This window comes from Haemorhous mexicanus, chromosome 2 (genome assembly GCF_027477595.1).
Source record: "Haemorhous mexicanus isolate bHaeMex1 chromosome 2, bHaeMex1.pri, whole genome shotgun sequence".
In the NCBI taxonomy this organism is placed as follows: domain Eukaryota; kingdom Metazoa; phylum Chordata; class Aves; order Passeriformes; family Fringillidae; genus Haemorhous; species Haemorhous mexicanus.
In genome coordinates this window covers 108746389-108974610 of record NC_082342.1, presented here as the reverse complement: position 1 = coordinate 108974610, position 228222 = coordinate 108746389, and the positions used below count along the sequence as shown (strand labels likewise).

The 228222-nt window shown below is 41.2% G+C and overlaps 8 protein-coding genes and 1 long non-coding RNA gene across 19 annotated transcripts; 5 read left to right on the top strand and 4 right to left on the bottom strand.

Annotated features, from left to right (window-relative positions):
- Nucleotides 1–19025: 19025 nt before the first annotated feature.
- On the bottom strand, nt 19026–43089 carry ZFX (zinc finger protein X-linked). Of its 2 annotated transcripts, XM_059839916.1 has the most exons (8): nt 42993–43089; nt 37136–37226; nt 36132–36698; nt 27097–27246; nt 26760–26903; nt 26531–26665; nt 24169–24309; nt 19026–22858 (listed from the first exon to the last, which is right to left on the bottom strand). In XM_059839916.1, exons 2-8 carry the CDS (start codon nt 37194–37196, stop codon nt 21672–21674), a joined length of 2385 nt encoding a protein of 794 aa, XP_059695899.1. In that variant the 5' UTR covers nt 37197–37226; nt 42993–43089; the 3' UTR covers nt 19026–21671. The 2 variants fall into 2 exon arrangements, with proteins under 2 accessions (XP_059695899.1, XP_059695900.1); XM_059839917.1 differs by lacking the exon at nt 27097–27246.
- A 265-nt stretch (nt 43090–43354) lies between these two features.
- LOC132323997 (uncharacterized) lies at nt 43355–52535 on the top strand. Its single transcript, XR_009485486.1, has 2 exons — nt 43355–44034; nt 45710–52535. It is a non-coding gene; the product is annotated as an uncharacterized LOC132323997 (long non-coding RNA).
- Nucleotides 52536–57580: 5045 nt separating this feature from the next.
- On the bottom strand, nt 57581–71645 carry EIF2S3 (eukaryotic translation initiation factor 2 subunit gamma). The gene is made up of 12 exons (XM_059839914.1): nt 71491–71645; nt 69176–69239; nt 68606–68733; nt 68368–68489; nt 66960–67054; nt 65581–65739; nt 64230–64364; nt 63249–63343; nt 62197–62341; nt 61600–61769; nt 60468–60640; nt 57581–58325 (listed from the first exon to the last, which is right to left on the bottom strand). Exons 1-12 carry the CDS (start codon nt 71557–71559, stop codon nt 58262–58264), a joined length of 1419 nt encoding a protein of 472 aa, XP_059695897.1. The 5' UTR covers nt 71560–71645; the 3' UTR covers nt 57581–58261.
- A 343-nt stretch (nt 71646–71988) lies between these two features.
- On the top strand, nt 71989–100328 carry KLHL15 (kelch like family member 15). 6 transcript variants are annotated; one of them, XM_059839911.1, is made up of 4 exons: nt 71989–72117; nt 74527–74623; nt 84333–85044; nt 93506–100328. In XM_059839911.1, the coding sequence occupies exons 3-4, from the start codon at nt 84340–84342 to the stop codon at nt 94613–94615; spliced, it is 1815 nt and encodes a 604-aa protein (XP_059695894.1). In that variant the 5' UTR covers nt 71989–72117; nt 74527–74623; nt 84333–84339; the 3' UTR covers nt 94616–100328. The 6 variants fall into 6 exon arrangements, with proteins under 6 accessions (XP_059695894.1, XP_059695892.1, XP_059695891.1 ...); XM_059839909.1 differs by lacking the exon at nt 71989–72117 and adding an exon at nt 72297–72701; XM_059839908.1 differs by lacking the exons at nt 71989–72117; nt 74527–74623 and adding exons at nt 75933–76063; nt 76267–76377.
- Nucleotides 100329–109502: 9174 nt separating this feature from the next.
- APOO (apolipoprotein O) lies at nt 109503–137714 on the top strand. 2 transcript variants are annotated; one of them, XM_059839906.1, is made up of 9 exons: nt 109503–109627; nt 113469–113576; nt 115855–115974; nt 118582–118636; nt 119695–119790; nt 121687–121778; nt 126552–126659; nt 134500–134595; nt 137398–137714. In XM_059839906.1, exons 1-8 carry the CDS (start codon nt 109619–109621, stop codon nt 134566–134568), a joined length of 657 nt encoding a protein of 218 aa, XP_059695889.1. In that variant the 5' UTR covers nt 109503–109618; the 3' UTR covers nt 134569–134595; nt 137398–137714. The 2 variants fall into 2 exon arrangements, with proteins under 2 accessions (XP_059695889.1, XP_059695890.1); XM_059839907.1 differs by lacking the exon at nt 109503–109627 and adding an exon at nt 111673–111694.
- An 18212-nt stretch (nt 137715–155926) lies between these two features.
- SAT1 (spermidine/spermine N1-acetyltransferase 1) lies at nt 155927–158659 on the bottom strand. The gene is made up of 6 exons (XM_059839904.1): nt 158381–158659; nt 158214–158265; nt 158046–158129; nt 156786–156887; nt 156660–156700; nt 155927–156439 (listed from the first exon to the last, which is right to left on the bottom strand). The coding sequence occupies exons 1-6, from the start codon at nt 158444–158446 to the stop codon at nt 156269–156271; spliced, it is 516 nt and encodes a 171-aa protein (XP_059695887.1). The 5' UTR covers nt 158447–158659; the 3' UTR covers nt 155927–156268.
- Nucleotides 158574–161895, top strand: LOC132324222 (uncharacterized). The gene is made up of 4 exons (XM_059840324.1): nt 158574–158591; nt 158710–159192; nt 160872–161078; nt 161361–161895. The coding sequence occupies exons 1-4, from the start codon at nt 158574–158576 to the stop codon at nt 161388–161390; spliced, it is 738 nt and encodes a 245-aa protein (XP_059696307.1). The 3' UTR covers nt 161391–161895.
- Nucleotides 161896–163837: 1942 nt separating this feature from the next.
- Nucleotides 163838–187244, top strand: ACOT9 (acyl-CoA thioesterase 9). Of its 3 annotated transcripts, XM_059839899.1 has the most exons (16): nt 163839–164253; nt 165661–165752; nt 167329–167355; nt 170261–170306; nt 173891–174061; nt 174154–174191; nt 176166–176249; nt 176833–176936; nt 177721–177794; nt 179870–179937; nt 180904–181015; nt 182064–182154; nt 182955–183040; nt 183818–183905; nt 184114–184264; nt 184524–187244. In XM_059839899.1, exons 1-16 carry the CDS (start codon nt 164240–164242, stop codon nt 184580–184582), a joined length of 1305 nt encoding a protein of 434 aa, XP_059695882.1. In that variant the 5' UTR covers nt 163839–164239; the 3' UTR covers nt 184583–187244. The 3 variants fall into 3 exon arrangements, with proteins under 3 accessions (XP_059695883.1, XP_059695882.1, XP_059695884.1); XM_059839900.1 differs by lacking the exon at nt 167329–167355 and having other exon boundaries at nt 163838–164253; XM_059839901.1 differs by lacking the exons at nt 163839–164253; nt 165661–165752; nt 167329–167355 and adding an exon at nt 169244–169814.
- Nucleotides 187245–190469: 3225 nt separating this feature from the next.
- Nucleotides 190470–198499, bottom strand: PRDX4 (peroxiredoxin 4). Of its 2 annotated transcripts, XM_059839903.1 has the most exons (8): nt 198193–198499; nt 196305–196422; nt 195230–195346; nt 194554–194676; nt 193766–193896; nt 192154–192188; nt 190914–190960; nt 190470–190593 (listed from the first exon to the last, which is right to left on the bottom strand). In XM_059839903.1, the coding sequence occupies exons 1-8, from the start codon at nt 198482–198484 to the stop codon at nt 190590–190592; spliced, it is 867 nt and encodes a 288-aa protein (XP_059695886.1). In that variant the 5' UTR covers nt 198485–198499; the 3' UTR covers nt 190470–190589. The 2 variants fall into 2 exon arrangements, with proteins under 2 accessions (XP_059695886.1, XP_059695885.1); XM_059839902.1 differs by lacking the exon at nt 190914–190960.
- Between the last annotated feature and the right edge of the window lie 29723 nt (nt 198500–228222).

The window sequence follows — 228222 nt, the reverse complement described above, 5'->3', positions numbered from 1 at the left end:
TTCTCACATCTGCCCTGAGCATTCTCCACCCAGCACATCTGCTCCTGCCCAGCTGCAGAAACATACAGGCAAAATCTATGAAACACTGCGCCAGTTTATTTTCTATTTGAAAGTCTGTTTTCTCATCCTGAAGAAACAGTTGCTGGTAGAGAGGGAAATGACCTCAAAAGACCATTCATTTTCTACACAATTTGCTTGATTTTTTTACTTGACTATTTTCAGGTGGTCACATATTCCAAAATGTGACCAAAAACTCATTAGGATTGCTGAGATTTAAAGATGGCCCGAGGCCTTTGAATGTTCTTCCTGAGCGCACACAACAGGATTTCCATCTGTTGCTCTTTTGGTTGCCAGCTCCTTGCATTCCCTAAAAGCTAAAAATAACCCCTTTACCTGTAAATTCCTTTTTCTGAATGGGGCAGGTTTGGCAATGCTTATGTTAACAACATTCATACACTAAGTGTAAGAGGCTCAAGAATTCCCTGAACTCAATAACAGTTTTGGATTTGACAGTCATATTTAAGCCATTTAGAAATACCAGTTTGGAACAAATACTGCAGCAGACACTGAACATGGCATTAGAGAGTTTCCTGTCTCAAACCTATAGCAAATTACAGGTTGGAGTTTAGAGGTTAAGGATTAATTCCCACCTGGTGCTGTAGGGGTCCAGCTGTCCAACTCTCCTCTTCTACTGGGGCATCTCATGCAGAATAGAGTCTAGAAAGAGAACCACAAATGGTGTTTCTAACAAAAAGGAATCACTCTAAGGTGATTCCTTTTTGTTAGAAACACCATTTGCCATTTTTGGGTCAAACATTGGACCCACTTCCTTAAAAGCTGCCATATGTCTTCACGGAGGGTGTATCACCTTTTCCTCACATTCTGGACTGTGTCTTGGCAGCAATATTTGCCTGACAGTGTTTAAATGTGATAAAGCAAACTGAAGAATGTGCCATGATCCCTCAGTTACCACACCAGAGGTCTGCTGCTGTGTGCTCACTTTCTTTGACCAGGTTCTTCAGAAGTGCCCTCTCTGCTCTGCCCTCTAAGCCAAATGCTGTGTCTCTACATCAATAATGAATCTTTAAATTCCCATAAGCCTGAATATGTTTTCCTCCCAGCTTCACTATTCCAATTTTTGGTTTAACCTTTTAGTTCAATATATTGTATTTTCCATGAAAAACCAACAACCAGCCAACCAACCTACCAACCAAGGACCTTCTGCACTAGAAGAGTATTTATAAATTGATCATCTATCCGTTTAGATGCATCAAGAGATTGTCTCAGGTCTTCAGACTAAAAACCACCTCTGAAGACAGTTCCCTTCCTCTGTTGACCAGGGGCTGTAGAGTACTCTGTGGTTCAGTCCTCTTCCAGACACTGCACAGCTCAGACTTGTTCTTCTCAAGAAACCTTTACTTCTACTTTGCCCCTTTGTTTCTACTTGTGTTCATCTTTTAAAGAGCACTGCAGAGCTTATCTTTCTTCCATTTTTGTGATGATTTTCATTTTCACCCCATCACTGCAGGGATTACTGGGTCCTCCCAGCTCTGTGGAACAGGATGCCTGTTGTGGACATTGTCCCACAGCGTGTGGTCCTGAGGAGCTGATGCCATCAGTGGCTTCTCCCTGGAGGAGCCATACTGGCCTTCAGAAGGTGACACAGCCCCTCTACCCCATGATGGTGGGCCAGGCCTACAGATAAAAATCCTGATGTCAGCCCTGGCTCAGAAACTGAACAGCAGGACATTCTGCAGGTTATCTCATGGGACAAACTCAAAGCTCCATTGCACAGGATACATAGGATAGGCTATTGCCTTTTGGTTGTAGGAAGGGCAGCAGACATCAGCATCATCAGTGCAGATGGGAAAGATGGGAAATGCAGCCCCTTTCACAGAATCCTTCGGTCTGGAAAGACCTTTAAGATGATTGAGTCCAACCACAAAACTAACCCTGCAGTTCTGAGGCAAGGTTAACTCACCTCCTGGAGGGGTACACAGACTTCAAAACCCTTACATTCCTTTAGTCAGTGAAAAGTACATCACCTGGAGAAGGTTCCAGGTGATTCTGAAAGGGCCTCAACAACTGTGAACTCCAGGGACAGATACCAATATGTGGAGCAGCTGCATTTGCTAAGTAAGGTTAAAAAATAAGGCAGGCATTTCAGGTTCAGCTATACAAAGTAAAGGATTTGAGTTGTAGATGAACAAACTCCAGAAGTGCCATAAGGAAAGGTTACTATGCCTACCTGATTCTCCTCTGCTGACAGTTCTGGCCATGGACCTCCAATCACATAGATAAATCAGTCAGTTTGACAGAGACAAATTATTTGAGCTGTTTAACCTCCTCCCACTGCATTTGCTTAAGACAATTTGGAGGCTAACTGATGCAGGGTGGTAAACTGAATCATACCAGAAAGAGCCTAACACTCATCAATGGGAGAGGTAATTATCCTTTTTAGTGCTCTTGCTGGATTTGAAATGCTGCATTTTTTTGCCCACTAATTAAATGGAAAAGGAGATAGAGCTTCAACAGTACCTCTGCTAGAGTGTGCACCCAGGGAGCACTATAGAAGTACTTGCAACTATGCTTATATGAAAGGATGTGATCTATACTGGTGCAAGAAACTTACAACATCAGTAAAAACTTGTGTAAAGGAGTCTTTAAACTTGGGTTAATATTTCGATACAATGAAAGCAACTGGTTCTTCCTTTTTCATTGTGATGGACAGAAAGCAAAAAGAAATAACTATAAAGAAAAGGAACATTCACACAAAGGAAGGAAAAAATTAAATATGAGAGGAAAAATAATACTAACTGATGATTTAAAAAAATGCCAAAACCTAGACTTAATTAATTCACTCAGGAAGAGAGGTATCTCCAATTCCCTTTAGAAGAAACAGGTTTCCTCTGTGTTCTGCTTTAGTCAAACATGAAGCACTAGATGAAAATTCAAAGGAACTGGGTGAAATTACAGGGAAGGAAAACCAACTTTTTGAGTTTTTGAACTGTTCAGCAGAGTTCAAGCTAACAGGACAAATTTGTGTTAGAAAAATAAGTCATCGATTTTCAGTGCTGTCGGGGACTGTACATCACATTTCTCACAGGTTTGGATACCCAGAGAGGAACCAGAACAGTCAGCTAAAATTGTTCCGATTTCAAAGGAATGTACATGTTTAATAATTAAATTAAATCCTGTTTTTCAGCTATAGCATAATAAACAGTTGGACATCCATGCAATTCAGCCTTTTCCACTAAAAATCTGTGGATTTTTCACCAACCACCAGAAATAAACTACCTATTTCAGACAAGGGGGATCATTATTGTAAGAAAAGGAACATCTATGTCCCTGTAAAGAAATTAATCAGGGGATTTGCTTGTTATCTGGATTATGACAGCAACTATAAAAAGAAATAAATACACGACAATGAAATAAAGATAACAAAACTGAATTGTAATTTTAGTGCTTATTCAGGTGGACAAATTTCTACATTAAAAAGAATATCAGGTATGCCAGGAGCTTTCATGCTCTTAAGAGGAAGGCTTAGACAAAGACTTTTATCAGCACAGAAGCAATAAAAGAGAAAAAAGAGAGGCTTTCATTAAATCTGAAGCTAACAAGTGTGATTTTATCTTACTTCCAAAGCAGCAGATCAGTTTCTGCCAGTCAATGAAGGGGAGAAATACAGAGACAGAATCAAACTATTAATTTTTTAATGTATTGTTACGCTTTCCTCCAGTTACAAGTAATCATTTACCCTGTCTTACCCTTTGTAAGTAACTTAGGAGCAATTGCCTGTGTCAGTAGAATAACAGAAAGGAAATTCACAGTACTTCATAGCAGAACAAAGAGCTGAAAGAACCTTATAAAATTAGGATCCCAAACTGGTGGTACAGGGGGTAGCCAACAATCAGCATCCTGAGGGAGAGTAAAGGCAGGGAGTGCATTTTCCCTGCCACTGCTCTGATGAAGTACACATCTTTGATTGCAGAGCTTTTCAGCACTGGAAGAAGTTTTTCCCCAAAGGAGTGTTGATGAGCAGTAAGAAAAATATGCCTTAAGGACCAGGTAAACGCCACTCTGAGAGCATCTCATAGGTATCCAAGGGCACTGATGGGCAAAGACAAACCTCACAGATCTTGAGCATCAGAAGGAATAGATAAGGATTAAGAAGTTCTGTCTCCAGGGTGAATTTCTGTGGATTTTTCCTTTCCAGTCCTGATTTATTACCCCCAACTTCTACAGCAAGGCTGTCAAGAATTTTGACGTTTTGTGTCAAAAATGCTAGTTCAGCTGAAGGGAGGCTTCTGATAAGAGGGGTGATTTTTAAAAGATTGATTGTCAGGGAGCTATTTTGTAACTTTGGTTTATGTAAAAACATTTCAGCTTGACATTTCCTACAGGAATTGTTTTGCATCTGCTGTTCAAAGCAAATTTTGAAATATGAAACATTTTGAAAATCATTAAAATTAAAAAGTAATGTAAATAAAAACATAATGCTTCAAAGTGAGGAAATTACACACAAATTCATTGGTTTGGTTTGGTTTGGTTTTTTAATGGAAGTTTCTGCTTTTCGGCTTGATTCAGGACACCAGACCTTAGGAAAAGCTGAGAACCTCCTTATGGAAGAGGGTTTCCAGAGCCAAAACCATGCTGGAGATTCTGTTTTACAGCAGTTTCCTGGAGGGGAGAGCAGGGGTCTCTTCAGCAGTTACTGCTGTTAATCTGACTGGGGCATCTCAGGCACTCTGCCCTCAATGACTCAGACTGCTCTTTTCACAACAGTCGGTGCTGGGCAGGACACATCATGCATTTCTTCCAACAGGTCACAACATGACAGAAATGTGTTCTGCTCTCTCTGTACTGCTATTACTGGGAAGGAAAAAAAAACAAACCCAAACTCAAAACCAGAACATGCACACACAACTGCAAAACTGTAATATAATATTGTAATGAAAATATTGTAATATAATTTAAAACTCAAACCACAGCATGCTCCAAAACTAGGGATATACTGTTTTGTGGAGCAAGCAGAGCACCCACCAGCAAGCAAGGAGAAAAGAGCACACATGTATGAATGCAAAATGTTGTCAGCAAGGGCTTTAGTCACCTTGACACTGAGACTGCCTGTGCCAGCAGCCTGGCACGGGTGAAATCCTGCACTGCCTACCTACAAAATCAGTGCCACAGCCTGAAACTGTACTTTTAACCTTTATATAAGGACAGTCTGTGAAAAAACTGAAGCTCCTACTTGTTTTTTTCTCCCCTCTAAATAATTAATAGAAATTTTATTTTGAAAGTTACAGTCAGGAAAAAAGATGTTTTCAGTTTCTTGCTGTTTGAAAGCTTCCTCAATGCTATAACTCTTGCTACCTGCATGGGAAATTAGTGGTTTAGAAAACAGTGAAAAGCCAAAGGCACTGTCTGAGTTTGTAGTGAACTGTGAAGGTGAAAGAAGAGCACAAAATTCAATTTTGAATTTTTGTCCTGTAGTCCATGCACAAACAGAGCCAAATGGAGAGATGAATAGGTTTGGTACAGAAGCAAGAGCATCTGGAGCAGAGTTTGGCTGGAAAGAAATCACAAAATTATGCTTCAAATAAACATTAGGTACACATTTGGAATAGCTCAAAGATGCATTGTCTGCAGATGAAAACTGGACAGCCAAACACCTGAAGTGTGCAGGGACAGCTGCACGGTCTGGGATGTTATGAAACAACACACAGGTCACAGTAAAGCAGAAAGTACTGAAATTTCTTAGCAAGAGAAAGGCTGCATGGCTGTTTCTAGTGCATCTCCCTGTCTTTGGGCCAGTGGTGTCTGTGCCTCTGATCCGTGTGTTGAGGAAATGTGCCCCAGACACAAAACTGCAAATCCAGGGGCAGCTCTTGTCATGAGGCTGGGGGTGCCCCTCCTCAAGGGCTTTACAAACCCTGCTAAATTGTTTGTGGTTCTGCAGAAAAGGAAAAAAACACCCTGAAACTGTAACTTGCAAAAGACCCTGTATCTTTCTTCTGCACACCCCTGTACATTTTTGCAACCTCTGACAACCTGTGGTGACCCAGGAGGGGTTTTCCCTTTGGAATTGGTGTGTCTGTTGTACTTGCACTGTCACCCCGGGGGTTCCACTGACTCTCCCCCAGCTCACAGAGACAGGCAGGGGCAGCTCAGGCTGCCAGAGGCAAACAAGGCATTGAAGAGAGCAACTGGGTCCTTCCAAAGGGAGTGGCCATTTTTTGTGATTTCCAGTACAAAACTGGAAATATATAAGCAAAATACTCACATTGTCCCGATATTGCCTTGATAATGAATAACCTGTACCACTCCAGGGGTTTATGATACTGTTCTCTTAAAATGTTTTGTTTCCTTTGCATGCTCATTTGGACAGAAACAGGGGTCTTGTGAATACAGTGAAGGAGATTCACAATAGCTGTGGTATCTGTTTAGTTTTGGCAAGAACTATTTTGGAAGTCAAGCAGCCTGAGTCTGAGCTTCTTCATCTGGGCAATGGCAGAAGTGCACCTGTGTGGAGGAAAGGGTCCCTCCAGAGATGGATGCAGGAGGACAAGAAACATTAATGTTTTTGATCATCACACAAACAGACAAGTGAATTCTTCTGAGGCTTATCCTATTTGGAATTGTATCATTTTTCAATACTACTTTAAAAAGTGGCAACGAAATTCAAATGTTTGTCTTTGCTGGGCAGAACTGTAGTGATTTATTCCAAAGTATAAGGTTAAAGGCCTCATGTGCAGAGGGACTCTGGATAGCTCTATTATCTGGCATTTGTGTTAGCCAGGAGACTGGTGCAGATCAGCTTATTCCTTGAGCACTGTGAGCCATAAATTACTAAAAATAATCACATCCTATCAGCATCTGTCACATCATCTTAGCAGCTGTCAGGGGGTACAGCTAGAAATTTGTGACTGTCCAAAGAGCAAAAATGGATTCTGGAGTAACACAAAAAGTCACCACCAAATAATTGTAAGAATAAGTACACATCAGCCTTAAAAAATAAACAAAGGGCATTTTAGAGTGAACCTGTATTTATACATTGAAGTTTCATTTTCTCTGCACTTCTGCCCCCTCAAACCTTTGAATGGAATCTGATAGCCGTTCTTCATTTCTTATGCTTCAAGCAATTATGCTGAGAAAATGCCACCTTCTCCTAATGCAGCTCTGCCTAAGCAGCACTGACATGCTCCTGACAGCATTAATTCTCATGATCCATTGATATGGAAGATTACAAATTAAGCAAATTTGCAAAGACCTGCCAGAGATAAAAAGCAATTTGAAGCGGAATAGGGTTCTAATGAGTATTGTCATCTACTATGTACATATCTTGATTTTATCCAAATGCAGTTTTCTTCTACTCCTGGCACACATTCATCCTGCTTACTTCAAAGTGTTAATTTGTCATCCTCTTCCATCTGGAGCAAACAGGTAGGCACACACCACAGCCATCCTGAGTGGGGCACAGGCTCCTGGGTGACTGTGGATTCGGGCTCCCGTTTGCAGAAGTCTGCAGAGCAAGACTTCCAGGACATCATACCTGGCATGTCTCAGGAGGGGTTTCTTTGGCAAAGGCTCAGCGCCCCCTTCATTAGGTGAAACTCAGAGCCTGTCTTTCTGTAAAGAAGCAAAAGCAGTCTCTTTCAATAGACAGCTTGGAAAGTCCTAATTGTGTCTGTCGAGCTGAAATAGAAATTCCAGCTCCAGTTGTCAGACCTTTGGCACTCCTGCATTTCCAGAAGGTCCACACTGACCTGGTGGAAGACTGGGACAACAAAGATACATTGAGGTGACTCACCTTTGGCTTGGGTACATCTTGCACATCCCACTTCTGCTCCCTCTGTAGGGAAGGCTGGGGCTGAAGAAGGAGAGATCCGTGGGATGTTTCTAGTGAGGAGTGGGACCTCGAGTGTGCAGGACTTGCATTGGCCTCTCACCCACAGCTGACATTTAGTAGGAGACCAGCCCCATCTCTGTGGGCTACTCCGAAGGCAGCCAGCTGATTTCTGTGGCATTTCTGCTGGAAAGAGGACAGCTGCAGCAGCAGATCACAGATCCCACCCTGTTTGAGTACCAGCAAAGCCTCTTTTCACCCCTGCCTCAGGACGCTGCTCTCCCAATGCAAATGCATGTACTGGATCAAGGTGAATTCCATCAGCATCTGTTTCAGGAAGGAAGGAGATGATTTAGAGCCACTAGGAACTGCACTGCTGGGCACTTTCTTCTTGTTTCATGAACCATTTTCAAAACAGCTGTTACTTATTCCTCCTACATTTCATCGTCTCAGGACATGGACTAGATCTATTCCAGAGTTCCTGAGGGGACAAAAATCATTATACAGAGATTGTTAAAAAACGAAAAGGAGAGAGAAAGTGAAACAGATGTTTTGCATGCTAGTGAGGCAAATTTGTAGGAAGTGATAATTTTATTAGCCTGATTTGAGAAAACTGGGAAAAAACAGGAAAGTTTTCAGATTTAAGAACCATCAGAGGCAGTGGTGTGTCAGTGACATGGCTCACACTGTAACCTTAGGCAGCAATTAAGCTCAAAAGGCAGAAGCAATTTTAACATACTATGAGCTAGCCTACAGACAGACCTTTTCAACGCGTGTTTCTCTTGTCTTGACAAATTCATTAAATATTCCCAGATACTTCTTGCATTCCTGATAGCCTGTTTCTCTCCTCCCCCCATAATTTTGTTATTTTCTTAGAATATATTTTTGTTTCACAAGACACATTGTTCATGTTAATGTGTAAGTTGCAGGGTGTGTGGTCTGTGTGAGACCCAAGCCAGCTTTTCTACTCTTGCTTGGCAGTTCCCATGGCAGCATCTGTTATCTCTCCCTTAGTCTAACATCTCTCTGATTTATCTCTACTTGCCTCTTCTATTATCTCCTCTTGCCACCAATTTCCTCTTTTCTAGCATCTGACAAGTTGACTAGCACCTTCATAGAGGAACTATCACAGCTCCCCCAGCATCCTTCAGCCCTTGCTGACAGCTGAATAATGTGGTACCTGTCCTGGTTCAGAACTGTCATTCCTGCATAATAATTTTCAGAGAAAAATTTCTCTGATGCCCTTTGTTTCTTTTCCCTCTCTCTCTCAATTCTACCTAGTCAGTTTACAGTTTCTCTGATATTTACTTCCCACCAATTCATTCTGACTTTGTAAGTGGAAGCAAGAATTTGGATAAGTTCCACCCAAATGTTGAGCTGTGTATTTGGGGGTAGGGGGGAGGTGTTCAAGTCTCACGACAGAAAATTATTACCTTGTCTGACTGACAGATAATACTTAGGGGCTAATTTCTGCAGTGCAAACATATGCATGTCCAGAAAGTAATTTGTATAAACATTTGTCAACAACTGCTTGGAGTTTACTATGACTGAAAACATTCATTTACAACAGTAAATCTAATTCAGTGAAATGCTTGTAAAAAGCTACACTGTTATCTCTGTAGAAAAAACAGAAGCCTCAAAATACTTGGCATTTAAGTATTAAATTATTTTAATCATTCAAATTTTTCTTCAAGTCTTATTTTCTGCAAAAATCTCTGATTTGACTCAAAAGTCCAATTTTAAAAGATGCTTTTGTCCAAAAAGTATTGAAAATGCAATCTATATCCTAAAGAAAAAACGAACATGCACAATCAAAAAAAATTAACAGCATGCTGTAAAAGGAGTATACATACATACACATGCATGTATATGGGTATGCATTTAAATCTTGTCGTTGTCTGAAGTAGGCTTTTATCAGCTTAGTCCAGCAAATTATAGTACTGGAGAAAATGTATTCAAACCAAAAGCATATTTTTAATAATTCTTGGCTATGTTTGCAACACTTGACAAACCTGTTTCCTTTTAAAAAGTCAGGTGTAATGCCTCATGTTTAAAACCAGGCATAGAGCACAGCATGGTTCCATTCTCAGCATGGCTCCCAGATGCACACGTATACTCCTGGCCCCTGCAGTTCTGGAAGAGGGGGGGTCTCCCTTGCCTTCACTCACCTTTCCCTGCAGTTCCCACTGCCACTGGTGGCCTTTGTGGAAGCTGTTTCTATCCCACTGGAAGTCTATTGCCCTGTATAAAACTATGAGGAGCTGAGTGTTCCCTGAGAAAACAGAATCAGCAGCCACTTCAGGAGATCAGGACCAAGGCTGTGCCCAGGAAACTCGCTGCTCTCATGTGCTCGTGCCCCTACTCTACCCAGCCCTATCACCCTATCACACCTCCTTGTCTTGCTGGATTTCACAGGATTACAAACTGGCTGAGGACTTCTGAGCACAGACAGCACCCTCAGAGAGAATCTGTTCTGCTCTCCTGCTCAGGGCAGGGGCACTGAGAGCAGGTTGCTCCTGGTGTGTCCAGAAAGGTTGAAGAGAGAAAAAGCAGAACACAGATGTTAGAGAAAGGCAGGGTTCAGGCATTGCACAGAACGTGAGCTCCTCTGAAACTGGAAGATGGGGTTGTTCTCATGAAAAGTTTTCATTTAAACAAATCTGTGGCATTTATGATGACAAAATTATTAAGTAAAAATTTCTAACAGCATGTACTTCACTTCTACAAATGATTCACTTCTACCATTTTTCATTCCTTTCTTTCATTCCTCAGAATACCAGTATAGTTTTCTTCTTGTTCTCCTTTTCTTTAAAAAAAGGACCAAACAAAACAACAGAATAACATTCATAATCTCATAAAGAAATTTACTTTTGATCCTATTATCTTGCATATTATTTTTATAAGGGCCAGCCATAAATCAACCTGCCACTTCATTTTTTCTTTTCAGTGAAGTTACCACTTCACTGAAGTGGAGTTTCTGCAGCTAGAAATGTAGTGGTGTAGACATAAATATCATATCCTTAGCCATCCTAGGAATACTCACGTCAAGATGTGTCTCTGTGTCCTTCAGAGCAATAACTGTAGCAACTGAGAATGGGATGGGGGAGCTTAAATGTGATGAGCAATCACTCATTTATTCCCAGCATATGCAGTGCACCTCAGAAAAACCACAGGGGTCATAACACAGGAGACAGTGTCATGTACTGGAGAACCTTTAAAGCCATTAAAATGAAAATACAAACCATTAAAGGTGTTCAGGTATATTTTAACTTCCTGTTTAAGGCACAGACACTGAGGATGGCAGTTGTGTTTTTCTGCCTGATGTCTAGCAAAGGGCTGTGCTGCCTCTTCTCAGGGATAAGGAAACACAAGCTGATTTTAGGAAAATCAATAGAGGATGAGCAGGCATCTTTCTGTGATGCTGTGATTTATAACATTTATGCTAAGTAATTTGATCAGGATGTTAAACACCTGCTACACATGAAATAGTCTCAGTCTCCCTTTTGCAGCAAAAGGATTTTTATTTGATACTGATGCCTTGTGTAGGCCAACCTAGAACAGAGACTAGATGGAGCTAAAGAATAAAGCAGGTACTTATTAGGAGGTCTCAACAGATTTACCTTGGGCAGTACAAGTGCCCAGCCAGGGCTACACCCAAGATGAACCAAAATGGTCACAAAATGGATGACTGGTCACGAGGTCTCTCACTTTTATAAGTTCTGGTCCATTTGCATATTGGAGTTAATTGTCCAATTATAGATTCAGTCCATGAAGTCCCATCCTTCTTGTTTTTCTCTCTTCATTCCACCATTGTTTCTGCTCTTGGCCCTGAGATTTGGGTCTGTTGTCCTTGGTCCCCAGCTAGAGAAGGAAGTGTTTTGTCTCCCTGCTCTGTGAAGAGAGCTTACCATCCCCTAATATGAAGCTCAGAAGTACACACAAAAGCAGTACAGAATCTGAAAAATAGAAAAGCCAAAACCTGAGGCATCAATTCCAAAAAAAGAAACAGCTTAACATGTGGGGTAGAGTTGAAGATCAGGAGGTGTTTGAAAAAGGAGGACCAGCCTGTGCCCTATGGAGGAGGAAAGGGCCAGACCCAGAGAGGAGGCAGAGCTGAAGCAGAGCCGAGTGAAGGAGGAGCTGGCTGGACAGCCTGGCACTGACACTGCAGCTGCTACACAGAGCTTGCAAATAAAGAGCTTTTTTTTTTTTTGCAGCTAGCTGAGGAACTGGATGTGATTTTTACAGGTGAGCTATAAAAATCCTGTACACAGGAGTTTTTTTTCCCACAGAACAATGGTTTATAAATTACTCCAGAGCCACAGGTAAAAAGAATGTGGGACGTGCAAGGTGCACCATACCTAGTATGTTTCTGAAAGATAAGCAGTAAATCTGGAGACAAAGGATCAGATGGATGCCCAGTAAAGTGATTTGTTCATACAAACTGTCTGGAGGAAATCAAGATTGTAAATCACAGTCCTTTAGGATCAATATCTTTTCATGTGTATCTGCTGAGAAATGGATGGCTTTTGCTTATGCAGCACTGCCCAAGTTTATCATGAAGACAAGAGTTTTCAAAGGCTGTTGAACTCCTTTGGCACATCACTCCTTCTCAGTCTCTTACAATCACAATAAAAACTGTCACACAGCATGGAAAAAATTCCCTACATCAGGTATTATTCTTCACAAGAAAGCTATACTGTAGTTTAAATTAGCTAGGTGCTTCTGACCCCCTATTTTAAATGTGTTTGCACTGACATCCCAAGAAAAGAGTTTTGTTATTTAATTGCACTGTCAGTGCCAATGCTTTCAGCTAAACCCATTTGGAGTTAGACCTTTTAATAGAAAGTGACAATTTAAATTGCCACGATAGCAGCATAAATGGTGCTTAAAGTCATTATTAAGCTGATGCTACAGTTGGCTCCAGACCAGTTTATTAAAGCAAAATCAAGGTGGAGGGAGAAGGGGAAGAGGAAATTAAGCGATGAATCATTAATTCCTTTGGTATTCGCTGTAACAACAGCAGCTGTGGTGAACAGAATTTGCCAGTGTGAGGGAGACGATGAATGATCCCGTCCTCCCTTTGCCTTAAGCAGCATCCCTCGGGGAGGAATCGGCGGCTCGGGTTTGGGCTGGCTGTCCCATGGGGTGCTGTCCTGCTCTCCTCGCCCACTGCCATGGCCCTCAGCGAGGGCATTTTGGGATTTTGTCCGGCCGCAGGACACCAGTCCCGCTGAGTCTGAGCCCTGCGTTCGGGGCAGGTCCCCGTGCCCCGGCTGCCGGGGCAATCCCAGTGTTTAACTCCCCCGCTGATGCCGGGAGGGGCCCACTGCCCGCGGGGCTCCCTCGGGGGCCCTCCGAGCTGCTCGCGGCTCCGGCAGCCCTGGGCAGCGGCTTCGCTGGCAGGGACCCGCCGCTCCGGGGCTGAGCGGGGCCCGGCCCTCCCCGCCCCCGGGGCCCCGGCCCTCCCCGCTCCCGGGGCCCCGGCCCCCCGGCCCTTCCTGCCCGCGGGCCCCCGGCCCTCCCCGTCCGGTCCCCAGCCCTCCCCGTCCCCGGTCCCCGGCCCACCCCGCCCGGTCCCCGGCCCTCCCCGCCCCCGGTCCCCGGCCCCCCTCGGCCTCCCCGGCCGGTGCCCGGCCTTATCCGGCACCGCCACCTGCCGACCGCGGCCCGGGCCCGCCGGGGCGGCCGCGCCGGGGGCGAGGGAGGCGCCCGGGAGAGGAGGCTTCTGCCACGGGGCAGCTCGAGGCTCCCTTAGAGGGGCTGGGACGGTGACTCTGGGAGAGCTGCAGCAGGCGGGCTTTGCTGCTCCGCCGGAGCCCTTCCCTCCTCCCGCCCCTTCTGCCTCTTGCTGGCCTCAAAGAGGGGCACCGCAGGTCAGGAGCACCGCAGGTCAGGAGCACCACAAGCTTTCTAAGCAGACATCAGCTGGTAAAGCTGCCCAGCATTCCTCTCGTTCGGAGACATCCCGCACCGCCTCTCGCCAAAGCTCTCGGAGTGTGGCTTTGGTGCTCGAACCCGCTCTCCGCAGCCGGGAGCGTCACACGCTCATGGAGCCTCCTCCGTGGTGACGGAAGAGGAACAGCCGTGCACTCCTGAACCGGCCATCATTTGGTCGGTCTGCAGAACTTGATCTTGGCTACGCCAACCAAAAACCAAAAGGAAACCCTGTGATTTCTGCCCCTAGGAATTGGCAGCCCCAAGTGGGAACAGGACTCCTAATATTGGTTCCTAATATTGATCCCACTAATAGGATCAGTGATTTAAGACTCACAAGCCTCTTAGTACTAATAAGCTAAGCTGTGGCAGGTCTGATAAGGCTTTGGACGCAAGAATTTACTCCCCCGTGCAATGGGGAAGAAAAGCCCACCTGCAGGGAAGCAGCAGGGCGTGCTGGCCCAGGGCTCAGTGGCTGAGATGGTATCCCCAGCACTGCTGGGGTGATCTTGCACCGCAGGAGGGACTCTGGGCATCCAAACATGCAAAAGCCACCAGGGCAACTAAAGGATGGATATGGTGCTCTCAGCATTGATTCCCTCCTTTAGAGGTGCTCTTCCAGTGTCCAGCTTCCTGATTACTATAGGCAGGCAGAGCTGTCAGGACTAGCTGCATGTTACCTGCCATTTGCATTACATCTCATTGTATGCTCTTCCAAATATTATAAATTAATAAATAAGAAGGGGAACAAATGTTGTTTTTGGACACTTGGAGCTCAACTCTAAGAGACTGTTCTGTCATCTGGAATCACTTTCAAGTTTCCAAGTCAAGATCACGTTAATTTAGTTTTCCTTTATGTAAGATCTGTGTCATACTGAAGAGACATCACTTGCCAAATCTTTTTGTCTTTCAAGCACTGGTGTATTTCACAGATGGGTGTGTATTCTGGGGGACATCACTTATTTGAACACAGATGGTAAATCAAGTCCTTCCCCTCCCTGAGGAGCCAGGGATGGTCCTGCATGTACAGGGCTTTCTCTTTGCTTTAATGGTCTTCTACATCAGGAAATGCAAGGCAGCTGGTGCTTAGCTGCTGGCACACCCTTCCCAGCCTCCTTGTCTCCCTGATGCAAGAGGGAAATCTCTTTTCATCCAGTCCTTTCTGTAACTGACCTCCTGCAAGTGGCCAGGCTGGTAGTTTGGTTTCATTTCATTGTCTTCAGCTCATTTCAAAAGCTCTCAATGAAGAAAAGGAATATCTAGTGAGAAAAGGAGTTGCTGCTTGGCAGCCCAGCAGCCATTTCTCCTTCCACCCAGAGCCAGAGGAGGAGAGGGGGCTGGTTCCATCTGTGTGCAATTGTCAGGAGGCCCCCTTGACCCAGCACAAGTTGGGACTCCTGGGAAAGTGTCCAAACCAGGAATCTGCCTGCCAGCCTTGGCAGAGCAGGCACTTAATGTCCAAGTTGTGGGGAAGGTTTTGGTCTGCACTTGCAGGTAAAGCTACCTGGCCTCAGTGTCATGGATCCATCATCTCCAACCTCACACAGGAGCCAATCCTGCACTCCTGCTGACATTCTCTTCAGGCTCACACAGAAATCCTGGCACAGGACACTTGCAGCACAGGCTGTTTGTCTTCCTGCAGCAGACAGCTTCTTCTGATCCTTCCCAGGCTCTGTGCCTGCACATGTGAAGTATCTGAACTTGTGGTGAGAGCCCTGAGCCCCAAGCTGCTCTAACAAGAGGAGGGTCAGGGTTCCTCTTGCTCTCGAGTGACCATGAGATGGTATCATTATCCTGGCTTGCTGGGGTCATTTTGCAAGGTGTTTGTTGTACTACAGAAGATCTTTTCCAAGGGAATATAGGGCTGTGGGGTGTTTTCTCCTGCATCCGTGTTAGGTTTATTGTGATACTGGTCAACTGTCCAGTCTGGTAACAGCTTTGAGTACTGTTGCAAAGGAGCTCAATGAGTCTGGACAAGTGCTGGCATTGCTCTGACTGCCCACAGAGAATTCACATTGCTCCATGCCAGAAACTTTCCAGCACAACTGCTGCATTAAAAGCTTAAGAAGTAAGGAAATGAAAGTGCTCTCTTAGTAAGGCCATGATAGATAGGCAAAATTGTATTAATGGTACCATAATGGCATTTAAAATGGACTAAATATATAAAGTATATATTAATTTTCCTGGTTTCAAGCACTTCTTTATTCTTACCATTCTCTGTCTCTGCCAGTCATTTGACTGGCTGTAACATCCCAGCTTCTGTACCTGTGAGTGCTTGTTAATTATGATTCATGCTTTCAAATGGATACAATCCTGGCATTCTTTGTTTTTCTGGGCTGTGTCAAACAAAATATTTCTTAGTTTTCTTAGAGCTAACTTTACAGTATCAGATTAACAAAAAATTTTCTCATGCCAGTGCAAGAGAAAAATCAAGCCTGTGTTACATCCTTCTTTTGTCTGTCATGAAGTGTCTTTTCACCTGTAGTTGTTTCTGGGCACACCACCATGTGTAGATTCCCCTCAGGACCTGTGTAGCACCTGGGAGTCCCAAGACAAATCAGTCACAGGTGGCTTTTGTGGCTAGATGGGAGCAACTGAACTGAGACCAAGAAATCTAAGTAGGACAAGGCAAGTCTTTTTGAACCCTGTCTGACACTGTACTTCTGTGTTGTTCTTTGAGCTTCTAGCCAACTTGCTAAGACTTTAGTTTACAAATCTCAAAATGTGGCTTGCTGTTTCCTAGGGCAGGAACCCTGCCCTGTGGTCCCTGTTGGAAACACTCTCGTCAAGGCTTGTGCTTTGTGTTGGGCTTTCATTACAGAGCACAAGTTTTTCCATCAAAAACTTGATTTCAAGCACTTGGCTCCTCAAAAGACACTCACTCAGACTCCTCGGCCCCTGACCAGCACAGGAGCATTGGCCTCTCAGGACAGTGGGCCAGACAGACTGACAGACATCCCCAGGAGAACAAGCACCAACCACAATGGGAATCACCCGTCTGAGGCTGTTGACGCCCCACCCTTGGCTCCACAGAGGGGCTGGTTACAGTGAACCTCCAACACTGGTTAAACCACAGCAGAAAATCAGGTGAGAGGCAGAGCAGGGGTGAGCAGTGGTGGTATGTGGGGTTGGCTCTGGAAAGTTGTGCTGTCACACCAGGGACAGCCCAGCACATGACCCTGCACTACCACAGCACTGGAGGAGTCTGTTCAAAGCTAGGGCACACATGCTCTAACTATAATATAGGATGTGTTTGTTGTGTTTAAATCTTTGTATGTTTCCTTCTTTGCTTGGTGCCAGCAGCTGTAATTCTTTATCCCGATTTTGCCTGGGCTTGTGCTGAGATGATTATCAAATTTTTATCTTCAATGGAACAGTAACATTTTTATCAGATTTGCGGATTTCCAGTGAATATTACAAAAGTCTGTGTAGTACCTGGCCTCTGAACCACCTGTGCTTGTAGTATTTAAATGCTCTTGGCCTATAGCATTGATTGTCACAGGTCTGGAAAAAACCATCCCCAGCCTTATTTGATAATTACGCTACTTTTATAAACTATCAAAATGCTTGCCTTTTCTGCATCAGCCCTTACAGGAAACCAAATCAACCCATCCCCTCTTCAAACTTCACAAAAACCAAAGGAAAGGTTTTTGTTTGTGTGTATCAACAACCATTTCTTTGCTCCCGACCCCTCTAACTCACTTCCTTATTGGTTCCAGTCAGCCCCTCCTTGGTCAGTTTTCTACCTGTCCTAATTGTTAATCTATTAATTGTATTTCCTATTAACTATATATTATTTAATTTCTATTACTACTTTAACAAGCCAAGGAACGGCAGTGAGAAGCTGTCCAGCTGCTTATTTTCCTAACTAGTGACACAGCCTTTGGCTTGCAAATAAGGCTGTCAGAGAACTCTCAGGTTGGCATCCAAGCTCTGGGTGCCTGGGCTACAGTGTCCCAGCGAGGGGGAAATCACCTGCATGGGCTGCAGGCACCTGGGCAAGTGGAGGATCCCTCAGCAGAGCAGTGAGGCTCCCACAGCTACAGAAATCCAAGAGGAAGAAGGGGAGATCCTAGAGGAGGGGAGGACTTGCTACTGTGCAGGAGCCTAGAGCTGGTCACTGCTCCTGGCCCTTCCCGCAGATGAATGATGCAGCCAGAATTGGGGGCATTTCCTCTCCAGGCCCCTGAATGTCTCTGGCACCCAATGTACAATTTCCTGATGCGTGGTTGAGGAACATCAGGTAGATGGAGAAAACAGAAAACCAAACCAAATCAAAGGGAGATTGCTGGCTCTGCAGTGTGACAGATTATTTCTGTGAAGAGTTGCCCAATGCCCCAGTTTAGTAGGGCTGAATCACTGAGATGAGGAGCAAGTCAGCATTTCCTAAAGGCACCAGTGAGAGTGAACTAACAGGTATAAATGTCCTGAAGGTACCTGGGCCTCCTCCCTGGGAAGGCAGGTGCAGATAGAGGGCAGTGACATCCAGCAGCACCTCTGCCAGTCGTGGCACCAGCGGGCTGGCGCTGGGTGACGTGCTGTCAACACAGGATGGCCTGTGCTAGACAGACCATTGCCAGAGGAGCTGCCACTGCCCAGCTGGATTTAACGGGGCTGAAGCACTCAGAGAGCAGTGGGGAAAACAGCCACAAGCCCTCTGCACCGCCAGCCGGCCCCTGGCTGCCCTGCACAGGGAGCAGCGGCTGGAGAAGCTGAGCAGGGCAGTGAGGACAGGCAGAGGCCCCGCTCAGACATCTCCCAGCAGAGCTCACCCTGCTCACCCATCCCAGCGGGAAGGGGGCAGCTGGGCTCCTGCTGAGGCTCACAGGGCAGAAGAGGCACCAGGAAACATTTATTCTGTCCCAACAACAGCAGTGGCCCTCATTTGTTTCAAGGTCTGGAAGGGCATTTTGGAACAGTGTAGTAGCACTTAGCAGGTAACCACTTTGCTGAAAAACACAAAGGCATTATCAGAAGTTGATCAGATGTGAATTCTTTAATATAAAACCAGGCGTTAAAATGGATTTCAAAGACCTGCCATCCCTTTCACTTTCGCAGACTTCCAGGTAAAGGAACGTTTCAGCCACAGCAGGGACTGAATGGCTCCTGCCCCAGTACTGCACAAAATGAGCCAAGGAGCAGGGAGCAGAAGGGAAGGTAAAGTGCAGGAGAGCTGCAGGTGACCGTGTCCCTCAGAACAAGGCTCCATCTCAGAACTGGCATCAAATAGACTAAACGTTCATTAAAAGGAAAATATTTTGAATTTTATTTTTTCACGTTATTATCAAGTACACAATTACAATAATGTCACACATCCCTATATGGTTCTATGTATTTTGTTTTTTTCTTTTGTCTTTTTTACAAAGTGTACAGAGGGAAGGACATATACAATATTTAACAGGGTATTTTCTACAGAACAATAATTTATATTATGTCCTTGTAAAAATCTGTACCTTTTTTAAACATTAAACTGAAACATCCATTTTATAGCATTTGCTAAGCAAATTATTTAAGAATTAAAACTAACCTGTAACTAATGTCAGTACATTAACAATAACTATAACTTCATTTTCTCTTTATACAGACAAATACATTTTACAAAATCCACTTGACCAAACCCTTAATTATTAAAAAAAAAGTTTCAACATTGTGCTTTAAAAAAAAAAAAGTGGGTATGATTCCAGGCTACGTAAGAGAAAGAAAATGTGTAAAATTGTGTTCTTTGTCTTTCAGCTTATTTAAAAAAATAAAGTTCAAAATGGCTAAAATCCTCAGCACTACCATGGGATTTTTTGCAGATTTTGTACACTTCCAGGTTTCCAGTTAGAAAATGCTTGAACATAAGAGAGGAAAAAAAAGTAGTCACAGGCAAGTATTTTGCAAGAAGCGAGTGGGAATCTCTGCTGGGTTTTACTGCATCTGGTTTGGCATCAGCAGGCAACAGACACTACGGCCATGGAGGAAATCCACTGGCTTCAGCGGGGATTTCAAGGAAGGCACAATGCAGCACAGCCAGGAATTACACGCTAAAGAGTCATGGAGTAGCAATATTACACAAGAGCACCCAGCAAGTCTGGGGGCACTGCAAGCAGGCAAAGAAAGAAAAAAACATCCTACAACACAGGCAGCGACATGGCATTGGACTCTCCTGAACTGCACACTACAGACAAGAATTTCAGCTTACAGCGAGACAGGAGGGATGAACAGTAGGGACAGGGCTTGGTAACAAGACAAATTACAAAAGGCCTAGAAGATGCACATCCAGAAAGGAAACCTTTTTTCCTCTATCACCCCAGACTTGAAACTGTCACTAAAATTCCTAAAGTTCACTAAAATTCAATTGGAAGTTCACCTGCCTAGAAACAGGAATTAACAGTGGCCCAGCCTCTGAAGCCTTTCCATTAGGGAATTGTTGGTTACAAATCTAACCTAATCTGGCAGGCAGCTGGGACTGAATTCTGCAATCCATCATCAGTGGCTGGAATGAGAATTTGAGCAAGAGGAGCAGGGCCATGTCCTAAAATCTGGCCTGTAATTAAAATGGTTTGGGTTTTTTTGCTCCAAGGTTTTTGTTAAAGTACATGACTTTGTGCTTGGTACATTTACACTGCAATTAGCAAATGATATGGAGCTACTTTATAATAGTCTTCAGGTGGCAAAACTGCATCTAATAATTGCAATATTCTCCCAGCTGTTTATAAACAGATTGAAAGAACTGAGTTAATTCTGGATACAGTACTAATTATTAAACAGCCACTGAACACAGCTACTAATGGCTCAGGAAAAACATTTAATTTAGTAACAGAACTGCATCTATCATAAGTTACTTTTCTTATTAAGGATATCTACGTTACAACGTCTCTACTCCTTATGAACTCATCTGCTTCACTCCATTCCCTTCTTACGCTCTCTCTGTAAATAACTGGTTTCCAAAATTGAGGCACCTCTTGGTCTTAAATTCTATTCTAAAACAACTAACAATAAAAATGTGACTTGAACCACAAACTGCTCTTTCAAAGAAATACCAACATACATAAAAGCATAAAGTTTGAGGTACGTTTACCAGCACATACAGACAGTTGTGATCTATTGTTAACTCTGCAAATGGAACAAGAGTATTTTACGTTTTCAACATTTAAGACAGGAATAAAGTGGAAAAAACCCAACTCTTGTAACACACAAAATCTTTAAAAGACAAAGAAGCACAGAACAATAAATGTAATATTTGCGCATATTTTGAATTTGCCCAGGAAAGATAAGAACTGCCCAAACAATTTTCGAAAGTATTTTTCTCTCTGAAACCAGAATGAAAACACAAAGTGAGACTTGTAACTCCTCAACCGGAAAATAGTTAACCTGCCACGAAGTCTGTATAGTTAAAACAGGACAATCAGGTGGGCCCTAGTGACTTTACTGTCAACATGACAATTCCCCATTTTATACACACCTCTGACAATTTTATCAAGAGAAATTTCGTATTTTTAAAATTCACGACAAAACTGCATTAACATGGACACTGTGAGTATCAACGAGATCAGTAAGATAAATATACTTAAATAAACTATTACGGTTGAAAAATTCAGTAAGAGACAGGGTTTACTTTATTAAATGCAACTTTATTGTTGCCATCTTTTCTTCATTTATTAAACAAACTGAATAGAATTCAGAACACGCTATTGAACAAAAGGTATAAAAGTCAACTACAAGCAATAATCCTATTTTTATACAGCAACAAATCAAATGCACAGTATTTTTTTGTTTTTGTTTTTTTGTGGTTTTTTTTTTTTTGTATGTGTGTGTGATCGCAGGTGATTGGCTTTAAAATAAGCTAACTGCCTGAAAGGCAAATTTCCTTTATAATTCCAGCCATAAGTCTGTGAAAGAGACTTTAAGGCAGCCCAACATCTTTATGATGTCGCATAATGTGCTGGTTCTTCTCTGAAGGCCTTCGGAAACCTTTCTTGCAATACTCACACCGGTGAGGGTAGTCTTTTGTGTGAATGGAAATCACGTGCCGTTTGAAGCCTGAGGCGTCTGTAGTGCTATACTCACAGTACTCACACTGATAAACTTTCCTGCCACTGTGTGTTTTCATGTGTTTTTTCAGCTCGTTTTGTTGCCTAAAGCCCTTTCTACATCTCTTGCACCTGAATGGAAGATCCTTTGTGTGAACTGAGAGTATGTGGCGACTCAAAATGAACGGATCTGCAATTTTAAAGTCACAATGTCTGCATTGGTGCAATTTTTTACCTTTGTGAGCCGCCACGTGTTTTTTCAGTTCCGAAGGCCTGTGAAAGCCTTTATCGCACATATCACACTTATGAGGATAGTCTTTTGTGTGGACTGAAATAATGTGTCGTTTCAGATCACTCGAGTTTGAGCTCTTATGGTCACAATGCAAACACTGATGTGTTTTACTTTCTTGATGCATAAGAGTATGCTGCTGTAGCTCTTTGGTATCTGAAAAAGTCTGGAAACAAATGTCACACTTGAGAGGCGTTTCCTTACTGTGTTTAGTCTTTACGTGGGTTTTCAAGTTGGAAGAGTCGGCAGATCGGTATTCACAATATTGGCACTGGTAGGGCTTCTCGCCAGTATGGATCCGCATGTGCTTCTTCAGCTCCGACGGGTGGCGAAACCCTTTGCCACACTCCACGCAAATGTGAGGAAAGTTCTTGCTGTGGACAGCCAAAAGGTGGTGACTCAGTAACCCTTGTTCTGCTGTCTCATAATCACAGAATTTGCACTTGTGCATTTTATTAACTCCTTTGTCCCTGTGCACCATCTTGTGAGTGAATAAAGTTCCCGCGTGAGAGAAGGTTTTCCCACACTCATCGCATTCAATAAGCTTTTCTGTTTTGTTGGTCAGCTTGTGACTCTCCAAGTGGTTATGTAAACTTATTTTTTTATTCGTAGTGTAATCACAGTCTGTGCATCTGTATTTCTTCTTGGTAAGAAGGTGCTCCGGATGGTTTTTCATGTGCCTTTTCAAGAAACCTCTGGATTTAAATTTCTTTCCACAGATCATGCAGGGATAGACTGTCAACGGATGACCATCAGGGCCAATGATTATTGCTGAAAAAAACAAAAAACCCCTTTATCAATATTATACAATACTATTACACTTCAGTAAATGTCAGATGTTAACAATAAGTTGAATTGTGGAGAAAGATGGGATACATATGTTTTACTATACAGATGTTCTTCACCTCAAATAATTCTATTTTGAAGAACTCTGAGTTCACACATTAAATACATGCAGAAACCAATGGCTGGTGCAAAGAACAGCAGCCAACTTGTTAAATTGAGTATCATCTAGTAAGCAAAGTACACAATCTTCTCTTGACTCTCCACAAATGGGTAGAAAAAGTTTAATCTTGCAGTTTAATCACCTACCATTGACTACAATTCAGATGCCCTGAAACTAACACCTCCTTCTTACGCCATCTGTCACAGCTACAATCTGAAGAGGTACCAAGCAAGAATCAATAAGAACATGTTTCACATACAGAAACCTCATAGCTTTGGAAATTATTTGCACTCATCTGTTACCCTGATTTGTTTACCCTGAATTTGCCTAGGCAAGTTAAAAAGCGGTCTTGTCCAAAAATGTTTTATAAGGAGAACTGACTAGCTGGAAATAGAAAAGACCAACTTCAATTTGGACAGTTTACTAACTCAAGCTAAACAAAATGGAACTCCTACAGTTAAGTCACAATTTGGAAAGAAACTTTTAGTATTATTTAAGGCAAAGCTACTGAAAAAAAGTTGTGCTTTTTCAACTTTATCAAACCAAATAAATATTCTGACTGTTACACAATAACAGCAGAAAACAATTATGCCATAAGACACTTCTGTTCTCACGGATGAAGGGACAAAGATAGCCAGAAATGTCAAGGCAATTTTATTTCACCATTAGAACAGGAAAGGGTATAGAAGTTACACTACTGAAAATTAATATACAATGTTCAGACTTTCCAGTTACCTACTGAGCTGAATGAAATGCATTGTTCTACATATTTTCAATAAAGACAAAAAAAAAGGGGGAGGTTTTAAAAGGCATGATTACAGAATACCATTTATCTAACATCACCTTTAAAGTTACATTAAACATTAAAATGGGTGTGGCAAGTTAAGTATAGAGCTTTTTAACCTTTTGCTATAATACTTTTTCCTATGTCAGAGATGGCTTCCTTTAAAAGACTTGCCACAATCCAAATCACCCATGTATTTAAAATTTGTAAAATAAAATATGCACTCATTTATAAAGCAGTAGTGTTGTCAACCAAGTAATTCCCCAAATTCCTCTTTTTACAAGACACTCCACATGCATCTGTTTATTGGCAAGTGCTGGGATGAACGAGAGCCAGGCACCACATACTCACCTGTCTGATACTGTCTGGACTCAGGTCTCCTCTTCTTCTTTGGTTTTTGCTTGGCCAGCCTCCCAAGTCCAGATGACTCATCTATGTGCAAAAGAGCACTTGCAGTGCCATTCCGACTTTCGATGCCATCGTTATTATTACCTACCAAGGGAAGTTAAAAAGTTACCTACCAACACTGCAGGTAATTCAAGCACAAATTTTACAATGGTAGTAACAGAAATGATAAACTATTATCTGGACATTTAATCAAACCGTAATAATGTACAGTATAAGCCGCAAAATATCTCACTATGTAATTTAGGAATTATGTTTGGTATCATGAGCATTAGGTTTGTTAACCTAATTTTACAGGAGTACATAATGTACAGGAATTAATGGCTTTTCATTACACAGAGAATTCTCCTTCAAATGCAGCATTTTTTGAATCTCTTTGGTTGCTAATTATGCCCAAATTGTTTAACATTAGTAAATAATAGCATTCACAGTATCCACTGTGCCCGATTTTCTTCTCAGTCCTGAAATACATTTGTGTGTGAGCTCTCATTCACTTCTGTCTGTCTGAATTCACCTGAATTCAGACAGACAGAAGTTTGTCACACACCAAGTCACACACCAAGTTTCTGAAAAGGAGCTGTGAATAAAGAATCTTTCTCAACAGCCCATAAAGTGGCAAACAAAGTACACTACTTACTATTTATACACCTGATGCTTTAGTGCTTACAAATTCTTTCTACTGGGAACAAAGAGCATGCTAAGTATTGTGTAACAGAAAGAAGTAAAGAGTCTCTGCCTCACAGAGCTTTGTGTTTAATACACAAATGGTATCACTGTATGTAAAACAAACATGAAAATTACAAATACATTCAAGAAGGTATTGGCAATCAGTTTGACATAGGTGATTTAAGAGCATAAGTGAACTTTTAATAATAAATGTTGTGGTCGAGTATGTACTTGAATCAATAAAAGTCAACATTTCCTAGTGAAAGCAAAGAACACAAGTAAGACAGGAAGATTCAAGAAAGTGGAATATGTTCAACAGCTGTTCCTTTCGTAGGGTGCTGAGCATTAATATTCATGATTAATGTAAGGAGACTCAGAGCCAGACATGTGCAGAGCCTGAAGATTTTCATCTATATGCTAGCTCCAGTGTTCCTCTGCCATTTTCAGGCCTTCATGCTTCATTTCTCCCTGTCCCCACCATCTCTCACCCTGTATGCTAGGCTGCTTACTGCTGACAATGCAACCACTCCACTGTTTCCCCATTCTTAAATTCTCTTTTTAATTCCATCTCACTGTTTTTAACACATTCTGCTCAATTTTCTCCCCCTCCTCCAAAACCACTGAATGTTTAGTATCCAACTTGTTTCAAGTTCACTCAATTTCGTTTTTAATGCTCACTCAGAGTGGCTTATGTCATTTCCTTCTCACTCAAACTGGGCTCACCAGTATATGGGCTAAGATAAGGCTTTGGGTGCACTACCATCCATCCCCTAAGTAACTTTTAAACACACACTGCTCCCTGAAATCTTGCCCTTCCTGACTTATGTCCAAAATTCCAGCCCCTTCTGTATTCCCAGCACAATTCTCTGCTGGCACCATCACCACAATCCACATCATGCAGACTTGTAAGTTTTGTCCTCTATTCCACTATTTCTTTTGTTTTGTTTAGAAGGAGAAAGGGGGGACACAGAAACATTTTTTCAGATGAAATTCTAGTCTTAAGCTTACAAAACTTTGGGAAACCAGTCTGTGCACCAGTTGGTGTAAATGGTTCTGCATGCTGGAAATACTCTTAAGGTTCTGCTACAGTTTTAATATCTCCCTCCAATTTCTTTTTATTAATCAATTTATTATAGCCATTAGTGAAAGCATGTGTTTATATGATCCTTCTAGAAAGCACTTACATCAAGCTAGACCTCAGTGCTGCTTTTCACTGCTACACTGAATCTTACATATTACCATTTGCTTTCTTTCTTGTGCGCACCGCCCCCCCACCCAAAAAAAAAAAAAAAATTCAGTTCTAGTCCCAAGCCAGCTCTCTCAGTTTTGTGTCCCAAAACCCAAAACTCTCAGGAACAATGGTACTTGAGATTCAGTTTTTTAGCTGGAAGCGCATGTATTTCCCCCTTTACATCATGAAAATATCAAGGAAAATACCTGTTAAATAGAAACAAGAAGAAACCTGCCTTACAATTTCCCTCTTCCTTTCTTTTTAAGGCTCATTATGCTAAGAAACTATTCTTAAACTAAAACTCTAGAAACAAACACAAAAGCACAAATACTCTAGACTACCCTCCAAAAACCAATCCCTGGTACTTTGCTGCAGTGCCACTCAAGGATAATTCTTTCAAGTATTACTTACCATAAGCTGCTGCCCAGGCTATGGGCATGAAAGTTTTAATTTCGGTGTCATCGATTTGCTGTTCGTGGGCAGCTGCAGCATCCTCCTCTCCTACAATCACCTCCATATAAACCTCATCAGCTATTTCTGCAACATCTAAGATAAAAAGAAGTTTAAAAAAAAAAAAAAGAGGAATGCTGTACTGCTGAAAGCGAAAATCCCTGCTCCCAAAGGAAAGCCACCTACTTACTTAAGTCTTCGTCTTCATGCTGAGAATCATTTACAGTCATGTAAACCATTTTCTCCCTTGGAATACGAATACTGCTATTCTGATCGAGCAATCCAACTGCGTGGTCATTCTCTGGCTCGCTCTCCACAATGTCTACTGTGCCCCCTAATTAGGAAGACCAGAGCAAAATATTTTAAATACACTTCACCAAAATCTATGCTAAACCACAAAAAATTCAAAGTTTGTCAACTCTTTAGTATCAGACTCACAGGTTTTTACATACCACTTGAGAGAAACCATAGTCTCATGCAAAATTTCAAGTGTCAGGTTGGAGTATTCTCAAACATGTGTATTTTACCTAAATCGTCTTCTCCAGGATCTGCTTTGAATATATAGACCTTGATGACTTCTGGACAAATGCCATCCACTTTACAAGAGCCACTTTCTGACTCTGCTTCCATGGTAATTTCAGCAGAACCTTCGTGTTCTATCTTACCAGCATCATCCACTACAAAAACAAGTTATTACAATTACCCAGTCATATGCAGACAGACATATATGAAAGACATATTTATTAATTATGACTCAAATTTGGAAGCAGTTTAAAATTTAAAAGTTGTGGTAAAGAACCTACCCATTAATATTTTTTTTCATATCCTTGAAAATAGTGACAATAAACACAAAAATAAATTCAAGCTGTTTTCTTGTAGTTAAGGTGGAAGCGCAAGAATGCTGCAATGACAGAACTAGAGGCACGAACACCACACCAGGCAATACTAATAAGGAAACTGTGACCTGCATCAAGATGATGGTAGGAAGAAAGTATACATAAATACTTCACTCTGTGGCATAATCTCACTTATTCTCAGTTTTAATTGCTTTCTCCTTCACAACTAATAAGCTATTAATTATTCTTTTCAAAAGCATTATCTGTTGCTCAACCCTGCCTCTGATGCAAGTGGTACTATTGCTGGCTGTCAGACCTGGTTCCCTGCAAAGCACTGCTACTGATGCTTTTCCAGCTGCCCGGAGAGGAAACCTGAACAGCAACTCCAGGAATAAACTCCTCCCCTTTCCTCATGCCCTCCACAGCTGGGGAAGGAGCACAGTGCTGAGTGCTGCCCTGCCACTGCAGGACTCCTTCCTGCAAGACCCTGCCCTACATTCCCATTCCTGCTGCAGCGCTGTGCACTGGTGTCCTTCCTGCAGGACCCTGCCCTGCATTCCTGCTGCAGCCCTGTGCACTCCCAAACTTGGCTCTCCTGCCTCCAGAAGGGCACCCACACCACGCTCCAGCCTGAGCTGCTGAAACTTGCCCAGAATCCCACATATCCATGGCTGACAGCCAGCTTTACAAGGAACACACTTGGATTTTTGAGGTATACTGTACATAGGCACCTCCCCCCATCTTACTTTACCAAGAACAGGTTTTCAAGAAAAAAATAGTAAGCATGCATTCACAAAAATCAAATCCAGCTCTCAAGACCTTTTAAGAATCTTCCAATTTTCACAAGCCCCAGATGTTTCTTCAGTACTGAAATTATTTAGAAATTCTTAACGTGACAAAATACTTTTGTAATTTGTGATTTTACTGTCACTCCCTCAGAGTCATGCATGACTTCAGTTCATGACAGAAAGACATGGAATTTATTCTAATAAAAGTCTAAGAACTGTCCTATAAATGGTGACTAATTTTTAACTACCAAGCCTAGGACATACCAAATACTTCACAAAATATGCTTACTTTACTAGCACTCATTGAACCACCCTCATAAATAAATCATAGCTTTACTACTCAGTAACTGCATTCTTAAATTTATTTTAATACGTACTTTAAAAAGAAGCTCAAAATGTTATTACTATTATTTTCCTGCCATGAAGCCAATAAATCAGCCTTTGAATTAGATAAACTATCACATGTTCTGTCTCTCGTATCAAAAATAACTGTATTTAAGTACAATTTCTCAATCAGGCATCATTACTCACAAAAAAATATGAATAACATTAAATTATAAAGCACTAACATAAATTAGTCTGTCTCTCTCCTTACCAAAAGAGCAGCAGAAAAAACTAAATACTCAAATGCCAAGATCATGATCAGTGGCCATGGTACAGACTGTTTCAAGCAGTAGGATGTTTAAAAAATTACTTTGTGTCATGGGACAACAAAACATCTTGTAGCTGAACCCCAAAGCATTTAAAAGTAAAACCCTTAAGATGTTCATTTGAATCTCATTAACAATGTAGCTCCACAGTGTGTATATTCAGTTACTAACAGACTTCTATGACTTCTCTGTCATATCCGTGATATACCAAATGTCATTGGAACTCTGACAAAAAAGAGAACTTGCTTTTGTTCCTACACTACATTTATGTAGCTGTTCTCCCTTAACTTGGCTGTTTCCAGTGTCAGGCACATTTACTTGGAAGGCTTTCAAATCAGTGTAGACTGACTTTGCACCTCTGAAGCCAAAAGGGAAGTCTGCCACCAAGATCAACTGATGCTGGAACATACCCACGAGGAAGGAAAACCATGGCAGAGTCAATCAGACAGAAAACAAACCTATGTGCATGATGTGAAACAGGCCCATTTCTTTTAACCAAACTAGAGTTTTCACTTCCATTCATACATGGAAGTATCCATTAATAACTTTCACACAACAGAAGAATTCTAGGTCTTAAAAACATGCTCTATTCATGTTTTGAAATAAATTCTCCAAGATTTTAAGAATATTAGAATATAATATATTCTAAGTATATTAGTATTATACAACAAAATAAAAAAAATGTTATACAATTTAGAGTTTATTTATCCCTGAATTCCCTTTATATTCAGCATTGTTTTAAAAATATAACAACTGGTTTAAATATTTTTTAACAGAGCCATTAAACTGTAAGGCAATTGATGCGTAGGAGGTATGAGGCCAACTTTTCTCATCCAAAAGGAAAAAAAAAAAATCACTCTTGACAGGTGGTAATACTTTAAAACTAAAGTCCCTGATGGGCTTGAAAAGCAGTAATATTTGCAGCATAGTGACAGGTAATAGGAGGAAAAGTAGGGTGGAAAGAAAAAGATAGGAAAAAGATAAAAATCAAAGGAACACACAAACAAGGTGAAAGAGAATGGGTATTTTTCAGAAAGTACCATTTCCAAGGTATTTTATCCTATGGCTACACAAGCATTTACTTCTACTAATTCACTGGCAGTGTTTTATGAAATTTGCTTTCTATTTAACATTTGTCCAAAGCTTCTGCATTCTCCGTGTATCTCAGTCTCACAATCTGAGAAAATTATATTAAGAAATACTTGACTGATCAATGTTTCAAGTTGGAACTCGGATGATACTAATTTTTCATTTGAATTCATAGCCCATCAAGAGGTCCCACAAATTACCATCCATGGCTGATCTTCTTTCATACTGCTCTTCTTGGACATTAACAAAAAACCAAAACCAACCAACCAAACAAACAAAAACCCTGCAAAAACCCAACAACAACAACAACGCTCCCCAAAAAACCCAACGAAATGAAAGCACTTAAAATAATTAGTTACACTTCTAAGATACCACTTCCTTTTAAGCAGAGCCACTGAGCATTACTAAACTAATCACAAGTCACATGCTAGAAAAAAGTTCAGGCTAGCATTACTCCAGTGCTGTCATACCTTGTGCCTCCATTTTATCAGATATGAACTGGACACTAAAAACTTGAAATGTCTGATTTTTTCCCCCCCTATACTAGCTGGTAGCTTTCATTCAGTAAACAAATGGATACAGACTAAATCTCAAGAATTTAAAAAAACCAAACAAAACCAAAACCCAGAAAAATTACCAGACACAGTATGAATCTACATGAATTGCAAGAATGCAGTCTATGGTTAGCTTGCCAAAATTCTTCACAGACTTCACTCATTAGAGCAGCCTGCTCTTTGCATACTATGAGCTGCAAGAAACAAATAAGTATGTGCTTCTCCAATGTGGCCATAATTGCTTCCATATAAAGATAATGATAGAATTGTGATTAAAAGCACAAACAGATGAGAAAGGTGTCACACAACATGAAAGCCACAGCATATTTAAAACCTGTCTAGTTAGCACTTATGAGGAAATCAACAATAAGAGACCAACAGGTAAAAAAAGAGTAAGGAATAAAGAATAAAGTGAAGAAATAAAAGATCCAGGCAACAGCAACAACAGCAGAGTCTATGTGATCTATCAATGACAGCATTGGTTTCCTAGAAAGTACTAAATTTAATTTTTAAAATCATATAATAAACTAGTAACAGCCAAAGAACAATTATCTCCAGTATCTCTACCCCTCTATTAAAATACGTTCAATGGCATTTTTGGGAACAAAACAAGCTCCTATGCATTGATAATAAACTCCACACTTAAAGCCCTGTTGAGGCCAGTTTCCCCACACAGAAGCACAAATGTCAGGCCAAGATCCTGATTTGCTCCAATAGAACATCTTTTGTTTAACCATGATACATACACTTTCCCCTAGATGTTGCTTTTAGTTTTTTATATCAGATATTTGAAGGATAGGCAGATAAAGACTTTGTACCCTTACTGTGGTTTATTTCCAATTAAGAAATGCAAATATAACTGCAATTATTTTTAATAGATTCCATAACTTTCTAAACTTTTTCTTTCCTACCATTTCTCCTCTATGTGGGATTAACGAGGAAAATAAAAGGATTGTAAAAAATAAAATTCACTTAAGCACAGACACCTTCCACCTTTTTCAAGTACCCACTGTTTATTGCTAAAAAACACACCAAAACAAACAACCTAAGAAAAAGTCTATCTACACCAGTTAAACAGATCTTTTAAAAATGTGTCAATGGAGCAATTAAACAAAAATAATCTATTTTGTCAGCCGTTATGTTCCCAAATGGTTCTCTAAGCTGCTAAAAAACTGTGTATCATGGGACATTTGTCTGCTTATAAAATAAACAACCCTATTTAAGCATTCTTAATGAAAAAAGCCATTCATATTTTCTCTAAAACAGATTAAAAGCATTGTTTTCCCCTGACTTTGTTCAGATATTAGTGACAGCAACACCTACTTCACTCAACAGCAGACAATTCCTAGTCCACTGAAGAAACTATTTTTACCATGCACTTATTTCTTGAATGGCAAAGCAGGTTTCCTAACCTTTGAGAAAAGAGAAATCTGCTCTATTTTCATTTTAATTCATTGCTTTTACATGTGAGTACATCCTATGCATCTAAAGGTCCCTTCAGGGTAGTTATCTAGCAGAGGTGTAATTCCTGAGCTCCCAGCTGGGATCTAACACTTGTCCTTCGTGTGCTCTGCCCCTAGCAAACAAACCAGACTAAGCTCTGAGACACCACTCAGCCCAAGGTAACCCTTATTTCCATCACCTCTCAGGGCAACCTCCTGAGCAGCCTGAGCTGCAACAACTGCTGATGCCACTCCAGAGGTCAGACAGAGACATGGCAAGTTTTACCTCTGAGAAAAAAAAAGTGATTTCCTGCATCTTTAGCAACTCCAGGGGAAAACAGGGAGATATTTATGCTAAAAAAGCAATTTAAAGCATTTTGCTTTCTTGACTTGAAGTCTACTGGATGGCCCTAAGGATAAGCATGAACCCTATTGGCTTGGTACATCAGATCCACTGCTTTCAACCTAAACATCCAACAAGGATGAAAAAAGATTGATTTTCAGAGGCCTAGGTGAAACCTTTCTCCCTCAGTGAGTTACCCTGGGTTCAGACGCTGTAATGAAAAGTGTTAATTAACACAAACAAACAAGAGACTTGTCTAAGTCAGAGAAAAGGGGATGGATGGATGGATGGATGGATGGATGGATGGATGGATGGATGGATGGATGGATGGATGGATGGATGGATATAACACAGATACCATTTTCGCAAATATTTAAATTCTTAAAACTGCAGTTTAAGCCTTGTGAAGCTGTCCTTCACTCTTTCCAGACTCCTCTTGTCAAACTTTTGTACCTATTTTTACTGCAGTAAGAGTATATCAGGATACAATTTTTCATCTTACAGAATCAGTTAATGCCAGAGGATGTGTCTACCATTGCCAAACAGAATGAAATCAGACAAAAAAAAAATTCTATTTCCATTGTATTGCCAGGCACAGGACACTGCTTTCCTGGGTTAGTAAATGTAGGATGTTTGTTTTGTTTTGACAAACACCAGTTAATCTCACCACTACTGTTTCACTTAGGGAGAAATTGTTTTCCAAGCTAACAAATAATTAATTAGTACCAGTGTGAGTCACAGCACAATTTATACTTTCCTGACCCAACTCATGAACTGGCTTGTTATGGAACACGCAAAAGAAAAAAAAAAATTATCAAATCTCCTTTCATCTTTTTCAAGCTACTAACTGGTAGGTTTGCATTCTTAGTTGAATGAATATCTGATTCTGCTCTGCTGCAAGTACCCCAAATCTACCATGGAACAAAAATGAATCTTGGGCAAAGACAAAGTATCCAAGAAAAAAAAAAAAAGTACATAAAAAAGTAACCGGTGATATAAAGCTGTGCCAAGAAGCATTGCCTTGAAAATGAAGATAGCAAAGGCATATTAATGCCAAAGCTAAATTAAATCTAACTGGGAAAGAAGTATTAAAATACTGAGCTCATTGAAGCAAAGTCACAGAATGAAACACCACAGGAACTGTACTCTTTGAAAAGACAAACCAGTCTGAAACCAACAAAGAAGGTAGAAACACAACATTAAAAAAAAATGTACACACGGATTAGTCATTCTAAATCACTTATATTCAGGATAAAGCAAAGAAAATGACCTTAAGAAAATATACGTATACTCAGCTCATTAGGAACAAAAATGGAAATGCTTATAGAGAGCCACAAGATGGAAAAAAGAAGAAGATTTTGCCAACAGCTTCCACTGAAGAAAACAGATGGAGAAGCCTACAACAGGAAGAACATGAAGTGTCATCCCCTGCTTTTCAAGTGCCTATCTAAAAGAAGACAGGCAAAGGCATTCTGAAGAACACAGTCTAGCTCACAGATCTGGGAAGCAGAAACATTTGACTACTGTAATGGCAGACAAGATTACATTCCAACATCTGCCCCTGCAGTTCAGGGAGTTTTGCCAGAATTAAACACAAATTTACAAGTTAGGATGAAAAACCCAAAATTGGATTGGCTGGTGTTACTACCTTTTGAAAGCTAAGTTTAACTGAAAACTGAGACAAGCATCAGATCAATGAACACATACACTGCTGATGCAAACAAAAAATAATAAAAAATTAATTCAAATAATATTTTTCATACAACAAAGAGACTGTTTGGCAAGACAGCCTTTACTTGATGAAAAAGCACTAGACTCTGCCTTCACAACCAGAAGAACTTGTTAAGCAGGCTTTAAACACAGTAGGTGGTAGTAGGGACTTCCCTTCAAAATGAATTGTAGAACATTAAACACAAGTAGAATGCATATTTTGTAGTGTAGCGATTATTTTAAATGCTGTCTTATTTAAGGTTCTGAATCTAAACAAAGCACATTGCAAGAGACATTTAATAATAAATAAAGTATGAAACTGCAGAAATATGTGACTGAAGATGGAAACTACTCCAGCACAAGTGAACAACTGAATTTCTGTTCTTCCTGCCAGTCACCACCTGATGACAACTGGTACATCTAAGAAGCCTTCCCAGCTAGGGAGGGATCATCTAAAGTGGCCTCTACCAAGACATCCTGTCCTCGTTCAGCCACTGCCAGCAATGAACAGGATACACCCACCCCTCTCTGTGCATCTACACAGGCTTGGTTTGCAAAGTGCTCCACGGCAGCAGCCCCAGAGGCCCTGCTCTGCTGCAGGAAGAAAACCTGCACAGTAGGGGTGAGCAGAGAAAGGGGCTATAGCCAAGGATACGGAAGAGGGAAGGATCACCACCAGAATCAGGTCTCAATTATCCATAGGCAGATTATCCAGCCTGCTGTCTAACTATGCAGCAGGTTCAGAAGCATTTGAACTGCTTTCATCAGACTTAACTTGGGTCCAGAATCAGAAAGTTTTTATCTGTACCACACCAGACAAGAGTGCATTTATCAGTCTGGATCAATACAATTTCAGAACAGATCCCCTGACCTATTTCACCTCAGTACAATCCTGCAGTTTAATTTACAATATTTTGTGTGATCCATATTTTGCATTATCCCATTTCATTGTTTTCCCAGATAATAGAGAATTAACTGTACCTCATATAAACTCAAAACATGGCTGCAACAAGGTTACTCAAGGAACTCAAGAGATGATAAATTAAGAAATGCAGTGATCCTAGGTAAGGAGAAGCAACATTAAAATTTGTAAGTACAGAATATAAAATTAAAACAAGTTATTATACATTTCAAAAATATGTCCAAAAGTAAAGAAGGGGAAAAAAGGGAAACAAAAAAAAAAAAAAGAAAAAAGGTAACTGAAGCAAAGCACGAAGTACACCTCATAAACGAAGTCATTTAACACCACACAAAACTGAAGTGCTTGAAATGGCAATTAATCAAACCAACCTAACAAGGCTTTTCTATTTCTGCAATAAATAAATGTTCAGCATGATACTGTGATGTTCCCAGGTGCTGCACTGAGTAATCACTATAATAAGTAACATACTTAGAGTAAACTCTAGTTCACACAAATGGATATCCTCAGTAGAAAAAGGATTGATGATACGCTCTATTTTTCTCCACCCTCTATTTAAGCCTTTTGAAATACAATTCAAAGGGATTGTGCCACTGCTCCTAAGAGAGATTAAGATATTCACTTCCCAGCTATGAGCAGCAATAGCTATTCTTTTTGTTAGCTGCATACCTCTGTCCTTTGCTTAATCAAGAGAAGAAATCACATCCTAACAGCAAAAAAAACCCATATTGCTGTCTGTATCCACAATAAATGGAGTGCAAGAGGTGAGGGCTTAGCAAAAAAACAAGACATGGATTGGATTTTCAGAAACCACGCTTTTTTACTCTTTCTTTTCCATGAAATATTTTTGTTTCCTTAATGTCTTGATAGTCATCATAGTAACCTGCACAAATAAGCATTTTTAAATATTGTCACATTAATTTTCTTTCAGTTCTTATTAAGTATATGGCATTTAGTTTACTGGAATTCTTACTCTTTTGTTCATATGCTATAAATTGCTACAAAAATAACTTATAATCAGACATGCATCTGGCAGTATTTCTCTCCATTAGCTTCACCAGAACTTTTAGCCAGTACACACTCCTAAAAATCCCTCTTTGTGAGTACACTTGTGAGATCTACATTTCAATAAAAAATACTGAAACTCTGCTTTGGGTATTGTCTTAAGGCCTCCCTCAGATATTTCAAGCCCATATCATAAGAACTTTGATGGCTTTACCCAAACACTTACAGGAAATCATAAGGTAATCATCACAGTTGCCCTTCTCATCTTGATGTTCCACAGGGATTCCATTGGCATCAATCACTGCCTCTGATGCACAGTCTGCCACCAAGACTTCCTCAGAAACAACATCTGTTCCCAGAGTATCAGTGACAATATCTGCTTCTTCAACATTATCATGAACTACATGTTCTACGTGTCCAACTTCAGGTACATGCATTGACTCAGTTGTCAGTACATGCTCTGGTATAGACATTGTCTCTGCTGTTATGTCAGAAGCTAAAACATCATCCGGGACAGTGCAATGAGCCAAAGAAACCTCTTCGGCTACGTCTGTGTCCAGCACCTGCTCAGGAATAATGACTGTTTCAGACACATCTGGCTCGTCCATGATATCTGGGCACTGAACATCCTCGATAACAACATCCTCAATGACATCCTGGATTACTACAGAGTCTGGATCATCGGGAACAAAATTATGCACAGTTATATCTGAGTCGACCACATCTGAAACAAATACTGTTTCCTGTACTTCCACAACAATCTGATCTCCATCCATATGTGCTGCATCAGCTCCTGAAAAACACAATTAAAATAGCACTTAAATTGTAAAACTGTCTCATATAAGGTGTTTAATGATTGAAATTACTTGTTTCACTTTCACACTATGCTGCACTTTAGTAAATAGCCTAACAGCATATGAACTATTAAGATAGATAGATAAAGCAAGTCCTCAGTAGATGCTAACATAATTAAGATGAACAAGATTTTCTCTCCTGAAAAAGATTTGCAATTTTTAGACTCTCCCCCAACACCCAAACAACTATTACTTGACTGAAAGAACAGTAGCTCATTCATATTTCTGTGAGTAATAAAAACAACCCAAACTCAAAAGCCAGTACACTATACAAAAGCATTGATGCAGCACACCACTTCTAAGCAAAGGCAGAATAAACAATAGTCAATTGCATCGAATTTGAACACTCTTATCTATGTATTATCTCCTTACGGACCTGTTGGATCAAAAAATGCATTTGGCTCATGTGGCTGCAATTCAAGCCCATCTTCATCCATGGCCTTTAACTCTCATCAGTCACAGTGTCTCTAGAAGATAAAGAAGAAAGGTTATTTCACTTGTATTAGGTGAAGAAGGTTGCTTCTGTTTATGCACTGAAAAGTTGACATTTTGGGGGCATGGAAGTTAACACACAGCACCTCACGACTTTAAGATGAACTGGATTTTACTCGGGGTCCCTCAGTCTGGGATTCTAACAATAATACTCTGGATGACCAAACATACACTGTTTGAACTAGAGTGTGAGGTCCAACACTTTGGGTCCGTTTTTCTCAAAACCCTATGGCTTCACAAACACAGAAGCAGCTCATAAAGGAATGTGAAAATATGATTTTCTTATCATCTTAAAAAAAAAATTAAGACAAAGCCTAGAGATATTCCTGTGAGAACCTTAATCCAACACATTCCTACTCAAAGAACTCAAGTCCTTACTGGATGGGGAAGAATACAGAACTGTAAATCATTAAGAATCAATATGATAAGTTAAACACAGAGAGCTCATTATCTGAAATGCACACCAGTTCTGATGTCCTCATGTTCATTCCTGGACAGTCAGGGAGAGTTCACTCTTATATCACTTCAGGAACTGAAATCATCAATGTAAACTGCTTCCAGTGCATAACATCAAAAGTTTTAAAACCTAGATCTGCAAATATCTTCAAAATTCTTGCCCTAAGACAAAGTACCATAAGTATCACAAGTTAGTTCTCAAAAATTACCAAATGTCATGTTCTACCAAAACTTTTGAACAGCATGTCAACATTTCAATGCATATTGACTTAGGATTTCAGTCTTCTTAATGAAAGAATGAAACAAGACCACAAAGTTAGAATACTTGCAAAAATGTAAAACTGCAATCTAAATTCTGCTGTTTAGATATGTGCATTACAGTTATGATCAGGCAAACGTAGTAAGGTAAAATGCAGTCTAACATAAACTTGTATTACTGCCTTACACTGAAGTCCAACTACCTTCCTACATGTAGAATAAGCAAGAGGCAACAGAATGTTGCTTCATGTTTCTGCTTGTATTTCTGTAGAAGTAGAAGATGTTATTTTTCTTCCTCCAAACATTTCTCACAGTCACAGGCAGAAAGCTCCCTATTTCTGTGATACTTTCACAAAAGACAGATAAAACATCAAGATTCTACACAAGGTTTCCATAAGAATCATAACCTTTCCAAAATACATCAACTAACATTTACATTCATTAAGGCTTTATCAAGGAAACTGTTATACAAAAGAAAAAAATATCTAGTCCAAAACACAAATCTAAACCCATAATCTAGAACAAGTATTTTCTAAACTTGCTCCCCTTTTTAGCTTAAATTTTCTCAAGTCTTCACCTCTGGAACTCTCTTTTGGGGTATTGTCTAGCCTCCAGTGCAGTCACTTGGGCCCTCTCTTTTACAGAAGCTGAGGGAGAAATATAGCCAGACATTGAACTGGAAGAAAAACAGTGTAACACTAATAATCTTCCAAGGTGTTCTGTGTTTGTGTGATGCTCAGCTGGATGGTCTCTGTATTTAAAAGACAGCTGTGCTAACAAGTCATTGTGGTATCCAACTGGACATGAATTGCCTCCCAATTATTCTGTGAAGCATTTCCACCTGAAGTGCCCACTATGAAGAGGAACAGCTCTTCACCCAATGCTTTTTTTCAGAACCAAGAGCAGAAGGAAAGTGTTTCTCAGCCCAAGATGCAAGAAATTGCTTGACTGATGGCAATCAACTTCTGCCATGCCACAGAAACAAGAGTAACAAAATCCCATACAGTAATTCCAGCAAGAATTATTCATACCCAAATTGCTTTCCTCCCATCTATTTGGTATACACCCATCCAGTCTACTACCAAAGTCCTTCCTATTCATCTTGTCATTATTTTCTGTGTCGCCTTCACTGTTTAGTTTCTGCTCTTCTGTCGCTTCTTTTCCAACTTCTGGTATGCCTGCACCAATATCATGTTCATTACATCACCTGCTCATTTCATCCGTCCAGCTTCTAACTACAGTACCCTCCCATTATTCACACAAACCTCTGCTACTCACCAATTTGTAGCAAAGATTGTATCAGCAGTTAGTAAGGGGTTTTTCTGGTAGGAGGCAAAGGGGTACTAAGGGTTGGCAGAAATAAAACTGCCTCTCTCCTCAGACTACACACACATAGGAAGATGGAGGTCTCTGTCCTGATCTCTGGGAAAAGTTCAGATGCCCTTTGTGCCTGTGCTTTTGAGGGCTGTATTATCATGCACATCAGCCTGCCATCTGCTGCGACCTGACCGGCCTGAAGTGTCAGTTCACCACCTGAAGAACTGGCATTCATTTCCTCTGCTTCCTGCTTTCACCACCTACCTGACCACTCCACCACAAATTCCTACTCCTTATGATTCATGCCTGTACTTTCTCTATCCTATCTGCTCCCTAAATTCCTCACTTCACTAAGTGAGGCACTCTTTCACTGTCTTTCTGTCTATCCTCTTCACCCCTGAGATGCAGAGGTCTCCATCACTACTTTCCAGCTTCCTCTAAGTGCCCGCTGACACCATCTCTTCCCTGTTTTTCTTGTTTTCTGGATTCCAGGCAACAGATTTTAAACCCAAAATATCCCTGTGGTGTTCAGGAGCTGCAGTTTCACAGCAGTGACAGCCCAACACACCGCACAATTCTGGCCTCTTCTGCACTGGTCAGGTATTTTTACCTACACTGGCAAAATGTGCTCTTAACAAAAACTCAGGCTCCAACAAACCAAAGACACTTCCTGGCACATGGCTTTCAAGTCTGAGTCTTAAAAAGGCAACCAACACTTGCTTTGGTGCTTGTTCCAGAGCAGAAAGAAATTTCAATGTTTTTTTTTTCTCTTACTAAATAATATTTCTCAAAATGCACTTTAGCATACAGACCCAGCCAACTCCTACCCCTGTGCAGGACCATAAACAGTTTGGAAGTGCTCCACAAGGGCACAGGCCTCACATCCACAGAAACTTGCTGCAAGAAGACGACCAAATAAGATGCAGGCACTTAAAACAGGAATTAACTAAACTATCTGAAATAACACAAGTGTCCACATCAAAATGTGCAATTCAAAAAGTAACTTGTCTATGGCTGAGGCAAAAAAATACAAAGATTCCTGAAAACACTTCAGGGTTTGAGCATTCTAAGCAGGAGATGAGAAAACACTTCTTCCTGCTTGCTCTTCTTAGCAGAGGGTGAGCACAAGATGCAGCCACACGAAGGAAGGAACACCACAGGGCTCTGTATCTCTAACAGCAGCTCTGTGACACAAGAAATACCAGAGCTGCTTCTTGCAAGCAAAACAAAGAACACCTTCAATTCCCTAGCAAGCACCCTGAATCCTGTGGCACCATAAAGGCCAGGAAGCAATTCCAGCTGTTCGCTGTTCTGCAAGATTTCAAGAAGGACAGAAACTCCTCTCAGTCCTTCCAAAACATTCTAGCTGACATTTACCTCAGGAGCCGGTTCTGGCATCAAAGCTAACAGAATGAGTTTTTCAGATCCATCTCAGGAACCCAAATTCTCAAAGAAAGCTGGTGCCCACCCATGTCCCTACACTTGGTCCTTCTCAACTGTGTGTCTCCTTGTTCAGATCTCTGGAATTCTGGTAACACTCTTCTTCTACCACTGGGACAAAAAAAAATCGGAGGCATTCAAAATCAGGTTTTGTAACCTCTGAAACTAACTAAACATCTACACCTTTTACTTGGCATGGGTCCATGCCAGCTTCACATGGATCAAGAACTAATACAACTCTGTAATACACTTAATTCTGTACATACAGTTAGTTTTCACAAACTGATTTGTACCTATTTACTCAGAGACTTGGCTGTTTTTGGCTTTATGGAAGTCAAGGTAACATTTTCAAGTGGAAGGACAGACGGAAAATTACATATTAATGCAAGAAATGGTATTACTATATTAGCAATAATCTTCCAAAATAAAAATGATCACGAGAACAATCAGTCAAAAAAAAGCAATGTGGACAGTGCACTGCCACATTACAGATCCTTGACTCAATAGACCTACCAAGGTAATCAAAATGAAATAAAATGAAATAGACAAGCTGTCATGCTTCAAAGAAAGAGCAACTTTAAAAATAGATCTCCTTAAAAGAGATTTAAATATTCTGCAGAAATTGTTTCTCCGCTCTCACCAAAAAAAAAAGAAGAAAAAATTAAAAAATTTAAAAAAGGAAAATGGGAAAAAAGGAAAAGGAGAAAAAAGGGGAAACTTCAGAAAAGCCAACCTTGTGAAAAAGAAATGCATAGCATAGTTATTTGCCTACTCCTAATTTTCAGTAAGGCCACACACCAAATATCTAAGCAGCAAAACTCAAAAATCAAAAACTCAAAAATCAAGCCATAAAGCAGCAAAATTCCCCACGTGCAAGTGCTGGCCCCTACCCACGCTGGGATGACTTAGTGTACAGCCACAACCATGCTCCCGTCGTGCCTTGCTACATCCCATTAAAAATTGCGGCACGCCTGGCATGTCCCATTTGGGTCAGAGCCCCGAGCCAGCGAGCCTTCGCGGTGCTCCTGAGGCGGCTCCGGGCTCAGTCCACGCCGCTGCTGCAGTGTCACAACTCGCCTGACGTGACCCACTTGTGGGAAACGCAAGGCACACACACACGCACGCTGCCCTCAGACGCACACACAGGAAAGGCAAAAAAAAAACCCCTACGCTCCCTACAGGATTTCATTCCTGCCTTGAAAATAACCCCCGTTATCACTAGGTGGAGAAACAGAAGAATAAAAACGACGTGCAAAACCGACGTTGTAACAATGTGATCATTCAGCTGCTAATTTCTTGACGCATCTCCCTCAGTTTTGGCAGGGGGAATCAGTGCTGCTGTGCTCATTGCGGATCCGTAAAAAAAAAAAACACCCCTCAAGTCATTCCCCTCTTTGTTGTAGTTCAGTGATGGGATATTTGCAGAAACCGCTTAAAGAAAAAGGTTTTCTCCAGATTTCACTGGAATGTTATGCACCAGACGACAGTAATTCCAAAGGAAATAAGCTAATTCTTAACGAAACCTAAATTAGGGAAATCACCGATCCCAGGCGCACCTTTGAACCAGCACCAAGGGGGCCCCAAGGGATTAGGGGGCTGCTTACAGGGCGAGTGAGCGAAGGCGGCTGCGGGAGAGCTCCCGGCGCTGCCGAGCCCGCGCCGCCCGAATTCCCGGCAGGAGGAGAGGAAGGAGATGGCGGGGCAGGAGAGGACCCGGCCGGCAGCCCCGGCGCGGCAGCGCACGGAGCCGCGGCGAGCCGGAACGCGCCTCGCTCCACTGCGTCTCGCAGTGTGGCAGCGGGAGGCGGGGAGGGTGTGGAGGCTGCGGGCGGTCCCTGCCGGAGCCCCGAGGCTCCCCCGCCCCGCCCGGCCCAGCCCGGCCCGGCCCGCGCGGGGCCCCGGCTGTGCGAGCGATTAATTCAAGATGGCGCCGGCGCCCTCCGCCCCCCCCCGCGCGCCGCCATTTTGTCTCCTCCTCCAGACACCTCCGAGCCCCCCCCGGCCGGGCCCGCGGCCCCTCACCGGCCCCACTCGCCTCCCCCCGGGCCCGCAGCCACCCACCTCCACTCCGCGTTCCTCACGCCACCTCCCCCACCGCCCCGGGCTGCGCCGGGCGTGCGGGACCCGCCGGCGCAGAGCCCGCGGCCCGCTCCTGTGGCGGAGCCCTGGCGCGGCCTAGCTGCGGCCTCCTCGCGGCCTGCGCCGCGGCCTGTGCGGGCAGGGGGAGGCCCGGGCCGGGCGGGCGGCAGGGCCCGGGCCGCGGCTCTTACCGTGCGGGTGGCGGGCGGCGGCGCTCGCTTGGCGCGGCCTCTCTCAGCGCGACTGGGCCGAGCGCGGCGGCGGCGGCGGCGGCTGCGGCGGGGCGGGCGGGCGGGCGGGAGGGGAGGGAGGGGCCGAGCTCGGAGCTGAGTGGAAGCGGCCAAGCTCCCCGGGCCGGGCCCGCCGTCAGCACGTCACGTCACTGCCCGAGAGAGCCCAGGAGCAGGCGGAAGGGAGCGCGCCGCCACCGCCGCCTCGGGCCGCCCGCCCGCCCGCCCGCGGGGGCCGGTGCGGCCGAGCGGGCCGGGGGCCTGTGCGGGGCGGGCGAGGCAGCGGTCGGGGCGGCGGGGCGGGGGCGGCGCGGCGGCGCTCGGTCCCGCGGCTCCTCCTGCCGCCGCCTCCGCCGCGGCTCGGCCGCACTTCGCCGCCCGGGGCTCGGCGTGCGCCCGCGGAGCACACCGGTGACCCGGGACCCCCTCCCCGCCCGACCCCTCCATACCGGGCGAGCCCCCCCCCCCCCCGCGCGCCACCAGGCCCGCGGCCCGGCCCGGCCCGGCCCCGGAGTGCGGGCCGGAGGCTCCGCGCCCCCGCCGAGGGCTTGGACTCGGGTCTGCGCGGCGGGGAGCGGTTTTTAGGGTGCGGGGACTCCGCTCTGGGGTGGACGCGGGCCGAGAGCCGCGGTTGGAGCGGCCTCGGGTCACCCCGGCGCGGGGCGCGGCTGCCGGCGGGAATTGCCGGGAACAACAAGGACAGCGGAAAGCAGCAGGGTGCGGTGCCGGACCCCCGGTCCCCACGGAGAACACGGACGGCGCTCCGCGGGGGCCACTGGCACTCACGTAACAGCAGAACCGGGGCGGTGGGAGGTGGTGGTTCGCATTTTGGGGATTATGGAAAGTTGGAAGTAATTTGGCGTTTAAACCTAAGGGCTGTCTAGAGTTGTTTTCTCATCCTTGTCATAAAAGTTAATAAGAATTTTCTTATTTTTTTTAAGGAGAGAGTTGCTGTTGATCCATGAAAGATGCCCCCTAAAGTTTTCGAGGCATTAGAAATTAGGTGGGTAACCTCATGGATATGAGGAGGTACCTTCAAATTAGTTGCATAATTGTGGGACCAGGCCTCAAGGAGGTTTCTTCAAGAGGCGTTTTTAACGTTTAAGGAAACTGGAAGGAAGTTGGCTGTTGCACTTATCAAATGATGCAAATGTGACTTATCTGGCTGAGAACAGTGAATGTGTCGTGTTTATTTCGTGTTTATATGCCAATTAACCTCTGGTTCAGCTTTGACTCCACTTTAATTTTATGCACTAGTCTTTTCTATCTTAACACACAGGCATAAAATAAAAATTGGGCGGTGCTTGGAGTTTATTTCAGTACAGCATTTGATAAACATGCATCCTGCAAACTTTAACGGTGTGTGGTGGGTTGACCCTGGCTGGATGCCAGGCACCCACCAAAGCTGATCTGTCATTCACCTTCTCAGCTGGACAGGGAAGAGAAAATGTAACAAAGTTAATGAGTTGAGATAAGGACCAGGGAAAGTCACTCAAGAAATACCTAAGGGCAAACAGACTCAAATTGGGGAAATTAAGCAGAGCCAGGATAATGAGAAGTAAAGTAAATCTTAAAAACCACATTTCCCCCACCTCTTTCTTCTTCCCAAGCTCTACCTCCTTTTCCCCCAGCAGGGAAGGAAGGAGATGGGAATGGGGGTTATGATCAATTCATCACAGATTTTTTCCTCCCAGTGCTCAGAATGCATCCTTCCCCTTCTCCAGCATGGGGTCCTTCCTGCAGGAGACAGTTCTCAATTAACATCTCCTGCATGAGTTCCTCCCACTGGCAGCAGTTCTGCACAAAATGCTGCAAGGTGGGTTACACTGCAGATGGGGTGCAGTCCTTCAGGCACAGCCTGGGGGACCCCACAGTGTGGGTCCCCCGAAGGGTCACAGGTCCTACCAGGAAGCCTGTTCCAGCATGGGCCTCCCATGGACTCACAGCCTTCTCTGAGGCATCCACTTGCTCCAGCTTGGGAGTCCTCCACGGACTGCTGGGGAACCTTGGCTTTGGTGCCTGAAGCACCTCCTGCCCCTCCTTCTCCATTGACCTTGATGTCAGAGTTGTTCCTCTCACATGTTCTCATCCTGCTTTTCTCTGCCTGCAGTTACACCTGCACAAAAAACTTTTTTTTTTTTTCCCTTCTCAAACATGTTATCACAGAGGTATCCCCACCATTCCTGATGGGCTCAGCCTTGGCCAGCTGTGGGTCCATCCTGGAGCTGGCTTTGGCTCTGCTGGACATAAAGGAAGCTTCCAGCATCTTCTCATAGGAGCCACTGTTGTAGACCCCCTGCTACCAAGACCTACTTGCATAAACCAAACACACCATGATACTGAGAACAGAAGGGGAACAATAATACTTTAAAAAATTATTTAATTACATTAAGGTAATAGTAAAACTTTTGTAGACTCAGCCCAGACCTGGGTTTCAGGAAGGGGTCCTAAAATACTGACCTACACAAGGTTTTCTAAGCTTGACCATACATGTGATATTAATGTAAAATAGTCTTAAGTAAATATTTTTGCCAGGATGGAAGAGGCTAAGGGAAAGAACAGAGAAGGATGATGGTTCATAATTAACAGCAAGGTAACTCTAGTATAATCAAGTAAAATGCTGGAAAATTTATTTGTCCTTATGTTTGAATTTAAGACTCTGAATTTCTTTGAAACAGTGGAATATGTTTCCCATAGAGATGGTAAAGCCTCTGGATTTGGAGATGCTCAAAACCCAACTGGACACAGCCTTAAGCAACCTCCTGTAGGTGGCCTTGCTCTGAGCAGGAAGGTTGGGGAAGACAATCTCCAGAAACACCTTCCAGCTTAAACAATTCTATGATTTCTAAGCCAGTTTTCCAAGAAACATAAAGTGCATAGAAAATTCCACTGAACAGCACAATATGCTCTAAGGTGTTTGGTTCCAAGGACGTTTTATTCAATTTCTTGTTCACACAGGCAATGGAAATCCAGAATGCAGGGCATGTTGCACTCAAAGATTTAGCATAGCCAGTTGTCATTGCAGAGGAAGGGCTTCAGAAAACTAGAATGCCATTAAAAGGCAAATGACTGGATGTTTTACAATCTTCTTTGCAAACTTATTTGCTAACTTCTTGGCTGGCTGGCCATTCATCCTGTCTGTATGTAACTGTTTCACATTTACCCCCTTGTTCTTCACACTCGGGAGCAGGATACTAGCATATTTTGAATGTTTTGTGTAATTTTTGTCTTGATGGAGCCATTACCTCAGTGTTTTCCCAACCACTCAGGTTTCCAATAGGCCACAGACACCCTGGTGTGATCAGAAACAGGGTAACTCCCATGGGTGCAGCTGCCAGGAAGGAAGCCGTGTTTGCAGCTGATACTCACAGCCCTTTCTGCTCCCACAGCCAACAGAGGTATCCAAAGGCAGAACACACTTGGAAACTGCAGGTACCATAGGTGTGCTGGCACCACTTTGGAACAACATAGGTTAACTTACCTGCAGAAATGTTTTTGTAACTTGCACTTTATGGAATTCAGTAGGCAAAGAGTAAAACTACATTGTAGGCAATAGGATTTCTGACCTTCACTGGTGGTTAGGTTGTGTCAGATTTGGTACACCAGAGAGAGAATACAGCTTGTGTATAAAAGTTTGTAGCTCAGTTGTTCTCAGTTCTCAGTGAATGGAGCCCTTGCAGTCCAACTCCAATTTTACTTGTGATCTACTGTTCTTTTGTATTTTTCCCTAGAGTTTATTTTGGTGTCACTTGGAAGTAGGTACTGTGCTGTATCTTTTTCCTCACAAAAGCAAATTAAGTCAGTGGCTTTTGCTCAGTGTCCTCTTATGTAGCAGTCACTGAGTTAGTTCTGGAGATACCTGCTGCTAATTTCATACTTGGACATTTATTTATCACAATGTTGTGATCAGGTTCCAGCTTGGTAATCTTAAAAGGAGTTACTTTATCTGTTGAGTAATGAAAAATGGGTTACAGCTCCAAGTATGGCTGATGCTTTTATCCATCTTGCTGATAATTTTCTTGTCAATAAATGATAAAAATTCATAATGAGCTATTTTCAGTCACAGTTCCTTCCCTTTTATCTTGTGTGTTAATTAGATCCTTTTCCAGGTACTGGCAACATGCATAGCAAACAAAATTGTACCAAGTAACACCCCCAAATTTCTCAAGCTGTAGCTCTCCTCTATTGCCAAGCCCCAGGTTATAAGAGAATAACTTGAGTTTTGTCAGCTTTCTGGTGACTGATTTGAAGGTCTTTAAGTAGACATGTGTTTACTTCTTCATCTGTGAAATAGATAAAATAGAGTTATTTTACCATCCAGTTACCTGATCATGTTTCAGTAACCATTTTTGACCTTGACAAACCCCTCAGCAGGTGGTGAGGGTTCATTGTGAGCTGGCTACGTCACTATATAGTAAACATGAACCTGCTGAAGTTATCTTTTCATGTTTTTCTTATGCAACCACAGTGATGGAGGTTGGGGAGGAAAGAAAGTGAAGGGGAATTGTTCTAATTTCTCCCAGAATAGTCCTGTGTTAATATATTCTCAGGGAAATTCTGGAATAGTTTTTCTGTCTTCTAGCTTCTATTTGAAATTTGTCTATAAAAAGGAAATACTGCAATTTTACCCAAGGCTCTAATGTTCCATAATATTCTCTTGATTGTTAGTAATATTGCAAGTGCACCAATATTTACCTGCAGTCATTGGACTAAAAAGGAAGGAGTAAGGAGGATTGACAAGATTGCTCCTAGCAGTGGTATCAAGGTCTGCTTCATGACTGTAGGAGCTGCTGACTTTACACATGGTGTTCTCAGGACAGTTACATTGAAAAGGAATCCTTGTAAAAATATGTCCCAAAATGAAGGAAGTATGAGGGATAAGCAGTCTTTCTATTGATAGTTTAATCTACAGGTCCAGATAACCCTTGAGACTTAAAATTGAGTGCAACAAAGGATAAGTTGTCAGTCCAAAAGTCTGTAAGACCTCATAAAGTGTTTCTGGTCACTAATCAGTAGGAAATGCCTAGTGAGAAGTGAAAGTATAGGGAAATGTGGAGTTATGTGCTTTAAAATGCACTCCTGCCTGCCTTTGTTATCAGAGGAGGTAGCTGGTTCATTTATATCAATAAATCTCAAAAGGCTTGAGCCACTTCAGGAAGGGTGATATCAGCCAGTGCCCATTTGTCTGAGTTGGGTAATAAGCTGGCTGTCATGTTAAAGTCAGTTCTTTTAAAATAATTGAAAAGCAACATGGGATTTCTTTAATAAGGAATAAAAGGGTAGAAATGTAACTAGTGCCAGTAACTGTGGCTTAGGGGAAAATGATCCTGACAGACACATCAAACTTCATTACTTGAGTAGGTGAGAAGCTTCAGCACAATATAATTGTGTAGATGGAGCAGACTTGGGTAAGGTGCTTCATGCTGCACACACCTAAAGTCTTCCTTACTTTCAGTATCACACATTAGATGGCTTAAAAGCTGATGGACTGAGAGTTGTGAAGAAATACATAACATTGCAGAAATAACCTAACAATTGGATTGTTCAAAGAGGTGGAACCCAACACTTCCATCATGGTCTAGAAGTCATCATAGAGTCATTCCTGGTTTTATTTGTGACTGTGACAAAGTTCCTGGAATAAGTACATAGAGATGATGAGGAAAAGACAATAATGCAGAAACATCATACAGACTGGATTACTTTGTAAATTGAACCACTTAAATAAGTTATGTCTTAATCTGTCCAAGTGCAAAATTAAGTGTCTAGGATTAATGAATGCAAGTCATGTACCTAAAGGATATTTCTGAATCCTGGAAAGCAAAAACTTTAGAAAAGATTAAATGAATGCAATCACAAGACTCCTCAAAACCAACCTCATATACATGTGGGACAGAAAGGGCTGGTGCTGTTTGGGGATGCTCACAGTAGAGTAGGTAGTAGAAATAAGGTCAGTTTGTATCTGCTGGGTCATGTTTTTTAAATAGACCAAAAACTGGAGAGGCCACAAAGAATGAGAGAAGAATTTGGATGCTTAAAAAGTCTTTATCTGTTTAATACCAAAAAGAACAAAAAAAAAAAAAGTAGACATTAATCATATAGTACTTTCCCAGTTATAGGAATTCACTTCAGTCTAAAGAGAGAAATGGATAGCTGGAGTTTAAACAAGATAGATTTGATCAAAAAAAAAAGATTTGTCTTCCTAAGTAATAAATGGTGATCGACCACAAGCAAAACAATGGACAGGATGGGTCTTCCTCCCCTCAATGCCTTCACCTCCAGATTGGATGGCACTTCCTGGCATTTCTGCCCAAGTCCTTTGGTTCACAAAGGAGTGAGTGAAATTTAATGGCTTATGCCATAAAGAAATTGATATTAGACCACCTTTTACAATCCTCTCCTGCCCTTTCACAAGTGGAAGCAGGTGGAGGTATCTAGAAGAATATAGTTTCTTGGAGTCCCGGTTTTTAGTAGACTGATGTTTTCTATCTAAGAATAATTTCAAATAATTTTTTTGCTCTGTCAAGACATGCCCAAGCCTAGTTACTTGCGAGAGACAGTAGATTTTCTTGTCCATTTTGTAGTCTTTGTAGCACTGTTTAGAATTTCTCAAGAATTGTCCAGACATTAATTTGTGTTTGTAAGTTGAATTACTGTAATTATCCAATACAAACCTCTGAAGACAGTGAGTTCTGTAGAGTCCTTTAGTGTCCATGCTGAGGTGCTTGCTCTCAGACAGCAATGCTTGTTTGTCCCCTCTCTTTTTCATTCTCAGACATTACAGAATTGATATTGCAGATATTGCCAAGCCTTTAATGGCTGACTGACACCCTGTTCATGGTTGGTTTTGCTGCTGGTTTGGGAAGGGGTCTTTCTATGGCCGCCACAAGCACATATTGCCATCACTGGTCCTTCATTATCTCTTAGCAACCATTTGGTCTTTCACAAAAAATGTCCCAAGCTAGATGGTCTCAATGGTCCGTGCAAGACCATTGAAGAATGGGCTGTGACCCACAGAAGGAAATGCAGCTGGAATTATTGAATCACAGCCTCTGTGTCTAAAATGGCTCTGAAAAGAAGGTTCCTTAACTCCTCTCACCTGGGGCAAAATTCATGGTGAGAAAAGAGTTGCTAGAACCTCCCAAAGCAGCTCTGGTTGTTGCTGTCTGGTGTGACAGAGGCATGTGGCCATGCACAAAACCTCAGCAGAACCCTTTGAAATTCCCTACAGAAAAGTGAAGACAGGCCAAGTTATCTGGAATTCACAGGGTGTTTTATCCACGGTATGAAGCGTTGCACCATCTTATGGCCAAGGAACCAAAATCATGAAATTAAGCAAAATCACAGCATTGGAGAGGTGCGGTCAGACCGAAAGTACATGAGGTGCTCCAAGCTGTGAAGCGATGTTATGAGGAATCAGGGCTTGGCATTCATGCTGGACAAGGGAATGAGAGGCCTACGTGATTAATCTTTCTGGTGGGTAGGAGATCCCAAGTCTAAAACTGCCCAGGTCTCAGAAAGTGGATGTGATCCATAGGCACCGAGTGGCAAGTGTTTAATAACCTTGCATTCCTCTCCGAAGGCGTGGTTCACAGAATCACAGAATGGTTTGAGTTGGAAGAGCTGTTAAAGATCATCTAGATATGCAACCCCTTGCCATGGACAGGGAACCTTTCGCTGCACCAGGTTGTTTGTCATTATTGGTGGCAAGCTGCTCACAAGTAGAGGCTTCCCTGTTCCCCAGCCTTCTCTGTTAGTTATCTGCCTCATTGAAGACACACAACTCCAGGACGTCACCTTCCGTGTCCCCTAGCTCCAGCAGCTGCCGGTCCTGAGTTTGCTGCAAGACCTGCTCCCATCAGGCAGTATCCTCACCACGGAGCTCGACCATGAGACTGCTGCAGCTTGGTGTGCTGCCCATCACCATCCCCTGGGAGCCTGTGAAAGGGATTTGACCCATCCATCTGCACTTTTCCAATTACTGCTGGTGCTCAGGGTGCTCCCTAAGAGAGCTGAAGACAGAACTGGCTTGGTGTTGGCAGGAAGTTTCATATAGTTTCTGGGAAGCAAGGCTTGGGAAGGGGCCCAGGCTGTCACAGTGCCTGTGTTTTGGGTAGCATCTGGCCTGATGTCTGTTGGAACAAATGGCTGGCCACTGAGACAGGCACGTTACAGCCAACACTACTCATGCAGACAAAGCCACCAACTCGCTTCGGCCCAGGATGCTTGGGGACAAAAGTGCCACACACACTTGTCTCCAGTTCTAGGGTGAATTTAGACAACCAGAGCTAGGATGTGCACTGAACTGCCCGTGCACACAGGCAGCCACAATGCTTGGAAGCCAAAGGCTTGAGGGCAAAGAAAGATGAATGTAAGAAATACTTTCTTTGATGAAAAAACTAGTTGCAACGAATGAAGTAATGAAACAAAGATTGACCTTTACAATTTTGTGTCAGTACACAAAATTCTTTTGAAGAAATTTGCATTAAAAATGCTCATTGAATAAAGCAGAATATCTTTCAAAGAAGGTTTTTATGACATTATAAGACAATTTTACCAAGCCTCAGCATAGACATTGCTGGGATCTGCGTAACCCTGAAAAATAAGGTATTGGAGGAATATCAGTGAAACAAGTATGGCAATGTTCATTTGGAGAAATTTCTTCATGATAAGGCTGGAATATTGGGTAGCAAAGGAGGGGGAAATACACAAACTAAACAGTGAAACATGATCAGAGAATCTTATTTGTTGCTTGGGGTCTGAAAACTGTATTTGAACTTAAACTTTCTAATGGTTCCTACTTGTAAAAAAAGAGTATTTAAAAAATGTGTTCAGATATACCAGGCTGATGACCGACTGACATGCTTTTTATTCCAATATTAACATGTATCTTAGAGAACCATGTCCAGTGTAAAAAATCCCATGGTGTTGGGACCAGAAGAGGAATGCAAAGCTCTTGTGTTTGGTCTGTCTGTGCTGTGCTATACAGGGTAGTTGTAGAGAAAGATCAGAAGAGGGTCCAGATACTCAGTCTATGTCTTTTCTCTTTCAGTTATACAAGGTCAGTAGGTTGGAACTCACCTAATAGGTTTAAATCAGTGAAAATGGAAGGCCAGTATCTACAGCTGCCTATATCTCGATAACCTCTCTACTTAAAAACACCAGCAATGTGCAGTGTAATGTCACTTATTTTGAAGCTGACATTTTGCATTGTACATGTTTTCAGTTGCTCGTAAAACTTTGCCAGCTTTCACAAGTCTGAAATTTTCCCTAAGGGGTGTTGGCCTCAAACTGAATTTTTTTGTGAAGACTCTAGACACAGTTTTTTCAGCTGCCTCAGATCAAAATGCAGATTATTTCCCCTTGTAGAGAAAAGAAAAAGAAGAAGAAAGAGAAAAAGAAGAAAAGAAAAAGAAGAAAGAGAAAAAAGGAAGGATAAGAAAAAATAAAAGAAGAAAGATAAAAAAAGGAAAAGAAGAAAAGAGGAGAAAAAGGAGAAAAATAAAAGGAATTAAAAGATAAAAGGAAAGGGAAAAAGTAAGAGAAGAGTTTTTTAAATTGAAAAGCTATATAAAAAAAACTTGAAAACAGATCTTACATTTAAACAGCAGGGTGGTCCTTGTGTTGAACAGGAGTCCCTTGCATCCTGTAGAGAACTGGTAAGTTATTTGTTTGCATTAAAATCTCTGACATGTCTTGGTTTACAAAGATTCAGTAGGCTTCTTAATCCTTAGTTGTATTTAGTTGTTAAAGGAAGGTTTTCACAGGCACTTTTATTTCTAGTCATCCTGATTAAGTGTTGTGCAAGCTTAAAGGTATTTTTAATTAGGTAGGACGGTTAATTATTTATTCTACAATTTCAAATAACAGCTCTTAGTTTGAACTCTCATTGGTTGTGGGGGCAGGGAGGGGGACGGACATTTAAAAATCCGTGATTTCCTCCATAAATTTCATTTACCTTATTTGTCCATGAATCAAAGATACAGCCTAGGGTTGTTGGTGAGTACATGTAACAAAGGTAAAAGGACTGGTAAATGTTCAACCTGACACAGTGTTAGAAGTCAGCACTGATGGATCTTGAAAAAGAAAGGGTAGAGACGATTCGGAGTGTTAAGAGTTCCTTTCCATGGCTGGTAGAGCTGTAGATGGCCCTGAGGGTTATCTGCTTCAGTGACTGTATGAGCATTGTGTTTTGAAACAGAAACAGCCCATCCCTGTTTCTCTAGTAAATCCTTTAACAAGAGAGCAAGACATTACAAACCAAACCATTACACTGAGACACCAACGTTATTTTTGGGGAGATTTCAATGGGACAACACTGATTTTTAGTGTTTGTCAGTTCAAAGCTGTGTTATTTGGTCTCTTTCCAGCAAAACTCTTCTGTAGCTACATTAACTGTACTCCCCTTGAGTGGATGGGAGCTGGTGATCAGCTTCCACCTGGAGCAGCTTTCACCAGTCCTTAAAGCAGCCAGGCTGATCTGGAACATACTAAGAGTCCACTTTCCTGAGATCTTATGTGTCTAAACAGACACCTTCCCATAAGGCTCAAAATGCTTTCAAAGACAAAATGTCTGGTTTTAACTGCAAAAATAAATTCCCAGCATGAACACACAGGTTGGCAGAACAGCAAAAGTGTGAAGTAGCAATGAATTTAAAGGAGCAATTAAGCTTTCAGAAAAATTGAAGTAATTTAAGATCCCAGTTTCCAAACAGTTAAAGCACAAGCTCACCTTCAAGTGCACATGGGTCCCAGCAGTGTTGAGAGGACAATTTGTGTGCCTGAAGCACACAAGTGCATGGTTCACAGGGCTGTACCAGTGTTTTTAATGCATGGTAACACTCAACGAGGCAGGAAGCAAGGAGCCAAAACCATATGGAGAATATGTGAATGCTTGTGATTGCTGTGGAAGGACTAATTATACCCCCATACCTCTTTCTGGTGTGAAGTATGACACCATGTTAGATTTTTAAAGGATTAATTTGTATACAATTACTGCCATCGCAATAAATGGGAGACAATTTAAAGAAATAAAAATAATTATGGCTAAACTGTTATCAACAGCTCTTTGGCTGTAGCCAAGAAAAAGTACAAAAAATTATTCTATTTCTGTATGCCCAGTGCTAGTCACCAAGGTTAAAAAAAGTTGCTTTAATGAAAACTTGCAAAAGCTGAGATTAAACTCTGTTGTGTGGTAGTTAGGATGATGTTGCAAATGAGGTATTTTGAGATACATAATAGATTACTTAATCAAATAGATGATTAAGCAAAACTGGGAAGAGAAATGAGTTCAGAGAGCCCTAAGGTGCATTTGCAGGAGAAAACACTTTTCAGATCTTCACTGAACAACAAATAAATGAAAATAACTTAATAAAGAAAAGTATGATGTTTGGCAGGGGAAGGGGTTTTCTAAATAACATAATGAATCCAGTCTAGTATGTTGGATTTCTTTACAAATGCCCACACAGAGGCAAAAAGGGAGAACTGCTGCCCTGATTCATTTGAATCCTTAGGATTGTGTAACATGAGACTAAATTAAGTGAATATTGATTTTTTTTTCTCCAACTCTACTGAAATATTCAAAAAAACTATACTAGGCTTTAGAAAGAAACTGAACAGAAAAAATTGTGTTTAGTAAATGTATAGCGTGCACTTTCTTAATGAAGCCTTCCTCAACACAAGTAAATAACATATAGATTAACATTACTTCAACTAAAATATTTAAACAGTTTTCATCTGTGTTTGAGCACAGTGTGCTTGTGCCTTGTTTTTACAAAACACGTTGAAGAATGTGTGTTTAAATATTTGAGGTAATTCCTTGAACAAGATATCTGTTCTTTGGTAACAAAATTCTCTTGCTAATTTGTTCTTTCTTCATTGCATATATAGTGCCCATGTTAGGAGTTCTTGTTTGGTTGGTGTTTAATCCTTTCAGGATAAGAAAGGAGAATTTATTTATATACATGTATCACTTACACAGTTTTCGACTGTTACAGCTTCTGTGTTATTCACCATAAACCAAAATTTCTGTAAAATTGCTTATTCTAGCTGGGTTTTTAGCTGGAAAATATGAAACATGCACTTTTACTAGACCACTGGGGTAGACTGGAGATGAATGGAACATTCGATGAGCACGTACAGATGGAGCTTTACAGAAACAAAAGCAGCAACAGGAAGCCAGAGCACATTAGTAATTTTAGCACCGTGGTAAGGGAACATCAGCCACTAAGGCAGCTGTGCCAGAAGAATTGTGGCAGTGGAAGGGCTGATGAATAAAGAGTGGTGCTCACAGAGTCTGGTGATGTCAGGAAAAGGCAGCTGGACGTTGTGGATGTCCACGGGCCGTGCCACGGCCAGGAGGGGCGGCAGCTGGGACCGGCAGTGGGGGCTTTGCGGTGCTGGTTAAGGGAGGGTAGGCGTTTGAAACTTTATAAATGTTTAGCCCCAGCCTGGCAGCAAGAAGTGACCCAGAACGGCAGGGGCGGCGGAGCTGGGACTTTACACTGGCAGAAGCACTGATGGGAAAGGGGGCGGGGACAGAAGTTTAAACCTTTCCTGCAGCAGGTTGGAGGCTCATCCACATGACTCAGCATGGAAAAACAGCCGGAACCCTTTCTGCAGCAGTGAGCTAGAAGGAAGCACTTTTCAAAGTGCTACAAAACGAATGCAATAAAAATATAATTTTAAATTTTTTCTAGATTTCGTGTATACTAGGACTAAATCAGCAAAGGTGTTAACTGAAAGTTTTTTCTTCACCCTTTCAGAATAAAATCTGATATTTGGCTGGAAATGGCATATCCCAAATAATCAGTGAAGTCTCAGAAATAACTACTGACACACTTCAACTTTGTACCATCTACATCTGTGTAGATGGTACAAAGCTGTAGATCTTTGTACATCTACATTTGTGTCCCCAACCATTAGAAATGCAAATGCACACCTCTGTTCAGGTAGCTAAATATGACCTAAAGAGAGTAAAAACATAAAATCACTCTGAAGCAAATCCTTGGTAAAGTGAGAAAGCTCATAAGGCATCTCTCACTATTTTCATCCTGGCCAAGAAAATCAAAATAATTTTCAACTTCCTTAGCTGTACATGATATTGCCTTCTCATATTGCCTTCATCATCTCAGCATCACAGCTCAGTGACTGAGGAGGGGGTGGTACACCCATCAGCACACAACGTATTTGCACTTAGACTGTTCACACTTGTCTCCCCAATGCAGAGACATGTTCCATGTATTCAGCAGTCTCAAAATCCCATTACTTATCACTCATGTCAGCAGTCAAAGCTTTCCATTAGAGGAAATCTAACATTTTGGTGGCAAAAGAAGAACTCTGTATGTGATCTGCCCCCCAGGCCCTGGCAGTGGTGTGACAGGATATACAGCAGGGTAGAAAGAAGTGATCGTTGTGAGAGCCTCACCCTGCCTCGAAAAGCCACGGGGAAAGCAGATCAATGCACAACTTCAGTAAGATTATGACAGTGGTGTTCTTTAAATTGCAGATCAAGAGAGACACAATCTCCAAAATATCTGAATGTCTAAGAATGTCTGTGGCTGCTTAACCATTTTCTCAGAAGCTTTTTGCATGTGTTTCATTAGACCCACAGGGGCAGTGCACTGAGAAAGGACTCTGCACTGAATTTCTCCCTGGAGCTGGTGCCATCCAAGCACTCTGCTGTAGCTTACATCCTCTTTCATGCTCACCCTCCTGCCACCAGACTAGGCAAGGCTTAGCTTTATCCAAGTTCCTAGAATTCACAATTACAGAAAGAGATTCCAAAGCATGAAAGATGCAATCCTTGAAACAGACACATTAAGATTGTAGATTGACCTGGAGAGTCAGAGAGAACTACAGCTGACTCCTGCTTTTAAAATGGAAAAGCACTATTCAAAAATTAATGTCTTTACTCTCAACACCATGTGAGGTAGTACTTTACAAATGGAAAAACTGAGTACAGGAATGTAGACAGAGTAAAGGAACACAATACAGTGCAAAATCAGGAACAAAATGCAAGCTATTTCATCAAAGTTGAGTCTGGTGAGTGAAATCGTATTTACCTTTAGAAAGCCCTTGAAGATATTGAATAAAACCAGAAGCAAGCTTTGAAAACACGCAGCACTTTGTACCAAAATATGCTAAGTAGCATAACTTGCTATAGTATATAAAACAGCTAGAACTATGTAAATTAGTACAAATGAAGAAGTGAAATCTAAATGGATTAAAGTATTAGCACCCTACAGTAAGTTTATTACATTATGTTTTATCCTGAGGCATGTGATTCAGAGTAGCTAAACAAAAGTGGTTTTATACCTTTTTTCCTCTTCCTTTTCACAATTCCACCATTACTCTGCCCCCACCCCAAATCATTCCTTTCCACAACCTCTTCCCAATATTTCATATTTGCTCAACAAAATTTTAAAGTCGTTTACTCCTACTGTATAAATAACTCCCAGGTCATTCCCACAGAGTTTCATGATGACAAAGTTATGTTCCAATTAATCAGATTCTTTTCATAAATCCATACTAAAATAGGCCAAAACCAGTACTGCCAGTTCAGATCCAGTTTACTTGTGGTTTTTTTGGGGGGATTTAAGAAAACATGTAGTAATATCAGAAATGACAAATTCAAGTCAGTCAATACTGCCATCCTAATTACAAAGTGTAATACTTAAGAATCCTAAAATCAAGAACCATAGAAACAAACAAATAAAGTTTTTGTTGGTAACAGTTGTCTAAACAAAACAAATTGTGCAGAAAAGGTACTAAGTCTTCCAAGAAGAGTTTGCTTGCTTTTAATTTTTGTACTTGAACAATCACTGCAGTCTTTTGTTACTCAGAAAAACTGTATGAATTAATGAAAATAAGCAATATTTTATTTCAATACCAGATTTATGGTTTGTGTGTTACACTGGGGCTGGTTTGACTGATATTAAACAGATATGTCTGAAACACAAAGTAACATAAATTAGACATGCCATGAGACATGTACAATTAATTTCTACTAAAATGTGGATAATGAAACCCACTTCTATGCCAATTCTTTTACATTTTTAATGGTAATGGTGACTAGTATTTTAGTAAGAGGGTAAAATTCAATAAAAGGTACGAGGACAGCCATACAACTCAAAGACACTGTTTGCACAGCTTCCAATTCCACTGTGAAAATACACCCCTTCCAAAATAGAAATAGGCACTTCATCTTTAAAAATGAAGCACTCCTTTGTTCTTCAGTCATCATCAACAGTTGGCTTGATTGTCACTCCTCTTCTGATCTGACCCCAACCAATTAAACTGAAAAAAAAAATAAAGTTTTATATTATTTTTACCAGTAGTCAGAAATATCCTGTATAAGTCAACATCCTTCTGTCCTTCTTATGCCTTCAGTTCTTACATTTTGAATTTTCTACACTTGTCTCCCACCCAAAACATTCTACAAGAACAAACCTGCTTAGTGGAAACACAGAATAGAAAAGGGTAAAGGACAGAGGACATTTGTGACCAGCTAAGGGTGTACTCCTGAAAAGAAGTTGAAAATCTGAAAATATTGTAACTTATGTTGTACTGTTGGATGGTAAATCTATGCACAGCTTGATCTCTTTCACCTGTGTCTGAAGTGTTGCATTACTTTCAAAGAGAAATGACAATTCAGTAAGATTACAAACAGCTGTAACTCTCAATGGTAGCCTGTGATGGTAACTCAGCTCTCGGTGAGTGCTGCTATTTAAATTCAGGAAAATTAAGGCCTTTTTTATAGGCCTATTGCCTCAGAAAAATACACTTGCAAAAAGAATACAGTCAGCAGGTATTTCATTATTAGTAAAACTGTGTTCAAAACCTTTCCAGTTTCTGGTGAGAAACCACACATGCATCTCAATTTACCTAGCAGCCTGTTTTGAGACACCAGAAAAGAAACTGAAGTTTATCAGAGCAGCACTTCCCACTTTTTATTACCATACCCATAGGTCATAACTTGACCATCTTTGAATTGAGTGACCCTTGGAATCACTGGTGTATCCCATTTGCTGTTTAGCCTCTCTCTATTCCTCTGTATATTTGCTTTTTATTTTATACCTCTTCTTAGTCTTGTTTTATGAACTTTCTTCTGTATTTTCAGTACCAGGCTGCAAGCTCCTTTACACAGTACCAACTGTATATTATCTTTACTGCAACTAGGTTTTATTATGCTGGTTTTCCCAGTTTGCCTTCTTTCCCTTTTCTCAACTTTCAGTTTCCTTATATTGTCTTCATCTTTTTAATACAGCATAGGAATCAACTTTTCAATAACTATTTTGACAGCAGGCTGCCACTATTTGCCCACCTCATAATCCAGAGACAGGTGGGCTTTTGGGCAAAATCTGGTCAAGTTTTTAACTGGGAAAGAATCTACAGAAGCAACAAAAGACACATTATTATTTGCACAGGCTATCAGTCTACCGCTCAAAAAAAGGGAAAAAAAAGTATAATTTCTAACATAGTTTTTCCTCTTCCTTCTGGTTTACCTGACTTAATTTAGGTCCTGCCTTTTTTTTAACTCCTGTTCAAGACACATTATCTTTTACCTTGGGTTTTTTTTTTTTTTTATTTTAGAGAATAATCTCTTTCCTAATTTGTCATCTTGCTCTGAGACAGCAAGCACTGAATTCCTGTCTACATTTTCTTGTCATCTGAAAAAGAAACATGCATCCATGGATATTTAAAGCTTGGTTCCTTTCCATACATCACAGACTTCTTGTAAAAATGGCTGTGCTTTCATACTACAAGAGCAGAGCCAACAAATCGAAAAACTCGTATGTTGTTATCAATCCAGACATATGAAACCTGTGACAGGTACAGTATGTGTAATCACCTAAAGAGTCTGGCACTGTAATAAAGCAATTCTGTTCATCGTTTTCAGCCTCAGATGCTTCTGCAGTCAGACATTTTATATTTGAAATTTGAATGGGTCAATCCAGTTGATACTTTATTCTTTCCTCTGTGCTCGTAGTACATAAAACATTCAAACATCCCTCCTCTGTTCCCCTGCTGTTACTTCCAGGTTGCACTAGAAATCACATGCAGCTCCACAGCTAGAAAACCACTGAGGTGTACATAAAGAGGGCTATTTGGCTTAACAGGGTGAGAATTTCCCAACCCCTCTGCCAAGATTCCCTACTGAGCTCAATTTACAGCTTGGCAGTTTGGGCAACAAACACAAACCTCAGGTGTTTCCTTGTCTTTTAACTAATAGGTACTCTCCCAATCATGGTGTTTGTTTAAAACAGAGATAGCAATGAAACTAAGCATTCCACAACCATGGTGCCAATGTGTCAGAAGAATCCAGAAGAATTTTTAAGACAGATATACACTTACCTATTCTAGTACAAAATCAGACCCATGTATTTTTTTGTTAACAATGCAGCAAGCAGGTTCCCTACCAACTTCGCACCAACTTACCGCCAATGTTTCTCAACTCTTCGGCTCAGAGCAATTTTTTCTCCCACTTCTGTGCATACAGGGTTAGTTAGCACAATCTTCCCCAAATCAGCCTTTACAGCACTGACTCTCCCTCCAGTAGATAAGGATCCTATGTTTACCATTAGAACTTCATTCTTTGATAATTTTTGCACCTGAAGACAGACATACAACACTCTGAAACATAAGCTTTAGTACTAAAAAACAAACAGTACAGACAGTACAAAGTTATCTTCTCTTACCTTCTTGCCACAAAAAAAAGATATAGCTGAGAAATACTATAAATATACACACACAAATTATGGGGAGCAGTGTCAGTAGATAAAAGTTTTATATGCAAAAGGACAAATGCATAAAGATATTGTACATGTAGTTCTGAGGTTCTTGGTATGATGTACTTTCTTGGGATTGATCTACATTTTCTACATACTATACTGATAATTTCATATAATGTATTAAAAACACAAAGAGAGATATTGTAACAAACTGTGATGTTATACTTATTATTTACCAAGATGTTGTATTTTAATTTCCCTTATGCCTACATTAAAAAAAAATTAAATAATTAATTTCACAGGATAAGAGAGCGCTGAAGCACTTTACTCCCTGTTTCATGAAGCAGTTTATAATTTTAAATGCTAACAGAAGAAATTATGATCTTTTGGTTGATTTGTGTAAAACAGATTGTCTTACACAAGTTTGTCCTGTGCCTCAAGTTCAGTTTTTTTTCAACCAGAGTATTTAAAAGATATTTAAACTTTAAAAAATCCTTCAGTGAAAAAAATCAACAAAAAGCATGTCAGTAGGAAGGAGATCAGTACCACTGTAAAACAAATTATTGCACAAATGAATAGGATGACAGCAAAAGAAAACTACCAGAATGTTTAGAAAAATACATAACATGACACATAAATATTTTATGGTACTTTAAATTACTGATAAGAATTTCTACTCCTCTGAAAACCATTATACAGTATTAAACAAGCAGATAAGATTTGTGACAAGCTTATATCAACATTGAGACAAAACGTCTACATATGATCAAAGAAGTATATTATTAATGAAAATTAGCACAGGAAGCAAAATCAGGACAAACAAAGGAAGGGAGACAGACCTTTGCAGCTTTCTTGTCTCCTTCAGTGCGCACACCCAGGAGTCGTCTCAGCAGGAAGTAGGAGATTTCCAGCTCTGTAAATATTTCTGGCAGTGCCCCAACCGCACCAAGAACTTGGCCCACCATGCGGTCAGCCCGGCACAACGTGGGGTCAATCTTTGTGCCAACACCTACAACACAACAAGGGGAGTCAGAAGGAGTAACTGAAAGGTAGCTGTCATTTTTATGTGCTAAAATATTTGAAGATGATCTAAAAAAACCCCAGAGAATGTACTGGGAATTCCCAACTACCTGGACAACACTCTCAGAATGTCAGCAAGACTGTGAGCTCTGTCTAAACAGATGAAGAAATATTCTGCTGTTAAAGCTGGTACAATTTACAGTGCAAGCTCATCTGCATTGGCCAGTGACATTCAGGAAAATTATTTAATTCTTAAATATCCATTTTTCACACTAGTCCTGTCTCCTTCTACACATATGAATTATCTAAAAATGCTCGTGATAATTTTGTTAATTACACAAATTCATTGTTGAATGAAACCAAGTGTTTTCAATAAGCATGAAGAAATGAATCTTTTCACAAGACAATATTCTTACCTATAAGGCCTCCTGGAGCAGCATATTGTAGATCATTGTGTTCAGCAAAGAGCGACACAATTTTGGAAAAGATTGGCTTGCACATGAGTTTGCCTTCACTGTCCTTGGACACAATACCAGGCCTCACCTCAATTTCCTGGCCCACCTAAAGACAAAAGGGAAAAAGTGTTTAACTGGTTATTTCACAGGAACACAAAGCTGACTAGTCACAGGTAAGACTTACATATCCCAAGATCTACTTTTTATTCGAGTCCTTGGTTCTGGGCTACTGTAGAACTTGTAGGATTTCTGTTCCACTGTTTACTGCAAATTCAACAATACTTACAGCAAATGTAACAACTGATTTTCTTTTCAATACAATTTGTAAAACTACTTTAGCAAAGGATCTTTATCAGCAATAATTCCAACAATTAAATTTCAGTTTAATTTTTAAACACTGTCTTTCATTTAGAAATATTTCAGCTTTGAGAAGAATTTAGTTAATTCAATCAGTGTAACTGATTGACATCAATACACTGCAAACCAGAGAAAGTACAAGCTGTATAAATGTTCAAAGATAGTTTGCTCTCTAGCCTAACAAACCAGTCCTTTTAAAGTTTCTGTCTATTGCTAGCAAGCAAGCAAAATAAAAAAAATCAAAACATGCAGAACACTCAAATGGGGAGGTGGGACCTGTGAGAACCCACATACACTTCTAAGGTGCTTTTAAAGTTCTTTTGCTCTCCTCTTCCTGACAATAATTCAGCGAGTTGAAGTGGTAGGACAGGAAAAAAAAATAGCTCTCTCCATTTTTGTGAGGGATGAAATCTGTTAGCATTATTAGAAAATGTTAAGACTACAATAATATATTTTAAAAATTAAAACCAGTTCTTCTTGTTCTGGCATTTTAAAACTGTAAAGTAAAAATGAAGTACAGACAGAAAGGATAAGTGTGATGTGACTGTACTCAAGTTTTAAAAAAATCAATTCTATATAGATACATTTTGTAGCAAGTGTGGGAGAACTCTACTCATTGTCATTACAAAATTCAGTCAAGAAAGAGAAAGGGTTACCTTTAAAACACCCTTCAGAATACTGCCACCAGCAACACCTCCCTTGAGGTCATCAACTTCACAGCCAGGCTTGTTGACATCAAAAGATCTAATTACTGAAAAGAAGAGAGCATAACCAGGCTTGTATTTACTATCAGGTTTTTAAACAATATCTTTCTCTAGCAACTTTGACTGCTTCTATTCTTATGAAAGGATACGCATATTTATAAATCTTACAAAAACAGATCAATATTTTATTCCCAATTTTTAGGCAGTTAATTTTATTCTCAAAACCATTTAAACTACTCATATATATATATATGTTTCGTAAGACTTTTTCTGCATAGCAGAAAGTAATTTAAAGATCTGAAAAAGAAGGCAATGATCAACCATTTTATAAACCCCTTCAATATTCACAATGTTGATAGTGAATGCCAGAACTTTGTTTTAATGTACTCATAGCTGAACACTGTAACCTTGATGAAATGTGGTCAATTTTTATGCATTTATGCAATGTAGGACTCCCTCGGATTATTGGGGAAAAAAAGGCAAGCAAATGAATTCCTTATAGGAACTGCATTTTAAAGTATGCTGGACAAGAACTGAAACTTTGACAATTATAACCAGGCAACAGGAGACTCATACAAAAGATTTAACCAAGCTATCCAAAATATTTCCATGGAAATAACTGAATTATCAAATTCATCAGTTTGCCAGTATTTTGTTAAATCAAAGCCCAAATTCATAACAACTAAAGGGTTGTTTTTAAGATAGATAAATTTTTCAATTTTATTGCATTTTAGTGCTGTCATATGCACAGAAAACCAACTAACAGTGAACCAACAATACAGCTCTCAGAAGACATTCAAGTTTTAAAAAAGAGCATCCTAAATACTCCTTTTAAACCCACCTGTGTTTAGGACACTTAGCATGTGCTATTCTAAGTGTAGACACGTTCAGAAAATGTTTGGCCACAAACACCCAGGCCTGACATTTACATACCAATGAGCCTAGGCTCAGATGTGAAGTCTCGCAAAGGGACTGGGATTTTCTTCACTATGTACTCGCAAACCACCTCTATGTTGTACTTCAGCTGTGCTGAGATTGGAATGATTGGAGCTCCTTCTGCAACTGTACCTAAAACAAAACCATGCTCAACATTAAACTTTAATATGACCAAGTGTTCTGTCCTTGTTAAAAATACTAATGAATTTCATGGCATGGTCTATGTATATTTCCCAAAGCAATATCAGAGCATCTATCCTTCCCTTCAACATTTTAGCTCACATCAGCCACACCTACTTTTTGAAGCATTCTGAAAGTGTGCAAGATCATCTTGTATTGTAAGGCAGAATTCTCTTCCTACACTGTGATCAGAAATATTTTAAAGATTTCCTAAGAGATGTCAATATCTCAGTATTGGATACACCAGCGTTAATTTTACAGTCAGGTTTCATTATGGCAAACTAAATTTCCTGTTAATTTAATGACTTATGTTCTTCAAATTTTGCAATACAAATACATATTTTAGAAAAATCCTTGTTTTACAGAAGAATGCGTTTAGTAATCCAGGTTTGTTAGACAGCATTAGTTTTAATTACATCTATGTTTCTTGTGATAACTCCAGCTTTCAAACTCCAAATTTACACATCAGCCACTCTGACAGAGTTATGAACAGCTTCTGCAAGGCAACAATTATGAATTGCAGAAAAAAAAGAAAAAAAAAAAAAAGAAAACAGAAAAAAAGGAAAAGAAAGACCCATTGGTAACTTCTGATGGTGACAATCTAGCTCTGCAGCTTGTTGCATATCCCACCTACTGCAGATAAACAGGGAAAACAGTGGAAGCTCCAGGGAAAGATAAAACTCAAATCACTCTAAAGGTGAGCATACCTGTAGAGAGTAAGATAACACTGCCCAAACTGGATTTGCACAGATAGATAAAGGAGCAATCTTTTGTCATTAGTTAAAAAAATTTAATATATTTAAACCTACATGGTGTCCCTAACAAGTACACCTTCCTTCTCTCCTGCACTGCAGTAAAATCACAGTGAAATCTCTACCAAAGAAGCACTCCAGGAAGAAATCACAAATACACTGAAAGCTACTATGTAAGAGTGACTGATATTAGTTTTACATCTAGAGCTCTGACCTAGAGCTATAACACTGTTGTATGCAAGCAGGCTGAAACAAGCAAGAAGCACAACTCCCGTGGTCTAATTTTCACATTAACAGACCATGTACACCTGCATTGCCCAAGATAAGCTTTTCTATGAACATACAGAAAACCACTATGTCCATGTCTCAACACTGAATTTCCATCACTTATTGGATTTCTGCTCATGAAAACTTACCTTGTACAAATGCAAGAATCTGTTCATACTGTTCTTTAGCTTGGCTCTCTTTCACCAAGTCAATCTTATTTTGTAGAATCAAAATGTGCTTCAGTTTCATGATTTCTATAGCAGCTAGATGTTCTGAGGTCTGAGGTTGAGGGCATGACTCATTACCAGCTGAAAGAAGAGAAGTGACTGGAATATAGACACTATAAAGATAGATAAAACTCCTACAGTTAGGATATCTACTTTTATCTACTATCACTATGTTAAAAAAAAAAAAAAAAAGACAGTTGTCTCTCAGGAATCTACATGAGAATCAACCAAGTCAATAAGCACCTCTTCTCCCCTAGAGCTGCTGGCTGTAGCCTCCACACAATGCAGGACAGATAAGAGGCTGCCAGAGAGGTTTTCCCCATTCTACCTGCTACCACTAGGAACACCCATCTAAAATATCCAAAGATACTAACACCTAACTTGGTGTACTCCATTCTTTAGCTCTTCAGATATCTGAGAGTTGACTGTAGCTTAATACACAAATTACCTTTCAAGAAGTATCTTAATATTTTCTTATCAGTAAAGTCATAAAAATATCAATATCCCCAAACTCTGTTATAATTCTATCAAGTATGTGAATAGGGCTGCTATCACCATGGTTTAGATTTCAGCTAAGAACCAGCATTTTGCTGATACATGATTATGGTGGTTAATCTTGCCTGAAGTTTGGGCTATCACACTTTCTGAAGATAAACAGGCAGAAGAAATGATAGCTCATCATCTATCTCAGACTTTAAATTACACTATCTGAGGCTAGTTTTTCCTTTTGCTGACATATCCTATAAAGGTAAGATAATTGCTATATATCACTACAGAACAGCAGAATGTTCTACAGACATAGAAAAATCAGTTTTACTCACCTTCTGTTGCTTGCAAATCCAACAAAAATTGTCTGGATTACATTGAATCTCCTGTACTTAAATTCTGCCTATATTTATCTGGGTTACTGTTTGTACTGTTTTTTGTGAACTCTACTGTATGACAAAGACTACATACATATTTAAAGGAAACTGAACCTTCAGAGAAACTCAAAATGCAGCTAATCTGTTCCCATAAAGTGATAAAAATTTTACAGTACCATACTACTACAAGATTTTATATTACCTATGTCCTATCAATGGGACAAGCCACCAGACTAGTGGGTATGGATAGCTATGTTTAAAACAAACCAGCTTGTTAGAGTACATTACCATTACAGCACCACTTTATTTTCTCTAACACATCTCAAAAGCATTCACTTGTTTAAATTGCTCCCCACATCCCAGGAGATTTTAAAGCCCACACAAAGCTGCCTCATGCTACTACAAAAGAGAGTTCTGCTTTTGGGTAGCAATCATTACCTATCAACAGCAAAGCTGCATCCATTACTGCTGCACCGTTCAACATGGTAGCCATCAAAATATCGTGGCCAGGGCAATCCACAAAAGAGACATGCCTGTTGCAGGAGAAGGTGAAAGAGAAATCCAAAAGCCCATTATCAACAATTCCTCTGACTGATTTATGTCAGTGATTATCCAGACACAGAAGTTAAAAGTATCCTTAAAATAGTATTTTCAAAAAACTTCTGAAATGCTACTAAACATCTACTGAATACTTCTTCTGAGTTTTCAGATTTAATACCACATGTCCACATTAAGTACCTCTTTAATATTTCACCAATTTACTCTAAACTAGATTACATGCACCAGGATAAAAGCCTGAAATTAAACCAGCCCACCACCACTAACCCAAATCCCAACATACCACATGGGACTTCTCTTATCTCTTTTAAAAGGCCTCTCCCATTCCTCAATTTTAGGAAACTATGCATCTTTAATTATATAGTTATAACTGCACTTTAAAGATTTGTCTACAGACATGATGTTACATTTCCAACCTTATGGTTTTATTGTGCAGACCAAGATAGTTGATTCACTGTATTCTTTCCTGAATCTATCTAGTGAAGAATCCTTGTTCTTAGTGGCAGGCCACCAAAAAGCAAGGGACTAATTTGGTGCTTTGCTGATGATGTTGGAAATATACAAGCAAATAACCAGTAGGATAAAGGAATGCAAAGCTTTTAACCAGTTGTTTCACAATGACTGCCTGCCTGTCACACTCCAACAGAAATTAATCATAGTACAAGTGCTCTGCTGGGAATCTGAGAAAATTAAAGACACATGGTTACAGCCCCACATGTATTGTATCATAAACACAAACTAAAGAATCTCATACAACAGTCTTCATGACTACTCTCATTTGAGCAATCGTTGTGCAGACCCACATAACCACTGCATAAAGACTGTGCTACGCTTTATCAGAAATCAAGAAAATAAAGAACACTTGGCCTCCAGTGAGAGGCCTGATTTCACATTAGGCATCATGTTTTCATATATTCATTTAAAAAGCTTTGGAAACTCTGTCCTTAGGAAGAAAAAGTTCAACAAAGATCACCTTCCAAAAGAGATTTTAAAGATGTGTTTGTGAGGTCCACATTAGTTCTCAATCTGCCTGGTTTAAAATGTACTTCTATTAATAGCAGAAATATTTAACTTCAAAGTCCTGCAAGTAGCTGAGGCCAGCAGATACAGCTGTGCTGTACCATGGAGTGCTCATCACCACCAATGAAATCAGTTTAGACAATGACTTAGCCCAGGGGTGCCCCATCTAAGAATGTAGTCTGCCAGAACCCATTTTGCTCACAGCTCAATCATGTTTTCACACAAAGGCAAGCAAACACAATTTATTCCAGTAATTTAAAGCAGTTACCTGACTAGTTTAAAGTTCCCTTTGGTGCCAGGAATATCTGTAGGGAACTCATCTGGGGTGCTACTTCCACAGGATCGGTAGCACTCTGGTCGAGAGCAGCTTGGGTCATCCAGCTTGTAAATCTGTGATTTTTTAAATTGAAAAAAGGTTTAATTCCTTAAAGGTTAGTTACCTGTAATCTTACATCCCTATGAAATATATTAGCAACAGAGCAGCTACATTTACAGTGATGAGTCACCTTTGCATTAGCATAACCCAGCTTGATTGTGATATTTCTTTCCAGTTCATTTTTAAATCTGACAGTATGAACTCCAGATATGGCTTTGACTACTGTCGACTTTCCATGGGCTACATGACCAATTGTACCTGTGTTGTAAAAGGAAATGTTTGTTAATAAACATTTTGTGCAATGCTTCACTACAATCAATACACAATTACCCCAAATTCTCCACAGAGAGTAAGTCCATATGGTATACATATGGAATTTGTAATCATTTTTGTTTAAACAAGACCTGAAATTGTGCTCCCAATGGACAGATCTTTGCATTTTAATTAAACTCATTTCAATCCTTTATTTCGAGGTAAAACAAATTTTGCTTTAGCAACTATTCCCCACGCCATTCAACTGTGCTCCTGAAGTAAAATTGGTGCTTTTTAAGTCAAAAGGGCCGGACAAGTCCCTAAAACTACTATGTAACTGTTTCTGCACAAATTTCTTGAAAGTGGTACCACACAGGCACCATCTGCTACTGCATTAGCATCAAAAAGTCACCTTAATGCACCCCTCTTTTTATAAGGTCTTTTTTACCTATATTAATTGTTGCTTGTCTGCTGATGACTTCTGGTGAAAGAGGCGTCAACTTGGTAACATCCTGTATAAGGGAGATTTTAGAATTTATTCATCTTGTATTATAAGTGTTTAGAAAGTTAAAAATTTAGAAACTTGAAAATTAACTGATAGTTCTATTCAGCAAAATCCAGTTATATTACGTGCATTCCATTCTTTTAAGTGTGTGAAATATGTGGGTAAAAGTGAACCAAGTCCTGCTTGTGAATCAGTACAGACTACAGTTCAAAACCCTGACTGTAAAACAGTCTTGGCTGCAAAGTGTTAAAGATGGGAGTAAACAAAACAAGAAACCTCAAAAGAAGTCTTTAACAAAACACCCCAAGCCTCTACATACCCCTGAACCTAAGTTACACATAAAGGCAAATCCATTTTTAATAGTCGTGACGAACTGCACTAATATTTTATAAACAAAGCTTTGTCAATAAACAATTGTTTAATTGGTGTAAGGTTCCATTACAGCCAATTTGTAATTACAACTACCACTGTGGAGTCAGTGGGTCCAGAGGTTTCATTAGCACCCTGGCTGTTTTTTTCTTTTTAATGACTGTTTTTTTCCTCAGATACTGTTATTGCTGCTTTAGGTACCAGACAAAAATTCTGCTGTCCTAAACAGTCTGTTGTGTGAACTTATTGGCAGCCACTGGCAAAACAGAAACCTCACAAATACACTCTGTAGAGATAAAGAAACAACTCTGAAAGAGTTGTTTAGTTTTTTTTAAAGCTGTTTGACCAAATAATGGACAAGTGTTGAAATCCACTGAAATGTTCCTCTGTAAAGCTAATATCCATCCTGCATTGAATTCATATGGATGAGCCACTCAGTTCAAGCAAAGATTCATGATGCCAGAAGAGTCCTCGGTGCAGGATGAAATTTAAGATACAAATAATACAAACATTAAATCACATATTGTTTACACTGTTACATGAAGGCTCTGTGCAAAATGATCAAACACAGCTGTGTAAAAATGTAAGCTCATTCTGTTCTCAAGTATGACATGAATAAAATGTTCATCTTCAATACAAAGCAAGTTTTGTACACCTAAGACACACAATTAAATTTATATTTCTCATATATAGAACTTAAAATGACTTCCCAGCGACGGGAACGTGACCTGCAGATGGCACCATGTGGCCGGGCGACCAGAATTTCAGCGTGATGCAATTCCTGCCACCAGGAGAATTCTTCCTGGTGCACGAAATCATGCACGCATGGAGGTTTTGCCTCAAGACTGGTACAAGGCTATTACTCAGCAAGAAGTTTCACTCAGCTGTAAGCACTCAAGGGCCAGCAGAACAGGCCTTAAAGAGAATTCCTGCTGATGTTCCAGCCAGTCTCTATCTGTGCCTTTTCCAACTAGGAAATGCCATGGTCAACAATGACAGGAAGAAAAGAAACTATCTGAAATAACGACCACGCTTGCTGTAGGGAATTCCTGTGCTCAAGCCCGAAGAGCAACCAATATTATTGTTGTAAAGACAAATAAGCTGCTTCAGTTTAAACACAGTAGCAGGATTTTTGACTATGTACATTATAACACGCTTGCATTTGAAATATACATTACATATACACTTAGACTAGCATGTAAGTGTAATAAGTGAGGCGGCCCAGTTGAGATATTTAATAGGCAAGGCTGCCACAGCGGAAGACCACTGCAACTGGCTGCAGTGGTAGCTGCAGTGGTAGATAGAACTAGTATTTCTTGGTAGTTTTTAATAGTCAAGAAAATTTTCTTGGCAAACCAACCAAGACAGGGCTGGTAGCGAACTCCTCGGGCTTGCTGTAGTGAAACACCTCAAATTTATGGTTCTGTTTTAGAAAAATAACTCTTTAATACCACAGAACAGACAAACCTTACACGAGGAAAACTGCACCCACCAATGAGCCATAAAAGCTTCAGCCGCGCCGGCAGGACACGGAGCCGCTGAGCCTCGCACTCACGGGCAGGAGAAGCGCCTCGCCCGGGCGCCCCACACCCACCAGGACCGGCAAGACCTGCTCCATGCGCTGCCGCTCTGCCGGCGTCCCACGTCCCGCGTCCCCCTGCCCTCGGCCCGCGTCCCCTGCCGCCCAGCGTGCTGAACGCGGCTCCCCGAGGCGCCACCGCCTCCCGCGACCCTCGGAACGCATCGGCCACGATGGGGCCCAGCAGAAAGCTCGGAGCCCCTCGGGCCGCGCCCCTCGGCCACCCCGTCGCCCCCTCTGCTCCCAGGGCGCCGCCGCCGAGCCCCGGGAGCCCTATGTCTCTCCGGGGCGCCCCGCGGGCGGCGCTCACCAAGGTGCCGAGATCCTGCCGGCTGAGGTGCGGCTGCCCCAGAGTCACTCCCGCCTCGTCCCCCGCCATCTTGGCCCGAGTAGGAAGTGAGGAGTCCCGCGCGGCCGCCTGACCGCCGGCTCCTCTCGGCACCGCCGCTGCCGGCCTGCAGCCTCCGGCCCACAGCGCGCTACCGGCCGGCCGGGGAGCAGACACCGAGCTCAAGGAAAAACCGCGATCAGCGCCGGCGAGCCGCTATCGGTCCCGCGACGGGGCGGCCACGAGTCAGGCGCGCCACCGGGCAGCCCTTGTAAAGGATCCCCGGTCGCCCTCACGCCGGGTGATGCAACCGGGGCCTGCGGCGGGGCCGCGCAGCGTGCACGGGTGGGAGCGCGGCCGGCGGGTAACAGGCGCTGGAACTCGGGCAGCGCCCGGCGCGGGCACGGCGCGCCTGCGGGAGCGCGCAGCTCGGCCGTGCCTGACTCCGCCGGGGCGGACGCCCCGAACACCCCGCCAAGAGCGCCGGGAGCCGGCACAGGCCGCGCCGGTGCCGTACGGCGAGGGTGTGGAACAGCTCCGTGGCTGCGGGAAGGGGAGCGGGCCCGGTGAAAGGCACACCGAAGGCAGGAGGCTCGTGCTGGGCTCAGGGTTTGTGGCTGTGCGGGTTTATTTGGGGTGCCCGGGGATGCGGTGCAGAAAGGCACCCGGGGGGAAGACTGAAGCACGGTGTCCGTGTATGTACTGAAATGAGCACGTCGACCGCGGTGTCTGCTTGAACAGTAACCTGTGTTATAACCTGTGTTATACGTGTGTTATACGTGTGTTATAACCTCTGCTGGCCAGCGGCATGAGGAGATCTTTCTCATTTCAGCCTTTTTTCTTGTTACTGTCTTTGTAGACTGGGCGACAAATATTATTGTTAGGGAAAGCATGTGGATGTGAGAGCTGCCCCAACACAGGAACAACCCGAATGTTTTGTACGAAACTGGTAAAAATCCCACCAAACACTTGCTGTTTCCGGAGTTGGATATGACATAAATGCTTTATAAATTGAATAAATCCCTAATGCAGTGATGAGAGCCAGTTTAGAGGTTCACCAGAGAGTAAAAGCCAAATTCCCAACCCTTCCCTGTGGGAAATGAAGCGGACCTCTTCAAAGGAGCCTCTTACAGGCATAGAAGATGTTGCTGATAGTATTTCCTTCGTGGTCAGGGAAGCAGGTTTCAATGCAGGTAACTAGTTATCTCAAATTCGTGTGTGTTGTGCCAACAGCAGTGGCTTTGGCTGTTAGAAAACACGTTTGTTCTCAGACTTAGCCTGGCTTTGCAAGTCAAAAAAAAGCAGGTTTGGGGCAGACAACCACGTGACTGAAATGTGACGATGGAAATCCGTGTGAAACTGGTGTGCCTGGTTTAACAATGGTTGTAACCTCCCACTTTCACCAATGTTACTATTTCTGTGCTTTCCTGATACAAGAGCTGGGAGTGAGTTCTGCTGGATATCCCTAGAGCAAACACATTGCCACTGTTCTTGATCTGAAGAAATTACCACGAGCACATTTTAAGAAACCTTCCAGTATCTATGATGGTGTTGTCAATGACAAAATGTATTTTGTCTTGCAACTCAACCGTGTCGTACATTCATCTGGAAAATAAATTTTCATATCTAATCTTTTATCAGGCCACATGGTGTTTTCAATTTTGTATTAAATATCTCACTTCTGGGAAAAACAACTGAGATACACGAGGTGTAGTGGGAACATGATGCAATACTTGGTTGTAGTTGCCTTGATGTTCACACATGTATCATCCCTCTTTTATGAAAATGAACTGAAAATACTGGACTTTGTAGTTACTTAGCTGTTTAAATTATGCAATAAATGCAGTGCAGTGTGTGTAAAATTATGGAAATAGTTTTTGTCACATTTGAAACAGCCTCTAAAAAGGACTTAATCCTTGCCAAACACCCTGTCAGAAATATAAAAAAATAGACAAACTGTTGCTTCTATTTTAATAATAAGATCATACATTTTACATATTCTCAAGTACTCTTGCTATTTTGATTCACTTATTTGGAAATGTTTGTAGTATAAAGAAAACCCAGAAAAGTCTAAAGTCTGCAAATGTCTAATTATTGTAGGATTGTAGAATGGTTTAGGTTTTAAGGGACATCAAAAATCATTGAGTTCAAATCTTCCTGCCATGGGCAGAAACACCTTTCACCACCCCAGGTTGCTCAGAGCCCCTTCCAGCCTGGCCTTGAACACTTCCAGGGATGGGGCATCCACAGCTCTAGGAAACCTGTGCCAGCGCTTCACCACCCTTACAGTAAAGAATTTCTTCCTAGCACCTAAACCTCCTGCCTCTTTCAGTTTAAAGCCATTCTCCTCATTTTGTTACTACATGCCCTTGTGAAAAGTCCATTTTCTAGCTTTATTTTGGGCCCCTTTTAAGCACTGAAAGCTTCTATAAGGTTTCCTCAGAGCCTTCTCTTGTCCAGGCTGAACGACCCCAACTAAAATAGATAAGAACATTTCTAGGAGTTGACATTATGTCATATGTCAATATATGTGTATTGGACATGAATATGTATGAAATAGAGTTTAAAAATATTAGAATTAAATTGTAACTAGTGTATTAATACAGCTCAAAAAACTATATCCAGAATTTTATTCATTGCAATAGTCTCATTTAAGCCAGTGGTAACTCTTTAGCCACTGACTTTGTAGAGATGTCTAAATTAGAGGGGTCAACCCAAATCTCAATTTAAATTTATATTCAGTAAGGTAATCTTGATACCAATGGTCATTGTCAGAAGCCTAAATGTAATAAGGCTAATTATTGTAATTAGCTAATAATTGTAATTACCTAATGTAATTAGGTAAATAGTTAATTTTATTTAGGAGACTACAACTGAGACATTATTAACATATTTTGATTTTTTGGTAGAAGCAAATTGTTCTATTTGAAGGACAAGGGAATGGGATGGGTTTTTTGTGCTTTGAAATGCTGAGCTTTTTTAAATGTCAAAGCTGTTGTGGTTTTGTTTTGTGGCTAGGTTTGAGGTCCTGTTCTGTGACAGTGTGTAGGAGAGACCTGAAGATCATCTTACACCTCAGCTTGACACAAACTGCAGACAGCAAAATGACAGTCAGGTAAAAGTCTTGCTTAGCTTTTTCCCCCCTTACTGACCTATGAAGGTCAAAAGTCTGAGGGGTGTAGAAGGATGCATGAAGTTTTGGTTGTATCATTTCTGTATGTGATAAACTTGGTTTCTACTAATTTCTCTTTGTTGAAGCATTAGATATGGGTGGGTACATGCTTGCTGCAGCAGGAGATGTGCCTTATGGAAAAGGGAGGGAATGCCTCTCCTTTGAGACACAGGTGGCAGGAACACCTGCTGTCTTGGCAGGGTTAGTCCATAAAGGCCATTTTTTCCAGTGACTGGGGAGATGGGGCAGATTTACTGTGTGAGTGAAGGAAATGGAATCGTAAGGATTTGCAAAGGTCTGGCTATTGGGATGAAGGAATGAATAGGAAGCTGATTGTAGCAGAGGGAGCAGTGGGTGGGCAGTTGAGCAGAGTGGGAATAGCATTGGGAAGTCTTTGTGAGGCACTACATGGAATAGCTGTTCATGGTGTGAGGCCCTGAAAGGTGGGATAGACATTCAGCTCGGGAACGGCAGGTATAGAGAAGGTACATTTGTTTTATAAATCAAGAATGGGAAGGGGTTGGTAATGGGGGACTGAAAATAGGCTGTGAAATAGATGGGAACAGCAGTAAACAGGGAGAGGATGGCAGCCTGTGGCCTACTGTTTAGAGCAGTGAGTGACATGGAAGGGTAGCAAATGGTTTGGAGGTGGTATTGGCAAATGAAAGGTCCACGTTCATCTCTTACAATAAAATCTGAGTTTGCCAGGCAAATGTAAAATAGCAAAAGCTAAGGGGAGATGTTTGTGCTAAGGCAGAGCCCTGTTCACCCCACTCAAGGCAGTGCTCCCTGTGTGCAGTTTGTTCGCTGCTCAAGGGCTGCCGGTCCTGACCCCTGCGGCTCTGGTGACCCGGTTCCCACGCCGGCTGGCAAGGCAGCCTGCGGAAAGCGGAGCTGGGATCAGCCCGCAGCACCTGCGGCTGGCCGGTGTCCGGGGAGGAGCTCAGCCGGCACCGAACGGGGATTGCTGTAGCCCGGGGCGGGGTGCAGCGCTACACCGGGCAGCTGCCATAGCAGACTGGGAGCTGCCATAGCCTCGGAGGAATTGGCCGCAGCCTGGAGGCAGCGGGGTGGGAGAGAGCAGCGCAACACCGACCCTCTGCAAGCGGACGCCTGTGGATACGCGTCCTCGCGGGCCGGACGCAATGATGCTTCTCGGCGTCGCTGTCTCCAGCCGTGCTGCTCGGGGTGTGCCGGGGCTCTGGCGTATCTGGCTGAGCCCGCATGGGGCGGGGCGGGTCCGGCCCGGCCCGGCCCGGCCGGTGCCGGGGTACCGGTGCCGCTCCTCGCCCCGGGCCCGCCTGCAGGTGCGGCGGAAGTGACGGCCGGCGCGGTGCTGCCGGGGGAACATGGCGCCCGCGGCCGCGCGGGGCAGCGCGGAAGGTAAACAAGCGTGAGGGCGGCGGGGACCCCGGGGGCGAGGCCGGGCCGGGAGCGCCGGTGCCCGGGCGGCGCGGCGGGGGCGGCTCCCGCCTCCCCCCCGAGCGCGGACGGCGGGGAGGAGGGAGCCCAGGATCCCCCCTTCTTCCTCCGCCTCCTTCTCCTCCTCCTCCCGGCTTCGCCTCAGCCATTGCCCCTCTCCGCAGCCCCCCGGCGCCTCCCTCCGCCGCCCCCGGCTGTATGGTACACGGAGCCAGGGCCCCTCTCCGCCGCTCCAGCGGGAGGAGCCGCGTCCTCAGCGCCGCCGCTGCCGAGAGGTGGGTGAAGGATCCCCCGGGCCCTCCCGCCGCCGTCGCCCGCCCCATCGAGGGCGGCCCGGGCGCCCTCCTGGCCCTCCGGGACCCTCCTCCCCGGGCTGGGGGACGGCGGGCCGAGTGCCCGCGGGGAGCAGGCGGGCTGGAGCGGGCATCGGGCGGGCGCAGCGAATGCCTGGCGGCTCCGGGGCGGCCGCAGCCCCGCCGGGCCCCTCGGGTTCCTGTGGCCGCACGTCGCGGACTCCGGGCCTGCCAGCCCCGCTTGCCGGGGAGCTCGGCCTGCGAGCTCCGCTCACAGCGGAGCGGGGCTGAGCGTGCCAGCAGACAGGCTGAAGTAGGTCATCTGAGTTCCTGCCCCGAAAATGGCCATTTTTACCTGCCCCCCCCCCCCCCCCCCCCCGATCGTAGTTGATCGTGAAAAAAATACCCGTGATCTGTATGAGTAGAGCTAGGCAGGGTTGGTACTAGAGCTTGGATCCATTCGGTGAATGCTGGAACGTCACTTAAAAATTTAAAGTTCTTGCGTTTTTATTGTTTGGGATTTTTTCCCTCCCATTTAGAAGAGGAGTAGGAGAATCATAAAGCTATTACTGGATAAAAGGACAGAACTACAGACGTCTGGCTTTCTGTGGATTTGTTATATAAACTTGCTTGGAGAATAACCCAGCTCTTGCACCACCATTGCCCCAGTTCACATTCAGATCCCCTGAGCACACTACCATGCACCAACATACTTCCTGTGTTTTCCCTTCCATCACCTAGAAAACGTGTTTAATTTCTACCACATGTCCTATAAACTTTCCCACTGACACTCATCTCCTTTCACTTTCCATAATTATACCCTGTGGCTGGTTTGGATCTACACGTGTTGATTTACCTTTCAGCAAGCAGAGCACATTAGATAACCATTGAGCTCACCCTGGACACGTCAGACCTTTTTCATTAATCTAGCTGCCAGTTTGGGGGATATGTGTGGAAATGAAATATGTTTGAGATTTCTGTGTTTCTGACAAGTGAGTTTGACATTTGGCTGTCAGGTTAAAACCTTGTGTGTCTTGAACAAAGGGCACAATTAATGTCATTTTCTCAGAAGATGCTTGGAGTACTTACAAAGTTAGCAATAAAGATACAGATAAAAAGACAAATGGAGGGGATAGTTTAGTAATACTAATTTAAATTTAAAATATTTTTTTACTAATGTAGTTTGAATATTACTTCTTGCTCTTTTCCATCTTATACTAAAAATTTATAAGTCAGAAAAGATAGGATTTTTTGTTATTAACAGATACTTAGCTTGCAACTTTTCTGTATCAAATACACTATAATTTTCTTCATAAAAAATCTTCACAGTGAATCAGGCTTTATTCATACCTTTTTCTTACACTTGAAAAGATTGATCTTTCTGCAAGACACAGATATATATATATAGAGAGAGAGATATATATATATACACACGTATAGATAAAAGAAGGACTAATATCGTTCAGGATAGAGCAGTCCTGTCCACTTGGAGAGCAATGGCAAATCTGTAGTTTTCAACACTGCTAATCATTTAAGTTTTAGGTATTAGTAATGCAAGTATTTCCAGTTAAAGGTAATTCGCATTTTGGTGTATGTATCAACTATTTTATACAGGGCACCTGTTCTGGTATCAGTAATGAAATTGCAAGAGCATTGAGCTGAGCTTGCTCTGTGTTTGGGAGCAGGTTTTTCTGTACAGGTGTTGTGATGCAGTGACCTTTTAGACAGATGGTTCACGCTATCTTAGTGTCTGTGAAGTGCAGTTACAGGCTCTGGCACACAGAGAGTGAAGAATAACCATGCTGAGCTGAGGCACAATCCATGCTGAGTTTTAGGAGCTTTGGTTGTAACTGGTTCTGATGCATCTGACACAGCCATGATGACCGTAATGACACCAAGTGCCACAGTTGCTATGTGCTGATTCAGATTGCTCCTAGATAGCGACAGGAGCAGAGATTGTCAGGGGAGCTGTCCTGGTCAGCTCTGTGTCCCTAAGAAATGGAGTGTGGGCAGCTTTCAGGAGTAGCCAACTTCTGGCAGTCTGGTTTCTCTGACTGGCAGTGATTGGTAAGCTCCTAACTTCTCCATTCTCAAGTTATCCAGTGCTTTTGGAATTCTCAAGTTGGATTAGATGAAGTCTTAAACGTGAGCATACCAATGTGTTGAAGACAAATTGTTTCCCCAGTTTAGTGTACTAATTGTGAAGGATTTCAGATAAAACACATGGAAACTGGATGTGTTGCTTTGTTCCCTACATTTGCAATTGTAGCAATGAAAAGCTTTGATAGCCACTGGTTATTGATCTATCCGACATGACATCACTCCTTCAGTTGCTGTTAGTGGGGGATTATGGTGAAAAATGGTGGACAAAATTTAATGGTTTTAGTTTTAAACCATATAAACAAAGGTTTAATTTGGGGGATAAATGATTTATACTGTGTACATTATAATTGCATTCTTACTCAACACAGTACACTGCACTCAGAGGCCTAGCCTTCAGCCATGTGTGCAGTTGTGAACGTTTGCTAGTGTGTTCAAATACTTGTTGTATTGTATTTTCATATGTGTGCATAACATTTGATGATGGAGAAATGTCCTCTTCCTGCAGAAAAGCGTGTTCAAACTAGGGTCAAAGAATTCTGCTCTAGGCAGCCTTTGCTGTAAACCTCACCAAATAAAGCATGCATAATGGCTTTAAAATTTACATTTAAATGCTTGCATTTGGTGGATGGAAGAGATTATTGTGTTTTAAGCTCTATTTTAGTACTTTGTGTAACCAAAGCGTGGTTCTGTGTGTCTGGTGAAATATCTTTATGGTGTAACTCATAGATAATAGTGTTTTAGTATGTGAAAATTTGTTGTTCAGCTTGTCCACAAAGATGATTTCTTAGATTATCTATGGGATAGATAAAATGAACAAGTACTCCATAATTAGTAAACAAAACCAATCTTGCTTGTTCTGTCTCAGCATCCCAAGTGAGTTACAAAGGAATAACAGTAAAGGAAAGCTGAAATTTTCCTTTGAGCTGGTGTGCTAGACTTGGTAAAGGACAATAAATTTCTGTCCCTAGAAAATGCATATAAGCTTACATATTACATTAAGATACATATTCAAAGGGCCTTTTTTCAGGTAGTACTGCTTTTGGAGAGGTTTTTAATCCAGGAGGGCGTGTGTCAAAAGCAGATATTCTATAGCTTGCTTCTCAGTAGCCAGTGCATTTAGACTCTGTTTCTTCTGCTTGTGACTAAGAGCCTCAGACACCCTGAGGAAAGAAGGTTCTCCTTGTTTAGCAAGAAAAAGCAGTCTAGAGTAGGGTTGTCAGACTTTTATTACAGCTGCAGAATAAATATGAGGAATCAGTGTTCCAAGTAAGTGGTTTTGCAGTTAGAGCACTGTAGAATCTAATGCATTATGTGCTTAAAGAGGAAAAAATGTAAGGAACAGCTAATAAGGTTAAATGCATCTCTCTTTTGGCTTTTCAGCAGTCTTACTTCCTGCGCTGCATTATCCTGATCAGCTCTAATATGTGCTGAACAATAACAAATGTCAATGTACATTGCCCCCCACCTCCCCTTCATTGTTTATACATTGGAATTTTTTTGTTCCAGTTTTCCTGTAGACCACTGCAGGCTCCATGTCTTCCATTGGATTAAGTGTGCAGCTGTGATTTGCATGCATGAAGAAAGTCTAACTAAATTTTCCATTTTTATTGAAAATATGAAAAAAATTGTTATGTATTGTCCTCTGGGAAATAACTGCAGCATTTGAATAGTGCTTAGAATTACATCAAAGATTGCAAGTGTGTGTGTGGGAGGAATGGCATAGCTATGCTTTAGAAAAATTACTTGCTTTGAGAGTATTTTATATTGCTTTTTTTAATGTTTGAGCTACCACATTGCTATTTGCTTTTGACGGAGGATGTTAGCTTTAGAAATGAAGATTTTTACCAATTAAGCACAATATGCATTTAATTATCTACTTTCCCAGTTTTTGTACTATTTTAACCCCTTTGTGTATTTGCACTGACAATGCATTTTTTTTGATTTAAAGAAGAATTTATCTGCTGATAATGTATATGGCTTTATGCCAAGAAAAAGATATTTACTCCTTTTATTTAATGCAGGGAGACAAGTAGTCCTTTTGCTTTTCACTCCTAGAATTCTGAAGCTTCTTCAGATGGTGTAAGGAGAAGTCTTACTGCTTTTGTGTTTACCTAAGTAATCCATGAAATGCTTGCTGCTATTTAGGAGGGAAGATATGTTAATGTTGAAAACTGTAGATTTAGTAAATATCAGCAGGAATGTGAAAAGAAGGATTAAGTGATTTAAACACCCACTTTTTTAAAACATTCAAAAGTAATAATTTCCAAGTGTTGACCCCTTTGTTACTATTATGGACATTTGTAGCTGACTCAGTGTTTTAAATATTTTTTATGGAATAGCCAGTTGTAGGGAGATGTAAAAATTGCAACCCTAAAGGGTGTTCCCTAAATACAGGTGGATTTTATTTCTCAGTATTTCAGTGATTTCTGCCTTGTTAGATTTAAAATTCAAAGGATAATAACATATAATATATGATTTTTTTTGTGTGTGTATATTTGTCTTATTTCTATTTAATCAGAATTGAAAAGAAGGTTGCAAAAAAATCCCCACATCATTGCAGTGTCTGTGCAAAAGCAACAGGATCATAGATTCACCGACTAGTTTAGGTCCTAAGGGACGTCTGGAGGTCATCTGTGCCACCTGCAGGGCCACCTAGAGCCAGTTTCCCAGGAATCTCTGGTGCTGGTTTGGTTGGGGTTTTTTTGTTTGTGTTTTGTTTGCTTGTTTGGGGGGATTTGTTTTGGATTTGGAATTCTTGTTTGATTGTGTTGAGTATTATTTACTTGTTTTGCTCCTTAAAGGCAACACTGGAGGTGCCTCTACCATGTCTCTCTGCTTAACTTCACTTCCAACTTTTCCATTTTGCTTCTTGAGGGTGGAGAAAGAGGCCTTTCTTTTAGGGCCATCCTGTGTACAAGTTAATTTGTCTCCTTTTTTTTTGAGGAGTACCCATAATGTAATTACCTTTGTCAAAGTAAGGGCAAAGATCCTCCTGTGTGTTTGGAGCTTGCTGCTGTGCTTTTTCAGTGCTGTTCAGGTACACAGTAATGCATATACTCTTTTGAAGAAATTCCTTCAGTAGGATTACCTGTGCGATGGGGGATCCCATTATTTCCAGATGAGTATACAATTGCTTCTGTCACTTGGGGAATGTTGCTTCATTTTTTACTTTTATCCCCTGATACATTGTTGTGTCATTCTGTTCTCATTCTCACATTTGCAAATTCCAGCTGTCCTTTACCATTTTTAACCCTGATCATGGAACTGATGCTGAGCCAAGTCTTGGTTGGTCTCTTAAAGCTCTGTAACTTACACAGTTGTACTGTCTGAGAGTCCTTGTAACCACTGGACCTCTTGGCTGATTTCAGACAGCAGTGAGAGTTAAGTCGCTGTATATTTTATGAAAATGAGTGGCCCATTTAAAGGCAAGTGATCATTAAATCTCTGAACAGGAAGGATGAGCTCCGCTTTTATTTAACATCAGAGAACTGGGGATGGGAGGTGAGGAGTTACAAGTGCTCTGATGAAAGAAGGAAGTAAGCTGGTATTGGTCCTTACCTTTTTATTTGATATCAGAAATCCACTTAGAAAGCAAAATCCTGTAAAGTCAGGCTTTATGCTTCCTCTTCAGTTGGGTGCTTCTTTTTGAGGTGGTAAAAATTAGTGAAGTGATTCTTTCCTCTTCTGCTTTTGTGTAAGAGTTGGCAACAATAAAGAAAAATAGCTGATGGTAATTTTTCTTTCTGGTAGGTATTTCATGTTGAGGAATAAGAGACTCACAATATGATGTTGCAGAGCAGTTTTCATGTTTCTCTTTGTCTTCAGTGACATTGAAGTGAAGGTGCTATCTTGGATACTGGTGAGAAAGTGATTGGATTATCACCTTTGTTCTTTGCTCCTGCTCTTACTTTCAGGAATTTGAATTCTGTGAGAAGGCTTTAACTGTAAAGACCACTCCCAGCATTGGCTTTATCATGCCCAGAACCCATCATCAGGCTTCAGCAGTGTGGGAGTGGTGCTAATTCCATGAGGTGTGGCTACAAACACCCATTCACCAGTTTAGTTTTGCACAGACAAAGGGTATCTCCAGTTTGGTTTTCCAGGATGTGTGCTGAGGAGTGAAGGAGAGGAGATGATTAACCATTGATGAGTCTAATAAAATGCATTCCTGTTACAATGGCAGCAGCCAGAATGTGGTGCTTGAGGAAGTGGGGGTAAGTGGAAACTGCTCTCTGAGGCTGTGAAACACAGGCCAGCCTAGAGTCACTTCTGGGTCCATATACTTGTGTGAATTTTTGTGACCTTGAGAATCTACAGGTTTTTCTAATGTGTTGGTATTATTTAGATTTTCACGTGGGTTACTAGTACCAAAACATTATTAGCTTCATTTGTTACAGAAAATTCAGAGTTAAATGCAACAAATATATGAGGGAAAGCTGAAGTGTAATTTAAGGTGGGATGAAGTGGAACAAAAGTAGCTGAACCAACTCTAATAGTAAATGAATGCCAAGTAGGGAAGTTATAGCTCTTTCTCTCTTTTCCTGCACATGTATGTGTCCTGCCCTCTGTATCAGGTTGGTTCTTGTGCCAAACCCCACAGTGTCAAGTCAGAAGTGAGCTCAGTGGGAAGCAGAAAGATTTCTAGTTTTGAGGTTTTGTGTGTGCTGAGGAATGGGGTGGTCATGTTTGTGTCGTGCCTTTTTCACATCTGGCCCTCCCTGCTCTTAGTTCATTTTTTAGTCATGTTTATGAGTTGAATTGACTTTCTGGAGTAGCCAAGTGAGCCCCAGAAATGGCTCAAAGCAGGCAGCAGGAGCTCAGGTCCTGGAATGTGACAGAGAAGGAGAATGCAGTGTGCTGTGGTCCTTTGGTGAATTGTTAATTGTGCAGCTTCACCCTACCTAAACCCAAAGAAGTTGAGCAACATTTTGAGAAGTTTCTGGATTTTGACTAGGTTTTCGTTTTGATTATTGAATTGATGTTAACAGGGTAGGATCCTGCTACTCTTCGATTTTTTTGGTTTATTTGCGGTTTAGTTTTAGCTTGCATATAAGTAACGTTATATCTGCAAATGCTTAATGAGCAATTAAGCTTCACTAAGCCCATTATGCAAAATATTATTTTTGTGACCTATTCTTGTCAGTGCTTCTTGTTGCCTTAGTATTTTGCACTTCATAGATCTCATAACTTAATATTAATCACTATAGTAAGAAATGGGGGGGAACGTGATGGGGCTGTGTTTTTACAGGAGAAGTGAAGCACACAATCTCAAATAGTATCTGTGAAAATGTTCATTTTCCTACAAATAACTTTTGAATAAATTGACATAGATCTTAAAGCATAATAAATGTTGGGGTTTTTTAAGATCATACCATGTACACATCTACTGAAGCTTGTTTCTGAAGTTAAGGAAGTTTGGCTTCCTTTTTTGGAGACCTTTGATATCCAAGAGTGGGTGTTTTATTGCTCCCCTGAGATAAATCTTTAGAAAGATTGATGGGGGGAGAGGAAAAAAACCATGACAACCTTTTTAGTTCATTATATGACCACGAATTAACTTGGAGTAGGGAATCATTTTGGCAGTACTGCACAGTTATTTTTGTTCATTACCCTGTCTTTAAAATGAGAATATTTGGTTTGGGGAGAAATATTTAAAGTTTGTGTTTTAAGTTATTTCCTAAGTTGATTTTTCAGCTGGAGGCAGAACAGAAAGAATGGTGAAGACTAATCAAAGCAATCTCAGTTAGGATTTATCTGCTCAGGAAGAGCTTGTAATATGTTACTAGAAATTATGATTTATTTTTATTTTTATTTATTTTCTTTCTTCCCCCCAGGTGATTCATGGCAGGGGACGTGGAAGGGTTTAGCTCCTCCATCCATGACACCAGTGTCTCTGCAGGATTCAGAGCACTGTATGAGGAGGGATTGCTTCTTGATGTCACACTTGTCATTGAAGACCACCAATTTCAGGCCCATAAAGCACTGCTTGCCACCCAGAGTGATTACTTCAGGATTATGTTCACAGCAGACATGCGAGAACGAGATCAGGACAAAATCCATTTGAAAGGTCTGACAGCTACAGGCTTCAGTCATGTCCTCCAATTCATGTACTATGGAACTATTGAACTGAGTATGAACACTGTTCATGAAATCCTTCAGGCTGCCATGTATGTCCAGCTTATAGAGGTGGTAAAGTTTTGCTGCTCTTTTCTCTTAGCTAAAATCTGCTTAGAAAACTGTGCAGAAATTATGAGACTTCTGGATGATTTTGGTGTAAACATCGAAGGAGTCAGGGAAAAATTGGATTCCTTTCTTCTAGAGAATTTTGTGCCACTCATGTCCAGACCTGACTTTCTTTCATATCTGAGCTTTGAGAAGCTCATGTCTTACTTGGATAATGATCATCTGAGCAGGTTTCCAGAGATAGAGCTGTATGAAGCTGTTCAGGCCTGGCTACGCCATGATAGAAGACGCTGGAGACATACGGACACCATCATTCAGAACATCAGGTTTTGTTTGATGACACCATCCAGTGTTTTTGAGAAGGTTGGTGCATTTGAAAAGCAGTAGGCAGGATTCATCATTTAGCTAGGGCAGCATGCCATTAAATAGGTAAGATTCCAGAAGCTATGCAAAGGAACAAAATGATAGCATTTATTTTTCTAATAAAGAAAAGCAGAGAAGGCAAACATCTAGAAGTGTTGTCTTTGGTTATTTGACAATAATACTACAGTGGCTGGAGAACAGGTATGTTTGCAGTACATGTTTATATGTGACTTAACATGGAAAAGACCTTTTGAAATAAGGTCACTTGTATCTAGTTTGATTTCAAACGTTCTTAACTGTTTTCTACAAGTTGCTTCTTGCTTTCCAGAGGTTTTAGAGCTGCACATAATAATGTAGAGTGTATGTTATGATGATTGTTATCAATATAATCAAAAATAGTGACTGCAGATCTTATGTGGCCTAAGTACAGGGGAGAGTTACTTACAAATGAAAAATAGCATCTGCTCTTAAATCTGCAGAGTGTTGTTGTTGTATCTTCAGTACTTGTGCTATTACATAGCAGTTAGATGTAGGCCCTGATCCTGCAAAGTTACACATAAACTTGGTTGTACACAAGACATAATACAATCAAAAATTTTTGATGGTGTCAAATGTAATGATGTACTTTAAATATCAGAGGACTCTTTGTAACAGATGATTTATAGTTAATTTCCACTGTATGTAGTAAGAGTTCAACAAGAAAAATGCCTTTTCTACTCTTCTGTTGAAGAACAGACAAAAAAAAATTGTTTTCTAGTTCTTCAGAATCTCTGAATATTTATTAGCAGTACAGGATTACAATACTTTGTAAGCAGTTCTCATACAGGCCAGTTCTTTGTTCAGGTTAGGAATTACTTGATCTGTGCTGCTTTAACAGTGTTAATTTTGTGTTATAAGATACAACTTCAACTTCTATATTTTTCACCTCCTTGGAAATTAATAGGCATTCAGACCCCATGTTTTTGTTGTGCTTCTTACAAATTAATCTTCCATATGTTTTTACTTCAGTATCTAGTGAATATACAGGCAAGGCTGTCTTGATTTTAAGGGCCACTGGATCATCTAAGCAGGTTTAATGGTTTTAAGGGCCACTGGATCATTTAAGGAGTAATTCTTATTTGTATTTCAGATTGTAAGAGCTATTAATTACTTCAGACTAGTGAATTTTTATCTTTTGGATTTTTTTCTGTGTTAACTGAGTATAGGAAGCAATAATACATAAAATATATTTATGATGCTATATTGGATTATAGACATAAAATAAATATCTAAACATATTTTACAACACTAATGTTTATATTGGGTTAAAACATTTTTAACTAGTAGGACCTGAACTCTGCAGGATACTGTGTAGTGTCTTGTTTTAAATAGCACTTCTACCATATTATTACATCATTTAAGCCCTTCAGTAATAAAACCTACAGAATTCACAACATATTTTTTGAGGTTAATCTAATAAGGCAGGATTTGTGTGAGTCTGCTTCAGCAGTATGAGTTTTGGGGATGCAAGCCCAAGCATCAAGCTGTCTTCAGTTAACTTTCTGTAAGTGCAAGTGAAAGTGTATGTTGGTCTTCAGCATTATATTTGGGTATAACTTCTGGAGCTGGTTTTGGGATCATTGGTATAAATCCTGCATACAGTGCTCCTCCTGTTTTATCTTGACAGCTACCAAATGGCCCAATAGGTACAGCTTCAGGAGAGCAGTTGTTTTGAGCATGCCAGGTTATATACCACATGTAAAAGCTTTATCTGCTAATACCCTCTCTGTTAATTGTATGTGGGAGCAGAGAAAAGCCAGTGCAGATTATGGAGTGAGACAGCTCAGCAGAGGGAAGCAGAGCTGATTATGTCATTTGTTACTGCAGCTAGGAATGCATTTGTGTTCTACCCTGGCTGGAGAGTATTAAGTTATCCAGCAGGACAAGTGACAAAGGACAACTGCAGTTGGAGCCAACATCAGAATATAGAACACTTTATTTTTTTAATAAAAGAGCATGTCTGTTCACTGTCCTGGCAGTAACACAGGGAGAGCCTCTTTCTTCTCTGTGTAGAATGGGGAAATAGTGGTAAAGCTGCCTTTTTTGGAGATCCACAAACAGAATCCAGCCTTTTCCTGAAGCCAGCACATAGTAAATGCATGAATGTACCAAATACAGTCTGAAGTTGACTCTTCCAGTTTATCAAACTCTGTATTTGCTGTACACTGGCTGACTTGTTATGTACTTTGTGTAATCTTTCTAATACCCATTTCTCAGATGCTTTTCACTGTAGGATATAAATAACTTACATAACTTAACTTTGCAAGTCATGGTAAGGATACTTTTGTCCTCTTAAACCGCTCTGTTCCTTACATCATTTTTTTTGGAGAGATGTTCAATTTAAAAATTAAAGCAGTGAGTCTAGATTAATACCTGGAAGCTGATGTGCATTTAGAGTGCACAAGTGAAGGTACAGCATGTTTGCTTACTACAAAATGTCCTGGAAGAATGGCTTCTGAGCTGAGTAGGTACTCCTTTTGTTCCTCAGCCCTTAAAGTACATGCAGATGTATGGGAAAAAATGGAAATATAAATCAAGTAAGGATTTAGGTTAGAAATAGTTAGAAAGTAAAGGCAAAGTATTTGGGGAAAAGCACAAGTTTCAGTATCTGTGTTGTGCTTTCCTGTTTTTACTAAACGTATCCATGGCTCTGTAAGTCTTGAGGAAGTTTGGAGATAGGAGTTGGTGTGCCTTTCACCTGGATCACTGAGTAAATCTCTGTGTTACTGGAGGCAACCATGTCATGATTTCCCTGAAATATACTGTTTAAGCTCCATTTAGTTTCTTTGTACTACTCAGATTGAAATGTTGTTTCAAAATCTCTGTCCTTAAAACCCAGAGATTTTTTTATGTCCAGTCTGTAAGGTTTATTATGACTAGCTCATGCTTATTAATTGCTAGCCTAAATCAAATATTTGCTATTCACTAGGTTCATCAGCTTCTGTTGTAGAGGTAGGATAAATAGCACATTATCTCTGAATATCTGCTGTCCTGTTCTTAGAAAATAGTAATTTTTGAGAAGATGTCATTATAGTTTTATGTTACTGTGACTTTACCTTTCAAAAGTGTGTTGAATTTTTTTTTCCCATTTACCTCCATTTCTAGTAATCCATATGTATCTACTTACACGACTTCGTTTGCTGAAGAATTAAAGTTTGAATAAGAAGTGTGGATGAAGTTAGGAGCCCCTCTTATTGTAAATAGGTGCTGTGCTCAGTATTTTTGGGTGTTAAGATTATTGTTGGTGTGAATAGATCTGGTAGCAGTATTTATTACATGCAGAGCTCCTTAATTGTGGCATATAGATTTTGACTCCACTTTCATTTGAGAGGTTAGATTGAGTTAGACTCCAGCTTGATTTTGACAATTTCTCTTTCAGCTTCTAAAAAGGAACAGCTGAGTAATCAATTTGAGGTCATTGTCCTTGCTTCACAGAGGCTTTCTTGGTTAGGCTGAAAACACTTTAGTGATTTCTATTCTTGCAGAATAGCCCTTCACTGGTACTGAGCAGTTCTCATACCAGCTTATAATTGTGATTAGAATATGGCCTGAGATAAATAGATGTGAAAATAATAAGGATCCTTGTTAGTGGAGTTAATGGATCTTTAGTTTTGATTCAGGTTAATTTCTAGTAAAATAAGTTTAGGGTTTTGTTTCGAGTAAGAATTTGATCTTTAGAAATGTGATACAGATGCCATCATTGTTCGTTGGAAAGGTGGAGCATTGCTTCTGTACTCCTAGTAGCTGAGTTTGAGTTGCATCACATATTCAGAATTGGCAGGCTTAGAAAACATAAGCACAATAAATTGGAATCTTTAAAACAATTCTCTGTTTACATGACCAGAGATGCCAAAGTGACATTATGAGCCATCGAGATTTTTCTGTGCTTTTGTTTTTGTTTGTAGGTTTTTTACCAGTTCTACAGAAGGAAGCAAGTTAATAGCCACCCCATATAATAACATACTAAAATTTAGTTACCAGGTGCACAAATAATAGCTGTTTAGTTTGGGCAGTTCAAAAGAAGCATTTTTTCTGATTTTTAAAGCTTTTTCTTAAAAACCTAAGTAACAAAAATACAAATAGAGCAGTAGCTGTAAATGGTTGTATGAGGAATTTTTTTTTTAAAGTCCATATACTGAAGTCAAACGTGTTACAGAACACTTACCTTGCATTTCATTGCTCTTCCTGCAGCTTATTAATTAGCATAATTGGTTTTGGGTAGGGGGAAAGCTGATGAACATAATGTGGGACACAGCTGATCTTTTGGGGAGATAACTTTTCAAATTAGAAAGTAATGGCTTAATCTTTTGGTTTACTTCTTCATATAATATAAATGGAAGATTCTGAGACTTCCATAGCTCTTAAAACTAGAAAAGCATGCATTCAATACAGCAGAAAAATAGGCAGTGATTAATCACTGCATTAACTTGGAAAGCCAGTACTTTTTATGGAGTGTTTCACTGGTTTAAAATGAAGAAGAGGAAATGCATTAAAGCTCAAATGCATTGGAGGGATGCCCCAGGGGGCATGCAGAGGGATGGATGTTTTTAATTATTTTTACATCTTTTATTTTGGAATTACACATTTGATTTTGTTTATGCTGTTCTCAGTCTGTGTAGCAGAAAGACTGACTGTGAGCCACTGGTAGTTCATACACTGAGATAGTCCCCATTCTCCATCTCTAGAGATCTTGTGAAAATTCTTACATTAGGTTGTGTCCCAGCATAACCTCTTTAAGGGGGTTTTCTCCAGAAAATTAAAGAAAGAATTGGAAAGAATGTAAAGAAAAATCACACAGGCAAAGCTTTAGCACTTGGATTAAATTCCTTTTTTGATGGTATGACTGGGGTTGATAAGGAAGTCCAGCTTAAAATGCATTTGAGACCCTTCAGCAAGATAACAGTTCAAAGAAAAACTTCAAAGCATTTATATATTTTGAAGCATTTATATATTTTTATCAATTCAGAGTTGATGATGTACTCTTTAGGAATGCACATTTGTTGTACTTCAGGGTTCCTGACAATTGCTGTACATTTCCACCTGTTTTGCCAAAGTCCGTGTGTTCTTTTTTGAGTGTTGTTTATTATGGACACATTCCTTCAGAGCTTCTCCATTTGAACCTAACAGGAAAATTGGTCAGTTGATAAGCACTTTGCTATTTGCTGATCAACTTCTTGTTGTTACTTACAGGTGGTGGCAGAGCCTACTTTTGAAAGCTGAGGGCTTTCCTTCTGCATGTTTTGGGTGTCAGATAGAAGTTCCTGCAAAAGGCCATGGACTTTCATCTGCTGACATTTACAACTTACGTTTGTTTTAAATACCAAACCACCTAAATTTTAATGCTTCTCTTTTTTGATTATATACACAAGTAATGAAAATTACTGTAAAAATACTTGAAAGTGTAGGCAGAGAGTTTTTCTTATTAGGGGCTGAACAGGGCTTTCAAATATTTCTAGAACATTTCATAATGTGTGACTGAAAGCGGGTCAAATGACCTACATTTGCTTTGTTTTCATTTGCATTAAGCAAGTGTGAGCAGTCTGTTCTTTCCTTTAGGCATATCCTAGCATTCATCATTTGTGCCTCAGAAGAGGTACTGCCCCTGCACGGCAGAGGTTATGCTGGTGGAAGGTGGATGGCTAAAACCAGGGATATTTTTCCTTGACAGCCAAGTCTAGGAATGCTCCATTTAGCTTTTCTTACCAGAAGTGAGGCAGTTGATCACTCTTGTTTTGTGGGATTTTTTTCTGCATATTGTAAGAATTGCTAGTGTTTGTATATTTTCATGTTCAGCTCTTCAAACTTGTGCTTGTCAAAGCTTCCCCGTGAACTTCGGTCACAGAGGGTGTTAATAACTGGGAGTTGCATTTGCTCCATCATGTCTTTTTCATTTAAGGGAAGAGCTTGGGGCTTTGCTTTGGCATGAGTGCCTTTGTCAAGATAAGCAGTAGTAAACTAATAGATTAGTTTCCTGGTATTGAGGGTCTCTCTCTGGAATTAGAGATACTCCTTGTTTCTTTTGGCATGCTCTCATGGGGTGAGATTTCGGCTATGTGGAGGAGTACAGTGATGAAGTTGTAGGCTTATTTTAATTCCAGTTTCTGGCTGGCATTCCAGTTTCTAGGTCTAATAACAGAGTTGTAAATGCTGAGAGAGAAAGAAAAAAAAATCCATCTCTGCCAGGCTTTACTGATATGCTTCACATTGTAAGCATTGTTGATCCTGTTGTCCATAATTGCCCAAGAAAACCTGAACTGCATTTAGGTGGAAAAAAGATATTTATATTTTTATTTAACTCCAAAGAGGATAGCTCCAGTTTGGGAATACTGAAGTAGTCCTGCTGGTTTAGAATTTGAAAGTTCCTTTTAAGGATAAAGTAGCCCAACCACGATTCTTTGTTATTTTAACTTCTTTTTTCATTTTTTTTTTTAACCTTTATATGTTACCATTTTTCTGTGCTGTGGTTCTCCCTGCCAGCGTATTTTCTGTAATTTATGTTCAGTCTTTTCAGTCAGGCAAGGCATATGGTTTATTCTAACAAGTATCATATGAGCAAATCTGTCTTTGTATGATATATATTATTTATTTGCCACAAGAAAATAGAGCTGTTGTTCCCAGAAGAGCTGGGCTTGCTGTAGGTTTTCTGTAAGTACCATACCTGAGTAGACCTTTTTGCTCTAAAATCACTTCTAGTAAAAACAGTGGAAAGGGGCTAGACATTGCTTCCAGAACAATATATATGATCTGCATGTGACCATCCTCCTTTTTTTCAAACAAAGATAAGTTGAACTTGTCAGAATTAAAGTGGAGGAAAGAAAAAGTGTAAATAAAAATATCAAGTCACTGTAACTCTTGAGCAATATATTGCTTTACAATAGTAGGTTAATATTCGGCTTTCTTTTTGAAATCTGGTGTTTCCAACTGTCTCAAAAACTGTGCAAATTGTGTTCAATAATAGCAGTTCAAAAGATTTTTTTTAAACAATCATTCTTTGACAGCAGAATGTCTTAATTACTACGCAAGGAAGATACGATTACCAGATGGCTGACAAAATTTTAATGGTATGTGTTTATGGAACAAGCAGCTACTTTATTCACAAGGTATAAAGAACATTAATTTCCAAATTGCTTTCCATATATGTCGAAATTCATACCTCCACTCCTGAGACATTTGTTTTTTCGGACAGAGGATAGGAGGGTGTGGGATAAAAGATACTTAAAAATAGTAGCTCCTCGTGTTACTTTGTCATCACTTGAAATTTCAGAGTGGCCTCTGAATTTTTTTACAGAGCATTGCTTCTTATTTGGAGCTGGTGGATACTAAAGGCTTTTAGACTGTTTGAAAGCAATCCAATTTTATGTGAAAGAAACTGGGATATAGGATCAAATCTGATGGAGGGTTTGTGGATTTGTCAACATCTAGCAGGTTTTGATTTGTTTTAGAAGTGTGATTCAGAATGCTGTTTTACACCAGACTGTACAGGAAGAGTGAGGCTTCTGAAGAGATTCCCAAGGTGAGCTGAGGACTGCCTTGAACTAGGTTAATTAAAATGTTCAAGACAGGAATGTGGTTTGGAATGGTCTCAGGAGCAGCCTCAGGTGCTTGAATTGGCTTAGATAGTAGGAAGGGTCCCAGAAGGAATTCTTATTTTCCCCTGTGCCTGCAACTCCAATAAAACTGAGCAAGGATGGCTTTTAGGTTGTAACTCTCACCTGGGAAGTGGAAGTTCAAACCTGTCTCTTCAACTTGCCAAAGAAATGCACAACCAAAGGATTATAGGTGGAGATGTTTCCTTCTTGTGTTAAAGGCATGTGTTAACGTGTAGACCCACAGAGGGGAAACCATAAGGTCGTCATCATGATGAGTGGTTGGTGCAAGCACAGATTCCAAAGGAAGGCAGTTGGGTACCTTCCCTTTCTACTCCAAGGCAATTAAATAGCCCTGCAGGCAGAGGCTAGCATTTGAAAGCTCAAGCTTAGTTTGTGAGAATTCAGAAAAAAACAGACTAGAATAGACCTTGGTAACCACAGAATGGGTGTGTAGAGTGTTGTTGAAACCCAGGAAAAGATGGAATTTTTAATTTGGGTACTTTATTGATTAAGCAGAAGATGAACAGAAGCTGTTTTCAGGAGAAGGAATAATGATTCTTAGACTTGGGGATTTCAGTTGTGCCTAATTCGAGCATAAATTCTGCATGTGATTATTCTGCTGAAAATGTTAGTCACTGCTCTTGATCACTAAATTGCCTTCTGGATTTTGGAGAACAATACATCAGTTTAAACCTTCATGCATAAATGCAATTGCTCTCAAGATTGCCTGAATGAAACAAAGTAAAATAATCTTCTAATGACATATAGTGATTTAGGTTTTCTGGATTGTTTCTCTTGGTCAGAATTTTAATATCTTTTAAATGTATTCATAGGTAAAAACATCAGAGTTTTACCGATACTCCCGGCAGCTGCGACATGAGGTTGACCAAGCCATGAATTACTTTCATAGCGTTCACCAACAGCCTTTGATGGAAATGAAATCGAACAAAATTCGTTCTGCCAAACCCCAGACTGCAGTATTTAGAGGAATGATAGGACACAGTATGGTAAACAGTAAAATTCTTCTTTTGCACAAACCGAGGGTCTGGTGGGAACTAGAGGGTCCTCAAGTACCTTTACGACCAGACTGCCTTGCCATTGTAAATAACTTCGTGTTCTTATTAGGTGGGGAAGAACTGGGGCCAGATGGTGAGTTCCATGCTTCATCCAAAGTGTTTAGATATGATCCAAGACAGAACACTTGGTTACGAATGGCAGACATGTCTGTGCCACGTTCTGAGTTTGCTGTCGGAGTGATTGGCAGGTATGTTTATGCGGTGGCTGGGAGAACCAGGGATGAAACGTTTTACTCCACTGAACGGTATGATATTACTGAAGATAAATGGGAATTTGTGGATCCCTATCCAGTCAATAAGTATGGACATGAAGGGACTGTGCTTGGTAACAAGTTGTATATCACTGGTGGAATTACATCATCTTCAACTTCTAAGCAAGTGTGTGTGTTTGATCCCAGTAAAGAAGGGACAGTAGAGCAGCGAACACGGAGAACTCAAGTGGTCACTAACTGTTGGGAGAACAAATGCAAGATGAATTATGCGAGATGCTTTCACAAAATGATTTCTTATAATGGTAAGCTTTATGTCTTTGGTGGTGTCTGTGTGATCCTGAGAGCTTCCTTTGAATCTCAAGGATGTCCATCTACAGAGGTTTATGACCCTGATACCGATCAGTGGACTATACTGGCTTCTATGCCAATAGGTAGGAGTGGTCATGGTGTAGCTGTTCTGGACAAACAGATAATGGTTCTTGGAGGCCTTTGTTACAACGGTCATTACAGTGATTCGATTCTCACTTTTGATCCAGAGGAAAACAAATGGAAAGAAGATGAATATCCAAGGATGCCGTGCAAGCTGGATGGCTTACAGGTCTGCAGCCTGCACTTCCCTGAGTATGTTTTGGAGCATGTTAGACGTTGCAGCTAAAACAGAGTGAACAACCCAGTCAAATACAAAAGAGCTATACTAATTTGTTGGAAAAAATTACAAACCAGTTGAATTCCTGCAGAGACATTTCCTTGTCTATAAGAACAATGGCCAAATGCTCAAGAGAAACAGGATGTACAGGCAGTGTACTTACCAAGTTTATTAGAAAAGGTGATAGTTGGTTTGACCTTGTGAAAGCTTTGTTTTTTTTTTAATAAATGTAATTGTAAGGATGAGAAAAAAATATATTTTTGAGTCTGCTTTTTTTTGGTAACATTTTATGTCCACAATGTGTTCTGGTTTTTTTTAAAGGCCATTATACCACTATGCTTTTGAAATAAGTTGAGTTTGACAAAGTATTTGTGAAAGGAAGAGAAGAAAGATGTTATTTTCATTTTTTCTCAAGCATCAAAATACAGCTCATCACCTGTACTTGGGTACAACCAGGTATAAAGTAACAAGCCAACCATTTCTGTATTTTATGTTGTCTTTTAGATGCTTTTCCTATTAACTGCAAAGTACTCTCAAATCTACTAGGTGTTTTTGGTTTTCCTTCTTTACTTTGGAAAAGAATTTTAACCCTTTTGCATGACCCTTTTCCTGGTTTTGTATAGTTGTACCAGTAAGTCTGCCAAAATGCAAATTACACATTTTCTACTAAATTGAAAACAAAGCATTTTTATATTCAAAACACTATTTCTATGCTGCCTTCTATTGTCTGTGTCGTGTTTGTTGGTGAGTAAAAAAATGTATACACACATGTGCATACACTGTAAAAACTGTATATAAATGCATCTTTTTATGTGCAGTTACAATATTATATTTTAACTAGTGCACAGATTCAGCCATATCTGTTGAATTTTGGGTATTTCATGAGCTAAATAGTTCAAAGTTCTTAAGTGAAACGGAAGCCTCATTTGGTATCAAAGTATCTTTAGTATATACTGATTGATCCAGTAACCTTAAACTCTTTATATTGTTGCTACATAATGAACTGTTGGTTATTTGTTATTTTATAAATTATTTTTTAAAAAGTAAACTCATTTTACCTGAGTTTCGTTTTGGTTTCAGTGTGCTGCCCAGTTTTCTTTTTTCCTTGAAATTGAAAACGTCAATAAGCAAATGCTCAGCACTGCTGTGACCCACAGTTATTTTTGGAACTGGATACTGGATATGCTACAGTTTATTGTCAATACTTTATTATACTCACACTTCAATATGAGTACTCATATTGAACTGGTATAATATTTTTATTATTATTATTTAATTATTAACTGTTAAGAACTACTGTGTTTGGAAAATGTGGAGTTGGGTGATTGGTTTGTTGGTATAATTTGTTTCTTTTGTAAAAACCTACACAACTATAGCTACTGACCTTGGAGTGCCTGAATAGAGATGGCTGGTCCAAGAGGGCTTTGACTATTCTATTGTGTTAACTTGCAGGTATAAGTGACAGTAGATTGATAAGAATTATCTGCCAAGACATAAATAATAACAGTAACTGCATTTGTACTATCTTTGTGGATGTAAATTAGCCACATCTAGAACCCAAAGGAGAGATCTGGTGAAGCTGAAGGCTCACATGTAGTTCAGATGCTGAAACATGAGCTGCATATTTTGTAAAATCTTATGCTGCTGTGTTTCATTTTAAGCAATAGACTTTACTTATATGCAGCAATGCAAAACCACTGTATTCAGCATCTCCCAGTCAGAATTCACTGTAGAAAAGGAATGTACAGTACTCAGGGAGTTCAAAAGAATGCACTTACAAAGGGACCAAAATCACCCTAAATTTTCTATGTTAAAAATAACATCTGCTTGTGTAAATGAAATTTCAAATAATAGAAGTTAAAACAATATGTAAAACTTCTCATATTGTGTTCCTGTATATTTGTAGGAATTATGTTCTGGGTTGAAATGTGAGTATTTGGCACTATATGGCAAGTCAGCGGATTTTTAGGGTTTTATTGTTAGAAATGATTTATTAATCGAGTATCTTCATATGTTTTAAAAGAAAGAGGGAATGTTTGCCATCATAGCTCTAGTGATAAATTATTTACACCAGAAGGGACCGGACCAAATATTGATATTCAGCCTTTTGATGTGGACTAGTTTGCAGCTAAATTTGTCTTTTTTAATAATAATTCAGTTTACTGAATTAGAAATCTAATTTACTTTCTTGACAGCCTAACTTAAAAAAAATGTGGCTTACACTAAAACGTCAGTTTTACTGTGACATGTGTACATCACCTTATATGGGGAGAGATAAACTGACTCTGGTAGGTGCTGGCTGTGTGCTGACTGTACATAGTTCATGGAATATTGGGGCACAAACAAAAAAAAAAAAAGGTTGGGGGATTTTTGTTTTTTGGGGTTGGGGTTTTTTTGTTGGTTTGTTTGGTGCTTTTGTTATTATTTTTTTTATCACCGGCTCATTTCTTAATGGGGCAGCAAGCTAATCCTATGTGAGGCAGCTGTCAAGGGCACATTACATAGAGTAACTTCATTTTATGTGGGGCCAGTGCCAGTGTGGGGAGCAGCCCTGGCTCTGGATATCTGGTGCTCAGGAGTCAGATGTCTTGGAGACATGGCCAAGACTTTATTAAAAGTAATGGTAAGGATAGGGGTGTGTCAAGTTACATTTTTGAGTCTGCATTTAAGCACCTTCTGAAGCTCTGTGCACTCAGCAACTGCCACTAAAGTCATTGGTGAGTGCTGACACTTGAAAAATGAAGAACTAGATCAGTTTTGGTGCTCTGCTTTTAAGCTCATGTTTATCTTCAGGTGCCCTGTTCTGAAAGATCTTGTTCAGGATTGTAGTAGTAATTGTTCTGTGAAATGGCAATTGAACCGCTGGTTTCAGCTTCCCTGAAGCTATGTCTCCATTGAGAGGCTGGCTGTAACCTTTCCAGCGTTAGGGATGGTTGGAATTTGCTTGGGATTAGAATGGTGGGGATATGTGAGAATGTTTTGTCAGTTTACATATCTACTGTGCTTTCATTGTTTCAGACCTGAAATACAAAAATTAGCTTCTCTTCTCCTTTGTACTATAATGGAACTTCTGAGACAGTTACTCCGGTTACTTGGAGGGATTTTTTTTAATTGAAATTTTTTTTAATGTTTGCTCTTAGTATTTAGCTCCAGATAATTTAGTACCTTAATAGGAACAAACCTAAGATGGCTAATAAGAATTATCTATTACCATCAAATTTTGAGCATTATGGTCAGATTAAGATGGGTTTTAAAAAACATTTAAATGCCTCTAATTTGTCAAGGAATAGCTAAGTTATGATCTTTGGTTATTAGATATGGGGAGGTTCTCCTGTTCCCGTCCCATAATGGAATACCAGCAAATCTAATGTCACCCACATCTTTAAAATCCAACATATTACTTGCTTTGAAAAGCAAATATACTTGCCTTTGTTTAGAAAGGTGGACATAATGAGTTACAATCTAGGGGTTTTTTTTCTATAGAAAAAATGTATCAGCTTCATTTCTTAATTTAGCAACCAACTTCAGGAAGAAATTCTTTTCAAATGAGACAATGACCAAAAAGCAGAGTGTTCCTGTAAAGGGACTGGATCCTGCTAGTTCCCATTTCACATGCTCCTAGGTCTGGTTTTAGGGGACAGATTTTTTTTTTATAAGTACTGCATAAAGAAAAAATAGCTCACTTTCCGCCACAAAGTGTTGGTAGTTTCATTGTGGGGAAGCATCAGCTGGCAAAAAGAAACTATAGGTATTTTTTTTCCCCTTGAATTCAGCTGGAAGAAGGCAGACCTTGGTTTTACAGAGGTCCTGCTGTTTCAGAAAGCACTGATAGCAAGTGGCAGCATATGAGCTACCTGGCAACCTGCTTTTATGTTACTTTCTTTTGAAAAATGTGGATGCCCTACTTCCTGCAGTGTGATAGCAGTCCTGTTAGAACTAGCTCTGAGGGTTTGACTGTAATATTTCCCTGGTTCCTGAGCTTTGCAGCTCTTTATTCTTGAGGCCCTCTTGCCTTAGAGTCCCAAGTGCTGCATTTCCTCATGCTGATAATATGGTACCTACTTGTGTCAGGGATTAAACTTCACTTGACACTCAGGAAACAGAGATAAAATTCAGCAGGTGCAAGTTGAAACTGATGTAAAAAACCCCATTGCTTAACTCATGATGTCCATTCTTTAGCAAAGGGAGGGTAAGCATTGTGAGGAGACACTAGCAGTTCTTTCAAATAAACTGGTAGTTTGTGTCAGCCTGCATATGTCAAAGTCTTTTTAGATTTAGTCACATTTGTAGAGGTATTTTGCCTTTTTAATATACTTTTTCTTAAAAAAATAAATAGTGAATTGGGCCCCAGATTCTTTGAACACCTCATGTGTTAAAGATGTCCACATGAAGATGTGGACTTCACATATGTGAATAGCCCAATACAAAGAAACAGAAGACTCTAAGGTACTTAAAGGAAAACCTGTAAGCACATGTGTTGTAAGCCTGTGTTTAAGAGTTTATAGGGTTGGGGCCATCGAAGAAAACACCCCTCCTGCTCTCCTGCTAATAAATATATATATATCTAGGTGGTGAAGTGACTTGAATAAGCATCTGTCACACATGGTGGGGTGTACTGAAGGAGAGTGGGAAAGAAAATAACTGGAAAACACATCATCTGTTTAAACAGAGCTTGCTGGTGTCCTGTAGCTAACATTCTGAGATTTTCATGTTTGTTAAACAACTAAAAGCTGCTTAAAATAAATGCTAATGACTACTTTTGTATCTGTATTCTATTTTTGAAAGCTGGTGAGTAACTTGAAAATTTCCATTTTGTGTGGGTAAACTTCATAAAACATAGTTGTATGTGGCAGGTGGAGGAAAAACTAATCTGTTTTGAGCACAGCTTTCCTGTGTGTCCCTCTACTAATTTTTTTATGCTTCTTGAAGTTCAATTTATTTAATCTTTTTAAAATAGCTTTCAAAAATCAATTTTAAATACCTTTGGGTTAATATTAAGTTGGTAGCTAGGGGAAAATAATTTCTATTTGCAGATCATTTTTATTTATGGCTCTGGTAGAAAAATCTTACTGTAAGTCTAGGAAGTGCTCTGTAGAACTGTAAAGCTAGCTATATTTAGGGGGGCTTTTATTACCTCAGTGGGACCCACCTAACTTTTGTGTCAGTGTTGGAGCAGGTGAAGGGAAGAGCAAATTATGTTTTTATGTTAAATATTTTTCCCTATATATTGTTATTTTTGTAGATCTTTCTAAAATAAATTATTATATGCTGGAGATTGCAATTCCACTATAATATCCCACAATTCCAGTGTAAAATATCAGATTGTTTGTATTGAAAAGAATGTATTTGATAAGTTAACAGGAAAAGTTATTTTCAAACTGTACTGTGTTTGTGTCTAGCTATTGGAAATACTTTTCCTATAGAAAATCAAAATTATATGTGTATGTCCTCATATATACATTTGGATTACCTGTCTAATGATTACCCTAGGACTGCTATAAACTTATCTAAATAATTTAAGAATTGCCTCTTTTTAACTGTTTTAAAGCATTTTTTCTTGTCTTTTTTTTTTTTTTTTTTTTTTTTTGGCAGAAAGCAATTTTCCCTTGCTATGGATGCAGTATGCTCAGACTTGGATATATGCTGTTTGGGTTTCAAGCTGAAAAAAATGTATAAAATGTGTATAAAGAAAAGTGTAAATAAAATATTTTTAATCTTTAAACACTCTTGTGTAAACTTTGTAGTACTCAAAAATGTAATGGACCTGGATTATCTTCTCCAGGACTTCAGAGATGACTCAGTTAAACAGCTCTTCAAAACTGTCTTGCTGCAATGTCTGTGTAAGATTTTGTTAAAGCTGTCCCATCAAGTTGGATGTACTTACATAAGCAACTTCAAGCTCTTCTCTTTGGCTGTATTTCACAGTCTTCCCAGTCTTAGTTGCTGTAGTGTGTTTATCTTTTTACTCTGCATTTCAGGCTTGAACGAATGTTTGGAGTTGACTTGGTTGTTACATTTGTCCCCTGGTGTGCCCTTATGAATTCAAGCTGCCGAGGCTGAACAGGCAGGGCAGCCTTTGGTGCTGGTCAGCAGCCAGGAGAGAGCATTCCCTGCTGTGGGGCTCCCAGACCATGTGTTCATTGCACCCCTGGAGCTCTGAGAGCCACAAGGCCAGGTTATACTCCTTAACATTTCCTGTAACAGGAGAGGGAAACGTCATTTCAGGATTAAAGTGTCAGATCAGCATTCAGTACCCAGGGTGGGAGGGCAGGTAAAACAGGTTATAATCCTATTTTCTCAAGCAGTCTGATGAAATTCTTCCTTGTCAGTCCACTGCCACACTTTTACTTTCTCTGTCACTATTTTGACAAGTCTCTCTCAGATGAAAGCCCCTGGTTTAAAAGTCTGCTGTCAAGAATATTTGAAAATAGGTGTGGTGTCTTTATTTTTTTCAATATTGAGTTCTATAAAGCATTTTAGTTTTATTTTAATAATTCAAATTACTTTAAGCTTCATTTGCATAAAGTACCTTTCCCCACCCCCTCCTCCTTCCTCTCCTTTTTTAGTAACTTTTCTTCATCCTACACAGTGTACTGTTTAATGGGAGAATGCTGAGGATGAATTAAGGGGAGGAAGAGCCACTTTTAGTTGTAATATGTCCCCATTTTGAGTTCAAAAGGAGACTAAATGCATTAGACTGATACAGTGGAAGAGAAGATTACAATCTTGTCACATTTAAATATTACTTACATTTCTTTTCATTTGCCTTTTAAATTTCCCCTCTCAGTGAGCCAGCTTGAATTTTTGGCAATACCTTTTTTCCAAGATGTCACAAGGCCTGACTTGTTAGCACCTCTGTAGTTCGTCAGGCATCTCCATCAAAGTTCCCATTATTTCAGTAAGAGTTCTCACATTTTGACTGGTTCATACCAAATTCTTCTCTTTTTTTTTTTAATATATGGCCTTAATTTTGACAGTAGATAGTAATCTGTGTTCATTTGTTTTGTATGGTATGAAATTAATCTTATTTTGGCAAAGGGCTTATTTGGTGAATGCTTTCTATATTCTTTGCTGTAAATTATTCTTGTTGACATGAAATTCCTAATTTTAACAGCTGTTCCCCCTTTGTTATAGGTTGGGATTTTGGGGTTCTGCTTTTTGTGTTTGGGGTTTTTTTGTGTTAATTTGTTTCTTTTTTAATCCATTACCTTCATAATAAAGAAAGGCAGAGTGTTGCTTTGGGTGTTGCACAGATTCTGTATCAGTTCTGTACCTTTTGAGTTCATAATACTCTTGTGGATATGTGATCTCCTACCCAGCCTCTGGACTGTCAAATCTTCCTGATGGTTCAGTGTCATCCTTTAACTGAAGGACCTGGACCACGGCAACTTTCTTAGCATGTGCAAAACCTTCATTCAAGGAAGAGGGTCGGGAATATGTGTAAAGGAAGCTTCAATTTCTTGTTTTCTTGAACACTTTCCACTTCTACATTCAATTCTACAGCTGTGCTGACAGGTGCTGTGGGCAATGTTGACAGGTAAAAATAAACCTCATCATTATGTTTAAGCCTGCAGTGACTGGTCAGTCATCTATCCATGGGAATGAATGCCAGCATTAACATCATATGCTGAGCACCAAACATTCTAAATTGTGGTATGTAAAGGAACTAAAAAAATACTATCTGTTTTCTAATGAGGTAGAAGGCTTTAATGGTTCACCCTTTTATTGCACTATTTAATTTTACCAGACAGCTGTGTCTGTCTTTGGCTTAAACTGACAGCCTCCTTTCCCACAGCCTTTTCCATATGTCATTAGGCATGTTCTAAACGTTGATTTCCTTGGACTTTGTCATGTGTTTCTTACATGTTTGAGTTACACCATGTGATTATTTTTTCTGTGTGAGAATCTTTTCTTTCCTGTGGTGAATTGTGCATCGTGTGGGTCTGTTTATATGTACTTGAGTGCTATTGATGAGACTTTCTGACTTTACCATCCTTTCTTTGTCAAAGGAATTACATCATGCCAACAGAAACCCAAGTATTTCCTCTGTAGTTCTGTCACTTCAGGGTAAGAATCCTGACATGGTCAGTGGGTTCCTCTTGTGTTAACCTTCCCACATTGCCAAAGTCATACAAAATGCATGGGATTGTGCTTCTGGTGTCAATGGAAGGCATGGCTTTAGTGCTTCCCCTATGTTGGTATAGAGATGACCTTTATTTTCACTCCTGGAAAGCAAGGAGTTGCTCTGCTATCATTCTCCACCTCTCAGAAAGCCCTCCTGCAAATTTATGCCCAGCAAGAGTCCAAGTTACTTAGGTGTCCTCAGTCAGCTGAGGATGTTCCATAGGATTTGCATTGTGCCACACATGCTCTCACTTCTTCCTCTGGCTCTTACAGGTAGTTCTGCAAGGATTTTTTCATCTAACACAGGTGGCAACTTGATACCAAGAACTGAATTTTAACTTACTGTAATGAAATCCAAAATACCAAAGTTTCAGAAGATATCTCAGAGGGCAAAAGGTTTTTTTAAAATCTATATATTTCTTCTCCTGTGAATTTGGAGTTCATTTAATTGCAATCAGGAAGTTACTGTCAAGTAATAACTTTTCCTAATCATTCTCCTGACAGATTATCTAAAGCACTGCAAAACATTATGTAGTCAGAAGGGAAAAAAAAAAAAAGGTGATAGTAATTAACTGAACTGTAGCTTTTAGTTGAATGACTTTTCACGGTCTTAAAGTTGGGAACTGATCCAATTAACAACCTTCTTGGAAGTGTTTAAGCTGTTTTCTGAAAAAGGTGGATTTTGGCTTAGTGCTGTTCTCTGAAAACAAGGGGAGTGAGATTGACCTCTGCGTAAGTTAAACACACTAAATACCTTAGCCAAGGAAATCTCAGTACAAAATTGTTAACACCCAAATAATAACCAACTGTACTCTGCAGAACTTATGTTCCTTAAAAAGTGATCAGAGTTTCTCAGTTTTAGTTTTGTCCTAGCTTTGCTGTGCAGAGATTTTTATTTTTCCCATGGTAAAAATCAATTACAAGAAAGTATTTTTTTGCTAAACTTGTTAAACCGGAGTAGAAAGCCATAGAGAGATCTGCTCTCATACCTGCAGCCTTGTTCAGAGCAGGCAGAACACATTGAAGTGACTGGATGGGTTTGCAATTTTCCAGTGCTTTAACTTTTGATGATTTATGCAAATAATCCAATAACCTCCAGAGATAATGTCTGGAACCAGACATACAATTTACCTGTTTGATATTCCCATTTTCTGTAACAATGGATTGATCCCTCAGGCTTTTCAGTTCATGAAATTGCCACTCTTGATGTTCAGCGAAGTTGCTCCTATTTGAAACACCCAGTTTCTGGGCCTGTGTAGTACCCTGCATTGTTACATGCAGAGAGGAGTGAGAACCTGTTTGATCGCACTTGAGAAGTGTGACATTTTTCTCATCTATACAAGAGCCAAAGCAAGCTAAGCCATTGTTTTTTGGTGTGCCAGCACCATATTGTACTAATTTACGAGTCTGAGGAGGTAGTTTCAAATGCTGTGCTGGATAGAAGCAGTTAAAAGTGAAGACTCAGTCAGGCTGTACCTCACTGCCCTGTGCCTCCACGGTTCCTGCACCATGAGCTGCAGTCATGCCAGCCATGGCCCTTCTCCAGAGGGAGTGGGGGGTAGGCATCAATGGTGTCACATGAGGAGAAGTAGGGGATAATGTGTGTTAACCAGATAAGGGATCATTAGGGGAAACCACCGAAATGACTGCTTTCATTAGTGATTGTGAGAGACCTGTCCTAGAGTTTCCTGAATGCACTTCAGGACTAAGCTTGTGTAAGGTTGGTGTTGCTCCTCTGTGGCAAATGCTCCTAAAAAGGAAGCAATAGTGGGAGCTACCAGATATGATGGGGTTTGATGAATGAGGCAAAGGAATGCAAAGGTGCAAACCCAGCCTGCACAAATGCTTTGGTACCACAGAGCAAGGAACTGCAGCAGGACTTCCTGACTAATAAGTGCTCTGCACAGAAATCAGGTTATGTCCCAAAAAGGGCATTCTGCATCCATAAGGAATGTGTACTTTTAGTTGAAAATTATTTGGTAGACCTAGAAACTCTTTTAGGTAAATAATGTACTGCATTTAATAGGCATTCATATTTATGAATATATGTAAATCAGTACATTTACAGGCAAATGAGGTAAAGCTATTCACATCACCTTGCTAAGAAATTAGGGATTACTGTGAAAATAATTTTTTAAGGTAAAAAAAATTCATGCACAAAATATATACAGACTGGCAACAGATGCAGGACCTTTCATCTTCTAGCCTCAATTGATTTCCAGAATGTATCCTGTTCAACTGAAATCTGGGGTGCATTTGAATTTGGAAAGGAGTTGGGTTTTGTTCTTATGAGTATTTAAGGGCATCAGAAAGCTGTTTGTATTTTCACTGCTACTGGTAGCCTGTTACCTGTGCTTGACTAGGCAGTTCACACATCTCTGTTGGTGGTATCAACAACCTGTTGATAGAACGACAGAAGAATTATTCATTGTGGCTGGAAGGAGTGGTGAAAAATGAGGAACCAGAGCTACTGGTGGCTGCAGCAAGAAGCCAAGGATTTGAATTAGGGAAGGAACGTTTGGGTTTTACATCGTATATCAAAAGTGAAATAGATGCAGTTGGATTATACTGGGGTTTTTGCATTATGTATGTCTCTCTTCTACCTGCCTCTTGTCTTATTTTATAGAATCTTTATTTGGAAAGAACAGAGTGTATTTTGGATGCTGTTAAAATGTGACAAAGCTGGTGAGAAAACAGGTGCTGAAATTCGTCCTGGTTTACCTCAGATGTGAATGCAGTAAAGCCTTTGCTGCAATTAAAGGTAGGTCAGTGGGAACGCACAAATAGCTCTGCAATAGCGTCTGTTCTCAACACCCAATTTACTTTCTGAATGTGTGAATGCAGACCTGTAGCTTCCAATAAAGTCCCTTTGACAAACGTCGAAAACCGACCCACCTTAGCTATGAAAAGAAAAAGCACAGGGTAAGTTTCACTCTAAATAAGATGGTATCATTAAATGCAAAGGACTGTTCAATTTCGGTTTGTTTTTGGTTTTATTTCGGAAGTGAATGAAGTAGAAAGGATGAAGGGTTATTCTTACGGACATGCAAACTACTCCCCCTTCACAAAGGCATTGTGAAAAGTGTCATCATGCACCCAATAAAAGCCAGTTCAGTTAGCTGCCTAACAAGTACGTGCTAAAAGTGACAGGAACCTGAGGAATTGATCCTTGCTTTGCAGACCCCCCCCAGCAGAACTGTGTGCCTGCCATGCCATTCCCCCTGTGCCTTGTGTGGACATTTCGAGCGCCAGGCGCACAGCATTGGGTGAAGCTGCTTAGCAGCTAAAGCTGAATTTACTGGAGCCTTTGTGGTTGTCTATTTCCTATTAACTACATGTTTTCAATGACCTTGAAGAGAGATCTGCCAAACAGCATTCTTTCCACTTGCAACACAAACAAAAAGCTCTAAGAGGAGGAATAGCAGTTTATTTTATAAAGACATCAAAACCCAATTCTGAACAGGCTGGCAAAACTGTAGTGACAAGTCATGGTATTTTTTAAAATAATTTGTTTTAATAAAAAAAGGTGCGTGGAAAAAATGGGGGGTGTTGGGGTTGTTTGTTTTTTTTTAAATACAAGAAGATTTATCATGAAGGAGAACATCAAAATAAACCAGGCTTTCAGAATTATAATGTTTTCCAGTAATCAGTGTGAGTAGGTAACTTCATTGGTATTTGATGGACAGATGTTACACACTCATATTTTAACATTAATGAGCAACAAATCAATTTTTCCCTACAATTATACATCTATGGCAAAGAACTGTAAGTGTATTAGTAGTAAAAGACTGATCTTATTTTCCTGACCAAAAAATAAACTGTAAACAAGCAATCTAATATAACATTATGAAAGCTCAGACCATAATGCCTAAGGCATTGGATTAGAGATCAAGTTTCTTAAATTGTATTTCTGCCTGTGATTACATAGTTTATGAACTATGGTGACATTTTCAAGCTTCTCTGAGCTGCAGTTTTCTGAGGGAAATGTGTCTTTCACAAGTGTTTAGAAAAGGCAATTTTCTAAAAATACTGGCATGAAAAATCAAACTGAAATTTACTAGAGGTTCTTAAATTAGAAACAGCCAGGAGTCAATCATGCCAAACCTCTTTATTCTGTGGCCTCAGCAGCAGAAACCTGAGCTCCTTTTTAAGCCTAACAGAGTTTTGGACTGTGCATAATCCATTATGGCATATATTATCCTTGTCCCAGGGAAATTTGGCAGGGACAACCTCCTCCAGTATAAGAGAAGAATACTCATACATGAAAGCAAATATATTTGTATTGTTCTCTACAAAGGTTTTCCCATTTATTTTAATCAGTCTAGCAGTAGTTTTAAAGATTAATATCCACATTAATGAAATGAAGATGCCTGAGCTAATAAAATTATTTGAATTAAGGTTTTTTTGAAACAACCATCTGTTCTTTAGATATTTATATCTGTGTTACATAATTATATTAATAATTGCTGTATAGCTGCTACATATAAATTGATGACAAAAATACATATTTGTAACATTTACACCATTTTACGTCCAGAAAGAATTGGAATTTTCTTTACTGTTCATGTACCAAACTTAAAAAGACAGTGTATTTGAAATAGCCTTATGTCTGTCCCCTGCAAAAATTGAGGAACAGTTGATCTTACCCATGGCATGGGACATAGCTTTGGTTGAGAACTAAGCAAGGCAAGGTGCCCTTAATGACCTTGAGGGATTCACATCACTCCTCTTGTGGGCTCACCTGTAATTTTGAGCTTTGAACATTTTCTTTCTCAAACTCCTTGAGAATTATTATTAAAATGCATCAAGAAATGCAAGTGGTTTGTAAACTACACCATCACTCCACACCCTCACAAAAACTCCACCTAGTGCTGCAAAATCAGTTTCCATAAACATATGCTCACTCTGGCTTATATTCTGTAAATGTAACTGATTGTACATAGCATGGTGCAATGGAGAAAGAGGGCAATTAGTGTTCGTCACTGATTGGTCATTTAGGTACCTTTTAGGTTTAACTTTTCCATGCTAAAATCTCTGTAACCAAATCCATAATAAAATACCAGTATTGTCTGTGGGTACTGGAGCTCATCTTGTACCATTTGTTCATGGTATTTCTGCTGTTCCATTAATTTGCCTGTTAAGGAGCATTGCCCAGTTCTGCAATGCAGTGGTTAAACTTCTTCCTGCTATAGCTGCTTCTGTTAGGTCTATAAAGAATCTGCAGTAAAGAAATGTAGGAATTTAAAGAGAGAACAACAAAAATTATCATCACAAAGAAAATCGTGCAAGGGTGCCTACCTTGTCTGTCTTTCCACAGTACTGTTCCTGATGAACTGTTTGCTACCATATTCTTCAGGTGATTCACCTTTTGCATTGAAATTCTAAATACTTTTTCTAGGACTAATGGGGTGCTATTCATATTCTAAAATCAAGATTAGCTTTTTTTCAAGAAACTATGTTTCTTGAACATCTCCAGGGATGGTGACTCCACCACCTCCCTGGGCAGCCTGTTCCAAGTCATTTTCTGACAGAAATTTAGCACTCCTCATTTCTGATATTCATCTCCCACTGAGTTACAAGTCAGTCACTGTGGGATGTACACAAGACCTTCCCTTGGTGCAGATGTGAGCAGAAAAACTTGCACCTGTCCAACTCACTCAAGTGAGCAGGGAGATGCCCCAGGGGATGTGGAGACGAAAAGTGTAAAAATACTGAGGAAAGAGTGATTGATTTTTATTTTTTTTAAATCGGAGATAGAAAGGCACAGAACGCTATCCATACACTAGCCCCATGTGCTGCTTTTGGCTGGTAGAGTTAATTCTCTTCACAGTGACTGGTATGGGGCTGTGTATTGGATTAGTGCTGAACACAGGGTTGATAATACAGAGATGTTTTTCTATTGCTGAGCAGGGCTTGCAGAAAGCCAAGACCTTTTCTGCTTTTCCTAAGGCCACGCTGGTGAGGGGCTGGGAGTGCATGGGAGGAGATACATCTGGGACAGGTAACCCCAACTGACAAAAGGGATATTCTGTCTTCAACACACGAGTAACAAAAACATCTCTGTATTATCAACCCTATGTTCAGCACTAACCCAACACACAGCCCCTTACCAGCTGCTGTGAAGAGAATTAACTCTACCCCAAGCAAAACCAGCACAGCCATCCAAGTTATTCTGGCAAAGACAGGAGGAGTGGAGCTGGTGAAGGGCCTGGGGCACGAGAGCTGTGAGGAGCAGCTGCGGGAGACGGGGGCATCCAGCCGGGTGGAGAGGGGGCTCGGGGTGCCTTCATCGCTCTCTCCAGCTCCCTGGCAGGAGGGTGCGGCCAGCTGGGGCTCGGTCTCTTCTGCCGGGCAGCCTGCGACAGGACGAGAGGACACGGGCTTAAGCTGTGCCAGGGAAGGGTCGGGTGGGACATGAGGAAGAATTTCTTGACACAGAGGGCGAGTAGACATTGGAATGGACTGCTGGTGGAGTCACCGTCCCTGGGGGGGGGGGGGGGGGGTTTAAGGAAAGGCTGGATGTAGCACTCAGTCTAGCTGACAGGGTGGTGTTCGGTAACAGGTTGGATTCGACGCCCTCAGAAGTCTTTTCCAACCTATCTGGTTCCGTGACCCTGTGACTGATTCGGTGATCTCGGAGCGGCCGAACCTTCTTCATAAAGGCTGCAGGGTAACACACCGAGCCATGCCGCGGGGCTGAGGGCTAACATGTAAGCGCTTTCGGCACTCCGGCACCGCGTTTGTCCCACACGAGCCCTGAGGGGCCCTTCCCGAAGGAGCGCTCCAACCCTCCGCTTCCCGGGCGGCGCCCGCAGTGGGGCGGGACCGCCCGCGTGACGTCACGTCGCGGTGACGCCATCGCCCCGTCGCCGCGCGCCCGGCGCCGCCATGTTCAAGGTGAGGAAGGGTCCCCGCGCTCGGGCCGGGCCCGCAGCGCTCGGGGTTCCCCGCGCCGCCCGCGCCGTTCTGCCTCTTAACTCTTCGCAGGCTCTTGGTGCCACTCTCCTTACAGCTGCTTAACCGCTCCTTTTAGCGCTTCAGAACCGCGTGCCCTCCGTGTTGCACGGAAAGAGGCACATTCCTGACTTAGAATTGCTTCTGGGGTGCAGCCGCGCGCAGCGGCGCTGCCGCAGAGTGCGGACGGGTGCGTGCAGACCGCATTCCTTCTTTGCAGTGTGCTACCGCAGAGTTTGGGGTCGCGCAGTTGCCGCTTCAAAGTGTCAATTCGATCTTGAAAAGTCTTCCTTTTAGTGCGTGAAGGTTGTCAGTGAAACCTGCGGAAAGCACGGTCCGGCTTTCTCTGTCTCAAAGGTCTTTGCCTGTGATTAGGGCAGCCCCAGATCCCCAGATCAGGCTAAAAGCGAGCTCTGTGCCAGTCAGATTGCTGTTACGGCCGCTTGCTTTAAAAAACAAAACACCAAAACCTGGTGATGCTCGGTTCTTGGTATTCATTTTCCTTGGTACCATTTTCCGTGTGAAATATTGATATCTCTAGATACCAATATACCGAGTATACTAAATACTATTGTATAATTGAAACACAAGAAGTTCCATCTCAGCATGATGAAGAACTTCTTTACATTGAGCGTGGCAGAGCACTGGAGCAGCTGCCCAGGTCGTGGAGTCTCTCTGGAGGCGTCCAAAGCCCACCTACCTGGACATGTTCCTGTGTCACCTGCTCCAGGTGACCCTGCCTTGGCAGGGGGGTTGCACTGGATGATCTCCAGAGGTCCCTTCCAACCCTGACAATTCTGTGAGTCTGAGATACTGATGTGCTGAGCCCTTGCTTGCTCTGCTCTTGTCACAAACTCCTTGTTCCTTTTGTGCTTTAATGTTGGAATTCTGTGCTCAGAATCACTGAGAATTCCGTAATTGTCATTAGAGGGTTTATCTGTGGGCCTGTGCATTTAGGCACTACGTATATTAGTATATTAGTACTTTTATACAGCCAGTGAGGATTTAGGTGCTTCAGGCCAGCCTGGTGTTGTGCCTGCAAGAGCCAAAGGGAAGGTGGCTTTTTGTCCAGGATATTTGTGCTTCAGGGACAGGAGTGTTCAAGAGTTTGGATTTTGGTTTTATGTTTTTATAGTTTGGGTCGAGAAATAGAAGGAAGAATCAAAAAAGATGTGAAAAATCAAGTGTTTTCATACTTTAGGACCAGTATCAGCTTTCTCAAAAGTATGCTCAAGCTTTTCCTATCTGGTGTCTAAAGATAAAATTGAATTCTTAGCTAGAGAGGAGTAAATGTATCTTTTTTGCTTAAAATAACTGCAGAGCATTGCCAATGGAAAAGAATTTTGGCTTTGCTTTTCTGATACTGAGTGGCTGTAAGCCTGGCAGGCTGAAGGCACAGCTCAATCAGTCAAAATATTTTACTAAAGCAATTGGTTTAGTAATACGTGGTTAGTATGGAATTCAAAAATGAGATCCTAAAGGGAGTTTTGGAAACAAAAAGTATAGCAGTTCATCTTTCATACTCCCAAATACTTCTGTGTATGCAAATATGCAGTGTTTCAGCAGCAGTTCTGTCTGTCCCATAAGGCAGCTGATGTAGGAGACCATTGCAGTATGACTTGAACAGCACATTTAAGAAGAGATTCAACTTGCACTTTCAGAGGTTAGTTTCATTTTGTTAAAAATTAAAATCAATGGAAAATGTACTTCAGTGTCTTGATAATATAAACAGTTAAGATTTCAGTCTGAGTAGTTCTGTGATCACTGATACTGTTTTGTGAAACCCAGGTGCTTCCAGTCTTGTGCTCTGCTGTTTGTGTCTTTGTATAAAAATCTCAAATATCTATAACATTTGGTTTTACAGTTTCTACTGGTGACACTTAGTACTATTTGCGCTGTTTGAAAACATATTTCTGAAAGAAAATGGATTTAGATTTTTGCCTTTTCAGTGACAGAGTTTTGCAGTGAAAAAAGGAAAGCTTGAGGAAATAAACTCTACAGCTATTAATGGTTAGTAGCGTTTGTTTTTGTCCTGGCTATCTGAAGTATGTGAAAAGTGTTTAGGCTAACACTGTTAAAGATTATCCTTGTCTTTCCTTGGCTGTGAAACAGCTGATCCAGTCATTGTGGTGTTTCATTTATAGTGATTTAGTAACGAGTCCATAAATTCAGACAAGGAAAAACTTCCATTTTAAGCAAGTTTTTCCATACCTTTTGACCCTTGATGAGATCCGTTATGTCTTTCAGAAGAGAATCCTGTGACCTGGTTCTTGTGTGCTGTTTCTCTACACCTAAACCAACATTTTCGGGAAGTTTGACAAGTGTGTAGTCTAATTTTTAGTTTGAGGAGTCTATTGGTTACATTTAATAAACATTCCACTTGCAAGGCAGTGGAAGAAATTTAAGTTGCAAATGCTTGACTGCCTACAATAAGCTGATGTGGATAATTTTAAAGCTATTTTCTAACAGTTCTGCAACAGACAGAAAGAGCAATTGTGCCGTGGCTGGGCCAGTTACCACCATCACAGCATGGAGGAGGGATGGTTTGACCACGGCCTCAGTGTCACAAGCAGCTAGGTCAATGCCGCAGACCCTACTATTTGTGGAAAGGAAGAGGCCTTGCTGCCTTCTCCTTTCTCATCCCCTGTCCCCACAGTTCTGTGGTGCTTGTCAGGCTGTTTCATGGAAGGGTTCCATTTGCTAAGCCCGCACAAAGCTCTCCGCTTCTCTTGCAGGATAAATCTTTTGCCAAATTGGCGAGGTGAATTGCCTCACGGTGGAAGCATCCGGCCACCAAAGCTAGGGCAAGGTGAGCAGCAGGACTTCTGGGAAGCAGTGCTGGAGAGGAGCCAGAGGCCTCCAGTTTGGTGTTAGATCCACTCGTGCTGTAACCTGATCCAGCAAAACACAGGCTGCTGTAACTCTGCACATTTTCCTGAGCAGTAACAGGAGCACGAGACATTGAAAGCTTTCTCATTTCAACTGACATTTCTGGAGTTATACTTTGCTGTTAACAAAGATGTGCATTTGCTGGAAAATGCTCTCTGGGTATCTTGATTTACTCTGTAGCTAAGATCTTTTTTTTCCTTCTGTTTTTTTAAGTTGGAGCAGACTTTCCCATTAAGAAATTCAGTTTAGCATAGGTCCTGAATATTGGAAGAATTATATCCACCTTACTCATGATGGTTGTGTTGCGTGATTGGATTGAATTTCAAGTATACAAAAAACAGTCAAGTAATTCATGTTTCTTACAGAAAGTAGGAGACACTCCTAAAATTCTTAGAAAGAATTGATTTTGTTCTGGTATTTATAGCTGTAGGTCTCATTGTTTTCCTTAATCTATGCAGATATTAAGTAGAACACTGAGCTTCTTGGTACTAACTATAAAAATGGAGGTATTATGGGCATACACAAAATTGTTTAAAATATGAATATAATCTTGCTATGTAAACTGAGAAATTTAATACAAAAATTATTTTAAACTAGAAAAAACAAGATCTTTTTTGTGAGATGAAAACTGATGAGATTAGCGTTTATTTCTACTGCCTCCTTAAGCCTTAGGCTTTTCCAATTACCACCTGAGTGATTTGGATGTTACCATATCAGTGCCTGAGAGCATTAGATTGTGTTCTGCTGACTCTCCTTTCTCCTAATTTCCAAGCATCTATTGAGATCCCTTTTTACCATGTAGAGGGACGTAAACATTGTCTACCTGGATATGTTCAGACACGTTGCAGTTTTGTTTGCACATAATGATGTTCTTGTCCTCTGGTAATGTTTCCAGGTCATTCGGCTGGGGGCCACCCCTGTCAGCCTGAGCTTGCTCTCTATCCAGGTTTATGCTGCTTCTTCGGAGAAGACTTCCAAAAAGGAGTTGCTGAAAATTGAGGAGGTAAGTGTGGTTAGAGTCTTAGTGCTCTTCTATCTGAATAACTCTGAAAGCATTGTGTTTTGCTGTATGAAAGCATTTAGGTACATCTTGTCACCTTTTGTATTCATGCCTTTAAATTTGCTTCTCAGTTTTCCTCAACAGAGATGTCTATACAGTTTTGCTTTTACCTGGGCATGGCATTTGATGTTCTTCACTTGATAGGGACAGGCTTGCTTGTGTGTAAAATATTTTTCCTACATTAAAGTGTGTTATTCTTCATTCAGAAATTACATTTTCATGTTTGTAGATTTACTTATGGTTATATTTCAAGTCCACAGGAATATTTTATTTCTTTTTTATTCAGATAATACCACTTTTTACTGTAAGTAGTGTTGGTAAATTCTAATAAAAATTAATTTATGTTCTCCACTAAAACAGTGAATCAGAATGTTTTATTTCTAAAAATAGTCTCTTTTTTATGATGACAATTCTTGTCTGGCAATACTTTGAATCCACCATAGTAGCCTGCAGAATTTTATCAGTTTTCCTTTCTTCACAGTATTCACACCTAATCAACAAGAAATACAATAAGCAGTGGTAATACCTGTTATGCTTTCATTCCTTCAAGATGTTACAAATGTCTTGGTTATAAGTAGAGCCTTAAAATACTTTGTCAAACTGTAGACTCAGCAGCATTGTTACACAGGCTTTTAAAAGTCTCCAACACTAAAAAAATAAAAATAAGTAGTTCATAACTAAATCCAGCTTTATAGGCATGAGAGCATGCAGTTGTTTAAAAGTTTTGAGTACTTCAATGCAAGCTAAAGTGTTGTATCATAAGCGCTGGAACTAAACCAGACTGGTGTTTTGCACACTTAGGTGTTGTGGCTGGCAGTTCCCTTGTGCAGAGTGAGAGGAGCCACAGTTGCAGTGGGCTCCTGGGAGCCTCATCCTGGGCCCAGCCTCTGCTGGCCTGAGTCAGCCGTGAGACAGCAGCCTGGAGTTCATGTCAGCTGAGTAATGGGCTTGCCATCAGCTCCAGCACAGCAGAATGTGCAAGCCATGGAGTTCTGGCTGCCTTTCTTGCCATTCACAGGCTCCTAGTTTGGATCTCCACTGTGTCAGCTGTCTAGTTTCATAAAATATATGGGAATTTCCTTATCTCTGAGGCTTCTGTCCTTGTGCCAGGCATTGCTGTTAGGTTGTCCAACAGGATCAAAGTTCAGCTTGTGACTGTGATTGCCAGGGATGACCAGGTTTCCTAGGGAAGTGAGGCTGAAAATCCTCATCTTTCGAAGTATTATAGGAAATCTAGCTGCACAAGTTATCAAATTATTGGATAAATTTGTTGTAATTTTATGTTATGTTTGCAGCTTTTTTAATTATGACAGAGAGACAGCTTTTCCAGCTGATCATGAAAAGAGAGCTAGCTACATTTTAATGCAGCAATACTTGTAATCATCAGATTATAATAAATTACTAAATGGAGTATGGAGTATAAATATGGTGTAAAATATAAGCTCTTTATACTGAACATCTGTGTAGTATATAAACTGCTAGAAATTTTAATAGGTTTTGTTCTGAGCTTTGCTGTTCAACAGTACAAACTCATGGGTTTTTTTAATGGAATACAGTTTCAAATATGCTTAGGTAATTGTAGTAAATGTTGTGGTGCTTCTAAACCCTAAACAGGGTGGTTTAGCATTTATTATGTGAGGGTGCCCATTGCTTGTTGCAGTTCCTCTTTGCTCAGTGCCAGGGTGCCATTAACGCTGTCAGTTGCTGATGTGGTTAATGACCAAAGGTTGGGATGCTGTACCATTTTCCTGCTCAGTAACAAACAGGCACATGTGTGTTGAATGTTACCTTTGTTAGAAGCTGCTTAGGCTCTTTAATGATGCCATGTGCATATATAGAAAATGATTGATTGTGATTTCTAGTACGTTCAGTATGTTAACTGGGAACCAGAAGTGCTGATTAAGGTGGGAAACATTTTTCACAATTATGTTGTGTGTTCTTATTAAACTAGTTTAATATTAATTTATAACTTGTGACTTGGATCATATAGCAGCTATGAATGAATTGTATAGCAGTTAGAAGTCATCTTCATCATAATTATATGCTGTATAATTAAACTTTGCTCATAATGGTTGTCTCAGAGCTGTGTGAATTTTTATTATGCATTGTTTATGTAGTAAGCACAGTGTTAGGTGTTCTCTGCTTAGACTGTTCATGCCCTGAAGACCTACTTACACAATTACACCTTTGTTTTTAACATCTTGTTTGCTAATATTCACAGCTGTCACTGTACTCCTCCCCAGCTCGTGAGACTAAATATGTGGAGAATCCCAAAACGGAGTTGGAAGAGGGGGTTTCCCGTTTGCGGCAGGTTATGGAGCCATATACAGCCTGGTGTCAGGTATAGTGGTTTGTATTGCAGCTGGTGATGGTTCAGGGGTAAAGTTCCAGCTGAGATTGTGGTTTGTTTTTTCTGAGTTGGAATTAACAGGTTGCAGCAGACTAAAAGCTGATAGCTGTAACAGCATTTTTTCAAAAATGTGACATCACTGAAAGTTTTCTGCATTGTTTAAAATTTTCCACAGTTCAGGTCATAATGTTTACCCCCTTCTCACACAAACCAGTTGTGTCTTTATACTAATTTGCTGAAGTAAGCCCTGGGTCTAGGGATTTTCCTTCCAAAAGAATTAAAATTTACTAAGGCATAGAATTGTTTTCTGAAGTGAACTTTAGGCTTAAATATACCTAGGGATATCTGGTTTTGGCACTGGTTCTGTGGCTGAGGAAGATAGGAGTGTGGTATTTGCAGTTTTCATGCTCGAGGAGGCCTTAAATTATCAAGCAGTGTGTTTTGAAGCAGCAAAACCAAGTTGCCCTCGCTGCAACTGTGACAAAACACAACTTAGCAAAAAATAAATCAGTATTTGCTGAACTGGAATGTTGAGGGAAGGAATGCAGCTCTCTGGAAGAGAGACAATCCCAGGCCGCTAAGTACTGGTAAACCTAATCCCCAGACCTTGCCCCAAAACTTTCTCATATATATTTTATCAGGTAGTATGTTTAAAGTAAATAGTCATTAAATACAAAAATAGGCTCTGTAGTGGAGAGGAAAACCAAGATTTTTGTAATCAAGGCCTAAATTGTTGGTGTTAGACTGCAAAGCCCCAGGAGAGCTTTCTTGCTCTTTCCTGCCCAGGAAATGTCGAGGCTTGTTTTGAAGTGGGGGAATCCTTGCCCTGTGGCTGACTCTTGGCAGGTGTAGGTGATTCTGTGCTTTGCCCTCTGCCTGTTGTGAATCCCCTTGAGCTGCCAGCTGTGTGCTCAGCTCTCCACTGGAAGCCAAAGTGGTTCAGATTCAGATTGGGATGTCCTTTCTGCCTCGAAGTTCTGTGAGGTGCTGCCTTTAACAGGACTGAAACAGTTTTTCAGGGTTACTCAGTCTGGTGTTTCAAGTGCCCCCAGCAGGAGCACTGGCTGCAGCTTGGCAGGGGAAGGGGTTTTCCGCAGGATAGTCAGAGCTCTGTCTCCTGAACACATGGGTTTTGCTTGGTTGCCTGTGGTAACCCTAACTGGGGAGTGAAATTGGAGAGGAAATTAGCCTTTAACCTTGCTTGATGTCTTGCTGACCTGTTGTCATCCTGTTGGTTTTATTTTTTTTTGTCTGTGTGGTGATTGTTGACATAAGATGTGCTCTTCTGCTCACACACAAGAAGCCATTTCCTGGCAGTGGTTTACTGACTCATTTTATGAAGTGGGCATGTAAACTTTATGGGTTTGGGGCAATATTGCTTAACTGTAGTCAGAGGTAGCTTTGGTTTACACCCCCTGCCCATCCCTGCTATGTTGAAGAAAATAGTATTTAGGTATGTCTTTAAAATCAAACAGATGACCCAGGATAATCAGAATGAAATTGGTTATGTTTGTGTATCCATTTTACTTTTCCAAAATTACTTAACTGTAGTGGAAATGCAGCTCAAACCTCAGATGTAGAAATGAGCCAGTTATATTTCAGTTATGACAGAAGATCAGACTTTGGGATCATTAGAGCATGTTCTTCTTAAATTGGCTTTTAAATAAGACCAGCATCCATTTGAAGTTATGTTGTGTGTCACGTGCTAACTCTTTTTCATTTTCATGCTGGGTGGGTTTTTTTACATCACGCTTGCCAGTGAGGAGATGAAAGTTCTAAAGATATCCCCATACAATATCCTAAACAAATGCTTTCACTTCTGCACTGGTGCAGCTCCGGTGGAATTGCAAGACTATTCTCTGCTTTAGCTTTGGGCATATATGTTTATGAATTTGTACTCTAATTTATATACAGCCTTACACTGTTCCTCTGAAGCATTATTAGTGTAAATAACAATTAGCAGTGTTCTTCTTATTGAGATTTTTTTTTTTCTATTTGGATAAAAGGCAGTGTGCATTCTTTTATTTCCTGAATATTCTCAATCTGAAAAAAAGTGTAGAACTGGTCTGTGGGGTTGATGCAGTGTCTTTGATTTGCTGTGGACATCTATGAACATCTTTTTTTCCAAGTCACCTCCAAATGCAGTCTTGTTAGTTTAAGTCTCCTGGAAAGTAGAATCACCTTGCAGAATGAGTCACATACACCTTTGAGTGTGAGGAAGGAATTTATTTATTCTTTTCTTTGCATCACCTCAAGTATTTTTGCAATACCTGCATACACTGAGAAACCCAAGACAATTCTGAGTTTCAGCTGCCTGATCTCAATAAAATACTGAGATTGATGTCTGTGTTCTGAAGTATTATCTTTTATCTCTGTCCAAAGAGTCCTTTTAGAAAAATCTGTAAGTTATGCTAAATGTAACATGGAGCAAGCACAGCCCTACAAGTGAAGGGTGGAAGTGGGAATAAAAGTAAGGTATTTTAGGGACATCACTTTTTTCTTTCTTGTTGTTTTTTCTTCTTTCTTTGTCAGCTCAGTTACAGTCTGTAGTTAATATTTTACTTGGTATCTATTTACCCTTGTTCTCTTTTTTTTTAGGATCTTTATGCCAAAGCTATGCCCAAGTTAGAAAAAGCTGTTGAGCATGGTAGAGGTAAATCAGCTTAGTTTTCTTAATTAGCAATTTCAAATGCAGGACGGTACTATATCTTCAGTTTACAGGGAATTCCATTAAGCATCTTTGTATGTATAATTTCTAATGCATTTAAGACTAATTTATTTCCACTGTGTATCTGTTTGAATTTCCTTTGTGGGTCACTTAAGACACTACATTTCCAAACAATTAAAATCTGAGACCCCCGTATTTATATTTATCAATGTCACTAAAAATTAGTTATGCAGGAAGAGAAGGGGAAAACCCCTCACAATTTATTCCCAGCCAGCAGTATTTGCTTGACCCAGCTTAGTAGCTGAAACCTCCTGTAGAGTTCATTATTTGTTGCAAGCATTAGGTCTTTTGTTTGTAATGTTTAGCCTTTTCATTTTGGTTTGCTTCCATGGATCTCCTAAAAATTTTGAATTAATCCAAAAGAATTTTAGTTTGTTTTTGGTTTTGGGAGCATCCTTTCATACCTGGGCTTTCCAGGACTGAGCATGGATTCTATGTAGAGCTCATTTCAGATACTGCACCTCTTTTTTGAAACTTAGCAGTTTCAGTCTTCTGAACTCGTTAGCATGGAAGATTTGCCATAGTTTTCCATTCCCCCACCAGACTCCCATCTTAGAATGCACTTTGTTTTCGCTGTGTCTTTCCATTGTTCTCTGGTTTGGTTTTTGTACAGTATTTTACTGAAATTAGTTATTGTTAACATGTAACTGTGAAATTCCATTTTGCAAAGATTTTTATCACTAATTTGAAAGAGATAGGATTGAGGTGCAAAGAGCAAAACAAAACAGATGGCCCAGGAGCAAAGGCAAAGCTCCTTTGAAAATTGGTGAATACAATACAATATTCAGTTTCATTCATGTGTCACTAGAGAAGAACTCAAAGGCTTTGAATTTTTTGCCAGCATATCTAAAATGCACATGATAGTTAAATGTGTTTTGATAACTCTTTGTGTTTTGTAACAATTGCCAGCGTGTATTGATGATTCCTTATCAAAAAAACACTTTCACATTACATTAAAGCACTTTGTTCTGGCTTCTTTTCAGAGGGTTATGAATTTCTCCAAAAACCGCCTGCTGGATTTTATCCAAGGCTTGGTGTGATAAGTTTTGCTGGAATTATTGGGTTGTTTCTTGCTAGAGGTAAGTGGGAACCATTTGAACTGGTTATTTTATGATTTTGGATAAGTAATTTTTTTGTGGGTTTTAGGGACTAATTTTTAGTTGTGACAAGGAGATCTGAATTAACTGTTACAAGCATGTTTCTGCCCTGTTCCCTATAAAGAAACTTCATGGAAAAGATGTTTAATAACCAACAATTATTGTTTTATCATTGCTGTATTTGTTACTAAAATCTAGTCTTCCATTTTCCCCAGTAGTATTTTAGTATAATAAAAATGGCAAAGGACTAGTTTGGTACCTTTTAGCCTAAAAATATTTTTAATTATTGAAGTTCTTCATCACATCTGTTATTGTAGAAAACAACTGTGGAATGAGTTATGGTAAAATGCAGATGTTCCTGAACTATGGTATGTGTCCAAGTTTTTTCAAAGTATTGTGTGTTGACGTGCAGAGATGCTGCAGATGGTGATTCAGCAAATAGATTGGGGAACTAACTCTGGGTGTACTGTAAATACCTGCACATTTTGCACTACAGAAAAATGATACAGGTAATTTCATCACACTTACTGAAAAAATGCTCATGCCTTCATAAATAGAGGCATTAGTCTAAGAAATGTGAAGTGTGAAGAAATATTTTGTGCTTATGTTAAGATATTTTTAATGCAGTGAAATGTAGGTAACAGAATTTTAAAGCTGTAGAATTTAAATGCCAGTGAGGACATGATTTGGACAAAAATAAACCTTTGTGGGGCCTGAATGTGTTGAACTGGAAGGGTGTGCTTGGCTGTGTAGAAATTAGAAGTGCACCTCAAACTATTTAATTTTCCAGCGAAGCTGGTGAAAGCACTACTTTACTTTTTTTTCTTGTGTATTTTTTTCTAATGAAATCAAGGTAATTTCCCTCTTTGAAGTTCTTTTTCTTTATATTCCTTCGTCTCAAGTAGTGTCATGATGAATGAGACCAGCTTCCATCATTTATGACTCTAGCAAAGTGAGGGGAGAGGGGGGAGTGCAGTCTTGGGACTGGAATTGAAAGATTAGAAGATCCTAAGTTTAATGAAAATGAAAATACCTCATACTAAAAATGTTAAATTTGTGAATCTTTTAGGATGGGAGGCATAATTTTAAAACTTGGGTTTTTTCTGGTAATAGTTTTAAATATGACTGTTATTTCCAGAAAGTATTCAAACCATAGAAGGAAGTGCCCCTTAATTTTGATGCTGCTGAAAGTCCTCCATTTTGTTCTTCCTTCCCTTGGTCTTTATGGAGAAATTGCCCTCTTGGAAGGTACAGATAGAATACTCGAGGTCTAATCATAACATTTGAATATGCACAGCTGCTCACTGAGTAGAAAATATGGTATTCAAAGTTTAATCATGTGAATATTGTGCAGTCATCCAGCTTGGTTTAAAATGCCATTAGAGATAATTAGTTTTAACTTGTGTTGCAGATGGAGTGATACACTTCACTTGTAAGAGACCAGCAGCAATGTGTTTATTGATACAAAGCAATGGTTTGAAAGGATTGCATGGCAAGGTACACTTGATCAGTTTCTGCACAGAGGACAGAGTCAGACAGGATTCAGAGACTTTCTTTCTAGACTCCTGCTCAGAGGAGCCTAGATGTGTCCAGTCCTAGTCCCAGACTTGGTCAGCAGTTTATGCCCAAAGGATTTTATGTGCACAACCAATCTAAGATATGATATTAGTGAAGTTTTCAAAGTTTAGCAGACTACTAGGGGGGCCCCTGCTGATCAGCGTAATTATGTTTCTTAAGGAACTGGTAGGATGGAAGAGAAAATACACTAAAATGTATTTAAGAAGATTGTTTATGAATAAAATAGGGGCATTCAGCTGACTTGGCTAACATATATTCTAACAATGGTTTGTGGGTTTTGATTTTTTTGTCACAAAACAGGCTCAAAAATAAAGAAGTTGGTGTATCCTGCAGCTCTCATGGGTATGGGTACGTCCATGTATTACCCTCAGCAAGCAGTTGCTATTGCAAAGGTCAGTGATGATTCCTTTCTTTGCTGAAGTGTCTCTCACTTTGATTGTTGCCTCCTAGCTTCAGATTAACTGGTCATCCATGTTTAAAAGCCATGTCAGTGGCAATTAACAAAATTACTGTTATTTTGTCAAAGTAGATGCAGTCTGGGCTGAAAGATAATCAGACATGTTCCTTTATGTGTTTTTTTTTTTTTTTCTAACCTTTGCAGTAGTGTCTTCTGTTAGAGGAATGTAATTTCCTTGCAAATTCTCTAACCTCATGTAACACTAAATTAACATAAATATGCTAAGTGAGTACAGTTTGTGTGTTTACTTACAGTACTAAAGAAACATGAAATATCTTGTGAGCAAATGAAAACTGTGTTTGAAAGAAAAAAAAGGAGTTTCTATAGACAAATCATTACATTTTGAGATAAATGTCATTGACATTTTCTGCTTTTTTTTTCATTGGGGCTTTAAGAAATATAGCGTGCACATTCTGGAACAGGGTAAGAATTCTGCAAACTTACTGGATGCCTTCCCTATTTATGGATTTGTTGTTTCAGACACACAAGAAACATGTTAACTTGTAGTTGCTGAAATGAGTTTCCTGTGAGAGAAAGAACTGAAGAGACCACAGAATTGCTTACAGCCCTTACTGATGTTAGATCATGTACCTTGCTGTCCCCACTTAGTACTGGCAGATTCCTTAGTTCTCCACCACACTGTGTTTCTTATCCAGCTTTTAACCACTCCCAGTGCACATACTTGTATCTTTCAGAAATTCTTTCTATTTCAGCCTTTGGTAAATTTGCTATCTAGTTACTGGCCACTTGTGAATAACCCCGAGATATCAGAATGGTAATATCATATTCTCAAGAACATATCAGGTTCTTTAAAAACTGAAAGGTCATTGACTTAGGGAGAGTCAAAATTGCTGAGTTTGAACTCTGCCAGCATGGTGGTACTCTGATCTTTGATGGAATCTTTTTTTACTGCTTCCAGGATTCAGATCCTCTAAATACAGATAATTCTCTTGGCTTATTCTCAGAGAGTGAAAATTATGCAAGTGGCAGGTAAAAGACTCATCAAAATTTAAGAAGCTTAGACATTTCTGTTGGAAACTGTGTATTAAAATTCTACTTGCCTTCTGAACAGTGAAGTGGGAAGTGATTGAACGCTGTTCAAACTGATGTTACTGTTTTTAAAGAAGCTCAGTTCAGGCTTAAGTATGGATTTGGTGCTAACAGCTTCACAATACTTAGTTTATTTTATGAGAACTTTGAAGTGCATGGTTGCTCTTTGATTAATTCACAGTTCTTAGTTTGACTGTAATGGAAAATCTGATAGGAGATTGGAATTGGTTTAGCTTTGTTGACTTGGTCAGGACAGTAGACGCATGAATTTGGAAACTTCTGTGGGGAGAGTAATATCCTAGATACTGTTTTGGTTCCTCTAATCTATCTTGTGCTTTCTTTTCTTAAAAAAGCAAAGTTTTAAGCATATCATATCTTACCATCCATAATTTTTAGGCTTTAATCTGAAATTGGAAACACTTTCCTCTCTATTAATTATTTTTAAATGTTTCATACGCCTTTAAAAAAATGCCTGTAAACCTAGAAATGAATGCCTGCAGTACAAAGCTCACTTGCCAGGTTAGTGAAACAATATAGAAAATATTCTGTAACATAAATTTAAATTATTTTTATATTATGTTATTTTTATTTTTCTTCCACACTTAAGTACTTTATCACTGCTTTTTCTTTTACAGTTGTATAATTCCCTTCACTGGGTATTGTGTTGTTTCTGTTTTTTAATTTGTGGGGGGTTTGTTTCTGTCCCAGTTTTATTTAAGACTTTCCAGTGGAGAGTTGGAATTAAACACAGCAAAATGTATTCATGATTGAGGCCCAACCCTTAATTCATCTTAGGTAAAAATTTTTATTTAATTAAGATGTATGAATTCCTAAGTGAAGTTGTAGCCACAGAGTTCATCATTGGTAACAGGGAGTTTTCAGACACTAATCATCTAATTGGAGATGGAAGAAATTCATAGACTATTATTTTTCCCCTGCTTTAGGAAATAATCTAATAAATAATAGATCACAAGTTCTAATAAATCACAAATTTCTAAGGGATTTATTTCCTCACTGCCAGTATTACTATACTTTTAATAACTTAGAACAAAAGGTCAGACTGTATATGTGGTAGGGAACTGGATTTAATACTAAAGCTTATTTTATTCTGGTGGAACCCTGCTTAGTGTTTTGAAATGGTACTGCTTTCCAGCTAATCATAATATACTCAAAATACTTTGTATTTACTGTGGGTTATATTCCAGCTGGAAAGAACTTCCCATTATGCAGTTATTTAAAGAACTCTATCATTGGAATTAAATTTTGTCCTTTGTTATTAGAACCTTTCAATTTTACTAAAGTATTGTGTATTATGTTTTCATTCTTCTTGAAAAAAAGAAAAGCTTCCCAATAGAGTTTTGTTTCTTTGAGAGCAAACCACATTATTTCTGTGTCTTTTGAACCTGTACCTTGTCCCTTGCTGGGTTCATCTATAAGGCATAAACAGCTGTGCTGGCAAAGCTGAGAGCAGGACATTCCAGCTCCAGAAATTGTAAGCTGGAAAGCAGGACCTGGGGTCACTTCATCCATGTTTGCTGCTGAATGCTAGTGAAATGGCATTTTGTAAATGTAGGAAAACCAGTGCATTCTCAGTTTGTAATTTCAGTATATAAAGAATTCCTAATCAAAATTCTCTATGTGTGTGATTCTGTGTAATGTGCAGTGGCGTCAGTAATGCATGCTCATGGTGCTGTGTGGCACATTAGGCCTTGGAGACCACTGGTGCTACCCCAGTAGTGCCCAGTGTGGGTGCTGGTGGCCCATGGCCATCTCAAGCTTTCAGAATCCCTGTTGAGAACCACTCAATCTGACTTGTGAACTTATTTGTTCAAACTTCAGCATACAAACCTACTTACAGTGCTGCATTCAGCAGCAATGGTATTTTAGCATGTTGACCTTGTAGCTTGCACTTCCAGTCTGCCTAGACCTGCATTTTTCAGCTGTGGAAGTGTCTGTGGGTCCTGGCTCTTGGGAGGTTTGTGCCATGGTGAAACATTGGTTGGTTTTGGCAGACTAAACTGTCTGGGGTGCTGTACCTTGTGATGTAGCTACTTAATCCAGCAACATGAATGACCAGTTTCTCATCTATTGCAATTCATAAATCACTTGGTCATATGACTCCTTATATGACTATAAGAATATTTTTAAGTTTGTACTGTTGGGCATTTAGTGTGGTTTTAAATATTTTAATGGAGTATTTTTAAGCAGAAACAAAAATATAGCTTAAGGACAGTTGTTTTTTCTCATTTTATGTTGGTAGCTGTGTCTTTGGTGATATTGCAGACAAAACCAGCACTTTGTTTATTGTGATTATTTTTCAGATTTTTTCAGTGGTAGGTTTGTACTGTTTGCACAAGGGACCACCATCTTTTCAGATGAGCCAGCTAGTTTGTTGAAGTGCTAGATGCTAGGGAATGAACACTTATGATACTGAAAAACAAAATAACTGTCTATACCTGTAATATTTTAATTGGGCAGTTTTGGAGATTTAACTGGATCACTTGATGTGCTTTTTTCTGATGCCTCTTATCACTTTCAGCTATAGAGAAAACTGAGCGCATCCAATGGACTTGTTTAAACCAAAATAATTGGTCAGATATGGTGACAGAAAGCCTGCTTTGTATTTAAGACAGCCTACATTTTGGATTTAGTCATGACTTGAAAGTGTAGTTGCTGATTTGAGTTTGTTTTCTTTTAATTCTAGTTATTGAATAGCCTCCTTTGTAAGGTAGCAAGCACATGGTGTCTGCCCAGAAGCACATCCTTGTACCATTGTGTAGTAACTGCTGTAATCAGTCTTGCTGATTGCAGATCAGACAAACAAGGGGAAGTGGCTCTTCCCGCCACGTGAACCCAGCAGTAGGACTACTTGGCACAGGGATGCTAAAAATTTGCACTTCCCCTTGAACTCCATGCAAAAAGTACATAGAAGGGAAATTCCTTGGGCCTCTTTACACCCATAAAAATCACCTCTGGCTCAGGAAATCTCTGAACAGTGAATTGATGGAGACTGGAGTATAGACCTGAGCCTGGCTGTTAAAACCTAATGCTCTTTAGTTTTAAAGGGTGCTATAAATATTACAATTCCATGTCACATAAGGGACAAGGGATGCTGTTTTATTAGACTTAGGCTCTTTCCCTGTCATAAAATTACTTGTTGGTGTAATATAGCAAACACAGTCTTTCCTAGCTGTGTACTGTTTCAGGAGTTGACAGCTGACAGAAAAAAATTCATTCATCTATCAGAAAGTTCTAAAAAACAAATAAGAAAAAGATCTAAAATTGCAAACAATTACTGACAATCCTCAGTAGGGTCTTTGAAATGGGTATGGCCAAATTAAGAAATAATTTGCATATGTTAATTATGTTCATTGTCAAATACTAGGAAAACAGGGATTGTTTCCACACCGAATCATTCCACTCCTGTTTGTACAGATGGATATTCAGGTAGTCTTCAGACAGGTTTTTAGCACATTATTTTTTCTTATTCCTCAGGGGACATTATTTTCTAAGATATTTATTAATTCTGTACATTGTGAGCTTGAGCGGGAGGAGTTAAACATCTTGTGTTATGAGACTTTTACCACTTCAATAAGAAGCAAGGCAATATTCCCCCAGATTATTAAGTTCATGCTTTCTGAAACCTTTTGTTTCAAAGGTTGCTGGTACACAGCTGTATGACTGGAGTCTTCAAGGATATATTGCTGTAGAAGCTCTTTGGAAGGATAATCCTAAGAAGAAGAAATCAGGGGAAAAAGGTGATAAGGTAAGAAGTCTGAGGAACTTGATTTCTGAAATTACCACTGCCTTTTCAGAAAAATAAAAATTATAAACAACAGTGGGTTTGTTCCACTGTGACTTGGCCTTTATTTCTGAAGAGAAATTTTTCATTCTCTCTTTCTAAGCTGTGGAAAAACATTAGGCTTACTTCAAGCTAAACTTTCAGAAATCCTGTTTGGAAGCTTCCTTTAGTATAATCTGATACAGATAAGCAAACAGAATTCTAGGAAATATATGTACATGGCTTAGTGAAGCATAGTGCGAGAGACTGGAGAACTGAGCAAGTTTATTAAATGTGTACCAAAGAAAGCCTGTAAGGTTTTAAGGTGTTTTTTTTTAGCTGCTGCTTAAAGAAAGAAAAGTTCAAATGTGTAATGTAAAGCTTCTCTTGTTTTAAATTCACTTCTAAACTCACTGTGACTGGGAGAGAGGTGTTTTGGAGACAGAATTTCACTTGGATAGACCTCGAGGATGGGACCAAGTTGCTTTGAGGCTGGATGTAGGACTAGTTCCAAAACAAGTTCCAAAACAAGCTGGATTGGGGAAATGTTCTCATGTCCTGGCAGTTGCTGAGTCTTCTGAGAGTGAAGACTTTCATCAGTGGATACTCATCCTGTATTGGCCCAAGGCACTTCAGTAAATGAACTTGAATAAACAAAGGTTGGTTAATCGTTCTGTACCTTTCCTAAAGCCTAGGCTGTCAAAAAGAAACTCAAAAAAGAGGCAGTGTTAAAATATTTCAGAAAGACAAACTGACAGCATTACTAAAAAATAGCTGAAGTTTTTCTTTAATTGTGTCCTAGGCTTTAAAAAGGGAACACGTGGTTGTTATTGGAAGGCAGAAACTTTTGACACTTTCATTTTGCTATAAGGCTTATTCAAGCACTTGCTACCTCAGCAGAAAAACAAACAGCCTGCAGAATTGCAGAGACCACTAAGTAAACACACTTCCTTCTCTTCCTCCTTGCAGAATCTTTAAATCACACCCCTTAGTTGCCAAAACATGTTACTTGCACAAAGGAGCAAAATGCTCATTGATGGGTGTTCTCCAAAAGTTCATCTCGTTGTTCAGATGCTGTCAGTGTGAGCTGCTGCTGTGTAACTTGATGGATTAGACAAGGTACAAAAACCCTGTGACTCAAATGAAGAAACAGTACTTGGTCACTTGATGAAATTGCTTGCATTTCCCATTACCACTGAGGCAAACAGCCTTACTGCTGCTTGGTCCTCGGAGTTCCTCAAGAGAGGGTCCTGTCTCCCTGCTGTGCAGAGAAGCTGAGCAGCAGCTGTAAGAAGCCACATGCTTTTGTCCAGAAGGGGGTCTGAGAAGTGATTCTAATAGAAGAAGTTTGCCCTGAAGCTTCCTTTGGCCTGGGTTGGTGAAACCATACAAAATGCATAGTTGAGGATCTGGGTGGGTAGAGATGGGTTTGTTTTAGGTTTGTTCCAGATGGAAATAATCATACAGATTATTAGCACCACCAAATCAGTATCAATTTTTCAAGCAGAAGAATTTCTGCTTAAGTTCTGTTTTTTTATTGGAGGCTTTTACTCACACAGAAGTGTCATGGAAGAAAGTGCTTTTAACTATCATATACTAAAATTGGCAAAAAAACTGTATCCTAAAACTGTAGGATAGATTCTGTGACTTCTGTACTTCTGTCTTAACTTGACAACCTTGTGGAAGAATTTGGTTGCTTTTGTATATGTATTTCTTATTGTCATTCTAGGCAGTTAGATTCCTGAACTAGTGAAGGCAGGTCTTAATGTTACTCTTGAGTTGTTGCAGCAGATGTAACCCATTTCATGAAACTATGCCAGAGCAAAAGACGTTATTTTTGTTTTTGTGACATTTACTCCAGCATTTTCCTGTTGCTACACAAAGGACTCTTGCAAATAGTCAAGCAGTATATGGGTGGCTCTTCTTGGCTTCTGTTAATTTGTTACGTTGCTCATAATTTGTTTGATAGTCATAGGTACCACAGCTGTGCATAACTTCATGTTTGTGCAGCAATATGTCATTAAAATAAATGTGGTATGTTAATTTTCTGAAGGTTTTATGAAACAAAATCCTGTGCCAAATTGAGGTAATATCAACTGAATTCTGAGTTCTGCCAAGAAAGATGAATTCTGGGACCTTCTGTGCCTACATTTCAAAACACTGTGGCTCCAGCCCCTCCATACAGCAAGTCTGGCAGATAAATGTTTTTAATATGCTGTTGAAGGATGGAGCTCTTCAGGATGTCAGGATAAAATCTCTCTGCTAAAACTGAAGCACATAGAAAAGTAATTTTCTTCTCTTAGTTCTCACTTTGTCTTGTCTCTATACCATTCAAAGACTTTTGTTGTATTTTTAACAATTTTGGATTCTCTCTCTTCCTGCAACACTGAATTGGCCACCCCTTGTTTTTAGTGAAGTGGCCAAATTGTGTAAAAGCAGAACAGCACTACAGTTCTAGGTACACCCTTCTTTTACCCTTTGTTCCTTTCTTCTTGTGTTTGCTCTTTCCCACTTTGGCCCAACTAGTAATGTAATCTCACAGAAAACTAATTTCCCTCTCAGCTTCAGAGACTGAGAGAAACTTTTATGGCATTTTATTTGGTTTTCATTCCTGTCTGGTGTGCTGATGACACCACCAGTAACTCAGCAATACTAATATATGATACATATAATTTTTAAACCCATATGTTTTTATTACACATGTAACTTATAAATATATTTTTATATAAATATATTTAAAATCTATCTCTATGGCAATCTCTGGGTATTTTATTAAGTGCTAGCTGGTTACAAAATGTCTCCAGCTGCAAAGAGGGCTCAGATTTGGCTGCTTTCCTGTACTTGCTTAGAACAAATGTCAAGGAAATTGTGGACCAGAACCTTCCTCACCTGAAAGCTCTGTTGAAAATTGTGGTGTCAGTGTTTTGACTGGGGAGCCTCACCATCAGCACCACAGATTGTGACCATAACAAACCTTGAATTGTGTTTTTAGAGAGTTTTGAAGTCATGTGTGTTTTGGTCATCTTTTAAAACACAACATAAGCAGCGGAGGGAGCTTCTTTCTTCAGAAAATGCTTGTCAGGCTTGGCTTTGGTAGGTTCTGAATAGGCAGGCAAAAGTTTGATCATCTCAACTAAAAGATAAACATCTACTTCTGGCAGAAAATGCTGTTTCCTGTCACATGCCCTCCTTTTATTGTTTGGTAGTAAGAATAAAAACAATATGAAACTTGTAAGAAATATTACTTCTTTTGGAGGGAATTCTTAGTATGGGCAGTGGGAAATTGAGATGTGCTAGAAGTGTGATGGACAGAAAGAATGTACTCTGCAAAACGTTGATCTCCTTAAGGACAGCTTAGAGCAACATTTTTGAAAGTACTTCATATTTTTGTGAGAGTTAAGTTCAAGGTCAACTTAAGTAAAAGAAGAAGGAGTTACTGATTGACTGGGGGAGGATGAATAAGGTAAGGCAGTGATGTTCTCTTTATTCCAAGCAATACATTGCAAACCGAAGAGGACAGAAGGTAAATTATTAATCTGTGAGCCCGGGTGAGACTTTGTTTTTCTTTTGCAGCTGCTTTTTTTTTTTTTTTCTGGCGGCCAGACTTTCCCTTTCAAGAGTTTCCATAAGCATAGAAGATACACACCTATCTTACATACTTTCGAAGTTGTAATTTCTAAGATCAGTGTAACAGGATCTGGCCATCTGCAAGACTTCTGAGGTAGCAACAGAAACTTCTGCACCTGGCTCAGCTGCAATGTAAGGGAAGGGGGCACCTCTCGTTTGGGGGTTTGACATTTAGCTGGTTTGCTTTGTGGGGGGGTTTCTTTGTATGGAAGGAAAATTTTCAAAGTAATCACGGTGGGTTTTTTGCAAAGTTTGTTGTTTCAAGTTTAGGTGTCAATGTATCTCTGCTAGACGGTGTGTGAGCTAAGTTGGGGTGGTTTTGAATCACTCATGTACTGACACTGTACAGTCCCCTTAGTTCCAGTGTTATTTTTAGTTTCAAATAATGATTTCTTTTTTTTTTTTTTTTTTTTTTAATCCCAAGGAATCCCTATGTATTGAAGATTTGATAATAAATTTATTTTGGATATTTCTTATCAGTCACTTTTCACTTGAAACAGTCAGAAACACAAGAATCCAAAATATTTCCTCTTCTACTGTGGAATAGAGCTCTGATGTGTGAACTCCCCTGGCCACCCAGATTTGTTATGGAGTGGTTGTGTTGAGCCAGAAAGTAAAAAGACTGTCTTGAATATGTGCCTGCTTCTGATTATGAGAGGGTACCCTGGCACAGAGAAAGTCTGTCTTCTGAGTCATTGATCTAAACACATATTTTGCTTCTGACCTGGTTTTTAGTGTGCTAGAGGACTTTGGCACTCTTTTCTGAAATGATGTGCCTGTGCCTCAGAAAGTCCTTTTCTGGCTAACTCACATTACTTGCTTGAGCTATCTCACTTAGGCTCACTATTTACACTGTGGGCATATACAGTGGTTGGAGTTAAAAACTTCTTAATTGCTAATTCAGCAAATGACTTTGTGTGAGGAATGATAGTCTATCAGTGGATTGGCTTGAATTAAATAACTCAGGCTTAACAGTTATACTTAAGGCAAGCCCTGTGATGAGATCTCCTGAGCTCATAGAAACAAAGGAATTTAGCAAGACCCTTCCTCTCTTGTGCAAGTGTGTGTGTTGCTTTAGATTGTTTTCCTCTTTCAGGACATTAAAAAAAAAAAAAAAGCTTACCTAGACAATAATTACTTTTTACAAGTTAAAACAAGAAACTGGAAAAACACAGCCTTCTCTGTGAGATTATTTTTAGTTCATTTGTTCAGGACTGCGTAAACTCTGAGATGAGGCATCATTAGTCAGATTATTCATTGTAAATTTTAGTAAAATATCATAACTTAAAAGTTCCTGTACAGGCAAATTACAGAGTAGATTATTATTTTGAAATGGGTGTGGTTTGTGGATGTGATTTCCTCTACTATGAAATATCCAGGGTAGTAATCAAAACAAAATGGATTTTTGAAAGAAAGAATTACCTTTTAAAGGTTTTGCTAGGCATTTTTTGAATAAACCACTTAAGAAATATCTTCATAATTGAATCTTTATATATTGAGTCCATATCTCCAGCATAGCAAATGCAGGATTGCACAGACTTGGTGCCTTACCGTGTTTAACTGGTAGTATATAAATTTGACCCATTCTTTGAAATATTTTCCAGTCTCTTCTAGTTTCTTTTGCTACATTTTCCATCACATTTAGTATTACAGAATCACAGAATAGTTTGGGATGGAAGGGATCTTAAAGATAATCTAGTTCCAGCCCTCTGCAGGAGCAGCTTCCACTAGATCAGGTTGCTCAGAGCCCCATCCATCCTGGTCTTGAGTATTTCCAGAGATGGGGCATCAACAGCTTCTCTGGACAACCTGTTCCAGGGCCTCGCCACTCTTACAGCAAAGAATTTCTTCCTGATATCTAATCTAAACCTGCCCTCTTCCAGTTTGAAGCCATTCCTCCTTGTCTGTCACTACAGGCCCTCCTGAAAAGTCCCTCTCCAGCTCTCTTGTACCCCCCTTTAGGCACTGGAAAGCTGCTAGAAGTTTTCCCAAAGCCTGCTCTTTTCCAGGCTGAGCAATGCCAGCTCTCTCAGCCTGTCTCTGTAGAAGAGATGCTCCAGCCCTCTGATGATCCCCTGGCCTCCACTGGACTTGCTCCAACAAGTCCACAGCCTTTTTATGTCCCAGGCCCCACAGCTGGACACAGCACTCCTGGTCTGCTTCTAAGAGCAAAGATGACGTGCAGCCCACACTACTTTTGAAGCAGCCCAAGATGTGGTTGGTTCTTGGGCTGCAAGGGCACATTGCCAGGTCATGTTGAGCTTTCCATCAATCAGCAACCCCAGATCCTTCTCCCCAGGGCTGTTCTCAAGCCATTCTCTGCCCAACCTGTGTTTGTGCTTGGGATTGTCCTGACCCCAGTGAAGGACCTTGCACTTGGCCTTACTGAACTTCATGAGGTTCACATGGGCCCATCTTTAAAGCCTATGAAGTCCCTCTGGATGACATCCCTTCCCTACAGCATCTTGACCACCACACAGCTTGGGATTGTTGGCAGACTTGCTGAGGGTGCCCTCAATCCCGGTGTCCTTGCTGCTGACAGAGGTGTCAGTGCCAGTCCCAGCACTGACCCCTGAGGAGCACCACTTGTAGGGGGATAGAATATAAGAAAGTAAAGGTAGTGTAGAAAGTACTCTTACCCCTAAGGAGTTGCAGCTGGGCCAACTATCAAAGCTTAGGAACAGGCCACAGCTGGAACCAATGAGAAGAAGAGTGCTATAAAAGAGTGGGTTGGCTGGTTGAGAAGGGAACTGGTGTCAGTTGGCTACTTTGTGAGGAAGAAAGAGTCAGTGCTGTGAAGAGCTGCCCACGAGGAAATAGCAAGAAGGTATGAAACTTTTGTGATAAGGAGACAACATTGTGGAACCCCTGCAATAAGATGAAAACACCACTTGTCCCTGGTCTCTCTCAAGCATCAGAGTGATGTCTGCAGTGTGACCATCCAGCCAGTTCCTTATCCGCTGAGTGGTCCATCTATCAAATCAATGTCTCTGCAGTTCAGAGACAAGGATGTCCTGCGGGACAGTGTCAAGCACTTTGCACAAGTCACAGATGACATCAGTCACTCTTCCCTTGTCCACCACTGCTGTAACCCTGTTAGAAAAGGCCACCAAATTTGTCAGGCACACTTTGCCATTAGTGAAGCCGTGTTGGCTCTCACGAATCATCTCTTTAATTAAGTCATGTTGGTTAAAATAGCCTTCTGGAATAAAGAGGAAATGCTGTTTAATTTCCATGTGTAGAATTTAATAACAATTGAGGGTGGGTGCCACCTCTGATTATTTCACCCAAACCCCTGTTCAAAGCGGAGACGGTTTCAAAATTAGATTTGGTGGTTCAGGCCTTATATAACCATGTGCTGAATATTTCCTGGTGTGGAGATTTAGAAACTTGTCAGGAAAACCTGCTCCAATGATCAGTGGTGTGATACATTTACAATTTTTTGTCGTTTGATCTAAGAGAAATCTGCCATGCTCCTCTGTCCTTTTCTCCCTGTCCTTTAGATGTGAAATTCTGAGAAGGACGTGGCTCTTCCAAATATATAAATGCCCATTAAGAAATTGTGGATAGGAATTAGGTTCCCCCTTTGTCTGGTCCTCACTAGTCTGAACAGATCCTCATCTCAGCTTGTCCTTCTATGTACTTCAGTCCCCAAGCCATGTGTGTGGCCCTTTAAGTATTTTAATGGATATGTATTTAGAGCTGTAATCAAATGCATGTTTGTTATAGCATCTTGGCAAATAGATAGACCAGACCCTGTAACAAGCTTCTCCATTCTTTGATTTCTGTCATTAATGTTGGGGAAAGTGTGAGAACACCCTCTAAAGGCATATGTGCTAAAAGAGGTCTATTGTATAAATCCACACAGAATTCAGAGAATGCAAAATAGCAACTACTCTATGGGTATTCATCCTCTGTTATTAATACAGGCAAAATGATTCAATTAAAGCTCTTCTGTTGAAAATACTTGCTCTTTCAAATCCTTTAATTGCTTGGCTAGCTTCAGGAAGACTAAAGTCTAGAAAGTGTTTGGTAGAAGATCATATTTGAATGTATTATACTGAATTAGTCTCATGAAGCACTTGATTTTGTGAGGTATTTTTTTTTCAGTTTTTGAAGAGGGTTTCTGTTCTGATAAAAACATTAATCATGGATTGCCTCAATTGAAATGTTGTGCACATTTTTTCTCTTTCTCAAGGGTGATGCAGTGGGTGACAAGCCCCTGGAAGTCCATGCTGCTTCAAATAAAGAGCAGACCCAGAAGTAGAATGCTACAGCACCTGGCATCAAACAGGTAAAAGATAAAGACTTTAAATGGTTTGTGGCTAAGCAGCAGAGTAACTGGGGAAAGCTGAACATTTTCAAGTTTGACTTGTAGTTTTCTTCATAATGATTAAGAGAGTGCAGGCAGATGTTTTTATTTGTCCTAAAATTTATCAAGAATATATGCACTCCCTAACACTATTCAAGTTAAGAAATCTAAATTCTTCATCTTTCGAACATATCAAGTAAATACATGTCTGTTTGAAAGGTTCTGAATAATTGAGGAAAGCCTTGTGATTGTGGTGTTGGTTGGGTTTGGCCTTTTATTTTCTTTTTCATCTTCCCATTTCTGCCTTCCTTACCAAAAATCTCTTTGCCTTTTTTGTCATGCTTGTACAAGTATTAGGGTGGGGAAAGAAACCTCTTCCCTGCTGATAAGTTTTCTCTAAAGATTTGTGAGTACCAGGGTACAGCACTGCCTTACAGCCTGTAAAAGTCCATGATGTGCCTGACCTTTCATGTTAATGCAGCTCCCAAATGAGTCCTGTTGGGAACAAAAGATCGAGGAAATGAGGGCAGCATTTTCCAGGCTCTCCAAGGCAGAAACTCGAGATACCAGTTCTGACTTGGCCTCGGGGCTGTGTTCTAAACTCCAGCAAGTCCTATGGTTACAGTTTCTAGAAAAGCAAAACAGAAACATCCTCTTCAATTTTTTGTGATGGTTTGGTTTCATAGGATAAAAATTGCTGTGTATTTGAGGCTTATTACAAATAATTATAACCTAATTGGACAAAATTTAGCACAAAATGTCAGATGTCTGCTCTGTTATCAGTTGATAAAGAATGTCTCTTCTGAACATGTTTTCTACTTGCTTTTCTTTGCCCTGTATTATTTTTGCATCATGTTAAAAACTTGCTTTTCATCAGAAAGTGATCCTGACATTATAGAGACTCCTCATCATTTTTCTATGCAGTATTGCATTTACCAGAAAAATTTCATTTTTCTTTCTTTGCTGCCAACTTGTGTAAATAGAGTCCAGATCTGGCAAACTGCATCAGTTTTTTTTCCATGCACCAACATCAGTCACATATGTTTGCAGATGTGGTGGAATGCACCCATTTGCTCAGCAGCAGCATTCCATTGCTACATGGGCAGCTTTAAAAGAAAACCTAGTTTTTAATGTTGGCTCCCTTAAAGTGTTTTTAATTGCTATTGCTAATTCTCACAACAGCAATGTGAGCTTCTTGACTGGCTGATGTACTGAGTAACTTAGCTTTCCCTTTAGAGCTATGAATAAAGTCTTTAAGAATACATGTTTTCCAAGTAGTTTGTAAGATAGTAATGTAAAATAAAAAATAAAAAAAAATAATGGGAGGATTTTTTAATATTTTTTTGTGTAAAGAATCCCAAGAGAACTGAGAGAAAGAAAAGCCTAAAATTCACTGAAATATTGTTGTGCTTCTTGTCAACTACGACAGAGCTACTAAATGATTAAAACCCAAGAAAACTGAACTTTTGTTTGTGACACTGCACAAATATCAAGGTTCAAACAGAAATCCATAAATAGGTTTTATTTTCTTTTAGAATTTCTTTCTATGAATATAATTTTTTTATTCACTTTTTGAAATGTCAGCCGTTTGCTTCAGGCACATTTTCTTTGTTTGGGGAAGGTTTTAAGAGAGTAAAGATAAATTGCCCAGGAGCTTGAAGAGCCTGAGCACACCTGGTTTTGAAACCTATATGCTTCACCTCAGGTTGTTTCTGGAGGAGGCACATGAAGGGAACTGCTGGATTTTTGACCTAGGGCAACCAGATGGTGAAAGTTCAATTCAGTATCAAGTTCAGCTGCTCTGTGGGGGTGGCAGTTTGTTATTTGAGCTTGAAATCAAATTCTGTCATTTAACTTCTTACCCAAGTCCAGATGTTTTGTTGGATTTGGGTGATCCCAAAGGTTGGAGAACATTGCTGTGATCTTTGAAAAGACACATTTTTTTTATTCTAGATGAGATCAGTCCTGAAAGTCTCACTGCATTTTCAACTGTTGGTAATATTCCTAGTTGAATGTGGTTAATAAAATGAAGACAATCTCATTTCCTCCATGATTTGCCGCAGCATGGGTCTCTGAACTGTGAATGGTCAGCCAAGGACAAAATCATATTGGGTTGAAGACAACAACACATTTCTCTATTCCAAAAACCAGCAGCACTGCACCTCCTTTATTATAGTTTGTCATCAAAAATGATATGCAAACTTCAGCTCAAACCACATCCCACTGTGGAAGAAAAAAGCTTTAATTTTATCCAGCTGTTGTATTTGGGAGTTGCACGGAAGTGACAGGGTTTCGTGTTTTTTCATGAAGATGGCATATCTCATTTTCACTCTGTTCCAGATCTATATTTATATAATTCCATTTCTTTGAGTTAAATCGCCCTAGTCTTACTCCAGAGTAAGTAAGATTAGGAAAACATGCATTTGATGGGAATTTAAAAGAATTCTTTTTGAGAAAGTTGGTTTATTACACAAGATTCCAGTTGGTGTTTGGTTTGATGAGTTCTCTTTTGTCTTTCCATTTAGTTCAACTGTGGGAATCGAGTCCTCTAGAACAGACATGATCATCATGATCATCTAATGTCAGTAATATGAAGAGTTAAATATCTCTACTGCAAGCAAATTGGTGTTGAGAATGTTCCTCAAACAGATTTTGATCAACTTGCCACATCAAAGAAAAAAGCTTTGATTGAACTGTAAAAACGAAAACGCCTGATAAATTTAATTCTGCTTTCTTCCTCCATTCCTCTCCCCCTTAACCTCTGTCCCCTTTCTTTGGTTATAGGTGAATAAAAATATAGATATGAGCAACCATTTCCCAAGAAAAAGATGAAAACCATCTGAATTCGTTTTGAATGTGACTAATCTGCCTTCTGCCTCAGGACAGTCTGATGATCTGCTCGGGCTTCTGGTATGGCTTCTGTGAAAGGACACTACGTGTTGGGTCAGTCCTGAGACTTCGTCCTCTGTTCTGCAGTGGCACTCAAGGCTGCCCATGCTTGTCCCATTGCAGGATCAACATTGCAAGTAGCAAGTCTCAAAATCCCTCGGTCTCTTTATTATTTATATATAAAATAAAATTCCAGTTACAGAAAATGTCAATTTTTTTCCCCTCCTCCTGTCTTCTTTAAACTCACAGATGTGATGTTTGCACAATCTGAGAGGTTCTCTAGGTGGTGTTGACAGTGCCTGTATTTTTTACCAGCGAGGAAAGCTGAAAGTAGTAGGATGTTTTGGCTAACATGAGCTCATGGAATTGGGAATGGGAACAATTACAATGACTCTTGTGTTTTGTCTGAGTCCCCCCCTCCTTTCTATACACGTCCTCTGCCTCATCAGTGCCAGCAGGAGGTGTGTAATGAAGCATCTGTGAGTTCCTGTCTGGTGGATGGATGGGAATGGAGCTGTTAATGCTTGTTCTTGTTTTTGCTTGAATGCGCAGCACAATGGGAACCAGAACGTTACTGTGGTGGGAACCAGCCATAGAATAACTTGGTTGTTTCCTTATTCCCACCCAGAGGAGGAGAGGAGAAAGTGATGTGAAGGGAAATACAAAAGGATATCCAGCATTTTGAAATCTTTGCACAATAAAACCCTTTCATCGTTTGCTGTCATTTCCATGAGTCTCTCTTTTGGGGCTTGATGCATTAGAAGTTACTGTAATCCAAGCAGCTCAGAGCATTTAAAGCTGTGTTGGTGAGCCTTAAATGCTCCTTAATTAATCAGTGAATATGAGGAATGGGGGAAGGATAACATGAAATATGTGTTTGTGTGATACATTAACTTTCTTAAAAGAGCAGGGAAGAAAATGTAAAGTAAATCAGATTCAAAATGCTTCTAAACATCTTTGTTATTCCATGGTTAGGTATTCCAGCTGAGCATATTCCCCAGACTTCTAGAGAAAAACAAACAGACCTTGTCTGTGTAAATGCCAGTCTGTGTGGGCATTGTAAAACAGGCCAGCTCTTTTTAGTACGGGCAATAAGGCATGTGGTTGCCCTAGGCAGAAAAACAGTATCTCCCAACACGTTCAGTGCATGTTTTTATGATTGTTTTAGGCTGGTAAAGATATATGTTGATATAGGGAGCAGAGTTCTTGCATGAGGTTTGGGAGGTGTGTGTGTGTGTGTGGTTTTGTTTTGACTTGAAACTTGCCAAGATAGTTTAAGCAGGCTTGGGAGGATCAAAGTAGTGTTTTTGTCAGTAGTGGAAAGGAAACTTGGGAAACAGAGCAGTTAATGCTCTGTTACACCACTCCTGTCGTACAAGCATAGATTTGTTTCTGCCCTTAAGATAGTTCCTCACTTACGCATTCTCATAGCACATAGAGAATATCTACCATAGAATTAGGAATACAGCTTTAGAAGCTTGTTTTTTTTCAGTTTCATATTATTTCAATATTTGGTATGTGCCACATTGGCCTTTAAGGATGTGATTACTTGCTAATTCAGTTCTTTGTTTACATATACACATGTGCATGTTTATTAGCCTGGGTTGAATAAATATCACTTAAATGCTTTTCACTTGATAGATCTTAATTCAGCATATTTACACTGCTGCTTAAAAATGTCCCAAGTGATTGACATCAAACAGGAATGCTTTTATCTAACAGGAAATTACTGCCTTCGAGCACCTGCATACACACATGACAAGGAGATGGTTCCAAAATGTGAGCAAGACAGCCTTAGCTGGAATCCTTCTTCTGGTTTTTATAACTACAGGAAATAAAACAGTGTCATGCTGGTAAGAGCCCAAGAGTTTGTAAACATCAACTTTCTTGGCCCAGACATTCCTAATGAGGAACAGGAGAGGAGCTGACCACTGCTGGTGTCTATACATATCTATATATGTGTGTATGCACACACATGGAACTAAATTGTGCATGCATGTATTATCTTCTGCCAGACTTTGCCTGTGGGTATTACAATGTAGGCTAAAAATGGTATGTTCCCTACCCAAGTGTCATGTTGGGTCATCCTTCTACTTGAAGCTTTTTGGCTTGGTAACTGGACTGTGTGCAGCTGAAACAGTGTTCTCATCTCTGCATCCTTGGCTACACTGGCTGCAGGAGATGTTGGGGCCAGGTTGCAGTGCTCTCTTAAAAACACCATCTTTAATCTGCAGCATGTGAAGGTTGTCGTACTGGAGGTCATCAGGGTCAGAGGATGGCCCTACATTGGGATGAGGATTCCTGTAGGCAGCATATCTCGTGTAAAAAGTGACAGCGAAGCCTCTCTGTTTGCTAGGAGCATCACCAGCCTGGAATAATCCAGTTAACCCAGGTAAATGTGCACAGTCTTGCAGCCTTCAGTAAACACACAGGATTTTGCCACAAATGTTCATTGCGAAACTCTGGTTCAGACTCAGTCCTGTGACTGCAGGAGGCCCCAGACACAGATTTCACAGCAATCATAATGGAAATGTTTTGCAGCCTTTGTCATTGCATCTGTCACCTTCAAGGAGAGCAGTAAAGACCAAGATTGATGTGGAGGAAATTGCCTTTTACTCCGTGAGAAAACAGTGCCCTGGGAGTTGAAGGGACTTGTTACTGCTGTTTATTGGCAGATAAACCTCAGGGTGAGCACATTTGCTTCCGGACAAATAGAAACTGCTGCATTTGGTTCTTTTTCCCTTTTCTGTTTTGTTTTGTTATGATTATTTCTGTACCTTCCTATTAATTCTGAGCTACTTCTAAAGCCAGTTTTATCACAATAAACTGCTATTGACAAAGAGCATTTTGGCTGTTCAGGCATGCTGAGAAGGCCTGCATGGCTTCCCACTGGACCTTCCTGGATGCAGCCTCTCAGCAGTGTTGGCTGTTGCACCTGGGTGGCCTGGCAGCTGCCTAGGTTAACCCCCATCCAGAGAGGTTTTGACGGGTACAAAAGCTTCTTGTTTACAAGGAAGACATTTGATAACAATATCTAAACTACAAAGCAGAAGTTGTTTTAGTAGAAAAAAAGTATGTTTCTAATTGTGCAACAACCCTCTGTCCTCTTAAGTCTGTACCATTAGCTGATTCTGGTATTTTTTGACCGGATATGGTTCTTAAGTTGACTGGAGCTGGCAGCTTTCTTAGGGTCCTTCTGCAGAAAGTGTTGGTGTATTGATGCAGTTGGAGTGTTTTCTTCTATTTCATGACAGTGAAATACATCACTGGCTATCTCTCTTAAAGATCAAAGTCTGAGCTGGACTTGAAGTTCATGGATTCTTCCAGTGCTGCTCTCACAGCCACATTTTCAAGCTGGTGTTCTGGTAGCCATTGCACTGATGTTGAAAGCTGGCAAAGTCAAAGGTGGGCTGAGGATGTCTCGTGGCTGGTTACAAATCTGCTCCCTCAAAAGGATTCCTCCCTCCCTCTGCTCCATTGGAAATGGACCTACAATGCCTGCAGTAGACTGAACTTCTCTACTCCTCCTTACCCTTCTTCTTTGTGTGTGTGTGTGTGTGTGCATTTAAAGGCCTAAATCTACCAAGCAACCCACAAAGCCAGTCAGTCACATGTGCTGTGTCCTACTGTGGCAGGTAAACTGGATGCAATGCTCCATCACCAGCCTCAGTTACTGGGGCACGATCCTGTAGTGGGTGAGCTTTGCTGGATCTTCTGCAGGGAGGAGGATCCCAGCTGACTTGCTTGCAGTGTGCCTGGCAGATAGTCATGGCACAGCCTGAGCTGTGCTTGTGATCCCAGAGCCTTTGTGCCCACTGTGAAACGGAGCAGTGGGGACAATTGGACAGCCTGGTCAGGGAACTTCTCTTTTTGTTTAAGTGTGATTATAAACATTCACAAGACTCAAGAATTTGATCGAGACTAAAGCTAAAGGGTGCACTTTAGTCTGAGTGTCCAGCTCTTCCTCAGCAAAGCTAACCTGAAGGTGGTAATACAGCCAATGAAGTGACAGGATGGGTCATTTGCTCCACGATTTTTGGCTGGGGGACAGATGCTGTGGCAGGAAGGCTGTTGGTGCAGTCTTTAACCCACTGGGACTGTGTAGACAAGTAGTGGAGGGCTGTCAGAAAGCACCTCATCTTTTCCCAGGGGCTTGTGCAATGTGCATTGTAAGGGAGTAGTGAGTTCAGCCCCTGCATGCCCAGATAAAAGAATAACCTCACAAGGAGAACTTAATTTCTCCCTGCTTTGGCCGTTACAGTGTGAGGCCACAGGACCCACCACGTCCCATACCGAAATCTTCCAAAATCCGCTATTCTTTGTCCCACTGCATCTGAACTTCCAGGTCTTTGTCTGGAGTACCTTCCTACAACTCCAGGGCGCAGCACCCGTGCCTTTGGGGAAGTTCAGTCGGTTTCTTTGAACTGAAAGTGAACCACATGCTTGGCTGGGAGCGCTGAGGAGCCCTGGAGGAGCCCCGGAGCCTGCTGTGCCCCGCTCCGCGGGCAGAGGAGGGAAGGACGCCTCGAGCAGGGCGATGCTCCCTCCCTGCCAGCTCACATCTTCACCCCAGGGATGGAGGAAAGCTCTCAGTGCCCCAGCGAAGGGGGGAGTGCTGAAGCACAAAGCCAGAAATGTCTCCGTGGTTGTATGCACGTACCAGCTAGCGATCACAGACAGCCAGCTGGAGACGGCCCTCACCACCACAGTTTTAGCCCCTTTAATTTATTTTTGTTACTGTTAAGAACGGTATACAGAAACATGGGGAGTTTGTGTATCAATCCTCAGTGAAAAGAGATTCTTCCCTTCCCCCCACCCCCTGCCCTAGATTAAGTTCACCAACGTCCTCTTTGTAAATTTAGCAAGCTTCAGACTCACTTCCTTTTGTCAGGAGACCTAAAAGAGCCATTTCCTGATTCGTACAGGGCTCTTGTATGCACACACTAAGTGCTCATTCATGCCGTGAATCATAAAGGTAACCTCAGTTCAAAGCACAGCGCTGATACTTCGGCGTGGGACCAAAAGAAAAAAAAAAGAGAGAGAGAAAAAAAAAAAAAAAGAGTTTTGTAATTCAGCGCAGCGCGCGTTGAAGTCATCTTAGCATTTACTGAGTAGCCGCGCCAGGGGAGTTTTGGTCTTCTGTCTAAAAAGCATCGTTTACAAACTGGCTACAGTAAAACGGGCTGGTGAAAGCACCAAGGCCAGCCCAAAGGATTATGTTTACTGTCGTGTGCCAGGCTTGACACATTTTTCATATCCTGCCAGAGACGAGGAATGGCATCAGGAGCTGCCGCTGAGTCAGGCTCGGGAGCGGCGCGGGCTCAGCGCAGCGCCTCTCACCGAGCTCGGTGAAGGTGCTGGGGAAAACTCAGCTCTGCCGCGAGCGAAGGACTCGCTCTCCTGTCTGAGGTTCACTGGGAGGTCAGCGAGGCACGGTCTGTTGTGTTTATCTCTCCTGTACTCGTCTCCGGGTTCATCTGACAATGAAAGGGATGAGCTGTTACTGGCTGAAAGAAGAAAGAAATGTGCACTGCTCTCTCTATCCCTGCCAAGAGGGAGCGCGAGCCAATTCGTACATAATATTGGTGTCTTCTGCCATTTAGCAGCTTTTGCACAGCATCCAACTGTACAAGGACACGTCCCTGGGGTCAAACAAACTTTGGCTGTACTTCTGCCTTGATGAAGTAAGATCAGTATGATCTCTCCTTGTTCAAAAGAGCAAAATACACAGATGCTAAAATCAGCAACTGTGTTTTGACCAAGAAGAAAACAGTAAAAGGGAAGGAGGCTTAGCTTGTGGAAAAAAGAGGTAACATAAATGTGAGTGCATCCTCTTTTACTACCACAACCCTTCTTGAACTCTTAAAAAGGCCAGATATTCACCAGTCGCTTTTTACCATTATTGCTTTTACAGTATTGTCCTATTTGCAGATGGGTTAGCCTGCTAAGGAGAGTCTCTTGTTTGAGGAATGTTAGAGGAGCAGTGGTGTAAAAGCACTTTCTGCCCTGGGCTAGCCAGCCCGGGGTGACTCATACCCAAAAGTAACAGAACTATGGGAGCAAAAAACCCAAACGATTTTAGGCTCCCAGGGGTGAGGTAAAGTGCAACATAGATGTGCAGGTAGACCTCTTCATACCTTAGGCCACAAATCTCTGAACTAAGATTGTGATGTGCTGTGATCAAAGCCTGATTTTTGTCCTGGAAGGCTACTATCATGAGTAAACCCATAGCCACCACTTGTAAGTAAACTGCAATAAATAAAATCACAACCACAAAGGAGTTGTGAGGTGGTAATTTTAATTAGTAGTCCTGTGGGACTTCCTGTATGTTTGTATTTTCCTTGTGGAGTGAAATGCACAAGAGGAGCAGTTTTATTTGCATAAGAGTTCTCCACTCTCTGCCTGCAGCTGAGAGACTGCTCTACCTGCAGGAAGGCTGAGGAACACTGTGAGACCCATCTGGTTCACCTGACCGCTCCAGAGAGATGCTTCTGGAGAACAGGAGAGTTCTGCAACATCCTTCCTGACTGGAAAAGTGTGACTCTTTCTGATCCATGCAGGATCTCAGTGGCAGGGTTCTTGGGCAGATGATTCTGTAATGTTTTTGTACTTGATTGTTGCCTTAATTCTCTGCAACAACTTGTTTCCTCTCAGCTTTTTTGTCTTGCTGTGTTTGTGATCCCTTTCTCCGGTAGAGTTTCCTGGCTTTGCCAAAGCACCTCCCTGGCCTGAGGGTCCTGCTGAGGTCTTCCTTACATTTCTTCTCTCACATCAGTAATTTTCTTGAGGAATTCTGGCACCTCATCATCCCTGCTTTCAAGTTTTGTCATATACAGATTCTCAAGCTCCTCATATATGATTATCACTTTCAGTTTTTATCACTTTGTAATTTTGGAACGGTGTTTCCTTAAAACTTGGTCAATTAATATTTTGAGAGCTGGAAAACAATAGGCTCACTCTTTTTAAAAATGTAATTTATTTTAAACATCAAGGTTGTGAGCCAGGTTAATTTTTAGTGAAGATGGCTATGCTGACCCCATGGCTGCATCTGACCCAGTGCAGGGGACCAGAGCTCTGCAGCAGCATGTCTGGAGCAGTCCTGGTGCTCCCGGAGCCCTTATTCCTACACATATGGTGTGTGGGGCCATGGGTGATGTCTCATATCAGCCAGTGCTGGCACGGGTGCCTGCAGGTGATCTCCCCACTCTGGCACAGCAGCAGCCTCTCCCCCCTTGTGGAAGAGGCTGTAGATCTTGGTGGCTGTCCCTAAAATCCTGGAAACAGCAGCTTTGCAGCACTTCTGGTGCCCTGTGCCCTGAAAGGCTTTTGGTGTGCCTTGCATAACAGGGACCTAATCAAGGTTATGAGTGTTTATTTATGAAGAGGTTGGCATGGTGTTTGCTTTTCTAACATTCAGTTTCCTGCTCACGTGAAGGCAGCTACAGGAGACAGCTGTCCTTGAGTGGGGGAACACTGTGGTACCCTTGGCCAGGTGAGCTCCTCAAACCTGACCTTCCCTCCACAGTGAGTGCAGGATGGGGACAAGAAAAAAAAAATAAAGAAACATCACAACAAGAGTGAGCAAACATGTGCACTATGGTTTGTAAAGGGCACAGTGAAAACCTACACTGGATTTTTTTAAGCATGCTCTCTATTGTTGATTTTCTCCTGGCACTAGTAAGGATTGGTTTCTTACCAATCCCTTTCTCCTTTTTCCCCTTTCCTACTCCCAGCTCAGCAGTACTGTTGGAAGGGGTCACTCACGTCTCCCCAAGTTAAAGTTTAAGGGACATTTTTGTGGAGGATGTGCAGCTGTGTAAGAGGAAAACCTGTTTCTCCAGGATGCACCAAGCTGGAGGTGGGAAGGCACCCAGTAGCACAGCCCTCCAAGCCCTGATTTCACTCAAGCCGCCACAGTAACACCAAAGTCTTGTCATTGTATTTCATAGTGAGTTTTATTTTGACTGCTATAGGTGATATATTCTTTAAACATTTTATTGTTTAAACATTTAAACTTCAGGAAAAGGAAAACAATTTGAGATTTTAAATAAATTTCATAGAGAACAACTCACTTGTAGCAAGGCAATCAAAAGGGGTTCTTGCTTCTGGGATGGAGATTTAGGCACTGATTTATTCACTTGATCTACTTTGTCCTAAAAAAAGGAAGGAAAGAGACAAGCAAAATTGTGTTTATAAGAAAGAAGTTATCTGGGCCTTTTCAAGCATGCCTGTGCCATTACAGTGCCCTAATTCTCTTTAAGATTAAAAAGCCTGAGCCAACATTATCTTACTGAAAACATAACTAGACACAACAAATGTGTCATATGATAATCCCAGTGCAGTGATGGTTTTGGATTGATAAATGTTATTAAACACTTTGCTGGAGAAGTGCACCAAATGTTTCTCCTGGGACATTCTTGAAGGTTACCTTTGGTCAGGCTCAGCAGAGGCGAGGGTTTCCTGCCAAGCACCAAGTTCCCTGGGCACTATTTACCTTCAGATGAGTCAGTGGGATGAAGGGCTGTCACAGGGCAGGGAAGGACAGATAAAACCGAGTGCTGCAGAGCTTCTGACTAAAAAGAAACTGGCAGGTGTTGGGTGCCTGACCGGAATTTTCAGGGCTCGTTTGCAGGAGGTGTTGCCAGCAGTGCTGGTGTGGGCTCACAGGGTCAGGCTGCACCAAGTCTTGGAAGGAGATGGCCCAAGGAGGCTGGTCTCAAGATGATGCTGAGCCCCCCCCCCCCAGACATCAGGTGACATGGGCAGCCCAGAGGACCACAGGACCTCCTGCCTTTTTCACTAAATAAAAGTCATGGGAAAAAGCCCAAATGGCACCCAGCCACTGCCCTCCAGGAAAAGAGAGGAGACGGGCTCAATGCATTGGAGACATGGCTCAGCCATTAGTCAGCCCCACCACAGGACTCTGGGGGATGTGGGCTCTTCTTCTGCCATGCCAAACCCCCTGCAACACCTCCAGGAAGGCAGCCAGCAGGTACCAGCTGGGACTGCCAGTCCTTGCTGTAGGGACCAGGTCCTCACCCTGCTAAGACAGTCAGGGACACATTGGGGCTCCTGGTGGAGTACATCTTTTTTGGCTGGACAAAGGACACGAAACATGGCACTTGGTTGCAATGGGCAGCAATATCCAAAACAGAGGGTGTGGTACACACTTCTTATTGGTGGTTGTAACAGTCTCCTATTTAATTCTCTAGTCATACAGTTGTCTCAAGAATAAGACACTTAATACATACAGTTGTCTCAAGAATAAGACACTTAAAATAAATTATTTTATATAAAAATGCAGTGTTTAGTGTCTTCAACATCCTTTTTGTTGACTTTCTTGTGATACAGAACAGAATAGTACTCCAGTTGAAAGAACCTACAAAGAAGATCTAGTCCCACAGCCTGACCACTTCAGGGTGATCAAAAGTCAAAGCAGATTGTTAAGGGCATTGTCCAAATGCCTCTTAAACACTGACAGTCTTGGGCCATTGACCACCTCTCTAGGAAGCCAGCTCCAGTGTTTGATCACACTCCTGCCAAAGAGGTTCCTAATGTCCAGTCTAAACCTCCCCTGATGATGCAGCTTTGAACCATTCCCACACATCCCATCACTGGATCCCAGGGAGAAGGGATCATCACTTCCCTCTCCACTTCCCCTCCCCAGGAAGCTGCAGAGAGCAATGAGATTGCCCCTCAGCCTCCTTTTATCCAAATATTGAAGAGAACTGGCCCTAGAACTGAGCCCTGAGGAGCACCACTGGTGACCAACTACATGTAGTCCCATTCACTACAACCCTCTGAGCCCTGCCCTTCAGCCAGATTTCACCCAACCCACTGTAATCGCACTCATCCCACAGCTGGACACAAGCATTATAAATTCACTGCTACACCTTTAATGGAAACTACTCAAAAAACTTACCATGATCAGGTGTAACTCATGTACTATTTATGCACATTATCACTCAGGTACTAACTGTATCTGCTGTGAATGAAGTCAAACTCCACTCCGTGTCGGTGGGAAAAGTTTTTTAACTATGTCTTTAACGGGGCAGAACAAGAGGAACTCACATACGTGCGCTCACTCACACGTGATGTGAGTCACACATAACTCTGAGACTATGTGATTAAATAAACTACCCTGAAAAAAACGGGATTTAGTTAATGGTGTCAGCTCTGCTGGCTGCCCATAGAGGTTGTTCTCAGGTGTCACAGGGAAGGCTGATTCGAAGTCAGCCCTGGACATCCTGGCTGTACTTGTCTGGCCTGGGGTGGTGGCTGAGTTTGCAGTGTTTTGGTAAAAGAGACTGTCTGCAAAAAATATTGATGTTTCATGCCAGCTGCATTGCAGAGTGCTGGCTTTGGGAAGACTTGCTGCTTCACCTCAGGGTGCTGTATTTCTTCGCTTACAAAACTCAGTGTATGTTCTACCCAAGTGAGACTGGCAGCCAAGTGTGCTGCTGTCCACGGCACTGTAACATACCCTTGGCCTTCACGTTCCAGTCTGAAAGCCTCTTCAGACAAGGCACTTCCCTGTCAGAAGGAGAAGTTTGAGCTTTCTTTCTCTGTGTTGCAGAGTGGCTGCTGAGGGGGCCCAGCAGCACAGCAGAGCCATTGCCAGCCCTGCTCTGCCCTTGGCATGCCCAAAAGCTTGGGGAAGGACAAACCCACGCTTGCCCTCGCATCTGCCTGTGTTTGCCTCAGTGGGTTTCTCCTCCATCCTGCTCCCACCATGTGGCCATGCTGAGGCCACAGCTGTGTCTCTGGCTGTGGTGTCCCAGCAGGCACTAAATCCTGACCGCCCCAGCTCAGTCTTGCCACAGAGAAGCAGCCTCAGACAAAGCCAGGCTCTCCTCAAACACTGTTTGCCATGTCATGAGACTGCTGGGGCTCAGCCTTCCTGGAAAAGGGAGTCTTGGCATTGGCTGGCATGGTTTGTGCCTATTGTGTGTGTGTTGGCAGGTGCTGAGCCTGCAGGTGTCCCCCACGCTGCAGCCAGGCAGGTTTTGCTGGCTGCAGTCTCGCCAGAAACAACACTAGCAGGATTTGACACTTGGAGCTGTCTGTGGTTGTTTTCCCAGGCATCTCCTGTGGAGTACTCAGTGCGACCTTCAGTGCAGAGCACGTGCTTGGGCACCAAGGGGTTGAGAGCTCCAGCAGCTCAGGGACACCTCCATGCCCCTCTGTTCTGTGCCAGCTCCCACAGAAACCCCTCTGAAACATCCTGCAGCACCAGTGATGAGCTTGGTGCTATTTAGAGCCGTGTAAGACCATGTGTAAGGCCACCATGGTTGAGCTTGGAAAAGATAATGAAAGAGAAGGACCAGCTGCAAGTGCCACTGTCCCCATAGTGCTGGGGCTTTGCACATGCAGGGCAGCCCAGCCAGCTAAGGGGCTGTGTCTGCACTCTGGCAAGGGGTGAAGGCTGGCCCAGCACAGCCCACAGCCCAAAATAAACCTTTTATTGCAAGTTGCAAGAGCTTGAGGTGCATTTATATTTGATTTATATCCTTTACTTCTGTAAACAGGGGCACCTGATGCTTTAAAACTTAAATGAAAGGACGGTCACTGCTTGGATCCAAAAGGCTCAACAGTTTCCTTAAGAACAAACAGGAGATAATGTCACATCCTCCTCTACACCTCTACTTGCTTTTATACCTGTGTGAAAGGACCTTTCATTTTTGCAGTCCTGTGCTTATTGCAGAAAATACCCCAGCTGAGAAACCAGATGTAAGCCTGTGTAAGGGAAGCCCCAGCTGCCCAAACTGCTGGAGAGGCACAGGGCTATGGGTGCCCAGAAGCAAACCTGGCCCTGTCTGGGAGTGAAGCAGGGATGTCTGAGTATGTTGAGTGGTGAGGGTGAAAAGTGCTTTGGCTTTTAACAGCAGAAAATAGCTTGTTGACACCAAGCCCAAATGGCAAGTAAAGGAGATCTGGGGCTCTGAGTCCCTGCAGGACTCCTGCAATCAAATTTCAAATTGTGGTGATGGCAAACCCAGCATGCAAATACAGAATAATTTTATTACTTTGTGCTGAGAAGGTCATCAACTCATGCCTACAAATCCTGAGTATTTGCTTACGTAATTTGTTTTTGTTTTCATTTGGGATTCCTCAGCCTTGTCCTGACTTCACTTGTCACTTGGACCAGCTGTACTTTGTAATGCAGTGGACTTTGGTTTATCACTCTGTTTTACAGTCTGGCAGCTTTACAGCTTTCAGAGATATGTAGTTACATAAAATGGGTGTGCTTTCTTGCCTAGCTAAAGAATAGCCACCATCCCTCAGAATTTCAGCTAGTTTTGGTTTTGTTTAAATAAGGTGTTTGGATTAATAAGGTGTTCTTTCTTTGATCCTAGCACTTGTTGCTGCCTCCATCTGCCAGTTCCGCCTGTTGCTCTTCAGCAACAATTAATTCCTGTTCCTACACCACCAAATCCAAAATTAGTACTTGCTAATACATTAAATTATGGCTAATGACATCAATAGGAGGTAAAAATAATCCATAAATTATTAATGTATCCCAAAAATATGCCTCTCAGACTTCTGATTTTGTGAAAAAGTCTTACAGTTTCTTCTGATTACATCATCTGGAAAGAAAAAAGACTAAACTGTTTCCCTTGATGCTGCTTCCTCTGCAGGGTTTGTGACTTCCTGTGGCAGGCTGTGGTCAGCCCCTGCACCTGGCCTCCTTCAGTGTTGCAGATCTCTTCTCCTGCCTCCTTTTTAATTTTCATTTTCTGCCCCAGTGGCAAACCTACACCTCTGTATGGAGGTTATGACCTCTAGGAGTGGTGAGTGCAGTTTGAGCCATCTCTCTCTGTTAATTAACTCTGAAAAAGGCCCATGTACGTGCAACTGTAGCTGAAACACACTGAGGCAGTGATTGGAAATGTTCTGGTATATTTGTGCTAGGCCATGGCAGGAAGCTGGCTGGGGGAGAAACCCAAATGCTATCATGTGAACTGATTGCAAAAGGCATGAGACTACAGACCAAAACGACGAGTCTTGTTTCCTCCTGCCCAAGGTGTGTGGTGTGTCAGTGACTCAAGTGGGCCAAAACTGGAAGTTCAGGGAGATCACAGAGCCCAGACTGGAGTTTGCTCATCATGAGAGCAATAAAGAAAGTCTGTTCAAAGGTACCACAGTGGTATCTGGGTGTCCAATTATAGTAACCAGCTTTCCAAAGTCTCACCCTGCAGTTTTATCAGTGTGTTTTGAAAATAACACTGCAATATCCAGTTACTTGGAAATACTGATAGGCTTTCATGTGGAAAGCTACCGTGTCTCTCACGTTTTTTTCTGTGTGGAGGAAAGTTCTAGTAGGAATTCCAGGGATTCATGTCTGATCCCTGCACAGTGGGTTCCTGGGAGGTGATTATGAAGATGTAAACTCGCCTCATCATACTGTACAGCAAACTCTCAGGAGAGGATGGGCGCCTGGTTTTGTCTTACCAAAGCATGTTATTTTTAGTCTGTTTTAGTGGCGAAGGGAAATAGTTCAAGAAAACAGAGGTTCCTTTTTCCTTTGAGTAGATGTGACCATCTGACGCCTGCTATATCAACAATCGAAATACGCAAAGTTCAGAACAAAATAAACAGAGCTATTTACCTGAGAGCAGTTTCTGAACAGAGTGTTTGTTTTCCATCCTCACAAGCAAATTACCCCCTGGGGCTTTTTGTTTCTTGCTTTGGCCTGAAGTAAATCTGAGAAATGAAACCGAAACTGGTTTGAAGTTGGAATTTCTTCCCTCTCACTCACTATTTTCAATTGAGGTGTGTACCTGTGCTTTTTTCTGTTATCAAACACGGAGTGTTTCTGATCACAGAAAAAGAGCTCAGCAGGGCACGGCCTGAGGGTGGGGAGAGGTGCATTTCCCAGTGCTGCACTGATGCTGGGCTGTGCTCCTGCCCCAGAGCCACATCCACCGTCCTCCGCCTCACGCCCTCTCCTCACAAGCTCCCGTGGGGCCAAGTCTGAGCTCCTCGTGGGTTCTGAAGCCCTCCATCGAGGCTGTATTTCCCTAAAGAACGTCTGGACAGCAAAAGAAGTTAGCCAGGTCTTGGTGAGAGAAAGAAGAGTCCTGGGAGGGAATCTCAGCTGGATGGTGAAGTTAGAGCCTGCTTTGAGTTTGCAGCAAGATTAAACATTAGCAGCAGGCTCGGTGCTGCTTTGCTGCTTGGTTTCAGACAGTAGCTGAGGCCTTCCTTTAAATTGCAGCCACTTTCCTGACACCTGAGGTTTAAAAAAAAAAAAAAAAAAAAAAAAATTAAGCAATCCTGTCCAGGCAAGCAAAACAACTGGGCCCAGCCGAGTCTGTTGCGTGAGGTGAATTATTTAAACGCGCAGGTTTGGTCCCTTGGCGCTGCCGTCCGTCCGTCCGTGTGAGGGCCCGCAGCTCAGCTCGGCTTCCGCTCCCCGAGGGACGCGGAGGGAGAGCCCGGGGAGCGAGCGCTGTGGGGAGGAAGCTTGAGCAAGCCGAAGGAAATAAAGCTCCTGGTCAACTCAAAGAAAGGGAGGCACGACACACACCCTTGGGCTGGCCTCCAGCCCGAGGCAGCGCTGCCTGGCGGGGAATTAGGCCGAGCTTTCCCGAGTCCCGCTCCGTACGGAGCTGTGTTTGCCCTGAGCTGACACCTCGGCTCCCCCGGGCCGGGCTCCGGGACGGCGACTCTCCCAAGACAAAACACCGAGCAGGAATGCAGTAAAGCCCCCATGTGCTTTTTCACAGGAAAAGTTTGCATTGGCTTTTTGAATTACATCGGCATCGAAGGCTCTTTACAAGAAGAGGAGAGGGGGAAGGGTTGTTTTTCTCACTTATATTTTGTTTTAACTTGTGTAGACAAAAAAAGCCTCCTTCCACGTCGTCGCTATGGCTACGGCTCGGATCATTGAGCAGGAGCCTGTGAACAGGAAAAGGCCGAGCGCAGAGGTGGCGGCGAGCCCGGCGCTCCCTCTGCACGGTCCTGACGCATCCCCCGGCCGCAAGTCTGTCCAAGGCCACCCTTCTGTCCCCACCCGATGGGAATGTGGAAACTCTGCCATTGCGAAATGTCCCGCTCGCTGGCTTAGCGTGAGGAGAACTTCCCGGGGCACGAGTTTGAGAGGGAGAGCAAGGAGGAGCTTTGCGCCTCGGCTGCCTGGAGATGTTATCAGCGCTGTAACACTCGCTCCCTAACACTTCCCTGGAGGCAGGCTCGCTGCAGCCGGGGACAGCGCAGCGCTGGCTGGCCTGCAGGGCACACGCCAGCCCTGTGCCTCTGCTGCTCTGGGCTCCCACTGGTGGGACACCGGCCACCAGCTCAAAGCCAGCTGGTATGGCTCAGCCCCCACCATAGGCTGGCTCTCAGCTTGGCGGTGTGATTGTGGTGCTGGAACTGAGGAAAGTCACAGCAGGTGAGGTTTCTCCAGCACCTAAAGCCACAGAAAGCAGTCTGCTGTATGTCTCAATTGTAGTTCCAGAGGCACTTTGGTATTCCTGTAGCCTGAAGAAGTTATTGAGGGAATTTAAAATTGGTCTGTTCTTGACACATGGCATTACCACATCACTGTTGGAGACTCTTACCAAAACTATGAGAATACTTCTGCTGGTTTTAAAAATCCTGCCTCTTAGTAGGATCTCAGCAAAAGTCCTGTCTGAAAGATTGGTCCTTGCATTTCCTTTCACATGTCAATGTTTAAAATTATCCCCACTGGCTAGAAAAGGTCTTCTCATTTAGCACTGCTTTACTTGTTTTCTGTGACTGCCTGAGAATCCGTTTCATCAGAATTCATTTAGAAAATGCAATGGTAAGCCACAGTGGCAGAAGACGAACAAGATATGATAAACAATTTTAAATTAATTGAAAATTGACTAAGCTGCTTACTTTTCTAATTATGATGCTTAATTAGTTAGCTTGTTCCATTCAGTCATGCAGCTTTGATAGCTTTATTGTGCTTCAGAAGTCTGGGGCCTGAGATTTAAGCAGGCCTGCCCTAGATATCTAATGAACTGTTAATTTCAAAATAAAACCACTTCTAAACTACTCTACTAGCAATCACCTTCTGGTCTGATAAATGGAGCCAGAAGCACAAGCTTAAAATAACTTCAAAACAGATTGCACTAGGACTGAAATGCAGTAGGTATGAGATACAGGAGATGAAGTTAATGTAGCTTACAGAGTAACCAGTGAAGTTACTACTTCTTCACCAAGGAGAAGATAAAACACCCTGATGCTCAGTGAGAACTGCTAGAGATCATCTCCTCCTTCCTGTTCTGCCTCCATCACCACCTCTTGGGCTGGTTCCTTGGCTGTGCTTGTTCTCACTTCTTTTGGTCTACTGAATTCCAGTAGAGAACATGGTAGCAGCAAGGGTAGGGAGGTTTGTAGCCTGGCATTTAATCTTCGGCCAAGCAAGATACACAGATTTCCATTCCCTTTGGGTAGGAGAGGGATTGAGCCTCAGGCTGCTGTGTGTGGTGTGAATGCTGCCACAGCACCTGAGGTGCTGCACAGACTGGGGCAGGAAATATCCCCAGGGATATGTCTTATGCAGAACCTGACCTGCTCAATCAAGGTGATTTTGGTGACAGATTCCATTCTCAGTCCAGCTGGAGTTCAGATAAGCACTAGAACCATATCACAGAACCACTGAATGGGTGGGAAGGGACATCACAGGCCATCTCCTTCCAAGTTCCTCCATGGTCAGGGTTGTCAACCACTAGACCAGGTAGCTCAAATCCAGCCTGGCCTTGAATGCTTCCAGGGATGAGACATCCACAACTCTGGGCAACCCATTCCAGTGCCTCACCACCCTCACAGTAAAAATTTCTTCTTACTAGCTAGTCTAAACCTGCCCTCCTACAGCTTAAAGCCCTCTTGCCCCTGTGAAAGGTCCCTCTCTAGCTTTCCCCTTTAGGTACTGGAAAGCTGCTGGGTCTCCCTGGAGCCTTCTCTTCTCCAGGCTGAGCAGCTCCAACTCTTTCATTCTGTGTTGGTGGGAGAGGTGCTCCAGCCCTCTGATCATCTTCATGGCCTCCTCTGGATTCTCTCCAGCAGGTCCACATCCTTCTGATGCTGGGGACCCCAGGGCTGGATGCAGCACTCTGGGTGGGTCTCACCAGAATGGAGCAGAGGAGCAGAGCCCCCTCCCTTGACCAGCTGCCCACAGGGCTTTGGATGCAGCCCAGGACACTGCTGGTTTTCTGGGCTGCAAGTGCACATTGCCAAGACAATGTTGAACTTTTCCACCAGTGCCCCCAAGGAAGAGCTACTTTCTGCTCTCCTCCAAGAGCTCCTGTATTTTTTATAAGTGTTCTCACTCTTAAAGCAACAGCTGACAGCCAAACCTCACACCTGGGCAGAGCTGGCACACTGCTAACTACACATCGGCTAAAAACAAAAACAAAACAGAAAATAAGAACGGTTTCATGCACAGCTCTCTGTTGGCCCTGGGCAGAGTGATACCTTATTCTTAAAATTATTTCAGCATTTCCCATGGCTGAAGCAGTCACTGCCCACTACTCTCTAGGATGAGGAAACATCTTCCATGTGACACGTGATTTATGCAGTGACCAACAGATTTAAAACCTTGTTTTATTTAAACCAGTTTATGTGTCAAGGCAGCTAAGCCTCTTCCCTTTGAAGTGAAAGCAATGCTGGCCAAAAAAGCCTTTTATTGCAGGGTTACCAGAGAGCAAAAGGAGAGCAGCACAAAGTTTGCATGCATCCACTTTCATTATCAGCTTACAAGAAGTACAAACACAGTACTGCAAAGTTGTTAACTTGTTTCAAAGACAACTAAAAAATTGATGAGCAGCATTGCTTTCACTTTCTTCTGTACAAAGGCTAAAAAACAGAGGGCTAATTTCCTACTGCTTAATATGCACTTACACCTCAGAGAAATGCTGAACCTGATCTGAAATCATGATCAGAAACACATTCCACCTGAAGCATTTGAGTTTGGCAGTTTAAGACCCACATAATTGAGCTGATTGTGTGGTTTGCAAATATATTTTCATTTCACATGACCAATTTTTTGTTACTCAGGCCTTGAAACCACACCAGGATAGATCTTTCCCTTCAAGGCTATGCCCTTCCAGCTGAGATGCTCTGCAAGTAAGTGGAAGTCCAAAGCTGTGGACTTCCTGGATCAGCTGTCCAGAGAGCAACAGCCTCATTTAGGGACTCCAACCATACCTAAAAATATAGGTCACAAAGCAGGATGCCCTGCACTACTGGGGGTTGATCTCAAACCTTTTCAAACAGTCAGGTGCTCAGAACCTTGCCACCAGGATCCACAGGCACAAAAGTGCCCTTTTATCCCACTGCAACCATGGTAAATCATTTAACTTGTGAGAAGGCTGACACCAATCGAGTCTTTTATTCATCTGCATGTTATTTGATGGAAAACTTTATATGAGAATTGAAGTAAAAACTACTACCATGAAGTGAAAACACTATTTTATTTTTATAAAAGGCAATAATTAAAACAAACCCTACCAGTGTGTACATTGTACACATTTGAATGACACTTACAAGAATGAAGTCTCCATATACAGAGATTACAAGCCCACACTGGTAAAGAATGCACACAAGCACATACTGAACTTCACAGATGCCTCAGCTTCAGATCACAGTACCATCAACTCTATAACCACACCTGCATTGCCATTATTAGCATCCACACTACTTTATTCCACTACAAACTGTACATACACAAAAAGCAAGAAGTTTATTCAGAGAGCACATATATTTGCAGAAAACATTTATTTGCTGGAATAATCTCTCACTCTTCTGCTGCCATCTTCAAGAGATACTTCTTGTCAATCTTGAAGAGCCTCCAGCCCTCCTCGGTGGACAGATCCGAGGCGCCCCTTCTCTTGTAGAACCTGATGGAGGGTTCATTCCACTCGGCGACAAGGAAGTGCATGCTGCTGCAGCGGCACTTCACAGCCACCTGCAAAGCCAACGCCACACTGTCACAGCGCCTGGGGACAGCCCCAGTGACAACCCAGCCACATTACTCAGCAACTGCTCACCACCACAAGTCATCGAGTTCATGCCAGCAGCCACTGCAGCATTTCTCAACAGTTTACCAGACTCCAGACAGCTTAAAACATTGCCTAGAGTCCTGCCACCCCCTTTAATTCTTGTTTAGACGTAGTACTTCAACATACCTGACTCAAGTTCTTCAGAATTTCTGACCCAATACCAAGTCCTAAAAAAACAAAAAACATGAAGCTTAAGTTTTAAATTTACAGAAGCCCTATGGGTAGTAACTCATCTAATTCTGCAATAGGTACCTCTGTACTCAGCCATCACATAAAAATCTTCAAGGTACAGCAGTTTTCCAATCCACGGATCGTAAGTGAAGTAATACATGGCAAAGCCCACAACGCATGTTTCTGAAACAAAGGGTCTAACTTCAGCTAGACAGAATTTACAAGGTAAAAATACAGAAGTTTTACATGCATGTTTTATGAAACATACGGATTCTCTGAGACATGCAGACATTTGATACTAGGTTACAATTGAAAATTAAGTTTGCAAATAAGCACACCGTTGAAAACAAGTTCTGACAAATTTTTATCAGCCTAATAAAAAAAAGATTGCTCTGTTCATACCCTGAAATCCTCAAAAGCACTGTCATAGTAAGTACAAACATGGCCTTTTTCTACAAAATAATGCACACCCTACTGATTCATTTCCAGTCTGGAAGACAAGTACTTTACACAGCAGCTCTCAATCTAGATGATTGCCCCAGCTCTGCTCCCTTAGAAATAATCTGTCAAACCCTGATCTTTCCATGTATATTTCTCAGTAACTACTGTGCCAGAAGGCCTATTTACAGGCCACCTTTACAGCAGCATTTCAAGCACTTCCACTTATGCTTCCACTGAGCATCACGCTGTTCAAGGTTCCTTCAACACCAGGAAGTCAAGATAAGTAAAGTTGCAGCTTCAATTGTAACACTGTGGCTCAAGAGAGAAGAGAAACCAACTCTTCCAACAAGAGCCCACTCAAACATAAACCCTGAGTATTTTAACTACATCTGCCACAATACTCTAAGAGAAGTGTGCAAACAGGTTTCTGCCATCTACTGTGTCTTTGGTAAAGGTTTGGGAATAGCACTTGTCCCTGTAGGCCTTACCTCATATTATGATCATCTACTTTATTGTAACGGATCTTTTAGTTACCTCCCCGCCCATCCATGTACACAGAAGGGCCATGTACATGGCGAAGCTAGAGACTGTAACCTGAAGATTGGGGACAAATTAAAGAAAAAAATGTGATTCAACAGAATTACATAAAGGTAAGTCAGGGTCAAACAAGAAAAGCCATTTAATAATTGGAGTCAAGCACATTATTTTATACCTGATCTCCCATGCTTCCAGGATTAGCAACCACTTCACCAGAGTATCACTATACATTATTGAATTTTACCAGTTAACCTAGTCCTCCTACCCCAGTCCACTGGTGGAACCTCATCTACAATCATTAATATTAAGCAAGTGATGCTTCTGTGTATTTAGCATCCAAAAATAAGTATCAGGAAGCCTCACCTTCAGACGACCACTGGTCTTTAGGCACTTCTGCAACCAGACAGTGGTAGAAAGGGTGCTCGCCAAAACCATCCTCAAGCAGCTCTAGAAAAGCAGAATACACACGCACCTGAGCCACAGGCGCTGTCACTCGGCCGCCAACCGGGTGAGCTCTTACACCCTCCCTACCTTTCTCAGTTAGCACCACCTGGTCCTCCATGTCCTCGTATTTCGCCAGTTCCTGGAAGAGATGGAGGATGTGAGCGGCCTCTCCCCCCGCCCCCTCCCTTGCGCAACAGCTTGTTTTGCTCGGGCACCGGGCAGCGCTGCCCCCCCGCCCCGCATCCCGCCCGCACCTTGATCAGTCGCAGCAGGTCGGGACAGTCCTCGGGACGCGCGGCGCGGATGCTGAACGAGGCCATTTTCGGCGACGCTTCCCCCTGCGGCCCCCTCGGCTGACGAGTCCCCGGTGTGTGAACAGGAGGAGCAGCTGTTTCTTCATTCGTGTCCCGGGCGCGGCGGCCACCTGCGGTCAGTCAGGCTGCGAGCATGTCCCGGCGGCGTTCGGCTGCAGACGGTTTCGGCTCGCTACCGCTGCTTCCCCGAATCGGAGAGTGCAAGCCCTTACCTCGGCCGCTATATTTAAAGACATCCTCGCCCCGCCTTCCCCACCACCAGCCAATAGGAGCGCCTGCAGTGCTCGCCCTCAGCCAATGGCCGCGCCCCTCTACGGAATGCTGCCCGGGCCTGCCAGCAACAGCTGCGGCCGTCTCGTGACTCGCCCTGCGCGCCCCCCGCCACGTCCGCGTGCGGCGCCCCCTGGCGGGGCTGGGCGGCGGCGCTGCAAGGTGGGACCCCGGCGGCTCTCCCTGGGCGGCGGGACTGGCCCTCAGGGACCCCCGGCACCGCCGGCCGTGCTTCTCCCGGCACCGGCTGCCGCGGGACCCCTAGAACCGACCCCGACAGTGCCTTCAGCTCGGGGCTCTCCCTGCGCGGGCGCCGTGTAAGGGCCGTGGCGCCGCCCTGGCCGCAGAGCGGGGCGCGGCGTTGGGGGCCGTTCGTGCGCCGCTGTGGGCAGAGAGAGAAAAAGAGCCTCGGTGTTTGCGGGAAACGCGGAGCAGCGATCCGTATCCAAGCCGGGGCGCGGGGGAGCGTGTGTAGCACCCAGGTACGCCCCCGGGCAGGAGCGTCCTTACGGAGAAAGGTTCAAACCACTGAAGTTTAACCTTGGGACTGGGACGTTTCTCAGGCTGGCACACGCACCGTAACCCGCCTGACTGGAGGGGAAGGGGCTGTGCTGGGAGAAGCGCAAAGGAGTGGGTTTAAAGCAGGGACATCTGCCAGCAGTCTGCCGTAAGGGAGGCTCCGACGCCATCCCGATGGAGGTATGGATGTCACTGAGGAGAGAGGTGGGCGTGATGAGGAAAATTCCATCGGAGTAGACTCAACAACATGACTTTGGAGTATGAAAGGATGGAGGAACTATCTTCAGCCCTGTGCTTCCTCTGGATATTTCCTGGAGATACTGCTGTATGCTGAGGAATGACTGGATCATGATCTCAATGACGGGGTGGTCCACGGACCCACAGCTGGGCCACCCAGAGAACTGCAAATCTTTGCCATGTGTGAGATTTTCTTTTCACCCTCTTCTATTAGCTGTGCCCTGTCATGTACATTCTTAGATATTGTAAAGGATCTCTTTATCTTTCATTTAGCTTAATAGGACTTGTTTTAAGAGTGGTTTGGAATATGGGAAGATACTAAGTCATGCTGCTGACTCTCACAACACACCCCCATTTTTTCACGTGTCCAACAAGCTACACTTGGCCTTCACTTAGAGGGACTAGCACAGAACATGATACTGCAAGAGGATTGTATAAAGTAGTGTGTATAAAGTGTGTGTTCGGGTGGCTGGTGTTAGCACACAGTGGAAAGTGCCTGAAGGCCTGGGAGAGTAATTTAGGATTTATGCAAACACCCTAACTGGCTCACTTTACCCTCTACTGGAGCAAGAACAGAAGCATTTCCATATCACTGAGCAATCACCAGTGGCTAGTAGTAGAAAAGTTAAAATTTATTTCAGGGGTTGTGAGTCTGGAAATTCCTCAGGACAGGGTGTTTAGTAGGGAGGCTGAATCTGAATAAACTACCAAAGAACAGACTCAGCTTAACAACATACCTTTAATGAATACAGATATTTTCATTCCCTAGAAATGATTAGACTGGGATCAGAAATGGAAAATACTGTCTCTGTGAGAGACAACAGCCTTTGTGTTGTCTCAACTCTCTTTGTTTTGCATTTCACAATGAGGAAGTCGCACTATCAGGAAACCTACTGCTGTGTAAGAACACAAAGTGCCTGGTTTCTTTCTTCTCAAGTCAGAAAAGTCACATGATTTAGAAGTTGAAATCTCAGCAAAAAAAGACCCAAACATTTTCTCCCTTGACTGTTTTTGAAAGTCCTGCTTTAATTTGCTCAGAAATATGCTGATACATTTAATTTGATTTAACTTTCAAATTCACAAGGCAGAAGGAAAAAATATTAAAAAAAATTCATGATGTGTCAAAAAGTTTCATTAAAAAATGGAAAATGCATAGAATTTAGTGGGGAAAAAAAAGGAAAGTTAAAAATAGCCAATTAAGATATCTGTATCTCAGAGACTATAGTACAATTACTTAGTTATGTATTATTAGGGGAATTTTCCCAGAATAAGTAAATTTAATAAGAATGGTAAGAATATTTTTCAAAAAGGCTCCAAAAGAACTCAGTTTGTGAATTAATCAGACTGATTTGGCATGTGTTTTTCAGCTTCTTCCTTTTGTCTCTGGTTTTTTGTCTTTGAGCAGGTTTCATGTCATCTTGACATAGCTGGGGCCAATGATGAAATCTTTAATGACCTGCACAGGGCTTGGATTTTATCCTTGAGTGATCACAGACTGTTGATCTGCCCTTCTCTCCAAGGAATGAGTAGTGGCAAGTCTCCTGAAAAGGATCAACATTTTTTAAATTGTGCAAATATGTGTGCTGGCAGGTGGCTAGCAAACGTGTTTAAGGTAAGCCTATGTTGAAATAATCTGTTATAAGGAAATATGCCCTGAAGTCTGGATTAGCTCTTGTGTACCAGCCAGCAGCTTCTTCCATGCAGAACCTGCTGACTGTGAATCTATCTGCATTTCCAAGAGGGTTAGACTTTGGTGTTTGAGATGGTAAAATGGTTAGAACTATCCAAAATGTGCACAGTTCCTATTATTCTTACTGTATCTTTTCCCTAAATATTACTCATAAGAGAAACAGAAAAAATTGTGTAAAATAGCAAGCGGCACTTTCTTTTTTAGCATGCAACCGGAACTTTTATAAACTTTTAATAAAAGCATATGGAGCATTCTGTAGTGACTGAGGCAAGTTTTCCCCACATCCTGCCCAGAGATGGAGGTCTTTTCTAGTCTGAAGATACAGGAAATAGCCAAGCCAGTTCCTCCAGATCCTTTCACAGCAATGCAACTGAACAATTTATTCAGAGAGTTATGGGAGCCCATCTGCACTTGTATCAAAAGCATGTTTTTATATGCATCTAAATTTTCTAATGTTCTCTTTCCTTGGAGGATGGACAGAAAGGCTCAAAGTGGGCACCAACTTTCTTTCTTTACTGTTCAACCAATCAAACTCTCTTCCCCTGTTTTAATTTTTGATTTCCTCCTTTGCGAGGAAGATTCCTTGCATTCCTGTATGAATCCCTCTCTCATGCCTCAGAGGTTCTCTGTTTGTAATAAATAAGAGGAGAAGGAGAAAAACTCCTTATTCCACATTAAAATGTAGTGAATTAATGATTTTTGATTATGCTAATAAATATTTCCAATTATTTCAATCCAAGTTGTGTGTCCTGTCAAATCTCTGGAGCAACATACAGAAAATGCAATTAATATTCAGTATTGACCTGTAATTTTTCATTATTTTGGGCATTTGGGATTCTCTTATCGTTTTCCACTGGTCGTTTTTTTCCTAGTCCTTAGACCTTGTGTTGATATTTATGAGTATTTATTGCTTCTGATGTTTTATTCAAGCCACTTAAAATTACAGTTTATCAGCACTAAGCTGTACATGGAAAAAAAAATCTCTGTCGGAATAGTACAAATATTAAATAAATACTGCATGAGCAATGCTCAGAATTCAGGGAAAATACAAAATTAACAGTTTCACGTGATAAAGCTACGCAAATTTCCATATGCTGGCAATAAAAGGACCGTAATTTTTCTTTATTATCTTTGAAAACATATTTTAGATCATTAGAACCCTATTCCTGTAGCTTAATACATCCTATCTGCTATTTGTAATTATGCAGTTTAACAAATTTGGGATTTAGACATAACTAATTATCTGCCTGAATCCAAAAGTCATCTATGTTGTGTACAAATGATTTGGGGTATAAAAGTTATAGAAGTAAATGTTGGGAAAGAATCCAGCCAGGCCTCAGTTTTGGATAGAGTAGAAGTATTGTATCTGGATACAGTAGAAGTCCCTTTGGCTCCGATCCTGCAGTGTACTTAAATCAGTGGGAAATATCTCAGGCTTAAAAAGAAACCTATGAAACCTATTTTTTTCCTTATAACTTAGGGGGGTTTGCACAATGAGGAGGTGTGTTTTTATTATGTATCACAGTGACAGTTTTGTCTTTGGCACAGTCTTCTGCACTGCCTAGAGGTGATTCTTTTCATGGCAGCTTGATTTTTGACCTTTCAGCATGCATGCATACCAGGCTTCCACATTTTTTTTCCCACGACCAGATGAGTGAGAAGCTTTGCAACAGCGCCCTCAGCTTTTTCACGGAATCACAGAATGGTTTCAGTTGGAAAGAATTTTAAAGACCATCTAGTTTTCAGGTGTTACCCTCACATGTAATGAATACTCTGGTTAATGTACCTTGTGTTTGCCAGAACATATCCTCATCCAGTCTTGCTGGTCATTTGCTAAGTCTTCAGCAAGGTGTGCTTAGCAACTTCATTGCTAGCTAGGAACCTGCTGTATAAACTGTTTTGCTGGCAAGCTGAAATGGCCAGTGAGAGCCACAAACATTGTGGTTGGTGTAGAAGCCATGGGCTGCACCTGGGCACGTGCATACATCCCAGTCCCCTGGAGGTGCAGCCACGATTATGGCAACTGCTCTGGTCCTTATGGGCTCTGGGGTGTCTTGGTCCAGAGCCAGGGCTGCCCCTCTGCCACACACCCCAGTGCAGGCCCCGTGTCATCGCTGCTCTTAAGTTTCTCTAGCTCCCAGGAATAAAAAAAAAAAGATTAATTGAACTTGTTGATTATTTGCCTGTGCAAAGCACACAGTTTATTTAACACAGCTCTATTTTCACAAAATCACTTAGGTTGGAAAAGACCTGAGATCATCAAGTCCAACCAATGACCGCACACGAACTTGCCAACCAGATCACGGCCCTGAGTAGAGTACCACACCCAGTTTTTTTCTTAAACACTTCTAGGGACGGTGACTCCAGCAACCTCCCTGGGCAATCCATTCCAAAGTCTAAACACCCTTTCCGTGAAGAAATTGCTTTACCTAATGTCTAGCCTAAATCTCCCCTGGCGCAGGGTAAGACTATGTCCTCTCGTCCTGTCTCTGGTTGCCTAGGAGAAGAGGCTGACCCCCACCTGGCTACACCCTCCTTTCAGGGAATTGCATCAGGGAATTGATAACGTCACTCTGCAAGATTTCAAGCCTCTTCTCCTTAGAAAATTCAGAGGCTCTCAGTTACCTTCCCTAGCAGTGCCACCAAGTGACGGGCCGGGGCAGGAGGCCGTGTTCCCCATGGCCGTGTGACGGGCCGCCTCAGGCTCCGGGCACAGCGCTCAGCTGAGCGCCGCCAGCCCGTCTTCCTCACGGCGCAGTGAAAAAATGGAGCATTAAAAAGAAAAAAATAACGATGTTTATTAAGAGCAAGTCCCGGCAGGGCCCGCCCGCTCTGCCGGGCCCGCCCGACGACTAACGGTGTCCGGCCCCCACCTCCGCCCCGGGGAGCGGCCGCGCTGCCACAGGGACACGGGGCAGGCCGGGGCCGGGCGGTGCCGCCCGGGGATCCCCGTTGGAGCGAGGGCTTCCAGCTGCGGCCGGCCCTGAGCCCTTTCTGCGCGCGGCGAGCCGCGAGTCGCCGGTGCGGGAGGACCTTGTGGCTGAGGCAGGCGCAGCCCCGCGGTGACAGCCCCGGCGAGCACCATGCTGCCCACCCGGTAAGGCGGCCCGCGCGTCCTCTGGCGCGGGTGGGGAATGGCGGCCGGGGGAGATGGTGCCCCCGGCGGGCCCGGGCCGGGGCCGGGGCCGGGGCCTGGGCAGGGAGGCCGTGCCTCGACCCTCACCCCGCGGCCGCGCCACGCTCCGCCATGAGGGGCTCGGGGCGCGGCCAGGGCGGGGCACCCCGAAACTTGAGCAGCGCCGCGGGCAGCGCGGCCTCGGGCGCGGCGCCTGGGCCGGGCTGGAGCACCGGGCGTGAGGGGGCCCTGCGGGCTGCGGCTGTACCGGGAACGTGTTTGCTGAACGTGCCGTGACACACCGAGCCCAGGGGCTGCAGCACTCACAGAGGTGTTTCACCATTGCCATTCACGTCATTCCTGTGCATACGGGACTCCGCTGCCTTCAGATTTTTTTTGTTTGTTTGTTTTTTTGGTTTTTTTTTTTTTTTGGTGTGTGTGTGTTTGTGTTGCCGTTTACTCTTTTAAGTCCTCCATGAGTATCTGCAGACACTGAAGGCTTGTGTGTACATGATACATATGTGTAGATAGTGTAGGTATACATGAAGGGGACAGAGAGAGATGTGAAAATGGCCTTGCTTTTCTGTTGGTGCCTAAGGACCTGCCACCTTTCGTTTTTTGAGGTGGAACCTCAGTCCCAAAGGAAGAAGATTAAAGGACCAGCAATCCATATTCCTTGTCAGGATGATGCTGTGAACTACAAGGGGGTTCACACACCCTCCGTGTGTTTTTGTGTTACCACAGTTATGCTTGCCTAGAGGAGTAGTGCTGGCTGGTTACCTTGTAGAACACTTAGTGAATTGTGGGTGGATTACATTCTCTGAAGGGTTTCATGGTTGTTCCTTCTTGCTTAATGGCTAAGAGGTTTATATCCTGCACTTCAGGCTTTTTTGAGTTGCTGCAGCACTAAGCCATGGAGGAGAAAACCAGGCTTAGCTGAATGGGACTGCTTGTGAGACCTTGTGAAATCCTTTTTGATGTATTCCTCCTTCCACTGCTATGCACACCAGCCAAGTGCAGGAGAAGTGTATGGTTAGGGTCATGGATGATTTCCTGGAGGCACATGGACTCCATCTCTGTTAAGATGCTATAGGGTACATGCTGGTATTCAGTCCAAGTTGGTTGTCTCAGGGAATCTGAATAGTCAGTGAAGAGAACAATTACTGCCAGTGAAGCATTTTTCTTTCTTGTTTTTGGATAACAAAAGGGGTCAGTTGGAATTTCAACTGTCTTAGAACTGTTGCACTGATATTATCTAGTTCTAGAAATCAAGCAGAAACACCAGTCCTTGGTGTTTCTGAAGTCACCAGAATAATTCTAAAATTAAATCCTAAATTATTTTCATGGGATTATTTTTAATGACACTAAATTCTTCTGCTCTGCCTATAGGTTGTGCATCATGAGGAAGCTTCCTTCTCTTCTGGCTAGGACACTCACCTCGGGGACCAGTGCCTCCCCAGGGCTTCTTGACATGTCTGAAGGTAAGGTAAATGGTTGTGCTCTGGAAGATTTAATGATGTTACTGAGGAGTTTATTTTTTCAGGTGGTGTCCCTTCATGTATTAGTATGGTTTGGATAATGAACGTGCCCTTTTCTGTTAGCTCATAGTAGTAGTGTTCTGGAAGCAGCAGAATATCACTGTGTGTTTGGAGGTGAATGGGACAAATATCCATAATCATTGAAACTGCAGATTTAGAGGCTCCTCTGGTTCTTCAGCCTTGGCAGAGCCTGGTTCTTTTCTGGCAGAAAAACTGCTGCTCAGCTTGGGTCTTGATAGAAAGTCCATGTAGTTCAGATAGGTACAATGAGACTGGAGAGAATGGCCAAGAAATGGGGAATTGAGTGGAAATAATGCTGTACAGAACTTTTAATCTGTCAATCCTGTCAATTTCACAAACTTGTAGAAATCTTTTAATCGGATCAGCAGCATTGCCTCGTGAAATTGCTCTTGTCAATAGAGCTTTGTGTTGAAAGGTTGTTTCAGTGCTCTAATAGGAATAAACCATAATGCTCCTGTTTCAGAAGCTTTTAAAAAGGTTTTCTTGCATTCTAGTCCCTTATACTTTGAAAAGGACAGGAGGAAAAAGGCTGGAGCCAGGTACAAGTAATTCCTTCATGGAGTTCTGCTTATTTCTGAGATCGTCTTTTTTTCTTTGTTTTCTAAACAGAAGACACCAGCAGTTACTGGTTTTCCAATAAAAGAGAAAATGAGGGTTATTTTTTGTTAGAGAACTTATTTTCATTGTTGTTAATAAATGGCAATTTAGGAGGTTAAAGGAGTGAAGCAAGGATACATGATGTTGCATACTTGCAACTTGCCCTGAGTGTTTATTTGAATATGTGGTAATGATGCCATCTAGAAGGCCAGTAAAAACAGTGGAACAGTGAGGTCATCCTGGTACTCCAAGGGGTACTAATATTTTGTGGACTACAATAACTGTAAACATTTGAGATTCTGTTTCAAAATTGTTCAAATTCGAAGTTTTGCTGATATGTAAACTATTTTAGTGTTATTTAAACTGTCCCTTCAATTTGGTATCCATGCTTTCGCAAAACACCAAATACTTTTCCTTGCTAGTTTCTCACATGCTTCCTTTTCACAATTTTGGGTTCCCATTGTGAATGCCCTCACTTCTTCCATGACTCTCCCAAAGGCTACACAAAGCAGGACTTGGGAATTTTCCTCTGAAAAAACTCTCATCCCACTTCCTGCAAAATGCTACAGATAGTCTTTCCAAAGTTAACACTGTTTGTCAACAGTACCTGGTAGCCCTGGGTTTGAAGAACTATTTGGGATTACACTGCAAGCAGGTACCACACAGAGTCAGTGGACAGGGAACTGGAAAGCTGACTTGAAAGGAAAGGACAAATTGAGTTGAAAACAAAAGGACACTGACTGTAAATCAGGCAATGATAGATTGCCTGCAGTTACTAAAATTCAGGAACACCTGCCTAAACAGAACTGAAGCAGGTAGAATAATCAGGTAACTCCTTAGTAGATGTAAATTGCATTGTTTCTTTTCATTGTTAATCTAATCTGTGTTTTGTACTCCGCAGGACACTCACCCATTCATGTGAATAATGGTGTGTTGTGGTAATTTGTACATATTAAAATATTTGCTATAACACTAAACTTACTCAGCTACTGTTTTTCCTTACTTTAGCATTGATGAAAAATGAGGTGCTGTTATTCTTCCCTGTTGCCTTGCTTTAAGTCCCTTTGCCTTTGGTGAATGGCCCTGGTCTTAATTGTGGCGGTGTTGCACTAAATCTCTGTCAGCACACTCTGTCTACGGTGCTGGATAAAACGTTTCTAAGAGGCTTGTGGGATACAAAATCTCTCACAGCAGCTGCTCCTGCAGTACTTGGCTTCATTTTAGACATTTGAATCTGCATCCTACACCTAAGTCCAGAGAAAGCTCTGTACCAAAGCTGGTGGTCTTCCTGAACCTGGATGCAGCTGGGGAGGCATCAGCACGAGGGGCATGGATCTCACTGGTAGAGATGGATGCAGTGGTCTTGTCCAGCTGCCCTCCTCGTGTCCTTTTCCACAGCACACTGTAAATAAACTCAGACCCTGCTGCTGTGGCGCTGATGATCCACTGATGCCAGTTTAGGTGATACTGTGCAATATGCTATGTGAGCATGATGGAGAGGTCCCATTTGCTGCAACTGTTTTGCACGCTTACGACATATGCTAGATAATAAAAGAAATAGCTTATAGATTTTTGTGCTTAATTTTCTTACTTAAATTTCTGTGGTTACTTACTTAAGTTTCTAATATCTGGAAGATCAGGATAGTCTTCCCAGGAGAAAAAAAGGAAAAAGTTAAAAACCATGTACTTATGAAGTGTACAATGGACTTGATTTGGCTTAACAACATTTAGAAACTCTTTACACTTTGTCCCTTTGTCAAGATAAGCATTTCAATGTTCTCAGCCTGGAAAATATTTTTATACCTAAAACTGAAATCAGATTATTAAATGGGACTAACAGCTTATACAAATTTTTGCGGTTTGGACCCCAGATTTTTTTTCAGAGCTTTTTACCTCTTTAGAGATGAAAAGGAAGATGAATTTAGTTTAAACAAAGAGAAAGTGCTGTTTATTCCCTGTTCATCCCAGCACAGTCTGGACACTGTTGAAAAATTGAGGTTTTGTGTTCTAGGAGCTGTAACAGTGTTTCTGCTAACACTGTATTAATCAAATGCATGCTATGGCAGCTTCACAGGTGGGGTATGAGTAACAAGAAAGTAATACCTATTCTGTAAGCAAGCCTACTGCTGCTTAGGGAAAAAGGAATCAGACCTTCCCTGTTTCCAAAAGGAATCAACTCTCAAGATTTTCAATCAGGTTCTTTCCTTCTTTTTTTTTTTTTTTTTGTTATTAGAAATAGTAGTAGAAGTCTTCTAATTTCAAAACATGTTTTTAGCCTTATTTTGTAAAGAAATGAGGCCTAAGCAATCTAATTTTTTCTTTGTCTGCCTATCTTCTTGTCTTCCTTATCTTCCAGAACCTTTTGTTGATGTCAGCCAAAATAGATCACCCACTAGTCTCAAAGATAAACATATTTCCCCAAATTTTGTGAAAATTGGCTTCCAAATCAGAGATTTGTCAGGGTGCCAGAGCTGGTGCTGAGGTCAGACATGAACACTGGTGTTTGCTGGCTGTTGGTGAGTCACTGGATCCTTGTGCTGGCTGCAGTCATTCCCTTGCCTGCCTCACAGGCTGGTGCTTCTCTAGGAGGCAGGCAGAGCAGAAACAGGCTGGGAGTTTAGGGACAGGGGCTGAGGGTGCTGCAGAGGAAGGAGCAGGGAAGGGGAGCTTTGGGGTGTAGCAGTAGTGGTGGTGTGGGGGGACTTGGGCAGAAGCTGAAGTGACTGAGGAGGAGGGGAGCAGAGCTGAGTGGATCTGGCTGAGAGAGTGGAATGAGATTTAAATCTTAGGAATTCAGCTGGGCTCTTCCAGGGTTTATAGGCCAGCTTGCTGATCACTGTGGATACTCTGATCAGGCATTTAGTTTGAAAAATGCCAAGCCTGATGAAGAATCAGCTTGTGACTCACCAGCAGCCTCTTTCAATTTCACCATAAAATTCTGGATATTTTTTGGTTGCTCTTCCTTGAGGTGTCCCTAACATTTGAACCTCCTGGTATAAAAGATCTTTGTATATAAGCAAGGGATCTCTTCTATACAATTCTCAGCTTCTCTTCTGAGCTTGGGAATTGTTGCTGCTTGTTTTCAGATGTTTCCAAATAGCCAACATTCACCAGCCATGGAGTAGTTTGGTAAATTTGATGGGACCTTAACACACTTAATAATCTCATCTGAGAAAGAGTAGAGAAGATGCTTATTACATTATTCTTGACATTTAGGAAAAACTTGTGCAGAACTACTGTTAACTCTGAGAGTGCAAACAGGGCCAGAATAAATTGTGCAGGCCTGTCTTCAGTGTCTTAACACTGTGTTCTTTCAGACTGCTAAAAATCTGGGCTATGAAACCTTGCTGGCAAGAACCAGTCTGCTGATACTGCCTGCCTTTGTAGGTGGGATTATTTAATTGGTATTCTCCTCATTCTCTTTCCCAGCTGCACTCTTCCCTTTTATGTTCTTATATGACTTTCTGATTTGTGTTATCTCCATAGTTTGTGTTTAGGCTTAATATTTTCACATCAAAATTCCCCAATCTAATATTGATCCATGCTGTCTTTCAGCTGTTAATTAGCACTGGAGGTGACTGATTGCACTAACAAACACTCTTTGTTGACTATATGCAATAAGCTATGGCATCATGTTACTCAGCCCATTACTGTGATATGCCTGCTAACAGCAGCAGTGAATTTGGCCAAACTTTCATTTCTGGGCTGCTTTTTGCATGAATTTGCTTAATTTTCCTGTTCTGGGATGAGGATTGTGCCTTTAACACCAGGCAATCTCATGTTTGTCAATTGCAGAACTAAGCTTGATTTGCTTTGATTTCTTTTTTTTCCAGTGCGGAGCAAATTGAGGGATATAGTGGGAGCATCTACCAACTGGAGGTACCGTGTGCATTACATATATTTTACTTCATTTGTGAAACCAAGGTGGGGCTCAGGTTTGTGGTAGTGGAAGTTTGCAATAGTTAGCTTGTTGTCAGGGGAAGTAAAAGATCCCATTAAAAGGTAATTGAAACAAAGCTTCTGAATTGATACTTTGTGGATCACAAATTTCTAAGATTTTTCTGGTAGAAACAAAATATCTGATCTTGGCCCTTACAAGATTGTCCTACTAGCTTTAAATCCAGCGGGAGTTAGGAGCTGTAGAGTCTGGCTGTCAATGCTGTGTTGCTGTTACCTCCTGAGTTATCTCTAGGTGGATTGCCTACGTGGTGGATTTCTCCTGCACTGGATTCAGAGGTAGCTGAGCTTGTTCACTGTGTACCAGGCTGCATTCTGAATGGCACCTGTGTCTCTTTGGAAAATTGTCAGCCTTGGATCCAGGTCTCCTTAATCAGGAGCATCTTGAGCATTTCCTTTGTCTGCCCTAACTTAATTTTTGATTAATTTACATATACTTTAAATAATTGCTGGTTTGGCTTTCCTCCCCCTCCATTACATTGAATAAGCCAGAGTTGACTGTAACCCTCTGCTGTTACAGTCTGGAAAAGTGAATTTAGCAGTCTGGAGGAATTACACATTGCAGTTTTTTTGGTCCCATGTTTTTTGTTAATTTTGGCTGTGTTTGCTGAGCTCTTTTTTCCCACTTTGTGCGGTGATAGGGAAACGAAGAGAGGTGTGCCTGGGTGAAGTGTCTGATGTGTCCAGGCCTTTTGACTCAGTTTATCTAAACACAGCTTCAGTCATTCTAACAAGAATGCTTGAATCTGGGAACCTGATTTTTGCTTAGTAAGAGTAGTATCTAAGTATGAGGGGGCTTGAACTTTTCATCAAGCCAGCTCGGAAGGTCTCTAGAAATTGTTTATGAAAAAGCCTTTCCCACATCTCTGAATGGCTGAGGAAGAATCATGCCATATGGAAATGCATTCAAAAGTCAAGATTTTAGAGGGCTCTGGTCAAGTCTGATCTTCCATCTGTTCTTTTTCCCTGCTGTTCCCATCCTGGAGGGAGAGTAGTCTGAGGCCAGGATCACAACAGCAGTGGTTCTTAGACAGATACTTCTCTCGTGCTGTACAAAATACAGTAGAAATGGTTTGCAGATTAATGAATCCTTTTGCTACCGTGAAGAAGTGAAGCTAGGGAGACCACAGATGGGAGTGCTTGAGAATGACAGGTTAAATACAGAGAGTTTTGGTGGACATGGATAGCCTGTGAGAGCCCACTTTAAAAATAGAGTGACAAAGAGTTGATACATGTGGATACTGAACAGCTGGGGATTTTACTGAGTTAGACCACAGAATGACTAAAGAGGACAAATCTGAGGAACAGCTTGATAGGGGTCTTGAAAAGGGAGCTGGGGAAGGACTGATGTACACGTATCTGGAATGCTGGGAGAGAGGAGGAATGCATATTGGAGGAACATCTTTAACCATTGATTTTACTAAAAGGAGACTTTGGTTTGTGATTTCTCTTGTAAGGGCCAGTGACCTTTTGTATTTGTTATGAAAAAGAAATATCTTGCTTATGTGTTCATTCTGCTTTTGTACTTGTAGTCAAAACTATTAATCTGTTCATTGTTAAATATAGTCTAGATGGAGTTGTGGCTATTTCAGAAATATATAAACATTCCTCAGAATGTTTAGGGGAGGTGCTAGTTAAGATTAAGATGAATTATTGTTACTGTATGATTAGTACTGCAGTGTGTAACCGTATTTGTCTGTTGAAAAATGTTACTGCATTGAGCCTAATACTTCTGCATATTGAAGAACACACTCTGAAGTGGAAGTCAAGAAGAATTCTGCTGCTAACCTCAGAGGAGCCAGGATGGAGCTGGTGAAAACAGAATATAGTTAAAATTTTATTGTTAGGTTTCTTTATGTTTGTAGACGAATTTCTGATTTACTTTCTGATTAATTTCTTTTAAGCCTTTCACTGAAAGAACTTGGAAAAAACTTTCTTAAAAAGTATTAAGATGCATAATCTTGAACCTTGCATCTTTCTTTAGTCACCCAGTAATATTCCATATCTGTTTAGTGGCATAACTTTAAACAGTAACCCTCTGCAGGAGGCTGTTATCTTTCTGTTTCCTGTAAACTGCATGGTAATCATGTTTCCCAGATGAGGTAAACCACATCTCATGTTTAAAACAAACAAACAAATGAAACTAACTGAAGTTTTCTGCTTGACTTTCATTCTCTTTGATCATGGATTATTTGCATTTCCCTGAAGCTTATTAAACAGAAAAGAGGTTACATATATATGTTGAAGCTTGACTTTCTGAAGTAATACTCAGCCAAGTAAGCCTTCGTATTAAGTGGCTAATGCCCAGAATTCATCCAAAGTCAAAACTTGAGACAAAATTTCTTTTTGGTGAAAAGGTTTTCTGTTGTTTTCTTTATTTCTTCTTGTTTTTTTAAAATTTGTTTTGTTAAACACAATGTTACTGAAATCTCAGCAATGCAGCAAACACAACTTGAAGGAATGGCAAGCATCCAGAAATTTACCATTAAGTTTGGTTGCTTCGTGTTTTATGCATATTCTTGCTCCATGAAATGGATCCATATTTTTGCTTACTGCTTGGCTTTATACCAGAACTATTGCATGTTTAACCCTTAGGTTTTTAATAGGTGGGTATTGATTCTAGATGTTATGAAATACTTGCTTTATTCAGTCAGGTTGCACTTTTAAGGGGAGGGAACTTTGGAACAGGTTAGAGAGCATGTTGGGCAAGACTGTTACATCTTGTAGATACCTGTGCAAGGAATCAAAGTGGTAGATTGGAAAGAAGTGGCAGTAAGCTGGCCCCTTCTCCATTGTGAGAGTTGCAGCCCCTCTGACTTGGTGGTGCTGGAAAAGCAACTCTGAAGGAATTGTTCTCCCTTTTCTGTGTTGTTTCTTTCTGTAACTTTCTACAATTTTAAGATGTCTATGTAGGAAGAGAGAAAGAAAAGCAGGTTCATTTTCTTTGATTTTTTAGCTTGCTCTTAGAACGATGCTGCAAAGGATCAGTTTTTAGAACTGAACTCACCTGTGGATGATGGCAAGTCTTAGCAGATTAGTTCACTTGTCATTAGTGCTAGCCAACACTGTGCATCTACCTTACTTCTTGGGAGAGATTGTAAGTTGAAGGTCAGTCCTTTAAAATTGGCAGGTGTGGAAGATGTGTGGTTTTGTAGCTCTGGAAGACATGAATATGCACAAAACCTCATGGGTTAAATTATGTGTGATCTGTTCTTTTCAAGGGGGATGATTTTGGTAGCATTCAGAATTAGATGCATTTTGTTCATCTCATTAGTGTGAAGTATGTGCTTGCCACTTGTACACAAACAATTTAAAAGATTTCTGTAGTAGTCTTGCTTAACATCTCTCATTTTGTGCATTTCACTTTCTTTTCAAGGCACACTCACTGTGTCTTGCTATATCTACTACTTTTTGGTTTTAATTTCAATAGTCATTGATGTGACATCTTTTAGTTAGGGTTTCAGTTCTCTTGTTGTACTTCAGAATAAAGTTTTTTTTCTTACCAGGGATCATGTGCAAGCAATGCAAGAAAGAAAAGCTCTCCATACTTTACTGGCAAAACGGCAGGAAGATCTCCCTCCTAGGAGAATGAAGGATAGCTACTTGGAAGTTATTCTACCTCTAGGAAGTCAGCCTGAAATAAGAGAAAAATACCTGAATGTACACAACAGCGTGAGGTAACAAAGCAACCATGTTACACCTACAGGAAACTGTTAACTTCTGTTTGCCATGTATGTAAGTATTTAACTGTCAACCTCCTATATTGCAGGTTTGGAAGGATACTTGAAGATCTTGACAGTTTAGGAGGTATGTGCCTATGCCCTTGTAAAGGCTGCATAAAGTGAGTTTGATTACTGCTGAGCACTGGTTGGTGTGACACAGTAGGAACTTGGAGGGAAACCCATAATTCTGTCATCTCAGAAGGGAAGGAAAAAAAGAAGACACAAGTACTGAAAGCGAAGGAAGTATGATAAAGAACAGATGGCTGTTTGGTTTCCTGCCTCTGTCAGATTTTTAAAGAACCAGCTACAAAAATAATTTACTGAAAAGTGATCCTAAGTTTTGAATTTGCATTTTCAGTGTGAACTCAGAGAAAATTTGCAGAGTGCCTATTGAAAATGAAAACTTATGATTTTTTAAATTGTAAAAAAAATCTCAACCAAAATTGCCACAAACACCAACAGTTAATGACATGCAAATATCTTTATATTCCTTTTGAGGAGAAGAGAGTATAATCTGGAAAGAATGTAATGTATCCATTGAGAATAAATTAAAAACAATTGGTGTATGTTCTTGGGTTCTGCAAATTGTTGTTAAGGGTAAAACCAACTCAGTTATTTAATGAGTTAGCATTCTTTTTTTTTTTTTCCCGAGATACTTTTTCTTAAAATATCACCGGGTGACTTCCTCCTTCATCCTAGTTCCATAGCTGGTTGGGAACATTTTGATGGAGGTTTTAGACAAAGAATTAAGTACTTATTAAGGGGAAGTTGTGAATAGAACATCTTTTTTCTGTTCTTTCTGAGAGTCCAGATGGACAAAATTGAGGAAGGCAGAGAAAGAAATGAATGAAAAAATGCATCTGTATTGAGGATAGAGGAAATAGGTGCATGACTGATATTCCTTCCTGGGAGGTGGAAGATACTGGTTTCAGTATCTGTCCTGAGTTAGTAAAGGAGACTTCAAACTGTTGGTTACCTTGTATTGTTCGATGAGATGAGCCTGTTTTTCATTCTGTGCCTTGTTTAATTTTCCCATAAATTTGTGAAGATCTAATTTTTTTTCCTGTGACAGCACAGAATGTCTTTACTTTGTTTGTAGTCATACTGGGCTTCAATCAGTTCCACTGGGAATGTATTATTTTTGGGATGTATTGTTTTGAGTTAATCAAGATTCTGTCCCAGTTAAACAATATTCAGGGCGGTCATATTGATACAACAAGTTGATAGGCTTAACAGGTTTTAGAATTGTGACTTCAGTAAACATAGGGAAAAAAAATCTTAGATTACTTGGAAGGATAGAGATCTTCCAGATCGCAGATCACAGAATATTCTGGTTTGGGAGGGCCCCACAAGGATCATTAAGTCCAACTCTGAAGTGTATGGTACGTATGGGGATTCCTTCTCTCTTATCTCACTAAGTACAAGACAGGTACTTTTGATAATGAAGATCTGTATTGAGTGAAAATTACATGAACACTAGGAAAAAGCTATGTCTTTGCAGCCTTGAATTACTCCAAGGAGTCGGTTTACTTGGATGTGCTCTTATGAACAGCTAATTAGTTTAAAGAGTGGTTTGGCTAGTAGTAATTGTAGTGTGATAAATACCTCTGACTATGGTTTTGTGCCTGTAAGGCACAGTTTATTTAATCTCCACCTCTTTAAAAGAATCGGTATTTAAAAAGTCCTCAGATAGCATGTATCCTTGGACAGCCTTCATGAAATCAAAATAGAAGCTAGGAAGAGTCTGAGACAGGGAGCTGCAGAGGTAGAGCAAAGAGATTGTGTGGGATTGGAAGTCAAGTGATGAGCTGGTTTAAAATGCTTAGTTAAATTTATCTTTGTAGTAAGTAAATATGCATAAAACTGTGATAGCTGCTGCTGTTTTTTTAATAGCAATCCCATGTGTTACATACATGAAGATGTGGAAGCTCTGGTCTCCTATAGTAGAATACTTTAGTTTGTGTTTTCCAGGTACCTCTTATGCTTTACAAAGATGACTTTGATCTGCTCCACTCAGGTTTTTTTTTAAGAGCTGGCTCCATTTTTGATCTCTTCACAGTTCTTATTTGCTACACTCACACCAAGCAGGAAATGCAGCAAAGGTCACCTTTATCCATAGTTACAGCTCTGGTGGATAAAATCAGTAAGTGGCAATTTAGTAAATAAAATGGTTTCATCTGCTTGTCTTACTCTTTCATCAGCTACTGCCTTCCCATGGTTGCTATTGAGGATACCTTTTTCATTCCTGTTTAGTTTGCTTCATCTTGTTTTAGCTTTGAAGTTTTCTGGCTTTTGTTGACAAGAGGTGGGAAGCGGCTTCTGTAGATGCTTTTTAGCATTTCATGTCATTTCCCTTCAAAATGCAACTTACATGGTTCCTGCACTTTTGTGTTTAGTTTTATTTTGGTGTGCAGATTCTTGGCTTCATTATTCAACAGTGTTTGTTATGGGGAGTTGGACTCTGCTTGTGTTGCCTGTTCTGCTGAACACTCCCTTGGGCTGCTGTCCACCTCTGTGCCTGCTTCCTACTCCTTTTCTGGCTTCAAAAGTCTGCAGAGGCAGAAACTGCAGACAAGCAGTGTGGTCCCTTGCAACAACTGTCTTTCCTGGGTTGTCTTTGTGTTTGTTGCCACTTTCAGATCATATAAAGGTCCTAGGAAATCTGGCCTGTTTAGTATTAGTTGTGAGTGATCTGTCTCCAGTAACCCCTAATGTTTGTCTTGTAGATTTGTGCCAGAAGATTATACATCCAGACTGTGACATCAAATTCACAGGCAGTGTTTCTTGGGTTGGGAAGACCTCCATGGAAGTGAGGATGCACATGCTGCAGGTTAGTTCCTGTGACTTCTCTCCATCTTACAACAGGCATGAGATGTGTCAGGGGGAATTTACAAGAGCATCTAGTGACAGGACAAGGGGGGATGGCTTCAGACTGAGAGAATGGGTTTAGATGAGATAATGGGAAGAAATTATTTACTGTGAGGACAGTGAGGTACTGGAACAGGTTGCCCAGAGAAGTAGAGGTGCCCCATACGTTGAAGTGTTCAAGGCTGGGTTGGATGAGGCTTTGAGCCATCTGATCTTGGAAGGTGTCCCTGCCCATGGCAGGGGGATTGGTCTTTAAGGTTCCTTCAAACCCAAATAATTCTGTGATTCTATGATAATTCAGGTAAACAGGTACATTTTTTAAATTCAGTTGTTTTCCTTAAGTAAAGTCTCTGATGTAGAAGCTAATGTTGCACCTTTTTGTTCTGAACTCCTTACAGTGCTGGCATTACTGGCAATCAGTCGTATATATAAAAAAAAGCTATGGCATTTCTCAGCGTTAAGGTTAATTGGGTCCTTTTACAATGTCTGTGTTGATTTCCTCTTCTCCCTGCTCAAAGTTTTTAATAAGCATTCCCTGGTAAATGTTTACATTGCAGAATTCCTGAAATGAAAGTTTTAATTTTTCATTATCTTTGACCAATTGTGAGAGGTGTTGGAAGGAATGATAGAATGTGAAAGTAAGCAGAATTAACAGTATGATTTAATAGTTTATGTCAACTAAATAGCTTGCTAAGCACATTTCCAATTTTAGAGTTCAGTAATGTATTTTTCCCTGTCTCTTTTAGCTACATGATCGTGATTACAGACCTGTGTTAGATGCAACCTTTGTCATGGTGGCCCGGGACCCAGAGAATAAACGGTAATTTGTAGGACAGGAAAACTTTCCTGACTTGTGGTGTGCTGAAAATGGCAAACATGGCAACTTGCTCGGTGTGTGTAGAGGCCATATAATGTAGGAAGTAAATAAACCACATAGTTGATGCTTTCTGCTGCCAAGGGTTAACTTTACTGTGACAAACTTCAGACTTTAGCAGTCATGATACCAGGAATTGCTGGTAGTCTTGGGATCTGACCCTTTTTTTAAAACAGATTTTCTGTGTGTGTGACTGGTCTCAATGCACATAGAAGTGAATGAGTCTGCCAGAAACCCACCTGCATTCTAGTAGTTGTTTGAATTAATGATTGACCCACCTGCATTCTAGTAGTTGTTTGAATTAATGATTGAGTTTCAGTGGTTAAATAGTCTTTGAGTGATTAATACAATTAATTCCCTAATAGACATGTAATAGGTGTAATCAGAATAATTCAGGTTAAAACTTGCTTGTGTAACTAAAATGAAACTGGTAAGTATTCCCAGAGAACATTAAAACCCCCAGACATTTATTTTGTTATTTTTCAGGTTTTTCTTTCTCTATAGTTCCTTAGCTATTAGAATAAAAGGCTGCTCAGTTGCCCTTTAGGTTTGTGACTCCACCATCAGAAAAATTGGCTGTAATTCTTACCTCTTGCCTATATAGCTGCCCAAGGAATAAACATTTCTCTGTTTCTAATTAGTTTAAATAATTGCTTGTATTTAACAAAGAGGTGTTTAATGAAGGGGTTTTACTTGATATAATTATGTGGTCCTCATAACATTAGAAGTAGTTTCTAGGTTTTTTTCCCTTCAGATTTTTTCTAGAACCAGTGAATATACTATACATTAAGAAAACAAATTATATTATGGTTCCCATTTTAAAGACTAATTTTTCAAAATAATGACATCAAACCTAATGTAATTACACAGTAGCTGATTGACTGAGGACAAGCCTATATGGACTTGTGCAGATAGATGCAAACTTCCTTGGCTGTTGTACAAGCTAGCTGGCCACAGGCCAGCTGTGTTTTGGAAGCATTCTGTCCATATAAGGAGGGTGTTTATGTGAGGTCAAAACCCTTCAGAGAGGTACAGGATATGTTAGGTTGGCTGTAGCTCCACAGAAACAGTGTCGTGTGGCTTTGGGAAATTTGTATCTCAGCAGCTTGGGGCTTGGCCAGGAGAGCTGATGTAGATGTGTGCTGAGCTGAAGGGAAATGAGCTCTGTGATGGCGAAGGAGCTGATGGATGCCCAAAATCCAGAGGTTTAGCAAACCAGTTTGTTCTAAGAAAAAAGCACCACTCTGCCTCTTTTTGCCAGTCCAAGTAAAGGCTGGGGGTAGAGGTGAATTGTTCAGCAGGTCTATGTGTGTGTGTGTATGTATGTATATGTATGTTGTTCTCAGCATTTGTATAAATATTGAAAGTTAAAAAATAATAATTAGAAACTATGGGGGAAGAACAGCTCTTGAAAATAAGTGTTTGTCTTTACTTGTCCGAATAATGAAATGTTATATAATTAGGTTAAAGTAAACTTATTTGTGCAGTAGAATAAACATAGAAATGTTGTGCTCAAGGCATGTCATAATCTTTGATAAGTGGTACATGTGGTAAACAGCTTTTGGCTGTTGATAAGGCTGTCAAGGGAGCGTGTAGATTATAAAAACACTTGCTGGGTACAGCACTGTGCTTCTTCTATTCCAGGAGGAATGGTACCGGTCAAGTTTTGGTTTAGACTATCCTTGGTCATCCTGTTTCATTTGCTGAGTTTCTGAACAGCTTTATTCTTGAGCAATTTTCATTATAATTTATGAGTACAATTTTAGCTTCTTAAGAACTATAGATGTATCACTTTCTCTTTCCTGATTGCACTAGGTAGTGGTTGGATCACTTAACTGCCTCTTCAGAGTTAAAGCCAATGTGCTATTCTGTTGGCAGCCATATTTATTTTTATTATATAACCCGAAGTATGTAATTTCATCTTGTACTGTGTATCTAAGCAGAAATGGAAGACTCTTACAATGTATTTATGGGACAAATTCTTGTAAAATTTGTAACTTAAAAAAACTTCCTGTCCATAGGCCAGCATTTGTTAATCCACTCATTCCTGAGAGCCCTGAGGAGGAAGAAATCTTCAAGCAAGGGGAATGTATGTCATATTGCCTGGTAGTATGCACATCTGCCTCAGTGTTAACTTAACAGCTGGGAGGAAGAAAAGTTCAGGAGTTTAACTACTTAGAAATGTTCCTAATCTGTTTAAAATCAGACTTTTGTTCTGTCTCATTTGTGTCAGTAGAGTAAGAGAGTTAAAAAGCCTGCTACCACATGCTTGGAAGCTCTTTGGCTAAATTGACAGACACTCCTGATGTGCTCTGCATACCCTCTGGACTTTTCCCTTGGCAGGATGCTCCCCCTGCTTTGGATCTGAGTGCAGCATAGGGGCTCCTAATACTCTGGCCAGCTGATTACCCCATGGTGGGCCTGTAGGACATCACAGCTCCTCACCTGTCTGGGTCCACAAGTTGCTTTTGGAAAGAAACTAAGGAAAAAAAAAAGTGGGAGAGCAGAGGAAGGAGCATGTAGCTCCATCCTCATTTGTTTCAAGCTGGGGTTTTAAAGTGGAGAATTAGAAAAACACTGAAGACTGAATAAACTGGACAGAAGATTTTTAAAGCTAAAATTTCAATCACTGTAGCCTATGGTAATGAGTTCTGTCATAAACTTTCATTTCGTGCCATTGGCAAAACCTGAAGCTGATTGTTCTGTAGAGTTTCTTGTTAGATATGTTCTGTACTTTGAGGGCAGTACTCAAGTTTTCTGTAGGAACAGTGTGTGTGTCATAAAATATATGTAGCAGTTCTTCATCACTTTGGTGAGGTACTAGTGAACTTCTGCTTTATTTTTATTTCACTGCAGTCAAAATTCTCTTTGGAGCCAAAATTCTCTTTGGATCTATAGCACCATGAAGTTACAACTTTTAACTTATGGGGGAAAAGGAAAAATAAATGGAAAGATGGTTGATTTCAGGTTAAAATCTTCAGAGCCATTATTTGTTTTTTCTTTGAACATTAACACTATGGTGTTTTTTGGTTTTTCTTTTTTTTTTAATATTCAGTGAACAAGTTGAAGAGGATTGAATTCAGCACTGCTTCCTTACTGAAAATGGCTCCCACTGCAGAAGAAAGAAACATTGTGCATGACCTATTCCTTAATACACTGGACCCAAGGCAAGAAGGGGAGGGATGAAGGAGAATTGACATCTTGTGAAAGAGAAAATTGAATGGGCGCTCATAACAGAGTAGTCTGGAATAAATGCACATTTAAATTCTGTGGCAGTTTATTTGAAATGCAGGTATAAACTTTAATATGACATCTGCAGCTCTTAGAGCAGTCTTCTGTTGTTCTAAACAAGCTGTTAGGAATAATTTTGAGGAAAAATGTTAATAATGTTTAAGCAGATAAGAGAATTGAATGGTTTTGCACTCATGACTTGCACAATCAGTTTTCTGCCATGATATTGAATTAAAAAAACTGTGAGGGCAGGAACTGGTCACCATTTAACCAAATAACCTTGCAATGTGTTTTAAATACAGTACCTGACAACATTATTTGAGGGAGTTGTTAGCATGCTTTTCTTGTACTTGAGATTGGTGTGAAGTCATCTGATGCCAACAGTGATAGAACAATGTTTAATTACATTAGTGCAGTGTTGTATTTACAATAATTTGTAATTTCTTTAACTTATTAGCCAATACAATTGTTATTTTTAAAGCTGTTTACCAAAGGCAGAGCTGCTGCTTTCTCTTAAAATTAGTGGTTGTGCTTCTGTCTGGGTTTGAAAACTTCAAAAACTGTCTGCGTGTTTGATGTTGAATTATTCCATTAGCTCACTGTGTGCTTTTATTTCCTATTATGACTTAAAAAACAGAGAAAGGCTTTTCTGACAAAGTGTGCACTTTGTGGTTGTGATTCATCTTTTCTTTCATGTACCTTTCTCAAGCCTCTTCATTCACATAAACTTACACATTAGCAGAAGTTTTTGGAAGATCAGGAGCATAAGTTTATTGCAGTAACAAATCGAAGGACAGCTTTAGATAAGGCTTCAAGGTCAGCTGGAACAGTGTTTAGTGATACCATTTCTGTTTTGGGTTTATTTTGGTGTTCTATATTTTTGTGGGTTTTTAAAGTATGTCTCTGCATTTGCTATTTCTGCTGTTTTGCCGTGCTGAATTCTGCTAATTCTGTGGACTGTAAAGTTTGTTGTCTCTTCCAAAGGACAGTGAGTTTCCGGAGTCGTAAATTACCACCCAATTCAGTGTGGATTGAAGATGCAAAGCTAAAAGGCCTGGAGATTTGCCATCCTGAGGTATTTTGAAAAATAGTAATGAATTACAGAAAGTTACTTAAAGAACTAACTTTGAGAGAGAATTTTTACAGGGGCACAGTGAAAGAACAAGGAGTAATGGCTTTAAACAGAAAGAGGAGAGGTTCAGAACAGGTATTAGGAAGAAATTTTTACTGTGATTGTGGTAGGGCTCTGGAACAGGTTGCCCAGAGAATTTGTGGATGCCCCATCTCTGGAAATGTTCAGAGCCAGACTGGGTGGGGCTCTGAGCAACCTGGTCTAGTGCAAGGTGTCCCCTATGGTAGGGAGGTTGGAACTAGTGCTTATGGTAGGGAGGTTGGAACTAGATGTCTTTAAGATCCCTTCTAACCCCAACCATTCTATGACTATGAATTTTTGCCTAAAATTAATCAAATCATTATTTTGTTTGGCTTCTGCAGTCCTTGAAATTTACAGCCTAGTTTCTTTTGCCAGTTTTTTGTTATTTGGTTGGATTACCACTGCAAAATGGACGATTTTTAATGACCTTGTTTTCTTAGCAGGCTGTTCATTCTGTGTAAAGAAATTCCTTTACAAAGTGTTTGCAAAAAGTTTGGCCTTTGGTTGCTGATAAAATTTTGAATTGTTATCTTATGCTGTCAAATTAGTCAGATGAGCTCCTATTAAGTAAAGTTGCCTTGAGCATTTTGAATTTTACATACTTATTTCAGTAGTGCTTTTTATATATTCAGGTGTTTGGACTTCTGTTAAATACTGCGAACTGAAGTGCAGACTACAGCACAAGGCTTTGAAAAGAATTTGGTATTTGTTTCTTTGTGCAGGAACGGAACATCTTCAATAGGATCTTTGGGGGTTTTCTCATGAGAAAGGCATATGAACTGGGATGGGCAACTGCTTGCAGCTATGGGTGAGTTGTGGACCTGCAATATTTATTTAATCCAGAGCATTTTGCTCATACACAGAGGTTGGGAACCCAAGCTAACCAACCTAATGACAATCTGAGCTGAAAAAACTTAGGTGTCTGGTGGAATCGTGCACTATTAGTGCGCAGTGTTGCTTTACTTGGAGTGTCTGTCATATTTACAAAGAGATTGGCATCTTGCTCCTTGGAGCTTGGGTTTTAAGCATTACTTGTCAAGATAGAAAATACATCAATTTTCTGTTTTCTTTTATCTTATCAAGCAATTGAGATGGACTTTTTAACTGTATAACATATTCATTATAACAAACAAATATTACATCTCTGCATTCAGTACACAAGAGGAGTGGGTTCTAAACTTCTTCTGTTAACTGCTTGAGCTTAGGAAGTGGGACTAAAGTCATCACCCAGCAAAGATCCATATGTAAGTTTAATGGGGTATGCAAAGCCTGATATGAAGTTAAGTGGTTTGTGTCAGTGCTTGAAAAACTTATGCCTGAGCAATGATGGCATAAAGATTGTCCAGCAAGTGTAAGTCATAAGATACAATAATGGTGCAGTAATGTATCCTTAGAAAGTGTGTACTTCATTGGTGTGAGAGATATCCTCCAGTGATGACATAACTCCTTACACTTCCTTTAGCCTCTATTTAAAAAGAGATTTATTCTCTACTAACCTTCATTAAAATGCTGACAAGTAGATATTTTAAATTTTTGCAAGCATCTCTTTTATTCTTGAGAAGAAATTTCTCTTTTGTTTCCTCAGGGGTTCCAGACCCTTTATCGTATCTGTTGATGATATCATGTTTCAGAAGCCAGTAGAAGTTGGATCTTTACTACTGCTTTCTGCACAGGTAGGAGTTGATTTCCTTTTGAAAAGGAGCAGATTTTGTCTTTGCTATCACTGGTGTTACCCACTGATAACGCACAATGTGTTATGAGATAATGATAATGTGTTATGAGAGTGTGTGACTTTTCTTGTTAAACAGTGTAATGAAATCTGTTACAGTTTTCAGCACTGGTGAATGATTACAATCTCTAACTCTTGTTTTAACTGTGTAGGTCTGTTACACGGAAAAAAAATACATCCAAATTCGAGTACACAGTGAAGTTTACAATGCAAATACCAGGGAGCACCATACTACCAATATTTTCCATTTTACATTTATATCAGAAAATGAGGTCCCACAAGTTGTACCTAAGACATATGGAGGCAAGTATCCCATTAATATGTTGTCATCATAATTCTGTAAAAAACAATTAATTTGTTTCTCTTGGAACACTGGTTATTTTAATAGATGAACTATTGGCATTTAAATAATTCAACAGGATTTCATGGCAAACCACATAGATTTTATGCTTTGATGACAATGCAGATTACTTCTTCCTTTTGCCAGTCTGTTTATTTGTAGTTGCCTAGTATTGATACTAAGGTACTAATGTGGTTCTCTCTTTTCTCCACTTTATTTCAGAGTCCATGTTGTATTTAGATGGGAAGCGACACTTTGCTGCAGTCATGAAAGAACTCTGACAGGCACTGGGTGCTGCAGCAGCAGTGCACCAGCGTGCTGTCTTGGCAAGAGCTGTCACTAGAGGTGGCTAATGGACAGGTGCTTGTAATACTCAAATCAAAACCCAACAACCACCCAAAACCAAGTCAACCAAACCCAAACTCCACACCAAAACTTGCCTTTTCAGTACTCATCATGTATTTGCATATATTTGGATTTTTTATTCTTTACTACTAGAATTCGTTGAAGTCTTTTACATGCAAATGCTAGGAAAAGAGGCTGAAAAAATGCAGTCTTAGGCTTTGGACAGACTCTCTTTATCTACTTTGAGAGATTTCATTGCAATCTTTGCTGTCTTGTCACCATCTGAAGCCTTTCCCTTTGTAGCTGTCCTTTGAGTTTTCCTGATAAGGGATAGAAGTTCTGTCAGAAAAAGGTGTGCAATTAGTAGATACACACAGGTGAAGCAATTTGACCTCCATTCTTGTGTAAATTAGGTTAAGGGTCATAATTCTTTTTTGAACAAGGACACATGCATCTAAGCAGCAGTAGAGGTGCAGAAGTTACTAGTGTGTGCACAATGGAAAGCAGGTGTTTGCCATCACTGGGGATTTTACCAGGTTATTGCAGCTTCTGTCTGAATGGTTTTCATGTTCCCTTGGGAGGAATGAAACATTCATTGCAATGAAAATAGGTGGCTAGATGGTATTTTTTGTCATTCTGTTTGTGTCCTTGACAGCCTCTTCTAATTTTTTGTTTGTTTTAATATATAACTGTGAGTTCCTTAGTGAATTATTTCTCATGGCTTGGAGACTAGAGGTCTGGTTGGTGAGACTGGGTAGGACTGAGAAATAGCATTGTAGAACAGAACATTTTTGTTTATTAAGGACTGGGAACAAAAAAGGTAAAATGCTGCCCAAATGGTAATGGTGATGTTTGGTGCTGCAGTTAGGGGTCCTGAGAATCTGTGTTGAGCAGCTCCCAGGTCAGCTGCTGAATGATGGGATCTTTATCCCCCTGAGGGGTGGTACAGCTAGAGGACAGTCTCCTCAGCTGGATTATTTATCTGTTCCCTTGGTGGACTGAAGTGCAGTATGAATATTGCACAGCTCTAAAAATTGGCAAGTTTACCTGTGAAGGACAGAGAACTTCCCCAACACAGAAGGGACACCGTGGTGGTCATAACTGTGGCAAATAAGTAACAGGAAGAGAGTACTTTGTTCTGAAGTGCTTTTGATGTAATGGAGAAAGTTGTAATAATATCCAATTTCTGGCACATAAAGCCCAATTTCTTGAAATAAGGAAGCTGAGTGGATGGGAGGCAACAGCATTTAGCAGTGAGTATGTCACAAGCATGAAATTGGTTCTCACATCAAGATTGATCAGGACACCCAAAGAGGAGTTGGGCTCAGGGGTTAAACAGAAATGTGATGTTTTACAATACACAAGAATGGATTCTGGCTTCCCTGTGAGGTTTAAAATCTTTTGAAAAGAGGATGCAGCAAATAGTAATTATGTCAATCAGCACAGATGCCTGAACCATGTTGATAAAATTAAGTAGCATGTTGAGCTTTTCTTTCTGAGTAAGAAAGCCTGAGACAGTCACAATTAGGAGCAGTTTCCTTTGGTGCTAGGATGACATGAAATTCATGACCCTAGCAGCTCTTGGCTATTCCTGTGAGGAATTGTAATTGAGCATTGTAATAATCAGCATGTTACACATCAGCTTTTCCTTCTTAAGATTCAGCTGCTGCATTGGGTAGGTTAGATTGCTTTCCAGAGTAGGTACAGGGGTGTGGCCTGATCCAGAACAGATTCTTGCATTGCTTTGATGGTAAACTCTTGGTTCCTTCCATAGAGTTTCTCTCTTCAGCTACACTCCAGTGCTGACTCAGCTCTATGACATTAAAATCTTTAATGGTTATGATGCTGTGGAGATTGTATTTTCTGGTTTTTCCTTTTTAAAACTGACTCTATCAGACTGACCACATAAATAAAGAACTGAAGTTGTATCTCACCTTCTTCCCCCTTGTTGCAGGGATCAATGTTGACTGTTAAAAAATAGATCCTTTCATTTCCTGCCTTCCTATTTATTTCAGAACTATGTTCTAGTCCTGAGTACCTGCAGGTTTTTATCACTGACCCAGTGATCCTATCCGGATCACTTTTTTATAACACATATAAATTAAGGGCATACCAAATTCATCCTCTACTGACTTTTCAGCTGCATTTAAAAATAAATTTATCATAATTTTTAAATTCAGCCTTTGGGACGGGGTTGGAGAGAAGAGGTAATAGAGTATGGAGGAAAGTGTGACATCAGAACCTCTGGATGCAGTGAAGAAAATGAATGCCACAAATGAAGATGTGTAGAAGAATTGACTTGTTCTCAAGGTTCATGATAACTTAATCACATACCACAATGACAGTAGCTTCAGAATGTATGTGCAGCCATACAGAAAATGTGTGCGTGTATATGCACATATGTAAAAGATACATGCTTTTCTGTTTATTGCTATATATATGTACTCATGTATTTTTTACCTTGAGATGGTAACTCCAAGGTGTCAACCTCTCTGGTATCTTTGTTCAAAGGTATGCATGCTGCTTTGTGCCTTTGTGTGTATGTGAGAAAACTGTTCTCTGATCTCACTTTTGAATTAAAATATTTCAACATAGTAATTCATGTTGCAACTTCTATCCAGCCTGTCACTGCTGTAGGTGACTAACCATTACCACAGAAGCCTAAAGGAATTGCTAGAAAATCTTTTTATTTATAGCAAGCTTAACCATATAATTAATTGACTGTGGCTCTGTAGCAGGAAGCAGATGTCTGTGCCCATTGTTTCTTGGAATACAGTGAGGAGGAGCAGGATTGCCTCCCCTTACCTGTTCACTTAATAGTGATATAAAAGGAGATGTCTGTAGGATTGGCTGAACTCAGTGCCCAAAGGAGTGCCTTGTTTCAAATGTTTTTATTTTTCTGTGGTTAAAAAGTACTAAAATTACTCAAATTTCATTTAACAGCTTCTCGTAGCCCTTTTTCAAATAGGGACTATTCCTTGCTGCCCTGTCAGATTTTGCAGCCATGTCACATTGTACAGCAGTCTGGAAAGAAGTTTGCAGGAGCTGGTGCAATGTGGGTCATTGAGCAACAGTTTTAGTTCAGAAACCTGCTCTAAACTCATTGCATGCTCAATAGGTTTTACTCCATGTCCAGTCCAGCCTTTGGTGACAGTGCTTTGATTGCTGATCCTGCTCTGAATACATTCTTAACTAGGCATGAGAGGTCTCAGCTAGATTCATCCTACTTGGAGAGGTCGCTTTCATCTGCAGACCTCACCACCATATATAGCTTAACAGCTGAGGGGGCAGTAGAAGGGTGTGGGATGTTTGCCCAAAATAGCAGAGGAAGTTGAAGACTGTGTCTCATTATTAGTCATTACTTGCCTTGCAGGAGCATTTTTGCTTTTTCTGTAGAAGACAAGCTCTTGTCTTTCTGTGGAAGACAATGGCATCTGCATTTTATGCACTTCCAAGAGAGGCCCCTGAATATATCCTGGGATTTGGGAAAGCAGAGATGTGTGAAATTTAAGTTTTCCACTATTTCAAACCTCAGTTGGAGTACTGGAAGAACAGAGTGCTTTGTCATTTGTTCATTTAAAATATGTGCAATCACATGGCAACTCAAGTCTTTGCTTAAGGACTACTTCCCTATTTCCCTAATACTTTTTATCCCCATTGAACTGCATTAAAAAAACCCAAAACAACAACCCTATGCCATCCCTTACTACATGTTTAAAATGGACATGTGCATTTATAAAAACCTTGAAAGTTTACTCAGCTACAGTCTTGTGACTTAAATTTGCAATGGTCAAAGCATGCAGATGGCCCCAGTTTTCTTCAGTCACTAAGTGTTCTCAGCACAATTTTCTGTTCTTGACATGGGCTGTGTACAGCTTTTGACATGTGCTGTAGTTTGCTGCTCTTGGTGCTGACTGCCACAGAGATAGACCCTGTGGCTGTGTTGGTGTAACTCGCTGTTCACTGGGCTCTGCAAGGAGCCACGAGCTGGGTGGAGCATGTTCAACACATAGCAGATAACTCAGCTCTGTCTTTATCAGGTGTCACTGGCTGGCTCAGTGCCAGAGGTTCCTGCAGCTGGGAGAGCATTACATGTGACTGACAGCCAGCTGGCTGGAGAGGTGGGCAAGGACTCTCAGGAGCAGGGCACCAGTTCTAAAGGGGGCACAAGCACTGTGTTCATTTTGTGCCTTGCGCTGCTGCTGAATATCCATGTGATAGCTGGGCCCGTGTTTCTCACGCTGCAGTGACTTGGGGTTATTTCAACATTCTGTGTGATGTTCTTGGTGCTTCAGGGTTGATGTAAACAGAATCCAGAGTAAAATTCAAGGTGATTGACATCCTAGTCATGTGAGAAAGCACTTTTCTCTATATGTTGCCCTCTGGTCTTTGCTATCACAGGCTGGAGCAGCACAGCAGGAGCCGTTGGGGTTTGGCATTGATCCTATTTTGCTTCTTTTACCCTCCCCTCTTATCACTCTAGAGGGGATGAGTCCCTCATCTCCTCTAGATGGGATGAGGGACTCCTTTCCCCAGACCTCATAGGAACAGGGAGGCTGAGGCTCAGTGAAGCTCTACTTGCTCTGGCTGTAGTTCCCTCTGCCCGTGGCATGTGCATAGGTGTTACTTGTATCAGAGCTGAAGTGAAGGAAGTAGCTGTTCCTGCTCTGGGTCTGCAGTGACTAACATGGAGAGCTGCTCAGTACTCACCCAAGTCCACAAAATCATGTAACTTCACAGGGCAAATGCAAGTCCTGACCTGGTTCTGCAGAAATGTAGTGAAGAATCTGTGTGCAGGGCAGGGAATTGTATGGTCTGGTGAGGGAAGGGAAGTGAGTTCTCAGGCATGTGGGATCCAACCAAGAGTAATAATGTAGTGGTGCAGATTGGAGATGGAAGGTGCCTGTTGACTTTTCAAGAACAACCCTGGTGCAAAGGGTCACACATTTCAGTTGCTGTTTTTCCAGTTGCACAGAATTTAGAAAAACAGGAAGAGGTGGGAAGAAGCGAGATGACATCCTCAGGAAAGGGTTCTCCAGTGCACACAAGTATGTCTTACATGGAGATGTTCTTTTCACTTGAAAAAAGAAATCCTTGTCCACCAGCCACAAGTTTCTGATGATCACATGTCAGTACTTATCTTGGAAAGACTACAACTACTCCCTTAAACCTAGGAGCCACACTCAGGGAGTGGCTTGGCACAGACACTATTCCCTACATCCATCTGTTAACAGTACAGGGTCAAGGACAAAACTCAGAAAATGTGGAACAGAATCAATCTTATCAGCAAATACACTACAAATTTAAGCATAGAAAAATTTACTGGTTCAGCCCTTGAATCACATGAACTGGGTTTTTTCAGTGCAGATGTACTGATTTATATAGTGTTGGGTATGTTTTTAGTAGTTGAAAAATGTTTTCAAGCTTTACACAGACTGGAAATTTAATTCAGCAACTGTAACTTATTCCGGGCTTTTAAGTTAGCTGCTATTGCCACTGGACTGGTTATGGTACACAGACAAATGTACCATAACCAAGTGGCTCTTTTCTAGCTGTACTTTCTAGAATGTGACCAAACATACAAGATTTTTACAGAAATTAAAAAATCTATTAATAGCAGAAGTCATGAATCTAAGCCCAAGATACTAAGTGGATTGGGCAAGATGAGCATTTAAATAAAACCTAAAGAGAAAACATGTATTTCATAAGAATATTCTCAGATAACTAATGAGGTACCTGTGCTTCACACTGGTTAGACTTCTGTTTAAACAATGAGCCCTTTAATGTTTTACTGCTGTTACATATTAATCATACTCACAGAAGTACCAAAATTAATGAAATTTTATTGGCAAAAATCAAGTTGAATGTGACCTATTGAATTCAACAGAAGTGAGCCTCAGTTTAGTTTATCAAAATACTTCAGCTTTCCAGCTGGATCTGGAATTATCTGTGCAAGAAGGAAAATGAAAATGTTAGTCAAAAACCAAAGCCACGAAATAGCAAACTATAAAGCCAGAACAGCACAGTATTTCACAGTAAGGTGCTACTGCCAACTCACTTGCAACATTGAAGAGTAATTTATCAGTTGATTTGACACTAGATAACTGTTGATCTCTAAAGGTACCTAACAGCAGTAGCAGAGAGATTCAACCAACTGAGGCATGAGAGAGTGCAGCCTAACAAAGGAAGAATTTTGACAGCTTGCCCCAAAAGCAAGATATTTTGGTAAATTAATATCTGTAATCTAGAGGCTCAGAATTTACTTACAGTTCTTCCCTTGGCCACCACACTCTCATGGCTTCCTCTGGTTTGATCTAATTAAATCAAACACATTTAGAAGGCATGACTACATCTTTGAGAAAGGCTTTTTCAACTACTCTGCTATTGTCTGCATCTTTTGCACAGAGGAGGTGGAGAATGCTTATGTATTGCTTTACATTACTAAATTGGCAGTGTTGGAGCTGTTAGTATCAGCATTGTAAGACTGTTGTTAGAAAATAGATCAATGTCACGTTACCTAGGTGATCCTAGTTATGGAGGGCAGAACTTTTCAGTGCCAAAATACAAATGTTGGGTCAGCCCGCCCTCTTTCATTTTACAGTCTTAATATCCAGCTTCCCCCATTATGACACTCCTCTGCTATCTTGAAAAAATTGACTCCCAGTTTCAAGTTTCATCCTAGGAAACTTTCCCATCCAGCAAAGAAATGTGGTTTAACATTACACTGGTTTTTACTATCAAGTACAATGCTCACTAACTCTGCTTAGAGGCTCCTGGGACCTGGTTTTTGTTGAGCCAGCTCTTTAACAACAGTGCTCTGTCATCACCAGATGGTTCAGAAGGAAGCCACATGCTCAAGTAAGTGACAGTGATCTCATCTGAACGAGGCAGCTCAGACCTCTGGTGAAAGTTTCATTATTCTGCTGAGGCTTGCTCTGGGCCAGGGAACACAAACAAGCTCAGTGTTTATGTGAACTCTGGCTCCTCTGCCTCCAGTCACAGGGAGCCCAGGAGTAGCAAAGAAGGGAGGGCAATTGCACAGCAAAGCAGTGCTCCCAGCTGGAGTGCTGATAGTGGCACTGGCTCTGGCACATACCACAGCAGCCTGGGAACTTCTGTATGTCTTTTTTTAGGTAGTGTCAGGATGTGCACTAAGAACCACCAAGAATTTATATGGACAAATAACCAAGAAGATCCAACAAACTCAAGAGGTTTGAACTTTCCCTCATCAGGTGTTAACAGGAAAAAGTTCTTGATCACAAACTCACTGCTGATGAAGTGAATTTTGTTCACACACCAGGAGTCCGAAACAACTGGGAGATGTCTAGTGTAAGGGAAACAATCCCCTAATGAAATCAATAGTAATTCAAATAGTGTAAGTTTAATAATGTGACATTACTCATACCTTCTCACTGAAAGTTGCTGAGATTTTGGATTTGGCTCTAGTAGAAATGGTAACTGAGTGCTTGTTAGTACTACATGCATGTTAATATAAACAGTGACTTACTGTTTCACTGCCAGGTTTCCAACCAGCAGGGCAGACTGAAAAAAAAAGGGAAAAAGTTAGCTCAAGTATTTTTACACACATAGACTTTTGTGTGCTTAATATTCTCTTTCTGACCTTATAGTAAAACACCATGAAGTGTCACATGTCAATATCTGAAACTATTAAGTGTGCAGTTTTCTTTACATGTGGGATGGTGACTGAGCAGTTTACACCTGACACCACCCACCACTTCAGTTACCTGAAAACTGCAGATCTCTGGATGGATGCCTATGCCTAAATTTAATTCTTGTGCCCTTCTACAATAAGTACTGGCAAAGCAGTATCTGAGAAGGAACACCTATTCTAGTAAAACAGAAATTTTGCAATAAAATTCAGGTGACTACATAGAGACCTACCTTTCTTTTTTTAAAACCAAAACTAGGAGCATTTTTTAGCAAAGAGATCAGTTCAAATATTTCACAAGAGACTAATTTTATTTGTAACCTTGCTAAGGAGCAAAGGGATTGCAGCATGTGCTTACCACAGTGTGGCTGGGAGCCCTGGGACCACCTGAACAGCTGCACATTCTGGAGTAAAGCTCTCATCTATTCAGAGCTTTCCCTCTGAGGCTTCAGCCCAAGCAGTTATTTCATATTATGCTGCTTTAAGACAGGCTGGCAGACAAAATGCCCCACATGCTAGTAGGAATTGTGGAGAACTGTTATTCTGTGCAAAGAAACCAATGAGATGTCTACAGAGGCTCTCCTCAACATTCATGTAAAAGCTGGGAAAAAAAGTGGTATTCTGGAAACACTGCAAATCAACATTCTGTAAGCTGGCTTTGCACTAAATGTGGGGTGGGGAAATTTCCTTAGTCAGATGTGCATAGCCTAAGTATCAACATCTATTTTTTCAAGTCAGTACAGCACAGCAGAATAATGATTTGTACTTTCATATAAAGGTACTTTCAAATGCTTGGAGACATTGAGTTGAACTGGAAGTTAAGTTGCTAAATATGTATTCATATCTAAACAAATCTTCAAATAAGTTATTTAAAGAAATGTGAAAAAGTTCACCCCATGCTTGAACTGGAGGAATAACAATTCTTGATACAAAGTAATGATCTGAAGACTGTAAAATTTCTTTGTTGGGGAAAGATGATCACATAGCACTTATACAGAAAACACAAGTAATGGTGCTGTAATTTCCACAGTATCACCATGTATCTTGACATGAAATATTCTCAGTTAGTTTTCACAGGTCCTCACTGAATAGCACAGGACAAGGATGGCCTGCATCTCCATTATTTTAGTATGCAAAAATGTACTGAAATATTAGGCTTCATTCTTCACAGCCTCATATTTTGTACCAATTTATGCTTGTGACACATGGTACATCAATTCAGACTAGAGGAATGCTTTATGCTCTCATTCTCATGGATGTGAAACAAAATGTAAATTATTATTCTAGAAACAACTCAAGGGACCACGTAATCAAGCAGGGCAATCAAACCACTTCAGTCGCTGTATGAAACCAGTTCCTTAATGCTACTGAACATCTTTCCTCCAAAAAGCTAATACAGCTTCCAGGCTAAGTAAAACAATCTGCAATATGGCAATACTTAAAAGAGCACCTTCTCCATGTTTGTCTGTGTACTGGAATGCTTGTACTAAACGAAGTGTTTCATCCACTGATCTCCCAACAGGAAGGTCATTCATTGTGATCTGTCGAAGGATTCTCTTATTGTCAATAATGAAAAGGCCTCTGTGGGTAGAAAAAGTGTGTGTGTGTTAGGAAACAGAATTAATAATAGTGGTGTTTTTATGCATTATTTATGTCAGCTGGATGGGAGGAATTTGATCTTTGCAAACACCATGTAATACTCACCACCAGCAACCTACTATTCTTTACCTGGGTATCAGAGGACTTGAGCTGAGCTCCAGTTAAAACCAAAACAATATACTTCTTTGCAGAACTAACATAGAACTAAGCTCTGACAGGCCCTGCCAGGGGATGCTGCAGATGCTAGGGCATTACAGGGATCCCAAAATAAACTATTCAGTTTTAGGCAAATGTATCTCTTCGGGTAACCTTAGTCTTGACTCCACCTGGACTTGGGAGGTCCTGAGCAACTTCAGTTCTGGGGAATCCTGCACATTTGTCCTGCCCTAGGTAGATACTGATGCCTGCTGTTAAACAGGATATTAACCTTGATCCCTCTTCTGACTCATTATGACTACATTTTTTGTAGTCATATATTTGCTTTTATATTAAATTTTTGTTGTCATATATTTTGCTGTTATATTCAATTTTTGCTACTTGCCATGAATCCCCAAGTAAAAGCTGGTCTAAAAGAAAAATTCCAAATGCTTCTTTAAATAGAAAGCAGGAAGTAAAACAAACTGCAACGCAGTGAAATACCTAAGTGTATGTCCTTGATCTTCCAGATACACTCCATAATCCTTTGAAATCTGGTGTGTCAGATCAGAAAGAAGGGGAATCTTCATTGGTCCAAGTCCTCCTTGCTTACGAGGAGTATTAATCCTTTGAAGGGAAGGAAATATAGATGTATTTCTCATACAGATTTATATTCCCTACACAAGTCAGAAATCACAAACTACATCAGTATGGACAGAAGGATTTAGTGCAAGTGACATTTTTTCTGTTCTGCACACAAAGGAGATGAACAGTATTTGTGGCTTGAACAAAATGTTCAGTAGATCTTTGGCAGTTATGGCCACATCTGTTAATGATGACCTTTTTCTTATCAGTTGCATTTGCTTTATGCCAACATGCTCATCAACTGGGACAAGTGAAGCATTTACTGATAGTTTCATTAATATTTTCTTTTTGTATTAGTAGTATTTTTTTGACTGAGACATGACATATCGCAAGCAAGACACATTAAACAAACTTAAAAATTAAAGGTACCTTCACGCACTAGGATTAAAATTTACTTTAAACATTTGTGTCAATAGAATCACACTTTCACACATTATGATATACCTCCACAGGCAAAAACCCTGGGGAGTACTGTTCTTTTGCTAAGTTGGAACTATGAATAATGTTTAGTGAAAGACAAGAGAAAGACACATACCATGCTAAGTGAGTGAATTTTGAGTCCACAGAACATGCTACTACTTCAGTATTTATTGCTCTGAATTCTTCAATTCGATCACTGAAGGCAATTATCTCAGTTGGACAGACAAACGTACTAGATGATTGAAGAGAGATAAAAGTCAAAATTTCATGAGAAGCCAGTAAATTCTCTGATTAACTTAAAATGGTGAATTTATCATTAATTTTATTCAGCTTTTGCTTATTTTTATTGCTCTTTCACGTATTTAACCGAAATGCTGCTTGACAAACCCTCCACCCTCAGACTCCAGCTTTGTTACAAATGGATTATTTCTGAAGACTACAAATCTATGGTTATTTTACAATCTGGATTCAGAGCTTGTACAGTTACTTTCTTTTAGATGTTACAAATGTGGCTGAATTTACGCACTATAAGCCAATTTTTTCAGAGGATCATACTATAATTTGTTGTTACTGTGCAAATCTACAACTTTAAACTAATTTGTCTTCAACTTTTTCTATTACAGAAGAACTAAAGTAGTAAAGCTAATGATGATATACTATTCAAAGTAGTTATGCACCTCTGTCCTCTTATCTTCATTTTGTGGAAAAGAATGGGATTGTCCTTTAAAATGCAGAGATGTTTTCACTCAATCAGTGAAGTTACTGCATTCTAAATAAAGGATGTTAATGCCAAGTGCTCTTAGGATGTCAGGGGATGAGCTTAAAGGGAAAATGCCACCTCTTGGATATATTATATACACTCCAGAAAGGATGCTTTCTTCCACTTGCAGCACTGATTTACAGCATGAAATAGAACATAGACTGCCTAACTGGGTAACTACAAAGTTGTTTGTTTTGTGTGGAGACACAAATTAGTGGACCCAGTTACTAGGACAAAGACTGTGTTGCAATTTTACCAATGCATGATGAGAAAACAAATGCAAAGAATATATCTTCTTCTGTCACTCCTTTCTTCTCTCCTAAATTCTTACCAAACAAAAAATACAAGACCTCAAAAAAAGAGAAGAATTAATGAATTATGAATCTAGAGTAGCTGCACTCAGTGGTACGCCTGCAGTGCTCTTACTTACAAGTCAAGAGGATAGAAGAAGAAGACAAGATATTTTCCTTCATAATCTGTTAACTTCAGCTCTTTAAACTCTCCATTAATGACTGCTGTTCCTTCCCAGTAAGGTGCTGGCTTGGAGACTGAAATGCAAAGAATGTTGAATTAAAAGTCAGAATATAACACCTGTGTTCAAACCAAGCCGTCCAAGGACAGCTGTTCTTCCTTTTGCTTGAAAAAACCTGCAGCACAGTTCCAAGATGAACCTAGCTCTAAACAGGGGGGTACAGAATGATGAAGAAATGAAGGCTTTAGTACACACACAAAGTAAATAATTTGACCAACTTGTGCTCATACATGAGCGCTGCTGATCACTGATAATCAAGGCCACACAAACCTTATCTGGGCTGACTGAACAAACCCTGTGTGCACTGCCAGCTCAAGGCACCTGCTAGACTGAAGGGGAAAGCTCTTTAATACTTCAGGTACTCTCATTGTTCTGCTAAAAATAGCTGTTAGGAACCAGAAGCACAAAATAGTTCACACTCACTTTCCTACTTTTTAGCCATGGAAACCTGTCTAGAATCCTGGTCCACAAAAAATACATGCCACAACATGGTTAAAGACAAATGCCTAAAAATGCAGCATATGTTTATTAAATTAAAAATCCTAAGCAAATTGTAACTTGAAGATAGCTGTGTTTTAAAAAAATATCCAGTTGAAAATCATGAAATATATTTACTATTCCTATCAGAAGGGATTAACCTTGAATTTAAAATATTAAAAATTAATCTGCTAGGTTCTATTTTCATACCACTGTGAATTCTGAGGAATTCACAGTGGTATGAAAGGATAGGGTATGCTGGATTACAAGGTGGTCTGAATACACTTGCCACGTCAAGGACACTGACATACATCTCCAGAAAATTAGGGAAAAGCTTCTGACAAAAATATATGGAATCCTAAATATTATAATATTATCTGGACGGTGCCTGAATTGTTTAGCTCTCCTTTTCTTAGGATGACCCACAGCTGCAGAATATTGTTAGCAAGGATGTATAACAACGACCTTCAGATTAGGAGGGAGAAGGAAAAGATATTAAACTAAATACTGTATATCTTGACCCCTTTCTAAATGAGGGTAGTTTTTGCAGTTATAAACAGCTGTATGTAATAACTTACATTGCAAAGGGGGAAAACCCCAAACGGTATCGGTTACAAATATCTTGGCTGCTTTTCCTTTTTTTTTTTTTTTTTTTTGGTCGCATCCGCTCGCAAACGTTTAAAACAGAACATATGCCCTGGTTCAGTAATGGAAAAGCATTTCAAATTGGAGATAATATCTGTGTGATCTCTCCGTACTCTGTGCCCTACATGACGGGACTTTGAGCAGGTGTCCCTGCACATCTCACAGCGATGCCATTTGCGGTGTTTGTCCCCACGTCTGTCACGTAAAGCATTGAAACCGCATCAGAGCACAGGCACAAAGGCAATGCCAAAGCCAGCGCGGTGGCGGCGGGTTACGAGGGGCGCCCGTTCATTGTTTCTGATCGCCGTGTGAGCACAGAACATTCCTGTGGATCCCCTGAAGCGCTTCCCTGAACTCGTTCGCCATTTCTGGAACCACGGACCTCGCTGGACGCCCGCGAGACGGCGGCGGTGACCACGATGGGGATGTAGCTCTGGAAAGAGCCGACCCTCCCCCTCCTCCCCTCTCCCCTGCCTGCCGAGGCCGCCCCGGAGGCCGCAGGCAGAGCGGGCTGGGGACGGGAAGGGCCCGGGCAGCCCCCGCGCTCCGCCTGACGTGGCGCTGCCGCCGCCCCGCTCCGCAGCCCCGAGCGCACTGCGGGCACATCCCGGCCCCGGCCCCGGCCCCGGCGCTCCCCGCAGCCCCGGCCGCGCCCGGCACCTACTCTTGGCCTGGCTGAGGTGCAGCGAGTGGTCGGAGACGGGCAGCCGGGCCGCCTCCCCCGGGTACACCTGCCCGCCCGCGTAGTAATGGCACTGCTCGTCCCCGCGCTGCCGCGCCGGGCGCGGCTCCTCCGCCTCCGCTTCGCCTCCCAGCGCCGCCGCCAGCAGGAGCAGCAGCAGCGCGGGGCGCCGGGCCCCGGCCCCGCCGCCCGTCTCCATGTCCCGCCGAGCGACTGCACGTCCCCGCGGCGCGGCGAGGGGCGGCGGCGGCGGGGAGGAGCTTGGCCCGCACATGGCCACACTCCAGCCGCATGGCCGGGCCGGGCCGGGCCGGGGCTCAGGGAGGCGGGCGGGGGCCCGAGGGGCTGGGACTTTGCTACCCCGGGCCACAGCTCAGCTACCCCGGAGCAGATCACGGCCGCCCCGGGAACCCCATCCCGGCACGGGAACCCCATCCCGGCACGGGAACCCCATCTCGGCATGGGAATCCCACCCCGGCACAGCCGCCCCATCCCGGCACAGACGCCCCGGGTCCTGCCCCGGCCGTGGGGCGGGCGCTGAGCGCGGGCGGTGCCGGCGGGGCTGCGGGCTCGTGCTCCCGCCTCGGAGGAAACGGGGAGCGATGTACGTGTGCAGAGAAAGAGGGGAAAAGAACGCGTGTGTGTGCAGAGAGAGCGCACACGTATCCCGAGCGATTGCAGAAGGAGGTTATGATTGTGAGAGGCTCCCCATCTGCTATCATCGCTCATCTGTGGCAGCGTGGCTTCTGTGGGCACGGCACCACTCGCAGTCATAGCCAGCTGTGCCAAATGCAGATTGTACATGCTGGCCTCATGAATACAGGAAATGCAGAGAAGGGGTACTGCCTCAGACCCAAAACCTTGAATTATTGCCAGCTCGGCAGCAGCTCGTGAATGAGCACCATGTAGTGCACGTGGTGACTGTGCAAGAGTATGGTTAGACAGAAATCAAATACTAAGTGCCTTAATTCACAGAATCACAAAATGGTTTGGGTTGGAAGGGACCTTTAAAGATAATCTATTCTAATGCCCCTCCAATAGTAGGGTCATTTGCAGCTAGATCAGGTGGCTCAGAGTCCTATCCAGCCTGACCTTGAATGTTTCCATGGTTGGGGCATCCACCTCTGGTCAACCTGTGCCGGTGTTTTGTAATTCGAAACCATTACTCCTTGTCCTATCACAATAGGCCTGCTAAAAAGTCTGTCCCCATCTTATAAGCCCCGTTTAGGTACTGGAAGGCTGCTCTAAGGTCTCTCTGGAGCCTTCTCTTCTCCAGGCTGAACAACCTGAACGTTTGCAGGAGAGATGCTCCAGCACTGTGATCATCTCTGTGACCCAGATGCCTTGGTTCAAGTTTGCCTAGTGAGAGGTCATTTTTCCCAGTGCTGAGTGAATTGTTTTTCATATCACAAAACAATTACATATGTCACAGATAAGCATAGGTAGAATGTAATTCCACAGTGCATTTAATAACAAGATTTTGAAGACAGTAAGTAGGCTTTGACAAGCAGTTGGTAAGGCTTTGCAGCACAATTTCTGGTTGAACTGGGCATACCTATTGGACAGGGACAGGTCAGGTCATCTGTCGAGCGTATCAATTAAATTGTACCCAGGGTCCTTAAAAATGAGGATATGAAAGAGCTGGAGCTGTCCCTTATCAAAAGTGTTGACCTTTTGTGCTTTGAGCAGTGTGGATGCCATCCATCAACTGGGACAACTGGTGGTCCAGCTCTCCAGACTGACGATGTCAGGAATGTCTGCATTGCAGCCTGTCTCTGCAGATGATTTGTGATAAATGATTCAGGATGCTGTGGTACCTGTGCCAGAATGGACAGTACAATTTATCTTTTCTCCCCCCCCCCCCCCCCCCCAAATGATACAGAACAAGCATGTAAAGAGCAGAGGGAAAAGAATATGCTGAGGGCCATTTTCAAGGAATAAAGGCTCTGTAAAAGAAGAAAAGGATTAGCAAGACAGCTGTGATTATATGTTGTGTCTTGAAAATATCCTAATGTTTTTCTGGTTTCCTGTAACAGATTTCACTCTTCAGAAAGATACTTCACAGAATTAAATTCACAGGAGTGGGAGAAACAATATCTTCCAGGCATGCTTGGACTTCTTAACCTATGATTTTAGTGTTCCTTTCTCCCAAAGCTTGGACTTCTCTCCAGAAAGGTCTCCTTTTCTTTCCCATTTCTTGTGGTATTTGCCTATAAGTTCCAGTCTAGGTTCTACAAGTTAGGGTCATGCCACTCATATCCTTCTGCCACAGTAATACTCTTCCTTGGGCCTACCTGAAGGAAGGGATTGAAGGTTACTGAGGGTCAGAAGTGTAAGGCTCTGGGACAGCCCTCTCATGAACACAGAAGCAAAACACCTGCATATTTACCAGGCTTGATCAGCATGTATGGAATTATACAAAAATTGTATTAAATGTCTGCCTAAAGGGGAAATGAACTTGATGGCACATGAGATCCCCTTGTCCTGTTTTTTTCACAGGGAGTTGGTGGTGGCTATTCTCTTTTTATACCTCTCTGAGTGTTTAAAGCAGGATAAAACTGTTATTTTCAGTGCTGCTCTTTGAGTTTGACACCCTCCCCTATCAAGGTCATGTCATTAAAAAGAGGATGAAGAAAACCCATTTGCTCATGTTAAGCACTCTGGCTGTGGTGGAAAAAAGCACTTAAAAAATCTGTGTATTCCCAGTGATCTCAGAATCACACGAGCTTTACATTTAAGCTTGCTAAAATGTGTTGATAGATTACTGTCTTACATGGTCTAACTCTAGTAACACTGAATTTAATATCAAGAGTTCACAGACCAAGTTATTTTGGTTGGCCCTGCTCTTTTCTTTGTGCTGGTGCTTTGAGCTGTAGGAAATGGCAGTGATTTGAAAGGTAGGCACACAGTGAGGTTGAAAAAGAAAAAGAGCAGTTGCAAGGTATGCACTTTGTATAATGTTAACATCCTTCAGATGAAAGGTATTCCCACATATCTGTAAATGAGAGAGAAAAGCAGTAAAATCAATGCAGTAAAAATAGAAAAAAAACAAGCCTCTGATGAGTTGAGAAAATGCTGAAGAACAAAAATGGGTTTTATCTGAATATAATGTTAGTTTAATAGCACTAATTTGAGGTTCATATGTGATTAAGTGTATATAGGCATGGAATGGAGTTCAAAAGAGCAACAAGAAAGACTTTCTGGCTGATGCTGTACTCTCAAGACTTCTGCAAGTGATTAAAAAATGAAAAAAATTAATAAATGGAATCCATTATGAAATCAAAATATATATCACTCTTCAGAGTCTAAATGGAGAAGATGGGCAGCAGTCTTTCTTTTCCCAGTGATGAAATACTTGACTGAATGCTGATTGTTGTGTTTGAATTGGTGATATTAAGTGATGCTGTTAAAATGTGATAAGAGAACTACTGCTACATTCACCCTGTTACACAGCTCTTCTGAAGCTGGGAAGGCTCAGCAAGTGTAAAGGGAAATCTCTTAAATCCTTCCTTTCCCCCACTGCACTCAGGCTGTGTTCCTCCTGTCATGCCCTATCCAGGCCCGTGAGGAAGGTTCAGTTTTGGCAAAGGATAGTGGCAGGATGTCATTGCCACAGTGGCACTAAAGTTATGTTAGCAGGGTGTGATTTAGGTTACTGAAGCATTTCAAAAGTGGCTATGGAGGTTCTGTGTGGTAATAAAATACCTCACTGCAATTTAAATGACCAAACATAAAAATATCTTGGAAAAATTAGTGTAATATATTGTAACAAGATACCCGCCACCATTTCTTGGAACAGATGGAGCAGATGTTCAATATTGTGCTGGTGAAACTAGCAGTTGGTTTTATCCTCCTCATGGCTTACAGGGACATTTTAACAATATATTGCATTGCTCATCATGCATGACAAAAAATCTATAGCATAGGAAACTTTGGATAAAGGAGGGTAGAAAACATCTGTTTTGTGAGAGGGATTGGAACAGAATGACCATAATTAAAATCAGCAATTAGAGAAGACTTCTCTTTGGCTCTTGCTAAGGCCCGACTGGTGGGGTCAGGTGTGTGTGTGCTGGCTGCAAAGGGCCTTTGAAGAAAAAGTGTATCAAGCTGAGAAGTGTTGGGTGGTGCCATTTGCTTTAGCGGGAGCTGCATCCTGACTTCTGACTGCTGCTTGTGTTGTCAGCTATGGGAGCAGTATGACTGAGTAAACATAAGCACAGACTTAGTAAAATCAGCCACTTTATACTATAGAAGCTTCATAGATGTGTTAATTTCTGCAGCCTACCTTTGGGGAATGCATTCGTGTTTAGAGATGAATTTATGTTTTTCCTCTGCAAACACACCTGCCATAGAAAAGTTCTGCTTCATTTCTTTCTCCTCCAGCAGCCCTGCTTCCTGTATCATTGGTGTCAGAAACTCTGCAGGGCTGTGGGATAGGCGCAGGGCAGAGCAGGTTACTGATGTGTTTGACTGAGCCTGGCAACAAAGAGTGGTTGGTGCTGCTAGTCCCTGGATGAAGGGGGGAGTATGGTTTCTAAAACATGTCTGTTCCAAGCTTTCTTCTGCCTCTGTAAGTGCTGACAGAATCTGCAAGTTTGTGAATAAAAACAAACATTGTGAAACCACCTTCTTGGGTTGGCAAATCATGTAGTCCTTGTGGGACCTCATCATTTTTCCTTTGGCTGTCACCTGGGGGTGGGTTACAAGTGGGTTTATGCTCTATCTCATTTTTTCTTCCTTTAACAAGTCTGTATTCGAAGAAATGCCCAAAACATCTCTGTGCACTAGCACAATTTTTGGCCAGCTCTACTGATGAGGACAGAGAAAGTCAGTGCTGACAGCACCTGTTAGACATCTGCTGTGCTCTGCAAGTCAGTGAACTGTGAAGGACAATTGAGGAATTGCTCTGGAAAGCCAGTGCTGGATGTCTGGAGCTGCTGTTGGCAGCGTGCTGCTGCTGTGCCCTGAGGCCATCACAGCCAGGAGCTTGCTAGCCAGAATCGCCTTGCTAGCTTTGTCTGGTGGTGCTGACCAAGACAGACCTTCACCCTCAGAGCAGTAACCAAACTGTGTCAAGGGCAGTGATCTCTACCAGTGACATTCACAGGCTCCTGCCCTCGGGGTGCCACCCTTGGCTCTGCCTTCTCAGATCTGAACTGAGCCTGGAGCACTCTGGTCCAAGCCTTGAGCTCAGTCAGCCTTTGGGAAAAGGTGGAAAATGTGTCACCTCTCTGCTCAGACAAAGCAAAGCCGTGCCTTGTCCTCACAGGTGTCTGAACCACAGCCTCATGGGTGGAAAGAAGCCCTGTGGCAACCTAATCTCCTATTCTCTTAAACCAGAGTAGGGACAGATGTTGCTAATGTTTATTGGTGGCACCTGGGGGACGCCTCTTTGTGGGTAGCCACTAAAGCCTTGCTCAAGCTTATGGGTGTGCTACGTGCCTTGCATTTGGGGAGTGAAGGAAAACTGTAAACAATATTTAGCTATTGTCAAAAAATTGACCCTACTGTCTGAAGCATGGGTGATCCCTTGATCTGTGTAGGAGAGAGGGCTGCATTCCCAGGATGGTGGGATAACATGGTCCTAAAGAACTCCCAACTCCTCTTATTATGCTGGCCTCTGTGCCTCTTCACTTTTATCTTGCAAAGCTTTTTCTATTATCTATTTTCTAGCGGAGTTCCCTACCTAAATTTGCTATTCTTTTCTATTTCTACTTGTGAAAGGGAAAAATGTCTTGCAATGAGAAATATTTATGCACCTTGGTGTATCGGTCGCTTTTACATTGCTCACTAGATGGCAGTACGATGCTTGTTTTATCGATGGAAGGCACTGGAGCCATCTATTCTCCACGAGTCTGAAATTCCCTAGAATCTGGGATCTGGTATTTTCTTCTCTAAGATACAAGGTCCACAGGTGTAGGAAATGCAAATTGAAATCTATATTCCTCACAAAGAACCCCAGTTTCTGTTAACTTTTTACAACAATCAAGCTTATATAATTTTTCAGTAAAAAGTTTATAAAATAAACTCAGAGAGTGAAGATGCTGGTGATGCTACTGAAATCTCTTAAAAAAGAAGAAGAAATAATAATTAAAAAAAACCCCCATAGAAGTTCTGGTGAAAGAGGTGAAGATGTGTAAGAGAAAATGAGTTTTAACCTGCTCACTATGGAGTACTGAAATCAATACTGGATTTTTGTTTCTGCTTCCTTTTTTGCTAGCTAAGCACAGTTTCTGGGAGATTAGGAACCAGTCCAGGAAACTATCATCTCTACTTTAATTGGAGTGCACAGGCCCTGGTTCTTCTCTGCTCTTTCAGAAATCTCTATGCTCCAATTAGAATTGCTGTAAATAAATGAAGGCTTTACCTTTTCTATGGTAACATCCTCACCTATCCCAGTTCAATTTTGCAAATATTACAGAGGTTCAACTATTTCGGCTTGACTGCTTGGTCTAATGCAAGGACCTAAAGATTTCCTTATGAAGCAAAATGTCTCAGTAATTGGAAGTGAAATGGACCTGATATTTGTGTTCCTTGGACCATAGGTATATGACTTAAGCCTCCTTCAGATAAATCCAATAGTCTAATTTAGCATATAAGTTGTGCAGTAAAATATAAATAACTTTGAATTAATACTAAAATAACTCCTGTTAGAGTCAAAGCTCTTTCTCTGCTTTGATTTGCCAACTTTCCAAGTAGCCTTGGGAAGCCATGCCTCTGTGCAAGAGTAAATATTTGAACAACCACAACTAAACTTGAAATCTAGTGCTGTTGTTTTCCCATGATTGAAGGAAAAATGGGCTGAACATAGATACAGGTACATATATATGAGTATTATTTATTATTTAATGTTTACTTATTTTTAAGAAAGGCATCATTCTTAGAAGTTTGGAGAAGTTTGCAAATTTACAAATTCTTAAGTGAAACATAGGGATTTCAAGATGCTATAGGTACTATAGGTAGTACACTTGAAGTATATTACCTGTGTGCAGAGCATTTATATGTTTATACCCTACAATCATATTCACCATTACAGAATCAAAATATGGACAAAAATGTTTAGAAAATACTGATACTTGCTACAGTTGGGTGCAGCTGCTTTTCTTTTTTCTGCTGCTCTTGAAGCCTAAAATAAAGCACAGTGTGCAACTTGCACACTTAAATCATAAGACAAGAATGAGAACCAGTATACTCTGACTGTTTTCCTCAGTATGGAGTCTAAAGTGATGAAAAGGGGAATGGGTGTAATCTGAAAATAAAATAACACTTCTGCCTGAGCACAGTTAATGCTCCCTATGCCACTCCAGGCATGACCCAAAGCCTGTCCCTGGACAAAGGGATGGGTATCTCTGAACCACTCTACAGCTGCAGCTGTCTTGTCAAAATTTGTGTCATCTCTGTCATTCACTGTGTGGGAGGTGCTGCCAAATAATTCCTCATATTTTAAAAAACATTTTAAAACTTTCCAAGATTTTCTAGACGGTAAATGTTGCTGAGATATATAAAATGATGTGTTGACCTTCTGCACAAATAGCTGTTGCAAGGGATTATTCCTCAAGCCTACGCTTTGAAATAGTTGCTGTGAGCAACTATTGAGTGAACTGAAGTTGCCAGTTAAGAAAGCTGATAACACAGAATAGTTCATGGAGCAGAGTTCCTCTCTTAGACCTGGGTGTTGATTTCTGAGATAAGTTTTCTGCCAGATGGTATTTTTAATGGAAATGAAACAAACAACATTAGAAGAAAAAACCAACCAAAGAAGTCATATTGCTGTATCTCCTGATCATCCTGTAGGAGAGCAGTCTTCAAGGTCATTTGCAACATTTGCTACCATTTCTCAGAGACCTGACGTGATGCTTTTTGTCCTGGTGAGTCTGCAGCCACATTACCAACAGACTGGAGCCTCCTAGTGTTTAGCAAGAAATAATTCATTTTAAAAAATGCCTCATTAAAAATACCTGCCACAATCTCTTTGTTAATTTAATTTTTGTTACCCGTTCATTCAGTTTTCTTACTAGAAAGCCATCTAGAAACTGTTGTGGCAAGTTGGCATTGATATTGAAAGGCTTGGCTGAGCCATGAGCTCTGTGCTGTGCTCCTCCCCAGGCAGCAGCAGTACACCTTGAGAGTCACCTGCTTGCTGTGCCTGCTGCCTGGACATACTTGAGTAGGTCACAGAGCAAACCACTGTTTATATTTACCAAATTGTTTGTTAAGGGTCAGAAGTTCTTTATAATCCCACTGAAGCCCCTTTGTGCTTTGGTGCATTCCAGTTCCCATCTCGCTGCTCCTGGGTGCTCCTGATAAAGGCAGGAGAGCTGCTGCAGGGCTGTTGTTGTGGAGGGAGGGACAGACTGTCACCAGTATGTCCTGTCTCACATAGGGGTTTCTTTGCAAAATTGCAAGTAAAGAGCAGGCAGAAGGCTCCTGATGACAGAATGTATAGCCTGGTCAGGAAATGTACTAAATCCTTCTGCACACACAAAGGAAACAGAAGTCTGTCCTGTCTGCAGCTACAGGGGCTATCTGTTTTTCAGAAGCTGTAAAAGTTTTGCTTTTTGCCTGAACATTTGTGGTGTGAAGCCTGCTGTTGGTGGCAGCAGTGCTTCCACGATGGAGGAGCATGAGCTCTGCTGGGCAGCAGTGATTCTCCCCAGCACACCAGCCAATATGTTCCCTCTTTCCTCACTTCCCACAGTGAGCCAGGTAACAGCCCCAAGCCTGGAAGGAAGAAATGGTGAGTCCTGTGCCTCGAGCTTTTGTGCAGTGTTGCTAAACCCAGGTGCTGAGAGGTTGGAAGATGGAAAGCAGTAGCAGTAAGAGGCTTGGAGATATTTGGACCTGTCTGGTTTCTGGTGTTCATGTAGGATTCACATGTCTGGGTCTCCATGGAGCCTTGTTTTGAATGAAAGGTGAGCTTCCATGTAATTGTGAGACATTTGAAGGAAAGACTTTGGGGAAACAAGCAAATACTGTGATGTTCCTGAACAACTGTGCCCAGCCTTTGGGTGGCTGAAAGCAGAAGAGCGAGGAGGAGCCTTTTGCCATGGGTCAGGTTTGGCTGTTGTTCTTACATGAGGTTTGTGTAAGGGCAGTGTGTGGGGTCTGAACAGCTGCCCTGCTATGCCTGCAGGCTTCTCCTGCTGTGGGCTGGCTGAGGCAGAGGCCAGCAGCTCCTTCCACCCTCCCTTCCCCAGCAGAAAACTGCTGCTGAGAGATGCAGCAGGGTCAGGGCTGTTTTCAGAGCCTGGCTGGAGAAGAGGTTACAGGCATCACCAGGAGGAGTCTGGCATTACCCTGCTCCCATTCAGCCCAGAGAATGCTGCTGCCCTGGTTAGGTATCCCAGAACAGCTGGACCAGGCTTGGGTTTGGAGGAACATCATCTCTGAAAGGTTGACTCAGGCACCTGAGGAAATTAGTGTGGAATAAAGACTTGGGAGAACTGAACTGAATCTGAGCATCAGCAATGCATCAAGAGACACAAATATTGCTAAAATATATGAAATGAAAGTTAGTGGAAAAAATTAAACGTTTAGTGAAGCATGCAGAGCTGGAAACATTGCTATGGTTGTTAGGTTTTAATTAGTTGGAAACTGTTCATTCAAGCTCGGTTTCTGTGCAGTGAATGTCCCAATGTGCTTGGGTTTGGGACCTATGGGTTCTGAATTTTCCTTTCTTTATGAGTTCTAAGTCCTGAAATATTCATTGTGCATGTGTCCTTCTGGCTTCTGGGGTGCTGTGGAGGGAGATATTTTGTACACAAATTTTGCAGTGAATGATACCATTTACTGCCTAGTGGTACTTACTGTAGCCCCAGGGACTGAAGTGGTCCAGCTCAAAAGACATTTCATGTGAAAGTAAACATTTGAGGGTGTTCCACAGCAGGAAAGGAGTGCCACCTTAGCTGTTTCACCTTTCAACATAAAGAAGACTGAGAAACTCAGGGCCTGTGTTTTTACAATGCTCCGTGAGCTCACATGGCCTCTGCATGTACATGTATACACACAGACACCTAAGTGTGTCAGTGAAAAAACTCAAATTAAGCATTTTTCTTCCACTGAAAAATTTCACCTCCTCAGTTGAGAATACTCCATTACTATTAACATACTTCATAATATCTGTTTTTGGGGACAGGAACATTTTTAATCCCTGGCCTCGCTTCACATGAGTGAATACAGATCTACCTGTTAGCTAGAGCATTGGTACCTGGAATTAAAAAGGCATATTTTGGGCATCACTGTGTGTGCCTGTTTTCCAATTCCTTATTTGGAAGTCTTTATCTTTGCTATCTTATCTGATGCCTTCTGGAAACAATTTTCCCTTAACACCACTTCATAAATTTCAGCATACACTAGACTGAAGGTTCTGGGCCATTTCTTACATTTTGTAATGAATTTTCTGATTGAATTCTTTTACAGATAGCACCTCATACATGCAAAGCAGTGCCTAAGATCCTGGTGGATTTTTTACTGATTTTATGTATACACCTTTAAGAACTTGTGATATATTCTGAAAAGCTAAGTTGCCGCTGAAATGTGCATGCTTATATTTTCCAAGGCATTAAATGAAAAATCTGAAAAGGGATAGGAATAGGATAAGAATAAGCCTATTAACATAAACCCAGGTAAAATTAGAAACCAGGTGTGTTTGCATAGTTAAGTTTTATTTGGAATAGCCACAACAATTTGAAATAACTACCAGATATGTTGTCAAATAGCTGAATGCTATTAGGGAAACTCTGTCACTTACATTAATTTAATTAATGCCTCAGGCTTTACATGAGTAGCCATAACACTAAGATGATTAATCTCTGATTGTAAAAGGAAGCACCAGTATGGTTCTGTGGCTTCAAAATTTTCCTCACTGGGCAACCCACATGAATTTTAATTTAGAGTTTGATTAAACCTTCTTAAAAGATGGCTCTGTCATGTCATGCTCTTCAGGGATGGCTGAATGTGGGGGAGAAAGGCAGGGGCCTCTCCCCTGTGAGAGCGGATCCCAGCCCCCTCCATGAGCTCCAGAAATGCCTGAGTTCACAAGGAAGGTGCAGCCTGGCTGCAGGAGGGGTCTGGCTGCTGAGGGAAGGGCTGTTCTCTGGGGGTGTTTTGGGAACTGAAGGTGTGGAATTATTCACAGAACCGAGCAGCTGCAGAAAAAAGCAGGAGTGTTAGTGGAGAAAGAGTCGTGATGGGAGGGGTTCTGCTGCTGTGGAGCAGCACGAGTGACAGCATGTTGAAGGCACTAAAGGGGAATCCCTGGAGAAGAAGCAGTGCTTGGCATCGTTCAGAAGGGCAGGCAGGGCCTTGGTGGCATGGTTAGGGCTGGAGGGACTTTTGGTCATTGCAACCACTGCACGCTCAGATTCAGCCAGCTTTCAGCAGCAAAACAGGAACTCCTGCACCTCTGCCCCACACATCTGCTGTACCACAGAAAGGGAAAATAGCAATTTGTCACCTCTGTTTAAAAAGAACTTTGGAAACATGTCAATGTGGCTTTTGTCAAGAGAAATCGTGTCTGAGAGAAATCCACTGCTCTTTGTCTGAAGCACTGACATGAGTGTGGATTAGGGTGATTTGGTCGGTACAGTGTGCTCAGATTTTCCTAAAGCTTTTGATAAGCTCCTCAGTGGAAGATCCTAAAGAAGCAAAACAGTAGCAGGATGAAAGGAAAGTTCCCTGCTGGAAAAGATGTGAGGAGTAGGAATAGACAGTCAGGTATTTCAGTGGGAGATAACAAGTGGAATCCCACAGGGATCTGCACTGAGTTCTGTGATGTCTGGCATATTCCTAAGTGGTCTGGAAAATGTCCTAAATAGTGCTGGATGCCTCTTTGATGGAGTTATTCAGGGTAGGAGAAATAAAAATCTAGTTTTAAAAACCTGGTGAGTGGCATTGCAGTAAAATGGCAGCCTGCATTTGGTGCCAGTGACCACAAGATAACGCACATGGGGAAAAATAAACCTGACTGTATGATGCTGAAATGGGCTTTAAACTACCTATTGTGGCTCAGGGAACAGAGCTCAAATTAGCTGTCAGTAATTCTAAGAAACGTTGGTTGAGGGCAGAGCAAGGCTCAAAAGCAAATGGATTGTCAGAAATTGCTAGGGAAGACACAGCAAACAAAATAATTATTTTGCTGTCTATTTACCTCTTGATTACTGTGTGCTGTTCTGGTCTCCACGTCTAAGAAAAGGCATGCCAGTGTTCAGAGGGGACAGAGAAACCTGACAAGTGTTTTCACAAAGAAAGAGCAGCTTCTGAATTGAGATTGATTAGATAGACTCTTTAGATGGGGAAAGGGAAGGTGGAAAGGCATGCGATAGCGGTGGTTAAAATCATGAGTGGCACGGAGAAAATAAGTAGCAAATGATTGTTTGCGTTTCTCCCAGAACAAAACCAAGGGACATCAGGTGGAATTACTGGGTAGTGGCTTAAGCAAACAACAGCAAACTTGGTCCTTGTGGTGTGTGATTAAACTGGACCCAGTCTTACAGTATCTGCTGGGTGTCAAGAGGTTAAATGGACTCAAAACCAATGAGGCGAACTAATAGAAAAAGAAAATCTATCAGGGACTAAAAGGCAAGGAGGTGACATTTGTGCCTGAGGAGCTGCCTGTGTGGCAGGCTCTGCATGTGGGGAGGAAAGAGTGGAGAAAATAACTGCATGGTTGCCCCTTTTAAAATTGCTTGTCTTGGTATCTGCTGCTGGTTCCTGTTAGCAGTGGAATACTGGACTAAGTGGACCTTTGATCTGATCCAGTAGAATTCTTCTGCATAATGTTTCTGTTTAATGTTTTTTTATGTTTTGCACATAAAATAGTTCAGAGACCTACAGGATCCCAAGGTTTAATCCCTGCTTAAATAATTTAGACCCAGCCTGGATGTTCATTCAGAGTCTTGAAAGAGAATGTGTTTTGAAGTCTCATGGATCCACCTGAGAAGATGAGAGCCCTGGGGACTACAGTAATGAACCAGAGACACCCATGCCTCTGGGTGTGGAATTTAGTTCCTTGTGGGATAAGTAAGTAAAAATAAGTTCTGCATTGGGTTTTTCTTCATCCTGTAACTCAATGATTTGTAGTTGTCTGAAGAGAACCTTTTGCGTTGTACAGCTTGTTGTCCTGCTTTCTGAGTTGTGTATAACATGGATGTACAGGAGAAGCCAACATATTGTCATTGGTTACAGAATGTCCCAATTAAAGCAGTGACAAAATGACTCTGTAGCAAGAAGTGTGACCATGAGAACTGCATTTTGATATCAGGAGAATGTCGAACTAGAGTTAAATTGAATGTCTGGTTCTTCAAGGAGGGTAAATTTAATCAGCTGCTCAAAATCAAATTAAGGGGGAAATCAGTTTGGAAAAACACAAGATTACAATATAGCTAATGACCTGAGGTAATACTGGCAAGAAATTTGCCTTCAGATTATAAAATGAAAAATTGTTTCTCTAAGAGGGAACTGCTTGTAGCTGGTGATTGCCTGTGGTGGTTCAGCGCCCGGTGTTTCCTTGCGAGAACAATTAAAGTGTGCCGCCCTTCCACCATTCACTTCCCCTCTATTATGGCAGTAATACCAACAGTCATAATACTGTGATCAAGCCTGTCAGGGTGTCTATCATTGTATTATTTTCTAACTTGGATGTTAAGCTGGAAATGTTTTCCCAGCCCAGCCTGAAACAGCCTTTTGCAGCTGGTGGTCTATGAGTGATCCTCAGGTGTCATATCTCTTTCAGGAACTCAGGCTCTCCTACAGCATCAGTCCTTACAAGAGCCATCTCTACAGCTGGGAATAGAAAGTGAATCCTGCATTTGACTGCATCTTGCTGCAGAGAGGGCTCTGGATTTTAATGTGCAGATTATTTCGATTAACATGGGTGAGTAGAGGGGCTTTATTCAGTGTGGTTGAAAGGGGGGATGTCTGCCCCTGCTGATTTATTTCCAATATAAAGGGAAGACACTGAAGGAGCTGTGGCTCAAAGGTACTGCTGCTGTTCTCATCCCTGAAGGTGATTCCTTCTGCCATAAATTTGTCTCTCTTATTGACAGAGAATTTGGAGATGGTGGCCAGAAGCTGCAGCCATGACTCAGTAAGAAGGGGAAAAGTGCTGCTCTGATATTACCTAGAATTGCATTTAACTTGAACCAGCACAGTGCCTTGCTCTTCTGTGACCTTTACCCATCAGGAGTCATTAGCTAATTGAATTCAGAAGGTAACTCCCAAACTGTTTTCAAACTAAATTAACTTGCTTCAAGGGACCAAGTTGTGTTTGTATTTCCACAGAGATAATGAGTTTAGGCTTCAACTGAAACCTTGCCAGATAATGAGGGAAAAATAAATCAATGACCTCACTCTTATCTGGTCTTAACAGGCAGGTTTTCCTTTGCTAAAAGTGACCCTGAAATGGTCTGGATTGATTCACACAAATACCAAACCCTGCATCCTGCTAAGCAGAGCTGTCCTGGGGAACACTTTGCTCCAAGAGGAGATCTAATCTGAGCATCAGCAAAGCTGCAAGGATTTGAATCGCAGCTTTTCTTAGAGTCAAAATGAATGCTTCTGAGAAATTCAAATGAGCAGTAAGATGAAGAGCAAAGGAAGAATTTAGCTTCAATACTTTGCAAAAGAAAAAAAACCCCCCACATTCTCACACTTGTGCCTGGGACTGAACAGTCTTCATTAGGCATGTACTGCTCTGATTCTCCATAGACATATGCTTCTCTGATTATTTAATTAGCTGGTATTATTAAATAAGAAATGCTTTACAGATGTTAAAGGGAGATTGTTGCCTGCTGAGAACTGGTGTAGCTGTATTGGTGGAGATCCTTCCTTTGGTGCCTTGATTAATGGAAGAAGTATACAGCTCAGAAATGTTCCTCTCCAAAAGTACCTCCTTACTCTCTCTATGGATCTCTCAAATGAAGGTTTAAATCTTCAGGTAATAAATGTGATTAATAATAGCTTTAGAGGATATATGAGGCAATCTCCTCAAATATACAGAGGTAAGAGGCAGGAGATTTTAATTACTTGTGAAAAATCTGTAAAACCTACTCCTAAAGTCCAAAAAAGAAAATTGAAATTTTATGGCAATAGCAGCAGTAGTAGAAAAGACCATTCTGATCTAGTAAGAGATGTGATGTTTTAGGGAGAGATGGTTGATTTATCCAGTTTGTTGATACAGGTTGTATAGTGCACCAATTCTTCTATTGTTGAACATCAAGGAAAAAGTGCCCCGAGGCAAAACCTCGTGGAGATGTGCAAAACCTGAGTGGACACAGCCCTGAGCCACTGTCTTATTTTGACTCTGCTCTGAGTGCAGGGGATCATTGGGACTGGATGATCTGCCTTCCAAACTCAGCCAATCTATGACTTTGTGAACCTAGAATACATTTTTAATGAGTGGCAGCTGGTGCAACTGGTGCACAGAACAGAGCCCAGGTCCTCTGCGGGGGAAGAAGGCTCCTGAAAGGGTTTCTCTCTCATGAATCAAACTGGGCTCCTTGTGTTGCTTTGCTTTTTGTCCTTTTGCAAAACCGAAGTCCCATGCAACTTTCAGACAATTTACCTCCTGGGAAGTGTCTGTGATCCCAGATTTATCAGTCTGCAAACTGTGAGAAGTTGGCCTTATGGACATAAGTGAGTTCCAGTCAGAGCAGTCTTCATTTGTGATTGGCATAGGTGTGCTTACTTCAGTGCTGCATCCAAAAGGACAAATGAACTTATTAGGGAGGTGGTTTGATCTGAGAATAAAGTTAATTCATTCTAAAAACATCATAGAATAAAGCAAAATGAAGAGAACACTCCCATAAAATAAATCAGATATGAAAATAAAATGTCAGAAGCTGAAATCATTCTATGTAATGCATTTTATTTTTCAAGTATTTGCAGTGGAAATGTTTCTTTTAAATGGTCACATTTGGAAAATCTTTTGATGAAAAAATTAAATTAAAATATCCTCTGCCTTATTTAAAATATTTAAATATTTTAATATGTTGTTTCTGTGATTATTAAGATTAAAAGAATATAAGATAAAAAAGTAGATGTTTGAGAAGCTGCTTTAGGTCATTGTCTTCAAGTAATTGCCATAGCTCCTTAGTGACAATGTGAAGATTATTATATAGTCAGAGGGCTGTAGGGATGAGGATTAAGCCTTGAACTTTAGGAAAATTGTAGGATATTTTCTGCCAAGAAAAGTGAAGGCCTGAGCCCTTGCCCTTGGTGGAGATCCAGAGACACAGAATCTTACATGCTAACGTACCTATACAAAAAGCCCCCCCCCCCCCCATATTAAAAGCGAAGAAGTTGGCTGCTATTTGATTGTAATTTTGTTAAATAGATAATTTTATCAAAGAGTCAAAACTGTTTTGTTCAGCTGGATACATCTTCACATGGAAGCAGAATATTCAGCTAATACATGAACCACAGCTTTGACTGTAAAGCTTTCACCCCAGTTTTAAGTTGTTTTGTGGTAACCAAATCCTTCTTTTCCTGTCTTGTCAGCTGTGCAGGGCGGTCCACTTGACAACGAGGGCTCCATCAATTTTATCAATGGTCACCTGCTATTAGCAATTACAAATGGCAATTCCCCAGTCTCAGGGCAGTTAAAAATAAGTGACAGCTTCATGTTATTTGAGGAGTGATTCCTTCCTGTATGAAGCTTACACAGCCTCACAGATGTGCACACTTAGACACCAAACACAAACACATCTGGTCCCCTTCTCTTTTCAGGTCCTGAAACTAAAATAGATTGGATTACCCCCAGTGGTAAGACTGAGTGTCAAAACATATGAAGAAGGAAAGTTTGTGTTTGTTTCTGTGGTTTTGATCTCTTTGTTTGAGTCCTCTGCAGACCTCAAGATTTCCCCACACTTGGGATTTTCATAACCACTTGCTTTCTGTCCCTTGTGTGCAATCTGGTTTCTAAAGAGGTGGGAGTTTGTTCACCAGCCTTTCCCCCACAGGCAGCACTAATGAGCTCTTTCTCTTCCACCCACATGCTATTTTCAGGAAATGTGTAGGAACTTAATGACTGTAAGGCTTCTGGCTTGTCTTATTAGATCTAAATTGTCCAATGGGTTCACAAAAGGTTAGGGAAGAGACACAACAAAAGACAAACAGTTCTGGATGCAGACATGAAGAGCTTTGTATCCTTAAGAAATGTTAGCATTTTAACTTTCACTCAGAGCTGACTAGAGGAACATCTGGAAAGAAACAGTGCTTTTCTGCTCAGATGGTTCTTCAGACCTGGGGCTTTCAGGACAGGGCAGTGGCTGAAGGAGCCTGGCTGATTGTCTCTCCCATGCTTGATCAGTCTGGACAAGGCTGAGCATCCTTGTCCCTGCTGACCCATAGCAGGGCTTCACGACTTTCCTCTCACATGAGCAATCTTTGCATTTCCTGGTCTTGGTCTTGGTTTTAATGTCTGCCAGTGTATCCACTCTGAGCTGAAGGAGGTCATCATAATGTGACAATGTGGAAAACTGTTCTGCTAATTCAATCCTTTAACAAATTATTCAGTTTTGCTTTCCTCAGCAGCTTGCTTGCAGTGATCCTTCTTCCTCCGTCTTCCCCCTCCTAAGTATCAAAAGCCTGGATAGATGAAACCATTTTGAAAGAGCTGGAATCCAGACAGGTGAGAAAGACTCCCAAAACTGCCACTGGCATCAACCTTCTTCTCTTGGAAGCTTTAAACTGGGCCACTCATTATTCTTCCTCTTCCAGCTACTGAGTTTCCAAGTGCAGGTTCTCTGTGCCAGCAGCAACTCACTGCCTGCAGTCCAGTCACACTCCAGCACTACAAGCACTTTCTGCTTGTCTAGATGGGTTCTGGATGTGCTTTCAGACACAAAAGTGGTGCCTGCTGAGTCCTTTCCAGGTACCCACCACACTTACATATTCACTCATCTCCCTCTTGTTCTTACCCCAGGGCCTTGCCCAGCTGCTGGGGCTGACAAGAGGAAAAGGTCTGGGACACCTCCCAGCTAATGTGGCAGGCTCAAAGTCAGAGCAGTCTTGTGTCCCAACAGGCATTCTCCTTTTATGTAACCATATGCATAAAATAACAGCAGCTTGAAATTTTATCATAGGCTATGGGGATGTGTGTTTTGGAAAGAGGTGTGTTCATCCAGGTTGTTACAGTAGTGTAAGAAGTCTCAGACCTTGGGCTCCAAGTTTTCATTTTGTTTAAGAATAATTGACCTGAAATGAAACAGTCCATCCTGCTTAAAATATTTTCCATCTCTCTCTTTTTTCTTTTTTTTTTTCTTTTCTTTTTTTTTTTGTTGGGGAAATTTAAAAAGTATGTTTTGACTTCTAAAAAAGGAAGGATGTTTCTTTTTAGAGTTACCTGGAGGTGTGATTTTAGGTCTATTTTGTTCCAAAGATTTCATGGCTGGCAATTCGTACTAGTTCTGTATGCTATGTAAAGCAGGGTCAGGTAGCTGGAAGGCAGCAGGTGGTTACAGATGCTGTGATACTTTCAGTGTTACTGTTGAAAGAAAAGCAGACATGGACTTACATGTTTTAAAAGTTTAGGTGGTTTAGTGTACTATCAAAAAGACATCACAACAGCTACCTACAACTTACTGAAGATGGAAACCACCAATTTAATGTGGAGTTGGTATGCATAATTATGTTCAAATTCTGCTGTAATAATGTTGTCCATATTTGCAATACTGTAAATGTGAAAATGAATTTCTGTCTGAAAGAGTGCCAGTGTGAAGCAGCATATAATTTTGTTTTTGTTTGTGCTGTACTCTGCATAATTACTGTAATTATGCATATTAGGCTGCTCTGTGTAATGGCACCAGAAGGTAGATAATTTTGCCAATGGAGCAGTTTATATACATTTTGTACCATCTACAGAAGTGCTTTGAAGATCACTTAATACTGCTGATTTGACCATAATAGGTCAGAAATGATTGCTGCTGCTTCCAGAATGTCTATCTGGAAGAGACGTCTTCCATAAAAATCAGGTGCTACTAAAAAAACCCCAGAACTTTGTGTCTGAAAAAACAGAGAAAAGAAAAGGTATAAAAATCTTTAATTAGCTGTTAGGGCCTCTATCAGTGTGATATGACAGGAAGATGCAGCACAGATTATACTCTGCACAAAAAATTGCAAATATAGAGCCACAGAATCATAGAATGGCTTGGGTTGGAATGGACCTGCTAAATGCCATTTACTTATTTTTCTATAAGAACAACAAACATAACAAACTTAGATCAAGATACTTTAAATAAAGAACTAACATGAAAACTTTATTTTAAAATGATTCTAAGCAGAAGCACATTGATGATAGAGAAAAAAAAAGGGGGAGAGAATGGAGGTGGGAAAAGTGAGGTCAGGCAGGTGAGGTAGGCACAGAGTGAGAGGCTATCTGGGTAAGCTCAGAATTTAAAGGAAAGGTGGTATTTGGGAGATGGTTCCTTCAAATGTTCAGGAAAAATGCATAAAAGTAATCTCTTTTGCTGTATGAGGTAGTTGTTAGTAATGGTTTTAGGGTAACTGGGGACCTCAGCTGTTCTCCAGGAGCCTTTTGTGTGCAGCAGCGAGGCTGCAGGGCTGGGACCAGCCCTCCTGCAGATCTGGCTCTGGCTGGCACTCAGTTGCAGTGGCCAAGCTTTTCTCAGCATGGAAAAAATGGCATGGGGGGTTCTGGGGAGCCAGCCCTGTCCCTCTGTTAGAGGAGGGGGTTTCTAGGTGGTGGTCTGCAGATGCTGTGGCCTGGGAGAGCCTGGCACAAGGAGTTGTACACCGGTCCCTTGCTCTCTGTGGGCAGCACCCTGTTGGTAATAGCTGTTTTTCAGTTGTTGCTGCTGTCCCTCAGAGTGATGGATAGTGCACAAGGCTTTTTTCTCTTCTGCCAAAAGAATCATGGGTGGATAGGTAATGACTCATTTGTCAGAAAAGTTTGGGAAGTAGTCACTGAAAGCAGAAGTGGAGTTGTTTGGGGAGATGAGCAGGGCACAGGGTCTCAAGCTGTCGTAATTTTCTTTTGTGTTATGCTCTGCATACTCATCAAATTAGGGCTCTGTTCTGTGGGAAGGGATGCCTGAGTGACCCTGCTGGTCAGATGCATTAAAAGTGCCCTCAGCCCTGGTGAAGCAGGAAAGCTGCTGCTAGATAAGAGCAGATCCTCTGAGAGGATCTTTATGTCTTTCCAGGCGGAATGGATTCTCTCTGAAGTAAAAGCCACATGAAAAGCTTCAGTGTCATTTTTAGCTCTCCTTCAGAAGGCAAAGTTTGGCAGCACTGATTTAAGACAGCAGGCTGTGTGGGGTACACTGTTATTTATCTTGTATTGATCTGGCCATCATAACCTGTGCTTTCCTGAGATGTAACAATTGTGGCTCCCTTCTTGTTTGCCAAAACTGCCCTGCCACTTGCCATTCATTTGAAAGGCAGCAACCACACCCTACCATGGACTTGAGCTGGCCCATCCACCCTGCACTGTTTTCTTTTTTCACCCAAATCAGGGTAGCCCCCATGCAGCTCTGGAAGGGGCTGGCTGTGGCTGTTTCCTCTCCTTGGTCTCTGCTTGAGGGGACTCTGCACTCACATGTCATGTGGGATTCTGGGTTTTGACATGGTGCTAGAAGTCAGAAAGTAATAACAATTTGGCTATGGCAGCTCTGACAAAAGCTATTTATTCCTCTCTGAAATTTGGCTGAATTAATTTCCACTCATAAAAGCAGCCACAGATAAGTGTATTTTTCCCTGAGTGATTTGAAATGATGATTGTTGCTTTATTGACTGATGTGCATTTCAGTCAACCCACTCTTCTTTTGTTGACAACTTTGTAGAATATTTCAGGTAATAAAAAGCTGTTTTCTCTTTGTTGGTCACCTCAAGTATATTTGTGTTCTTCAGATAAAATTGTTATTGCTTAGGTTAGTATCTAAAAGAAAAAATGGTTATGGAAGTTGCAGAGCCTTGTTTATCAGCACACAGTCTCAGGGAAGGCTGCTGTCATAATATAAAACTCAAGTCCAACTTTCTCCTTAATAAGGAAGGTGAGAAAATCCAATCAAATGACAGAAAAAAATAATTAATCTTAAAACTCAGGATTAAATCAGATGGTGAGATTTAGCTGTAGACTAGTCAGACAAGTGAGCCCTTCAGCCCTTCATTGGGAAGGAAGCTGTAGTTCTCAGTGATCTGGAGTCACTTACGTGGCTGGGGATGGTTTTGCTCTAATGTGCACAAGGTCTGAACAAATTTTTCAGCCACTGCCAACCTTATTTTCCCAGGAAGTTTTCTAGTTGAAGTGTCTCTGCACTGCTTTTTTTCTGCTGGCACAATTTGTAACTTTAACTACTGCTGTGCTACTAACACCCTTGTTCTGAGAACATCTTGGACTTGTTTTTTAATCTGTACTTTCATTCCTGAGATAATTTTTAACATTCATATAGAAGGTGGAGGCCACAGTCTCACTCTGTGCTGCACTTCCCTGGGTGATACAAGCAGCTCCTCTACAAGGTCAAGCAATCCAAGTGTACTTGAAGAGTTTGGACAGTTTCACTCTGTTTTTCAGAAGATGTCAAATTAAAGTCTGTCTTGTTTTGATGCATGAGACTTTAGCAGTACTGCTTGCCTAAACTAAACTCTCCAGCATAAAATCAATCAGATATTCAAATTTGTACAGTGGAAAGTCTAAATGTCATTCATTTACTTGCAGGGACATGACAGTCTTCATTGATTTCTTAAAACCAATGAGTGAGTTATTTGCATTCCTTGGAATATCAAAAAGAAAAGGGAATGAGGGAAACTTATGTCACCTCATCCTTTTTCTGAATTCAGGATATCAGATTTTGGCCAGTAACTCCTAATGAACATGAGCAAAGAAATACATTTCAGACCAGTTATCCTGCCTTTTGTTGAGCTGCAAGTACTCGAGTGAGAGAGGGAGATAAGAGAAAGTGCACAGTGATTCTTCCTCAACATTCTCCCAAATACTTCCTTAACATTCTCCCAAATGCTTGGGATTTGTGGCTTAGGGTCTCCCTCACTGCAACTCTCCCAAAATCTGTGAGCAAGTTTCGTACCCCCAGGCCAAAAGTCTGGACTTGTTGCAGAAAGAACCCTGGTGGCTTATGACCTTAGAGGTGGTTTCCAATCTGACTGATTCTGTGATTCTGGGCTAAGAGGAACACTCAGTGTGTTGCAGGTGATCCTGGAGGACTCTGTGGCCCACAGGAGGGAAGGTACCCCCAGTTTTGTGAGAAAATTGGTCTTGGCCTGGCTGGAGGAGCAATTGGAGCTGCAGGGCAGAGGAGGCCAGAGGTTAAATGTCATGAGCCACCCTGCAGATGAGTGCTTGGTCTGGTCACCAATAGTTCTGTCAAGTTAATAATGCTACATGATTATAGCAAAGTTGTGGAAGAACAACTTTGTCCTTCTATAAGAAGTACAGGATAGACTTGGAAAAATTTTTAAAAAGAGCTGTGACTCTAAAACTGAATTAGGATTTTTTTGGTTACAAGCCCAGTGATGCTCAATAAATACATAATTGGCAATAAAATCAGCATAAATAGATAATTAACAGTGCTTAAGTTAATTTACTTGAAGTAAATTATAATATCTGAAGTAGGTAATATGCTGAGCAGATCATGGACAAATACCTTTTTTGAGTTAAATTTGCCAGTGTGTTCCCAAAGATGGACATTTTAGTTTGTGACAGAAAAGCAGTTTGATCTGTTTTTCAATGAATTACTCAATTTTTTGCTTCCTGCAGCTTTGCTTGCAGAGGATGATAATCAGCTGAAAATTGGACAAAGTACCATGAATATTTTTATTGTCAGTCTTATGGATTATGGCTCTGACTTAATGAAGAAAGTCAATGTTCCCACAATTTCAAAGTGTGAGAACAATTGGCCTTAAAACCCAATGTGCTCCCAAGTATTACTTAAAGGAAAAAGTTTGGACAATTTTTCAGGAAAAGCACTAGGTCTCCTCCATGTGTTCTTCTTGCTCATGTGATGTCTTTTTGTTCCATGTTGTGTGTATGTGTAGCAGCAATGTATTGTGAGTTGCTGAATTATTCTTCACCTTACTTCTTTTGCCTTCAGCTACTACATCAGCAGGTTGTGGGTAAAATCTAAGTGATTTCAAATGTAGGATCAGTGATTGCATTCTGCTACTAGTTTGTGGTCATAGTGATGGAAACTAGAAGTTAAGAAGTTGCTACTTTTTTGCATTTGCCTTTAACTATCGGTTTTCATTTTGCAATCTTTTATTAAAGCTCAAGTTATTTTCAGACTGACAGAGATCTCCAGATAGACACTGCCACTTGTATGTGATTACATCAAGCACTTACCAAACCAGTCCAGTTACTACACAGCTATATTTCATTAAAATATTTAATACTTCCATAAAATATTTTCACATCTTAGCTTTAGTGCTGTGAGCCTTCACATGATTTGAAGACTTTAGTTACACTTTTGTGTAGAGAGCTGGTGCAGCTGTAGGTAGAGGTCTGTCATGGAGAGCCACCAGAGGCTGTATTGTCAGTCAATCTCCACGTGAGGAGGGAGTTGACAGAAGCAATTGTCTACTCCCCTTGTCCTATTCCAACAGTGTTGGAACAATGTTGTTGCAATGACAACATCCCTTGGGAGATTTCTGAAGTCATTTATCAGCAGAATATGGAGCAGTGTTATTATTGGGAGTCATTAATAACATATTTATATTATTTATGTATCAATATAAATGCGCACATATGTATCCAAACACATGTAAAAAAATTTGAGTTCTCATATGCAATTATGCACAAGGGATAATTTTCTGTGTCTATGCACAGCATTATGAAAAGGATTTCCTCACTTCTATTTGATGAATGTCCAAGTTACAGATTGTCTGTTTTTTCAGACAGGGCACTTCAGAGATGATGTTCAAATGGGAAGGCATGTAACCCTGCTCACACTGAGACACAGGGCATTTTGAGTGAGTACACCTTTGGAGGAAGAAATCTTCTTTCATAGGTTTTTAAACTTTTCTCATTTTTAAGAGAAACCATTTCTCTCTCTTCCTAGCTTCTGCCAGATAAAAATTGAAATTATATTTAGGGACAGTAAAAAAGTGTATGTATAGCAAAGGAGTATTTTACTTTCTGGACTTTATTTTATTCTTTAGGTAGTTACATTCAAGGTTGAAAAGTACGTGGTTACATGTACTGATGTAAAGGATCTACCAGTTCCCTAATAGATTGTGTTGAGAAGAAAACAAAAATCCAACAAGGAGAAAAAGCAGGAAGGGAGTAGATGCAAATTTTTATAGGCTTATAAGTGAATACAGATACACATAATTCATGTTGTGCTTTGTTTTACAAGAATTCATATTAGAAAGTTTAGGCAATAAGGAAGTACAGGTGCTTTAGAACACTGTAAATGAGCTGCTTCTTTTGAGGCTCTGTTGAAAGGAAATTAGGCCTAATGTAAGAGTACCATATTATAATTAAAGTAACTTCATAAAATAATTTCATTTACATAGCAGAGGGGAAAAGTTGTGGGGAGGGACCTGCAGATTTAGCAGGGTCCGTTTCATTGTGTACAGTGGAGATAACAACTCGAGTTCCTGTTCTCAAAGCAGCACAGATGGTCAGATAAGGGAACAGAGAAAGAAATAATAAGTCTAGACACTTTTAACAGACACTAGCAGGGCTTTTAATTTTTGATTCTACTTAATTTTGAAATTTATAGAATAAATGCATGGGATGGCCTGCCACTAACAGGGCTTTTCTGTCTGCTAGTTAGAAAAGGATCCTAAAGTTTGTGAACAGCACCAGAACTGGTTTTAAGGAGGAGACCCAGACCCAGGAGGGAGTAGGACCCAGACAGCAGGAGGCAAAGAGTTATCTCAGCTGCAGGTTTGGTTCTGCTGAGAGCTTGGATGCTCTCCTGGTCCTATCCTGTTGTGGCTCTGGATGGAAGGAGAGCAGCTCCCCCTGAAAACCTGCTCCTGCAGTCCCTCACTGCAAGGCTCAAGTGCCCTGGAGACAGCTTGTGCACCTCTTCCTTGTGTGTTTTGTGTGACCTATTGTCAGGTGGAGGGAAGCCTGAGGTCTTGGCCTCAAAGTCAGAGTCAAACCTCCCACTCCAAGGTGTGCATGAGATGCATGGAAACCAAAGCAAAATCTCAGCTCTCACACGATGCCTTCCTCAGGCTGGAAAAGTAGGGCAAAATTGTTGACTTTGATAACTTTTTTCTGTGAAGAGGAGGGGATGAAATGCACTGAAATTATGGATGAGTTGGGGTTAGAGAGAGTCTTTGCTGGAGCATGAGGCAGTGCCAGCACAATCATTGCTGGTGCCAGGGCAGGCTCCGAGCTGACAAATGCTGACTTCTACAGGGAACTCTGCAGACTGCAGAGAGAACTAAAGTTATGCACAACCATAAATATTTAATTCCTATTATTGCATGCTGAGAATTGCAAGACCATTTGCAAAACACAGTAAAACACAGCAGCATAACATAGATCAGAAATGCAAATATGCAGTAAATATTGGAGGGAAAACAGAAGCATAAAATTAACTCTAAAGCTTATTTATAACTATAGACCTCAGGATTCTCTTGTGCATTGTGGTGATATTTTGTAATTATACCAGCAGGTAAAAATGACCAATTCTCTCCTGGCATAAAATATGCTGTGATTTAATTAAAGCAGAAAGCTAATTTAAGTGGAATTGAGAAAGATGAAATCAATTATGAAGAATGCTATTATTAGATTTGAAAGTCTAGAAAAATTAGTCAAGTACTATAGCCCATTTTCTCCTTTTTAATGTAAGAAAAAAGATTTGTCCATCATTGCCTCCAATGGTTCAAGAAAAGTAATTCACAAAAATTGAGAGGTAACATTTTCAATCAATTAAGATATAATAAAATAATCACTTGAACTTCAATAGCATTTTGGCAGAAATAGGTGCTTTTCATTGAAAACAGAGGTAGTAGAGCCAAGACCTGTGCCTTTGGTTTGGAAGTGTTATGCCAAATCCTTTGTAAAGCTGCCATTTGTTTTCCTCATGCCCCCATTTTGCTCTGCAAGCCAATGGTTCCCCAGAAGCAATGGTTTGCATCAGTGAGGGGGAATGATATCTTCAGGCATGACAGGATGTACTACTGGACTACAGGGCTTGGCCTACATGAAGGGCAACATAAGTCACTTATTATTCCTATTTTCCCAGTGTTTTTGGTGAAAATATATTGGTTTTTTTTATTTGAGATTTTGCTCTTCTGTAGCAAAAGTCAGAAATAGTAACTTGCTTTTCAACTCTTTTAGTTTTCAATCAAATGTCTTACTCAGCCATTTTAAAGAGTTCTCCTCCATTGCCCTTATCCTGACCCTCACAAGCTGTGTATCTGGACTGGTGGTTATTTTTCAAAAACATCAGCATGTTAAATCTTTATTAAACATTGATCAAGTAGGTAGTGGCAGTGCTAGAGGTGCAATTATTATTCCTGAACATTATGATGTGCCAGTCTTCCCACATTGCCAGAGGAGAACATTGTGTCTTCTCAATACACATCCTTCTGCTCTTCCCTGCCCACTCAATGGCTTGCATACAGAAAGCTAATGAATGCTTAACTGAAATGAGGACATTATCGACTTTTCTAGGTGAGAAAAACTCCCCAGGGAATACTTTAATAGTCTGGAACTCCTTACACAAGTTGTACCAGTGTAGCTTCAAAGAAGCCTTATGTATGGCCAAGGAGCTGAGGTCTGGAAGGGTCAGAGGGGCAGGATCAAACCTTTGCTCAGAGGTGGTTTGGGGGCTGATGTTTCTGCCTGTTCATAAGAGGGATGGAGAAATGACCAGAAATTGTGACGGAACGATGCAAGTGGAGCCATAGGATGTGTCCTCTGGAGTCATGGCCATAGGCACTCTAGAAGGTGTCTGTGTAGTGGAATGGCTGCACAGCCCAGCCCTCTCATGGCATCAGCAGGCACATGCAAGACCTTGAAGTGGTTCAAAAGGTTTTCAGTGCAGAAGCTGTGACTGCTTGGTTTGCTCTCAGACAGAAAGTTGTTTGTTGCTGAATGGTGTGGTGATTTCTCCCTCTCTATCTGCGCTATCTCAAACCAGCTGAGGTGAAATAATCCAAGCCACTGCCCTTTGTACTAAACTAAACTGAGGAGATGTGAAAAGCCATTCACTACATCTCAGATAACCTCTAGATAAGCAGTATGTTCATTTCTCACAGTTGTCTAATACAGTTGGAGTCTTTATAAGCTTCTAACAGCAAAAAGTTACACTTGGCATTGTTATTTATACCAGGTATATCATAAAACAAGGAATAAAACAAATGAGGTTAGCTAAAGTGATTTTCCAACAAAAATATATCAATACTGGCAAGTCTAAAAACATCCTATGATCTCCTTTCTCCTCTCTTGTTTTCTCCCTCTTTCCTTACTCCCTTCTTCCCCATATATGCAGAGAAGAGGATTATACTAGCAAATATCCCAAGAGCAGACCTTGCCTGAGATGAGGTGACAATAAAACCTCACTGCAGGGGAAGACAACTCCAACAGGTATTCCCACAAGGCAGCTTAACTCAAATGTCTGTGTGCTTTCACTTTTTGCAGTAAAGCTGTGTCAGTCTGACTGAACACTTAAATTCTGAACGCTCTTGCTTCTGATGGGCAGGCTTACCTAGCAACACTATTCACCAGTTTTGCCATGCAAGAGTTTATTTCTTCTATAAAAACAAACAAAAAAACTCCCAAAGTTTTTGAAGTGCTGTGCCATGACTGGTCATATGAATTAATAAATTAATTTTAAAAAAAGTGCTTGGAAGTTGTTAGATTTTCATTGGCCATTTAATAGTCCAAGCTCAAGAGAATCCTCAGTATCTTTTTTTTATGAGCAAAAAGCCCTTTTCAGTGCAAACTGTTTTGCAGCACTCAAGCACAAAGCCAGCCACAATAAAGTAAAATCTCACAATACTTTAGAAATGAATTTTAGAAAAGAAATGGCAATAATAAATATTTTCACAGAACCCAAAAATCTTTCTTATAACTATATGTATCTTGCTGAGAAATTATTTTTTCTAGGCTTGCATGAAATCAGCTAATGGGGTTCTGTCAAGGCTTGGATTTCACTTCAGTAATGGTTTATATTAATTTTAAAAAAATTTACTAAGAACTGTCTTAATGTAAACTTAGAGGAAATGCTCTTAATTGAAATATCACTTTCTACAGATGGTTGTGCAATACTGGCTATGAAATTGATTTAATTTAATTTGTGCAACCAGTGCTTTGTGGGCCTCACTGCAGGAGACAGAGATATGCATTTCCTTCACATAACACCTTCTACTTCCATTACCCAAGACTCATTTGCTGCATTTATTTGGCAGGAGAAATAGGTTTCTCAATTCAACTCCTGCTCCCCAGCCACTAATCCTTCTGGATTTGTCTGCAATTTCTGCTGCAAAACACCATCCCAGTACCCAGGCCAAAATGAGCTGGTTCAGCTTGCTGAGCCCTTGCAGGATCCAGTTTCAGGTGGTGCTCCCACATCTGAGATGCAGCTTTAGTGAGATGGAGGCAGCACATCTGTGTTGGGATCCCTGCTCCTACCTGGCCTAAACTGCTGCAGGACCTTGGTATGAGGGACCACTCCAAAAATGTCCCATTATAAGAAGGTGTACGAATGCATAATGAAACCTTAGCTGGTATTTAGTTTCTTTTCTTTACTATAAAAAAGCCTGCAGTGAGCAGCATACTTCTAAAGTCCTAAGATTCCTGTTAAATATTAATTTGCCAGCAGGTTCTGAATCTACTCTCCAGGTAAGAATTGGTACATCTGACATTACAGTTTAAACTGGTGCTTGTTTCAAGTCACTCAGAGATGGTGGATTTTCCTGTCTTCAGTTTACTTTGCCACATGAAAAACAGTGACATTCTGGCCAGTACTAAATACCAGATATATTTTAATGTGATTCTAAAGTCCCCCCCAGGCTCTCCAAGGCTGCCTCTTGGTAGACTCCTTGTTGCTGGTGATGACAAAGTTATATTACACAGTTAGTCTTAGAAATTAGGGGAATATATCCACTGTCTGCTCAGAGCTGGCCTTGCTTCAGGCCCTGCCAGGGTAAGAGCTATGGAAGGTTCTTTTGGACTGATGTGAAATCATTAGTAACAAAATTTATAAGGATGAAAGTGATCTATTGAGATTTCTTTATGCTTGGTCCATTTGTTAGTGCCAAGTGCTGCTCAGGCTGGGGCTGGTTCATGGTCTCTCTGCCAGGATGCTGCTCTGTGCTGGTGTCAGTCTGGCTGCTGGTCTGTGCACACAGCTCTGGACATGGCATTTACTGCACTCTTGTTTTTTCTTCACCCTGAAGTACATGAGGGGGCACCCTGTGTTCACACCTTCCTCTCCCTGGGAACATGTCTGGGTTTCAGGTCCTTTCCAGCTGGGATGTGCCTGTGGTGCACGTCTAGAGCTGAGGAAGAGGATTGTGTTCCTGGCTTGCAGAAGAGATGTCCCTGCTCAGACCTTCTAATTTTCATGTCTTTGACCCTTTTGCTTCTTTGGGCTCTCTTCCTGCTGGTAACAACACTTCTAAAAGCCTGAGATGATCTTGTTTTCCTGTACACTATCCTTGTGCATCCCTTCCAACTCAGAAAATTCTGTGATTCTGTATCATTGTTTGGTCTGTCATCCTTTAGTTCCTGTGCCAGCATCCTGCCAGCCCATTATAACTTGCAGGTGAAAGGCCACAGTAAAATATCAAAGCAGCTTATGCTAAGTTTCTTCCCTGAAAAGCATTTCCTCCCTGCTTTGTTTTGAAATATTGCATTTTGAGTGCTTTTCATGGAGGAAACTTAACATGAGCTGCTTAATGGCCATGCAGCCCCTGAATGTTTCCAGGACTTACTGGATGGTTTCAGGATTGCTGTTTTCCAGGAGAGGATCCAGTACCCAAATCCTAATTTAAGAGCTGATATCTAAAATAGGAACACTGGCATCTCTCAGTTTGCTGATATTAGTGTTTTCAGAGAGTTTCCTGGCAGTC

Coding starts and splice junctions, on each gene's coding strand:
- APOO (XM_059839906.1), top strand. Junction 113,577..115,854: donor AGTTGCTGAAAATTGAGGAG/GTAAGTGTGGTT, acceptor TAATATTCACAG/CTGTCACTGTACTCCTCCCC. Junction 121,779..126,551: donor AAGCAGTTGCTATTGCAAAG/GTCAGTGATGAT, acceptor TTTGTTTCAAAG/GTTGCTGGTACACAGCTGTA.
- ZFX (XM_059839916.1), bottom strand. CDS start 37,196: ATGGATGAAGATGGGCTTGAATTGCAGCCACATGAGCCAAATGCATTT. Junction 26,904..27,096: donor TCCTGGAGAAGACGATTTAG/GTAAAATACACA, acceptor CTTCCTAATTAG/GGGGCACAGTAGACATTGTG. Junction 26,666..26,759: donor GCATGAAGACGAAGACTTAA/GTAAGTAGGTGG, acceptor TTTTTATCTTAG/ATGTTGCAGAAATAGCTGAT.
- ACOT9 (XM_059839899.1), top strand. Junction 177,795..179,869: donor CGGGACCCAGAGAATAAACG/GTAATTTGTAGG, acceptor TCCTGTCCATAG/GCCAGCATTTGTTAATCCAC. Junction 183,041..183,817: donor GCAACTGCTTGCAGCTATGG/GTGAGTTGTGGA, acceptor TTGTTTCCTCAG/GGGTTCCAGACCCTTTATCG.
- EIF2S3 (XM_059839914.1), bottom strand. CDS start 71,559: ATGGCGGGGGACGAGGCGGGAGTGACTCTGGGGCAGCCGCACCTCAGC. Junction 67,055..68,367: donor GGGAACTTTAAACTAGTCAG/GTAACTGCTTTA, acceptor CTCCTGCAACAG/GCATGTCTCTTTTGTGGATT. Junction 64,365..65,580: donor GATTCTTGCATTTGTACAAG/GTAAGTTTTCAT, acceptor GTTTTGTTTTAG/GTACAGTTGCAGAAGGAGCT.
- KLHL15 (XM_059839911.1), top strand. CDS start 84,340: ATGGCAGGGGACGTGGAAGGGTTTAGCTCCTCCATCCATGACACCAGT. Junction 85,045..93,505: donor CATCCAGTGTTTTTGAGAAG/GTTGGTGCATTT, acceptor ATGTATTCATAG/GTAAAAACATCAGAGTTTTA.
- LOC132324222 (XM_059840324.1), top strand. Junction 159,193..160,871: donor GGAGCGTGTGTAGCACCCAG/GTACGCCCCCGG, acceptor GTCTTTGAGCAG/GTTTCATGTCATCTTGACAT. Junction 161,079..161,360: donor GGCTAGCAAACGTGTTTAAG/GTAAGCCTATGT, acceptor TTTCTTTTTTAG/CATGCAACCGGAACTTTTAT.
- SAT1 (XM_059839904.1), bottom strand. CDS start 158,446: ATGGCCTCGTTCAGCATCCGCGCCGCGCGTCCCGAGGACTGTCCCGAC. Junction 156,888..158,045: donor AGACCAGTGGTCGTCTGAAG/GTGAGGCTTCCT, acceptor CCTTTGTTTCAG/AAACATGCGTTGTGGGCTTT. Junction 156,440..156,659: donor TTCTGAAGAACTTGAGTCAG/GTATGTTGAAGT, acceptor TTGGCTTTGCAG/GTGGCTGTGAAGTGCCGCTG.
- PRDX4 (XM_059839903.1), bottom strand. CDS start 198,484: ATGTGCGGGCCAAGCTCCTCCCCGCCGCCGCCGCCCCTCGCCGCGCCG. Junction 194,677..195,229: donor AAATTCACTCACTTAGCATG/GTATGTGTCTTT, acceptor TTCCCTTCAAAG/GATTAATACTCCTCGTAAGC. Junction 190,961..192,153: donor GGAAACCTGGCAGTGAAACA/GTAAGTCACTGT, acceptor TGATTTAATTAG/ATCAAACCAGAGGAAGCCAT.